The 284,558-nt window shown below is 46.2% G+C and overlaps 7 protein-coding genes, 1 long non-coding RNA gene, 1 other non-coding gene and 1 pseudogene across 32 annotated transcripts in view; 7 read left to right on the top strand and 3 right to left on the bottom strand.

Moving 5' to 3' along the window:
- Positions 1 to 14,332: 14,332 nt before the first annotated feature.
- On the top strand, positions 14,333 to 22,330 carry ENHO (energy homeostasis associated). Of its 2 annotated transcripts, XM_033238265.1 has the most exons (3): positions 14,333 to 16,554; positions 21,671 to 21,731; positions 22,070 to 22,330. In XM_033238265.1, exons 1-2 carry the CDS (start codon positions 15,767 to 15,769, stop codon positions 21,714 to 21,716), a joined length of 834 nt encoding a protein of 277 aa, XP_033094156.1. In that variant the 5' UTR covers positions 14,333 to 15,766; the 3' UTR covers positions 21,717 to 21,731; positions 22,070 to 22,330. The 2 variants fall into 2 exon arrangements, with proteins under 2 accessions (XP_033094156.1, XP_033094157.1); XM_033238266.1 differs by lacking the exons at positions 21,671 to 21,731; positions 22,070 to 22,330 and adding an exon at positions 17,447 to 18,261 and having other exon boundaries at positions 16,200 to 16,554.
- DNAI1 (dynein axonemal intermediate chain 1) lies at positions 18,318 to 84,572 on the bottom strand. The gene is made up of 20 exons (XM_033238256.1): positions 84,278 to 84,572; positions 56,409 to 56,441; positions 54,301 to 54,399; positions 54,024 to 54,104; positions 49,798 to 49,924; positions 49,096 to 49,208; positions 48,729 to 48,848; positions 47,666 to 47,725; positions 45,923 to 46,057; positions 42,054 to 42,138; positions 38,406 to 38,523; positions 38,052 to 38,095; positions 32,385 to 32,632; positions 27,197 to 27,286; positions 26,972 to 27,059; positions 26,208 to 26,287; positions 24,850 to 24,998; positions 24,653 to 24,752; positions 21,936 to 22,121; positions 18,318 to 18,645 (listed from the first exon to the last, which is right to left on the bottom strand). The coding sequence occupies exons 1-20, from the start codon at positions 84,323 to 84,325 to the stop codon at positions 18,547 to 18,549; spliced, it is 2,103 nt and encodes a 700-aa protein (XP_033094147.1). The 5' UTR covers positions 84,326 to 84,572; the 3' UTR covers positions 18,318 to 18,546.
- A 90-nt stretch (positions 84,573 to 84,662) lies between these two features.
- FAM219A (family with sequence similarity 219 member A) lies at positions 84,663 to 145,235 on the top strand. 12 transcript variants are annotated; one of them, XM_033238268.1, is made up of 7 exons: positions 84,663 to 85,125; positions 137,446 to 137,545; positions 137,704 to 137,778; positions 140,623 to 140,725; positions 140,966 to 141,046; positions 141,712 to 141,766; positions 142,295 to 145,235. In XM_033238268.1, the coding sequence occupies exons 1-7, from the start codon at positions 85,066 to 85,068 to the stop codon at positions 142,448 to 142,450; spliced, it is 630 nt and encodes a 209-aa protein (XP_033094159.1). In that variant the 5' UTR covers positions 84,663 to 85,065; the 3' UTR covers positions 142,451 to 145,235. The 12 variants fall into 12 exon arrangements, with proteins under 12 accessions (XP_033094159.1, XP_033094160.1, XP_033094166.1 ...); XM_033238269.1 differs by having other exon boundaries at positions 84,671 to 85,092; positions 142,292 to 145,235; XM_033238267.1 differs by having other exon boundaries at positions 84,686 to 85,125; positions 142,292 to 145,235.
- Positions 145,236 to 145,381: 146 nt separating this feature from the next.
- On the top strand, positions 145,382 to 171,650 carry CUNH9orf24 (chromosome unknown C9orf24 homolog). Of its 7 annotated transcripts, none has more exons than XM_033238259.1 (7): positions 145,382 to 145,918; positions 158,202 to 158,346; positions 161,426 to 161,538; positions 162,853 to 162,928; positions 163,162 to 163,391; positions 164,555 to 164,641; positions 171,584 to 171,650. In XM_033238259.1, exons 1-6 carry the CDS (start codon positions 145,784 to 145,786, stop codon positions 164,639 to 164,641), a joined length of 786 nt encoding a protein of 261 aa, XP_033094150.1. In that variant the 5' UTR covers positions 145,382 to 145,783; the 3' UTR covers positions 171,584 to 171,650. The 7 variants fall into 7 exon arrangements, with proteins under 7 accessions (XP_033094150.1, XP_033094148.1, XP_033094149.1 ...); XM_033238257.1 differs by lacking the exon at positions 171,584 to 171,650 and adding an exon at positions 165,110 to 165,272 and having other exon boundaries at positions 163,162 to 163,396; XM_033238258.1 differs by lacking the exon at positions 171,584 to 171,650 and adding an exon at positions 165,110 to 165,272.
- LOC117099051 lies at positions 145,929 to 147,614 on the top strand. Its single transcript, XR_004443679.1, has 2 exons — positions 145,929 to 147,190; positions 147,502 to 147,614. It is a non-coding gene; the product is annotated as an uncharacterized LOC117099051 (long non-coding RNA).
- On the top strand, positions 161,450 to 175,721 carry MYORG (myogenesis regulating glycosidase (putative)). Of its 2 annotated transcripts, none has more exons than XM_033238255.1 (2): positions 161,450 to 161,538; positions 171,584 to 175,721. In XM_033238255.1, the coding sequence occupies exon 2, from the start codon at positions 171,647 to 171,649 to the stop codon at positions 173,789 to 173,791; it is 2,145 nt and encodes a 714-aa protein (XP_033094146.1). In that variant the 5' UTR covers positions 161,450 to 161,538; positions 171,584 to 171,646; the 3' UTR covers positions 173,792 to 175,721. The 2 variants fall into 2 exon arrangements, with proteins under 2 accessions (XP_033094146.1, XP_033094145.1); XM_033238254.1 differs by lacking the exon at positions 161,450 to 161,538 and adding an exon at positions 167,245 to 167,493.
- A 16,334-nt stretch (positions 175,722 to 192,055) lies between these two features.
- NUDT2 (nudix hydrolase 2) lies at positions 192,056 to 206,402 on the bottom strand. Of its 5 annotated transcripts, XM_033238291.1 has the most exons (5): positions 206,268 to 206,284; positions 203,003 to 203,079; positions 197,243 to 197,386; positions 196,924 to 197,066; positions 192,056 to 192,648 (listed from the first exon to the last, which is right to left on the bottom strand). In XM_033238291.1, exons 4-5 carry the CDS (start codon positions 197,048 to 197,050, stop codon positions 192,332 to 192,334), a joined length of 444 nt encoding a protein of 147 aa, XP_033094182.1. In that variant the 5' UTR covers positions 197,051 to 197,066; positions 197,243 to 197,386; positions 203,003 to 203,079; positions 206,268 to 206,284; the 3' UTR covers positions 192,056 to 192,331. The 5 variants fall into 5 exon arrangements, with proteins under 5 accessions (XP_033094182.1, XP_033094178.1, XP_033094181.1 ...); XM_033238287.1 differs by lacking the exon at positions 203,003 to 203,079 and having other exon boundaries at positions 197,243 to 197,403; positions 206,268 to 206,402; XM_033238290.1 differs by lacking the exon at positions 203,003 to 203,079 and having other exon boundaries at positions 206,268 to 206,395.
- KIF24 (kinesin family member 24) overlaps positions 206,264 to 284,558 on the top strand; it is a 79,380-nt gene continuing 1,085 nt past the window's right edge. Inside the window, exons 1-13 of the mRNA XM_033238281.1 lie at positions 206,264 to 206,763; positions 224,054 to 224,701; positions 225,438 to 225,627; positions 237,646 to 237,743; positions 245,079 to 245,294; positions 249,069 to 249,156; positions 266,506 to 266,627; positions 268,390 to 268,495; positions 274,923 to 274,994; positions 278,355 to 278,464; positions 280,078 to 282,321; positions 282,888 to 282,981; positions 283,530 to 284,558. The exon at positions 283,530 to 284,558 is cut by the window's right edge and continues 1,085 nt beyond it. Coding sequence (XP_033094172.1) covers positions 224,079 to 224,701; positions 225,438 to 225,627; positions 237,646 to 237,743; positions 245,079 to 245,294; positions 249,069 to 249,156; positions 266,506 to 266,627; positions 268,390 to 268,495; positions 274,923 to 274,994; positions 278,355 to 278,464; positions 280,078 to 282,321; positions 282,888 to 282,981; positions 283,530 to 283,670 — 4,104 coding nt within the window. The 5' untranslated portion in view covers positions 206,264 to 206,763; positions 224,054 to 224,078 and the 3' untranslated portion in view covers positions 283,671 to 284,558. The remainder of the gene's footprint in view (positions 206,764 to 224,053; positions 224,702 to 225,437; positions 225,628 to 237,645; positions 237,744 to 245,078; positions 245,295 to 249,068; positions 249,157 to 266,505; positions 266,628 to 268,389; positions 268,496 to 274,922; positions 274,995 to 278,354; positions 278,465 to 280,077; positions 282,322 to 282,887; positions 282,982 to 283,529) is intronic.
- LOC117099054 lies at positions 216,833 to 218,075 on the bottom strand (annotated as a pseudogene).
- LOC117099527 lies at positions 252,707 to 252,890 on the top strand. The gene has a single exon (XR_004443861.1). It is a non-coding gene; the product is annotated as a U2 spliceosomal RNA (small nuclear RNA).

Below are 284,558 nucleotides of genomic sequence, written 5' to 3' on the forward strand. Positions count from 1 at the left end.
GGCTGAGGCTTTACCTGCAGCTGTCAGGATGACAGCAGGAACACCTTGGGCATTACCAGGACAAGGGGGCACTGGGAAAGGAGCACTCAGAGGAAGGTCTCTGGGAGGGGCTGAGGATGGGGAGGAGGAACGGGAACCAGGCTTCCTTACTGCACCTGCCCCGCCCACCATTAGTATCCCTGAGATTCCAGACCCAAGAGCTAGGTGCTTTGGTTACAACAAAGGCAGCCCCTGCCTGGACCCTGCCTGCCCCACCGCTCCAGCCTCTCCCCTGCTTCTCCAGCTGGCACTCCTCCAGCTGGACTCCTCCTGTTCCCCAGTAATTGTTCCCATCCTCTCCTACATCCATGCCTTCGTTCATGCTGTGCTTGTGCCCAGATGCCCTCCTGAGAAGCATCTAAGTTCCCTCTGACTCTGTCTCCATGAAATGCTTCCTGCTCATTCCCTCTCTTCCTTGGACTGAAACCCACTGTGTGCTGAGGCCTAATTCTATGGGCCCTTGTCTCATCCCAGGAACTTGAAAGTGCTGGGGGCTGGAGATGCCAGAGGGGGCAGTCCAAGGGCAGAGGTATGGACAAAGCAAGGTGGGGACCTCTGAGTTAATGAGACAAAGTAACACCATCACAGAATCCCCTGAAATGAAAGAACTGAATATTCAGATTGAAAGGGGAGTACTGTATACCAGAAAAGTTGACACAGAATAATTGACATTAAGACACATTGATTTGGCTGGGTGAGGTGCTCACACCTATAATGCCACCACTTTGGGAGACTTACGCAGGAGGATCAGTTGAGCCCAGGAGTTTGAGGCCAGCCTGGGCAACATAGTGAGACCCTTCCCTCTAAAAAAGAAAAAAGACACATTGATTTAGTTACCAAACTTTGGGGCTAAAGTAAGAATACTTAAGGCACCTAGACAGAAGAAGCAAGTCATTTATTTACGAGGGGGAATATTCAGTCTGGTCTCAGACTTCTCCAAGGTAGCATTTGACAAGTGAAGACAATATCTACAGAGTTCTGAGGGTTAAAAAGTGTCACCCTAAATCATAACCAACAGAGTGGTTGATCTCAATCATGAATTTGGGGGATGGTGTACTCATGAGCCTTTCCAGAAAAGACTATACAATGACAAGATTCAGTCAGCCAAGAGATTAGTCAAGTTCAGGAGCTGAGGAAGGGAGATTCATGGTAAAGAACTGGTGGTGACATTAATTCCATTTGGGAATTAACCTTCATTCAATTTAGGCTAAGATTACACTGTGGGAATTTTAGTTACAAAACAATGTAAATACAGTTGACCTTTGAACAACACGAGTGTGAACTGTGCAGGTCCACTTGTTCACAGATTAAATAAAATCAATAAAAGTTACACCAAGAGTGCCTGCCTCTCCTGCCTCTCTCTCCCTCTTCTGCCTCTGCCACCCCTGAGGCAGCAAAACCAACCCCTCCTCTTCCTCCTCCTCTTCAGCCTCCTCAACATGAAGATGAGGATGAAGACCTTTATGATGATCCCCTTGCACTTAATGAATAGTAAATATTAATATATTATTTCTTCCTTATTATTTTCTTAATAACATTTTTTCTCTAGCTTTATTATAAGAATACAGTATATAATACATATAACATACAAAATATGTGCAAATCAATTGTTTATGTTATCAATAAGGCTTCTGGTCAACAGTGGGCTATTAGTAATGTCAGGGGAGTTGAAAGTTATATGCACAGTCTGGAATGAAGAGGTGAGGTAGCAAGGAAAGCACATCTTTGTTCACATCTTTGTTCATAGCTAAGTCAATAAATAGATAAAGCTAGAATATAATGGTAAAATCCTAATCCAATCTCTTTTTTTTTTTTGAGGCAGGGTCTTGCTCTGTTGTTCTGGCTGGAGTGACATGGTACTATCACAGCTCACTGCAGCCTCGACCTCCTGGTATCAAGCAATCCTCCCACCTCAGCCTTCAAGTAGCTGGGACCACCACAGGCATGTGCCACCATGCCTGGCTAATTTTTAAGTTTTTGTAAAGACAAGATCTCTCCATGTTGCCCAGACTGGTCTCGAACTCCTGGGCTCAAGTGATCCTCCCACCTAGGTCTCCCAAAGTGTTGGGATTACAGGTGTGAGCCACTGCGCCTGGCCCAATCTCTTAACTGAAATGGTTCTTGAGAGAGGTCTTTCAGGAATGACTGTTCTTTTAAGGTGAAGAAATATCTCAGCTATTCTTTCATTTTCACTTCAGTTTCTTTTTTTCTCTATTAAACTCAAGTAAATGTACATTTGCTACTTTTGATTAAAAAAATAGTTTCCATAGTATGTCCCATTAGGACTATGAGAACAGTCCCATTCTTAGATTTTTTTTTCTACCTGACTGGCTGTCTCTCTAGCCTCTCTCTCTCAATGCTTCTTTCTCTATATTAGGTATATGGTTACAAAATGTAATACTGATCATTTCTGGGTGGTGAGGTTTTGAGTGCTTTGTTGCATTTTTCTTTGTATTTTGTCTATTTTAGAAAACACTTATCATTTATCTATCTGTCTGCCTGTCTAAGGTAAATCACTTAACTTCTATGAGCCTCCAATTCCTTATCTTCAGCCTGGTAATAACAAAATTGGAGGGCATTTTAAAGACTGTGAGATAATATGCCACTCCCCTAATGATAGGCTGAATAATGGTCCCAAGATGCCCACATCCTAATTCCCAGAACCTGTGAATATTACCTTATATGGCAAAAGAGACTTTGCAGATGTGGTCAAGGATCTTGAGATGAGACGATTATCCTGCATTATCTGGGGTGGGGTGATATAACCACAATGATTCCGACAGGAGAGAGGGAGGCAGGAGGAGTCAGGGGAGACAGTAGTGGAATGATGGAAGCAGACACTGGAGTGCTGCGCTTTTGAGGATTGAGTACTGGTCCACAAGCCAAGGAATGCAGGCAGCCATTAGATACCGAAAAGGCAAGGAAATACATTCTCCTTTTGGTGCCTACAGAAGGAACCAGCCCTGCCAACACATTGAGTTTAGCCCACTAAAACTGATTTCAGACCTCTGAGCAGTCAATTGTAAGAGAATAAATCTGTGTAGTTTTTCGTGTTTTTGTTTTTGTTTTTGAGACCGAGTCTCTCTCTCTCACCCAGGCTGGAGTGCAGTGGCACGATCTCAGCTCACTGCAACCTCCGCCTCCCAGGTTCAAGCGATTCTCCTGACTCAGCCTCCCAAGTAGCTGAGATTACAGGTGCCCGGCTAATTTTTGTATTGAAGCCATTACATTTATGGTAATTTGTTACCGCAGCAAAAGGAAACTAATGTTTACACCTGTTTCCTTGGCCCAAGGTGACCTCCCCGTCCATCCCCTTCGTCCAGCCAAGTTGTTCAACATTTTACTCACATTTCCCTGACATCTGCCCTCCACTGCTGCCCAGAGGGGGATGTGCATCCCCCACCTTAGCACGTGCCACTCTGTGTGATAGTTCCTCATGGACAGGTCTCTCTTCCTCCCGGGCTGTGCATATGTGAGGATAGGGCTGAGGCCCAACGGAGGACTCAGCTTAGTAACTGTTAATGCACAGATGAATCAATGAGGGCTGGGCGAGAGGTTGGCACCTGATAATTACCCATGACCCTCCTTTCTTGGCGTCAGGATCTCTCCCTTCCCTATGTTTATCTGGCTTTCTCTCCCACCAGTCTGTCCTCCTCCACATACACACATTGTTTCAATCTCTAGAACACATTTGCTGACACCTATTAGTGACTCTGTAGGTAGGCTTATCTTGTGTGTGTGTGTGTGTGTGTGTGTGTGTGTGTGTGTGAGTGATGGAGGCCTGTGACTCTCTTCATGTGTTTTCCCAGCCATGGGTATGTGTGTAGTGGTATAATCATGTGTGTTTCTGTGCATGCCTGTGTCTGTGGGTAGGCTTGTCTGTACATACATCTTTGCTTGTATGTATGTGTCTCTGCTTTGTGGGTTGTATGTATGCTTGTTTGTCAGTGTGTGTCTGCATATGCAGGGAAGGATACTTTTGATTTCTGCCCTCAAGGGGTTGGACTGCCTGCTGCAGGACCTGGTGTGCCAGAATGACTGACCAGGATGTTAACTGAGTTTGGCTCCAATCACAATCTTCCCTTTCTTGTCTCATGCAGAAGGTCGGGTCAGGCTTTTTTTTTTTTATCCTTGTCTCTTGTAGGGAGGATCTCAGGCCCAAAGCTGAAGTCAACCACAGCTATCTTCCTGACCCTGACCTTCTGGAAACCTAAACTTCTTGGAGGACTATACTAAGACAAAGGGAGAGGAGGTGAAGCAATCCAGACCCCCCGACACACACACAAAAAGACTGAGTCTGTGGTTGCATGGGCAGGGGGGGCCCACTAATACTTCCTAATGGTACCCCAGGAGTGGAAGCAGAGTGGGGGCTTAGGAAGGAAGGCTCCTGGACATTGACCTCCCAACAGGCAGAGCCCATGGGGATCACAGCATAAAATACTCTGTAAGCTGGGGAGGATGGGGTGAGGAGAGGGCCCAATCATGACCTATCTACTTGCTCCAGGGACTAGAACCCTGGGGGAGGCATTTATATTTAGTTTTCTTTTACCATTTTAAACTTTTTTTTTTTTTTTTTTTTTTTGAGACAGGGTCTCGCTCTGTTGCCCAGGATGGAGTGCAGTGGTGCAATCATGGCTCACCACAGCCTCAACCTCCTGGGCTCAAGCAGTCCTCCCACCTCAGCTTCCTGAGTAGTTGGGACTACAGGCATGTGTTGGGAAAAAGGCTTATGGGGTGTCTGCATAAACTGGCCATAAAAATATGGGACAACAAGTTGTGGAAAGCCACAAAAGGCCTCTGAGGAGGAAACCCTCCTAATTACCATCATGTTCCCAAGCTCAGAGCGAGACCCGCTGTCTTCTCTGTAAACACTGTTCAAAAGAAAGGCACTCCTTTGAAACACTGGAATGTGGACAGACATGCAGGCTTCTAGTTAAGTCGTTCCCACTAGCTACTCTCCGATAAGTTAAAGACACACTGAGCACAAAGGAGATTCATTTAAACCACTATTGCTATAGATTACGCCTATGACGCATTGCCTCCCTTTCACTGTTTCGCCCTGAATATCTGCTTCTCAGATCTTTTAAATTCTTTTTTTTTTTTTTTTTTGAGATGGAGTCTTGCTCTGTCACCGAGGCTGGAGTGCAGTGGCCGGATCTCCGCTCACTGCAAGCTCCGCCTCCCGGGTTTATGCCATTCTCCTGCCTCAGCCTCCCGAGTAGCTGGGACTACAGGCGCCCGCCATCTCGCCCGGCTAGTTTTTTGTATTTTTTAGTAGAGACGGGGTTTCACCGGGTTAGCCAGGATGGTCTCGATCTCCTGACCTCGTGATCCGCCCATCTCGGCCTCCCAAAGTGGTGGGATTACAGGCTTGAGCCACTGCGCCCGGCCTCTGCTTCTCAGATCTAAGTGATTGTACTCAATAGTGTGTTGACCAGAACTCTGAGCCTTTTGCAGCCTCCATTTTGCAGCTGGCCCCTGGGGCTCCCCACCTTTCAAATCTTAATTTGTCTCTTCTCAATCCTTTGTCGCCACCAGACTTTGGGTACCCTACAGGTGGTGTTGAGGCTGGTCCCCAACAGGTATACACCATCATATCCGGCTAATTTTTAAATTTTCTATAGAGATGGGGGTCTCCCTGTGTTGCCTAGGCTGGTCTCAAACCCCTGGGCTCAAGCAATCCTCTTGCCTCAGCCTCCCAAAGTGCTGGGATTACAGGCGTGAGCCACTATGTCCAGCCACCATTTTAACCATTATTATGTGTACAGTTCTATGGCATTAAATACATTCACATTACTGCACAACCATATATTTAGCTTTTATAAAATAGACATTACTGATTTTGCACACCTTAGCATGCCTACCACTGGGCTTAGTGTCACTAGAAAAACATATATGGGGAGTGGGGCTGAGACTGTGGAGAGACAGAGGACATCCCCTACCCATGCAGGGCAGAGCAGGAGAAAGGATGGGCGGGAAGACCAGCAATGGTGCAGATGCTCCTGTGCTCAGGAGAGGGTTGGGTGGGTGCTGGGGCTGCAGAGGAGGTGGGACCACACAGTCTGTGGTTTGAAAGCCAGGCTGAGGTTCAGGAGCTTTTGCTCAGAGTCAGGGGTTCAGGGAGCTGGGGAGACCTGGTGAGCTTTGTGTGTTGGAAAGACTGGTCTGGGGGCTGTGCAGAGTAGGGCTAGGAAGGAAGAGAATGTGGGACCCATGGTGGCTGAGAAAATGAGCAGGCCTAAGGAAGGTTCTTTGAATGAATGATGGGAAAGGCCTGAGAGTAGGATCTTGCTATGTCCAGGCAGAAGAGGACTAGGCCCCGGGCAGTGAGAATGGGGTTCTTAGAGCACACAGTCGCCATGTCTTGATGAGTGAGTGGTGGGGAGGGAAGGGAAAAGGAAGAGTCTCGTGCAGCTCCTGTTGACTGGGAGGCAGCAGGACTATTTATTGAAACAGCATGGGAGGAGGACAAGCTTTGAGCAAGTTGAAACAACTGTGGCTCAGACATTCACTCACTTGCCTATAGTTGTATACGAAGCAATGGACAGATGAGTTCAGATGCAGACATGTCAAGTGTGAGACCTCCTGGGAGAGGACACTGAGTCAGCATAGCAGTTAAGAGAATGACGCTGGGGTCAAACCTAGGCTCCTGTTGACCTTGGGACAAGTTGATTAATCTCTCTCTATTTTTTTTTTTTCCAGACAGTCCCTCGCTCTGTCACCCAGGCTGAAGTGCAGTGGTGCAGTCTTGGCTCACTGCAACCTCCACTTCCCGGTTTGAAGCAATTCTCGTGCGTCAGCCTCCCAAGTAGCTGGGATTACAGGCATGCGCCACCACCCCCGGCTAATTTTTTGTATTTTTAATAGAGATGACATTTCGTCATGTTGCCCAGGATGGTCTCAAACTCCTGAGCTCAGGCAATCCACCCACCTCGGCCTCCCGAAGTGCTAGCATTACAGGTGTAAGCCACAGCGTCCAGCCTGATTAATCTCTTTAACGCTCAGTTTCCTTAAGTGGAAAATCAGATAATAGTAACTACCTCATAGGGTTGTTGTAAGGATTTTTATTTTTTATTTTATTTCATTTTTCGGACAGGGTCTCGCTCTTAGCCAGGCTGGAGTGCAGTGCAATCTCGGCTCACTGCAACCTCCGCCTCCTAGACTCAAGGGATCCTCCCAACTCAGCCTCCCGAGTATCTGGGACTACAAGTGTATGCCACCACGCCTGGCTAATTTTTGTATTTTTTGTAGAGACGGGATTTTGCCATGTTGCCCAGGCTGATCTCAAACTCCTGGGCTCAAGTGATTTGCTCGCCTTGGCCTCCCACAGTGCTGGGATTACAGGCGTGAGCCACCACGCCCAGCCGTTAAGGATTTAATGTATATAAAGAAACGGGCATGGTACCTGCCATGTTATAAACACTCCATGAATCTTAGTTCTTAATGACAATAGCAGCAGCCACAACAACAATGCATACCAGACTAGGACTTGGGAGTGAGGTGTGGGTATTAAAGCATCATCAGCACAAAAATAGGCACTGGCTGGGCGCAGTGGCTCACACCTGTAGTCCCAGCACTTTGGGCAGCCGAGGCAGGCTGATAACTTGAGGTCAGAAGTTTGAGACCAGCCTGGCCAACATGGTAAAATCCTGACTCTACTAAAAATACAAAAATTAGCCAGGCGTGGTAGCGCACGCCTGTAATCCCAGCTACTAGGGAGGCTGAGGCATGAGAATTGCTTGAACCTGGGAGGCAGAGGTTGCTGCCAAGGTGGAGGTTGAGCCCAGATCGTGCCACTGCACTCCAGCCTGGGCAAGACAGCAAGACTCCATCTCAAAAAAAAAAGAAAAGAAAAATGGTTACAGAAGCCACAGACACAGAGGTGCTCACTTGAGTTGTGAGGAGAAGGGGGTGGGGGCTGAGAGCGCAGCCCACCAAAGAAGATGAGGAGGGGCCCAAGAGGTGAGGGAGACAACAAGCTGGAGTTGAGGTCAGCGAAACAAATTTCAGTTCTAATCCCGGCTCTATCACCTGCTGCCATGGGGCCTTAGAAAAACCCCTTGACCACCTTGAGCTTCGGTTTTCTCGTCTGTCTCATGGACCCATCTTGCATCCAGGTGAGGATTATCTATAATGAATTTAGTAAAGCCCCGACAGAGACTAGGTGCTTAATAATGAGTTGTTATTTTAGGAGAAGGAATAAATGTTCCCAGAGAGAGCAGCTTCATGGAGGACACGGGAAGACAGAGTTTCAAAACAGGGCCAACAGCTTCAAGGCTGCCAAGTAGTCAACACATATCAGGACTAAAAGGTATTCACTGGAAGTGACAAGGAGGTGAAAGTGGCCTTGGTGAACCAGCTTCAGCGATGGTGAGAGCGGAAGGCAGGGGCAGCAGCTGGGGAGTGATGTGAGGTGGGGAAGTGGAGCTGAGACAACAGGTGGCAGCTAGGCAGTGACACTGCGGAGTGAGTAGGGGGGCAGAGAAGCAACAGGCAGGGTTTTGAGATGGGGAAGTCGGCGCCTGTGGCAAGTTTGCCTGTCACTGGATGTAACTGCTCTGTGAACACCCTTCCCCCACCGCTGAGGACTGGCTCAAATCTTGGGATCATTTGTTCTCCCCACAATCCCAGGCCCCTGGGTGTGCCCTGGGCCCCAACCTGGCTCATCCAGTGCTGAGGACAGGCACCTCTTCTCTTTGCCCTACTTTCCAATGTGGCTTGGGAAAAAAGTTGAAATGGTTCACACCTTTAGCCAGGGCCTTATCTCCTGTTCCTGGCCCTTCCAGCCCAGGGGAGATGGGCAGTACTAACAAAAATAGCTATCCATCAATTACATCTTTTCTCATGATTCCATCCCACCAGTATTTAAACATTCCATGTCAGAAATATGTAAGAAATTATTTAAAATAAAAAAATACTTCCTCTGACTCCATGTCTTTCTGATCTATTCTCCTTCCTCCTAATTTTCACAGTCAATCCTCTTGAAAGAATCATCTATGTTGTATTTACTTTCTTTCTTTTTTCTTTTTTTTTTTTAGACAGAGTCTCACTCTGTCACCCAGGCTGGAGTTCAGTGGCATGATCATGGCTCACTGCAGTCACCAACTCCTAGGCTCAGGTGCTCAGGCAATCCTCCCTCATCAGCTTTCTGGGTAGCTGGGATTACAGGTGTGCACCATCACGCCTGGCTAATTTTTTTTTTTTTTTTTTGCAATCAGGTTCTTGCTATGTTACCCAGGCTGGTATCAAACTCCTAGCCTCAAGTGATCCTCCAACCTCAGCCTTCCAAAGTGCTGGGATTACAGGCATGAGCCACCGCTCCCAGCCTATATCTACTTCTTACTTACTCTGGAAACCACTAAACTCTGGCTTTCACTACATACCCCATTTCCATTTCCTACTGCCCACTGGAACTACTCCTTGTCAGGATAATCAAGAACCTCCTTATTCTTAAGTCCTACGGTTGCTTTTCTACAGTAACCGCACCTGTCTTTGAAATTTTGGAGTAGTGACCCCTTTCTTCCTTCTTGAACCTCTGTCCTTTCTTGGCTTCCCTAAAATTATTGGTCTCTCCCAGTTTTTCTTCTGCATCTCTGACATATCCTTCCTTATCTACTTTGCAGATTTATCTTTTCCCCTGCATCCATAAAAGTTAGCATGGTGGACTCCTTTATGTTATAGCTGGAAGGCATCCCCTTCTTGTGGGAACCACTCTTGTGGTTATCACGGAAGCCACAGTCTTATGACCTCCCCAACAGATGACTGGTGCAGGGAATGGCATCTGTCCAAAGCCGGGCTGATGAGAGCAAGTCCTGAGGAATTATGGAACTGAAACTGAGAAGGATAAGCTGGAGCTGGAACTGAAAAAGAGCCAATATCTTCTTGGGTACCTGGGTTATAAGCTGCAAAGTTTGATAATTGTTAGGAGCTGGGTTTATTATTATATAGACTAAAGAGGGAGGTTGAAGGATGAAGGAAGAGAGGGAAGGAGGGAGAGATCGAGAGTAAGAGAGAGAAGGACAGAGAGAGAGAGAGGGAGAGAGAGGAAGCAAGCAGAAAGGCACGCAGATGAGCAGTAGAGAGTCCTGATGACATTCAGATTGCCAGATCCAATTGTTCCCAAGTTCCAGCCATATTCTTGCACTAGGACTCTATGAAATACTATAGTTTTCTGAAAATAAATCCTCCCTTTGCCTAAACTAGTTCAAGTTAGGTTTCTTTGACTTGTAACAACATAGAAATCAGGTATCAGGACCAAAGTATTCTAAATGACAGAACAAAGTGAGGAACTAAGAGATGTGTAGAGAGGCAGTAGGAATCTCCTAAAACCAGCCTGGGAACCTGGAAGTCCTTTTTCTGTCGTAGCAAAGCAATTAGTTGAACTAGCACCTGTTGTCTCTTGTGTCTTAGCTCATACGCCAACTGAAGCTGAAGCACTTGAAAATATGGTAATAGGCCGGGTGCAGTGGCTCACACCTTCTATTCCAGCACTTTGGGAGACCAAGACAGATGGATGACTTGAGGTCAGGAGTTCCAGACCAACCTGGCCAGTATGTCGAAACTGCGTCTCTGCTAAAAATTTAAAAATTAGCCTGGCATGGTGATGGGCACTTGTAATCCCAGCTACTTGGGAGGGCTGAGGCAGGAGAATCAGTTGAACCCGGGAGGCAGAGGTTGCAGCAAGCCGAGATCGCCCCCACTGCACTCCAGCCTGGGTGACAAAGTGAGACTGTCTCAAAAAACAAAACAAAACAAAACAAAAAACCCAACCAAACAAACAAACAAAAATGAAGAGAAAATACGGTAATAAAAAGTCAAGACAACAAAAATGAGTTATTCAAAATGGGTGGTCTGTGAGCAGTTAGGGGACAAGAGAGTAAGCATTTCACTTGGATAAGGAAATTTGTTTCAGCCTTGACCTCAGATTACTAGGAGTAAGATAATATGTGCCTTGCTGAATTTCAGGAGCTGGGTTATTTGCTGCTCTCTAATGTTAATACCCTGATTAGGAAACTGTAAGAGTCTAGCAATCAGGACTTACACTGGAAGATTTGGCATTGGAAAGCCCTTCTTGTCCCCCTGTTGCCAGGCAAATGTGATGGTGTCTCCCATTGTAAAGTGCATTGACTGGAATGGGCAAAGCAAGGGCATCTATTCCAGGGCAGGTGGAAGAAGAAAGGATCCCAGCCCTTCTAGTCCAGGCTATGATTTCCTATGAAGCCACAAGCCATAGTCAGAGGGACTGAAAAAGACCCCGACATGGAGCTAAAAAAGAGAAATTGCTCCAAAAGTGTGCTCAGGCCCTGAATCATCTTGGTAAACCTAGAGATTCTAGAAGCATGATTCTGTAAAATTCTGGTATTGATTATGGTAGTAGAAATGTATTCATGGATGTCCTTCACCTTTCATACAGTTTTTTTTTAATATGGGAAAATTCCCATTTCAAAATCCAGCCTACTCAGTATAGAAGTCAGAACTGAAATTCACAGCATACCCTTGTTTACAGGGATGATACTTCACCCACGTGAGACTTCCATTTGGAAGTGAGAAAAATGAGTTAAAGTTCACCAATATTTCTGGGTTTCCTCTCCTTCTGAGTACCAGGAAGACTGTACTTCCCCTGTCCCTTGATGTCAGGTATGACTATGAGATTTGTTTTGATCAATGCAATGTGAGCAGAAGCCAGCGTATGCTTCTCCTCACTTTTTTCTCCTGCCACGGCAAACCTTGAAAGCTCATGTCAAGAAGGTCAAGAAGGCAGTATCATCACAAGATGGTGGAGACTCCAGAAGCCTAGATGTTTGAGTGGCTGCAATGAGCAAGACTTCCCCACCGACCTCCCACCCTGCCCCATGCTGGAACTATGGCATGAAGAAGAAATACATTTTTTCTTGTTTTAAGTCAGTAAGATTTGAAGGTTGTTTGTGACTATTGTGTTACCTAGCCAATCCTGATTGATATAGGTAGGAAGCAGGTTAGACACAGGGCTTCGATTTCTGCTGTTGCCAGTAGTAACACAAGTGTCCAGCTTTTGGGGGTGGTAGTGGCAACAGCAGTGGTTTCCCAGTAGTTGCAATATTGAGTTCCTATCATAGAAGGGCCATAGAGCTTGTAAAATTGGCAGTCAAATTGAACTCTTGGTACTTAGTATTCGGAGTGGCAATGGCTGTGGTTTCCCCATCAGGTGTGTGGTATGATTTGGGTGTTGTTCCTAGGATCTTAGCCTCAAGTCCATTTCCCCAGCCCTCCTAACAGTTTTGAGCTAAATAATCTTTTCTAACAAATCATTTTTCTGCTTTATCCGGAATGGATTCTATTATTTGTGAAAAAGAACCCTGACTGATAAAATTACTATATTTAATAATCTCATATTCCATTGATTATGAGAGGCAAGTTATTGTATAAACAACTAAGAAAAAAGAGGGCCCAGTGCAGTGGGTCTTGCCTTTAATACTAGCACTGTGGAGGCTGAGGCAGGTGGATCAGGAATTCCAAACCAGCCTGGCTAGCATGGTGAAACCCTGCCTCTACTAAAAAATACAAAAATTAGCCGGGCATGGTGGCACACGCCTGTAGTCCCAGCTACTTGGGAGGCTGAGGCAGGAGAATCGCTTGAACACGGGAGGCAGAGGTTGTGATGAGCTGAGATTGTACCACTGCACTCCAGCCTGGGTGACAGAGTGAGACTCTGTCTCAAAAAAAAAAAATAAATAAAAAAGAAAAAAAAAAAAGAAGAAAGAGGCTAAAAAATGATTACACGCTATTAATTGTAAGACACATTCTGATTACATAGTTGTTTAAACTGGAAAAAAAAAAGTGCACCTTAGAACCAATCCAACATGTTATTAGCAAATGGAATATCTCTAAATGAAATTGATAGGCAGCTGATTATGGTTTTAAAAGAATTCCATAACCTGTTGAGGGAAAAGCCCTTATCCAATCCTCCTAAGTGTAGAGCTCTGTGATTGTTCAATCCCAGGATAATCTGTAAAACACCACCAGAAGGTGTAGTGCTAATCAGTACAGTGCTGCACAGAGAAATCCTCCATAATGGCCTTCTCAAAACACTGGATAAGGGATCTCTACCTTGTGGGCAAAAATTAAGGCAGCCAGATTGGCTGACCGAGGAACTCCACAGCCAAAGGAGCAAGTCAACAGATGCCATGAGATTTGCTAGTCCCATCATTTCATTATTATTCATGGCCAAAAAAATCTACAGTAGATGATGTTCTGGATTAGTGACCAATGCACAGTGCTTCCTTTTCACCCCATTTTATTCTCTATTTCTTCTATCTCTACATATCAGGACTTTTTCATAGGGGGAGTAGTTTAAAGATAGTTCAAAGGAAGTTAAAAGGTAGTGGGATTATTAGAAGCCACATTTCATACCTCATGGAGACCTCACTAGAGCATGAAGGGACATTACCGGGAGAACCTGTATCTGAAGAACAGTGAACCTATGCTATGATCTCCAGAAGCAGCAGATGGGTGTGTCACTGAATTGTTCTCCATTGTAAAGAGGCGAATTTATTGGCATTTGTATCATAGGATGATTGGATTATGTAGATGAGGGCCTTTTTGGAATCATGTAATAGGAAATAATGTGTATGTGTTGGGCAAACAAAGGGTGGACTGTATGGACACCTGCCATTTTGCTTCTTTATGATGCTCCTTCCCCTGGAAACCACCACCTCCACCTCCTCACTACCCATAGGGTTATCATGTTAATCAATTTGATCGTTGATCTTCATCCCTTGACTACCATTGATTAGTCCAGAGGTAAGCATCTAAGTTGAATCAAAATATTTCCTGAAAAATTTGCAAACAAAAAAAAAAAAAAAAAAGGAAGGAAGGGAGGGAGGGGATGAGGAGGAGCTGGCAGCAGCAGCAGCCAGTCTCTTTGGATGCCTACACAACAAACTTTAAAATTTTAGAATTGTCTGAAGTCCCGTTTTATACCATGTGGACTAGAAGAATATTGGAAGTCAGTCTGGGGATGGGGAGGACAGGGACTTAGGACAGGGACTTGGGGCAGGGGAGGGAAATGGAGGCAGGCAGAAAGTAGAAATAGAGTTGAGAGGTGGAGAGAGAACTCTTCTGGGTGATTTTGATCTCTCAGTTTCAGTTGTTCCTGAGTCATCCTTGCCCTTAGGTTTCAGTATCTGATTATAAATTTATCTTTTTGCTTAAACTAATTCTCACTCTCCGTGGGTGACCTCATCTATTTTTCTCATTTAACTACCACTCTTTTGCTGATAACTCACAAAAATATTATCTTTAGCCTGGACCTCTCTCCTGAACCTGTGTATTCAGTAAATGGCATCACAGTATTCCTAGTCAGTAACCTGGGAGTTATCCCAGACTTTTCCTTCCTGCTTACCTCTCCTATCCTCTAGGTCTCTAAGTCCCACCAACAGCAGCTCCCAAATATCCTCAATGCTCTCCTTTTCTCTCCACAGCTTTTCCCCTCCATCATTTCAGTCCCTCATCATTAATCCTTGCCTTCACTCTCAAATGCTTTCAAGCCCCCATTCCACACCATAGCCCAAATCATCCTACTAATTTCTGGATATGATCACATTACTCTTCTGCTCAAAAATTCTTCAGTGCTCCCCACTGTGTTCAGGATAAAATCTGAACTCCTGCAGCTGGGTCACAAAATTCGCTCACATTACACTCAGATGTGCAATGATTTAAGTCTCCTCTGTTTCCTATAACTAGTCTGATCTTTCTCACAATGCCCTCACCCTGCTGGGTAATGGGCAGTGGGGGGGAGCTAAAAGTAATCCACTCTGGTAAACTCTATAGGATCCAATAATTTATTTTAGACAGTCTCTAAGTACTTCGGTAGCTTTGGATGACTCAGTCTTCCTTTCTTTTCAAGATAGCGTTCTGGATTTATAGGGGTCTTATGTGAATTTCATGGCATTGGATTGGGGGAAGGGGCCTCTTAGTCACATGGTCCCGGGGGTTGTGTCAGCTGGCATTAGCTGAGATGTGGTCGATCTGGCATAAGTTAATGAATAACAACCCTGAGAGGTAGCTATTATTACAACCACTTTACAGATGAGGAAGCTGAGGCTAAGAGAGATTAACTTGCTCAAGATCACAAAGTTAGTAAGTGAACTAGGAATCAATACCGTCCCGATTACCGTAGGCACTTAATTAAATGAGTCTAGGATTCCAGAGAGAAGTTAAGGCTAGACTTGGGAGCACTGGGAGACTTCATGATATAGCTTCAGGGATATGATCCTCCAAGGAGAGCATGTAGAGCGGGATGAGAAGAAGGCCTGGATCAGAATAGGTGACAATCACTGGCCTGTGACGGTCGGGGAGGACAAGGTCTACCTCACTGCTCCTGTCCAAGCTATCTTCTTCTTAGGGGAACTTTTAGGATGGTGAGGCAGGACTTCCACCATGCCTGCACCTATTCCAGCCAGGGCGTAACCATCGCTCAGGACACTCCATTTCTGTCCCAGGCTCCCCAACAGCCTGGCAGCAAGCCTGCGACCAACACTGGGTAGGAACTCAGTAAATGTGTCCAAAGAACCTGTGTTGCCAGAGATTTTCACACTTCTTAGGGCCAGGGAACGTGGAGCCCTCTAAAGTAGGAATGCAGAGTCCACACCCAGGTGGCAGAGGGAAGTGCGAGACTGCACTATAGGCGGTTCCCTAGGTGAGGAGGTTCAGTCTCCTGCCAGGTGTGGGCACGCGGGACCTTCCTCCGATGACGGGCTTAGAGACCTCTCCCAGATACAGAGAGATGGTTTCCTCAGATGTGGAAATGCAGAGGCCTTGGCCTTTCTCGGATGTGGGGTGTACAACCCTTCCAGGTGTAGAAGGTGCAAGAAATCCCTACGAGAGGTTAGGCTTCGCCCCCTCCCCACCCCATCCCCTCTCCTGGGAAAGATGCAGGGCCAGCTACTCCTTCGGCCCTCCTCCCGCCCGGCGCCAGCCCGAGAGGCGGGCTGGTCTCCACCCCAGCGCACCACCAATGGTGCGGGAACCGGGGCTCGGCCCGCCAATTGAGTGGCGGCAGCGGCGCGGGGATGGCTCCGCCCCCGGGCCGCAGGCCGCCGGCCTTCAAGGAGGCGGGGCTCTTCGCTGTTTTTTGCTGGCGGCCGAGCCCGGCCGAGCCCAGCCGAACGTAGCCGAGCTCAGCCGAGCCCAGCCGAACGCAGCCGAGCTCAGCCGAACCCCGCGCAGCTCCCGCCGCCGCTGCCCGAGCGCTGCCGAGCTAGCGAGCAGCCGCGGCCGCGGAGGAGGTGCGGCCCCAAGGGGAGGAGGTGCCCGCTCGCCGCAGACCGCCCGCGGCAGAGGCCGCCCCGGTCGCGCCGCGGCGGGAGCGGCCGGCGGAGGCGGCGCGGCCGAGGGGGAGGGCCGGGGGAGCGGACGTCGCCTTTGCTGGTCTCCCATCTCCTGCCGCCCCCCGCCCGCAGGCTCCCGAGCCTTAGTCGGCGCCGAGCATCCCGCTGCTCCGGACCCTCCCGCGGGCGCGCACCAGGCTCAACTCAGGTAAGAAGGGCCTCCCGCCACGGGCACGGGGGCCAAGAACATGCGACCCGAAGATGGAGATAAAGAGACAGAGACACACTGCCGCGGAGAGAGACGAACACAAAGACAGAGACACGGGAATCACCAAAAAGACCCCACGGAGAAGGGGAGAGGGATACAGCCTGGAAGAGAGAGACGGAGAGACACAGAGACTGATGCAGAGATACACAGAGACACACTGGTAGAGAAACGAGACAGAGGAGACACACTCAGATGGGGACACACGGAGAGGCAGCCACACACACACAGAGGTGGGTGTGCAGAGGCACAGTCACACATCCAACGGAGGGACGGTGAGACATCAGACACACACACCTGACCCAGAGAGAGCCCCACACAGAGGCACACAGTCCTGGACGCACAGAGCCTGCACATGCCTGCCAGGGCCTCCACAAAGTTCCCTCTGTGCAAGCTGGCGCCTCAGGAGGTCTCCTGGTCGGGCTGGCTGGAGTCCTGGGAGAGAGGAGGCGCCCAGGCCACACCAGAGCTACTTACAACCCCCATCCTCTTGGGCGGGGGGCTGCCTGGATCCCACCCACCAAAAGACAGCTTTTGAGGGCTGCAAGCTTGGTGGGTAGGGCCAGGGCATGCCCACCAGGTCTAAGGAGAATGAGATGACGGCTGCCTACTTCAGCTTCCCCACGCTGGCTACACACTCATTCAGGTGCCCAGAACCAGGCCTGCGGATAGGGGTGCTGGCTCTTTGGGGTATTTAAGTCTGTTGGGACCCAAAGTCTTTCACCAGGGAGGCCAGAAATGTGGGAGGGAGGCTGTCTTCCCTACCACTCTCCTCATAGGCCTCACCCCACTCTCCCTCCTCACCACGCTCTCCTTTACTCTGTACCCCCAACAGGCTCAGGACTGCAGGTAGACATCTCCACTGCCCAGGAATCACTGAACGTGCAGACAGCACAGCCTCCTCAGAAGGCCGGCCATACCAGAGTCCTGCCTCGGCATGGGCCTCGCCATCGAGGCAGCTCCACTGTCTGTGCTGGTCTGAGGGTGCTGCCCGTCATGGGGGCAGCCATCTCCCAGGGGGCCCTCATCGCCATCGTCTGCAACGGTCTCGTAGGCTTCTTGCTGCTGCTGCTCTGGGTCATCCTCTGCTGGGCCTGCCATTCTCGCTCTGCTGACGTTGACTCTCTGTCTGAATCCAGTCCCAACTCCAGCCCTGGCCCCTGTCCTGAGAAGGCCCCACCACCCCAGAAGCCCAGCCATGAAGGCAGCTACCTGCTGCAGCCCTGAAGGCCCCTGGCCTATCCTGGAGCCTAAGACCTAAGTCCACCTCACCTAGAGCCTGGAATTAGGATCCCAGAGTTCAGCCAGCCTGGGGTCCAGTACTCAAGAGTCTGCCTGCTTGGAGCTGGACCCAGTGGCCCAAAGTCTAGCAAGCCTGGCTCCAATAAGAGTTCAGTGGCCCTAAGGAGATGGGCCTGGGGTGGAGGCTTATGAGTTGGTGCTAGAGCCAGGGCCATCTGGACTATGCTCCATTCCAAGGGCCAAGGGTCAGGGGCTGGGTCCACTCTTTCCCTAGGCTGAGCACCTCTAGGCCCTGTAGGTTGGGGAAGCAAACTGGAACCCATGGCAATAATAGGAGGGTGTCCAGGCTGGGCCCCTCCCCTGGTCCTCCCACTGTTTGCTGGATAATAAATGGAACTATGGCTCTACCCTGAGATTTTCTTCTCTTCCTGAGGGCCCCATGGTAGCAAAATTAAAGCTGTGGGGTGGGTTTCTAGACAGGTTTATTTGTGCAAAGTTAGAGGGGTAATGGTGGTTGAAGACCAAGTCCTGGAGTAAGGTGCTGGGACCTTAAGGAGCAGAATAAGAAGGGAAGATGCTGGGACCTGATCAGGAGTGGGGTCACATGCTGGGTGCTAAGGCTGGACTGGGTACCAGGGTTAAGCCCGAGGAGTACTGGATTCAAGCGATGGGACAGAGGCTGAGGCTGGGCCCTCAGGTCTTGATTTTCACTTCCCTCACCAGATTCAGCAGTTTGTCCAGTTTCGCAATCTCCACAGCTGGACCCTTCTGCACCTCCTGCCCCTTCTTTTCCTGGGGAGAGGGAAAGTATGCATGGGGGAGGAATGGTGGGCCCCCCGTCTCGGGGTCGCAGCGCCACCTCCTCTGCCCAGCCTGTCCAGCTGTGCCCTACCCCTCCCCTGCCCAATAAATTCTGGATCCCTGCCTCCCCTCTCCCTGACATGATCATTCCCCGACTCAGGTTAGGTGACACAGGGGCTCAGCTGACAGCCTACAAAAAGGAGTCCAGCTCTGGCTTGGACATGGGGTCTCGATGCTTGTGGGACTGGGAAAAGGCATCCATTCCCTGAACCTCAGGGGAACGGCCTTCCAGGCCAGGGAGATCCAGCTCTGTGAAGGCAGGGGGCTGACTGCTGGTACCATCCTTACCATGGGAAGGTCCCTGGCCCAGTCCTATCGAGGAGCTAATGGGTATGTGTTTGGGGAGGAAGGGGCTGTGGACAGAGCCTCAGGGGCCCTCACCTAGTCCTCTCACCTGATGCCTTCAGGTCAGGTTGGCAGTGGGTGCCATTTGGGGCGAGACCTGCTGTGTCAGACATACCCAGGGTTGGGAAGAGTGTCAAGAGACCCATAAGGGCAGAGGGAATAGTCCATGTGACTCCAGGTGTTGTTGGCTGAGGCTGTCCCTTAGAAGATCAGATGCTGAGTTTATGACCCATCACCCTGCCTGCAAAGCACTCTAATCCTTCCATTATGAGTTGGACACTGGAGTGCCACCCACAGGTCCCGAGAACTCCTTGGCAGACCAGCACCAGTCCCACCCTCCCTACTGTCCAGGCTGGGGGGTGAGGGCTACGCTGGGGCAGGCTGGGCAGTTGCCATTTCCCCATTTCCTGCCTTCGCTCTGCTTCTGGGCCTCCATCTTCTCAGCCACCTGTGCCCACTGCTCACTGACACCTACCCTAGCCTTGCCTTGGTCTGGCCAGGGCTGTAAAGGGGATGGGGCAGGGGTGAGTGCAGGGCCAGTAGGCCCCTCCCTGGCTCCTTTTTGGCTGCTGACACCATGGTGTGACCCCATACCTGCTCCCAAATTTTCTCCCCTATCCCTTTGCAGCTCAGTGCCTTTTTGCCACTACCTAGCTCACCTCTACCCTCTCCAGGTAGAGGACAAAAAGCTCTTTTTCTCTCTCTTCCCTCTCTCCTTCCTAAATTAAACTTGGGTTCTCTTCTTGGCTTCACCCCATCCCCCGGGGAGTTAGGGGACCTGGTTTTAGTTGCAGCTCTGTCGTTAACTCCCTATATGACTTTGGGCAAGGCCTTTGCCTTTCTGAGCTTCAGTTTCCCATCGAAACTGAAGACAGTCTTTGGCCTTGGACACTTTGGGCTCTTGACACCCATCATGGGAACTCCCTGGGCAGGGAGGTCCAGACCTTTGTGGGGAAGCCCTTTGGAAAGGGCAGGGAGTCTGCAGCTCACAGAGGAAGGGCAGTAGGGATGCCCAGAGGATTTCGTTTTGCATGAATCACTTGACTGATAGGGTCAGATGGCAATTTCACGGGAACTTCTAATCCATTCAAGTACCCACCAACCCCCACCCATCCCTGCTCAGGTCCTCAGAGACGTAGGCCCCCAGATACACAGAATCCAGCTTTCCCAGCCATGACTGACCCCTCTCTGAGGGGAACTGAAACTGTGGGAGATCCTTACCTCCCTGATCAGAGTGGGCAGGGCAGGCTCCCACCCATGTCTACCACCCTCATGGTGTCATGGCTGTACTCCTCCCCCTAAGAATGACCATCATCCCTCCTGGAGGGTTGTCCAACTCTGCCAGCTTCAACCTGGGTCTCTCTCCGCAGAAAATTAAGAACACATTTTATCTATTCCACAAATTATGCTGCCTCCTTCCTCTTCCTTGAGGCCAACTAGCTGGGCTCAGCAAAGAGATTCAGACCACGCCTGACTCCCTCCCTCCCATCAAGCCCACCGCAGCCTCTGGGCCACAGCTGCAGGCGCTTAGCAGCCTTCTAAGTATTTATAGCCAAGTCCGCCCCCTCCCTCAGCTGGCTACAATTACAGGGCCGGCCACACTCCTAGCCCTTGCCTCCCTGGCCATGGTGGGGAACAGACCAAGCCAGCACCAGAGGGATGGCGCAGCAGTCCCTTCCTTGGTAGGAGCACAGTGCAGGGAAGTCAGTAGTCGAAAGACACAGGCCCCTGCCACTGCCTCAAACTTCAGTAAATGCCTCAAATTGCCAGGAGGGATGGTCATCAGGGCAAGCTGGCCCAGTCCTGATCCTGGCCCAGAACCTGGCAAAAAGCAAAGAGCCATCTCTACTCTTAGCACACAAATGGGCAGGACCGGGCTCTGGGTTCTTTTGTTTGCTTGTTTGTTTTTTGAGACTGAGTCTTGCTATGTCGCCCAGGCTGGAGTGCAGTGGCGCGATCTCAGCTCACTGCAAGCTCCGCCTCCCAGGTTCACGCTGTTCTCCTGCCTCAGCCTCCCGAGTAGCTGGGACTACAGGCGCCCGCCACCACGCCCGGTCAATTTTTTGTAATTTTAGTAGAGATGGGGTTTCAACGTGTTCACCAGGATGGTCTTGATCTCCTGACCTCGTGATCCGCCTGCCTCGGCCTCCCAAAGTGCTGGGATTACAGGCGTGAGCCACTGCGCCCAGCCCCGGCTCTGGGTTCTTGGGCTCAGGATTCTAAGGCCTGGGCTGCAAAGCCCAGGTTCATAAGTCTGGATCTGGACTCAGATCTAGACTTTAAGGTCATCGCTCTGGGCTCCAGACCTGTATTTGGGGTCCTTAGGCTCTGGGCAGGGTCTCCTCATCACTGGAGACCCTAGAAACAGGAACCAGAGCTCAGAAGGAGGGCTGCATAGCTGCTGACCTAGCTACCCTCCTCACAGCTCATTTCCTTCCTTTCTGTGTAGACCCACAGCTCCCAGCTCAGCGACCACTGGGGTTGAAGCCCTGTGAAAGCCCAGCCAATGAGGCAGTGGCTCAGCCCCAAGCCCCCTGCCTGGGTGACCTGTCCTACCCACAGCATTTCCACTGGGAAGAAATCAATGATACCTCCACATTTGCCTCCGCAGGCTTCAGATCCACCTGCTCACTGGATGTCTCCACCTGGGAGAGTAACCTGGGGCCCCACAGGTAACTCAAATGCAGCATGTCAAACTGCTATTTTCTCACAAACCTCCTGCTTCTACTGTGAGTCTCATTCAGGCAATGACACCATCCTTACCCTGAGTCTCCCAAGCCAGAAACTGGGGGGTCACCCCGGCTCCTCCCTTCTGTCATCCCCACCCTCCTGGAGACTTTATCTCTTGCAGCAGCCCAAAGTCTCAGAGCCTGTACCTTTGGCATCTTGCGCAAATTGGGTGAGAGCTTGAGGCAGATGATATGCCCACGGTCATCGCCCACAATGATGATGGGGTGGATGGGATTGAACTGCACGTGGGTGATCTTGTTCTTCTTTTTGGCCGCCACAGGCTGGTTGCAGATGGCCTCATACTTGTTGATGGCCAAGTCAAACACGTGGGCCTGTGAAGAGGTCGGTGTCAACACACTCAGGGGTAAGAGGCCTGTCTTCCACCTCAGAGGAATCAGTCCCTGGACTTTCTGGGGAAAGACTGTAGAAGGCTAATGGCTGCAGCACACTGGAGCTGGAGGTGGAGGGAGGGGGAATTCTGTGTCTCTGTCTGTGTTTTTCCTATGGTTGAAAGAGTGAGAATAAAAAAGTTCAGGAGAAATTTTAAATCTATGGAGAATTAACAATAATAGCAGCTACAGGCTGGGAGTGGTGGCTCACTGATGCCTGTAATCCCAGCACTTTGGGAGGCCAAGGTGGGTGGATTACCTGAGGTCAGGAGTTCGAGACCAGGCTGGCCAACATGGTGAAACCCTGTCTCTATCAGAAATACAAAAAATTAGCTGAGCATGGTGGCCCATGCCTGTAGTTCCAGCTACTAGGGAGGCTGAGATGGGAGAATCACTTGAACCTGGGAGGCAGAGGTTACAGTGAGCCAAAATGGAGTCACTGTACTCTAGCCTGGGCAACAGTGAGATCTTGTCTCAAAAACAAGAAAGAAAAAAGAAAAGAAAACAGCAGCTACCATTTGTTGAACACTTACTATGTACTGGACTCTGGGCAAGCACATCACACCGTTGCATCATCTCATTATGCTCTTCACAACCACTCTACAAGGTAGTTCTGTCACTATCTTCATTTTATAACAGAGGAGTTAGAGGCTAACTTGCTAGTAAGTGGCAGAGCCAGGGCTTACACCAGTTAATATATTTAAAGTGCAAAGGCAGTGCTTGACATACCAGTGCTCAATCAATGTTGGATGCTACCTTCACCACACCCTCAGACCAAACCGCTATCAACTCTCGCCTGGACAACTGTGGCAGCCTCTTAACTGGTCTCCCCACTTCCACTCTTGCCTTGCTACAGTCCATCCTCCATACAGCGGCAGGCTTACCTTTAAAACACTTAAAATCCTCCCACAGTCTCCCTTGGCACTATAAATAAAATCCAGATCCCTCATTCTAGCCCACCTCCCCACTCTCACCTCATGTTCTCGCCCCTTGCTTACTATACCCTAGCCACACTTGCCTTCCTGTTCCTTAAACCCCAAGCTGGTTCCCACCTCAGGGCGTCTGCCCCAGCTGCTCCCTCACCATGGGCTGCTCCCCTGCCCTATCTCCACATGGCTGCCTCCTTCTTGCTAGTGAACTCGCAGCAGGAGTGTCACCTCTTCAAAGAAGCCATTCCTGACTGCTGTATCCAAGAGACCACCCAGTCCTTTTCTTTTTTCTCTTTCTTTTTCGTTACCTGGTCTCTATGAACCTATCTTTCTTCTTTTAATGTAACAACTTTATTGAGATATAATTCACATAACTATAAAATTCACTCATGTAAAGTATAAAATTCTTGGTGTTAGTATATTCACAGTTATGCAACCTTCGCTACAACCGATTTTAGAACATTTTCACCACCCTAGGCCACACAAATTGACTTTCCATCTCTACACATTTGCCTGTTTTGGATGTATTATATAAATGGAATTATACAGTATGGGATCTTTTGTGACTGGCTTTTTACACTAAGCATGTTGTCAGGGTTCCTCTATGTTGTAGCATGTATCAGCACGTCATTCCTTGTCCTTGCTGACATAATCCCCAAGGAGAGGCTATATTTTGTTTATCCATTCAGCAGCTGATGGACACTGGGCTGTTGCCACTCTTACTGTTATGAGTAATGCTGCCATGAACATTTATGTTTACGTATTACAGTCTTTTATTAATAATTCTCTGCCTAGCACTTAACACTGGGAATTTTGTTGTTGCTCTTTGTATCTTTCCCTTCACTAGAACATAAGCTCCACAAGAGCAGGTATCTAAGTCCAGCCTGGAGCTGGGCACCGTCGTTGGCCCTTAGTAGTCATTTGTTCCAGGAAGAGATGACTGATGGACTTGAGGATGGTGCCTTCGTCGCTGCATTCTTTCCTTGGGGCAGCCAGTGCTTCTCAGTTTATATCAAAGCCCATAGGGAAAACGGGTTTGCATCCAAGAATATGCTCACAAGATGTTTGTTTCTGAGCTCTCACCAGTTCTCGGTGTTGAATAGCCCCCTCCCATTCCACCCCACTGAAGTTCCCTCAGAATCAGCTTGCACACTTCCAGGGGTGGAGACTTCACTACCTTATAGATACTATTCAGTCACTGATCAACTCTGGCTCATACATTTTTCCTTAGATGGAGCTGGGTCCTGCTACCCTGTAGCTCCCCACCATAGAGCAGAGGAAATAACTGCTTGATGGAATCTCATCCCCCAGAGTGCTTTCTCCTCCAAGGTGAACAGCCCCGTTCCCTCCCTGAGGCCTCATGGGATGAATGATTCCTCTTTCAGCTGTACCCTGGATGGCTTGTCCCTTGAGAATGCACAGTCCTTATGTCCCACCTTCTCCTTCCTGACCTAGGCATGGGGTGGGTTGTCCATCAGGAAGCCCCTGAGATACCACACCTGATCTCCAGTAGGGACTCAGTGAGGTCAGGACACTGGCACTCACCTTACCATCTGTGGTGACTGCTGCGAACACAGTAGAAGAGTATGGCGCCCAGGCCACATCACCCACGGCTGAGTTCAGGTCATAGATGAACATCGGAGTCCTGCAGAGGTGAAGGGTGGAAAGCCCATGGCACAGAGGGCTCACAGTGCCATAGCCCAGGGGAGGGCCCAGGACAGGGCCAGGAACAGGCCCCTCACTTGATGGTGTGGTCCCAGATCTTCACTGTCCAGTCGGAGCTGCAGGACATGAAGACCTTGGTATGGTATGGGTTCCAGGACACAGCGTCCACTGCCATGTTGTGGGCGTCATAGGTGTCGAGGAATTGGCTGGAGTAGGATTTAGAGCACTGGTGTGGGAGGGAACAGGGGTCAGAAGTGAGAGAAAGGTCAGCAGCCACCACTTCCCTGGGGGCCTGGAGGATCAGAGCCTTAGATTCCTCTCCTGTCCTTACACCACATCGCATCCCAGCTGAACTGGGGCCAAGCTCCTGGCTGCCCTTCCCACCCTCAGCACACCCTGGGGGAAAGGAAGGGCTTGAGGGTCTGGGGGTTCAGGATGGGCAGGGGAAACTTCCTGCAGGATGAAGGAAAGGGCTGTAGTGCCCTGACCCCAGAGGATTCCAGGCCACGCAGACAAAGCCTTCTCTCCTTAAGAGAGGGCAGAGCAGGTCTCAGGCCCTGGGTGAGGTGTGGTCTGGCATTCATCCAGGCCAAGGCCTGTGGACAGACAGAGCCCTGGGTCCACCTGCAGCCCAGACATCATCCTTGCAACAGTGATAACATCCCACCTTGTCCAGGCAGGAGCAGGTGCAGAGCCAGAAGCTGACTGGGATCTCCAGATATCCTATTCAGTTTTTTGCCCTGACCAGCGTGCCCGTTTCTCCCTCCCTCCAGGAGACAGCGGACTGAGTAGTCTCTCGTTACTCTGGCCTCTCTTGGGCTGCCAGTGGGAGGGGTGAAGAGGGGGTGGGGACTTCTTTTGCATTCAGACCAGCTCTGGCTGGGCCTCAGGGGCTCCCAAGAGGCTGCCTGTAATTAACATTCTGTCTCTGAGCCTAAGAAAAGCTTGCAGCAGAGCTATTTCTGGATGGATGGAGGTTCAGAAGGACGTTCATCTACTACCACCGAGACCTTGTAGAAACTGACCGTGAGGTTCCATCCTGCGGGCTGGGATGTACCCAGTATTCAGAGACAATTCTGGCCTTCAAAGCTCAGCTCAAGTACAAATCTCCTCCAGGAAGTTTTCCCAAAATGTTCTAACTCCTCCGACTAGAATTCCCCCTTCTACCTCAACTCCCAGGAAAGGAGGGAGGGCCCGGAGGAAAAGATGCTGGGCTGGGCTAAAGTCACCCTCTAGATTTTCCATCCCCTTTCCTGCATTTAGGCCTTATTCTTGTCACCCAAGCAGGTCAAGAAATACATTCTTTTCCCTCAAGAGTCCTTCTAGAACTGATGGGAACTAAAATCCATCAAAATAGGATCTGTTGAGAACTCTAAGCTCCCCAGGTGCTCAGGCCTAAGTGGCCCTCTACGGAGCTGGCACAGGGCAGCCTCACCTTGTAGATTTTTCCCTCCTCTGTGCCCACTAGGAACATGTAGTCAATCTCTTTGTGGAAGTCAAAGGCAGTGCCACAACCTTGGGAGAAGAGGGAGGGGCAGGCTTAGCCCAATTCCAAGAGGGGGGCTCCCAGCGCCTCCCCTACACAGCAGAGGAGCTCAGCCCAGGCACTCTCAGTGCAGGACTCAGTGCAGGACAGACTGAACTTGGGCCCCTGTAAGGGCTGGGACCAGGCTAGGCAAACAAACCAGCCCTCTGGCCTGCTTGTCCCAGGCAGTTAGGATTCTGCAAACGGCCAGGGGTTCTGCAGACAGGAATGGGGGCCTGGGTAAACAAGGCAGGGATTGAGTTAAACAGGGTCAGGGTCAGGGTAAACAGGGACAGGGTCTGCAAACAGGGACATAGTCTGTGCCAACAGGGATATAGTCTGCATAAACAGGGTAGGAATTGAGTAAATAGGGATAGGATCTGGGTAAACAGGGGCCTGATCTGCATAAACAGGGCTGGATCTGCATAACAGCACCTGATCTGCATAAACAGGAACAGGGTCTGCAAACACAGGGATGGGAACTGCATAAACAGGGAGGGTCTACAAACAGCCAAGGGCTCAGCAGACAGGGCCAGGCCTTCCCATTACCTCCTGTTGGCTTTGGCACAGGTTGGGGAGGGAGCACTCAGTCAGGGAAAGGACCTTTGTCACTGACCCTCACTGGGCCTGAATGTGCTGGCCAGGCCTGGAGGTGAGGGGACTGGGGCTCCTACCCACTGTGTGCAGCTGCAACCCCTCAGGAACTTCCGTGGTGCTGCCTTCCACCTTCAGCTTGATAACATCTACGTGAACCAGCTCGCTCTGTAGCCACAGACAGAGGGATGTGAGGGGAGGGCACGTGGGTTGGGTTAGATGAGCAAGGCTGGGGGGTGCCCTTTGCTATTTAGCTTCCCGCCTCCCCAGTCATCCCAGCATGACCCTCTCTGGGAAACAGGCACCTTCACGAGAGTCCAAGACACAATCCTGCCGTCAGATGACACAGAGAAGAAGTTAAGGTTTTGGTCCATGTCATCCTTCTGCCACTTGACCTGAAACATCCCAAAATGTGAGCTCTGGGACCCTGCTAGGGTGTTGAGTTGGGGCTGCAAGCAGAGCAAGACCCCCCCAAGCACCCATCTGAGGCTCAGAAGCAAGTTCTGGGAGCCCATTTCCCAGAATCCCATGATTGGTCCTTTCTCCCTCCTTCCATCCATCTCTGTCTCTCATTCCTTTCTCATTCCTTTCTTGACCATCCTGGAGCAATAGTGCCAGTCAAAGTACTGCCTTAATTTACTGGCTTAGCAGTGGAGGTACCCAGTCCCTCCCTGGGTTGGGTTCCAGGACCTCCACTATGGGGAGAAGGCAGTGGCTATGGGTTCAACTACCTTACATAAATAAACATGGCCTGGAAAGAACAGGGCCCATCAACCAGTTTCCTGTTTGTAAAACAGGAGTCATAATAGCATAGGTTTTTTGTGAGAAATAAATGAGATAATATATGTGAAGCCCTTACGTCAGAACATTGCACATATGAAGTATTCGATACATGTTAGCTAATGTCCTCATTATTACCATCATCCTAGGAATCTGGGTGCCAAGGTTCTGCAGGGGCCTTTCCCTGCTTGCTTGTGGCGGGTGAACAGGAGCAGGCCGCTCTCTCCTGCTCACCTCTTCCAGGCTTGGCCTTTCTCTAGGAAGTGTCTCCTCTGTTCCTACCTTTCCTTTGCTACTAACTCTGCTCCCAGAACTTTGCTCCCAGTCCCAGATTTGACTTGCGTTTCTCCAGCTGCAAATCAGGGTTAATTATCCTGCCCCACCCATCTTCTCAGGGCTGGAAGCAAACATATGGGAAAGTGTTTTGGAGACAGAGCTGTTGTCTTATGAAGATGACACGCTTGAGACTCAAGTTTCTGTTGCCAGATGTGGAGGCCTGGCCACGCCATGTCCCAGAGAGCTGGGGTGGGGCTGGGTGCCCAGAGTTTTCCATTCTCTAGCTCCCTCCAGACGGCCCATGCTGGGACCACCGTCCTGTCCCCTCCCCCAGTCACAAGCAGAGGACCAGTGAGGGAGGCCAAGAACCCAGTACCATTGCCTGTTGCCTGTAACTGCAGCTGTCACCAGGGTTGTTGGGGGCTGGAGGGAAGTGGAGAACGGGTTGTCATTCCCCAGCCAGCCTGAGGCCTGGTGGATTGGAGCTTCAGAAGGGCAGGCTGAATCTGTCTTGGTCTGTCCAGGGAGCTGGCTCTTTTGCACTTTCACTGGACTGAGTGCCACAGAGCCTGTGAGGCGTAAGTCAGAGCCAGCCATAATATTGAGACCGCTTCCCCTTCTGTGCAAAGGTGGTCCCTTTAAAAGGGGGAGGGGACTGGGGGTGTCAAAGGCCAGGCTGTAAGAGGCGCTAGGGAGCTGCAAAGGGAAGTGTTTAATGAGCAGAAGCCAGCACCGCATGGAAATTGTATTTCACACCCCACTTAGCAGCCTGATGCCCAGTGGGGGATGGTGTGTGTGTATTTGCAAGTGACTGTGTATATGTGTGTGTGCAAGTCACACACATGCTCCTAGGGTGTAGGTGAGCCAGTAGGAATAAAGCAAAAGAGGGAGGGTGGTAAGTGAGGTTAAGAGAACGAATGAATTCCCAGGGACCAGGTGGTAGGGAGGAGCTGGAGCCTGCTTCACTGATTTATTCTCTTCTGCCTTATTTGCTTAGGGCAGACCTGCTTGACCCTAGTCTCTTGCCCGTACATCCTTCCTGCCTTCTTCCCCAGAATTGCACCAGTGCACACACACACACACACACACACACACACACACCCCACAGAGTGTTGCTGGTTGAAGCTTCACAGTAGGGCCTGCACAGAGCTGGCTACTCAGGCAGGTTCCCTGGAGAAGAAGCCTGTGCTGTGGGACAGGAGCCCAATCTTCTTAGAACAGACAGTCCTCTCCTTGGCTCCAAAACCTTCTGTGGCTCACCACTGCCAACAGAACAAACTCCTTCTGCCTCAGCCTGGCATTTGAGATCTAACACAACCTCTCTGGCCTCCCCCAAATATCTCTGACACAGTATCTCTGACACAGTCCAGTTAAGAGTTACTTAGACTCTGATGTCTCTGACATCTCATTCAGCAGCCTGGCTCTCCTTCAAGCTCCATGCTCTTATAGCCAACTTCCTGGAGGATGCCTCCCTCTGGGTGTCCCTTGGGTTTCTTGTATTGGTTTCTGGCCAAACCTGTTTTTCTTCTGCCATTTCTCACTTCTATGGATAGCCTACTAAGCACCTCAAACCCAGGCAGCATGAATTCTTCCCTTTCCCTATATCTAATCAATAATTTCCTTCTGTTGATTTTACTACCCCACCAGCTCTTAACCCTGTCTTCTCATTTCCGTCTCCACTGCCCCTGCCCTAGCTCAGGCTTCAAAATCACTCATGCTGCAGCCAGAGGATCTTTCCAAGAGACAAACATGACTGTGTTACTCCTCTGCCCCAAACTCTCTGATGGTTGGGCAGCAATTTTGAAACTATGCTCAGGGGGTAGAGGGAGTGAAAATAGGGGACCCTTAAGCAAGCAGGGCCCGGGTCCTACTCAAGCACCACTCTCATCTTTTTAATATATGGGGCTTCTGCATGAACACTTTGCTTGAAACCACGGACGAACACTGTCCAAGCATCTTAATTTAATAGGTAAGCGCAGGGTGCTTCAAATGATGTGTCACTTCCCAACAGGCTACTCTGCTTGATGCCCCATGCCATTGCACATGTGATCCCTTTGTACCCTTCTTCATCTCACTAACTCTCCTCCCTCACAATCCAGCTCAGGTGTTGCTTCCTCTAGAAAGACCTGCCCAGCCCTCCACCCCTGGTCCCTGCCCAGGACAATGTGGGTGCCCCTCCTTGCACACTTCTACTTTAGCACTTAGCATACTGCCCTGCCCTGGTCAGCCTGTGGCTGTGGTTATCTCCCCAGTAGGAACTCCAGAGATCAACCAGAGGAGCACACAGGGAGGAGTTACAGAATGTATGAATGAGTAAGTGAATGAATGAGGGAAGAAGGAATGAGAAGAAAAGAAGAGAACAGGATGTGAGTAAACAGGTGAGAGACAGGCGGGTCCTGCCCATGTCACATGCCATGATTCTATACAAGAACCTGAGTCTTCCATTTTGCAAAGTCAGCAGCCCTGTTTTCCTGGCAGGATAGCAGAGCAGAAGGCTTCCCTGTCCCCTGAGTTCCTGTCTTCCTGGGACCTGCTCAGTGAAAGCAATAATGTTTCTTTACAATGCCCCATTTTCCCTGCAATCTGCTATTTGATTTCCAGGACATAGCAGAGTAGGAGTAGGGTGGTTGGCTTGGGCCTCTGCCCTTCTGCTTGGCTTGAGGTCAGGCCAACCAGAGATGCTCTGCACTTGGCCCTGGGCTGAGCTAGGAAAGCAGCGGCAGGGCTGGGCTGGGTATGGTCAAGACAGGCCTTTTCCCCTCTCCATGAGTTTTAAAGTTTCTACAGAGATCCTCCCCAAGTCTAGAGACCTACATGTGTCTGGAAGGCCTGGTGATGAATTGGGAGGTGGATTTTTTGGTGGAGAAAACTCCTGAGGCTGCAACCTCTGGTCTCTGCTTTGTTGGACAGTAGCTGGGGAGGGTGTATGGCAGGAGGAGATGCCTCCCTCCCACCCTCTGCCCCCGGCTCTGGATAAAGGATAAAGCTGAGAGGGCACCATTGCCCCTGTGCCTGGGCAGTCCTCCCTCTGCTCAGGCCTGTCAGTGCTGGGGAAGGTGTCCACATGTCTCAGGGAGCTCAGGGCCATAAGAGGCAGGAGTGCAGAGCTTGCCTGCAGATTCTCAGGGCAGGAGGGAATCGAAAGAAGAGAAGACAGAGTCCCAGTGCTGCCTGATGAGCCCAGAGACCTTGAGCAACTTGAGGCAGAAATTCATCCTTAGGTCCTCCCAGACCTGCCCATGGAAAAAGAGTACACAGCCTTTAAAGGAAGGGGACCTTTGGGACACAATAAAGAAGGGCCTGCAACGCCACAGCTAAGAGACCCTCTGAGAGTGAAACTGAAATCTACTCCCCGTGGAATATGATGGGAAACACAGTCAGGGTGAAATCCAGCCCCAATGTCCAGGTAATGGTTCCAGGCTGGTGTCAGACTTCTGCAGAGGCCCCACCTACCACTCTAGGCATGTCTGGAGAAGAGGGGGTGCTACAGAGAGGCTCAGGGGCAGACCTGCCTACCAGGCCTTACAGTCCCACCCAAGGGCAGGCAACCAGCAGCAGCCACCCCTGCCTGGGAGTTTCCCCAAACCTAGCCCAGATGGCAGAGGAAAGGCCCTGTGGGGAGTTGAGGAAGCTTGTAGACAAGGACCTGGTCTTTAACATACATTGACCCTTGACCAACGTGACTTTGAACTACGTGGGTTCAACTATACACAGGTTTTCTTCTGCCCCTGCCATCCCTGAGACAGCAAGACCAACCCCTCCTCTTCCTTCTCTTCTTCAGCCTCCTCAGTGTGAAGATGATGAGGAAGAAGACCTTTGTGATGACCCACTTACATTTAATGAACAATAAATATTTTTTTCTTCCTTATGATTTTCCTAATAACATATTTTCTTTTCTCTACTTGCCCAATTGTAAGGATACAGTATATAAAATATACATAACACACAACATATGTGTCATTTGACTGTTGTCAGTAAGGCTTCTGGTCAAAAGTAAGCTATTAGTAGTTACGTTTTTGAAGACTCCAAAGTTATACACAGATTTTTGACTGTGTGGGTGTCAGTATCCCTCATTCCCACATTGTCCAAGGGCCCACTGTACTCAGCTGGAGCCTGTCAGGCCCTGGAGGCTTCCAGCTATGTCTTCTGAGTTACTGATCGCCACATCCAAGAGATCCTCGGCAAACAGATGGGGCCCTCCTGAGGGGAGCTCTGGGGCAGCAGACCCCAGCTCTCACTGGAGACCCTCTTGCCGCCTGATTTTCACCTTCTGCCCTTTTCTGCCTTTTCTGACACCCAGATCCTGGCCTGATGGTACCTACCATCCTCATCTCTTGCCTGCGGTCCTCTCCTCCCCAGGCTCCCTCCCTCCTCCAGTGGCCTCAGGCCCACATGCTGCTCCCATCCCCACCCCTCCCATCCTGGTTCCAGGCTGACCTGCCACACAGGGTCCGAGTGCTTGCCAGACTTGGCTGAGCTGCGGAAGGAGGGCTGGGAGTGGGGCTTCTTGAGGTTGTAAATGGCCACGTTGCCGTCATAGTGGCCCACTGCCACCAGGTAGGGGTGGTCCACGTGAATGTCAAGACACATGATGCCGCTGTCGCTGCTGAACATGTACTCAGGGAAGCTGGGGTTCTTCATGCTGTAGAGCAGCAGCATGCCCCGGCTCTGCTTCATGAAGTCATCTACCCAGGGAAGATGGGCGGCTGAGGTTGGAAGATCCAACTGCCCTGCCTGGGGAAGCCTCCTCACCCCTACCCCACTAGATGGGCAAGCCCTGCTCTGCTCTGCATCTGTCAGAGTGTGGGATTCCTCTTTTCCATCTGTGAAGTGGAATTATGAGATGTGACCTTTCCCTTCTCAGAGATCATGGAAGGATCCAACAACCAATCAAGGAGACCAGGTTTATTCTCCTAATTCTCCCCGAGGTGCAGGAAAGGGGGATGCTGGCTCAAAGAGCTGCTAAGTGAAGAAGGTGTGTGACCTTGGGAAGGAGCAACACCCTCAGGGGAGGTTTGGATGCCCAGCCCAGGGCAGGCAGCTTTCCACAGATGCCTCGATAATGCCCATGTACCCCTCCCCCCAGTCAAGTACAGGCTAACTTGAACTAACATGGAATTGTCTACAGTGAGTCCCAAACTAGCCACCTATGAGCATATCCCCACAGTTCCAGGTTCAGCCTGAGCCCTAAATCTAGGCATGGTCCCCAAATCCAGAAGTCCCAGGCCAGCCAGTCAGGCTTCCACAGGCCCACTTGGCCTGGGCACAACTTTTGGCGATCAACAATGGCCCACTCAGCAGAGGCCCTTCTCCCCACCAGCCCCATGTCAAGGGAGTGCCTCCCACTCTTTCTTTCATTTTCTGTGTACTTGGCGCTCATCCTGATATGTAGTCATGAATATAGTCCCAACCCTCCTGCCACCAGCTCGGTCCTCCCAGCCTCCTCACCAAGCTCAGGGAAGCCGGAGCTGGAGAGGTGGAAGGCTAGTGCAGCCCCCTACCTGGGGGCACTCTGCTAAGGCAGAGGGCATGTAGGGGCATCAGGCCAGGTCAGTGGACAGGAGGAAGTAGATGCCAAGCTACAGAGACAAAGATACCAGGCCAGCCACTGACAGCAGGCTTCCTCTCTTACTGTGCTGTCCTAAATGAGTCTAGCCCAGGACTGGCTCCAAGACAGCAGCTATTTAATGACTCCCTTATTAAGTCATGCAAGAGGCACTTGGAGGGGGCGTGTGGTAGGCAGAATAAGGCCCCCCTGCAAAGACGTCCATATCCTAATCCCCTGAGCCTATAAATATGTCACTTTTCATGGCAAAAGGGATTCTGCAGATTTGATTAGGTAAAAGACCTTGAGATGGAGGAGATTATCCTGGATTATCTGGGTAGACTCAGTGTAATCACAAGGGTTCTTATAAGGGAAAGAGGGAGGCAGGAGAGTCAGGGAAGGAGATGTAACCACAGAAGCAGATGTCAGAATGATTCGATTGCTTGCTGGAAGGGGGCCACAAGCCATGGAATGTGGGCAGCCTGTAGAAATTGGAAAGGGCAGGGAAAGGGCTGCTCCCCTGGAGCCTCAAGAGGGAATGCAGCCCTGTTACCACCTGGTTTTGGTTCTGTGAAACCTATTTTGGACTTCTGATCTCCAGAACTATATGATAATTTTGTGTTATTTTAAGCCATTAAATTCGTGGTAGTTTATTCCAGCAGCAACAGGAAACTTATATAGTAGACATTTAGGGAAAATGGACCCAAATCTACTTTTAGGAATCAGAGAGAGAGACTCCCATAGATGGTACTTTTTCTTCTGGGATGGTTTGGAAGCCGTCCCTCTAGAAGTCAGCTCCTCCGCCCTTCTGATGACAATAATGAAACCCTCTTTCCATTTCCCATACCTCAGCCTTGCCACCATCGACTCCAGGAACAAAAACACCCCTTGTGTTAGGACTTCCACAGTTTCCAAAGGCAGGGGACCAGCCCAACGCTGCTCTAAAGAAGGGTATCAGTTGCTAGAGGATTCAAAACCTCAAGCATGGCCCAGAGGCCATGGTGCCAAGCTGGGCTCAGCCTCTCGAGGAGCTGGGCTTTTCCAGGCACTCTCTTTCGATTAGAAGTAATATTTAAACAGTGTGGAAATAAGAGCAAGACCTTAGAGACAGAATACATCAAGCGGGACATTTAATTTGATTTAGGGAAAATGAGGCAAACATTTGAGAACCTAAATAACTAACCAGTAATTAAACTAACAACAGGAATGCCCTTGCATTACAACCCAGCAAGCACAGTGGCCTTTACGGACTGTATTTACAAAGAGACCTGACAACATAATTAGTCCTGTAAATTTTACGCAGCCTGCAGCCGAGGAGTGATGGATTTTGTGTGTGGAGGATGAATGAGGAGAAATGAGGTGGATGAATTTCCATTTTCGGTAAATGAAATTAACACTGCTTAATTAGTGAAGCTGACAAATAAATGATCAGGAAAGATTTAAATCCCTAAAAGTGTATCTCTGGCCTGGGCAGACCCAGGGACAGGCCAGGATGTGGTGGGACAGAGTGGGAAGGGATTTAGAGCTGGGACTCAGAGCCTGACATTGGTCCCTTTTGAGGGTGCTGTCCCCAGAGAGAGGCTGGGCTGGGGGACAGCTGGCTCCCCTGCTCTTCCAATGCATGGCTCTCTGGGAAGCTTCTTGCCCCATCTCCTTTGTGAAAGCCTCAGGACCACACAGAGCGTCCTGATCTGTTCCACCATCCATGCCTGGCAGACCATGAGAAGTCCCTGTTTCCCTGCTATGAATTGGCTAATGGGCTGGAAAGGACCGCTTCAGTACAGCCGGCTGACATCATTGCATCCCAGCAGTCCCAAGGCCATCTCTTCCTGGGCTAGTTCCTTTACCTTCTAACCTTCCTCCACCTGCTTTATACCAACTGACAGCCTCTTTCTCCACTCTGCTGGGAACATGGAGCCTGGCCCTAGGGGGGATCCCAATCTTTGCCCTTTAAGCAGCCTATTGTGCTCACTACCTGCTACCCAGCAGCTATAGTGGGGAAGCACGTAGGGATGTTTCTGTGCTATTGCAGGAAATCGCCCAGATTCCCTTTTCTCTACCTGCTTGTTCCTGGCTGGCTCCAACCAACCTGGCTTGTCCCAGCCAGAAATGAGGGACCGGCCCCAGTCCTTCCTAGGGTATATACCTACCCCTGCCAAAATTTTATTTGGCTGAGTCACAGAATAAATGTCTGGGAATACCATAAAAAGGAGGTTTATGAGGTCTAGACTCAGCTCACCAGAGTCAAATCCAACATCAAATCCAAATTCTCACTCCAGTGTTTGTCCTCCTGAGGCAAAATCTGATTATGGGAGGGTGGTATCTGGGAGCTTCCAAAGACAGTGTGATGGATGCTGGGGAGACCAGATGCTCCTCATAGTGACCTCATCCAGCAGCTAGGGTGCCTTCTGTCTGCCCTAGCTTTGCCCTCTTTCTCCCATGGAGGCACTCAAAAGCATGAGACTCCCAGAAGTAAGCTCAGGATGGATGCAGGGGCCTTCCTGAGTCTCAGCCCAGCCTGGCTCTATTCAGGCCTCTGCAGGTGGTTCTGAGATATGCAAGGCTCTGGAGAATAGATGCTCATCTGAAAGCTGGCCAACAACCCCCGAGCCAGTGACAGCAAAAGCAAATACCACTGCCGCTGCCACTGGGCCCTGCTCCCTAGGAGACTCCCCTCTGTCTCCACACCCCTCTTCTCTGCTCAGGCCCCCTGAGGGTGCTGCAGGAAAGCTAGGGGAAAGAATGACAGACAAATCAGCAATGATTGTCCTTTATGTGTAGGTGGTTCCTCCGCTTGCAGCATGTTTACTTCTTCTCTCTCAAGCGTACCTCACAATAGCCCTGGAATGGAGGCCTGGCAGGTTGTCAGCCTTTCCGTGTCACCAATGAAGAAACCAAGGCTCAGAGAGGCTTCTGGCCCCAGGTGTCACTGGAAAGTGACACCCCCACCCCCAGGACTGTAGCTGACGATGGGTACCATGCAGGCACGTGGATGTAGCTAACAGGATCAAGGAAAGACAAAGACCGTTCTCAGGTAAGTACCTGCCCAAAGGACATTGCTGGGCTTGTCAGGCTCGAGGTCATCTGCTGGTGGGAGGTGACCTACTCTACTGCTCCTGCCCAAGGCTGCCCAGACCCCAGCACCCACGACAGCCTCCACATGACCCCAACCAGCTGAGCCTGCTTCTGAACCTGGGTCGGGGAAGAATGGGGTGAAACTGAAGCAGTTTCTCCTCCTACCTTCTGGGGAGCAACCCCGACACCCCTGCCTCAGTCCTGAGCAGAGAGCCTGGGCTGAGAGCAGCCTCACAGGGGGTCCACACCCACTCCTGGGAGGGCCTGTCCAACCCAACCCCCAGGCCCTGTTCCAGGCCCAGTAGCTGCAGCAGAGGGGGAGGAATGTGCTAGTTCCCTGCCAGAGGGGGAGGGCACTTCCCACTTGGCAGCAGCCCACCCTCAGGAGTGGGGACACAAAGCAGGCATTTAGGGCATCCTCAAAGGCGGCCCAGACCACAAGACTGGGAGCAGCTCCAAGGTCTCCTCCCTGAGAGGAATGACAAACACCCCCTCCCCCTCCCCACCCTGGTCAAAGAATGGGCGGACAGGCAGTCTGAGGGGCAGTGACTGGGAGCTTGTATGCCTGCCAGCCAGCAGCAGCTTGGAGAATGGAAAGGTTTTTGTGTTTGCAGAAGCTGATCCTCCCAGCCAGAGAACAAGCTGTTAGCACTGGGGAGCCGAGACTACTGCGAAGTGTAGGGCCCTCTCCCGTTGGGAAGGGGGAATGTTCAGGCCAGCACAGCACTAGGGGCTTCTTCTGGGACCAAGTAACATGAAGGGAAAGCAAATGACCTGGACACAGTTTCCACTGTGCTGCCTTCCTGCCTCAGGTGGGTAACTGGCAGGGGTGGGCACACTCTGGACAGCAGTGGGCTCCCAAGGTTCAGGGGATCCCATCCCCCACACCCCCACCCACCCAATCAGGAAGGCCTGAGAAGGCAGGAAGGGGGGCCTCCATCCCCACTCTACCGTGTAGTTAAAGTCCTGCCATCTCTCCTTTGGATACCTGTATCAGTCTCCTGACTGGTTTCCTGCCTCCAGTCTCAGGCCTACAATGCCTGCAATTCCTCCCTGCACTGGTCATGTCCCTGTCCTTGAATTCCTTCAGTGGTTTCCCCTCAGGAGAAGGTCCAAGCTTTTTGGAATGGCTTACCGGGCCCTTTGAGGGCTGACCCTGGCCGCCCCCCACCCCCAGCAGCTTCATATTCTGCCACATTTGTCATGCCTCCAAGCCTTTGTATATGCAGGTCCCTCTGCCAGAAGTGTTCTCCCCTCTTTCTTCACCAGCATAACTTCAAGGCTCCATTGGCACATTCAGCTTAGAATATTCCTTCATCCAGCACTAATTGCCAGTAGGATTGTGGGTCTTCCCCATTAGACTGTGAGCCCCCTGCGGGCAGTTGTCTTTGTATTTCTTACAACTGGCAAAGAGCTCTGTACAGAGTAGGTACTTAGTGTTTGCTGTTTACATGAGCAAATAAATGAATAGCTGGATCACTTACAAGAGCCATGTCCCACTGCAAACAGATCCCTGTACTTTGGATTCCTGCAAAAAATAAAAATAAAAAAAAAATGAATCCATTGGCATAGGAAATGAACATGGCCCTCCTGTGGACAAGGGCCTTCCTGTGGGCACTGGTACCTAACTATACTACAGACATCTATTCTCCAGCTTAGGACCTCACCACCTGGGAGTCCTGCGGGTGGTCCTGCGATCCCATAAGAATCCAAGTTCCATATTTTTCCATACTGTCACATGTCATACTCAAGGTGGTTAAGTGCAGAAGGGGATACTGGGGGTTTGGGATGTAGAGGGCACTCAGGGGCTCTGGGTTTGCTGCAATGCCTATACTTACCAGCAGAGGGCGGTGACGGACAGGCGCTTGGCTTTGTCATTTTGGAACTTCCAGAGCGGCAGCAGGGTACCCACCTGGTCCCGGTATTCATCAGCCGCATCCTCATAGTACTTAAAATCTTAAACACACACAGGCAGAGTCGGCCCTGGGACTGCCGCTTTATGGCAAACCCAGGTCCACCACTTACTGTCTGTACCTCCTTGGGCAAAACAATGAGCCTCTGTTTTAGAGTGGGAATAATAATACTACCTATCTCAGAGTTGTTGTGAGGATATATTAATTGAGTTAATATATGCAAAGAACTTAGAAAAATGCCTGGCACATAGTAAGCTCTTTGTGTTAGCTATTGTTACTGTCATTGTTGGAGGTACATTACACCGGCCATGTCTACATGGATAAAATCCCGGGTTCGCAGCCCTTGTTCCCATGTGTTTCCCTAGCACTTCAGAAGGCTCCGTTTGAAGCAGCCAGATTTCAAGGGTTCAGCTGCCAGGGGCTGATTAATAGTTCTATTAATTCTGCCTCCTAAATCTCTAAAGTGCAGCCCATTTTCATATCCACAGCCAAGCCTCCCTATAATGAAGCTGCCTAGATCCCCCATGGGTTCTCTGAACTCAACTTCATCTCCTGCCCACAAAATTGTCTTGGCCTCCCACTTTCTTTAAGTTAGATGCCCCATCCTCCCACTTGTCTAAACAAGAAATGAGTAATCCTTGACTGATCTGTTTCCATAATTTCTCATATTTTTCTTCTATCTTTTTAATTCGTTCACTTCTCTCCAAACCCATAGTCCCTACACAGGTTCAGGCCCCAACATCCATCCCGTGTATTATGACAACATCCCTCTAACTGGTCTCCTACCTCCAGTAACTCCTCCTCCAACCCTTGTTTCACAGAACAATCAGAGTGAGTACAAACAGGGCACCTCACCACACCCCTTTCCTCACTCCACTGAAACCCCCTCAGTGGCTCCCCTTGCAGAGGAGATCAAACCAAGGCTCCTGGCTGGCACTTCCACGTTATTTCTAGTCAGCTGTCCATGTCCCCTCCATATCAAATCATGCCAATGAGTCCAGTTGTCTCCTGTTTTGTGTTTTTCTACATAGTTTTCCATGTCTAAGATGTCCTGTTCTTCCTGGCAAACTCCTACTCACTCCAGATCCAGATCAAACTCCTCCTCATCTGTGAGGCCTTCATTTTCTTTTGAGCAGAGTTAATTTCTTCCTCTATTCCAGCCCTGCCTCTCCTCTACTGAAACATCTGTCACACTAAATTGCCTCTGTTTATCCTTTTTGCCTGTTCTCCCCCACCAGACAGATCCTGGAGAGCAGGATACATATATATTCTCTGGGTTTCCAGGGCCTAGCACAGGGCCAGCCACACAACAGACAACCAACAACTATTTAAAGAATGCAGTGAAATCCATGAACAGAAGTGAAGTAGTTCTTGATCTTCTTTTGACAAAGGGTGACCAATTAGAAAATGAATCCTGTCATTCAGTGAAGCCAAGAACATGCCCAGGCATTACCCTGACATCTCCTATAGTACCCATACCTTGAGGTTGTGGGACTTCACTCAAACCTCAAAAATGTCTCAGAACAAAAAAGATTCAAGTGGTCAGAGAGGCGTGAGCTTTGATTATATCAGATATTCCCCAGCTTGGGTTATCTTTGAAAATACTTGAATTCAGAGCAGAGATTAATTGGTAACACTTCTCTATTTTCATGTCTCCTTCATGATTACACTTTTCCAAAGGGAAAAGAGTATGCAATTAAAAAAATCAAAGTTCAATGCATTTTTATGTGACTGTGTTCTTATAAATGAAAGTGGTTCACCAAGGCCAATTTCTCCATGGATATTAATCAGGTTTGCAGCCCTTTGGTGGGCCACTTGCAGAGGCTGGGTTTCAGGAAGCCACGCTGTGTGAGTGACAAACTCATTCACAGCTGCTGTGTTCTTTGACAGCTTTGAAAAGCACTCAAGGTCATTTTCCAGCCTGAATGATAACGAGGGGGCTTGTTTAGGCTGCTGGTTTTGGCAGCCCTGGTTTCTGTGTCCCATGGGTGAGCAATGAGCATCAAGTCACCAAGAAGAGCCCTAGGCTGTCAGCAAAGGAGTCCAGCCAGCATCGAGGAGCTGCCAACTCTGGGAAGGCAGCTGCTCCAAATAAATGCACAACCTCTTAGGGAAATACAAGCCACTTGGGAATGTGCTGTTCATGCCATGGGAAGGATTCCATTTCCCTGACACTGTCAAAGACACCAGAATTTCCCAGGCCCCCAGGATTTAAGCATTTCTGAATCAGTCTCTTTCTTCACCTCATCACTCATTAATTACCAGGATAGATCTATTGAGGGTGTTTACTTAAAATGCCTCTTCCAGCTCAGTGGCTTTGCAGCCTAGCGGCAAAGTGCTTAGGTGGTGGATCCAAGGGGCCTGTGTTCGAGTTCTGATGGCTGCCACTCACACCTCACATTAGCTGTGACTTTGAAAAAGTGGCAACATCCCAGCCTGAGTTTCTCATCTATAAAATGGAGATAATGATGGTATTCACCTCACAGTGTGGCTGTCAGGAACAAACAAAATAATAACATGTAAATTGCATAGCACAATGCCTGACACACAGGCTACTCCCAGTGAATGCTGGAGCTTGTTTCTCACAATTATAACTGTTCCCTTTTCTCCATCCCTTAAGACACAGGTTAGGTCAGGTATGGTAAGGCCCATTCCACCCCACACTTGAGCCTCACCTTCACCTCTGCCCTATATTCTACCCAATCACATCTTCTTCCAGCCTTGCTCTCATCGGGCTATGTTCCTGCCTAGAAAGTTTCAGTTCTCTGAACTGTCTGCAGAAATAGGTCATATTCCTTGCATGATATTCAAGGCCCTTCATAAATGGGCTCTAACAACCTCTTCTGCCTGAACTCTCACCTCTTTTCAATGAAGCCCCTGTTTGGGTCAGGGAGCCTGCTGCCCCTTGTCCCCAGAGTGCATTCCTATTCGGTTTCACTGCCAAGACACTGCTCATGCCATCCCTGTCCAGAACATCCTCCCTGTAGCTATCTTCTCTCTCACACTCTGCTTCTCCCTTGGCATCTAGCTAAGCCCTCTCTAAAGCCTTCCATAACTACTCACACTCATCCCTCATTTTCCTTCTCCCCTACGTGAGGATCCCCAGAGTGGTTTCTGTCTACCCCATACATTCTGGCATTTATAGCATTCCCAAGGTGCACTGAGTAGAGGACAGAGCATAGAATGAGGAAGCTCGAGACCCCTATTTGGGCCCTCTCTGCCGCTCACTAGTCAGGTGACCTTAGCCTTAGCTTCCTCATGTGTAGAGTATGGGCAAGTCTCTGCTCTGCCTGCCTCCCAGGGTTATCAGGAAGATGAGATTGGATCAATGTGCAGGTATTCTTTGCTGCACCATTTCCAGATCTCATCAGTATACACATTGTTTCTAATGCCATCAGTCATGATTAATCCATATAAATCTTGTCTTCCCAGTGACATCCAGAGGACAGAGGGATTATTTTTTCTCTGCTTGCACCTATAGGACCTAGCACGAGACACCCAAATAACCCAAGCGTTTACGAGAATTTTTTAATACAGACAATAATAGTGGTTGCCAGAACTTCAACTTCTTACCTTGAGCAACGTCATCGTATGTATTCTGATTGACCATCCGCTCCACGATCTTAGCAGCTTGGGACACTTTGATGATATCTTCAGTCTGTGGGGATACAGAAACTTCAGGTCCTCATAAACCAGCACTTGGCAAGGTCATATGTCCTGAGCCATGTCACACTTGTAATTGATTCAGCAGTGCCTCTCTGACACTACTCACCCCAGATAGCTCTGTAAAGGTTTCTCTGCATATCTCAAGACTCAGCTCATGCCACTACCCTCTTCTAGGAACTCCTACCTCACAAGTGGCACAAAGGGTCTGAGCTGATATACTTGGCCCCTGGGTAGAACCTGCTTCATGCTTTCATTCTGGACTTGTTTTCGAGAAGGCCTATCTCTGAGCACAAGACAGGGCATTGAAGAGAGCCCAGGAAGGGTCTGCAGCAGAAAGCAGACAAGGGCAGGTTGGAGCCTTCTTTGGTGGAGACAGAAAAGTTTTACCAGCTCAGAGAGTGACAGACTCCCATTAAAGGCCTCAGAGATCATCTGGTTTTAGCCCTTACTCAAAGGCTGAGGAAGGCACCAAGGCCCAAAGAGGGGAGAGACATGTTTATATACATGGAGTACAAGGCAGAACTGAGACTCCTAATTCCAGACCCTCCCCATAACCCAGACCAATGAGAAAGCAGGAAGCTTAACTTCAGGAAAACGGGACTCATCTTGAACCAAAAGGAAGCTTGCCATTGTATGAAATTCCTTAAATCCCCAAGAAGAGGTGCTTGGCAGGCTGACAGAAGAGCAAAGAGTTTGGGACTGACAGGAAAGGCGCAGAGGGTTTAGGGCAGGTGGCAGGAGTGAGCCAACTGAATGGGCAGCCCTCCCAGGTGGGGCCAGGGGGCCAGGCCCATGGCTCCCAAGGATTCGATGTCTCAGAAACAGCAGTGTCAGGTAGCGGTTAAAAGGATGGATTCGAGAGCCACACAGACCTGCACTCCTATCCCATCCCACCACAATTAGAACTCGGTGGCAACCTCTGGCAAGTTACTTAGCTTTTCTGAGTCTTAGAGGCCTCATGGTAAGTGGGGGCAGATGGTGGCATCTGCCTCATCAGGTCATTCTGATGGTGAAATGTGATAATACATGTTAGTGTTTAACCCAGCTCCCAGTGGTGATGGTGTCAGAGGAAACATGCAGAGTAGTGCAGCGGAGGGTTATGAGGTCAATTCTGGGGAACTGACCTTTGAGGACCTTTTGCCATGCCTGAAAGAGACTCCAAGTTTATCTTAGAAAACTGACCAAGGAGGACATTAATTGGAGTCTTGCAGTCACGGACCTCAGAGTTCACCTGGTTCCAGCTATGCTCTCTATTCTCTGACCCAGAGCAGGAATCCTCTCCCCTTAGCAGCTTCCTGGCAAGTGTGACTCTCCCCAGGTCAGGCAGTGTTTTCTGTGGCCAGATAGCCAGTTAGCTGATACTACCCCCCTGCATCTTCTACCTATGGGACCCAACTCTGTCCTCTGGCCACAAGGAATTGGATGCTTGGTGATAGCTCCTTTGAGGTAGGAGGACACAGCCACATGCCCTCAAGTCAGCACTTCCTTGGGTGACTCCTCCCAGCTCCATCAGTTATGACATGGCATATCAATAACAATAACTGCCATTTATTGATCAGTAGCACAAAAGTGTTATGTTAGGGGCTGCCCTTGTATTATCTTGGGTTCTCATGAAAATCTTGCAAAGTAAGTATCATCAGGGCATCTTTACAGATGAAGAAACTGAGGTTTTAGAAAAACTGAGCTAAAAAATGGCAAAACCAGGATATAAATCCAGGTCTGTAGGCTCCAGGGTCCATGCTCTCAGACCCACACAGCCAGCCAGTGCCTCCCCAGCCTGACCACTCCTCTCCTGGCCCTGGGAGATGCAGGTTTCCAGTTGTGTTCTGAGGAGAGTGTTGTGGGCTGTCACCTCCCTTGTCCCAGATACTATACTACTGGAGCAGTCACATATCTTTATTGGTTCTGACTGAACGTGCAGCCTGTGAGCTCTTTCCTCCTTTCCTACCTAATCATTCGGATCAGACAAATGTGCATTGATTTCTGTGAATTCACCCAAATCATTAATAAGACAGAGAGCTGAGGTCCACCAAGGAGGCCCTTCCTATAAGATATCATGAAGTTTTTATCTTTTCTCCCCTCCAGCACATTTGAGTTTTCTACCCACATAATCAGACCCCATTCTTTGAGGAAGCGGTGTCATTCTTCTCAAGCACTGGGCCTGGGCAATGGGGAAGGTGACTGCCTCTCCCACTGTGTTGCACAGACAGCCTGGCCCAGTACTTGGGATTTCTAATTATTGCCTTGGGGAGAGGGTGCACACCAAGGCATTCACTGGGTGGGGCTGGGGAGGGTGTCCTGCCTCCCATGTGGACTTGGTCCAGAGGGCTGGAATCTGCTTGTACCATAGTCTTCCAAGTCAGCTAAGCTGGAAGAGTCCAGTGTGATGGAGAGGAATGGTCCCTCATCCCTGAGGATGTTAGATACCAACTCTGGCAAGGCTTAGAACGCAGGTCAGATTCTAGTCTCAGCCACAGGGACTTTTCTTCTGGTTTCTAGGTCCTGGTGATTATAGTTGAGGTTTCTGCAACCATGGGTCCCAGCACAGACCTCATAACCCCGATGGATCTTCATGTCAACCCTGACCTAGGCCCGTGGCCCCTGTGAAGCCTCTAACCTCTAGAGAATGGATCAGAGGAAGCCAAGGGTCTGCACAGAGTAGCAGGGCAGGGGCTCCATCTTTCACCTCAGAGTTCCAGTACCCAGCACGGCCGTGATCACTAGGTGCTTGGTCAGTGGTCAGTGATTGAATAAAACAGCATTGGGACAGTTCCTATAAAGCCAAGGCAGGGGACCCTCAAACTTCCCCTAAAATGTGACATGATCAGGATAATGAAACGGAATTAAGCAAGAGTGGACACACCTCAGGCATAGGAAGCAGCACTTCCTTTAACTGGTCCAGCTTCAATTCTGGAGTGGAGCAGAACCACTTCCCCCAGAGCAGCCATGAGAACTCTCCGAGGTGCTGAAACCAGTCCCCAGATTCCTGTGGACATTGTCCCTCCCATGCCACTGCAAGTCAAACCCATCCTGATCCACAATGGGACTCTGGTTCCTGATTCAGATTTCTCTCTGTTAAACGGACAAATGTGGCCCTTCAGCGTCTCCCTGTGGCGACCCTCCCTTCAGTGACTCCCTATAGTTTCATCACTGTGACTCCCATGATGATCCCCAAACCTATGCTGCCTAGACCCATAGTGAGCCCCCAAACCGTGACCTTTATAATGACTTCTACATGGCTTTTCATGGAAAATCTAGCCCAGGGTGGCCAAATCCATTGGCCTAGCATTGGTGGTACCTATGATCATCTCTGATCTGGCTCCTGGCCCTGAAGATTCACCTACAGTATAGGGCACAAGTAAACCCAAGTACTGAAAGTGAAAAAACATCTCACTTTCCCAAATCCTATAAGCCCTTGCCCAGGGAAGTGGTGCTTTATCCTCACATCCCACCCCCACCCTGAGCAGACTCTCCAGCCCTTCCAGAAGGCATATAGAGCTTTCAATAAGGATCATGTCTTCTGTTACCCTCTAGCTCAATAATTCTGAAATACTGCTAGCCCCCAGATCTATCTTACTGTGGGGAGGCATGGAACGCTAGAGGCAGTTGTAGCTCTCCTCACATCTTCCCCTAAGGGAAGAATTATTTATACCTCAACATTAGCCCCTGATTTAAGTATCTGTGAACCCCTCCCAGACAGCCAGGCTTCTGTCTACCCAGAGGCCAAGGCCTCATTCAGAAATTCTGTGGCAGAGCTGTAGGAACTAACACCAAACCTGAGACTCCATAGATGTCAGCTTCCTCATGGCCATCTTCCCTGACTTTTTAGCCACCGGAGTCTTTGCCTTCTCTTTCTCTTTGGTCTTTTCCTGCTTCTCAAGTTCCTCTACGTAGGCATCATAGATCTCCCACTAGGCAAGGGTGAGATGAGAAGGATCATTATAAGGTGAAATCTTTACCCAGACAGCTCTTTTCAGCCTTCAAGACTTAAGGAGTTGGTCATGTTAACCCTGGTCACAAGCATCTTCTACTTGGCCCATTGGAATTATGTATTCAATACTTGTCTTCCCTACTAACAATCAGCTCTGGAACAAGAATGAAAGAGTTCTAAGGACATCTCTGGGCTGGGCTTAAATACCCTGAAACCCAGAGGCTGAGTCTTCAGCTACATATCAACATTGTTCTAGCACGCAGCCCCCAGCAGGCAGAACAAATGGGCAAACATCACGCTGGTTCCCATTTTTGTTGGTGATTTAAAAGACTCTGAACTAGAACATTAAAAAAAAAAAAGGCCAGGCACAATGGCTTACACCTGTAATGCCAGCACTTTAGGAGGCTGAGGCAGGTGGATTGCTTGAGCCCAGAAGTTCAAGACCAGCCTGGGAAACATGGCGAAACTCCATCTCTACAAAAAATACAAAAATATACCAGGTGTGGTGGCATGTGCCTGTGGTCCCAGCTACTCAGGAGGCTGAGATGGGAGGATCGCTTGAGCCCAGGAGGCAGAAATTGCAGTGAGCCAAGACCGTGCCACTGCACTCCAGCCTGGGTGACAGAGCAAGGCCTTGTCTCAAATATATATTTTATGTATATATCTTCATCTCCCCGCCCCTACCCCTGGACGTGGCATAAACATACTGGCTCAGGCTGGCTGTCTATGGCACTGACCACACCTCAGCATTAAAAGGAGGTAAGCAAAAGGTAAAGGAACATTTGCTAAATGGATCTGACAGGAAGAGAAACCCAAGGATAGTAGCAGAGGAAGCAGCAAGGATCTAGGGCTGGGCAAATGCCCCTGATAACACCGTGTGCTCCCTAGAGCTGGGCAGTCACTGCCACCTGGAGGTCAGATAAGCAAACCTTATATTTAATAATTCCCCCACAGTCTCCTATTCCACATTGCAAAGTACTCCAATCTTTGTTATCTCATTCAGACCCTCCAACAACTCTGTGAGGCAGCTTGTCATCCTCTCTTTACAGACAAAGAAACTGAGGCATTAAAAGTGACAGGGTTTGCTCAGGATCTTAAAGTATGAACAGAAAATGTGAGGTCTGAGATCAGGTCTCCTGGCACCATATCCTGTTCAAATAAGTGTGGCCATCCAGGAGGACTTGAAGGGGGAGGAGGGGGGCTGCAGGAACACTGCAGGGTCAGAGTGCTAACACTTTGGAGTCAGTCACAGAGTCACGGGGTGCCACAGGTTCCAGAGAGTCCATGGAAACAAATGTTCTCCCCTGGCCATGGAAGAAGCTCCATCCAGAAGCCATGCCTATTTCCAGCTTGGACAATCTTGCCCTTGAGTCATGTGGCTGGCCCACAGCTCACTGTATAGGGACCTGCTGTCTCATGTGCCTGCTGTTCAGAGCCTGGATGCTCAGGACAGTGAGCAGAAAGGCAGGTAGATGAGGAGGGCAGACTGCCAGAGGAGCCCTTGACCCAATGTTGCCTTTGCTGCTAAATGAGGAAAGGATACATAGAGGTGGGTGGTAACGAGTTTCAGCCTGGCCCGGGGTCTTACCTGATTGGCTGTGGCTGAAAAGTTTGTCCTGGGAGGAGGTTCCATCTGGCATTCTCGATCCTAAAGAACAAGACAACAGGAGACCCACAGAAAGCCCTCAACTCCTTCTCACTTATTCTAACAGTATATCTTTGAGAGAAGCATTTTGGTTGGGGCTGATGGAGGTGTGGGACACAGAGCTGGGCAAGTAAAGAGGGGGTTGGGTGAAGAACTGAATGATGCATTCAAAGCCCATATTGTGTCCATTCTGGCCTCCTTCAGAAGAAGTATAAGCCAGAAAGCAGGGGCAGGGAAGCCTGACTGTGCCCATTTTAACCAAGGCACAGTCCAAGTGGGGGATGAACAGATCTGCAGGATGCCAGGCCAGGGCACAGAGGTCAGCCCCTGGCAGGCCATCAGACTAACACCCCTTGCCCTGAGAAGGCCTCTCTAATACGAGGGTCTCTGGCTCCATCAGGGGAATGTGCCCCCTTCCCATTGTGTATCACCCAGATTACCAAATGTCAGCATAGGGACCACACAGGGTGATGAGGCACTGTCAAAAAATTCACCCTGTAGACCTCGCCCTCCATCTGTAGATTCATTTCTGTAGAACCTGCCCTTATGTGTGAATCTCTCACCTGAAACCCTGAGAGGCTCCCTCAGCCTGGTTCTCAGGAGCCTCTCTTACGAGTCAGGGAACTTTCTGGCCTTTGCCAGCTGGTCTGTCACAGAGATCAACTTCAGTTGAACTGGCTCCTAGGCCTCCTGTTCCCTGAACATACTGTGGCCTCCCCTCCCAAGTCCTAATTTCTACCCCTCTACAAAGCCCAGATCCAGTTGAAGTCTCCCAGTGGAGTTTTGGGAGCTCTAGCCTCCATGTTACTCCCTCTAAACTCCTGCCTGGATAGCTTACAGAAACCTGAACGCATGCTCTCAGCTCTCCCTGGGGAGATAAACTGTAGCATCTGTTGTCCGGTCACCCCTGCCAGGCTGAGGTCTGCTAGGGCCAGGGTCAGGCCTGCTTCTTCCTTGCCAGGCACAGTGAAGAGCTGCAAAGGGGCTAGGGTGGGGATTGCTCTACCCGGAGAGGGTTGTTGAAGGTCTGTGAGGCCCTCTCACTGAAGTTGAACTGGTTAGTGAGCTTTCGCTCTTTGGGCTGCTTAGGAGTCATCAATTCTTCTTCAGTCACTTTTTCAGCTGCCTGAAAATAAAGATCCAGTGGATCAGGACTCAGCTGTGAGAAGGAGGTGGTAGAAAACTGGGAGATGGGGCGAGTCCTGTTCTGCGATAGGAAAGAGGTAGGAGAGTGTGATGCTGCCAGACACATTGGCACCTGCAGCCTCTTTTCTCACTTTTGGCCTCCCTCCTCCTTTCCCAAGTTACCCATGAAGCCTCTATCCACAACTTGAGCTGGAAGAAGAGGGACACAGAGCCATATTATACTGTACCCCAGCTGCAGGCACATCTGTTTGACTGCCAGACTCAGTTTCTAACTCCTTGGGCTCTTCATCTTCTTCGAGGTTTTCTGTTTCTGAAATCACCTTGGCAGACTCCTGAGAACCTTGGTAGGATACTGCCAATGAGTTCAAAGTCTAAGCCTGCTCTCCCAATCCGTGGCAGGGAGGGCCTTCTTGGTTTCTGCTTTTCAGACACTACCTGTCCCTGGGGTTGTTCTTGGCCTGAGTGTCATGGGTTGGCTCCCTGACCTATTCAGGACAGCCGGCTATTGGGCTTTTTTTTTTTTTTTTTTTTTTGAGACGGAGTCTTGCTGTGTCACCCAGGCTGGAGTGCAGTGGTGGCACAATCTTGGCTCACTGCAACCTCTGCCTCCCAGGTTCAAGTAATTCCCCTGCTTCAGCCTCCCAAGTAGCTGGGACTACAGGCACGTGCCACCACGCCTGGCTAATTTTTTGTATTTTTAGTAGAAACGGGGTTTCACTGTGTTAGCCAGGATAGTCTCGATCTCCTAACCTCATGATCCACCCGCCTCCCAAAGTGCTGAGATTACAGACAAGAACTACCGTGCCCGGCCTGGACTTTATGTTAATAGAGGCTCTGCAAAGTACTGGCTTAGAGGTATACTCCCTAGAGTGACCAGAATAAGGGGAGCAGGCTCAGGGCTGTAGCTTCAGGATGGCCCAGAGTCCTACCTGCCACCAATTCATCACGATAATGCTGCCGCCGTCCTTCATCTGAGTCTTTGGGGATCAGGTTCCCAACCTGGGTGTAGTGAACTGCCAGTTGGTTCACAAAGCCAATAGGCTTATATGTGCCTTCCTAAGAAGAGATGGGCTGAGTCAGACTGGGGGTCCTTAAAAGAGCTGGAGTCAAAATATAGTCTGCTTTCATCCTCTAAGATCAAAGGGCCGGGCGCGGTGGCTCAAGCCTGTAATCCCAGCACTTTGGGAGGCCGAGACGGGCGGATCACGAGGTCAGGAGATCGAGACCATCCTGGCTAACACGGTGCAACCCCGTCTCTACTAAAAAATACAAAAAAAAAACTAGCCGGGCGAGGTGGCGGGCGCCTGTAGTCCCAGCTACTCCGGAGGCTGAGGCAGGAGAATGGCGTAAACCCGGGAGACGGAGCTTGTAGTGAGCTGAGATCCGGCCACTGCACTCCAGCCTGGGCGACAGAGCGAGACTCCGTCTCAAAAAAAAAAAAAAAAAAAAAGATCAAAGACAGTCCATCTTTGTTAAAGGGAAATGTAACTCACCAAATCCTCAGTTAATCTGAAGTTTTCACTGCATTTCAGTTTAAAGAAGAAAAGGAAGAGAAGGCAAATGAAATATAATCTTTTTTAAAGTTATCATCAAGGATTTATTTTAAAATACCTTGCCTTTCCAACCTCAAGTGGCTCCAGATTTGCCTATCATCGGCTTATATGTCTTGTCTCCTACTTCCATGCCAAGGGTTTCTAGTTCACTTGCCATACCACATACCACATATAGGCAGATATAGTCATCAAACACACCTGGCATAGCCCTCTCTTACTGTACTTAGTGGATTCTAAGCCTGGATAGATCCTCAGAGACAACCCCAATACCCTCATTCCATGCAAGAGGACCATGGAATTCCAGAAAAGATATGGGTTGGCATTTGTCCGGGTCACACAGCAAATGAGAAGCAGGATTAGGCTTACAGCCCAGGTCATTTTGTTCATCCATTCTTGAAATAATTTTTGAACAGCTTCAAAGTGCCAAGTATTTTCCAGGTGCCTGGGATATAAAGCTGAGAAAAAGTAGACACAATCCCTTATTTCACAGAGCTTATAGTCTGGTTCCTTCAAATAGCCTCCTCATTGATCAGCACCCTTGCAACCACTAAAATTGACTTGGAGACTGGAGATCTCTTCCTTCTTTTAAAACAGATCTGCAAACCCTTTTCAAGCCATATAGAAACTATGTTTGTATGGCACACTATGGTAAACTTACAGTAGAGGAAACCAGTTCATGGGGTCCAGCTGCACAGATCTCCCTGCCCCTGGAGGACTGGAAGGATCGCCATCACCCAAGTTGGGAAGCTCTGTATTTAAAAGTCACCACAGAGCCCTTCCTCTTTCAGTAACTCAGATGTATGGGAAAATGAGACAGTGCGGTGGTTAAGAGCATGGTCTTCGGAGGCAGGCAGAATTGGGTTTGAATCTTTATCCTGCTTCTTATTATCTTCATGACTTTGGGCTTAACCACTCTAAGCCCTAAGTTCTTCATCTATAAAAGAAGGCTAATACTATCTAATTTGCATGATAATTGTAAGTATTAAAAATAATAAAAACAACCTATTAGTGTCTGACACATAATAAATGCTCAATATTAATGTTCAATAAAATAGTAACTATTTTCATGATGAAGATTCCCAAGGGAATAAATTACCCTTACAGTTTTATTTGAGATTTCACCTTCATCCTGTCCCCAGTAGTTGACTGGGATCTTCCTCTTCAGTTTAGGAATGAAATCCAGATTCTATTGCTTCTGTGAGAGGAGGGAAGGCATGCCTAGATCAGAACCATCTGCCTCCCTACTCCACCACATCAAAGAAAAGTAGCAGCTTTGGGGACCTAAAGCTCTTTCAGGACTAATGAGATGGAAACCAGCTCTGTGGAAAGATGTCACCAGTCATGGGAGGCTGTTGGAAGGTTGGGTACGGTGAGCTTTCCCAGGAGACTTGGGCTCCCAAATGAGGAGCAAGAGGAGTATGTTGAAATTGACAAGGCAATGCCAATTCTTTGCCTGTAGTGTGCTTCCCATGGCCAGCACGCTGAATCTTACAGAGGTCCTCTTTCAGAGGTCAGAAGGACAGGAGCCCATAGAGTGCACTGTGCTCCAGCATAACATCAGGGAGGATAAGGCAGCTTCCCTCTGACCTTTTCGGGCTGCCCAAGGGAAGCCATTCGCAAAACTCACGAGTAGCACCTTTCAAGAAACGTTTCTGGGGCCGGGCGCGGTGGCTCATGCCTGTAATCCCAGCACTTTGGGAGGCTAAGGCAGGCGGATCACGAGGTTAGGAGATCGAGACCATCCTGGCTAACACGGTGAAATCCCATCTCCACTAAAAATACAAAAAATTAGCCGGGCGCTTGTAGTCCCAGCTACTTGTGGGGCTGAGGGAGCAGAATGGTGTGAACTCCGGAGGCGGAGCTTGCAGTGAGCCGAGATCCCGCCACTGCACTCCAGCCTGGGCGACAGAGTGAGACTCCGTCTCAAAAAAAAAAAAGAGAGAAAAAAGAAACGTTTCTGGATTTGTGTAGGGGTTGACTACACAATCTTAAATAAGAAGCAGTATGTTCAAGAAATCTTTCACAAACACTCACACACAAATGTTCATAGCAGCATTAGTCACAATAGCCAAAAAACAGAAACAATTCAAATGAATATCAACTGATGAATGGATAAATAGAATGTAGTATATTCATACAAGTGAATATTATTTGGCAATAAAAAGAAATGAAGTAGCGATACATGCTACAACATGAATTGAAAACATCATGCTAAATGAGATGAGCCAGTCACAAAAGACCACATGCTGTATAATTCCACTTATATGAAATGTCCAGAATAGGCAAATCTATAGAAACAGAAAATAGTTTAGTGGTTGCCAAGGGCTGGAAGGGATGGAAGACTGAGGGGGAACAGCCAAGTGGTTTGGGGTTTCTTTGGAGGGAAGTGAAAATGTTCTAAAATTGTGGTGGTCATTGTACAACCTGTAAATATACTAAAAGCCACTGAATTGTACACTTTAAGTGGGTGAATTATATAGTATGTAAATTAAATCTCCATAAAATTTTCAAAAAAACAAAAAAAGAAACTATGCTTGTCTGCAGGAAAGAGGACAGGGGAGAGAGGGAAGTTTCATTTTGACTGTGTTTTCATTGTTTTTTGAATCTTTTGAAATTTGTACCATAGGTTTCTATTATATTTTCAAAATATTATACATATATATTTTAAATTATTTTAAAGAAGCAGTGTAATGTTGCTTTGGAGTCAGAGAAACTAGTTGAAATCTTGCTTTGAATTCTGGTTATGTGACTTTTGTAATTTGTTTATCTAATTTAATCTAAGTTTTCATAAAATTAGAATATTAATAGTCCTTATACCAAAGAAATGGGATGATTATATGAGATATTCTATGTAAAAAAACCTAACATAGGACCTGACACTGGCACACAGTAAGCATGCAACAAATGGGTCTCAGAATAATGAAATAGGAAACACATGCACCCCTTCCACTGCAGCGCAAATGTACTTGGAAATTCTCTTTAGTTCATGCCCACAGGCGCTGACCTTGCTATGAGTGAAAACAGTATTGTCCCCTATATAGGCATACCAATATGTGTCTACCAAGTCAGAACTTACCCACCCACGCCATGTGTACTAAAGGAGGGCCCTGATGAGGTCACGGGCCTGTCTGGCTGTGATGTCAAGAAATGCTGAGACTGGAGCCTGCTAGAGCTTCTCCAGTGAGTCTGGGGGTGGGGAGGGGAGAAGACTAGCTCCTTTTGTCTAGAGGGAAATTGTACTCCATCCAGGTGCCTGGCTAGAGGAAAACTCAGCTTTTGAAGACTTGATAGTTTGTTAGTAAAAAATGTGTTACATATATCAAAAAAGCATTTTTCTAACCAAATGATTCATTTCAAGATTCTTGAAAAGACTGACTCTGCAGGACACTTAAGACCACAATTAGCAAGACTGCAAGGGAGATTCATAAAGAAATTTCAAAAACTTCTAGAAAACTCCATGTGAAATCTCAGGATTCTAGCCAAGGACCTCAGTTTAAAAGTGCTCTCCTCTAGAATTACTGAGAGGCTTTTGTAATGTAGCAAGTCACTGTCACTCCAAGGAGATGGGTATAGATGTCCCTGCCCAGGAGGGGATGACTTACTTTGAAGCTGTACCTGACAATGTTCTGGGGTGCATGTGGGTTGTTGGCTGTCAAAATCCGAGTGAACTCCTCCTTTAACTCCTGAGGGAGAGAAATACCAAGAGAGTCGTACATGAAGGCCCCCCAACCCTATCTGAGGCTTAGGAGGATCCCCCAGAGTATCAGCAGATGTCTCACACCCAGGCTCTGGGCAAGCTCCTAATCACGTACTATGGAAGAACACATCTCTGAAACTGGAAGAGGTACAAGGAGCAAGGACAAGAGGCTACTCACTCACCGCTTCAGTCAACTCCAGCTGGTCAGGGGGTCTAACTGTGGCTTTGGATTGGGCCCATTCATCTGTGCCTTCTCCCACTTCAGTCCCTGAATCTTCATCCTAGACAAAAAGCTCACATGAGGCTTGGGAGTATCTGCTCTGCTTGGACAAGCATGCAGGAAGCCCCTTCATTCACAAACACTCCCAGAAGCCAAGCTATGCCCCTTGTACGTAGAATACGAAATGTACAACATACCACTCATGAAAGAGTCCAGAAGAACTGCTCAGGCCAGAGTTCTCATTGCCTGGAAAATCCTGGCCACCTCTGCCCTGGGGGTCAGGCTTAGCTGGAACTCAGAATGTTGTGGCAGGCCTTTGGCCCCAGTAGTGGGACCAGAAGAACTGGTTCCTCCCTACTGCCTTTTGTAAAGCCCAGAAGCTAATGTCTAGGACCAACAGCCAAAGGCAGGGCTTTATGCAAAGTGGTTTAGACATCAAGAAAGGATGACAAGCTGTTACTTCAACTCTAATTTATATTTTATGTTCCCAACTGCCACCTTAAGGTTACTCAGTACTCTCTGTACTTAGTTACTTCAAGCCTCACAGTTCCATTAGGTCCTTGGAGCAAAAAAATCAATGTTTCCTTTTTTTGGCTGGGTGTGGTTTGCCTTTCCCTGGCAGACACTTAAACATCTTGCCAAAGTGGCCCGTGACATATTTTTTTAAGTGTTCACCCTCACTAACAATCAAAGTTATACAAAATAAAACATGCATTTTTTTCACTATAAAACTGGCAAACTGTAAAACAACCAAAAGTAATATCCAGCATTCATGAGGCTGTGGGAAAATGAGCACTCACAAATTAGTATAACCTTTCTAAATATCAATTGGAAAATATTTATTAAAGCCTAATAAGGCCGGGCGCGGTGGCTCAAGCCTGTAATCCCAGCACTTTGGGAGGCCGAGACGGGCGGATCACGAGGTCAGGAGATCGAGACCATCCTGGCGAACACTGTGAAACCCCGTCTCTACTAAAAAATACAAAAAACTAGCCGGGCGAGGTGGCGGGCGTCTGTAGTCCCAGCTACTCGGGAGGCTGAGGCAGGAGAATGGCGTAAACCCGGGAGGCGGAGCTTGCAGTGAGCTGAGATCCGGCCACTGCACTCCAGCCCCGGCGACAGAGCAAGACTCCGTCTCAAAAAAAAAAAAAAAAAAAAAAAAGCCTAATAACTGCTTATACTCTTTGACCCAAATTCGTACATGTAGGAATTTATATTAAGGAATATGCCCAAAGATTTAGGTGCACTGATGTTTGTTAGAGGATTGATAATAACAGTGAAAAAGGGAACATTTATTTTTATTTTTATTTTTATTTATTCATTTATGTGAGATGGAGTCTTGCTGTGTCACCCAAGCTGGAGTGCAGTGGCACAATCTCGGCTCACCATAACCTCCACCTCCTGGGTTCAAGCAATTCTCTTGCCTTGGCCTCCCAAGTAGCTGGGACTACAGGCATGCACCACCATGCCTAGCTAATTTTTGCATTTTAGTAGAGACAGGGTTTCACCATGTTGGCCAGGCTGGTCTTGAACTCCTGACCTCAAGTGATCCGCCTGCCTCGACCTCCCAAAGTGCTGGGATTACAGGCATGAGCTACCATGCCCAGCCAAAAAAGGAAACATTTAAATGTCCAGCAATGAGGCATGGTTGAACAAATTATGGTACACTCTTAAGGAACATATGGTAAAATATTATGCAGTAATTTCAAATGATGCTATAAAAATATATTTATTAGCAATGGAAGGCACTCTAAATATTTTATGTGAAAAACATGTTATAAAATAACATATACAGTTTGGTTCCACTTAAAAATAAATATACCTCTCTTATTCCTCCAAAGAAAAATAATCAATAAATAAATACATGTAATTTTATATATGCATAAAAATATCTGAGAGGATGTAACATCACATGTTAACTAAAGTTATTATAGGATGCTAGGTTTAAGGGTGATTTTAACATTCTTCTTTTAGTTCATTTGCATTTTCTAAAAACATATAGATAATATTTTCAACCAAAAAAACACTATTAGCATCTTACTGAAAGACCATGGTAATCTCAGCACTTACTCTCTTCCTGGTTCCTCTGCCTATGCTGATGCTCTAAATGAAGAACAGAAAACAGAAGGTAAGTCATAAGCAAATTGACATAGAAATATCATAAACAGTATTTCAGGGAGGCTCCTGCCCAGAGATCCCACAGTCAAAGGACGTTGAACCTTCCCAAGTTTCAGAAACAGTCTCAGAGGCAACATACTCTTATTCGCCCAGCCAGAGAGGTCCTATATCTGAGGCAACCCGGTTTTAGTATCAGTGGGACTGACCCGTGAAGAGCACAACCAAGTAACTTAGTACTGGGAATTTCTTATTTGCAACTAGTTCAACAGATATTTTTAAAGCATATTCTAAGTGTTCATCTCTGTACCAGGTAATAAAGGTATTTCAAAAACAGGTTATATTCATAAACACTTTTGGGGATAAATATATGCTTTTCATGAGCAGACACTTTATTTGCTTTGTACACTGCTGCACAAAGCCCCAGCATCTAGAACATTGCTCAGAACATAGTAGGTGTTCGAAATATTTACTGAATAGATAAATGAATGCCATCAAAACCCATTAGTCATCATAACCCTGGGAAAAGTGCTTTTCCTCTATAATCTTCAGTTTCCTTATCAGTAAAATGCATAGGATTGGACATGATAACCTTCTGTTCTAACATGCTTAAATTTTATGTTCCAAAGAGCAACATGCTCAAATCAGTTTGATAAACATTAGTGGCGCATCTAATTGTGTGTCAGGCACTAACCTAAGCAGTGGGAGAAAGAAAGATGAGGTCCCTGCCCCAGTTTGCTCAAGGTCCCTGGAGGACAGATGAGTGTGATCAGTGCTCATCACTCACCCACTCACCTACTCACCCACCCAGTCACTCACTTACCCACTCACTCACCTACTTACCCACTCACCCACTCACCACTCACTCACCCACTCACTCACTCACCCACCCACTCACTCACCCACTCAATCACTCACGCACCCACCCACTCACTCACTGACCCACTCACCCACTCACTCACCCACTCACTCACTCACCCACTGACCCACTCATCCACTCACTCACTCACTCACCCACTCACCTACTCACCCACCCAGTCACTCACTTACCCACTCACTCACCTACTTACCCACTCGCCCACTCACCCACTCACCCACTCACTCACCCACCCACTCACTCACCCACTCAATCACTCACGCACCCACCCACTCACTCACTGACCCACTCACCCACTCACTCACCCACTCACTCACTCACCCACTGACCCACTCATCCACTCACTCACTCACTCACCCACTCACCCACTCACTCACCCACTCACCCACTCACTCACTCACCCACTTATTCAGCACACATTCCTTTGAAAGTCAGCTCTGTGCCAGCAACAGAGATATGTGTGCACAGGACATGGTGGGGGCTGGGATACACAGGAAAGGCTTCCAGAGGTGACCAGATGGAGTTTTGCTCTTGTTGCCCAGGCTGGAGTCAATGGTGCAATCTCAACTCACTGCAACCTCTGCCTCCCAGGTCCAAGGATTCTCCTGCCTCAGCCTCCTAAGTAGCTAGGATTACAGGTGCCTGCCACCACGCCAGGCTAGTTTTTTGTATTTTTTTAATTTTTAAAAATTTGTTGTTGTTGTTGTTATTATTATTATTATTATTATTATTATTTTGAGACAGAGTTTCACTATTTCGTCTAGGCTGGAGTGCAGTGGCGCGATCTCGGGTCACTGCAACCTCTGCCTTCTGGTTTCAAGTGATTCTCCTGCCTCAGCCTCCTGAGTAGCTGGGATTACAGGTGTCTGCCACCACGCCCAACTAATTTTTGAATTTTTAGCAGAGATGGGGTTTCACTAGGTTGGCCAGGCTGGTCTTGAACTCCTGACCTCAGTTGATCCACCTGCCTCGGACTCCCAAAGTGCTGGGATTACAGGTGTGAACCACCACGCCCAGTCAATTTATTTATTTTTGAGATAGTCTTACTCTGTTGCCGAGGCTAGAGTGCAGTGACACCATTTCAGCTCACTGCAACCTCCACCTCCCAGGTTCAAGCAATTCTCCTGCGTCTGCCTCCCAAGAAGCTGGGATTACAGGCATGAGCCACTGCGCCTGGCCTATTTTTTGTATTTTTTTTAGTAGAGACAGGGTTTCACCATGCCGGCCAGGCTGGTCTCGAACTCCTGACCTCAGGTGATCTACCCGCCTCAGCCTCCCAATGTGCTGGGATTACAGACATGAGCCACCACACCTGGCCAGAGGTGACGATTTCTTAGCTGGGTGTCAAAGGACAAGTATGCATTGTCTAGGTGGAGAAAATGTTTTTCAATAGGAGAAAACATCATGTACAAAGTTGGCCAGGTGCGGTGACTCATGCCTATAATCCCAGCACTTTGGGAGGCTGTGGTGGGCGGCTCACCTGAGGTCCGGAGTTCAAGACCAGCCTGGCCAACATGGTGAAACACTGTCTCTACTAAAAATACAAAAAAATTAGCCAGATGTGGTGGCACCTGTAATCTCAGCTATTCAGGAGGCTGAGGCAGGAGAATCGCTTGAACCCAGGAGGCAGAGGTTGCAGTGAGCCAAGATCACACCATTGGACTCCAGCCTGGGTGACAGAGTAAGACTACATCTCAAAAAACAAAAACAAAGACTGTTCCACCAAACAAACCAACAAAAATCCTACAGTATATATATAGAACAAATAGGCGTTTCAGATGATCAAGCATGAGGGGACTGGAGACGTGAGGGAGGGGCTCTTGGAAGGAGCAGGCCTAGTGCACTGCAGGAGGGTTCAGTGCAGCAGAGGAGCCGAAGGGCACATTGGAAAGGAACCTCTGCTTCCAGCTCTGTCAGCCTCACAGGTGTCAGGCTCACCACCTGTGTGATCTTGGGGGAGCCTCCGTTTCCCAAATGCAAAGAGAGGGAGTTAGACTAGATGGGCTCTTACAGCTCTTGCATGATAGGGTCTTTGGGAGAGGGTTGGAGAGTGGAAGGGAAGAAAGGAATTTCAGGGAAAGAGAAAAGCATGTCTCATCTTGGGCTGGGATTGTTGCTGGTAGAGCAGGCAGCAGGATTCAAATTTCTGTCAGGTTGCCAAGGTTTCCAACTATAGGAACACTTCTCTGAGGCTAAGTCACATGAGCCAGAGAGCTACTTTCCTTTGAAGAACCTCTGTTCCATAAGGTAATGGGATGGAAGCGTCACAACGTGTAACAACTTTCAGGCTCACAATAGAGCACAGGAGGGCCAATCCCAACCCAAACCACAAGCCTTAAATAGAAAACGAGATCCAGTTACCGCTGCCCCCTGTAAATACGTCTGTAAAATATTTATCTGGCAATAAAAGAACTGACAAGGCAGTTTGAGTGTAATTGTTTTTGGCAGTTGGAAATATTTCAATTAACACACTATAAAAGCCACACTATAATAAATGCAAAACAGGCCAATGAAATCAGCTACAGCCCTAACTTCCCAACCAAGGCAAAGGAGATAGAATGTCAGGCTGCCACTTTGGGCCCTTGGTCTTGCAGAATGAGAAGTCTGAGACAGACAAGCCTGAATTCCTGAAAGGCTTTTGATAGTTGCTCCCAGAAGCTATCAGACTACAGAAGAAAGCTCAAACTCCTCCCTAGCCCTCAAAACTCTATTATCCAGCCCCAAGCCTCCATTCCAGCCTGCTCTCCTACCAATCATGTGCTAGGAGTCCGAGGTGCAGTCCAGCGAGTTTCTGAGCCTGGCCTGTGTTTTCCCACCTCTCCACCTTTGCTGTTACCATTCCTCTGCCAGGAATGCCATCTTCCCCTTCCCTCTCCCTGCTTCCACTATCTCTGCCTAACAAAACCCTACCCAACTAGTCTCTGCTAGTCCTTTACCTAACTTTTCCTTTTCCACCTTTCTCTTACCTCCCTCTACTCTTCCTTTCCTCACTTTAAGCAAGGCTACCCTCCACCTTCCATCACAAGTACTGAATGATCAAATGTAAATAGACACTCTGTTACAGTCTCTGGGTCTGGTCTACAGAAGGGAATAGTATTATGAAAAGAAGCATTGGCCGGGCGCGGTGGCTCAAGCCTGTAATCCCAGCACTTTGGGAGGCCGAGACGGGCGGATCACGAGGTCAGGAGATCGAGACCATCCTGGCTAACATGGTGAAACCCCGTCTCTACTAAAAAATACAAAAAACTAGCCGGGCGACATGGCGGGCGCCTGTAGTCCCAGCTGCTTGGGAGGCTGAGGCAGGAGAATGGCGTAAACCCAGGAGGCGGAGCTTGCAGTGAGCTGAGATCCGGCCACTGCACTCCAGCCTGGGCGGCAGAGCGAGACTCCGTCTCAAAAAAAAAAAAGAAAAGAAGCATCACACTGCAGTACACATAGGAGGCATCTTGGCGTTCTTATGCTATTGACCAAAGAAGATCCTCTTCTCTTGGATAGGTCATTCTATTTAGCCAAGGGAAGATGTCTATGAAAGAGTGAGACAGGGAGAGGAAACCCTCCCAGCCCGCGGCAGACAATTTAGCCCTGCTGATCAATGGGATAACAGATGTCTCAGCCTGAACTCTTTCACAGCAGAGCATTTTTCCATTCTTGTTGTTGTGGGTTTCAGTGTGAGCACTGTGAGATGAGTAACTGAGTCTTATTCGTCTTTGGATCACTAGCACAGAGGCTAGCACTTGGATGGAGGTCATCGCTCTTATAAAAGTCACCAATTACAACTCAGCTCCCTAGTGGTCCCTTCTCGGTTCTCTTATAGTGCCTGACATTGCTGAGGGCTCCCTCCCTCCTTCTTGAAACTTCTCTACCTTCTTTTCCATGTCACTGATCTCTCCAATGGCTCCTCAGTATCCTTGACCTCTCCAGGGATATATGCTTGACCCTCTGGTCTTCCTATTGTACACCCTCCCCTTGGGTGCTCTTATCCCCACCTGCAACTTCATCTTCCATCTTATGATAAAGCTCACATCTATTTATTATTATTATTTTTTCCCTGAGACAGGGTCTCATGGCCAGGCACTGTGGCTCATGCCTGTAATCCCAGCACTTGGAGAGGCTGAGAAGGGCGGATCACTTGAGGCCAGGAGTTTGAGACCAGCCTGGGCAACATAGTGAAACCCTATCTCTACTAAAAATACAAAAATTAGCCGGGCATGGTGGTGCACGCCTGTAGTGCCAGCTACTCAGGAGGCTGAGGCAGGAGAATCACTTGAACCTGGGAGGCAGAGGTCACAGTGAGCTGAGACAAAAGAAAAAAAAAAGAGAGAGAGAGGGACAGGGTCTTGGTCTCCCCATATCTATTTCTGAAGCTTAGATTTCCCAGAACCTCATATTCAGATTGATGACAGAGTACTCAAACTTAATATCTTTAAAACTGACCTCATCATGTTCTTAGCCACTTCCTCCAGGATTCTCCCCTCACTGAAGTGCACCACCATCCATTTAGTCACCCAGGTTGGAAACTGGAAACCATTGAAGATATTTGCCCTTTCTTCACCCTCTCACTAGCGTTGTTTCAAAGCCTAACAATTCCATTTCTTTAATATCTTTCTTAAGTATCCTCTCCTTAATTCAGGCCTTTACTATCTTTTGCCTAACCATATTTGATCTCCCTGACTCCAGTTTCTCTCTACTCTAAAAATTATATCATTATAATTATTTTCAGCAACTGAGCATTTACTCTGGGCCAGTCATTTACTCAGCTATTTATGTACATTATTTCATTTAATCTTCACAACCACCCTATGGAGTATGAGCTACTTTACAAATGAGAAAACTGAAGTATAGAGACATCAAGCAACTGACCCAAAGTTGACCAGGATTTGAACCTGAACTCTGAATCACTATCTACAAATGATCTTCGTAAAACAAAAATATGATTGTGTCATTCTCTTGATTTAAAGCCTCCAAGAGTTCAAGACCAGGCTGGGCAACAAAGCCACACCCTGTCTCCACATAAAAAAATTGTTTTGGCCGGGCGCGGTGGCTCAAGCCTGTAATCCCAGCACTTTGGGAGGCCGAGACGGGCGGATCACGAGGTCAGGAGATCGAGACCATCCTGGCTAACACGGTGAAACCCCGTCTCTACTAAAAATACAAAAACTAGCTGGGCGAGGTGGCGGGCGCCTGTAGTCCCAGCTACTCGGGAGGCTGAGGCAGGAGAATGGCGTAAACCCGGGAGGCGGAGCTTGCAGTGAGCTGAGATCTGGCCACTGCACTCCAGTCCCAGCGACAGAGCGAGACTCCGCCTCAAAAAAAAAAAAAAAAGGCCGGGCGCGGTGGCTCAAGCCTGTAATCCCAGTACTTTGGGAGGCCGAGACGGGCGGATCATGAGGTCAGGAGATCGAGAGCATCCTGGCTAAGACAGTGAAACCCCGTCTCTACTAAAAAATACAAAAAACTAGCCGGGCGTGGTGGCGGGTGCCTGTAGTCCCAGCTACTTGGGAGGCTGAGGCAGGAGAATGGCTTGAACCCGGAAGGCGGAGCTTGCAGTGAGCTGAGATCTGGCCAGTGCACTCCAGCCTGGGCGACAGAGCAAGACTCCGTCTCAAAAAAAAAAAAAATTGTTTTAATTAGTTGGGTGTGGTGATGTGTGCCTGTAGTCCCAGCTACTTGGGAGGCTGAAGTAAGAGGACTGCTTGAGCTCAGGAGTTCAAAGCTGCAGTGAGCTATGATTGTGCCACTATACTCCAATCTGGGCAACATAGCAAGACCCTATCTCAAAATAAAATAAAATAAAATAAAATAAAATAAAATAATAAAATAAAATAAAATAAAGCCTCCAAGAGCCCACCCTCTGCCATGAGATGAAGCCCAAGCCCCTGAACATGGTATCTACCTCATCTCCTACTTTTCCCCTCCTACAGCCATACTTGGTCACGTACAATTCTCCCTAAGCTTATGGAGGAAAGAGCCATGTAAGCAGAGGGACTGGCCTGTGTGCCCAGTGGTTAGATATGCCCCAAGCCTCACACAGGTGATAGTGGCTGATTCAGAAGGGAGCTGCCCAAATAAAATACCTCCTCTCTTTCTTTAGGTTCACAAAGTTTCTTCCATGGACCACCTGACTTCACTACTCTATGCTGAGCATACTTCTCCCTTCCCTCAATACTATCAACCATGATGTCTGGCCACCTTTCTGTCAGGCCAGCCTCTGCATGGGTCCCCTTACCTCATTCAAGATGCCACCTCTCTGGGCCTCTAACCCCCTTGTTCTTCTAGCACAGCTCTGGATCACGTCCTTGGCTCAGCACACTTTTGGATGATCTTTAAGTTAACACCTCTCCTAACTTGGTCCAGCCCTAAGGACTGTCTTTTTCCATAAGCAGCTTCCAGTGCAGCACCACTCAGCCAGTCCTGGGACACTTGAGGAAGCCAATGGGGAGACAGGAAGTCCCAGAGAAGTCTGGAAAGCTGTGGAGAGGAGCTTCTGAGAGAGAATGAGGTGGTTGGAAAGAGACATTCTCATGTACAGCAGTGACACAGCAAGGGCAGATGTTTGAAGTCTATCAACCTAGTACTATCTGCAGCAGGGTTAGGGAAGGGGAGAGGCAGAGACCAGTTGATTACCGTCACCATCCCTAACTGCAATCTAGTGAGCATTCACTAATAGCTATGCAGCTTGCTGGGCATTGTACAGTCATTATTCCCAATCTGCAAAGTAGGTAAAACTGTTACCCTTTTAAAGACAAGGGCACTGAGAATTGTTCAGATCAAATGACATGGTCAATGGAAGGATACACTGAAAACAAAAATTCTGTCAATGTAAGAGATAATTATTATTACCACCTACTGGTCATTTACCTGCATTTAGACCTGTTTTGGTTCATGACCCACTGAACAATGTAAGCGATCTATTTGTCCCTGAACATATTTTAGGAATAAATAAAGAGATAAAAAATTATTAAGCTGTTCTCTATCATAAATATATAATATCTTAAAAATGAGTATGTGATCAGATGGAGCCATGGAACCCAAGTGTCGGCTTTAAAGTCAACCATAGCTGGGTTTGAGTCCCCACTCTGCTACCTGCTAACAGTTTTATTCTTTGAACCTCAGTATCCTCATTTTTAAAATGGGCATTACAATGACACCCTCAATCATTAGCTTGTTATGAGGATTAATTGAGTCAACACACATAAGGTGCATAGTGTGGTGCACTTTATGTGCAACTGGCCTGAGTGTGTGCCCAATCAATGATGGCTAATGGCATTACATTCCCACTTACAGACACTGCTCTGCTCTCAGCCACACAGGATCTGTGTGGCCCTTTGCCTACTAGGAAGCACCTGTCTTAGGGGTGACTAGATTTCAGCAGCTCACATCTCCACTCAAGAGTTCAATGCTGAAATATGATTGTTCCTGAAAAGAGGGGCTCTTCGAGGCATGCAGACCCACAGATGCTGCATCCTCCTTCCTGGGGCCCAAGAGACTTCGTTTACCATCTCAGTTGTCTTGGTCCTTATTTTAAAACTCACTAACAGGTTTCCATTAAGCTAAATTGAAACTAAATACCTCACCAGCTTGCAGTTTCCGTTTCTAAAAGGGTAAAAGCTCTTAGTCCCAAAGGAATAGCAGCAATTCACCAACAAATCTTCCTCCAGCTACACTGAATATGTTTTAAATCTCTGAGCCTAGTGCAGTGTCTAAAGCACACAGAAGGCACACAATAAGTGTTTGTAGCTGAAAAAAGTATTAAAACTTTGAATAGTGGTCAATGCAGGGTAACAGGCACACATACATTGTTGTGGTAGTGCCACTTGATGTGAACTTTTTGTACCAAAGTTTGCAATGTGTACCAAAGTTTAAAATGCATATACCCCTCAACTCAATGGCTCCACAACTCAATGGCTCCACACCTCGCCGGGCACGGTGGCTCACGCCTATAATCCCAGCACTTTGGGAGGCCGAAGCGGGTGGATCACGAGGTCAGAAGTTTGAGACCAGTCTGACCAACATGGTGAAACCCTGTCTCTACTAAAAATACAAAAATTAGCCGGACATGATGGCACGTGCTCATAATCCCAGCTACTCAGGAGGCTGAGGCAGGAGAATCACTTGAACCCAGGAGGTGGAGGTTGCAGTGAACCGAGATTGTACCACTTCACTCCAGCCTGGGTGACAGAGGGTCTCAAAAAAAAAAAAGAAAGAAAGAAAGAAAAAAGAAATATTCATATCTCAGGTTGAGTGCAGTGGCTCACGCCTGTACTCCCAGCATTTTGGGAGGCCAAGGCAGGAGGAGCACTTGAGTCCAGGGGTTCAAGATCAGCCTGGGCAACATAGTGAGACTTCATCTCTACAAAAAAATAAACAAAGTTAGCCAGTCGTGGTGGTGCATGCCTGTAGTCCCAGCTACTCAGAAGGGTGAGGTGGGAGGATCGCTTGAACCCGGAGGTAGAGGCTGCAGTGAGCTGAGACTGTGCCACTGCATTCCAGCCTGGGCGACAGAGCAAGTCCCTGCCTCAAAAAAAAAAAAGAAAGAAAGAAAAAAGAAATATTCATATCTCAGGTTGAGTGCAGTGGCTCACGCCTGTACTCCCAGCATTTTGGGAGGCCAAGGCAGGAGGAGCACTTGAGTCCAGGGGTTCAAGATCAGCCTGGGCAACATAGTGAGACTTCATCTCTACAAAAAAATAAACAAAGTTAGCCAGTCGTGGTGGTGCATGCCTGTAGTCCCAGCTACTCAGAAGGGTGAGGTGGGAGGATCGCTTGAACCCGGGAGGTAGAGGCTGCAGTGAGCTGAGACTGTGCCACTGCATTCCAGCCTGGGCGACAGAGCAAGTCCCTGCCTCAAAAAAAGAAAAAAAAAGAAAAGAAATAGTCACACCTGCATAAGATGTATGTACAAAATTGCTTGCTTCAGCTTTATTTGTAATTTTTTAAAATGGAAAAACACAAATATTTGCCAATAGGAGTGTAGGTAAATAAATAACATAAAATAATTATAGCAATTAAATGGGATGTTATGCATATTTTAAAAAGAATAACTATCATACAACATAGTGACTATAGTAAATAACAATGTATTGGACCAGGTGTGGTGGTTTATGCCTGTAGTCCCAGTACTTTGGGAGACCTAGGCAGGAGGAATGCTTGAGTCCAGAAGTTCAAGACCAACCTGGGTTACATAGCAAGATACCCTGACCCTACAAAATTTTTAAAAAATTAGCCAGGTGTAGTGGGGTGTACCAATAGTCTCAGCTACTTGGGAGGCTGAGGTGGGAGGATCACTTGAGCCCAGAAGGTCAAGGCTGCAGTGAGTTGTGATCGTGCACTGCACTCCAGCCTGGGCACCAGAGCTAAACCGTGTCTCAAACCAACCAACCAACCTACCCACCAACCAACTAACCAATGTATTGTATTCTTGAAAATTGCTAAGAGAATAGGTTTTAAGTGTTCTCACCCCCAAAAATTATAAATATGCTAGGTAATGCTATGTTAATTAGCTTGATTGGCTGGGTATTGTGGCTCACACCTGTAATCCCAGTATTTTGGGAGGCCGAGGCAGGCGGATCACCTGAGGTCAGGAGTTCAAAATCAGCCTGGCCAACAGGGCGAAACCCCATCTCTACTAAAAATACAAAAATTAGCTAGGCTGGTGGTAGGTACCTGTAATCCCAGCCACTTGGGAGGCTGAGGCAGGAGAATTGCTTGAACCTGGGAGGCGGAGGTTGCAGTGAGCTGACATCATGCCACTGCACTCCAGCCTGGGTGACAGGGCGAGACTCTGTCTCAAAATAATAATAATAATTAGCTTGATTTAGCCATTCCACAATGTATATATATTTCAAAATATGTTTTACATGATATACAATTTTATTTGTCAATTAAAAAATAGTATATTGTTGAAAAAATAAAGTGGAAAGAACGAAGTAAACGTTTATGTATTGCTATGGAAAGCTCTCCAAGGCATATTGTCAAATAAAAAAGCAAGTTACAGGAATAGATGCCCCATCTGTTTACTTTAAGAATATGTGTATATGTGTATTTGCATATACATACAAAATTTCTGGAAGAATATATAGAATCTGTTGACAGTGGTTTCTGTTCAGGCAGTGTGACTACAGAATTGTGGGGAAGGGGACTAATACTATTATATATTCATTGTCCTAATTTTAATTTTTTTTTTTTTGAGTCAGGGTCTCACTCCATCGCCAGGCTACAGTGCAGCAACACAATCACAGCTCACTGCAGCTGTTACCTCCTGGGCTCAAGGGATCCTCCTGCTTCACCCTCCCAAGTAGCTAGGAATACAGGCATGTACCAACAGGCCTGGTTAATTTTTTTTTTTTTTTTTTTTTTTTGAGATGGAGTCTCGCTCTGTCACCCAAGCTGGAGTGCACTGGCCAGATCTCAGCTCACTGCAAGCTCCGCCTCCGGGTTCACGCCATTCTCCTGCCTCAGCCTCCCGAGTAGCTGGGACTACAGGCGCCCACCACCTTGCCCGGCTAGTTTTTTGTATTTTTTAGTAGAGACGGGGTTTCACCGTGTTAGCCAGGATGGTCTCGATCTCCTGACCTTGTGATCCGCCCGCCTCGGCCTCCCAAAGTGCTGGGATTACAGGCTTGAGCCACCGCGCCCGGCCAGGCCTGGTTAATTTTTAAATCTTTTGTAGTGGCAGTGTCTCGCTGTGTTGCCCAGGCTGGTCTCAAACTTCTGGCCTCAAGTGATCCTCCTGCCTCAGCCTCCCAAAATGCTGGTATTAGAGGCATGAACCACTGCACCCAGCCTAATATATTAAATGTGACTATGCATTACTTTTATAATTTCAAATGCTAATTAAGAATGTAAAAATCAACAAGATACAGCGACATAAATTTTCCTTTCCTATGAATACAGTGTTAGCACAGTGCTCAGAATGCTGGAAAAGAGAATACAAGACCAGCCCCATTCCTGCCTAGAAACACAGGAAGGCAAAAGCCAATTCTATAGGACCCTTCCCAGATAAGGCTGCAGAAGGCCAGAAAGTATAGGGTTTAAAAGCTGGAGCTCTTGAGTAAGCCTTTGCTGGATACCTGGCTCTGCTACGAATTATATGTAAGACATTGAGCAAGGCGTTTAGTCCCTAAACTTCATTTCCTCATCTGTAAGGGGGAGAAAAATATTAGTGTCCTCCTTATAGAATTGCTGTGAGGATAAAATAAAATAATGTATGAAGAGCACTAACACAGAGTCCAGCATAAAGTAAGCCCTCAAGTACCAGTGACAATGTAGACATTTTGGTTGTCATTATTTTTATTATTTCGTGTAGTCTGCCATGCAAGGCGATTGAGTTCCATTCTGAGGGCTTAGAATGAATAATTGAATAGTATGTTTTCCAGGTCCCAAGAAATCTTATTAGAAAGGAGCCTGTGCATCTCAGAGTGTCACAGCAGAAGGATGACAATAAAAATACTTTCCATTTTTATAGCATCTTTCGGTTTACTAAACATTTTGGAGTATATGATCTTACTTGATCATTATAACAATCTTTTGTGGATGGATGTTTAATCTTGTCAATGCTTTTGTTTCTGAATCTATTGAGATGTCATCATCACAGGAGTTTTCTTCTTTATCTTGTTAATATGAAGAAATACTCTGATTTTTTTTTTTTTTTTTTAACAGAGTCTCGCACTGTCGCCCAGGCTGGAGTGCAATGGTGTGATCTCAGCTTACTGCAATCTCCTCCTCCTGGATTCAAGCAATTCTCATTCCTCAACCTCCCGACTAGCTGGGGTTACAGGTGCCTGCCACCACGCCCAGCTAACTTTTTGTATTTTTTAGTAGAGACGGGGTTTCACTATATCGGCCAGGCTGGTCTCGAACTCCTGACCTCGTGATCTGGCCGCCTCAGCCTCCCAAAGTGCTGGGATTACAGGCGTGAGCCACCAGGCCTGGCCAATACTTTGATTTTTTAATGAGCTAACTTTGTATTCTTGGGATTAACCCCACTTGGTTTGATCTATTATTCTTTTTATATATTGCTGGAACAGATTTGATATTATCTTGTTAAGGTTTTTTCTTTGCATTTATGTTCATGAGGAATAATCAGCCTATAATTTTCTATTTGTGCAATGCTTTGATTTTGATATCAGGGTTATAACAGGGCTATTCATAAAATGAATTGGGACTTATTCCCTTATCCTTCATTTTCTTTTTTTTTTTTTTTTTTTTTTTTTTGAGACGGAGTCTCGCTCTGCCGCCCGGGCTGGAGTGCAGTGGCCGGATCTCAGCTCACGGCAAGCTCCGCCTCCCGGGTTTCCGCCATTCTCCTGCCTCAGCCTCCCGAGTAGCTGGGACTACAGGCGCCTACCACCACGCCCAGCTAGTTTTTTGTATTTTTTAGTAGAGACGGGGTTTCACAGTATTAGCCAGGATGATCTCGATCTCCTGACCTCGTGATCCGCCCGTCTCGGCCTCCCAAAGTGCTGGGATTACAGGCTTGAGCCACCGCGCCCAGCCTTATCCTTCATTTTCTGAAAGACTTTGTATAAGATTGGTGTTATTCATTCCTTACATACTTGTTACCATTCATCAGTGAAATGATTTGCATCTGGAGTTTCTTTGTGGTATGGTTCTTAATTATGAATTCAATCTCTTAATAGGTATGGAGTATTTTCCATTTCTTCTTGTGTCAGTTAAGGTAAACTGCATTTTTCAAAAATTTCATCCATTCCATCTAAGTTGATGAATTTATTGGCATAAGGTTCTCCCTACTATTCCCCTTTTATTCTTTTTAACATCTGTAAGGTCTGTCCTGAAATCTCATTTTTCATTCCTGATACTGGATATTGTGCTTTCTTTGTATCTTGATAAGGCTTCCTAGATTTTATCAACTTTATTATTAATCTTTTCAAATAATCAACTTCTGGCTTTGCTATTATTTTTCTTATTTTTCTCTGAAACTATAAAGTAAGTGGAATTGATGAAATAAATCTTGTTTCTACTTCTTTGGATTTAATTTGCTCATTTTTTTCTATATTCTTAAGATGGAAACTTAGAACACTGATCGCAGGCTGGGCACTGTGGCATATGCCTGTAATCCCAGCACTTGGGGAGGTTGAGGCAGGCGGATCACTTGATTTTAGGAGTTTGAGACCAGCCTGGCCAACATGGTGAAACCTCGCCTCTACTAAAAAAAACTAGAATTAGCCAGGTGTGGCGGCATGCACCTGTAGTCCCATCTACTAAGGAGGCTGAGGCAGAAGGATCACCTGAGTCCAGGGGTGGAAGGTTTCAGTGAGCTGAGATCAGGGCACTACACTCCAGCCTGGGTGACAGAGCAAGACCCTGTCTCAAAAAAACAAAACCAAACAAAACACTGATCTTACACTTCTTAAAATTTTATTATTTATTTATTTATGACGGAGTCTCGCTCTGTCGCCAGGCTGGAGTGCCGTGGCGCAATCTCGGCTCACTGCACCTCTGCCTCCCGGGTTCAAACAATTCTCCTGCCTCAGCCTTCCGAGTAGCTGAGAATACAGGCGCCCGCCACCACGCCAGCTAACTTTTGTATTTTTAGTAGAGACAGGATTTCACTTTGTTGGCCCGGATGGTCTCGATTTCTTGACCTCGTGATTCGCCGGCCTCGGCCTCCCAAAGTGCTGGGATTACAGGCGTGAGCCACTGCGCCTGGCCGATCTTAAACTTTTTTTCTTTTCTTTTCTTTCTCTTTCGTGTGTGTGTGTGTGTGTGTGTGTGTGTGTGTGGTGGTGGTGGTGGTTGGAGACCAGGAGAGACAGGGTCTCACTCTGTTGCCGGGGCTGGAGTGCAGTGACACAATCATAGCTCACTGCAGCGTTTACTTCATGGGCTTCAGCGATCTTCCCACCTCAGCCTCCCATGTAGCTGGGAGTACAGGTAAACGCCACCACACCCAGTTAATTTTTTCTTTTTCTTTTTCTTTTTTTTGTAGAGAAGGGGTCTCACTATGTTACCTAGTCTGTTCTCACACTCTTGGGCTCAAGTGATCCACCCACCTCAGCCTTCCAAAGTGCTGGGATTACAGGCATGAGCCACCACACTTAGCCTTTTTTTTTCTAATACAGCATTTAAAACTATACTTTTCTATCAAGCACAATTCTAGCAACACCTCACAATTTTTATATATTTTATTTTCATTACAATTAAAAATATTTTCTAATTTCCTTTATGATTTTCTTGACCTATAGGTTATTTAGAAGTATTCTTTAATTTCTAAATACCCAGAGATTTTAAAGATATTATTTACTTCTATTTTGTTCAAACTACTCTTAATATGCTGCGATTCTTTTTTGGCAAGGATGAATGTTGAATTTGAATTAAGTTAAACTGTAAGATTTTAATCTTTTAAAAATGCATTTGAACTTATTTTATGTCCCAGTATATGGCTCATCCTTGTGAAAATTCTGCAGTTCTTGGGCGTAGTTTTCATTCTACTGTTCTTCAGTGTAGTGTTCTATAAATGTTAATTAGGTCAAGTTGGTTAACAGCACTGTTCAGATCTACCGAGAGAATAATGTTAAAATATCGAATTATCATTATGAATATTTCTCCTTCTCCCTTTAGTTCTGTCATTTTTTTGGTGCTTACATCTTGAAGTTCTTTTGATTCTTATATCTTGAGGCATATACTTCGTGATTTTATGTATCCCTCTTGAATTGACCCTTTGTCATTTTAAAATGGCCCCATTTATCTCTGGGAATGCTTCTTGTCTTGAAGACTACTTTGTCTGATAATGACACTCATACAGATTTCTTATGCTTTCCATTTGCATAGTTTATTTTTTCATTCTTTTATGTTCAAACATTCTATGTTTTTACATTTAAAATATATTTCTTGTAACAGGCAACATATAGTTGTTTTTTTCTTTTTCCTAGCCTGATCAACTCTGTCTCTTAATTGGAGGTCTTTACCATGTTGCTCTTTGTTTTCTACTTTTTCTCATCTGCTTTTGTTTCTCTGTTCATCTTCTGCCTTCTTTTGTGTTAACTGAAATTTTTTAGTTCTGCATTTTGCTTTCTCTATTGTCTTTTCATATGTGCCTTTTTGTATTTTGTGCATGTGTGGTTGCTCTAAGGATTACAATATGCATCCTGAACTTATCATATTCTACTAAACATAAATATTCACACTTCACAATGTAATAATCTTATAACATGCTAATTCTGTTTACCACCACTACTTCATCATTTGCCCTATTGTTGTCACATATTTTATTTCTGTATACAGTATAAGCCCCACTTGACAATATGGTTTTGTTTTGTTTTTTGCTTTAAACAGTCATCTGTCTTTTAAGAAAATTAATAGAAGGGCTGGACGCAGTGGCTCACGCCTGTAATCTCAGCACTTTGGGAGGCCGAGACAGTAGGATCACTCGAGGCCAGGAGTTTGAGATAAACCTGGCCAACATGGTGAAACACTGTCTCTACTGAAAATACAAAAAAAATTAGCCACTATGGTGGTGAGCATCTGTAATCCTAGCTATTCAGGAGGCTGAGACAGGAGAATTGCTTGAACCAGGGAGACACAGGTTGCAGTGAGCTGAGATCACACCATTGCACTCCAGCCTGGTCGACAGAGTAAGACTGTCTCAAACAACCAAAAACAACAAAAAAAATAAAATTAATAGAAAGAAAAAAAGCTAGTCTTTTACTTTTACCCACATATTTATCATTAATGGTACTCTCAGCTTTAGTATATCTGAAAATGTATTTATTTCACCCTCCTTTTTGAGGGGTATTTTTTCTGGATATAGAATTCTGAGTTGATGGTAATTTTCTTTCCGTGCCTTAAATATGTCTTTCCAGGTCAGGCACAGTGGCTTACACCTGTAGTCCCAGCACTTTTGGAGGCTGAGGTAGGATGATCACTTGATCCCAAGAATTCAAGACCAGCCTTAGTGAGACCCTGTCTCTATATATATTTTTAAAAAATTAGCTGGGCTTGGTGGTACATGCCTGTGGTCCCAGCTACTTTGGAGGCTGAGGCAGGAGGATCACTTGAGCTCAGGAGGTCAAGGCTCCAGTGAGCTGTGAGTACGCCATTGCACTCCAGCCTGGGTGACAGAGTGGGATCCTGTCTCAAAAAAAAAAAAAAAAAGTCATTCCATTGTCTTTTGGCTTACATTGTTTATGATGAGAAGTCAACCACAATTCATATAATTGTTCCCCTGTATACAATGTGTCATTTTTCTTTGGCTACTTCCAAGGTTTTAGTTTTATCTTTGGTTTTCAGTAGTTTGACTATGAAAGACCTAGATGTAGTTTTATTTGTATTTATCCTGCTTGGGGCTCACTGAGTTTCTGATAGTCCTGTATGTTTTCCACCAAGTTTAGAAAACGTTTGACCATTATTTCTTCAAATATTTTTTCCTCCTCTTTTTCCCTCTGGTATTCCAACTATACACATGTTCCAAATACATATATATTTCATAGCTCACTAAGGCCCTCTCTTTTATTATTATTATTTTTTTAATGGAGCCTCAGTAACAGTGGGCCTGTTTTTTCTTTTTCTTTTCTCTTTTTTTTGAGACAGGGTCTCACTCTGTCACCCAGACTGCAGTGCAGTGGCGTAGTCACAGCTCACTGCAGCCTTGATCTCCTGGGTTCAAGCTATCCTTCCACTTCAGCCTCCTGTGTAGTGGGACCACAGGTGCATACCACCACACCTGGCTAATTTTTAAATTTTTTGTATGTTTTTTTTATGTTGCCCAGGTTGGTCTCAAACTTCTGGGCTCAAGTGGTCCTTCCATCTCGGCCTCTCAAAGTGCTGGGATTATAGGCATGAGGTACCACACCCAGTCAGGCTCTCTTTTTTACAAGAAAAACCAAACCAAACAAAACAAAACCTTCTTTCTCTCTCTTCTTCAGATTGAATAATTTCCATAGATCCATCTTCACATTCAGCTGTTAGGCCTATCCAATGAATTTTTTATTTCTGATGTATTTTTCTACTGTTTCCATTTTCTGCTTAGATTCTCCATCTGTGCATCCATTAAAACAGTATTTCCTTTATGTCCATAAATATATTTATAACAGCTGCCTTAAAGACATTGCTTGCTAATTCCAACATCTGGGTTACTCCCTGGTACAATCATGCTCTCCTTTGGATCTACCTCTCTGAGCCATGATCAAGAAATTGTCCTTAGGCAGAGAGCAAGGGTAAATGTGTGACTCACGTTGAGTGTTTTCCTTCCCTCAGGAGTTACTGTCCTATGTTGTTTATTGTCCAATACCTAAAAATATTAGTGTTATATATTGTGTACAGGCTTACAGCTGTTTACAGTAGGAGGGAAAGTCCAGTGTAGATTTCTGCACCATGGCCAGAATATAAATCCCCTAAATCAAGGTCTTTAAAGTTATATATAAAGTATACTGCATTTTATTTATTTATTTTAGAGACAGGTTCTCACTCTGTTGCCCAGGCTGGAGTGCAGTGGTAACAATCATAGCTCACTGGAGTCTTGAACTCCTGGGCTCAAGGCATCCTCCCACCTCAGCCTTCTGAGTAGCTGGAACTACAGGTGCATGCCACCTGGCTAATTTTTGTATGTGTGTGTAGAGATGGGGTCTTGCTATGTTGTCCAGCCTGGTCTCAAACTCCTAGGCTCAAGTGATCCTCCTGCCTCAGCCTCCCAAAGTGCTAGGATTACAGCCATAAGCCATCATGCCCGGCCTGTGTGCTGTATTTTAAAATTCATTGCAGAAATGTGCTATTTTTAAAACCCCACAGTAAAGCATTTTGTAAAGGACAGGACCTTTTGTAATGTAAATATCAGCCCTGAATAAAAGCATTGGACTAGAAGAAATCTGAGGCCCCTTCCTGTACAATTCATGAGAAAGAGATTTACCAGAAACAACATAGAAGTTACTTTAGAGTAAAGCAAGTTATATCTTCCACTGGAGGAGCTGAGCAAAGAGAATACCTCCTTCTAGCTTTGGTTGCTTAAAAGCCATAGGATCTTGTCCCTTGCTGACATTGCCTAGCATGAACAGATGAGCTAGGATCAATCAGATTCCCTCCTTAAGAATTTGAACTAGGACTACAGGGTGAACCAGTAGTTGGATGGAGATATTGATGGAAATGTTTGTGAGGTAGAGAGGTCAGAACAGTTATGATAAGCTGGAAACAGACTAAAATTTTGAGGGAGCAGAGACCGTGGAAATCTGGCCAGTTGGGAAATAAGAATAAGAATGAAACATAGTTGTTAAGATAAATAGGCCGTGAGAAACATGGAGAAAGCAGTTGGTTCCTATACCTGTTTCAGAATCAATTGTTTTCAAATTTCAATTCTAGGTTATCTATGTATTTATAATAACCATCTGTAACTCCCCACATATATACCTTCCCCCTTCTCTCATCCTGTTTTATCTGAGGTAACTTGAGTGAGCCTCTGTTCTTTGTAAGCTAAAGAACTTAAGTAAAGTAATGTGCCTTAGAGTTTGCCAGGTCTGTAAAGGGTAGGAAGAGTAGAGAAGACTTGGGCATTCCATGCAGAAGGAACAAAATAATTAACAAAGACACAGAGGCACAGAAGCAGATGCCTCTCCAAGGAGCAGCAGATTATTTTGTCCATATACACTCCAGTTTGTTCCCAAATAAGATTTGAGGCTGAATACATGACACATTGAGAAAATAAGTAAATGAGCAAATGGATGTGACATAAGAATAAAAGTAGAAAAATAAGCTTAACATTAGGGGTAGGGTCCCTACATAATTAATAGGATTAGGCTACTTTGACTAGGATGAAGGAGGCATGAATTGCTTCTTCTGCAGGACAAGAAAGAAAAGTTAGTATTCAGGGTAACACAGTACAGACCTTCCCATCACTCATTTATTCACTCATCAACTAACTCATTCAGTCATTATTCATTCATCCAGCATTTATTAAGCATCTACTATGTGCCAGGTCCTTGGATGACAGCTAAAGAGGAACCAAGATTGAGCTGGTTCTCACACCCAGGGTTCTCAATTTAGGAGGTGAGATAAATAGAGGACATAAATCCACCATACAAACCAGAATTCAGTGACTCTATGAGTAGGACAAAGTGTCGCGAGACTCAAAGCAGTGAAACTAAAGTTACAACAGCTTTGTCCTTTGCTTGCTTCTTGCATACAACTCTGTCAGTGCTCAGTGACTGCAAAGATTGAACACTTGATACAAATTCCTAACTGGCAGAAAACAATTTCATGTGGCTTGCTCACAGCTGGAGTTAGAGAGTCAACATTACTCCTTAGCATCAACTTGCAGTCTGCAAAGCCCAGCAACAAGCACAAGAACCCTCTGCCATTATTATTTGAGTACCTGGCATGTATCGAGTGCTAACAATGTGCTAGGCCCCCTAGTACACAGGGGAGGAAAACAAGTTCTGGCCTCAAATGCTCACAGCTGTTTTGTAATCTGATAATTGTGCATGACAAACCTCAGACTCTAACTCTGAAAATAGCATGACTATAATCATAACAAAATGGAACTGCCATTGGCAAAAATTGTTTTCTAGTTATCACTTCCAGAAGGAATTCCATAACACTAGTAGGGGAAAAGAAGAAAACACTCTCTCAGTTTTCTGCTGCTAAACCTCAGAATTATCATCAACTGCATCCATCCTTCTCCTGTCCTGTTACAAAGTGTGCCACCTCCTGTCCACAACATCATCTCCTCAGAGACTTGGCTCTAGTCATTATTTAATCTTCCTCCTTTATCTTCAACTTGTCTCTCCGTTTAGGATCCTTCCCCTCAGCATTTAATATATTCAAGTCTTTCATCTTAAAAAACAATCTGCCTACGTAGTCCTTACTGCCTTCATAGCTCAATTCAGTTTAGCTTTTCCCTCTGAAATTGTCCTTTCCAAGGTCCCCAATAACTTCCAAGTTATTAAATCTAATAGTTATATCTTAGTGTTTATCTTCATTGACACCTTAGCAACATGCAACTTGGCTGACCATACAGTTTCACTGAAACACATTCGTCCTTTGACTTCTGGGATATTAGTTTTCTTTGTTGTCTTCTTACTTCTCTGATTATGCCTTCTTATTCTCCATTTTGAACTCTTCTTCTTCTATCCAAACCTTAAATACTGGTGGTTCCCCCAGAAGTCTTCCCTAATTTCCCCAGAATCAGAATGAAGACCGCCTACCACGTGCTTCCATAGAACACTGTGCTACTTCCCCAACCACAGCTGATCATTCATCCAACATTCATCAAGAGCTTCTGAGGTCATGATGGCCACTGTTTTAGGAGCTGAGAATACAGATATAAGCAAAAACATCCACAGGCCCTGCTCTCAAGGAGCTCACAATCTAATGGGAGAGATATACAATAATCAAATAATTACACAAATAAGTGAATAATTACAAACCGTGATGCATGCTATGGAAGAAAGGAACACAGAGCAACGAGACTATATAACAGAGGAAACTTACCCTATCTTCCATAACAGGACAGAGGGAATTGGGGCAGGTTGTGGGGATTGATTTGGGGGCTGAAATCTTAGGAGTGAGTACATGTGTGAGGGAGGGTGTGAAGAGCATTCCAGAAAGAGGGGGCAGCACATAGAACTAAGGTACAGCAATAATGGGAGAAGAGTGGTACAAATTAAGGTATAGAAACCCAAGTAGGTCTCAGGCCCATTCAGGCCTCTGGAGGGATTATCTAAAATTCTGGTCCCTATCCTAAGAGCAATGGGAAGTCACTGAAGTGTTCTGAGTGGGGGATGGCATAATCAGATTGACAGTTTGAAAAGATCACTTTTGATGCAGTGTAGAGAATGGATTGGAAAGGGCACGAGTGAATGAGGGAAGACTAGTTACGTGGCTTTTATAGCACTCTTTGGTGAGAGATGATTGTAGGCTGGGCTAGGGAGGTGGCAGTGTATGTGAAAAAAGTAGTTTAACTTGAGACATATTTAAGAGGTAAGGGAGTAAAAGATCATATCTAGGGCTTGAAGAATATATGTGTAAGAATGACACTGAGGTCACAGGAGTGAAGCTATCTTACTTTGGACATATAGAAACACATCAACTTCCCCTAGATTCTGTTCACCTCCTGTCTTTTCATCTACAGATACCAGGCCCCATCACCAGGCTCAAAATCTCTGAATCATCCAAGACTCTCTTTTGGCCTTATGCCCAATCCTGCCCACTCACTCCTACCCTAGTCACCCCTAATCTATATCAATATTTCTAAAAGTATTGCACCATAGGAGCTTCTTGAGAGACCACAAAATTATCCAAAATAAAAGTATTTTCTTTGGCTTTTACAGGAGAATGATGTAAAATTCCAGACTTTGATTTTTTTTTTTTATGGTAACCAACTGAGTTATAAAGGGGTACTAAAATTTGCTAGTCATAAACTAAAATTAGCTTTTAACTGGAGTTCACAGAAGATTCTAATTCGGTTTTCTACTAAGAAGTTTGGCTGCCAGGCAATGTTTGGCAATGCTGCAAAGCTCCTCCTGTACATGTATATATGCAGCCAGTTGGCATTCTCACAATTTTCAGGAAGGACGCTTTGCTATTGGGGCATTACAAGTGATGTTTTGAGCTGGTCATGCATGGTTTATGGTGCCTGACATCCATATATTTTAATTACAAATTATGATTCATGGAGCTCCATAATGACCAATTTAATATGCCATGGGTTATTTGATTAACTCTATGGAGTAGGGGAATATACCTCTTTGACCTTATCTCCTGCCACATTCCCCACTCCCTTCCTTGCTGATCCAGAAGATGCGTAGCAGGCTCCCATCTCAGGGACTTTATACTTGCTATGCCATCTGTCTGGAATGCTTCCCCTATCCCCACCCTTTCACCCCACACCCCACCTCCAGATATTGCATAGCTCTTTCATTTCCTTCAGGTCTTTGCTCACATGCCACCTCTGTGATACCTTCCCTGTTCATCCTATTTAAATGATAATCTTCTGATTCCCTGAACTTCTTAGTCTACTTCTCTGATTTAGTTTTCTTCTTGGCATCTATCACCATCTAATATACTATATATTTTACATATTTATTTATTGCCACTTTACCTCCAACTAAAAAATAAGCTCCATGAGAGCAGGGATTTTTGTTTGTTTTGTTTCTTGCTATATCACCAATACCTAGAACAGTACCTAACACAGAGTGGGTACAATAAATAATTACTGCATGAATATTTACACATCAATATTTTTATCTCTTAGTCTCCAAAACCCATCTCTCAAGGCATGGATACGTATGGTTCAAATTTGAATCATTCATAGCCCTACTGCCGAAGCAGATATAAACATGCACCTGGAAAACCATGCTTACACAGTTACATTTCCTTGTTATAATTCCCCACTAGTCTCCCCATACCAGTTTCACCCCTTCCTATCCTTCAAACACATTCAGATGATAATTTCCAAGAACAATTTAGGGCATTCAGAATTCATATTGAACTCATTTCCTTAGAATTCAATGTATTCCAGGTATTGTGCTAGGCAGAGGGGAATCAACAATGAACAAGACAGACATGATCCTTACCATAACAGAGTTTATAGTCTAGTGGGGATATCACCCTATCCTGCCTCCAGAAAGGGGACTTAATCCTTTGTAGGAGAATATGAAGGCCAAGCTTAGACCCGCAGTATGAATAGGATACGAATGAAAGATTTGGGGCAGGGTGGAGTAGAGTAGGTAGAAGCAGACAGAAAAGATTTCAAAAGCTTAGAGGAGATAACGAGTGTCAATATTACTTTCTAGGAAGTGAGGGCAGTTCAGTTTGCTGGGATTGTGGAATTTTCATATAGATGGTGATTTGAAGTAGGATGGGTAGCAAAGGCAAGATCATGCAGGGTGGCAAAGGCCATACCAAGCAAATTGGACTTTTGGGACTTTATCCTGAGAGCAACAGGGAACCACTAAAAGGTGACCAGTGGAGTGACATGAACAAATGGAATTTAAACTCCTCTCTATCCTCTATCCCTCTATCCCTCACCCCTGGCATCCCAGTCCTACCTACCTCCTCTCTGAAGTCTTTCTGCTGCTATAACCTGCAGCCCTCTCTCTCCTTCATCCTCAGGGATTCCATCCTCCTTTATTTTTGTATGCCTGTGTTCTGTCTCCCCCATTGAACTGAATTCCCAGAGGACAGGGACAACTTCTCAAACATCTCTAGGACATCCCACACCTGATTAGCACTGACTCAAATTGGTCTTCACTGAGGCAAGAAAATGATGAATACAACCTAGCACAACCCAACCTTTTCTCACATCCCGCACACCAATATTTACTCTGATTTAAAACAACCCTTCCCTCCATAGAGCAGTGCTGATGTGTACGGGGCCAGTTGACCCAGTTTTTTCTGCTTTCTGTTTACTATCACCTCTCTCTCCTCTCAGTGTAACTAGTCTCTAATGTCTCCCTAATGGGTTACAGCAACCCATCCCCAAGTTTGTTCAAATTGCAAGTTGCTAGAAAAGACAAATCGAATCTGTAATGACAGAAAGCAGATCTGTGGTTACCTAGGCAGGCCAGGGGTGGGGGATAGGAGGTGGGATGAGGCACAGGGAACTTCTTGGGATAGAGAAAGTATCCTATATCTTGAGTGCGGTGGTGGTTCATATGTGTGTAAATTTGTTAAAATTTGTCAACACGTACAACTAAAATGGTACATTCTATTATATGTAAACCAAACCTCAATAATTTTAAAAGCAAACTTCTGGGGCGTGGGGGCTCACGCCTGTAATCCTAGCATTTTAGGAGTCCTAGGCCTGTGGATCACCTGAGGTCAGGAGTCCAAGACCAGCCTGACCAATATGGTGAAACCCGGTCTCTACTAAAAATACAAAAATTGGCTTGGTGCGGTGGCTCACACCTGTAATCCCAGCACTTTGGGAGGCCGAAGCGGACGGATCACGAGGTCAGGAGATCAAGACCATCGTGGCTAACACAGTGAAACCCTGTCCCTACTAAAAATACAAAAAAAAATAGCCGGGCGTGGTGGCAGGCGCCTATAGTCCCAGCTACTTAGGAGGCTGAGGCAGGAGAATGACGTGAACCCAGGAGGCAGAGCTTGCAGTGAGCCATGATCGCGCCACTGCACTCCAGCCAGGGCGATAGAGCAAGACCTGTCTCAAAAAAAAAAAACAAACAAAAAACAAACAAACAAAAAAAACTAGCCAGGCGTGGTGACGGATGCCTGTAATCCCAGCTCCTTGGGAGGCTGAGGCAGGAGAATCCCTTGAACCGGGAGGTGGAGGTTGCAGTGAGCCAAGATCGTGCCACTGCAGTCTACCCTGGGTGACAAGAGCGAAACTCTGGTTCAAAAATAAAAAATAGGCCGGGCGCGGTGGCTCACGCCTGTAATCTCAGCACTTTGGAAGGCCGAGGCGGGCGGATCACGAGGTCAGGAGATCCAGACCATCTTGGCTAACACTGTGAAACCCCGTCTCTACTAAAAAATACAAAAAATTAGCCGGGCGTGGTGGCGGGCGCCTGTAGTCTCAGCTACTCTGGAGCCTGAGGCAGGAGAATGGCGTAAACCCGGGAGGTGGAGCTTGCAGTGAGCCGAGATCGCGCCACTGCACTCGAGCCTGGGAGACAGAGCGAGACTCCGTCTCAAAAATAATAATAATAATAAATAATAATAAATAAAAAATAGGCCAGGCGCGGTGGCTCAAGCCTGTAATCCCAGCACTTTGGGAAGCCGAGACGGGCGGATCACGAGGTCAGGAGATCGAGACCATCCTGGCTAACACAGTGAAACCCCGTCTCTACTAAAAAATACAAAAAACTAGCCGGGCGAGGTGGCGGCACCTGTAGTCCCAGCTACTCAGGAGGCTGAGGCAGGAGAATTGCATAAACCCGGGAGGCGGAGCTTGCAGTGAGCTGAGATCCGGCCACTGCACTCCAGCCTGGGTGGCAGAGCAAGACTCCGTCTCAAATAATAATAATAATAAATAAATAAAAAATAAATAAAAGCAAACTGCCTGTAAATATAGGGTCAGGAGGCTAAAACACAGTACATGAACTTCAACGTAAAGCCCAACCCTGACATAAAATTAGGGCATGTTCTTTTTTTTTTTTTTTGGGGGGGCATGTTCTTACAGGACTAGCAGCTTCCCCAAGGCTGCAGAGACCTAAGAAAGTCACGGCCATCTGCTACAGAAGGCCAGGTAAAAGAGGCAGAGGAGCAAAGGCTAACATGGCGATGGCCAGACCAAAATATGCAAAGTCGTAAGTAGCATGGACACAGATTGGCTCTCTAAACCTCAATATACCTAGACTTGAGTGAGGTAAATCTGGAATAAATAAATAGAAGTCCTGCTTTCCAGAGCTAGAAACTACACATTAGCCAGAGTGGTAATTCATAAAGGGTTTGGAAAAAGTTCCTGAAGGACTAAGTTGCTTCATCACAGAAGACTCCTTGGGAAACTGGGACTGCGTAGCCTTCCGTGGTGATGCTGAGGCAGAAGGCAGAACTCGGTGCTCAGTGGGTTAAGGGGGTTATGACTCGGGTTTCCTGTGCGAAGGGATGACATCTGTCCAGGTGGTAATCAGAGCATAATGTTCACATAGCTGAATGAATCACAGGAGTGGACCAGGGGCTGGCAGGGAAGAGAGACACATGAGGCTCTAGAAATAGTTGGGGGCGAGTGTCTGGGTTGTGCAGTGTAGGGGTGGGGACAGGGATGAGAAAAGCGCCTCTCTCCTCTTCCTCTTTGCCTGCCCTCTTTCTCCTCATAAATCTCCCAGCACAGAAAATAAATCAAACTCCTGCACATAGCCTATCCTGTATTCTGTTTAGTTCTCTTGCGCAACCTCTGTGGGCTCCCAAACAGCAAGGCCTGTGTTGCCACCTAGCCTGGAGCTAAGCACACAGCAAAGGGTTGGATAAAGAATGCCTTTGAGGCTGGGCGCAGTAATGCCTTTGAGGCTGGGCGCAGTGGCTCACGTGTAATCCCAGAACTTCGGGAGGTCAAGGTAGCGGGATCGCTTGAGCTCAGGAGTTCCAGACGAGCCTGGACAACATGGGGAAACCCTGTCTCTACCAAAAATACAAAATTTAGCCGGAAGTGGTGGCCTATGCCTTTGGTCCCAGCTACTCGGGAGGCTGAAGTGGGAGAATCGCTTGTGGGAGAATCGCTTGCCCCCAGGAGGCAGAGGTTACAGAGAGCTGAGATGGCGCCACTGCACTCCAGCCTGGGCTACAGGGTGAGCCTCTGTCTCAAAAAAAAGAAAGAAAGAAAGAAAGAAAGAGGAGAGAGAGAGAGAGAGAAAGAAAGAAAGAAAGAAAGAAAGAGAACAAGAAAAATTCCTTGGCCGGGCGCGGTGGCTCAAGCCTGTAATCCCAGCACTTTGGGAGGCCGAGACGGGCGGATCACGAGGTCAGGAGATCGAGACCATCCTGGCTAACATGGTGAAACCCCGTCTCTACTAAAAAATACAAAAAACTAGCCGGGCGACATGGCGGCGCCTGTAGTCCCAGCTGCTTGGGAGGCTGAGGCAGGAGTATGGCGTAAACCCAGGAGGCGGAGCTTGCAGTGAGCTGAGACCCGGCCACTGCACTCCAGCCTGGGCGGCAGAGCGAGACTCCGTCTCAAAAAAAAAAAAAAAAAAAAGAAAATTCCTTAAGGAGGAAGGGACTCGTGGGAATGGGGATGGGGGAGTTAAGGAGGATAGACTGGTCAGAATGAGCCCGTGGGGTAAAGTGAAGAGATGGGAATGGTGAATAAAAGGAGAGAGGTAAGAAACAGTGGGTTGGGGTAGTATGGGAGAGGAGGCCAGGATTAGTGGGAAAGAGTAGGACAGAGTCAGAGGTCAGTGGGAGCACTTGCCAGAGGTCACGGGGGTGAGAAGGTTAGGGGTCAACAGATAAAAGATCAAGGATCAGTAGGAGAGGTATGATTAGTGGTCACTGGCGACGATGAAGGTCAGAGGTCATCAGAAGGAAGGTGTGCGTGCGTTACCTGCTTACGAGACTGTTTATGGGGAGCCTTCGCAGAAGCAGGAAGCATCTCAACCCCTGGAGAGGCTACAAAACGCTCCCTCGTCTGAAGACAAAAAGTTTGTCCGTCTCCTTGACCACACACAAGAAATCTGGACTCTCCACTTCAACTACCAGTCGCAAGTATTCTTTAGGGACAGCCGTCGTTGTGGGTCCCCGTGCCCTTGCAGGACAGAATCCAACTCCCTGACGCGGTTACCCAGCAACCGACCTGCAGCCAAGGCGCAGGCGCCTCTGGCGCGCCCAGCCGGCCTGGGAAGGAGGCGGGGTTGGGCGCACAGTGAGCCAGTCTCCACTAAGCCCCGCCCCCTCAGGAATCACAGCCGGGCGGTCGCGCGCCTTCGGAACTCCCGCATATGGGTGGGGCTGGGGTCCCCAGACACCACCTCCTCATGAATAATGCAAGTCCCGGGCGGTGTCCCGGACCCGGAAGTGGAGTTGCCGAGTCACCGCAGTGGCTGAGCTGCTGACAGGAGGCGGCGGCGGAGTAGGAGGCGAGGCAAGACCTGCGGCTCGGCCCGGCCACAGCCGCGGTAGTGCTAGGCAAGCCCACAGAGTCTCGCCGGCTTCAGCCAGTCTGCGAACCTCTCGCCCCCGCCCACCCCTGCATCCGCCCGGCCCCTGCCAGCCCGACTGGTCCGGGAAGGCCTAGTCTGCACCACCCGCCGGGCTCCTGGGGCCGCCGCCCCGCGCGGTCCTGTCGGCGTCCCTGGCCGCGCCCGGCCCCTGGCCCGCTAGCCCGCCGGCACCATGATGGAGGAGATCGACCGGTTCCAGGTGCCCACCGCGCACTCGGAGATGCAGCCGCTGGTGAGGGGGCGGGCGGCTGGCAGGCCAAGGCCGGGAGGGGGCGTCGCTTGAGGGGGAGGGAGGGAATCAGGCCGGGGGGATTGTGCCGAGGGGCGCCATCGGATGGGGCAAAGAGATCCCTGAAAACGTATTGCCGGGGGACGGGGACTTGCAGGACAAGAAAACCGTGGGAGAATATGCTGGATGAGAGCAAAGGGACCTGTAAGGGCGGAGGGCACCGTCGGTGGAGGCAGAGCACCGTCGGATGGAACGGAGGGGGCACAAAGGTGCACACAGCTAGTGGAGGCCCATAGCGGGGGGTGGCGAAGGAGCTGTCATGGGGCATCGCCGGCGGCAGGCCCAGGGGGCTGGGATGGGAGGTGGGGAGGCGTTTAATCCTAGAGGCCTGTGATGCTTAGGGCGGGGGAGCAGTCAGGCTAAGAGAGATTGGGAATCAGCTTTTAGAAGAGGAGGGGCCTGCCCGCCTGTCCGCTGGATATACGGATAGGAAAGCTGGGCCGGGGCGAGGGACCCAGTGGGGGAAGGTGGTTGGTGCAGAACCTGGGAATTCCATTCTCCGTTGGGGAGCGCAGGCAGTCCAGGCTGGGGACATCTAAACCGGGAAGGAGAGTGCACGGCGACCAGATGGGGAATCGGGGTGCAGATGAGAGTGCTCGAGAACCGACGGGAGAGGAAGTGGGGCCGCGCTGGAGTTGCCTGTGCCCACTGGTTGGGAAGAGCCCCCATCATCTTAGGCCTACGTGCCTGAAGTCCTTGCTGGGCGCGGATCCTGCCGCCTGTCCGCGGTCCCGGAGTCAGGGAGGAATGATGTCATCGCTGCTGGCGCGGAGGGAATAGAAGGGGGAGGGCAACTCGGGTGCACCGAGGGTAGGCCTAAGGGAGACCATGCTTGCTGGCCACCGCCCCAGGGGCTACCTGACCTCGCATGTCTGTCAGGCAACCGGGTGGGAGACGTGGAGGCCTAGCCAGCTCGTATAGTGAAGGGAGAAGAGAAGGAATGTCTAGGCTGTGTTCGCTTTATCCCCCTGGAGCCTGAGCTGGAATTGGAAGGAGGCAAGGTGGGCTACAAACCCGAAAGTGTGGATGCCCCATTTCTCTGAGCTGTGCTGGCTGGAGCAGAGCTGAGCTCTCCAAGTTTTGAGGCTCTGCTTCTGTGTTAGGCAGGGTGGCCAGAAACAGGTCTACCCTTGTGCCTATAACCCCCTGGCTGACAGATGTGCTTTATAGCTTCCTGGACGAGTAACCTACCCATTACAGCAGCCAAGATGGACCTTGGCAGGGACCCATCACCGCCTTTTTGTCACACCTTTTGGGGGATGGTAGAGAGAATTATTAGTGGCCACTTAGCAGGAGACAAAAGGCTTCTCCCCCCTTTCATGACTACTTAGACAGTTCTAAAAGCCAAAACAAAGAAGTTTTACAGAAGCATACAATATTAAACCAGAGAGAGGTGTTGCAGGACTTTTTCCTAGACTCATGCCATCATTGGATTATTTGGGAGCCAGAAAATCCTGGAGAGAAGTCCATCCCATGAACTTAAAGAAGGACTTCGGGCTGGCTGAAGAGAATTTTCCTTTCTGAGTTCTCTTTCTAGCTAACCTGACTTATCAAACTAGATTGCCCTTCCAGTTCTAAGCATCTAATCAAGAATCAAAATAGAGGGTGGATGAAGGAAGAGGAGGTTCAAATGTGTCAGGAAAAGGAAGCAATGAGTTGTTTCTTGTCTCCCAGCTGGGGTTTCCAAAAAGGGAGGAAATAGCTGTTCAAGCAAAGGGGAGAAGAAATAGAGCCAGCAGGCTCTCTCAATTGTCCTTGGTGCTTCTGTTATTGCCTGAAATTCCGAATAGTGGTTTGGCTGGGTAGAGGACTCTTGAGCTGCTTCTGGTCTGTGTGGACCTGGATGGAGTTGGAGAAGTATCTGTGGCAAGGAGGCACTTAGAAAAGCTCTGACTGCCTTCAGACCCTTTTAACTGCTAAAGTCACCCTTGTCTGCAAGAGAATATATATATATATTTTTTGAGACAGGGTCCCCCTCTGTCACCCAGGCTAGAGTGCAGTGGCATGATTTTGGCCCACTGCAACCTTCACCTCCTGGATTCAAGCGATTCTCCTACCTCAGCTTCCCAAATAGCTGAGATTATAGGCCCCTGCCACCACACATGGCTGATTTTTGTATTTTTAGTAGAGATGGGGTTTCACCATGTTGGCCAGGCTGGTCTTGAATGCCTGACCTCAATTGGTCTGCCCGCCTCAGCCTCCCAAAATGCTGGGATTACAAGAGCGAGCCACTATGCCCGGCCTGAGAATACTTTATTGAGGTTGAGTGAGAGCCTTATGGAAATAGCAATATAGTCATCCCTCATTTGAGGGTCATAGACATTGCCCCGCTTCCTGACCTCTGTCCCCAGGTTGTATTCCAGAGGCACCTCAAAAACCGTTAAATCCCCTGTGTATTGTTGACCAGCAGAATCTTGTGTGATGTTTCTTCAGGAGTCTTCATTTTGCGGCATAAAGAATTAAGATAGCCCAGCCTGGGAAACATAGTGAGAGTCCATCTCTACAAAAATATTTAAAAATTAGCTCAGCATGGTACTGCATGCCTGTAGTACCAGCTACTCAGGAGGCCGAGGCCGGAGGATTGCTTGAGCCCAGGAAGTCGAGGCTGCAGTGAGCCATGTTCATACCACTACATTCCAGCCTAGGCAACAGAGCAAGACCCTGTCTCAAAAAAAAAAAAAAGAAAGAAAGAAAGAAAAAAAAAATCAAGATAGCATGTCATAGAGGTAAAGGGCAAAAAAGAGGGCAAAATGGCTCTTTAAGGGTATTTGGATAGGCCATGAAAACCAGGGTCCCAGCCTCAGACTTAGCTATGACCTATTTCATTTTTTGCCATTTACTGAGACCTCTAGGAAGTCTCTCCTCCTTCCTAGATTGTTTTTCTATGTATGAGATGAAGACAAACTATCTCTTTAAACAATAGCTCCTCACTCTCCCTTCTAAGAATATCACAGAGACCTGATATCATTGATTCAGCAATTAATTTACCAAATAACTATTGAGCATCTGCTCTGTCCCAAATATTAAACTGAGTATTAGGGATAGAGTAGTTAGCAACACAGACACAGATGTGACCCTGCTCTTGAGCTCACAGTTTATCAAAGTTTGTTTCTCTTGCTCACTCTCTTAGTGTGATCCTCCACTGAGGACAGAGTAGGGACTGAGTCCTTAAGCCCCAAGGGAGCCAGGCAATGCTGGTGTCATCATTGTCCCTTTCTGGACCAAGCTGTATGGATAAAAGCTTGTCACATGGGCGCCATCATCAAATAACTCTCCCCATCCCATAGTGATGGGAAGAATCCAGAGGCCATTCCCTACTTGGAAAGATAAACTCTAGAGGGAGTGCATCTTTATTTTTTAAATTATTTAATTGAAAGAGAAACTCAGGCTTGAAAAGAAGGCCTGGGGGCGTGGCAGAACTGGGAGAGAAGGCAGCCAGCAGATCTGGGTGTTTCCAAGGTGCTAATTTAAGCATTAGATCTCAGCTAGTGGGAGGAAGAGGAGGAGATCCCTGCCCTGTTATTGCTGCTGCTGTTGTCACAGCTGCATGGAGCCTCCTGTCTCTGGTGGGAGTTTGCCTGAAAGGAGTGGCTTCCCTCCTTTCCCCATCACACCAATTATTTAATTGGCCTTGTTGCAACTCAGCAGCTGAACCAGGCCCAGGTCTATCCCTGAGAGGTCCCCAGGGTCTCTTCCTGTCTCCTTTTTTTTTTTTTTTTTTCTTTTGAGACGGAGTCTCACTCTGTTGCCCAGGCTGGAGTTCAGTGATGCGATCTCGGCTCACTGCAACCTCTGCCTCCAAGGTTCAAGTGATTCTCCTGTCTCAGCCTCCCGAATAGCTGGGACTACAGGCGCATACCACCACGCCCAGCTAATTTTTGTATTTTTAGTAGAGACGGGGTTTCACCATGTTGGCCAGGATGATAGCGATCTCTCGACCTCATGATCTGCCCACCTGGCTTCCCAAAGTGCTGGGATTACAGGCGTGAGCCACCGCACTCAGCCTCCTATCTTCTTATGAAATGAGAGCTCCTCTTACAGACCTATCCACTGGACTCCATTCCTGCTGTATCTGTCTCTCAGACAATCCTGAGTGTTTCTGACCACAGATTCTCCCAAAGAAACTGCCAGGAATAGGCACATTTTGTGTGTCAGCTCTGTGTCTGAGTCATACACCTCACTGATCTAGAGAAGTTCCAGCAGCCCAAGGCTCTCTGTTGATCAGTTGGATTGAGTTTGGTATATTGTTTGTATGAGCAACAGGGATATTGCTCTCTGGCCCTATTGTCTGTCTGCTCAGCTTGTTGGTGTAGCCACACAGTCTATGTCTTCTCTTCTGCTGCAATTGGAGAGGAAGAGAATTGTTGTAAGAAGAACAAATGGAGCTTTTAAGCACTTAATTGTGTCAGGCAACACCCTGTCTCCTGTGCTCTCAGGGACTAAAGAGACTTAAAGAATGGCAAATGGCACCAGACAGGGTCTCTGCACAGCTGAGAGAAATGTTACTCTAGCCTCACTGAAACTAGGTTATTGGTTAACTCATTTGTTTAGTTCGCGAGCATCTACTCAGATCAGGTACTTTAAGGATACAGGGACAAGTAAGATCTCTCCAGTGGGTGGCCAAGAGAAGGATGGGCTCAGATGGCTATAGAAAGGTTTTTAGATATATGTCAAAAAGAGTAGAGATCAATGGAGTGTCATGAGAAAGAGTGACACCCTCCTTTGGGAGAGGGTGAGGAATGCTGAGATTCTGACTCTTTGATTACATGAGCTTGGGAGGGAGTTTCAGACTCCTACTACTTCCTGACACTCAGGGATGGATGGGGATGGTTAGGACGGGACATTTAATTCAGTGGGTAGGCCACAGCGGCTCCTGAAAGTGGCAGAGAGAACATTTTAAAGATAGCAAGTAGCCACTGTGGAAAATTGACCTATATATATTCTATGTTCTGGGCACCTTAAGTTGCCTCCTTGCCAGGTGACTTTTCAATTTAAGGGTGGATTCTCCTAGTGGGTCCATGTGGCTCATGACCCAGCAGTATTTCTCAGGCTCCTGGGCAGAGGCACTCTTCTTTCCTGCCCTATATTACAAACTGAGGATCAGGTTTGTTCAAGCCTGCAGCTCCTTACTACTCATCTCCTCATCAAACAAACACCAAGTAAGAACCTACTCTCTGCTAGATGTTGTTCTGGGCTCAATAACACAGAATGTTGCTCCAGTGAGATGCACAGCACAGTCCAGAACTCAGATTGAGGCACTATAGAATAGTGAGCACTGCAAGAGAAGAACCAGGCCCAGGAGCACCAAATGAAAGCAGGAAAGGAAAGGCTGTCATCGAGTGGTCAGGGAAGGCTTCACAGAGGCCCTAGGAACTGGCCCTAGGAAGAGTACTAGAAGCTTGGAAGACTGACAAAATGAGGCTAAGCCAAGAAAGGGCATGGAAGAAGAAACAAAAGAGCGCATTTGGAATGAATGGAGAGTTATAATTAAGGGAATAACATGATCAAATCTGAGTTTAGGTTATCACTCCAGTGATGGATGAGAGATTGGAGAAGATGAGATTGGAAGTTGGAAAACGACTACAGACCTGGGTATAATAATTCTGCTAGGAGATGATAAAGGCCTGCAGAAGCAGAGAAACATGGTGGGACAGATACACAAATACTAATAAGGTGGAATAGGCAGGATATGATATCTGTTGGGAGGTGGAATGGAGAGGTAGAGAGTTAAGGATGACTCTCGAGTTTGTGGCATGGACACCTGGATGGAGGAAGAGACCATCACCACCTCAGGAAACTCAGGAGCCCATGTACCGTTTGGTCTCAGGGACTTCTTATAACAGAGAAGGCTGCTGTTTTCCTTTGGTCTACTGCTGAAGCTACATTTTTGGGGTTATGAGGAACCCAGAAGTCCTAGAAAACCAAAGGTCAGAGCGGCAGTGGTCCCCCATCTGCCTCAAAAGGGCTGCTGAGAAACACGCTCATCTGCCAGTGAATACTTCTCCCCTGCAACTTGCTTTGATGAATTCAAGAGAATTGGTGGTAGCAGCAAGGAGCCATAGTGGGTTTTGTTGTTGTTATTTTCTTTCCAATAGCACTTTGATGAAGAAAAAATAAAATCCTTTGTTGCCTGAGTGCTTTATGTTGCAGTTTCTGGCCTTGCCTTTTACTATCATTCTAGTCAAATCTATGTTTTTTTTTTTTTTCTGACTGACTGAGCTGGGCTCTTTCACTGATTCCTTCTGGAATGGATATATGTATTACTACATCACTGCAAGAGTCATAATGGAAAAGGATGTGCACTTCCCTTTTCTGAGACCAGCCTGAAAATCTGCAATTGGGTAGAAGCAGAGCCCAAGTTGCTTCTTCCAGACAAGGTGTACCAAAGGAGCAGAATTCTGGGGTGAGATCGCTCAGAGGTGACTTGGCTTCTCAGAGGTCCCAAATGTGGCCTCTGTGGGTAGGTGCTTCTGTGGTAGCTGGGGTTCAGGCTGAGTCATTCCCAGCCCCAGCTGCCTGCTGCCCTTGAGTGCCTATATAGCCCAGCGTGAGCAGAAATGGAAAACAGGCTTCTTCACTCAAACCTGATTAGTCTCAGGGACCCTCTCACCTCCTGAAAAAGGCAGGTGGAGCCTTGTATCTGGAAAGGGAACATGGGAAATGTAGCTTCTTGGGCTTAGTTGCTTTGTGCCTTCCTAGAGACCTGGGAGAACTGGTTCAGGGAGCTCCAGAGCATGTGGGAAGGGGAGAATTGGGCTGAGGCAGATAAACAGAGGTGCTGGTTGAAGGAAGCAAGAGGTGTGGCTCAGCAGGGTCCCAAGTCATTGTTTCTTACGGAGGCTCTGGTGGGAATCTGGCTTTCTGGGCAGGAGGAAGGAAAGAAGGGAGGGAGGGAGGGAAGGAGGGTAGGAAGGAGAACAAGCTCTGGCTTTGAGTCTGCTCTGGAGTTTAGAAATTGGCACATGACCCACAGGCCTCACTGTGGGACAGTCAAATCAACTTCTGGTTGCAGGGAGGGACTCTGGAGTAGGGAAGTTGTCTAGGAAAGAGGCCTGTAGCGTCTGGTCTGGGAGAGAGGGTAGACACGCCCGCAGGAGTTTCCTCCTAGGCTTTACATTCTCAGGAGAGAGTTCAAGCAAATCTATACTTGTATTTGTTGTTATTATTGTTATTCAGAGATAGCAAATTGAGGATCAGATGGTTGTGGTTATTGAAGGTCAATTTTAAGTTTTTATGATGGTGGTGAGGTATGTGAGTGTGCGTGCAAGAAAGAGGGGACATACAGCTATGAATGGTGTTTTCTGAATGACCATTCCAGCCCTAAGTCTAAATATATGACAAGAGGCCACATCCAGGCAGAAATAAGACCAGTGATTGTGGCTCCTTGCCTGGTTTTGCCTGATTTGGCCACCAGATTCTTGGCTGTTATAAGCAGAGTACATCCCATCTATCGAGAACAATACCTGAAGGAGCATTTTAAGATTTATTGAATTGGCCGGGCGTGGTGGCTCACGCCTGCAATTCCAGCACTTTGGGAAGCCGAGGCAGGTGGATCACGAGGTCAGGAGTTCAAGAACAGCCTGGCCAAGATGGTAAAATCCTGTCCCTACTAAAAATACAAAAATTAGCCAGGCATGGTGGCGGGCACCTGTAATCCCGCTACTTGGGAGGCTGAGGCAGAAAATTGCTTGAACCCAGGAGGCGGAGGTTGCAGTGAGCTGAGATTGCGCCACTGAACTCTAGCCTGGGCGACAGAGCAAGACTCTGTCTCAAGAAAAAAAAAAAAAAAAGATTTATTGAATTAACTACATGCAAACTGTGGAGTGAGAACCACATATATTTCACTATGTAGTTAAACATAATCATGTACGAGCTATAAATTATAGTTTCCCCCACTTTTTTTTGATACAGGGTCTCCGTCACCAAGGCTGGAGTGCAGTGACTTAATCTTGGCTCACTGCAACCTCTGCCTTCCAGGCTCAAGCGATCCTCCGGCCTCAGCCTCCTGAGTAGCTGGGACTACATTCATGCACCACCACGCCCAGCTAATTTTTTGTAGTTTTTGTAGAGAAGGGGTTTCGCCATATTGCCCAGACTGGTCGCAAACTCCTGAGCTCAAGTGATCTCTTCACCTTGGCCTCCCAAAGTGCTGGGATTACAGGTGTGAGCCACCATGCCTGACCTAGTTCCCATATTAATTTCCCATTTTATCCTTATGGAGGAATTGGTGAAGTCCTTGGCCACACGCCATGCATGGTTTAGACTAGGATTTCTTATAGTATTCTATTAGGAATATTGATCCTTTGGGATGCTTTATGGGGGAAAGACGCTCCATAGAAAAATTTCTTTTTTTTTTTTTTTTTTTTTGAGACGGAGTCTCGCTCTGTCGCCCAGGCTGGAGTGCAGTGGCGGGATCTCAGCTCACTGCAAGCTCCGCCTCCCGGGTTTTTTACGCCATTCTCCTGCCTCAGCCTCCCGAGTAGCTGGGACTACAGGCGCCCGCCACCTCGCCCGGCTAGTTTTTTGTATTTTTTAGTAGAGACGGGGTTTCACCATGTTAGCCAGGATGGTCTCGATCTCCTGACCTTGTGATCCGCCCATCTCGGCCTCCCAAAGTGCTGGGATTACAGGCTTGAGCCACCGCGCCCGGCCCATAGAAAAATTTCTTTGGGAAAGACTATATACTCTATCCCATCACAATACCCACTGACATTTTAAAGGCTCTGAGATGTCCTGCAGTAAAGAAACCTTTTCAACTTTGTTTAATTCAATGTTACCCAAGCTTATTTAACTGTAGAACCTTTTTTCATGTTACATCTGTTAACATCTTACAGAACCAATGTGTTTCATGGAATATACTCTTTGAAAAACTTTAGCTTAGAAATTAGTATCTGTGCTGATCCAGTCTAGATTTATAGTCTTCCTAGTTCCTTTATTTATTTATTTATTTATTTTTTGAGACGGAGTCTCGCTCTGTCGCCCAGTCTGGAGTGCAGTGGCGCAATCTCAGTTCACTGCAAGCTCCGCCTCCCGGGTTCCTACCATTCTCCTGCCTTAGCCTCCCGAGTAGCTGGGACTACAGGCATCCGCCACCACGCTTGGCTAATTTTTTGTATTTTTAGTAGAGATGGGGTTTCACTGTGGTCTTGATCTCCTGACCTCGTGATCCGCCCTCCTCTGCCTCCCAAAGTGCTAGGATTACAGGCATGAGCCACCGTGCCTAGCCTTCCTAGTTCTTTTGAGTGTCTTTTATAACCCACACCATTTTTCCTATGCTAGTGTTTAATGGGATGTTGCTGATTTGTTTCAGGGTCTATCAGTAGGAAGCTCTTGGTGAACTTTGGTTAGGTGCACAGGCAAATACCAAGTGCCTTGTTTTTCTCATGATATTTCTAAGGGAGTTTTATTTCCCTTATGTCCCTCTACCAAATGTTGGTTTGATGCTTATTTTTTTGGACGGCTTTATTGAGATATAATTTATATATTCTATACGTTAGCCATTTAGTACTTGACTTTTTTTTTTTTTTGAGACACAGTCTCACTCTGTCTCCTACAGCCTTGACCTTCCCAAGCTCCCAGCTCCGCCTCCCAAGTAACTAGGACTACAGGTGTGTACCACCATGCCCAGCTAATTTTTGTATTTTTCTGGTACAGATGGGGTTTTGCCCTGTTGCCCAGGCTGGTCTCAAACTCCTGGGCTCAAGAGATCCACCTGCCATGTCCTCCCAAAGTGCTAAGATTACAGGTGTAAGCCACTGCATCCAACTAGTACTTTACTTTTAAACCGGTGTGGCTATCCCATGGCTGAGTTAGTTTTTGTTTTTGTTTTTGTTTTTGTTTTTTCAATAGTGTTTGGGGAACAGGTGGTTTTTGGTTACATGGATAAGTTCTTTGGTAATTTCTGGGATTTTGGTGCATGTGTCACCCTAGCAGTGTACAATGTACCCAACGTGTAGTCTTTTATCCCTCACCATTCGCCCACCCTTCTTCCGTGAGTCCCCAAAGTCCATTATATCATTCTTATGCCTTTGTGTCCTCATAGCTTAGCTCCCACCATGGCCTAGTTCTATTTCTCATTTTTACCTTGGGCTGTGCTCTGTGCTTTCATGTTCTGCCAAGCAGTAGAGAAGATAAAGATAATCCAAATCTTTTATCAGGAAGAATCCCATCTCAATTGAGATTTAAGGTGAAAAGTGGATTCCCAGATTAGGGGATGTTTCAGTACTTCCTCTGCAGTATCAGTAAATGTTCCCACTGTTCACAACAGCTCAAGAGACATTCTTGCATAATTATTTTATACCCTCCTACTCCACAGACTACATAAAGCATGGATGATAAACAGGCATTACCCTTCATGCCAATGCCCCTTGATCAGTAGTTGCTGCTTAGAGCATTGTGTTAAGATGGATGCTAAGGCAGAGTCCTGGTTCCACATGAAAGACTGACATGGTTTGGTTGATTTTCCATGTCTGCTATGGTCTTCAGCAGGGGGAACAACAGTTCTAGTATTCTGCTTGCCATCCCAGCAGCCCTGAATCATCATAGTTATCCTGGACAAAGAACACAGGAAAGGCGAACTCTTGGGGATGTTAGCCAGCCAAGCAATCTGTTTCACTGAGGGGCTAAAGTTTTATGATATGGCTCCTTAAGAAATGAATAAAGGGGCCAGGTGCAGCAGCTCATGCCTGTAATCCCAGTTCTTAGAGAGGCCAAGGCAGGAGGATTGCTTAAGGTCATGAATTCGAGACCAGCCTGGGCAACATAGTGAGACCCTGTCTCTACAAAAAATTAAAAAGTAGCCAGGCATGATGATGCATGCCTGTAGTTCTAGCCATTAGGGGGGTTGGGGTGGGAGGATGACTTGAGCCCAGGAGTTCGAGGCTGCAATGAGCTATGATTGTACCATTACACTGTAGCGTAGGCAACAAAGCAAGACCCTGACTTAAAAAAAAAAAAAGAAGAAGAAGAAGAAGAGGAAGAGGAGGAGGAAGAAGAAGAAGAAAACTTTTTTTCTACTTGATCTTCAGCACTGGTTTCTGAAGTATTGAATTAATATAAAGTTTAAAATCTTTTTGAAATAAATAGGTCAGGTGAGAGGGAGTAACCTTGACTCTGCTGAGCAGATAAGAGGGGAAAAGAAACAGATTCAGGAAAAGATCTCATGAATTTCATATGAGTGGTTGACCATACTTAATACGAAATTATAAGCCCTTGACCAAAGGAGCAAGAAGGAATAGGCTATAAGAAGAGACCCATAAGCCAGAAGTTATTGGTGTGGAAAGGCCCTTTTATAGGTTATACAGCCTTAGCACTCTTTTGTTTACCCAGGCTAAACAGGCCTGTTTTTTCTTCTTACCATTTCCTGGGACACTGACTTCCAAATCCCCAGTCATCCTAGCTGCCCTAGTGGATACTTTTACGTTTCTCACCCCTGAAACTGAACACAGAGCTCTCCATGTGATCTGCACAGCACAGATGATTGTGGGACTGCCACTACCCATAATATTGATATTGTACTTCTATTATTGTCAAATTGAGCTTCCATGATCATATTTAATAGCCATCCCTATTGTTATATTGAACTCAGAACATATCTGGAATAGAGTAGCCCTTTCCCTCAGCAGTGTAAAATCAAGGCAAGAACCTAGAATCACATCTTGAGCTAGGCTTACTGCCAATACAGGTAAGAGTCCACTGAGGATAGTGAGATGATGGTTCCACATTTATTAGAAACTATACCACACGTGTATAATGTGACTGTTATTCTCAGAAAGGTAGCTGGCTGAGTTCAGCAAGATGGAATTTCAATAGGAATCTAGGGAGGCTGTGTGATTGGAGAAGGTAGGGACCTTGAGTGGACAGAAAGCTTAATATAAGTCCACTATATAACAAAGCTAATGTGCTGTTGGACTACATTAATAGAAGCATGGAGTTCAGTTCCTAGGAGGTAATCAGCCTACTCTGCCCTGTTCTGTACTGGTCAGCACCATCTGAAGTCCTGCATTCTATACTGATATCATCATTCAAGAGATTGGGTGACTAGAATAATGAAGGGAGTCAAAACCATGTCATGTGAGAATAGTTGGAAGAAGTGAGCTATTTGGCCTATGAATAAGCAGTCTCAGATGAAGCATTTTAAGATTTTCAAATACCTAAAGGACTGGGATTAGGAAAGAAAAGGAGGGTAGACTTCATGTTATCTGTAGCTTCACAGGGAGAACCAGAGCCATGGTGGGAATGTGAATGTGTTCTTACCTCACATTCTCTATGGTAGCAGTTCTTAAACTGGGCCAGAGGCCAGGACACCAGGAAGACACATTGCTCTGTGCAAATGCCCTAGTCTTTCCAAAGAAGATGCTAGGAATAATATTCTAGCAGTAAACATGGCTCTGTTATGTGTGTGTACTATAAAACGTGTACAAAAATCCACCGTGGAACTTAGCACAAGCAGCACATTTCTAGTTTTCTGTCAGTGTTTGCTAATCTTTCCTATATATCAAGGCCTGTCACAAAAACACCATCTTCTTCATGCATCCCTTTCTTTCCTTCAGTGAGATATGAGCTCTCCATTTACCTGTCCTGTGGCCCTAATACCTTGTCATTGTGTAAAGTTTATGAGTACAATGTCTTATCCCTATCTTTAATTCCCCCTCTCTTTTTTTTTTTTTTTTTGAGACAGAGTCTGTCTGCCCAGCTCTGTTGCCCAGGCTGGAGTGCAGTGGCACGATCTTGGCTCACTGCAGCCTCTGTCTCCCAGGTTCAAGCAATTCTTCTACCTCAGCCTTCCGAGCAGCTGGGACTGCAGGTGCACACCACCATACCCAGCTGATTTTTGTATTTTTAGTAGAGACAGTTTCACCATGTTGGCTAGACTGGTCTTAAACTCCTGACTTCAAGTGATCTTCCCGCCTCAGACTCCCAAAGTGCTGGGATTACAGGCATGAGCCACTGCACCCAGCCTATCTTTAATTTCTTTTTAAGGTAAGTGAAAAGATGTTTCCAAAGCACCTGAACCATCTCATTAAGTAGATTAGGAAAATAATTATTCCCACTTTATAGATCTGCAAGCAGACTCCCAAAAAGGTAAACAGGCTTAGCCATTACCCAGCTGGAGGTTGGCATGGCCTTTATTAGACCCTCCTTCACAAATTGGAACCCGATTAAGTTCTACATCAAGCTTGAACTTCTCCACTGGCTTTTGAGGCATCTACACTAGGCTTTTACTCCTCAAAGCTGGCCGTACTTGCTACCATTCAAGCCAACTTTCTTTCTAGTAAGTCCAGCCATGTCCTTCACCTTCTTTCATCTATTGGCACCTTGAGGCCTCCTCTCCTCTTAACAATTCTCTTCTGCCCATTTCACTCTAACACATTCTTCAGAGATCAATATAAACTCCCATTCTTTAGGGAACTTTCCCTGAATATTCTAGTGAGCTCTTAACCAATCCCAAAGCCTCTATAACCTCTAGCATATAACTTTATACAAATGATATTCTGGTTTAGGGTGTCCACTTTAATGTGCTGTGAGTCTTGTCACCCAAACTCCCCTTTGATCTCCTTGGCAGGTAGCTTCTGCCTCTAGAACTTACAGACTAGTAAAGAAGATTCTTGCTCTTATGAAACAGAACTATAGAAGAATACAGCTAGCTCCTTTAAAGATGAGTTAAGAGTGGAGAGGAGGTTGGGAGATTATTCTAAGGAGGGGAACAGTAAAGACCTAGAGGGGGATGAGTAGGTGAGAATTAGTAGAGTGGAAGATACATGTTGGGGAATTAAGGGAAATTCAGGGGAATACAGGGATGGGGCATTCATTCATTATTCAAATAACATCTTTTGAGCATCTGCTATATGCAAGACACTGAGCCAAACATAGGAGGTAAAATGATGAATAAAGCAAACATGGTACCTACCTTCATAAGCTGGCAATCCGGTAGGAGAGACATACTAAACAAAATGCACAAACACAATTACCAACTATGACAAGTGATAGAAAAGACAAGAAATATAGTAGGAAAAGAGGGAATAATAAATTATTCTCTTACATTAGATTGTGGATGTCAGGTAAGGCTTCTATGAGAAAGTGGTGTTTGAACTCAGACCACAGGATGAGAAGGATTTGATTCTTACGAAGAGTGACGTGCTCCTGGCTCCCTAGTGGGCAGGGGTCCCTAGCTGAGTTAGCAATCTGAGTTCCTTACGAATTGGCCTTTTCCCATCTTCTCCCTTTGCAGCATTAGGTACGTTTTTAGAAGTGAGGGACATAGAAGAACATAAGAGGGCCAATCTAGCCCTTCTGCTATTGCTAGCAGAGCTGATAACTGTGCTGTCAGCTTTGTTGTGGGGGCTGGAGAAGCTATTAATGGAGTTGTAAGCTTTAATATTTAATGAGGAAAAAACTTAGCTTTGCTGATGAAGAGCTCCTACCTGAGTCTTCCAACATTATATGACTTGTACATATCCTCCTGGAAATGGAGAAAGTCTCTGGGGATCTTGGAGGAAGGGAAGAGTGCCAACCTGGATGTCCTGTTCTTCGTGTATCAGGCATGAGGTTCTCCTTACCACAAAACCCAAATGTATAGGTCATTCTGTCTGGGGGCAGGCTTGCCTCTGGTGGGAAAGCCAGTAGCCACATTGGCATGCAGATTGCAGCAGCTGGTGAAAGGGGCCTCCACTGGGCCTCCTATGCCAAATGGATGCCAAAGCTATTCCCTGAGGATTTTAGCTTCCAGAAAGTCTTCTCTGCTCTCAGCTGACCTGCTGCATCCAGCTCTGGCCTAGACGACTCAGTGAAAGGCCAAGTGGGGATAATGATACGGGGAAGTGGTGGTAGCTCGTGTTTTAGGGAAGAGGAGGGAGAATTATGTGGAGTCAGGGAGGGAAACCAAGTTGGAGGGTGGTATTTAATGTAGCAAACATTGGTACCAAAGGGAACCAGTCAGGAACCAAGATTTGACCATCTGTTAGCCTCCCTATCAACTTCCTGATGGAATCTCATATTTCACATCCTTCATTTGCCATGGGCTCTGATACAGCAGAGAGACAGTCACAGGAAGCTCCCACAGGAGGAATTGGTTTGAGTATCCTTAAGAGGGTGGGGAAATTAGGATAAGCTAATGGGGGGCACAGGCCCCAGGGCAGGAGCTGTGCACAGCAGTGGTAAGTAAGCTGGATACATCCTAGCTACTACCACTTTTGTTATGACCTTTGGCCAGCCTCCTAACCTCTTTCAGGCTATTTGTAATATAAATAAGATCATGTACGTGAAAATGAGCTGCAAATTACTATATTATTTCTGGTCTAAGTGTTGATGATAATGAAAGGCTTGCTGATTTTTTTTTTCTGTCTGTGATTCCCAAGGGAACTTTTGTGGGAGAGAGCGAGGAGATGGGTTATTCTTCTCATCACCAAATGAGAAGAGTCTTTGGCCTCCTCGACAGGGCTGTGGTGAGGCCAGGCTGGAGAAGGGCCTGCTCTGTGCTTTCACTGACCTTTGAAAGAGATTCCCATTGAGTGGGACTGGGCTGGGGGACCTGTAGAGGGCGGCTGAGTCTGTTAGCAGAGTGGGCCTTCCTGGAGATCCCCATCATTGGTGATAGTGGAGGGTGTCCTACTGCTGTTTCAGTTCCCAAAGGTCAATTTTCAGGGCTCATGAAACATATGAAAAAGTCGACATTGCTATTACTCTCCCCCATGTCAGTGGGCTAGAAGAGACAGATCCAGTTTGCTCACTTCCTTCACATTTTTCAATGGTTTGCCCTGGAAATTTTCAAACACATATCGCCTAGTACTTTTCACCCAACTTCAACAACTATCAACACAAGGCTAATCTTATTTCACCCATACCCCACCTACTGGATTATCTTGGATAATTTAATATTTGAATATCTATTTAATTTAATGTTTGAATATTTGAATTAAATTTAATAATTTAATATTCAAGATAATCTAGTAGGTGGGGTATGGGTGAATAATCATCTATAACATTATACTATCTCTAAAAATGATAATTTTCAACATAACTACCATTATCACACCATTACTGTTGTTAACATGAATACCATTATCACTCCTAAACTCCTTTAATTCCTTAACATCATAAAAATTGGTTGGTTTGTTTGGATCTGGCTCACACATTGCATTTGGCTGATGTGTCTCTTTTTTTTGTTTTGTTTTGAGACGAAGTCTCGCTCTGTCACCCAGGCTGGAGTGCAGTGATGTGATCTTGGCCTACTACAACCTTCGTCTCCCAGGTTCAAGCGATTCTCCTGCCTCAGCCTCCTGAGTAGCTGGGATTACACGCACATGCCATCATGCCCAGCTAATTTTCATATTTTCAGTAGAGAGAGAGTGTTGCCAAGTTTTCCAGGCTGGTCTCAAACTCCTGACTTCAGGTGATCCACCTGCCTCAGCCTCCCAAAGTGCTGGGATTACAGGCATGAGCCACCATGCCTGGCCTGATATGTCTCTTCTAATCTGTAGTTCTCCCACCACTTTTTCTTTTCTTGCAATTTATTTGTTAAAAACAAAAACAAACAAAAAAAGCTCAGTCCTTTGTCCTATAGAGTTTCCCACATTCTGGATTGTGTTTATTGCATCCTTGTGATGTTTTTTATCCTATTCTGACTCCTGTATTTTTGCAAATCAGTAGTTAGATCGCAGGGTTTGATCAGGCTTAAATTCAACTTTTTTGTAAAGTATCCTTCTGAAGTGTGATGTGTATGCCACAGTTTACCTTTTGAGGTGTGATGTGTATGTATTTCACACCAGGAAGCACATGACCTATGTTCATCCTATTTTTTGTGATGTTCACATTGATTCGTGGTGTAGTTAACCTGATCTCTCCTTTATAAAAGTTGGCTGGTCATAGTGGCTCATGCCTGTAATTCAGCACTTTGGGTGGCCAAGGCAGGAGGATCACTTGAGGCCAGGAGTTGGAAACCAGTCTGGGTAACATAGTGAGACCCCGTCCCCATAAAAAAAAAATACAAAAATTAGGCATGGTGGTGTGCATCTGTAGTCCTAGCTACTTGGGAGGCTGAGGCAGGAGGATTGCTTGAGCCCAGGAGGTCAAGGCTGCAGTGAGCCATGATCGTGCCACTGTACTCCAGCCTAGGTAACAGAGTGAGACCCTGTCTCAAAAATAAAAAATAAATAAAAGCCCCCTTCAGCCTTTCACCTAATGTTTTTACAGCCCTTGACTGTCATTGCCTTGATTCATTATTCCATCAGGAATTTCCTTCACATTTGTACATCAAAGAACCCTGTTAATTCTCTGCCTTCATACCCCACAGGTATCACCTGGTCTCAGGCCCTCTCTCCTTTAGGTCTTCTGCTTCCACCACTGCTCTTATCCTGCACCATCATTTCCTTCCTTATCAGCCCAAGATAGCCCTGGAGTGTCTTCAGTCCACATGTATTCCACCCTGCTTCACTAAGCCCTGTGCTTCTCTGAGGGGAGGGTCCTTACTGAGTGTGTTCTCACTGGGACAGCAGTATCTCACTTCATGAAGCTCCTGCATCTGCTCTCTGTGAATCTTCCTAGGGCTATGCTTGACTCATACTAGGGAGTAGAAGCAACTGTGGTCTTTTCCTCCTCTGGGAGAGAGTTCAGCAAGGGTTGGGTTTATTTTAGCTTCCCAAGGATTTCTGAGCAGCCTTCTTCTATGCTGAGGAGGGTCTTTTTTTTTTTTTTTTTTTTTTTTGAGACGGAGTCTCGCTCTGTCGCCCGGGCTGGAGTGCAGTGGCCGGATCTCAGCTCACTGCAAGCTCCGCCTCCCAGGTTCACGCCATTCTCCTGCCTCAGCCTCCGAGCTGGGACTACAGGCGGCCGCCACCTCGCCCGGCTAGTTTTTTGTATTTTTAGTAGATACGGGGTTTCACCGTGTTAGCCAGGATGGTCTCGATCTCCTGACCTCGTGATCCGCCCGTCTCGGCCTCCCAAAGTGCTGGGATTACAGGCTTGAGCCACCGCGCCCGGCCGCTGAGGAGGGTCTTACTTGTTTCCTGAGCTTCCTGCCCCAGCCTGGGCCCTGGCAAGGACCCAAGCCTGGTTTCCTGTTTAGCTGGGCTATAAGCCGGGAGAGGTTGCGGGGAGGGATGGGACAGGCAATTCTAGCACTCTTAGGTCCTTTTCTCTTTCCAGCCAAGTTTAAAAACCTATGTGAGAGCCAGGTGTGGAGCCTGGAGTCCCAGCTACTCAAGAGGCTGTAGAAGGAGGATCACTTGAGCCCAGGAGTTAAAGGCTGTAAGTGCTGTATGATCAGGCCTGTGAATAGCCACTGCACTCTAGCCTGGGCAACGTAGTAAGATAACATTTCTTTAAAAATTGTTTTTTTAATTAAGAAAAAAAAAAAAAAAAAAAAACCTGTGAGGGCTGGGACACATCAACACCTTCTGGTACTTTGGCATTCCTGTGTTGCCCCAGTATCTCCACCCCTATTGTCTCTCCTCACAGAGGAGAGTGTGTACATGTGCCCCAGACAAATACAGTGCATGCACTGAAGGCACTGCAAGCCAGCTCACTGGGGAAGCACACAGAAGTTGAGAACTGCCTCTTGCAAACCTGTACGCACCCTTAGGTCTGGTTCCCTGCCCATGGGAGTCTTGCACCTCTACCACCCAGCCTAAGAGCTGTTAGTCCCCTGATAATTATGTCCAACACAATGGAGCATCTGATGGAGCAGGAAGTCTGAGAGGTGGAGGCTAGCTAGGGACCAGCTGTGCAACAGCTAGAAAACACAGGGGTCTGTAGTGACAGCTGATCACCCAGTACCTGACCACCCAGGATTCCTGGTAAGAACCTCACAGTCTTGGATACCCTCTGCCCATATTCCTCCTTATGTCTAGTTCTTCCTGAATCCAGAGGGCCTCATTCTGTTTTGGGAAGGGACCTGTTGCCGATTACTTCTTTGCTCCCCTCTCCTGGGCGGTCACAGAAGGGATTGTGTGAAGCCCTATTCCTTTTATCCACATGAAAGTAAACATCAGAGGAAAGTGTCCCCAAGTAGCAGGAGTGCCCCGTGTAGCCCCTGACACTTCAACAGCTTCCACTCACTCTTACTATAAAGACTCAAATCCTTAATATAACCCTAATATGTGATCTGGCTCCTGCCTTCCTCCTCAGTTCGTCTCATACCACATTACCCCCCATCACTGCATTCAGCCTCACTGGCTTTTCCTCCACTTCTCTAATGTCCCAGGCTCCCTTCTGCTTGAGGGCCTTTGCGCATAATGTTCTTGCTGCCTGGAATGCTTTTGCTGCACCTTCTACCTTTTTTTTGTTGTTGACTCCTACTCATCTTTCAGTTCTTAGCTCAGCTATAGTTTCATCACAGAGAACAATCCCTAGACTTGGTCAGCAGTCTTCCCCTTATTGCACTTTTTACATTTATAATTTTACTTAAGTATGTATAATTAGTCTATTAACATGGGTCCTTTTGAAGGCTGTTGCATGAAACCAAATTCATTTTTACTTACCATTTGTCTCCTGTGCCTTCACATAATGGACATTCACTAAATTATCTTTTGGTTGAATGAATGAATTACTGAATGAATTGTCTTCTAGTCTCATTTACTTGGTAACCCATGTCGTATCTGACATTCAACCATACACCCTGCAAACGTGTGTCCTACTGTTTAGAAGCACTTACTGCTTATCTGCCACCAGACACACAGTGTTTCATTTAATCCTCTCAACTCTGCAAAGAAGGTATACCCTTAATCTACAGAGAAGGAAAGTGAGACCCAACTTAGTAAGTGGCAAAACCATTTCAAGCCCAAGTGGATGGAGTCTAAGGCCATGCTCTTAACTGTAACACTACACTGCCCCCTTTTGGTATTTTGGAGCATTGTCACTGCGCCCTGGTTAATTCAACAGTCCCATATCTTTTAGAACTGAAAGCCCCAAGAAGCCACACTTCAGTTTAGCGCCCCACTTTTGGCCCTGCTGTGGAAGGACACGGAGGACAGAATTCAACCAGGACTCCCCAGGGTTCCAGGGTGCATATGTCTCAGGGTCTCTCACCCCATCTGTTTCCATGGATCCTTTGTAGCCTCCAGATCATAATGTAGTGTCCTGTTTTAAAGAGAAGGGCGAGCTGTTGACATGGCGTGATCCGGCAGTGTCCTGGAGAATAAGCATGACCTCCAGGCAGTGTCCTGGAGAATAAGCATGATTAAGATCCTAGTCAAGATAATTGAGAGGAAGAGAGTAGTGTTTGTCTTCTTGCGATTTCCTCATGAAAGATAGAGCCCCGAAAATTGACTTCAAGGCTTTCCTGGGAAGTGCAAACCCATTAAGAGGGCAACGCCTCTTGCTGCTGATTCTCATAGCTCCAGTTAGTCCATATCCCAAGTTCCTTCTGGGAGCAGGGAAATTAGGACTGATGAATACTTTAGACTAGATGGAAACAAAGTAAATGAGGAGAGAGCAAAATAAAAACAAACAAATAAAAACCAGCTACCCTTTGTTGTACCTGCCAGGCATGCTGCAAAGTGTTCTATATACATTATTTCATCTCATTCTAACACCAGCCTTGCAAAGTAGGTAATATGACAGCCATGAAGGGAAAGGGACATTAAGAAAGATAACTTGCCAAAAGTCATACAACCAGCTGGCTTGAGAACTAATCTAAGTCTTTCCAAATTCAAAACTCAAGTACCTCCCACAGCCAGTTGGTGAAAGTATACATTGTCACAGCCTCTCTGGAACAATAACTGGCAACAGTGTCTCAAAATATAATGTGTACATTTCCCATTGACCCCCTCAGCTATTCTACTTCTAGGAATTTCTTAAAGAAATAGACAAACATATAAAGACACTCTTTAATAAGAAATTATCATAGGCCAGGCTCTGTGGCTCACACCTATAATCCCAGCACTTTGGGAGGCCAAGGTGGGAGGATTGCTTGAACCCAGGAGTTTGAGACCAGTCTGGGCAACAAAGCAAGACCTCATCTCTACAACATTTTAAAAAAATAGCCAGGCATGGTGGCATGTGCCTGTAGCCCAGCTGCTTGGGAGGCTGAGATGGGAGGATCACTTGAACCCAGGAGGTCAAGGCTGCAGTGAGCTGTGGTTGCCACTACACTGCATCCTGAGTGACAGAGTGAGACCTTGTCTCAAAAAAGAAACCCCCAAAACCCCAGAAATTATAATAATTATACATAAATACATATACATAATTTTATAATATAGTTATAATAGATATTATAATAGTTATTAGTAGCTGCAACATTATAATAGTGAGAAAAAGGTGGGAAAAGAGCAATCTAGGCTGGGCGTGGTGGCTCACACCTGTAATCCCAGCACATTGGGAAGCCAAGGCAGGTAGATCACTTGAGGTCAGAGTTCGAGACCAGCCTGATCAACATGGTGAAACTCCATCTTTACTAAAAATACAAAATGAGCCAGTTCTGGTGGTGGGCACTTGTAATCCCAGCAACTTGGGAGTCTGAGGCAGGAAAATCGCTTGAATCCAGAAGGCAGGGGTTGCAGTGAGCTGAGATTGTGCCATTGCACTCCAGCCTGGGTGATACAGTGAGACTCCATCTCAAAAAAAAAAAAACCACACCCACACAATCTAAACCTTCATGAGGGAGGACTGATTTAATAAATCATGATACCTCCATCCCATAGCATACAGATGGGCAGCCTTTTAAAAGGAGGATGTAAATCTAATATGAATTGACATAAAAAGATATCCACGATAGGTGTATTTCACTGTGGTAAAGTGCACATAACACAAAAGTTACCGGGTAAAATACATATGGAAGATGGATCATCTGATTCCATCTGTGTCTAAATTGGTATATATGGTTACATATTTTTAAAGTCTGGAAGCATAAACTGGCAACAGTAATGAATTATAGGAGAACTTTCATATTCTGTATTCACCTTTCTGCATTTGAATTTGTTATGACAAAAAAACATCACCTTTTTCTTTGAATTTTTTTTCCATTTGGGGAAACAAATGGTCAAAAATCATGCTCTTTGATTCTGTCATTTTTACCCAGGTGATAAAGCTCATGCTTTCCATATTTTTTAATTGGGTATGCATACCAACAAGGGAGTAAGATGAATTGAGTGTGGAAATGCTGACAGAGACCTGTGTGTCACTTCTCTAAACAATCTTGTTCCTGCTACACACCCCGGCTTCGATGTGCCACACTTGACTCATATCTTCCCAATTCCTTCTCAAATTCTACAGAGCCCTGTAGCTTCTAGGAGGCAGGGCATTTCTTTGGAAACAGAAAATCATCAACATTGGCCAGGCACAGTGGCTCAGGCCTATAATCCCAGTACTTTGGGAGGCCGAGGCAGGCAGATCACTTGAACTCAGGAGTTCAAGACTAGCCTGGCCAACATGGTGAAACCCCATCTCTACCAAAAATACAAAAAGTTAACCAGGTGTGGTGGCACATGCCTGTAGTCCCAGCTACTTGGGAGGCTGAGGTAGGAGGATCGCTTGAGCCCAGGAGGTGGAGGTTGCAGTGAACTGAGATCCTGCCACTGCACTTCAGTCAGGGTGACAAAGTGAGACTTTGTCTCAAAAAATTAAATAAATGAAATTAAAAAAAGAAAAAGAAAACCATCAACACTGAGCAGATACATTCCTGTTTCTTACTCCCTGTTGAGAGATCTCCCTACAGTTCCACTTTCACCATATAAGAAAAGGAAAGCACAGGGACAAATTTACTCTCACATTCCCCAAGGTAAAACTGTGATGACTAATACTTGAATGTTCTGGATGGTTCTCTTTGGCTTCTGGCCTTTCTCCCATTAGTGTTGTCTCTTGTTGTGTTGTGGTTTTCTGTATGGCCATTTTATGTGGTAAAGTTGGAAAGGGACCAGGAAACTTGGGACCCAGTTCTGGATATGGGACTTAAGGGAAGTTACTCTGCTTTATAGGGCTTCAGATTATTTTTCTGTAAAATTGAGATAAATGATAGATGGATTATCAGAGATTAAATGAGATAAAATGAGGAAAAAGCCTTGAAGTTTTAAGTTACAATATAAAAATAAATATCTATATTTTCTGAATTTAACCTTTTCTGATTTGTATTGTGAACTCTTATGTCAAGAAGCATGTCTCTAAATCTGTTTACTGTGGTATAGCAATTTAATAGGAAGATAGGAGATACACTGAAGACTCTGGAGAGGCCACTTCATTCTTTTTTTTTTTTTTTTTTGAGACGGAGTCTCGCTCTGTCACCCAGGCTGGAGTGCAGTGGCCAGATCTCAGCTCACTGCAAGCTCCGCCTCCTGGGTTTACGCCATTCTCCTGCCTCAACCTCCCAAGTAGCTGGGACTACAGGTGCCCACCACCTCGCCCGGCTAGTTTTTTGTATTCTTTAGTAGAGACAGGGTTTCACCGTGTTAGCCAGGATGGTCTCGATCTCCTGACCTCGTGATCCGCCCGTCTCGGCCTCCCAAAGTGCTGGGATTACAGGCTTGAGCCACCGCGCCCGGCCCACTTCATTCTTAAAACTAACCTGAGGAACGGGGAGGAGAGAGGAAAGTCACAGGCTCATTTCCTACTTGATTCACTTCTGTATTGTTTTGCTTTCCCCATTGAATATGCATTACTTTTATAAGTTAAGGAAACCAATACAGATTTTTTTTAATGCTTAAAATGAGATAGTCAGTCTGGATATAGAAATTGGAAGTCATCTGCATAGAGGGCTGACAGTTAGGGCAAAGAGATCAAAGGATTTAGAAAGACGGCAGTTGGAGGAGCAGCCAGATTGGCAAACTGGGGTCATGTTTTTAAAACTTATTGGATGTCAGATTGAGGAGTTTTTAAGTGGTAGGAGCTATCAGAAGGTCCTGAGCAAAGGAGTACTGCAATCAGAGCAGTATTTAATTCTCAGAAGAGTCTTTTAACAGTAACATACAAGATGAGTTGGAGGAAGAGGAGACAAGGTGGGGAGATGAGTGGGTTACTACTGCAGTGATCCTGGAATATGTTGAGAAGGGCCTGAAGCAGGATGTTGGCTGAGAATTTTTTTTTAAGCTAAACGTTAGATATTCTGCAGAACCTTCTAGGTTCATAATTAGTTTCCCATAGAGATAAAGGGGAAAGAAGTAGATCAAAATGAGCCCACAGGGAGGTTAAAACAGCAGCCAACCTGAAAGTGTTCTCAGTGGCCAAAACTGGAACCATTTGAGCAACAAAACAAATATGATAATATTGGATTATAACACCCCAAAATAAGTATACATTAATCCATACTGATATAAATACATGATTGAATAAATAAGTAAATGGAGGAGAAAGGATAAATATTTCTTTCAGAAGGATTCCAATTTTTTATATATGAAGTGAATACAAAGACTCTCTGTATGTCTTTGTAACTCTTCTGTAAATGTAAGATTATAATAATAATTGAATAATATTATAAATATAATAAAATTGAATAATAAGCCAGGCACGGTGGCTCATGCCTATAATCCCAGCAACTCAGGAAGTTTAGGCAGGAGGATCCCTTGAGGCCAGGAGTTCGAGACCAGCATGGGCAACATTGTGAGACACTGCCTCTTTAAACAATTTTTTAAAACTACTTCAATAATTAAAAGTTTCTAAAATGATACCCCACTGCCCCTCCCCATTTTTGAGTTTATTTAACTGGGAAAGTGGTTTGCCAATAACAAGATAAAGATAGTTAAAAGGAACAACATGGTTGGGGGAGGAACGTGACATCAGTGGAAACAGTAGGCAGTTGGAAATGCGGTCTGGAGAGAGAGGTCAGAGCTAGAGATATGGGCTTGGGATTATAAAGCCCAGAGAGCTATTACTTGAAATAATATGTTTATATGAGATGCGAAGAGAGAACATGTGGAAAGAGAATCACTGACCACTGGGAAAGGCACTTATGTCTAGAGTTTAAGAGGAGGAACAGTAGGCAGGGCAGTCAAAACAAAGAGACATATAATGTTTCCATATAAGCCAAGGGAAAATAGCTTGCAGAATAATGTGGTCAGCACTGTCCAGTGATGCCCAAGGTGGTAGAAGATCATCTGAGAAAAAGCCACTCGCTCAGCCACCAGGAGCTCCGTGCTGACTGCAGGGAGAACAGTGTTAGAGCAGGTAAGGAGAGGTGAGGGTGATGGATGTGAGAATCAAATTGCCAGGACTCAGAGTGAGGAGCAGGCTTGCCCAAGCCAGGCAAACAGACTGACATAAGGAGCCCCTGGAGAAGAATGGTACACCCTGGGCACAAAGGCAGAAAGTGATGGCCAGAACAAGTGGGTGAAAGGGCTGAGGCCCAAAGTTCAAGAAGAGAGAACTTTGACCAAAAGGAAGCCCCCTGCCATCTCCTGGCTGTGGCTGCAGAATGTAGACTGGAAGCTACAGGTACTATTATTTTCCTCATGTTAAAGATGAAACATTGAGACCCAGAGAGGTGAGAAACTTATCCAGATAAGTAAACGGCACAAATAGGACTTACTCCAAAACCAATGCTTTTAAGCACTGTGCTATACTGCCTCTTACTGACACACTCACATGCGTGCACATATGCACATACATCCAAGGACCTGGGCTGTGTGCCAGGAGATTAACACTGGATAGCTCTAGATAGTAGGAGTAAGTTTATTTTTTTTCCTTTTTCTTTTGTGCTTATCTGGACTTTTTACAGTGACTATGTACTCCTCTTTTTAAAATGTTTTTATTTTTTATTAGCTTTTCTTAGAGAGGGGGTCTCACTGTGTTGCCCAGGCTGGAGTCAAACTCCAGGACTCAAGCAATCCTCCCACCTGAGCCTTCCTGGTAGCAGGGACTACAGGCATATACCACCACACTCAGCTCTCTCCTCTTGGATTTAGGAAAATAAATAATTATTTTATTTAATTTAAGTTTTAAGTTTTGGTGCTCTTTGCCAAATTTCTGTGATATCTATGAGGGAAACAAAGCAGGTGCATTCTGCTGAAGTGCAGACAGAAGAGACCCTACCTTCTCTGCAGCAATACAGGCTCTGCAGTGACAGGAAGGAGAATCTGGCATGCATGTATATGCGTGTGTGAGTATGTGTGTGTGTCCGTGTGTGTGCAGCAGCTGCTGAGGGCAGGGGAGGAGCTGATGAGCTGTCTGTTGATTTATCACATGGAGAATTCCCTTCCTCCCCTATGGCCACTTTGTCCCCAAGCCAGGTCCATTTTATCCTGAGCTTCCAGAGGGACTGGGAGATATTTTTTCACACACACCAAGAAACTCTGCCTCACCCCTTGAAAATCTGGCCAGGCAGCCAGGCTGCTGGCATGAAGCCTAGGCTGCAGCCGTAGAGAGTGATTGGAGTCATGCAGGAGCTACTTCAGTTCATGCGGGCCATGGGTCCAAGCAAGCAGTTGGTATCAACAATGGGCAGAGATGAGCCAGTGGCATGTAAGATCGGCATTAACCAGCAGGCAGGGCTCTTGCCTAGAGCCTCCAAGGACTTAAGGGGAGGTGGTTCAGAACCCTGGAGAGCTCCTCCTGTTTGTGCTGGGTCTGAAAGGCCTGGATGCTGTGTCCTTAAGGCCTGGTGCCCATTTAACTTGTTGTTGTTGTTGTTGTTGTTGTTATTGTTGTTGTTGTTGTTTGGAGACACAGTCTCACTCGGGCACCCAGACTGGAATGTAATGGCATGATCACTACTCACTACAGCTTCCACCTCCTAGGCTCAGGTGATCCTCCCACCTCAGCCTCCCGGGTAGCTGGGACCACAGGCATGTACCACCGTGCCCAGCTAATGTTTTGTTGTTGTTGTTGTTTGTTTGTTTGTTTTTTGAGACGGAGTCTCGCTCTGTCACCCAGGCTGGAGTGCAGTGGTGTGATCTCGGCTCACTGCATGCTCCGCCTCACGGGTTCACGCCATTCTCCTGCCTCAGCCTCCAAAGTAGCTGGGACTACAGGTGCCTGCCACCACACCAGGCTAATTTTTCATATTTTTAATAGAGATGGGGTTTCACTATGTTAGCCAGGATGGTCTCGGTCTCCTGACCTCGTGATCCGCCCACCTCGGCCTCCCAAAGTGTGTTTTCTTTTCTTTTCTTTTTTCTTTTTTTTTTTTAAATTTTTTTGTAGAGACAGGGTTTTGACATGTTGCCTAGGCTGGTCTCGATATCCTGGGCTCAAGAGCTCCACCCACCTCAGCCTCCCAGAGTGCTGGGATTACAGGGATGAGCCACTGAGCCCTACCGTGCCTATTTAATTTTGAATAGCCTTCCTGCACATATCTCTGGCTGTGAAAGGGGCATGGCCTCTTCTCTTTCAAGACCAGTCCTGTAGGTCTAGGGATTCCCCCTTATCCTCTCCAGGTGCTGCCCTACCTCCCCTACACATGTCTAGCTCTCTGTTGAGGTCACCACCACTCTGAAGGTGAAGTAAGCTTGCAAGACAATTATGTCATCTCCTGAGCTGTCCCTGGCCAGGGCCTGATTCCCTAATACTTCAGGATAGTAGGAGTCCTGGGGATGGGGTAAGAAACCAGTGGAACAAGGAAATATTAAAAGGTCCTTTGTCTCTAATACCCCTGTACTTCCCTCTTCAATCTGGGAGAAGGGAGCATGAGGAGGGGAAATTAAGGAGAGACAATGAGCAGGTTTCAAGGCCTGAAGCAGAATCCTTTCATGAGCCATCACTGGACTTTCGGCCTACCAGTAGGAATATACTTAATTTAAATATGTCTTTTTTTGCGGGGGGAAGGACATTGACATGAGTCGGGGGGCGAGGTTGTAGCAAATGGAAGCAGAAATAAAACTAGCGAGTCTGGAGACTTGCAACCTGCCACCCCCACCCTAGTCATGCGTGTGGCCCCCAGAGCCCACAAGCAGAGAAGAGTTAAATTCACACTATAGAGGGATTTCCTCCCAATTCCCCAAGTCATGTGTGAGGAGTCTGAAAGGTCAGAAGAATCATAATCATATACTAGGGACTGAATTTTCTGGTTGAAAGTTCCTCCTCTACCTCCAGGTCTCTTCCATGGCTAAATGAATCAGAGCAGCTCTCACTTTATGATTCCCTGAGCTGGTGAGTGAGGAGGGTAAGTGTGCCTGGATTGAGGCTCAATGAAAACACTTAGGACCCTGTTCCTCTCAACCAGCCCTGCTCTGGAATTTGTGCAAGGCCCTCCGCCTTTTGAGACCTTGTTTTCTTCACCTGTCTTAGGCTTCTCAGTCCCTTACTGAAGGAACTGTCAAGCCCAAAGGCATGCATATACCTCCAAGAATCCCTAGTCAAAGAAATTGATGCTAAATAATGAAGCCCTGAGAGAACAACTGCAGGCTCCCTCTTTTAGCACCAACCAGTCATAGTGGGAGGGGACAGCAAGGAGAAGAAAAGAACTTTTGGTGTTCACTAAGCCTTGAGTAGGCCTGGCAGAGTTTGGGCTGGAAGGACTAGGACTGCCCCCAGCCCACCTCAAGAGGTGTTGCATGATAGTGCTCCTGGAGATGGGGCCATTGACAATGTAGTAATGAATTTATGGGTGAAAAAATGTTCAGAGGATCTGGATCCAGGCTGTCCCTCAGCTTGGCTTCTCTCTTGCTCCTGGAAACAGCACATTCCAGCTTCCAGCAGAGGCCCTTACTGTGGGGTTTAAGCACAGGCTATTTTAATGCACAAGGAAGCCTGGAGAAGAAACAAGAACAGATGAGGACTTTGCCAGATCCCAGGAGGGTTTGTTTGTGTTGGGTTTTGTTCAAGTGGAACAGACCTAACCTCAGCCAGAGCTCGCTCTCAGTCTGCTCTCAGGGGCAAAGGCGCCCAGTGTTTGTCTTCCTAATAGCGGATGCTCTGTAGTCATTGTTTTATTTAGGAGCTGTGATTATGTGTCCACAAACCTTACTAAATTGAATACAATCCTGAGCATTCAGAAGAAGAAACAGTACAGGACTCAGGGGAGGGCACAGCTGGCTGGAAACAAGGGCCCATGAATTCTAATCCCAGGGCTGCCATCTGGCATTGACCTGGGACAACTCATTTCCTCTCTACCCTGGAGGCTATTTCTGGGATCTAAGGGCCTGAATAAAAACAGACCTAGAAGCTCAGAAAGTGAAACAACCTGTCTAGACTCTCAGAGTCAGTGCAGTTCACAGGTAAACCGTTCAGAGGCCCTACTCTCCAGCCAGAGGTTGTGTTTACTATCCCAGGAGGTTTCTTGCATTTTCCTTTGCCATCGTTTGCCCTTATGTGTGAACCCCAAAGAGCTTCCCTGCCTTGGGTGTTTACTGCCTGGTGAATATGGTTACAAGCCCTAGGTTGTCAGAAAGTACTCTGAACAGACAGAGGATCAGAACAGCCCCACTCCTATCTCCTTCCAAAGAGTTTTCTGGGCCGGGCACGGTGGCTCAAGCCTGTAATCCTAGCACTCTGGGAGGCCGAGACAGGCGGATCACGAGGTCAGGAGATTGAGACCATCCTGGCTAAAACGGTGAAAACCCGTCTCTACTAAAAAATACAAAAAAAACAAAAAACAAAAAACTAGCCAGGCGAGGTGGTGGGCGCCTGTAGTCCCAGCTACACGGGAGGCTGAGGCAGGAGAATGATGTAAACCCAGGAGTTGGAGCTTGCAGTAAGCTGAGATCCGGCCACTGCACTCCAGCCTGGGTGACAGAGCGAGACTCTGTCTCAAAAAAAAAAAAAAAAAAGAGTTTTCTGATGGTTTGGATTCCAAGCTGGTTTCCCGTTCTTCTGAACTCAATAACAAGAGTTGGGCCTTAATCATTTGATTGTGGAGGTATATATCTGCAAGCTAATGGCTGATCTTAGCCCTTTAGTCACAAAGAAACCTGCATCTCTCTGCCAGTTTGTTGTTAGTCTCCATGAGAAGTTGACCTGAAATTGAGTTGCTGCTTTGGCTGTGGACCCTAAGTGGAGTTTTAAGTAGGCCAAGCCTTCAGGTGAGTTGAGGGAGGGTTTGGGGGACTCCTACTTTGACTGTTCTCCAAAATAACTTTCAGCCCGACCAGAGGCTTACAGTGAAGAAGTAGTCCTACAAAGAGCACAAAATGAAACATGTCTGTGGGACACCATTAGACAAGACCCCAACATGGTCTGATAGGTCAGCAGTGTTTGCCACCTCTCTGTTATAGAAAGATCCTTGCTGTGCCTTCTTTTTTTTTTTTTTTTTTTTTTTTTTTTTGAGGCGGAGTCTCGCTCTGTCGCCCAGACTGGAGTGCACTGGCGCAACCTCGGCTCACTGCAAGCTCCGCCTCCCGGGTTCACGCCATTCTCCTGCCTCAGCCTCCCGAGTAGCTGGGACTACAGGCGCCCGCCACCTCGCCCGGCTAGTTTTTTGTATTTTTAGTAGAGACAGGGTTTCACCATGTTAGCCAGGATGGTCTCGATCTCCTGACCTCGTGATCCGCCCGTCTCGGCCTCCCAAAGTGCTGGGATTACAGGCTTGAGCCACCGCGCCCGGCCATGCTGTGCCTTCAAATCAAGTAGAAGGCAGTGTTTGTCTTTTCAGATTATGGCCTTTCATTTTCTATGCCAAGCACTGGGAGGACACAGTGGAGGCAGGCACGGTCCCTACCTTCATGAACATTTATTAAACAAATTATACAAATAGTCATTTAAATCAAATTTGCTAAGTGCATGAAAGAAATATATGGGGGAGCAGGGGCTGTGAGACTACATTATAGAAGGATCTAACTGAGCCTGGCATTTATGGGAAACTTCTTTTAAGAGGTGATGTGTCCCAGCCGGGGCAAAATAGACTCCATGTCAACAAAAATATGTATGTATACAAAAATTAGCCAGGTGTGGTGACGTGCACCTGTAGTCCCAGCTACTTGGGAGGCTGAGGTAGGTGGATCACTTGAGCCCAGGAGGGTGAGGCTGCAGTGAGCTGAGATTGCACTACTGCACTCCAGCCTGGGCAACTGAGTGAGGCACGGTCTCAAAAAAAACAAGAGGTGATGTGTGTCAGCTGAGGCCTGAAAGATGCAGTAAGATTTAACCAGAAGGGGAGCATGCGGTTAAAAAGGATGTTGATGCCCCATCAGGAGTAAAGAAGACCAGTGTGCAAACTAGTGGCACAAGATGAGATTGGGGAGATAGAAGGAAAGGCAAGTGACTGCTCCTTTACCATCATTCTTAGCCTGGTCTGGAAAAAAAAAAAAAGTTGCTGTTTGAGACCACCCAAACTGCTGTTCCATCTTCCTAGCAGGAGGGGCCTCGCAGGAATGCTCAGGGAGAGGTGCTTCTAGCCCCAACCTGGGGATCACACAAATGGAGTGGTCCTCACCTGGCAGCACAGTTCAGAAGAGGGAGGAGGAAGAAAAACTAGGCACTCACTTTCCCTGCAATTCTCTATATTTTTCCATTGCTCGAACTGTTTATCAATACATGACAGAAGCTATTTCCCTATTTAGATGGTTCTACTGGGAATTCCACACCACCACCATCCCTCCTGAGGCAGATTTTAAAGTCAGCTTTCAAGATTTTATACTTGGATTTCAGAAACTAAATTACATTACTACGTCCAGTGAGACGGCGCCATTGCCTGTTCCTATCGGTATGCTCCAGGCACTGTGAGGCTGATAACATCAGCATGTCGAAGCAGCTCGATCCAGACAATTTGCAGCTGGCTAGAGCTGGGCCAGTGGTGGGGAGGGGGAGGATGCAAAATTATCTCAGAATCCAAAACAGCCCAGGGTGTGCTATGGACTAGGGTCTGGGATTTTTGGGTGCTTTCCATATACCATCATTTCTCCTATCTATAAAGATACAACTCATCTTAGCCCCACCTGCACATAACAAGGAGCTGAAATTTCCTCTCCTAAACATCAGAAGAGGACAAAATCACTGATGTTTCAACATTCGGGATGTTTAAATTGGAGTGAAAAAATAGAAGGGAGTGGTGGAAAGAGTGAAACCATCATTCTCAGCAAACTATCACAAGAACAGAAAACCAAATACCGCATGTTCTCACTCATAGGTGGGAACTGAACAATGAGATCACTTGGACACAGGAAGGGGATCATCACACACCGTGTTCTATTGTGGGGAGGAGTTTGGGGGGAGGGATAGCATTAGGAGATATACCTAATGTAAATGACGAGTTAATGGGTGCAGCACACCAACATGGCACATGTATACATATGTAACAAACCTGCACGTTGTGCACATGTACCCTAGAACTTAAAGTATAATAATAAAAAAAAAATTCAAGATCCTACTGCCTGTGAAATTAGGTGTCCATATAAAAGCCAAAATACTCCTTGAAATGGCTATTCTGTGCTTCTGTGAAGCCCAGATGCGAAGGCCTTATAACTAACCCTCTGACAGCCACAAGGTTGCAGAGTGGGTAAGACAAACTATTGCTCCCCTGCCAGGAACAAAGGAATTTTGGAGTTTCTAATTCTAACCAAGATTTAATTCTATAGAACAAGCATTCCCTTCACAACAAAAATATTTCAGCCTATTGGGTTACTTAAAATGCACCAAATAGCATAAAACATTCATTCAACTCTGACAGCATTCACAGACCTACTTTTGTAAATAGCCAAACACAGGCTGTTCTTTCTCAGAATATGATTTTTTTTTTTTTTTTTAAATAATGCAGTAGGTCCCAAAGGTCAGAGTTTTGGGAAAAGTCAGTCTATCCTCATTGAGGCTGTCAGTCCTCTGCCCTTGTGTGAGCCTGGCTTTCCTGCACCTCAGTGCACTGCCCACTCACTCATAGGTGTCAGTGTTTACATGCAGGAGACAGAAGAACAAGGATCTCCCCCAACATTAACTGCACATTTTTCAACTTCTCCGAGCACAGTGCAGGCGTGCAGGTTACTGACTACATTACTGGCTCTAAAGACTAATAATTAAGTCAAGTGATTATTTGTATTTATTCATTTGTTTATTTTATTTATTTATTTATTAAAAGACAGAGGTTTGTTCTTGTTGCCCAGGCTGGAGTGCAGTGGCACCATCTCAGCTCACTGCCACCTCCACCTCCCAGGGTCATGAGATTCTCTTGCCTCAGCCTCTCAAGTAGCTGGGATTACAGGCACCCACCACCATGCCCAGCTAATTTTTGTATTTTCAGTAGAGACAGGGTTTCACCATGTTGACCAGGCTGGTCTCAAACTCCTGACCTCAGGTGATCCGCCTGCCTTGCTCTACCAAAGTGCTGGGATTACAGGTGTAAGCCACTGCGCCCAGCCTCATTTGTTTATTTTTACAGAAAACTATTACTGAAGGTTTTAAATGTGAAAAAGTTTTGACTAGGCATGAGGAATAATAATAATAAAAGTGAGAAAGGGCTGGGCATGGTGGCTCATGCCTGTAATTCCAGCACTTTGGGAGGCCAAGGTGGGTGGATCGCTTGAGCTCAGGAGTTCGAGACCAGCCTGGGCAACATGGCAAAACCCCGTCTCTACCAAAAATACAAAAAATTAGCTAGGTGTGCTGGTACGCACCAGTAGTCCTAGTTACTTGGGAGGCTAAGGTGGCAGGTTGCTTGAGCTGAGGTGGAGATTGCAGTGACCTGAGATCGTGCCGTTGCACTCCAGCCTGAGTGACAGAGTGAGACCCTATTTCAAAAAATAAAATAAAAAGATGAGAAAGAATGATCACCACATATAAGAGTATAGGTTCCATGGTTGAGCCTCTCTCTGGATGTTCACTGTTGGTGGAACAAGTGTTGTGGGTTCTGGGAAAATCGCAACGCAGGCTGCTCCTCTCTGTGTTCTGGATTCTCAGGCCACTCCTGGTAGGTCCATGTTGGCTTTGGCCCCCTGCCTCAAGGACTAGAAGTCATGGATCTTTGCTGCTTTTTGCCATAGCCTGGGGAAGATAGGCCAAAACTAAATTAGGGGACTCTGGGGCAGCCAGAATTTGGGGCGACTACCCACCTAACTGCTTACTATTACCTCTAGATTGGTCAAGCCCTGGTCAGCCTCCCTTGCCTTCAGCCCACCCCTTGCCCACACTTCCTAAAAAATAGCAGATGTGCCATGATCTCTGGACTGTAACTGGACTTTTCTACTAGAGAATGTCTCTCTGTGGGGACTTGCAAGCCTCACAAGAATCAGACCCACAATTTTTCTTAGAACAAAATAAGTTTTTGCTGAAATATCAGCAAGCCTGAGAACAGCATCTTGAGTCCTTCAAATAGCTGGCCATTCTCTGCTGGTTCTTTCCCCCGGCCTCAACTATTTTCCATTCTCTCTTGTCATACAAGAGCCCCTCTAGGACTCTGGTTCTGGTTCCTCTGTCTTATATTATTATTCTCAAAACTCTGCCTTTCCCAGACAGCCATGACTTTGATCTCTCCTTCATTACTACCCCTCTGACCGTGGCTGTCAGTCTTCTGCTTACTTTTATTAAAATTATCTGCTTATTCACTTGCTTCCCTCACTGGCTTATGAGCTCTTCATGGGCAGGGACCTTATTATTGTTATTATTATTTAGAAGAAGGGGTCTCACTCTGTCGCTCTGTGCAATCATGGCTCACTACAGTCTCAACCTCCCAGGCTCAAGTGATCCTCCCACCTCAGCCTTCTGAGTAGCTAGGACTACAGATACCTGCCACCATGCCTGGCTAATTTTCTTTAATTTTTCTTTAGAAATGGGGTCCTACTATGTTGCCCAGGCTGATCTCAAACTCCTGGGCTCAAGCAATCCTCCCACTTCGGCCTTCCAAAGTGCTGGGATTACAGGTGTGAGCCACTGCACCCAGCCCACATTATTTTTATATGTCCAGAACCCAGGACAGTGCCTAGAATATAGATGCCCTTAAAATGTAGGACCAGAACTGAATTTGGTGGCTAAGGCCCCTTTCACCTCCTTTTCTTGCAGTGCCCTCTTCTTTTGTCTCCTGGGCTCACCATTCTCAGTTTCCAATGCATTTTCTTTCTTGCTGCTTCCTGCCAGTCTCTCTCTCCATCTTGAGCTATCGACTGCTTCAGTGGCACCAATATTTCCTTCCTGTGGAGAACTCACTGAGCAGGAGGCTTGTGATCAGAAAGCATCCATGCTGTTTTCTAAAGAGGGGCTACAAGTGTGTGTTGAGCTCTAGAGACACGATTGGACTAGGTACTAGCCTTCCAAGTGACTGCTTTGCAAGACAACAGTCCTACAGAGGTGTAAGTTCTGGTGTGTTGTTAATCTCATGATTTTATCTAAGTCTCTGAGAAGGGGCTGGGGTAAGAGAGATGAGTAAATTAGATTCAAATTGCCTACAAGGTGTGACTTTGGACATACTACTTTATGCAACCTAGTTCTTCAATTTTAAAATGAAAATTATATTTGCCTTACGTGGTTTTGGGGAGGATTCAATGAAATAATATAGATAAAGTACCTAGCACCATGGCCGTACCTCTGGCAGGTATTTAAGCAACATTAACTAAATGATTGGATGAGTTTTGGAAGAACTACACCTGGGCTAAATTGTTCCAAACAACTCCCTGCCTGGGTCCAGCCAGAGTTCTTAGCACAGCTACCTCCCCAACGTGAGCTTTAAGAAGTCCCTCCTCTCCTCTCTTCCCTTCCCAGACTATTGTTCCCTCTTGCCACTAGAAATGTAACCAGGTTAAGGTCAGGGTGGAGGGCTCTTTGAGAAGCTGCCTGGGAATGGTATGGGCATAGAGAGGCTGGCCTAGAGCCACACTATTCCAAGTGTGGTCCCTGTATTAACAGCATTGGTACCACCTGGGAGCTAATATGAAATGCTGACAATTCAGGTTCCAGACTTACTGAATCAGAATCTGCATTTAAATAATATGCCCAGATGATTTATCTGTACATTAATATATTAAGAAACACTGTCCTAGGGGCACAGATGGGTTCAGCAGGGGTGGAGGGTTGAGGCAGTGCAGGTGTGTCAGCTGTCTAAAAGAGGTAGAGGTTGTATGGGGGTGGGGGAGGCTGTGGCAGGGGGGTGTACTCAGAAAAGAAGAAGTGTCCTCAGAGATGTGGTTTGTAGAGCTGTAGGGGCTCTTTGGGAGGCATTGGTAATTTGCTGTTTCAGGGCTCCTTCCTATTGATGCCTTGAGTATAAGTTAGCCAGTGAGTGTCACTGCACCAGCCAGAGAGTGACAGGTGGGCAGGGAAAGGCTCTCTACTGCCCTAAGCCTGTAGAGACACTCCTGCAAGGACCCTAGGACCATCTAGCTTAGCAGATGAGTATTGTTTTCCACGGAGATGCATAACCAGCAACTGGCTAGCCTCACCCCTAAAAACATACCCTGAGCTGGTGTTAGGCTATAGTCTCCCCTCCTCACCTCTGTACCCCCAGCTGGCACATGTGCACCCCTATAACACACACATGAACTTTCTTGCTTGGGAGACTCAGATGGGAGTTCATAAGTAGGGTTAACCCTCCCCTTCCCCTCTCTGACCTGCTTGACCCCAGGCTGGCCCCCAAGCCTCTATGGGCCCCTCAGCCCTGACCTCCCTGCTGTACAGAGCAGGCCTTGTGAGAGTGACTGCAGGCCCTAGGCTTGGTTAGGTGCAGCAAAAATTTGTTTCAGCAGAGCCATTCTCTCTCTCTCGCTCTCTTGCACTCTCTCTCTCTCTCACACACACACACCACACACACACACACACAGTCTTACTCTGTCACCCAGGCTGGAGTTCAGTGGTGTGATCACAGCTCACTGCAGCCTCAACTTCCCAGGCTCAAGTGATCCTCTTGCCTCAGGTTCCCAAGTAGCTGGGACCACAAGCACACGCTACCACACCCGGCTAAGTGTTTTTTTTCTTTTTTGTAGAGGTGGGGTCTCACTTTGTTGCCCAGGCTAGTCTTGAACTCCTGGGCTCAAGCAGTCCTCCTGCCTCAGCCTCCTGAAGTGCTGAGATTACAGGCTCGTGAGCCACCATGCCTGGCTTTTCTCTTTCTTAAGCACTCTTAGGACAGGACTCTGAGTCCCTGATTGCCTTCTTAATAAAAACCCTTTCCAGCCACTGACCTAGAGCCTCTTGACCCTTCCCTTTATAACCTTCCTTTATAACCTTCCTGTTTATCTCAATGGTAAAGGAAAAGGCCCTGCTGCAACTGACCCCCCGAAAATGAGGTGGGGGGTAAGTGAGTGCCCTGTGGCAGGGTAGGAGCTACATCAGTAGCAACAAAAAGTCATCAGGGTAGAGTCCTAGTCCCCAGGGATGAGCTTCACCAGTAGTTGCTTTAAACCCTCTGCCAAAGTACCCAGTGACCAATAGCCAGGTCTCCGCTTTAACCCAGCTCCTGCCCAGGCCCAGTCCTCTATGTCAGAGAAGATAATATCACTATCATTATCGCTGTCCTCTGTGCTCCTACCACCCTCCATGCATTCCTGCCTCTGCTGTTCCTCTCTCTCCCTTAAATAGGCTGATGTGTGTGCCTGTCATCTCCACACTTTTAAATTCTTCTTGGCAAGAACTAGGGCTTGGTGTTTTTCCCTCCCCAGTGTACACTGTGCCTTCCCCCTTGTTGGTGTTCAGTGATTATCAAAGTTCTAAACAAGTGGTGAGTTCACCAATGTTTAATTATTGAGATGACAAAAAGGAAAGACTAGGAGACTGCTCTGACTAGAGAGCTGAGCTTCAGAGCTGCAAATTATCTTTGTGGGCAAAGAGTAGTGCCTGCCAGGCATAATTGGGGTTACAGACTTAGAACAAGCTAAAAAGGAGAGGAAGGGCAGCGATAGGAAATGCCACAGAGGGGAAAAGCTGTTTGATACCAGCCCTCCAAGTCCATTGTCCATTGCAGACAAGTTGGTTCTTATTCTTCCAAGGCCTGAGGAAAGAAATCCCATAGACTCTGCCAATTACTTTGCTTTCCTGGGAAATCAAGGAGCCCCAAAGATTTATGAACCAGTGCAGGCCAAGCTCAGTTCCTTGAGTAATTGAAGCTTACTAAAAAGCCTTAAGTGAGATTTGGGGCCAAGATTCAGAGAAGGATCCACAAGTCAGTCTGGCCCAGACAAATGTGTCTGCTGGCATTTCTGCTTCTGCTTCCTACCACGTGTGGGGCTCTCAAGGAGTCTCCAACCACATGTCCTGTACTGATTCCTGGGCAGTATTCTCCTCCATGTCTGTGCCTCCTCCCTTACCTTGAAGAACTAGAATCCATATTCTAGAAGGAAACTGAAAGATCCTCTGGACCATGCTCCCTAAAGCTCTGTTAACCTTGAACAACCTTTCCATCTTTCTGTCCTCTGGGCCCTGTCTAAGGAGCACCTCAAGTAGAAAGCCCCCAGAAACCCAACCCCAAATCCCCAGCCCCCTCCAACTCCCGTGTTCTTAGAATAATTTTCCCTCTCCTATGAAAGGCCTCATCCCCAAAAGTCTGTGTTGTCTGAATCTGAATATGAAAAGGGAAGGGACTGCCTTCTCCCCACTGCCCACCACACACCTTCTTATTTTTCTGCCTAGGTCCTGCTTCTCAATCTTTTTTAAAAAATTGTATTAGAATATGCATAACATAAAAGTTACCATTTTAACCATCATGGGGCTTTTTTTGTTCGTTTGTTTGTTTGTGACAGAGTCTTGCTCTATCACCCAAGCTGGAGTACAGTGGTGCAATCTTGGCTCACTGCAACCTTTGCTTCCCAGATTCAAGAGATTCTCCTACCTCAGCCTCCTGAGTAGTTGGGATAACAGGTGTGCAACACCACACCTGGCTAATTTTTTGTGTGTGTTTTTAGTAGAGACAGGATTTCGCCGTGTTGGCCAGGCTGGTCTCAAACTCCTGGCCTCAAGTGATCCACCCACCTCGGCCTCCCAAAGTGCTGGGATTGCAGGCGTGAGCCACTGCATCTGGCTAATTTTAACCATTGTAGCTCTATTTTTAAAGAACTTTGTACCTTGGCCAGGTGCAGTGGCTCAAGCCTATAATCCCAGCACTTTGGGAGGCCGAGACGGACGGATCACGAGGTCAGGAGATCGAGACCATCCTGGCTAACACAGTGAAACCCCGTCTCTACTAAAAAATACAAAAAAACTAGCCAGGCGTGGTGGCGGGCGCCTGTAGTCCCAGCTACTCGGGAGGCTGAGGCAGGAGAATGGCGTAAACCCAGGAGGCGGAGCTTGCAGTGAGCTGAGATCCAGCCACTGCACTCCAGCCTGGGCGACAGAGTGAGACTCCGTCTCAAAAAAAAAAAAAAAAAAAAAAAAAGAACTTTGTACGTTAACCCCTTTCTCCATTAAATTAGGTGATCTTTCCCTAAAGAGATTGAAATGGGGGAGGCGAGGGTAATGTGGGGTTCAAAGACCTTGTAGGTCACAAGATTTGACATAGGCCGAGACCTATGTCTTAAACTAGTCTAAGTTACAGTAAGGCAGGAGCCTCCTCAACATGTGGCTCAGGGGATGAGGGTCAGGAGTAGGCCAAGCCAGTCCTCCCAGAAGGAAGTAAGTCTTCTCCACTTATGACTCTGGCACCTACCTCTTGGGTCATGAGGCTTGGCCCTTAGGCCCTTGTGCACAGGCTTCCCCCAAGCCATAGCTACAGTGAGTATCCCTGAGTTGAGGTATTTATCCTATCTCCCAAATGAAGGCTTTTTGATGACAGGGTTTCCTGGTGAATGGTAATAGGAATGAATAGCAGAGCATCAATCTAAGACATCAGTCTTGTCTAACCATGAAGAAGCAGAGCAGGATTCTAAGTCATCTTTTTAAAAATTCACTGGCCCCCTGTCTCTTCATTTCAAAAACAAATTTTTTTTTTTTTTTTTTTTTTTTTTTGCCATCTCACTACCAGCTTCATACTTTCATCATCCTTTTCTCTCCCTGTTCCCGAGTAGCTACTTCTGAAAACTAAATAATAGGTAAGGTAATGGGAGCTGCTGCCCTAGCTGGGGTAACTCCAGAGCCATTTTGGTTAATTCTCCCACCCCACATCTAAAAGCAAGGGAGACGCTCTGTGAGATTTCCTTTCTAGCTCTGCAATTACCATCACGGTTCCTACAGCTGACATGCTGGCACAGGGGAGGACTGGCTAAAGCACAGTGCCCAGTTGCCAGGCAGCACCGGTGCTCCACTTAAAGCCCTTCCCAATCTGCAGTGTAAGAGTCTTCCCTCCTTTCGTTCTTTTTTTTTTTTTTTTTTTTTTTTTTTTTTTTTTTTGAGACGGAGTCTTGCAGTCGCCCAGGCTGGAGTGCAGTGGCCGGATCTCAGCTCACTGCAAGCTCCGCCTCCCGGGTTTACGCCATTCTCCTGCCTCAGCCTCCCGAGTAGCTGGGACTACAGGCGCCCGCCAACTCGCCCGGCTAGTTTTTTCTATTTTTTAGTAGAGACGGGGTTTCGCCGTGTTAGCCAGGATGGTCTCGATCTCCTGACCTCGTGATCCACCCGTCTCGGCCTCCCAAAGTGCTGGGATTACAGGCTTGAGCCACCGCGCCCGGCCTCCTTTCGTTCTTAATTGGTGGCCTCAAGTCAGGAGTATTTTGTCTGGCAGGTGATGCCCAGAGGAAATTCTGTTCTATGAAAGAAGATTCCCCAGAGGGAACCAGGTAAATGAGGACTGGAACAGAGCTCTCATGGAAGATAATGGGTAAATGTGATGACCTGAAATTCCCTGGCACACAGTGAAAAATAAAGCATTAAAAACCAGCTATACTCTCAGTCATGACTGGAGGCATTGTAAATTGGAACAATCCTTTGGGAAAGCATTTTGGCAATATCTATCAAGAAACTTAAAAGCACTCATGTTTTTTACTGAGTAATCTACTTTATTTAGGAAATGATCCTAAATGTAAACATATGTGGATTTCAGTGTAGCATTATCTGTAATAGTGAAAAGTTGCAAACAACTTAAATGTCAAAAATAAATGAATGGTTACAAAGTAACTATACATCCTCTCTATGGATATTATGCACCCATTAAACTAATAGTTACAAAAACTATGTAAGAATATAAAGCTAGGGGCTGGGCATGATGGCTCACACCTGTAATCCCAGTACTTTGGGAGGCAGAGGCAGGAGGATCACTTGAGGTCACGAGTTCGAGACCAGCCTGGCCAACATGGCAAAACCCTGTCTCTACTAAAAATACAAAAATTAGCCAGATATGGTGGTGCATGCCTGTAATCCCAGCTACTTGGGAGGCTGAGGCAGTGAGCCAAGATCACATCACTGCACTCTAGCCTAGGCAACCAGCCTGGGCAAAAGAGTGAGACTCTGACTCCAAAAAAAAAAAAAAAAAAGAAAAGGAAGAAGAATATAAAGCTAGGTGCAGTGGCATGTACCTGTAATCCCAGATACTCAGGAAGCTGAAGTAGTAGGATCACTTGAGTCCAGGAGTTCAAGGCTGTAGTGAGCTATGACTGTGCCTGTGAATAGCCAGTGCACTCCATCCTGAGCAACAAGAAAGACCCTGCCTCTATTTAAAAAAAAAAAAAAAGAATATGGAGAGCTATGTTCTGATACTAAGTTTAAAAATACAGAAATACAAAATATAATACTTTTTTTTTTTTGAGACAGAATCTCCAGGCTGTTGCCCAGACTAGAATCCAGTGACTTAATCTTGGCTCACTGCAACCTCCACCTCCCAGGTTCAAGTGATTCTCGTGCCTCAGCACCCCACCACACCCAGCTAACTTTTATATTTTTTAGTAGAGAAGGGGTTTTGCCACATTGGCCAAGCTGGGCTCGAACTCCTGGCCTCAAGTGATCCTCCTGCCTCGGCCTCCCAAAGTGCTGGGATTACAGGCGTGAACCACAGCGCCCGGCCACAAAACAGGCTGTGTTCTTTAAACGTTCTTTAAACGTTGTTCTATACACATGTATTAGTTGCTACTCTCTGATTACAGTAACAAAATAAAAAATCCAAGTTGAAGCTAAGAAAGAGAATAGACTATGAAGACACTAGGGTTTCTTTCTTTTCTGTCTCTTTTTTTTCTTTTCTCTTTTCTTTTCTTTTTTCTTTTCTTTCTCAGGATTTCACTCTGTCACTCAGGCTGGAATGCAGTGGCACAATCATGGCTCACTCCAGCCTCAACCTCCTGGGCTCAGGCGATCCTCCCACCTCAGCCTTCTGAGTAGCTGGGGCTACAGGTGTGTGCCACCACACCTGGCTAATTTTTTGTCTTTTTGGAGAGTCACCATCTTGCTATCTTGCCTAGGCTGGGTTTCTTTTAATGCCTAAGCACAGCGTGAAGTCAGGCTTTGGATGGGTAAGGCAGGCTCTAGAACCAGAGCCTGAAACCTAGGGAGCACTCTCACCATCTCTTGTGTTTACTTCTTTCTGAACATCAGCTGTATTCTTGTTTTCCTCCCCAATGGCTTTCTCTGTTACCCAGTCCATAGTCTTGAACTTTACATCTCCATTTAAGTCCCACTTCCCGATTCTGGGGGAGACTGATTTGCTCTGCCTCATCCAGGCATATATCCAAAGGGGTGGAATCACATAGAACCAGCACAGTTCCTGGAGGCTTATTCCTATGACCATGAAGATGGGAACAGCACCAACTCCCAAAGAAGGAAGGGAAGCCCCAGAGTGTTGCTGCTGTAGCATACGCAAAAGGCTCAGATACAGTAGAACATTAACAAGTGTTTTTCTCAAGGTGGTGAAACTAAAGGTGATTTTTAAAAATTTTAGCATGTATTACTTTATAGTAGAGAAATCTATAAAACTTTTCATAGCTACAGTTGTTACTAGGCCTGGGGGCAGTAGCACCCTCCTCCATTTTGATTGTCCCGGTGACAGATACCATTCAAGATACTAAGGCTTGGCGGTGCTTACTTTTGGTAATGAATTCTATACTAGCAGCTGTTTAAGGAGTCAGAAAATCCTCAGCGACTCCCAAGACCAGTTGGAGACCCAAACTTTAGCCCGAGCATGATAATCCTTTCTATTTCTTTCTGGTGAACTTGACTATACCCCAAAATGCAAATGCTCTGCAGAAATGTGTGTAGAAAGAAAGAGTGCTTTCCCAACTTGGGCATCATAGTGAGATCCTCTCTCTAAAGAAAAAAAAAATTAGTCAGGCATAGTGGTTATGTGTGCCTACAGTTGTAGTTACTCAGGGGGCAGAGGTAGGAGGTCATTTGAGCCCAGGAGGTCAAGGTTACAGTGAGCTATGACAGCACCACTGCATTCCAGCCTGGATGACAGAGTGAGACCCTGTCTCTAAAAAACTAAAAGAAAAAGAAAAAGAAAGAAACAAAGAAAAGAAAAGAAAGAGAAAAGATGCTTTCCTCTTCTGCATTCTACTGCCTGCTTATAGTCCAGAGCTGGAGAGTGGACACTCAGTGTGTTGACTGTTTGAATTGGGACTTCCGTTAAAGAAAAACTTAGACGATTTGGGAGATTTAAACTGATAAGAGAAGCCTCCCTGAGCCAGCCAGGATTCTCTGCCCTCTCTCCTAAATGTAGGCTTCACAAACTTTCTCTCCAGATTTTCTGTTCTCCCTCTGTTTGTAAGACCCACTAACACTTGGAGAGATCCTCTCCATTATGTTCCCCTGATTCTCCTCTAGATCTCCCACAAAGACCTTATCCCTATGAGAAGTCTCTGTCTTTCCCTGTAAGTGGGATCCCTAAGGACCTTTTTATTTTATTTTATTTTACTTTAAGTTCTGGGACACATGTGCAGAATGTGCAGGTTTGTTACATAGGTATACATGTGCCATGGTGGCTTGCTGCACCTATCCCCTAAGGATCTTAATATGTCCCAAAAAGATCTAAGTCCTGGCCAATTGCCTGGCTTTGCAGGCAGTGCCTGGAGAAAACTTGGAGAAAGGGAGATGGGGAACAAAAACAGGAGCTGCCCAACAGTGGGATTCAGAAGTGGCCAATGTGTTAAGGTATGACTTCAGGTCATACTGCAGAGTAAGAGCTGTCACTGGCCAGATGACTTATATGTTGAGGTGTTGAGTCAGAGAAGATGGGAATGCCTTAGGCTGAATGGACAGCCCTCTGCAGGGAAGTAGAGCCATCTAACTAATGCATAGATTGCTACTAACTATTCTTGGACCAGAGGCAAGATTTCTACCCAACAATGAGCATTTAGTGAAGTTAAGTTATATTTGCTGGATCTCCCTCTAAAATTTGATATCTAAACATGTTTATTTCTACACACTGCCATGAGATATTTTGGAATGGAACAGCCCTGAACAGGAAGACCACAGCTCTAAGTAGTTTCTCAGCTGACCTCTGGATAAATTTGTGATAACACAGCTGGTCTTTGATGCTCTATTTTACTGTGCCCACTTGTCAGAGAGTGGCCTGAGCCACAGACCTTCCCTGACTTCCCATTTCTTAACAGCACCATCCTTCTTGGCCGTGATTTCTGTTTTCTGCTTTTCTGTCTATCCTGCCTCCTGCTATTATCCAGGGAAAATAAACAGGTACAGACATGACTTTATTCCAGAAGTAGCCTTCCAGCATTCTCCAACTCAGAACTGCCTTCCCCAATTAACCTTAAAACTAAAGAAAAATTATTCTGTGTTCTGTGAAGAATGGTTAGATAGTATTGGTATGAACACTTTGCTTCTTCATACCTCACTCTAAGTCCATTTCCATTTTCATCTTCCTGAGAATTAGTACTTGGAGGCGAGAACAGAGGTCACCTTCTCTTCTTGGGAAGGCTGATACTGAATCATTTCTGTACCCTGGATTATCATGTTCAGTCCACAAGACAATGGCAAGATTGTTCAGCACCACGGAGAGCACCTTTCATCCTCAGGACTGGATCGTGGGTGGGTGAAAGATGAGGATTGTAGCTGAGAGCCCAGGCAGTCTGATCTCCTTCCACTCTGGCCAGCCACCAAATATTCCTCTTTTTCCAACCCCTTAGTGTTCACCTTTTTCCTTTTGCTAATGAGTTTTTTTAGGAAGGAGCTCCCCTAATTTTCTACCCCCTTTCTGCCTCCATGTTATCTGAATCTGCCACCTCCCTTCCTTTTTTCCTCTCCTCCTCACCTCACCTTCCTTACCTCCCTTCTGTTTTATTAAGGAGATTCCCTCCTATGGTCCAAAGTTCTGGCTCCATCTGCTCATGATTCCTCAAAGACCATGCCCCCTCAAACATCTCCTTTTCTACACAGCTTCCTTCCCCTCAGTGTAGGACAGGTCTAGTTTTCCCTAGCTATAAAGAAATCCTAGAAATTGAAAGCTCCCTCTGGCTGCCACCCATTCTCATTCCTTCCCTTCTCAGTCTTGCTCCTTTAAAGAACAGCCTGTGCTCGCTCTGTCTGCTTCTTCATCTCCTGTTCTCTCCTAAATCCCCTGTCATCTGGGCTCTGTTTCTACTCTTCAGCTAAAATTGTGTTCACTGAGATTACCTATGACTTTCTTATTTCTACATTTTGTCTTTATCTTATGGACCCATCTGCTTATTTGACACTGTTGATTTCTTCCACCTTGAAACTCTACTTGAATGGTTCCTAGTTCTACTCTTACATTCCTCTCTGCTCCTACCCAGTCTCCTTCCTCCATTCATTACCTAAGGTTGGATATTTCCCAGAACTTCACCCTTGGTTTTTTTTCACTCTGCTCATTCTGAGAGAGCTTATTCTTCACTGTGACTTACATCACCACCAGCCCACACCTATTTTCTGAGCTCCCACACTTCAAATCCTACCAACTAGTGATATCATCTGGTGTCCAAAAGACACCTCAAAATTCAACATGTTCCCAAATGAACTCATCTGATTTTTCCCTAGCAATGCAGTTGTGCCTTCTTCTGCATTTAATAACTTGTCTTAATAATTAGTACTCTAGGCCGGGCGCAGTGGCTCACGCCTGTAATCGCAGCACTTTGGGAAGCCGAGATGGGCGGATCACGAGGTCAGGAAATCGTGACCATCCTGGCTAACATGGTGAAACCCCGTCTCTACTGAAAATACGAAAAAAAAAAATTAGCCAGGCGTGGTGGCAGGCGCCTGTAGTCCCAGCTACTCGGGAGGCGGAGGCAGGAGAACGGCGTGAACCCAAGAGGTGGAGCTTGCAGTGAGCAGAGATCACGCCACTGCACTCTAGCCTGGGCGACAGAGCGAGACTCTGTCTCAAAAAAAAAAAAAATTAGTACTCTTCCCAATTAACTCCAGACAGAAAACTAGGAATGTCCAGAACCTTTGTTTTACATTTTATATCAGAAGGCTGCCAATTCTACTCTTTTTTGACATCTTCCTTTCTGTCCTTTTATCTTCTGCTGCTGCTTGGTTCAGGCCCCTGTTATCTCTTGCTAGCATTGTTGTGGTAGTTTCCTAATTATCCTTACCTCCAGTCTCACTCCCTTCCCACTCGTCTTGCACATGGCTGTCGGAGGGTCCTTTTCCATCTCAAATCTGAACATGTTACTCCCTTCTTAAGGCTTCATTGGCTCCCCATAGTCTTCTGAGTAAAGAAAAAAATCAAAGCCCACATTCCAGCATGATCTGAGTTCCCTCCTGACTCCACCAACTTGATTTCCTGCAACTTTTCACCATGCCTTCTAAGCTGCAACTATAGCAAAATGCCGACCATTCCTTGAATATACTATGCTAGTTTCGTGCTTCTGAGACTTTTCACATGTTCCCTGAATGTCCTTACTCCTCGCTCTTAAACTAACTGGTGACCTAATGTTTTAAGATCTTTTCAAGTGTCTCCTTTGACCACCCTCCCTTTGTCTCATTCCCTCTACTTTTATATGGCTCTTGGTTATGTTTATTAATAATTATTGGGAGCTTCTTAAAGATGAACTGTTTTCTTTCTTTTTTATTTTTATTTTATTTATTTATTTATTTTTATTTATTTTTATTTTTTTATTTTATTTTATTTTTTTTTTTTGAGACGGAGTCTCGCTCTGTCGCCCAGGCTGGAGTGCAGTGGCCGGATCTCAGCTCACTGCAAGCTCCGCCTCCCGGGTTCACGCCATTCTCCTGCCTCAGCCTCCCGAGTAGTAGCTGGGACTACAGGCGCCCGCCACCTCGCCCGGCTAGTTTTTTGTACTTTTTAGTAGAGACGGGGTTTCACCGTGTTAGCCAGGATGGTCTCGATCTCCTGACCTTGTGATCCGCCCGCCTCGGCCTCCCAAAGTGCTGGGATTACAGGCTTGAGCCACCGCGCCCGGCCTTTTATTTTTATTTTTAAAGACAGGGTCTCAATATGTCAATATGTTGCCCAGACTGGACTTGAACTCCTGGGTTTAAATGATCCTCCTGTCTCAGCCTCATGTAGCCAGGACTACAGGTGCATGCCAGCATGCCCAGCTGCGACTCTTTTCTATTTGTATTTGTGAGCCCTAGCATCATTAAATAAATGAAAGAATTGTATCATGCTGGAGTGAGGGAAGAGAGGAAACAGGGTGCCCTGTGACCAGGCCTTTCTTCACCCTAAGGAGGGCACACCTTTTCTACAGATACCTCCATATATAAGCCAGGCTCCAACCTATGTGGTGTCAGGGCTGCAGCTGCAGGCCAGCCGCTCCCAGTGCACACTGACCATGATAGTGTATTCCTCACTGAACCTATAATAGCGATATCTTTATAGTTAACATGGATATAGTGCTCAGGGTATACTATGCTAAGGACTATTCTAACTGCTTAATACATATTAACTCCTATTATCCTCACAAGAACCCTTGACCTAGGTATTAGTGTTGGTCCCATTTACAGATGAGGAAGCTGAAACCCAGATCTTACAGCTACTAACTGGAGGAGCTGGAATTTGAACCTAGGCACTCTGGCTCCAGAGTCTGTGCTTTTAACCATTATAATCTTCCTTTCAGTTTGTGTGGCAAGGAGAATGGGATTGTGTAGGTTGTCTTCCTTTAGTCAGAGCATTCCCTTAGCACTGAGAGTGAGGTCAGACCATCCAAGCCATATGTCTGTTGCCCAGTGGAGGAGTATAATTTGAATGTTGGGGAGGCAATCACATGGCTACTGGGTACTTAGGAGAATCAGATAAGCTCATGGATCTGAATACATACATTAGGAACTACAAGACCCTCTACAAGTCTTCTTTTTTGCCACCCAGAGCCCTACCAGAGTAGCCCGTAAAGGTCTGTGGGTCATTCAGGAAAGCAGACTCTTCATCTGCTTCTCTAGATCCTCCTTCTTAAGACTCCAGGTATTAGCCTTGAAGGTTCTACACTTTGGTTTTTTTCCTTTGTTTCCCTTTTTACCCACCCAATTTTATCCTGCTTATTTGGGATCTCTTGGGTCCCAGCCTACCATTGTATTGGCTGCACTACCTACAGCTCCAACAAGTAAAGCCAGCCAGCTAAAGACAGTTCACGAGTTGGTACAGCCCTGGGGCAGGGGGACAAAGGAAGAGGTTAATATGCAGACTGATGCTTGGGCCTGTAGGAATGGAGCAGCCTCCCAGAGGGCCTCTCTTTAGCTCCAAGCCCAAGTCATGTTATCTTCCCTATGTCCCTCCCTGCATGCTTTGAAAGGTTATTGACTCCATCACTGACCTTGGGTAAGACACTTCTACTCTCAGCCCAGGTTTCCTCATTTTTAAAAAGAATGGGTGATAAGTTGATATTTGTTGAAGCTGTTAATAGGTATCCATGATTTCACTATATTATTTTCTCTACTTGTTATAATTTCCATAATAAAACATTTTTAAAGATTTAAAATCAAGGGCCGGGCGCGGTGGCTCAAGCCTGTAATCCCAGCACTTTGGGAGGCCGAGACGGGCGGATCACGAGGTCAGGAGATCGAGACCATCCTGGCTAACCTGGTGAAACCCCGTCTCTACTAAAAAATACAAAAAATTAGCTGGGCGAGGTGGCGGGCGCCTGTAGTCCCAGCTACTCGGGAGGCTGAGGCAGGAGAATGGCGGAAACCCGGGAGGCAGAACTTGCAGTGAGCTGAGATCCGGCCACTGCACTCCAGCCTGGGCGACAGAGCGAGACTCTGTCTCAAAAAAAAAAAAAGATTTAAAATCAAAAGATTTTAACCTTTTAAAAAAAGTAGAACCTTTTCTCCAACCAAAATGTTGCAACAGGCTAATATATAAATTAAATAAAGGTGAATCTACTTTTATTAAAGGGAAGCCAGACTCCCATTCTATAGCTCCCCCCTCACAATCACTCAGGGAACACAGTTTAATGAAAATCAGTGGACCAAACTATTATAATTCTAAGGATTCTTCTGATGCTTTTGCCTTCCTCTAGCTATATTGGCTTTGCACTAGCCATTAGCCTATATATCCTGTCCCAGAAACAGTGAGGCTGGGCTGTTAATCATTTCTGTAGTCTTTGGAGAATTTATTTGAAGGGTTGCAGAAACAGGGTTTGCTGTTAGAGATGCATTTCAGTGTCTGTCTCTGCTGAGTGTTTATTAATAATCTTGTTAATCTCTAGTTCCCGGATCTAGCTCACGCCTTCAGATGTCCTTGGGGGCACTTTAAATTCTCCCTGATTTCTTGGAGCCAGGCACTTCCTTCTGCCTGGAGTCTTTTCTGATACTTATATTCATGAATATTTTACATTTAATCTCCCTGATTACATTGCCATGAGATGGTTGTGGTGCATTGGCTGCATTTCTAAGGGAAGATATAAAGGAAGCTCACAGTAAAGGCTTATGTTTGCAGGCACAGTGCCAGCGATCTTTGTGCTTGCCATGAAGGTGGCCTTCTGTCATGGATAGTGATGGAGGAGATGCTGAATGGTGGGCTTTGCATGGGACCTCTCAGCCTAGGGCTCTGCCACATGGTCAGGCCCCTCCTAAGTTGTGGTCCAGAGGAGCTGGCAGTTTCACTCAGGATCAAATACCACCAGGAATTGCGCCGTAGGCCTCAAGGACCACATGTGGGTCCCTGTGACCAGAGTTGCTCAACAGCTTCCTAGCCCTGTCCTTCCTGTGCAATCTACCTCCCATGCTACCATTTACACCCAGTACCTCCAGACTGAGAGAAGAAACTTTGATTAACTCATCTGCACTGAGGAGTAAAAAGTTAGCCCCAAACGTCTAAGGGCTTGTGTTTTTAAAAATCAGCCCCAGGGAAAGGATGGTGAGGCCTAACACTCTCATGTGATAGATGGGGTGGAAGGTTAAGGAGGAGAAGCAGGATTGAAATGCCACAGATTTAGAAGTCTTCAGTATAAAAATGCCCATCAGAACTATAGGAGACATCAGGGCTCCCTGAGGAGCGAGAGGAGGGCCAAGGGCAGGACCCTACAGAGGAGGCAAAGGGTTGTGGGAGGACAGAGAAATGATAGAGAGGCAAGAGATGAGCCAAGGGAGGAAGCCTTTTCCAAATGGATGTGGTATATGTGACATGTGACGAATGCTACCAAAAAAGTGAAGGAATGTGACTTGGGACTTGGAAATGTGCCAGTGCTGCCCTGGTAGGGTCCTATCAGCATGTTTATGGGATTTGCCCTTTAAAAAGCCTTCCCTCTGGCTGCTTTGCAGCGAGCACTTTCTGTGGCCCACAGGAAATCCAGAACCCAGCTGTTCCATCTTCACCTCCCCTGCAGGTAGCAGCTGAGAGGCTGTTTTGGCTGCAGAGAGGCACATCAGGGCCAGTACAGGTTTGCTTCTCCAAGGCTGTGCAGGACAGGTGTTGTCTATGAGTCTCTCAAGGAGGTTGCTGAGCCAGGGAGGATGAAGGACTTGCAGCATGGGAAGTTGCCCAAGATGCAGGCACTGCGGCACCTAGCCTTTCTGAGCAAAGCCTTCTGCCCTTCTACTCAGTCAAGGCTAAGGGCTAGGGATCAAAGCAGGGGAGGAAGGCACAGGTTTTGCCCTCAGGAACTTGCAAACCCCTGTGGCAACACAGCCCACCCAGAGTCTTGTGCTCTGGATGGCCTGAAGGAACACAGACAAGGCCAGGATTTCCCTCTCAAACCTGCTAGACTTTTCCCTTTCGCCTTAGTGACAAGCATGTTTTCATTCCCACTGCCTCATTTTAAAGGGAACAGAAGCCACCATAATGTTCATATATCCTTCCCTTGCTGGGTCACCAGCAGCCACTCAGATCGCTGGGCCTGACACCGTGGCAGCATTCTACATGCCCATCTGTCTACTCCCTGCATCCGCAGAGGCAGAACAGGCAGCAGCCTTGGATCCCCTCTGCACTCCTCACACCTTAGGCTTAGCACTCTACAGGCCCTGGTTAAAATGCAAAGACAACTAGGATGGCAGCACCCCGTCAATGGTTGGTCCTCAGAGTCTCAGGGAGAATGTGGATGACTTCAGCCACTTCCAACTGACTGAGGCAGGCTGGGCCAGGGCCCTGGATCTTGCAGCAGAGGAGGGTGTTTGGGAGGGGATGGCAAGGCTAGATAAGGACTCTTAGCTGGGCATGGTGGCTCACACCTGTAATCCTAGCACTTTGGGAGGCTGAGGCAGGCGGATCATGAGGTCAGGAGTTCGAGACCAGCCTGGCCAATATGGTGAAACCCCCATCTCTACTAAAAATACAAAAATTAGCTGGGCATGGTGGCATGCACCTGTAGTCCCAACTGCTTAGGAGGCTGAGGCAGGAGAATCGCTGGAACCTCAGTGGCGGAGGTTGTAGTGAGCTAAGATTGCACCACTGCACTCCAGCCTGGGCAACAGAGCAAGACTCCGTCTCAAAAAAAAAAAAAAAAAAAAAAGACTCTGGACAGCACAGTACCCAGCCCAATTAGAGATTAGTGAAGAGGGCAGTGAAGAGGATGTCAAAGGTTCCAGACTCAGGACAATACACAGAATTTGTGCTTTCCTATCTTCCTGGCCATCTGTAGAATCAAGTGTTTTGCCCTCTGGGCAGCAAAAGACTAACTGGCCACCTGCTGGTTTGTCATTATTTGTCTTCTCATCTACCATACCTAGCCAACTTTTCAGGTTCTCCCAGGAGACACTCTTTAGGCGTCATTTGTGAACTGGAGAAGTCCTCATTAGAACTATTTTTTTGTCCAGTGGCTGTAGCCTTGAAGGCTGGTGTGGCTTGGCCAGTCAGTTCTCTGGATCCTGTGAAGGAACCTGTCCAGCACTGGGAAACAGAGGGAGACGACCCATCTCAGACAGCACCTACTCTCTCCTTAACCCAGACTTAAACTCACAGGAACCTAGGAAGACCTTGCCAAGCAAGTACACAGGAAGGGCCTGAAGGGAAGGGCTACTAGTATGGGAGTTAGGAGAAGGAAGTCCTGTGAGTTTAAAGAAATCATGATGGGCTTTCTGGAGGAGGCTGGACCACACAGGACTTTGAGGACAGACACCAAGTTGGGTGTACGTGAAACCCAGATCCTTGGTTCTTCTACCTAGCCCAGTGTTTTTGTCGCACAGTAGATAGGTCTGCCCCTCTCTCCCTGAATGCCCTGCCTGCTGTGAGTGGTGAATGCTCACAGAAGCCCAGAGAGCAGGTAGGAAGGCTAGCTTCAGGGCTGAGCAACCCCTGTCTTCACTCCCTAACAACTCTGTCTTACTGCTTTCTCTCCATAGGACCCAACCGCCGCCTCCATCTCAGACGGAGACTGTGACGCCCGGGAGGGTGAGTCAGTAGCCATGAATTACAAACCATCCCCGCTCCAAGTGAAGCTGGGTGAGTGTGTCTGGGGGGTGAGGGAGATGTGGGGAATAGGCAAGATGCTCTGGGCTGGGTCTACAATGAGGTGCCACAAATAAACCAGCTCAGCCTAGATGATTCCAAGACTCAAGCCTTCAAGTCATTGGCACTGCCAGGTACCTTGTCTCCTGCAGGCAAAGAGGGCAATTACAGTTCTCTGCAGGAGCCTGAAACTCTAAGAGGCATCTCTGAAGCCAAGGACGTTCCAGGTATTCTGGGGGATAGCTGCAGGGTTTTCATGGAACCCTAGAGAGAGGACTTGGAAGTCCCATCAAACACTGGATCAGGCTGAGAGGAAGCTGCCTTAGAAGTGGGGTGTTACTTGTTATGTCTAAGGGATAGAAAGGAATGAGAGTTTCTATCCTAGAAGCCGAGCCCTTCTCCCGATTACAACCTCAGCCCATCTAGAGATCTCTGGGCCCAGTTGGCACCTATTTGGGGGATTTTTCCCTTAGTTTCTTAGAAAACCCAAATATCTCCCTCCCTTTCTGGGTCACATTTCCCTTGTGGCTTTGTCTCATGTCCACTTCAAAGTCAGTTTACTGTGCAGCCTGATCCTGTGAAGTCCCCTCGCTCCTGGCCACTGTCCACAGCTCCTGCCACCATTGCCCTGCCTTCACCCCATGTGCTGCCCCTCTCCCTTCAGGGACCAAAGTTTCACTGTCTCACGGCTGCTGTATATAACACAGTTTTATGAAAACTTTGGTTTCTTGAAGAGAAATTACAAAACAGGACATACAGGAAAGAGTTTACAATTAAATATAGGTCATTATTATCCTTCCAAGCTCCTCTGCCATCCAGGCCACCATCCTGTCCATCCTCCTCCTCAGGCTCCAGGTGCCCAGCAATTACTGATGCCTCCTCAGTTCTAAGGGTCCTTTCCCTACAACTTTCTCCCTCCTTTCCACAGAGGCCTGTACTTTTATTATTCAACTGCTATTTTTTTTTTTTTCTTACCTTGCTTGCTTCTCTCCTTCCAGACCACATCCAAGGAGCCCCTCGAGCTGTTTTTCTAAATGAGAATAGTTCTCTCCTTGGAATTTGTTTCTATTCCTAGGACATCAGATTAAAACTGTAGCCAATTTTATTTACTGGGGGGATGGGGTTGGTCTTTTTTTTTTTCTTTTTTCTTTTTTTTTTTTTTTTTTTTGAGACAGAGTCTCTCTCTGTTGTCCAGGCTGGACTGCAGTGGCATGATCCTGGCTCACTGCAACTTCTGCTTCCCCGATTCAAGTGATTCTCCTACCTCAGCCTCCCAAGTAGCTGGGATTGTAGGTGCACACCACCACGCCCAGCTAATTTTTATATGTTTAGTAAAGATAGGCTTTCACCATATTGGCCAGGCTGGTCTGGAACTCCTGGCTTCAAGTGATCCACCCACCTCGGCCTCTCAAAGTGCTGAGATTACAGACATGAGCCACCATGCCCAGCCTAATATTGTTTAATGTAACAATACAAGTATTTTAACAAGCATAACTTCTTTACTCTCCCCCATCACATTCTCCTCCTAAGAGGTAACCGTTCCAAGCCTTTTTAGTTTTTGTAGTTTTACTTTGTATTTTAATATAAGTAGTGTCATATTGTGCACATTTTCTGAAACTTGGCCTTCCCTCTCCCACCACCTAAATCTTGGAGCTCCTTCTAATGTCAGCATATAGTGACTTCATTCTTTTAAATGGTTGTATAGTAGTCTGTAGTTTGGTTTTGCCAGTTTATTGTTTGCTTTTTTCCCACTATTTCAGACAATTTCAGCAAGTTTTAAAATCACATCTTTTTTCCTCCCCATTACATTACCATCAAAGCTCCTCATGAAAATTCACAGCATTGTCCCAGTTGCACCAAGTACCGCCAGAAACTTTAAGGCAAATTGCACCCCCTAGAGGCCTACAGTGGTAATGGCAGCTGCCACCTGCTGGAAAGAAGCTGGGAAAAAACTGGAATCAGATGAGCAGTGGCAAAGAAAGAGGGTCAAAGAGTAGGAGACAGAGATTCAGAGACATGAGGTCAGGGGAAATTTCAAAGTGAGTCACAGTAGCTGTAAAGGTCCTCCCCATCCTTACCCTCTGGAGCATTTGGTTATTTTATGAGTCATTTTCCCTAGTGTCCCTCTCTACCTAACAGTTCCTTTTCCTAGATCTGGGCTTTAATTGAGATGAGTAGGGAAGGGCAGATGGGACTCCTCCAAGACCCAGGCAGCTACTTCTGGGAACAGTTGTCTCATACCAGGCAGTAGAGTGGGTCACCTGATGGCCAGCTCCATGAACCTGGTAGGCTTTGGAACCTTGGAGAACTCAGACCTTGGCAAAGGAGTCAGGAGCACCACTCAGGCAGTGTAGCCAAATGGGCTCCCCCAGCCTCCTGCCCCTTACCTTGCAGCCCCATCCTGCCCCTCCCACATCACAATCTTCAGTGGCTTCTTTTTCCTTCTGTGTTAATCCCAAACTCCTCTGTCTGGCATTCAAGTCCTTCATGTTCTGAGTTTGTAACCAGAGAGAGTCTTCAGCCCCTTAGCACAGGACCTGACATATAATTAGTGACATGGATATTTGTTGAATGAATAAGTGGCTGAATAAATGAATTTTACTTCTCTAACCTGACCTTTCTCTTCACCCCTCTATCCAGAGCCACACTTATGCTCACTTTTAAATGCATTTTTGCATGCACTGTCCCTCCTTCCTAGAATGCCCACCTCTCTCCAAGTCATGGTGTCACCTAAAGGAAGCCCTCTCTGACTGTGCCAGCCTTCTGTGATTGTCTCTTCTCCTCCAGCCTTTCCCTGGCATAAAGTACACACTAACTACCCTAACATGGGAGTTGTAGTTCCTGGAAAACAAGGGACAGCCTCCTCTTTTTGCCCCCTACTGTCTGCCTCAGGTTGTGCAGGGCCAGGTACTAACTCCACAAAGCAGCAGGGGCCTGGAGTTGGGATCCCTGCCTCAGTCCTTCTAGGAGCAAGTGGTTTCACAGTGGAGGCCCAGCCCAGGCTGCCCTGAGTAGTAAGGCAGTGTGGCCTCAGGGGCAGGACACAGCTTCCTTCCCATGTTCTCTTGCAGAGAAACAGCGGGAACTGGCCCGGAAGGGCTCCCTGAAGAATGGCAGCATGGGTAGCCCTGTCAACCAGCAACCCAAGAAGAACAATGTCATGGCCCGAACAAGGTAGAGGCCCTCCCTACCCAACCTGGACCCTGCCAGCCAGGATCTATTTCTGCTGGTCCTGAGCCTCCCTCTCTTCCCCTGCTCCTCAGGCCCAGCTCCTCTCTGAGAGGAGACAGCCTTAACAGGATCCAAGGTGGGGAGGGAGGGAAGGAAGGAACTGGTGGGACGGGACCTAACCCAGTCTCTTGCCAGGTTTCTATGCTCCACTTGCCACTTTAACTCCCAAAATTCTTCACCCAGGCTGGTTGTCCCCAATAAAGGGTACTCCTCGCTTGACCAGAGCCCCGATGAGAAGCCACTGGTAGCCCTTGACACGGACAGGTGTGTATGGGGGTTTGGGGGCAGCTGGGCAGCCCAAAGGAACCTGTGTAGCACAAGTGGACTATACAGGCCATACCTGCTCTAATGTCAGAACTGGGGTATTCTTCAGCCAGAATCTCTCCAAGGGTGAATTCTCCAGGGATGGGAATTTTTTTACACCAGGGACTAGGGGTTGAAGAAAGGTGGCAGAGAGAGGAAATGGGGGCCTGCGCTGTCTGCTGTCATCCTGGGACAACTGATCCAACGGTTGTCCCTAACTGGCCTGTGATGTTGTCTCTGGACAACAGAATGTGATGCTCAATGCCCCATCCCCTCAGGGAGGAGCCCTACTCCCTGGAAAACACTTGGCTACACTTGGACTTTGGGAATACCCTACAAGTCAGGGTGATTTGAGTCTAGAAAAACAAAAGATGAGAAGGAAGGGGGTGAAAGGAGTAACTGCTATATTTAGAAGGAGGTTAAGGATAGCAATTGATTTTAAGGGTGGGGCTAGGGAACTTGTCTTTAAAATCCTGCATTTGCACAGCAAGTACAGTTTGTATTGAGATTTTGCCATTTGGAACTATGAGGGAGGTGTGGGATGCTGACTAATGGGAGGTGGGATTGCGGAGAGTTTTCTATTTAATTTCTTGGTATCACTTTCCCTCTCTTTCCTCCATGGCCAGCGATGATGACTTTGATATGTCTAGATACTCCTCCTCCGGCTACTCCTCTGCTGAGGTGAGCCCCTACCCCTTCTCGCCCTACACACCACTGGGCAGGATCATCACCATCAGGGGGAGGGCTGGGGCCAACGCCCAAGTACAATGAAAAAGAGGGCTGGGCAGGGCTGGGCCGTGCCCTGCACAGGGTGGGCCTGGGATAGGATGGAAAAGAAGTGGTTACTGGCCTCAAGTGCAGGGAGACTAGGGTTAGGAGTGAGGCTTTAGATTGCAGCAGGCCATTTAAATAGAACAGGTGTAAAATACAGGTGATATCCTCTAGTAGCCAGCCTGAGATAGGGACAGGACCAGAGGTGTGAAGTTGACCTTAGAATGGGGAGGGATGACTAGAAAGAGAGGCCAGAGGTGGAGGAGGGCGCCTAGGCAGGGGCGGGGCCTGGGGTTATGGACAGACGCGGGACAGAGCGGGGCTGATATCCAAGGCACCGGCTGGATTGGGGCACAGATGGCCTGAAGTGGCCGCAGAGCTGTGGGTGGTGCCTCCCTGCCACTCGGGCCTGACCTCCCTCCCCTTTGCCTACAGCAGATCAACCAAGATTTGAACATCCAGCTGCTGAAGGATGGCTATCGGTTAGATGAGATCCCTGACGACGAGGACCTAGATCTCATCCCCCCCAAGTCCGTGAACCCCACCTGCATGTGCTGCCAGGCCACGTCCTCCACCGCCTGCCACATTCAGTAGCGGGCGGGGCTGCTGCGGCCGCCAGGGTGGGGCCGCCAAGGGCTGGGCATGACGGGCAGAGGCCGACCCCTCCCCAGCTCGTCTGTCTGCCCCCCGGCCCCGCGCCCCTACAGCCGCCAACCTTGTATAACAGTCATTGCTTCCTCCTATGGTAGGACGTGTACCTCTGTGTGTTCATGGAGCCGGAGAAACCAAAACCGGGTCTCTCTCCACCCAGGAGCTGAGGAGGGGTGGGGGCCGTTTGTTCAGTTACCTGGGGGAACTTCACCCAGCACCCTGCCCCACTTCCCAGGGCTGCAGTCCGGTGGCCAAAAGAGAAGACTGGACGGGAGGGAGGTCAACATTAACGAGTGGGGGGATCACAAAGCCAGGGGCTTGGCCCCACCCCAGCGAAGCCATGAACCCCCCAGCCCCGGCCTCAGCCTAACCAGGAAATGGGCTCAGAGGAAGAAAGGCCCAGGGCAGTGGGGATGGGTCCCAGCACCTCGGAGCCCCCTTCACATGCCCCCTACGGGTCCATGTTTCTATTTGCATTTCCCCCTCCTCAGATGGGAAGCCTGGCAAAGCTGCCCAACCCGGTAGTGCCCCTTACCCATCGGATCACTGCCTTCTTCCTCCTCTTGCCCCATTCACCCGCTTCCTTGCTCCCTGGGAGTGGGGCAGGGTAAGGTGGGCCTTAGAGACAGGCTGAGGTTTGAGTGGTGTGATCTGTCCTCATTGGACCGTCACCAATGCATCTATCTCTCTGCCACCAGCCCACCCCACCCCACCCTCACCTATCCTTCTGCTCATTGGTCTCAATCCCAGGCTGGAAGCAGGGAGTAAGGCTGGCCTCCAATGGCCCATTCCCCTCATCCCAGCCCAAGACCCGGGAGGCTGCTTCCCAGTAAGAATCCAGGAGCAAGCTTTGGAGAATCCAGTGGGCTGAGTGGCTGTATGGATGTGGTTGTTTGGATGTGGTAGGGAGTGCTTAGCAGAATGTGTGTATATCTCTGAGGCTGTCAGGGGGGGTGTGTGTGTGTGTCTCTGTTGGACCTGTCTCTCCTCAGTCTATTCCTGTCATAGATGTGGGTGTCCCTGGTGGGCAAGTGCCTGTGTGGCCTGTTTACAGTGCAGAAGGCAGCTCAGCAGTGCAATGGGCTGACAGCCTTGGACCAGGAGTCAGAAGCCTGGGTTCTGGTTGTAGCTCTGGCCCCTCCCTGTGATCTTCAACAAGCCACTTCCTTTCTCTGGTCTTCAGTTTCCTCAACTAGAAAATGAACAGCAGCTGAAATTATGTTTAAGATCCTTTTATACCTGAAAGAGTTTCTTTATAGGAATTTCTGTGGTGGGGAGGGGGCGACCTCTGTGTGTCTCAGTACACCTAAAGGTTGGGGTGGGGCTGAGTTGTGTGTCTCTGTGGAAAGGGGAAGGGGCAGTACCTATCAGGACTGTGTATGTCTGAGCACACGTGGCTCTGTTTGGGATTACGTGTTTTCTGTGAATGTGTATGTGTGTTGGGGGGTGTCTATTGTGTGTGGCTGTATAGGGTGTCTGTAGGTCAAGATGTGTATACAGCTGCTTCTGCTATTGCTGGTTTGGGGGAGGGTTCCGGAAAGCTGAGGCTGAAAATCAAGAGGGAAGAGGTAAGGAAGGCCCTCCTCTGGAGCTGGGCAGTGTAGACCTGACACCGTGTAAAGAAAAATGAAAGCACAGATAGCCTAAAACTGCACAGGCCTGTGCCCACATACCTTATAGCACAGGCCCAGGTGGATCCTCTCATGCTGCTGGATCCCACATGTGCTGCTGGATCCACTCCCATAGATCCACTCACATGCTGCAGGCATGCAGTAGATTCACCCACAGCCCACTCTCTGGACACCAATCCTGGGAGGTGGCAGCTGGAATGGGGAGCAATGAGAGGAGGGAGTGAGGCTGTTGGCTTAGGAAGGGTGGCACCTCTCCCTGCATCATACCCAGGAAGTGCCAACTCCAAAATATTGGGGTGCAGCTTACTACCCCCCACTCCTCCAACCCATCCCTACCTCCTCTAGTGCCAGGGACCCAAGTTAGATGATGAGAAAATGCCAAACAAAGGGAGGCAAGGACAGAGAAGGTACCTGCAGGACCCACAAGGCTCATACTGGCCCCCATCTGAGCCCACCTCTCCCACCCAGATCAACATCCCCCCAACCCCTGTGCCCCCATCATCTGGAACCCAGAGCCAGGCCTCCCACTACCACCACCACCACCCCGGGGCTCCTTGATTCACCTTTCTAGAACATGGGTACCTCCTCTTTTGGGGGGCTCATTTAGACTGCTGCCTTTGCTGCTGACTTGCTGTGTGACTCGGGCCCATTGTTCAATCCCTGTGGCCCTTAGACACCAGGGAAAATCTCCCTCCCACAGGACACACTAGTTCCCTGGCAGGCAAGGGCTTCCAACTGAGGCAGCGTATGTGTGGCAGAGAGAGGCAGGAAGCCGGCAGTGGCAGCTTCCGTGTCTAGGGAGGGGCGTGGCTCCCTCCTTCCCTGTCTGGGAGGTTGGAGGGAAGAATCTAGGCCTTAGCTTGCCCTCCTGCCGCCCTTCCCCTTGTAGATACTGCCTTAACACTCCCTCCTCTCTCAGCCGTGGCTGCCACCCAGCCAGGTTTCTCTGTGCTCACTAATTTATTTCCAGGAAGGTGTGTGGAAGACATGAGCCGTGTATAATATTTTTTTTAACATTTTCATTGCAGTATTGACCATCATCCTTGGTTGTGTATCGTGTAACATAAATAATGATATTAAAAGCATCAAACAAGCCAGCCTCAGCTCCCTCCCTGGGGTATGGGCAAGGGGCAGGTGGGCTGGGAAGCAGAGAACCAGTCCTCTGGGCACACATGTTACTCCACCTCCACCCATGGGTTCCCAGGCATGCCACTGACCTGCTGCATGACCCTGGATGAGTCACAACCCCTCCGAACCTCTGTTTCTCTTCAACAGTGAGAAGCCTGACCTAGAAGATCTCCAGAGGCCCTCTGAACTCTTAGAAATTGGGCTTTTTTGATAGACTTGAGGCAGGAGGGGGTCAGGATCAGGGAGGGAATTAGACCTCCTCACCTTCCCGGGGATGGGGCTGAGTCAGGTGATATCACAATGGGCAGTGCCCATCCTGGAGGGGACATCAGTGTGGGGTGGGAGCAGGAAGGCTGTTGGGGAAGGAAGCTGAGAGATCCTCTGCAGGAGGGTATTACAGCAGCTAGGGGCACCTGCCAGGCTGGAGGTGTGGGTTATCTAGGGGAAGGGTGGTCACTGATGTCCAGCAGGAGCCCTTGACAGGTAGAGCCCATCACAGCATCTCCAAGACCACACCATGTTCCTGTTCTCCCGTAAGACCAAGACCCCTGTCAGTACCTACAGTGACTCCTACAGGGCTCCCACCTCCATCAAGGAGGTCTATAAGGACCCACCTCTATGTGCTTGGGAAGCCAACAAGTTTCTGACTCCGGTAAGTGGGAGATTGGCGGGGAGGGGCAGGCCAGAGTGTATGGCCAGTCTGGATGCCTGGCAATGTGTGTTTGTAATTATTTGTAGCTTTGTGTGTGTGTGTGTTTTATTCATTTACCTAGGCACAGAATTTACAATGGTATGTAAAATACCACAAAATCCTGCCTTCATGGAATTACATTAGGGTAGGAGGTAGGAACAGGCAGATAATAAACAAGAAATAAACATGAGTTTTATAAATTCTTCAAAAATACTGTAAAGGAAATAAACAGAGTAGTGGAAGTGGAAATGGAAAGGGAGGGCTACTTAGGTCATGGAAAACCCTCTCTCAAGGTGACAATAAACTGAGACTGGAAGGATGAAATAGAACTAGCCACATGAAGAACTGAAAGAATAGAAAAGCTGAAAGTTCCAGACGAGTGATCAGAAAGTGCAAAGGCCCTGAGGCTGCCTATGGAATAGGCCAGAAACTGTCCTATACGCATCCCTTTAATGTATATGTATCACAGTTTCCTTGCATCTGTGCTTGAAGATTGGTGGCCAGGTGGGAGGAAATCTGTGAGTCTAACTGTGACTCTGCCTAAGAGAATTTATCTGTGTGTACCATCCAACAAAACTTTGCTGAGTATCTTTATCTGTAGGCAACTCAGGATACAAAAGGGAAAGGCCAGACCTTGCCTTTGATGAGCCCACAGCAAACAAGTGAACAAAGTAGAGTTGCCTGCTGTGGAACATGCACCAGCAGAGGTGGAGAGCCAGAAAGGGGAGAGCACTGCCCAACCTGAAGGGCAGATCTACTGAGGGATCCAGGAGGAGGAGGCTTCCAGCAGAAGAGAGTCATGAGAAAAGGCAGCCTGTGGGCAGGGACCTACCAGAAACTGAAACTGCTAGAGCAGGAGAGTTTAGTCCTTGGGTGAGGGAGGAGTCTCCAGACCAAGAAGGGCCTCTCTGGCTGGCTATGTTTAGGAGCATGGACATAAGGCTCCAGGTTTTTGAACCTGGGAGGAAGAGTCATGGTTCAATTGTGAGTTAGGTCACTCTGGCCACAGTGTCAGGGAACTGCAGGGGCTGGGGTTGAGGGTAGGAAGGCCAGCGAGGGGTAAAAGATGAGGAAGGAGGATGTAGGTAGGAGATAAGGTGATTGTCACAGTGAAAAAATGAATTTGTTGAATAGGAGACAATTTTTTAAAATAATGTATTTTGTCTAACTACAAAATAAATATATGCTCAATGTAGAAAATGCGGATAACTCAGAGACGCACAAAGAAAAAAGGTCTAGGCCGGGCGCGGTGGCTCAAGCCTGTAATCCCAGCACTTTGGGAGGCCGAGATGGGCGGATCACGAGGTCAGGAGATCGAGACCATCCTGGCTAACACGGTGAAACCCCGTCTCTACTAAAAATACAAAAACGAGCCGGGTGAGGTGGCGGGCGCCTGTAGTCCCAGCTACTCAGGAGGCTGAGGCAGGAGAATGGCGTAAACCCGGGAGGCGGAGCTTGCAGTGAGCTGAGATCTGGCCACTGCACTCCAGTCCGGGCAACAGAGCGAGACTCCGCCTCAAAAAAAAAAAAAAAAAAAAAAAAAGGTCTAAAATCCTACTACCTAAAATAACCATTGTTAATATATTATTATATGCCCTCTCAGGAAGCAAATATTGTTTATTATAAAAATAAATAAAATTTATTACAAAATGTTGTATTTAAAGAATCTTATTGAAAATTTAGGTTCTTTATAAAATTTTGCTAGTATAATCATTCTTATACATGTATCTTTGTACACATTTCCAATTATTCCCTTAGGATAAATTACTAGACATGAAATTATTGGGAGAGGCCGGGCGCGGTGGCTCAAGCCTGTAATCCCAGCACTTTGGGAGGCCGAGACGGGCGGATCACGAGGTCAGGAGATCGAGACCATCCTGGCTAATACGGTGAAACCCTGTCTCTACTTAAAAATACAAAAAAAACTAGCCGGGCGACGAGGCGGGCGCCTGTAGTCCCAGCTACTCGGGAGGCTGAGGCAGGAGAATGGCGTAAACCCGGGAGGCGGAGCTTGCAGTGAGCTGAGATCCGGCCACTGCACTCCAGCCTGGGTGGCAGAGCAAGACTCCGTCTCAAAAAAAAAAAAAAAAAAAAAGAAATTATTGGGAGAAAGGATATACACATTTTTAAAACTTTTGCTATATACCTCAAATTGCCATAATAAGTAAGGGCTGTAACAATTTACATTTCCACAAGCAAAATATGAGAGTGCCTGACTGCTTTTCCATACTCAATAGGAGGGAATTTTAAAAAGTAGATGAACAGATTTTGGTCACCATCTGGATGGTAAGGGGAGAGATTAGGGTGACCCTTCAGTTTTTGGCTGTGGCAACTGGAGGAATGCTAATGCTATCAACTGAGGTTTGGAATAGCAGATTAGAGATTTGGAGTTCATTTTAGGACAAAAATATTTGAGGATATACAAGAAAAGATGTTCGGCAAGTAGTTAGATATAGTTATCTGAAGCAAAGGAAAGGTCTGGGTTATAGATAGAGATCTTGAAGTCATCATCATATAAATGGTAGGTGAAGTCATAGGAAGAGATGAAATTGCCAAAGAAGAGAGAGAAAATGGCCAAGGACATAACTTTGGAGAATATAAATATTTAAGGGTAGGTAAAGGAAGAAAAGCCATAAAAGAAGACAGGGAATTATTGCCACAGAACTAGGAGGAAAATCAAAGATAAACCAATAAATACAGCATTATTAGCCAAAGATCAGTATCAAGCATTAGTGACAGAGAAAGTGATCTCTTGGATGTAGTGACTCTTGGTAACTTAGCCAGACAGCTTCAGTGAATGGCGAGGAGTGAAAGTCAGATAGCAGTGGTATTAAGAATGAAGGAAAAGCCAGGCATGGTGGCTCGCGCCTGTAATCCAAGCACTTTGGGAGGTTGAGGCAGACAGGCAGATTGTTTGAGCCTGTGAGTTCAAGACCAGCCTGGGCAACATGGTGAAATCCTGTCTCTACTAAAAATACAAAGATTAGCCAGGTGCAGTGGCATGTGCCCATAGTCCCAGCTACTCGGGAGGCTGAGGTGGGAGAATCACTTGAGCCCAGGAGGTTGAGGCTGCAGTGAGCCGTGATCACACTACTTTACTCCAGCCTGGATGACAGAGCAAGGCCCTGTCTCTTAAAATAAAAAAAATTTAAAAAATTAAAAAAAAAAGAATGAAGGAAAGGCTTCTGCTTTTGGCAGTGTGGTGGTCTAGAAACTCTGAAGGGCCCTCCTGCTTTGAAACAACTTAAGTTCTGAATAAAAATTAATTTTTATTTTGTGTTGGACTGTCATGGAGATGAGTGGTAAGTATGGTTAAAAAGATAGGATTGTCCTGAGGACAAATGCCATTATTAGCACTACAAACAGGCATTTAAGCCTTAAACTAGCTGAAAGATAGAGGAATTAAATCTGTAAATTCCAAATTTAACCAGAAAGTTTCATGTCTCTGCCCCCCAACATACACATACACACACACCCCCCATGAATATTTATCTTCAATGGTGGAAAACATCCTCAATGTAGGTTTCCAGGTATCCTTTGAAGAAAGGGCAATTAAACATGAGCTCACAATAAGAGATAAAAGAAAACAAACACCATATTACAGAATCTGCAGACACAACAAACAATAAACTTAAACTCCCAAGAATTTCAGATATTAGAATTAACAGTTAAATAATATAGAATAATTGGGCCGGGTGCGGTGGCTCACGCCTGTAATCCCAGCACTTTGGGAGGCCAAGGCGGGTGGATCACGAGGTCAGGAGGTTGAGACCATCCTGGCTAACACGGTGAAACCCTGTCTCTACTAAAAAATACAAAAAATTAGCCGGGCATAGTGGCAGGCGCCTGTAGTCCCAGCTACTCAGGAGGCTGAGGCAGGAGAATGGCGTGAACCCAGGAGGCAGAGCTTGCAGTGAGCCGAGATCGTGCCACTGCACTCCAGCCCGGGTGACAGAGCGAGACTCCATCTCAAAAAAATAAATAAATAAAATAATAATAATAATAATAATACAGAATAATTATGATTTTTTTAAAAATGTGAAATCTGGACAGGCATAGTGGCTCATGCCTGTAGTAATACCAGCACTCTGGAAGGCTGAGACAGGAAGATCACTTGAGGCCAAGAGTTCAAGACTAGCCTGGGCAACATAGTGAGACCTTGTCTCTATTTAAAAAATAAAAATAACTAAAAATATGAAATCATTAAAATAAGCAAGCAATAAGAGATTATTTAAAAATGAGTAGACAAATGTAAAAAGGAACTGAACAGAATTTTTAGAAATGAAAAATGTATTTGCTAAACCAAAAAACTCAGCAGGCGGATTAAAGAGCAGAGTCAACACAGCTGAAAAGTCCAGTGAAATGCAAAATAGACTGAAAGAATTTTCCCAGAATGCAGCACAGAGAGACAAAGAGATGAAAATATGAAAGAAACATTAAACAATATGAAAGACAGAATGAAAAGATCCCACACACATCTAATGGGAGTCTCAGAAGGAAAGAGCATAAAGAACAGGCATTATCTACAAAGAAAAAGGCTCAAAATTTTCCAGAACTAACAAAATAAGTGAATCCACAAATGGAGAAAAAAATAGAAGAAATTCCACAGTTAGGCACCTCACAGTGAAACTGCAGTTCACCAGCTTAAGAGATGACCTTAAAAGCAGACAGAGAAAAAAATATTTTCAAAGTGTCATCCTTTCAAAAACCAAGAAAAGATAAGACATTTACAGGCAAACAAAAATGAAAATGTTTACTACCATCAGGTCTATATACAATAAAGGAACTTCTAAAGGATATACTCTGGGGAGAAGGAAAATGATCACAGAAGGAAAGTCTGAGATGCAAGAAGGAATGGTAAGGAACTGATAAACATGAGGTAAATTTAAGCAAACATTATCTATAGAAAATAATTACAATGACTTTTAATTTGTAATATTTAAAGGAAGAACTAAAATATTAGAAAACTATCATTTAAGTTGGAATAGGACAGAGTTAGGTGTTCCTAGATTCTCCCATTGTTCTAAGGAGAGCATAAGATATTACAGTTTTGTACTGTCAACTAGCTGGAACTATACTTGCAAGAATTTCCTTTGCTAAATGTTTCCCAATTGGCCGTGAGAGAAATCTGCACATTTGGAAAGCATAAATGAAAGAATAGCCATTTTTACCCTCTGAAGATTGATGTGGGGTACCAAGCACTGTGGCAGCTTATGCACAATATTGCTGATTTAGTAGTTCACCTTATTGCCATAGGGCAGCATTTGGCTACAACTCCTCTAGCTCCCACTGGATCTCCTTCAGCCTCTCTGGGTCCTGGGCCAGGTGTATGTGCAATTCCACGGCAAAGGGCACCAGCTTGTCCTGAAGGCCATCCATATCATCAGTGTTGTAGGTAATGAGATAGACGCAAATTTGACTTTGTCCTCCTCATGAGTTCCAGTTTGTCCTTGCTCTTACCCACTTCATGTCCAGTTCTCCTTCCTGATGCCAGCCACTGACTTCAGGCTTAAAAATAGATGCAAAGAAACAGCTTTGCAGAGTTCTTAACCAATATCCACAATTGTGTAAAGCCTCATCTCTCAAGTAAATCCCTTATGCTATATCACTAAAAGTGGTTTCTCTGATCCAAATTTGACTGATATGGATACAATAAAAAAAGCTGAGTAAGCTAAAAAGTAACAGACAAAAGAGATTTTCAGATTAAACACACACACACACACACACACACACACACAGTTTTTAGATGGATCACTACATAAATGACAAAGTTTCAATTCACCAGAAAGATATTATAATTACAAACTTGTATTGGCCTGATAGAATTACTAGAAGGACCTGTAATTCTAGCACTTTGGGAGGCCCAGGTAGGAGGATCATTTGAGCCCAGGAGTTTAGGACCAGCCTGGACAATGTAGCAAGACCCCCATCTCCACAAAAAAATTTAAAAATTAGCTGGGTGTGATGGTGTGTGCCTATAGTCAGGAAGCTGAGACAGGAAGATGGCTTGAGCCCAGGAGTTTGAGGCTGCAATGAACCACAATCACACCACTGTGTTCCAGCCTGGGTGACAAAGTGAGACCCTGTCTCAAAAACACAAAAACAAAAACAAAACAAAACAAAAATGCCAGCCTGAGCAACAAAGCAAGATATCATCTCTACAATTTTTTAAAATAAAAATAAAGAATTACCAGACTGAGAAATTGGCAAAATATACCATATTAGATTGTAACACACTACAATTACTGATAGGTCAAGCAGACATCCCCAACCCCCCAAAAAAGCAAAGATCTAAAACTCTTGAAATATAATTAATATACTTGATTTATTTAACATAAATAAAACCCTGAACCCAACAACTACAGATTTAAACATACAAGGAACATGATAAAGGTGACCAAGTACTAGGTGATAAAACACACATAAATAGAATTCAAAGATTGACATCATGCAAAATAACTGTCTCTAACCTCAATGTAATAAAATTACAGATCAACAAGAAAAGGATAACCAAAATCCTTTGTAAGTTTAAAATTTTGAAAAACACCATTCTAAATAATGGGTCAAATAAGAAATCACAACAAATGGAAATATACTCAGAACTGAAAAGACTGCATATCAAAACTTGTGGGGTACAATAAAAGTTGTAGAGGAAAACCTATATCCCTAAATCCTTGTCTTAAAAAAAATGTGAAATATAAATTACCTCAGCATCAAACTTAACAACTTACGGGGAAAGGAATAAATGTAAAAAAAATAGAAGAATGGAGATAAGAAAATAAGAGCAAAAGTTAAACTAGAAAGCAAAGATTCAGCAAGATGAACAAGCAAAAGTTGGTTCTTTGATGAGGCTCATAAAATAGACAAATCTCTAGAGAATTAAGAAAAACAAGGCACAGACAAATAAAAGAAGGGTCTAACAATGGATGTAGAAAAAAAAGTAAGAGAATGTTCTGAACAACTTTATGCTAATAAAATTGAAAACAAATGGACAAACACTAGAAAAATAAAACTTGCCAAACCTGTTCAAGAATTGGAAAAAATCTGAATGCTCCTATAACAATTTAAAAAATTAAACCAGTAATTTGAAAACTTTCCCCAAAGAAAACACCCAGCATAGATAAACAGTTACATTCCTCAAATGCTTGAAGAATAGTTGTCTTAATCTTATACGAACTGTCAGAGAACAGAAAAAAAGAGGATGCTTCCTAACTCATTCTATGAACCCAGCATAACTTTGATACAAAATTAATCAAGAAGGCCAGGTGCAGTGGCTCACACCTGTAATCCTAGGACTTTGAGAGGCTGAGGCAGGAGGATTGCTTGAGCCCAGGAGTTCAAGACCAGCCTGGGCAACACAGCGAGACCCCCTTCTCTAAAAAAAATTTAAAAATTAGGCCGGGCGCGGTGGCTCAAGCCTGTAATCCCAGCACTTTGGGAGGCCGAGACGGGCGGATCACGAGGTCAGGAGATCGAGACCATCCTGGCTAACACGGTGAAACCTCGTCTCTACTAAAAATACAAAAATTAGCCGGGTGAGGTGGCGGGCGCCTGTAGTCCCAGCTACTCGGGAGGCTGAGGCAGGAGAATGGCATAAACCCGGGAGGCGGAGCTTGCAGTGAGCTGAGATCAGGCCACTGCACTCCAGCCCGGGCGACAGAGCGAGACTCTGCCTCAAAAAAAAAAAAAAAAAAATTAGCCAGGTGTGGTGGCACACACCTATGGTCCCAGCTGCTATGGAGGCTGAAGCAGGAGGACTGCGTGAGCCCACAAAAAAAATTAATCAAAAGTGTATAAGAAAAAAAAAGTATACAGGCCAATTCACTCATAAATACAAAAGCAAAAATTCTAAATAAAATATTAGAAAACTGTATCCAGCAGTGTATAAAAAATAATTTGTGATGGTTACATTATATTTATTTCATAAGTGCAAGGATGGTTTAACATTAGAAAAATAAATATCATTCATCACATTAACAGATTCAAGAAAAAAGATCATTTCAAAATATGCAGAGATGGACATGAGATCTTACTAAAAATTCTTGAACTGTACACTTTGAGTGAAGTTTATGGTATGTAAATTATACCTCAATGAAGCCATTTAAAAAACATGCAGAAATAGCAGTTGCTAAAATATATTACCCATTTATAACTAAAAGAGAAAAACTTAGCAAATATAACCTGATTAAAAAAATATACCAAAAATATACAGCCAACATTATTCTGATTAAATATTAGAAGCATTCTTTTAAAAGTTGGAATCAAGGCAAGGATGTTCACTACTTCTATTCAGCATTGTACTGGAAGTCCTGGCAAGGACACCACAAAAAAAGTAAAAAGATATAAGAATAGGAAAGGAAAAAACAAAATTGTCATTATTTGCAGACAATACAACTGCATATATAGAATCTACAAATTGGCTGGCCCAAGGTAGTGAGTTATCTCAATTGATTGTTCACAGTCAGTTACAGATCAAACTCCTTGTTCCACTCTTTCTCTCCTTCTCACTAGTGTGCTGGACTAGTCTTAAAAAAAAAAAAGAATCTACACACATTGTTAGAATAATTGGATAAATATTAAAAGTCAATCACATTTCTTCACACAAACAAATATTTAGGAAGCATAATTTTAAAAATATACATCATTCATTCTAGCATCAAAAAATAATTAGAAATCTAACGATGTGTATAAAACTATATGGATAATATTATAAAACTTTATTGAATAATTTTTAAAAAATACTTAAATAAATGGAGAGATATAACATGCTCACGAATGGGAAGAGTTACTATCATAAAGATTCAGTATCACCAGGCGCAGTTCTCAGCACTTTAGGAGGCTGAGGCAGGCAGATTGCTTGAACTCAGGAGTTCAAGACCAGCCTGGGCAATATGGTGAAACCTCATCTCTACAAAAAAATACAAAAATTGGCAGGGCATGGTGGCGTATACCTGTAGTCCCAGCTACTAATTAAAATCCCAACAGGATTTTTTGAAGACTTCAACAAACTTTTAAAAATTTATAGAGATGGGCAAAAGTTCAAGAAATAGCTATAACACACCTAAAGAAGATGAGTTATCCAAACTCCTGACAGATTAAATATGGAAAGTAAAACTGTTTTGTGTTTACAAGGAAATACAGAACATTGTCTCCATTATCTGAGAGTATGGATGAATTTCTTAAACAATTCACAGAAAGCACTGACCACAAAAGAAGAGGTTCATCAAGACACTATAAAGAAAAGTATGGCTGGGCGCGGTGGCTCAAGCCTGTCATCCCATCACTTTGGGAGGCCGAGACGGGCGGATCACAAGGTCAGGAGATCGAGACCATCCTGGCTAACCCGGTGAAACCCCGTCTCTACTAAAAAAAATACAAAAAACTAGCCGGGCGAGGTGGCGGGCGCCTATAGTCCCAGCTACTCGGGAGGCTGAGGCAGGAGAATGGCATGAACCCAAAAGGCGGAGCTTGCAGTGAGCTGAGATCCGGCCACTGCACTCCAGTTTGGGCGACAGAGCGAGACTCCGTCTCAAAAAAAAAAAAAGAAAAAGAAAAGTAAAAGCCAGGTGCAATGGCTCACACCTGTAATCCAAGTACTTTGGGTGTCTAAGGAAGGAGGATCACTTGAGCTCAGTAGTTCAAGACCACCCTGGGCAACACAGGGAGACATCTTCTCTACAAACCAATTAAAAAAAAAAAAATTCAGCTGGGTGTGGTGGTGTGCACCTGTAGTCCCAGCTACTTGGTAGGCTAAGGCAAGAGGATAGCTTTAGCCCAGGAGGTAGAGGTTGCAGTGAACTGTGATTGTGCCACTGCACTGCAGCGTGGGCAACAGTGAAACCCTATCTCCAAAAAAAAAAAAAAAAAAAAAAGACAAATCACAAACAGAAAAGATATTTGCAACATGTATAAGTGCCAATAGTAAAGGACTAATATACAGAATATATAAAGAATTATAATTATCTTGGTTAAAATTGAACACATGTTTTGACACCCTCCTAAAACCCCTCTAAAACTACAGTAAATGAATATTTAAGAGATAAACTCACAAGGACGGTAGGAAGGAAGAGGCAATGGCAACACAATTTTGGAAGCTGGAAAAGATGATAAGTAGTAACTGACTTAGCAGATCTGAGAAAGCTAAATCTAAAGCCAGCAATGGAAAAACCAAGCCATAATTCAACTTAAAACTGCAGAATTTCTGAAAGGCTCAGGAACTGGTAATCCTAGGCTTCTCTGGAACTGAGGATGGGACAGGACCAAGGCAAAAATAAGGATTATTTGAAAGCTGTTAAGAAGTAGTTAGGCCAGGCGAGGTGGCTCATGCCTGTAATCCCAGCACTCTGGGAGGCTAAGGTGGACGGACCACTTGGGGTCAGGAGTTTGAGACCAGCCTGGCCAACATGGTGAAACCTACTCTACTAAAAATACAAAAAAAAAAAAAAAAGCCGGGCATGGTGGCAGGCGCCTATAATCCCAGCTACTTGGGAGGCTGAGGCAGGAGAATCACTTGAACCTGGGAGGCAGAGGTTGCAGTGAGCCAAGATGGCACCATTGCACTCCAGCCTGGGTGAGAAGAGCGAAACTCCATCTAAAAAAAAAAAAAGCAGTTAAACCCACTAATTACCCCTTCTATTTCATGCCACAGGGTAACTGCCCACCTCTGTCTCTGCTAAGTCAGGAGACTAAATTTTGGCAACGACCTCAGGACTGGGGATACCAATTGAGGACAGGGTACCATTTTGAAAACAAGTGAACCTCCATATATTAAATGCTAAAATCCCCAGCGCAATCTTCAGCACTAGATTCTCAGAACACTGGCAGCTAAGTCATTAACCTCAGGCCAAAGGTTGAAGGAGTCTTTTCTGAAGAATCTCATCAGCCAAGAGGAAAGACCTACAGATATTGACATTAGAGTTTGCAAAACATTGTCCAACAAGATCATCCTGCAGTGATGCTGATGGTGGACAAAGCCCACACACAGCTCAAAGCCTTCAATAAGCTTTTATAATTTGCTACTTATCAACAGGAGCAGACAAAGAGGAAACATCTGAGGAAAGCATCTAATAGAAAAATTGATTATATCTACGAATTATTCTAAGTGACTGTTTTGTTTTTGTGTGTGTATGTGTGTTTAGTGTGTAAGTGGGTATATCTGAGTGTGTATGTATGAATATTCATCTATATGTGCATCTATGGGTGTATCTGGGTACACAGGGCCATGTGTATGTGTATGTGTGTGTGTGTAAAGCTCAGAGAAATGCTGAGTCACAGGATCCATGCACCCACATCTGCCATATTCTGCCCTCCACCCACATAGAAGTCTGACTGTGCAGGATCTGCTCACAGAACAATGTCAGCTGGGCACAGTTGATCCCATAAGCCCCTAAGCGAGAGGTTTTCAGGATGGTTAGAGCACTGGGAGCAACCAGGTCTCAGCCTTGGCCAAGAGAAGGGTGAGGTGTGGTGGTTCATGCCTGTAATCCCAGCATTTTGGGAAGCCAAGATGGGACGATCCCTTGAGTCCAGGAGCTCACCACCACACCCAGCTAATTTTTGTATTTTTAGTAGAGACAAAAACTAAAATTTTGTATTTTAGTTTCACCATGTTGGCCAGGATGGTCTCTATGTCTTGACCTCATGATCCGCCCGCCTTGGCCTCCCAAAGGCCAAGATTACAGGTGTGAGCCACTATGCCCAGCCGGGAATTACATTTTAAAGTAGGTGCCCCTCCAGCACTGTCCTTCATTTTCTTTAAGATGCCAGATTCCCAGAGAGCCTTTACTGTCCAAGACACCTACATAAGGCAGTCAGCTCCCAGGGTAGCCCCCTTTTCTGAGACTACAGATTGTGCCAGGGCCTGATGCACTGTTGGCAGAGACCCAGCCCTACTCCCAGGGAGCATACAGTCTAGGAGAAAAAGGACAGGTATATGTAGCTCTGACCTTCATGAGCTCCCCGCGAAATGGCAGAAATGAGAAAGTCAGAAAACTACTCTGACTTAAGGCCACTGCTTGGCTCCAAGCCCCAAGCTTGGATGAAAAGAAAGGAAGAAAGAGTAATTCAGACAAAAGAACTGTGCAGAGGATCCAAAGCTGGCATGGGAATCCCTCTGACATGGGGAGGGGGGTTGGGAGACCCACCTGGGCTGACCTTCTCAAGAGAGGCTGGATCTAGTTCCAGCAAGAGCCCAGGGCTGGGGTCTCTGTGCCCCTAACCACTTCTCCCCTCTCCCCTTGCCCAGGGTCTGACTCATACCATGGAGCGACATGTGGATCCCGAAGCCCTGCAGAAGATGGCCAAATGTGCTGTACAGGACTACACTTATAGGGGGTCCATATCAGGCCACCCCTACTTGCCTGAGAAGTACTGGCTTTCTCAAGAGGAAGGTAAGGCCTCCCCTTTGCTGACCCCTAAAATGACGCCCAACCTGAACCCAACCACCTGGATTCTGACCTCCATCCTGATTCTCTCTTTTTTTTTTTTTTTCGAGACGGAGTTTCGCTATTGTTGCCCAGTCTGGGTGCAATGGTGTGATAATCTTGGCTCACTGCAACCCACTTCCACCTCCCGGGTCCAAGTGATTTTCCTACCTCAGCCTCCTGAGTAGCTGGGACTACAGCCATGTGCCACCAGGCCCTGCTAATTTTTGCATTTTCAGTAGAGACAGGGTTTCACCATGTTGGCCAGGCTGGTCTCGAACTTCTGACCTCAGGTGATCCACCTGCCTTAGCCTCCCAAAGTGCTGGGATTACAGGCCTGAGCCACATGCCCAGCCTCCATCCTGATTCTATGTCAACTTTATCTCCACTCATGACCTAGATTTCTTCCCTAACCACCCTCCACTCCCAACCACCTGACCTGACCCTGGCCCTGGAGGAGATGACCTAGGCCCTGTCTTTTGGTGTTCTTGTCTGTGGGGGAAAAAAAGCTGGAAGGGCACTGGGTCCCATTCTTAGAGAGTTGGAGAAAGGATTAACCTCCCACAAACAGATCCCTCCAAGTGCATTCTGGATGCCATCTCCTCCCATCGTCCCAGCCACCCTCTTCCCATCAGCTCCCTCCATCTCTCCTGCATCCCTCTGCCCCACCACACCTCTTTCCCTCAACCTGGAACCTTCTCTGGTTTCTTCCCAACTAAAAATTATCTCTTGCTCCTCTCCTCAATAGCCTAGGTTCTCAGAAACATGGTCCATACTCACTGTCTCTATTTCCTCACCCTTTCTTATACCTTATGAGAAACTGTCTTTCTCATTTGCTTGGATGTCTATAATCTGTCTAGCTGTACATTCGAAAGGAATGTACAGCTATGAATCTGGTCTTATTCACAGCTGTGCCCCTCCATCGAGCACAGCGCCAGGCTTCATAAGTCTTTGTTGAATGGACTGAGAATTCTCAATGGAAGTTGGGAATGTGCATCTCCTACAATGAAACAATAAATTGCTCTTGCGTGGCTCTGATTACCAAATCCACAGGAGTCTGCAGTCTTTACCCTCTGAGACCTTTACCCTCCTGGACCAATGAATTGCACTCTTCTGATCACTCTCTACTTGTTTTGTTGTTGTTGTTGTTTTGTATGTTAATCCTCCAGCACACATGCTATGACCCCACTCTATTTCTTGAAACAACTTCCTCCTCAGTTTGTCTGATGCCTACCTTTCCTGTGCATCCACTGTGGAAACATGGGGTTCCTCGGGATGTTATCCTGCACCCTCTTCTCCCCTTGCTCCTCCTCCAAGGCCATTTGATTTAACACAAGGCTTTAATTATTGACAGCTTCAAATCCTAATTTCCAGATTTGTCATCTCACCTGAATTCCACCCTTCTTCATATGCTTATAGTTATCTTGACCTGGATGTCCCCAAACACCTCAGTTTCAGTATGTGCAAATCGCCATCCCCGAACTCCAAATCCCAGCACTCCACCCCTCCCCTCACACAGCTGCTCTTTGCTAGGGCTTCCTCCACACCGTCTCACATAAGTATTCTTTCAGACTGTTGGATCATGGAGGGCCTTGTAGGACAGGCTTTAGACGACTAGGGGCTAAGGGGGACAAACCCTGTAGGGTTTTTTTTTTTTTTTTTGAGACGGAGTCTCGCTCTGTCGCCCGGGCTGGAGTGCAGTGGCCGGATCTCAGCTCACTGCAAGCTCCGCCTCCCGGGTTTACGCCATTCTCCTGCCTCAGCCTCCGAAGTAGCTGGGACTACAGGCGCCCGCCACCTGGCCTGGCTAGTTTTTTGTATTTTTAGTAGAGACGGGGTTTCACCGTGTTAGCCAGGATGGTCTCCATCTCCTGACCTCGTGATCCACCCGTCTCGGCCTCCCAAAGTGCTGGGATTACAGGCTTGAGCCACCGCGCCCAGCCTCCCTGTAGGGTTTTAAGTAGGAGAATGTCTCGGTCAAATTTTCATTTGTGAAAAAGTACCACAGCTGCTATGTCAAGGCTGGATTATAGGATTTCAAAGGTGAGGCAAGGAGAATAGTAGAATAATCATAATAGTTTTTTATGTGCCAAGCATCATTCTAAATGTCTTACATATACTAACTTATTTAAACCTCACAGCAACCCTGTGAAGTAAATAGTACTATCATCCCCATTTTAAAGTTGGAGAAACTGAGACACAGCAAAACTAATTAACTTGGTCAAGGTCACACACATAACAACTGGCAAAACTGAAATTTAAACACAAGCAGTCTATCTGCAGAGATAGGTATCTATTAACCAAGACATTATATTGTCTCCTGGTTAAGGTGCTGAGAAGATATGAAAGTGAGATCATGGGGTACTGGAAGACGGAGTAGATTCAAGTTATTGATTGATTGATTGATTGATTGAGACTAAGTCTTGATCCCTCACCCAGGCTGGAGTGCAGTGGCACAACCTCGGCTCACTGAAACCTCTGCCTCCCTGGTTTGAGCGATTCTCGTGCCTCAGCTCCCTGAGTAGCTGGGTTTACAGGTGCATGCCAACCATGCCCAACTAATGGATTTTGCCATGTTGGCCAAGCTGATCTCAAACTCCTGATCTCAAGTGATCTTCCTGCTCTGGGGTCCCAAAGTGCTAGGATTACAGGCATGAGCCACCTTGCCTGACTAGATTCAAGTGATTTTGAAGGAGGCAGAATAGGCAAACCTTGGGGCCTAGAGTAGAAGATGAGAGAGAGGGAGGAATTGGGAAGAGGCCCCTTGTCCAGGCTGGCTGATTCAAAAAGGGTAGTAGCAGGATGAAAAGTGGCTGGCACAGTGGATCCAGACTAAACTCAGAAGGTTGCCTTAGGTGGGACATGGGCTACATCTCAGTGTTTAAGACAAGTGTAGGCCTGGCTGGGCTTGGGGTCTGGCTTGAGGACAGTCTGTGAGGGTCAGCTTTGTGCTGGGAATCGGAAGAGAAACATGTAGGGGATCCCAGGTCCTGGAGTAGAGTAAGAAGTAACACTAATTGACATCTCCACTCCTATTATCCTGCAGACAAATGCAGCCCAAACTACCTGGGCAGTGACCGGTACAACACATGGAGGATGGAACCTTCCAACAGCAGCTGCTGTAACAAGTATACCACCTACCTTCCTCGGCTGCCTAAGGTATCTACTGCACCCTGCACAGACGCCTGGGGACTGGGACACGCATACTCCACCACCTCCCAAACCACAGTGACTGATATTTCACCATTAGGTCATCATTGCTTTCCCAACAAATGCCCCAGGGCTCTTCCCCATCTGTGAAACTAGAGTCTGTATTTTTTTTTTTTTTTTTTAGATAGAGTCTCACTCTATCACCCAGGCTGGAGTGCAGTGGCACAATCTTGGCTCACTGCAACCTCTGCCTCCTGGGTTCAAGCAATTCTGCTGCCTCAGACTCCCGAGCAGCTGGGATTATAGGCATGTGCCATCACACCTGGCTAATTTTTGTATTTTTAGTACAGTCGGGGATGTTGCCCTGTTGGCCAGGCTGGTCGTGGACTCCTGGCCTCAAGTGGTCCACCTGCATCGGCCTCCTAAAGTGCTGGGATTACCTGCATGAGCCACTGCGCCTGGCCGGCTTTGAATTTTTTTAGTTGAAAAAGGAACCCAGAAGTGGGGCTGTGCTGGCCCCCTGGCTCTCAGTCTCTGGGGATTGGGTGCCCTGGGCCCCAATCCCTGGCTGGGCTCTGTAGGGACATGGCTGGTGTGCACTCCATGATATTCTACTTTTCCGAAGCTTGCCAGCTGGCCCCTCCCCATATAGTCTGGCCCCTGTGATACTGGGGCTAGCCAAAGAGTCAGTGATACACTGCATCTCCCTGCTCCACCTTCTCCTCCTTTGTGATGTGAGCACAGATGGGAGGAAGACCAAGGCTACTCAGTAGCAGTGCAGATACAGGAGAGTCTTCCAAGGACATAGGAGAAGGTCCAGCCATGGCCACAGACTCAAGGGCACCTGAGAGGACCCAAAACCAGAGCCGGGGCTCTTAACTGCAGGCTGATGGCTGACCCTGGGTTGACGAACCCTTTTGAATTATAACTTCCTCAAGAATCAGAATCTTTCACAAGTTCTTCACGGAATGGGCAAGCAATATTGAAAACCCCCCATTAGAGAGACACCCAGACACAGCTAAACAGAGTCAGCTAGACAAAGAGGGGTAAGATCAAAGGCAAACGCTGAGACAGGATTGTCACAGGCCCAGGAGCCAAACCCCATGCACCTTCAGCTCTCCCTACCCCACCCCGCCCCTGTAGGCAGCGTAAACGCGTTGCCCGGCGACAGCCGCAAACACTCAGAGTCCTGGAGAGGTGGGGAGCTGCTGAAGGGCGGGAGAAGGCGCGGCGTGGCGATAGGTCTGGGTGTTCTGGGAGGACCCCTAAAAGGGAGCAGCTCTGCCAGGTCAGAGCTTGAGGTAGCATGTGTGCCACTTCCAGGAGGCCGGCATGGAGACAGCAGTTCGAGGAATGCCCTTGGAATGCCCTCCTAAGCCGGAGCGGCTCAATGCCTATGGTAAAGAGTGGTAGTGGGGCGTTGGAAAGAACGGGTGGGGAGGGTAGGGGAAGGCCGGGGGGAGGGCGGGATGGGGACCTGAAGGATGGGTAGGAGGCCGAGGGTCCTGGAGAGAGTGGAACCCTGAATCTATACGTCCCTGCTTTTGTCTCCACCTCACTCTGTGACCCGGCCTCTTCCGATCCCTGTGCATCTGTCTTGGGGTCTCCTGCGCTGGGGACCCGCGGGCGCAGAGCGCGAAGTGATGGTGAACATGCTGAACTCACTGTCGCGGAACCAGCAGCTGCCGCGGATCACGCCCCGATGCGGGTGCGTGGACCCGCTGCCCGGCCGCTTGCCCTTCCAAGGTTACGAAAGTGCTTGCTCGGGCCGCCACTACTGTCTGCGTGGGATGGACTACTACGCCAGCGGGGCGCCCTGCACCGACCGCCGCCTGCGGTCTTGGTGCCGAGAGCTACCGACTGTAAGGTTCGCAGGGCTCCGCCCGCCTCAGCCGGGCTCCACCCCACACAAGCCCCGCCCCAGAACCCCGCCCGCTTCCAGCCCGGCCCGCCACCTTGCCGGCCCCCAGCCTGCTCTAGCACTGCGCGGCAGGCTCTCGAGGCCGCGCCGTGTCCCGCCCTCGGCCTCCAAGGCCTGAACTAACAACTGAGGCGGGAGAACCAGCACGAAGGTTACTCCAAGTCCCCGACCCCTGTCCCGCTCAAACTGGGCTCAAGGTCAGCCTGGCCTCTCTATGTGCTCTGGAGGTCCCGCCGGAGGGTTTTTGAGGAAGAAACTCCGCACATCAGTGGCATCCTCTTCCCACATCTCGTCGGCCCTGCCCCCTTCCCTGGACACCTGGCCCTAGAGACGCAGGTTCTAGCCTGTGGAGTGCCCTGCGTTCTCAGAAAAATGTCCTCTCTTGCTGGGCCCCCGTCACCGTCGGTAGTGGGTGCGGTCATTCGCGGGGGCTACGTGAGCCAGGAAATGGTGACCACTTTACCAGAATGGCTCTGGCCTCCTCGGATCCCGCACCACCTGCGGAGGTAGGCACTCTCCCGTGTTATTGCTAAGAAAACTGGGGTCCGAGCGCACAGCTGAAGCCCAGACTGCAGCGCGGCATTCGTCCTGCACCCGGCGGCAGCCAAGCCTGGGGGAACTTTGTCCGCGGTAGCCCAGAGAGCTGTGCAGTGGGGGTCCATAGTGATCCCCCGCCCCTCTCCAGGCCGAGAAAGTCTGATTCATTGTGCAAGACTGAGTCTTACCCCTCTCAAAGGCATACGGGAGTGGGAAAGTGTCAGCCTCTAGGAAGCTCAGAAACGATGCCTCATCCTAGTGCTGGAGAAATTGCTGTCCAGTGGCGGGGATCCGGTGGTTCCAGGTCCTTAACGACCGGAGCCCGACCCTCCCCAGGGACCAGCGCTCTTCTCTGAACGGCAGAAATGAGGCCTTACCGGGAGGGAGACTTCCAAGGGGGGTTCCCGAGTCGGTGCTGCAGTGGGGGTTTTGAAGGGTGAGAAAGGAGAGAAAGATTTCCGAGCCTTGAGACGGACACCTTAAGTGCCGCCCAAGGGCTTGATCTAAGTCGGGGATGAGAGTCAAAAGGCCCAACCCCTCCCTGCTCGTGGCTTCCTTCTTCTCCAGTTGTGTACCTCCCTACGAGCACCGGCCCGGAATGCAGTGTGCTGTTACAACTCCCCCGCCGTCATACTACCCATATCCGAACCTTAGGTAAGTCTAACGGGCACACACTCATTTGCACACGCACCCTGGAGTCTTGGTGAGGCGGGGCTGGGGGAGGATGGCTCGTAGATGGGATGAGAACACCCCGCTGCGGTGCACTGACAGGCAGATACCACCAGGGGGAGCTAGTGCCATGGCGCAGTCAAAGGTGGTAAGGACAGAGGACCTTAGGACAGAGCTGGGAGGCCTGTATTGAAGGGTTACAGGTTGGCAGTGGGCTTACAGCCAAAGGCGTTGGGTTTAGAGCTTGAAGTAACGAGTAAGAAGTCGATGTTAAGGAGGAAATATTGGGTATCAGCAACTTAACAGTAGAACCTAAGGTCAGGAGGTCAGTATTGGAACCCAAGTTCAGTGCTATAGGCAAAGTGTAGGGATAAGGTTAGCGTTGCAAACTGGAGTCAGATATTCACTTTGACACATGAGGATCCAAAAGGGCTGACCCATCTCTTCCTGTAGATGGGACACAAGTCACTTCAAGAAGTCTGGTGGTCCCCAGAGAAACAACTATGTTATCCATCCTGAGTTTGTGTCTGAGACCTATCCTGACTATCGTTGCTGGTAGAGCCTGGGCTTGCTGGGCCACAGGGACAGAGCAATAAATAAACTCTTCACCCCCAAAGCCTACCTCCTGTGTCCTTACCCAGCAGAATCTGGAAGTGAAGGGCCAGTCACTCGGGCCTCTACCAAACCCCTTCAACTGAGATGCAATTTTTCTCAAAGTCACCCTTCCTTGAGCCCTTCCAACCCCATCATCTCAGTATGTCCCTGAGTGCCCTCCTGACACAGAACAGTAGCCCTATATCCAACTGCTGTCCTCCTCCCCTGCATCCCAGAGCCCAAACGAATGGGTCCACCCTGCAATGCAGGCAGGAGCCATCTACTTCCCACCCCACGAAGACCCTCCAGCTAACATTTCTTCAGCATGCCCCCAAACTTAGATGCCCTCCCACTCATCAAAGGACCCAGGATCCTTCCTTCCACAGTCAAAGCCGTATCCCTACACCCAAAGCTCTTGATCTCTGCTTCCAGGAGTCCCTATCACAGCCTCCCAAAAGCCTCTCTGTGCTCAGACACCCTTGCTGCAAAGGTGTGTCCCCCATTCCAAGTCCAACTGGTGAACACATAATTTTGAAGGGTTTCATGACCACGAAATTTCAAGTTGCAAAACAAAGCCCTGTTTCTCTGCCCCTCAGGGAGCGAGAAGGGCCATTCTAAAATCTCTGGGATCTTCAATATTTTCCTTTCTGCATCAATTGATACGAAACTAGCTGGGTCCAGTGGCTCACACCTGTAATCCCAGCACTGTGGGAGGCCGAGGCAGGAGGATCACTTGAGCCCAGGAATTCGATAACAGCCTGGGGCAACATAAGGAGACCCCTTCTCTACAAAAAATGTAAAAATTAGCAGGGTATGGTGGCACGTAAATGTGGTCCCAGTTACTCAGGAGGCTGAGGTAGGAGGGGATAGCTTGAACCAAGGACACTGAGGCTGCAGCGAGCTATGTTCACGCCACTGCACTCCAGCCTGGGCGACAGAGCGAGACCCTCTCTCAAAAAAATAAAATATGACCCGACGTGGTGGCCCATGCTTGTAATCCCAGCACTTTGGGAAGCCAAGGCAGGTAGATCACCCGAGGTCAGGAGTTTGAGACCAGCCTGACCAACATGGTGAAACTAAACTTTACTAAAAATGCAAAATTAGCTGGGTGTGGTGGCATGTGCCTGTAATCCCAGCTACTTGGGAGGCTGAGGCAGGAGAATTGCTTGAACCCGGAAGGTGGAGGTTACAGTGAGCCGAGATCGTGCCATTGCACTACAGCCTGGGCAACAAGAACGAAACTCAAAAATAAATAAATATAAAAATAAAATAAAAAGAAATAAAACCTCAGAGTCTTGCCCAGCCCCCGGGGAGAAGGGCATGGCGGGGCACGCCCACTTTCCCGCAGCTTGGGCGTTTCTAACCAAAGGCTGTAACTTAGGAGGAGGGGCTGGACCCTATAAATAACTAGTCTGGGGGTGTCGGTCGGGGAGGCGAGTGACATTGCAAAACACCGAGCAGAAACCGGTCTTCTCAGTCCCTGACCTCGGACACCGCTGGTTTGGTGGGAACCGACAGCTTGGGCTCCCGGCAGGTTGGAACTACAGCTCCCTCCGTGGGGCCCTTGATTGGAAGCACCCTGCATTGGGCGCTAAGATAATCGCGGAATTCCGCCACCACTTTTCCATATGGAAAACTGAGGGCTTGTGAGAGCGTTATACCGATATGGCCACCACCTGCCCAAATCAGGAAAAAAGGAATTCCAATGGCCAGCCCTACTCCTTTACCCTGCGGCTCTCTCCCTCTCATTCTCATTTCAAACCTAGCCTAGAGGTGCAAGAACCCCAACCTTCCGCAGCTGCTCCTTTCTGCAGAACTACATGTCCCAGCAGGCCTGGGGTCGAGCCCAGCCCGCTTGCGGTTAAGCAGTGACCCAGCAGGGGCGGGCCCGCCGGCGGGAGTCGGAGACTCGGGACGCTGGACTGAGCAAGCCCGAAATGCCAGGGGCAGAGCACAGAGCAGTGGCAGGAAGGTGGGGCTGAGGGGCGGGGCCTCAGGTCCGCCTGATAACCTGGGAGGAGGGGTCGAACGTCAAGGGCAGGGCTGGACTCTGAGGCCCGAGGCGAGACTGGATGACTGGGGCGTGGCCGAGGAGCCCCAGGGCGGGGCCCGAGGAGGGGCTCAGCTGTACTCTGCCAGGCAGAGCCTCGCGCGGCGCGGTGGCAGCTTCACTCTGGTTCAAGCGCAGGGGATCGGCGGGAAGCTCCTTCACCCCTGGTTCTGCCGGGCTGTAACTGCAATGGGTGAGCCCAGCGGGAGGGCTGTGGGAGGCGAGGGGCTGCTGAAGGAGCACGATTCCTGAACTTTCGCTCCCACCGATGAATGGGTGGAGCGAGCCTGAACACCTGGGCCCATTCCACGGCCGCATTCCCGCCAGGCGACGGGTCCCTTGACCTCGGTCGGCCCCTCGGACAGTATAGCCTTCGGGCGGGGTGCTCGGGTGGCTGTGCAGTATTCCAGGCTGTGTAAGCAGTCACTCGATCCCCGCGGATCCGGTCACCGGGCAGGAGAGGGAGATGGGCCGGATCGAGTTGCCTTTGATATTTCCATCCCCCCCCCGGGAACGTGTTCAACTAACGATTCTACTTGGAATGGATTCCCCTCAGCTGAGCTGGGCGTGGCCCTCCCCCCTTAGACCAGACTAGCCGTGGCAGCCAAGACTGAGGTTGAGGGTCCAGCGGGGAAAGGCTCAGCGGGCAGAGCCCAGGGAGGCCCACCCTGCAGACTCCACCTGCTAGCACTAGCCTTGAGTTGACTAGATGGCGGAGGCAGCAGATTAGAGGTCTCTAGCACCACTGTTAACACCGGAACCACAGACTTCCCCAAAGTCCCGGTACCAGATGCCATTAAAATTGCCCTCTCTGCTGCCCCTAAGAGGCTCTCGTGGTCGGCATGGAGCAAGCAGCAGCACCAGCCCTTAGAAAGACAGGCCTCACCATGCCATGTCCATCTGGTGGAAGCCGGTCCCACCAGCTCAGCCCCAGGGCTCCCTTCTGCTACTGCATTCAGGCAGCCAGTTCAGATCATTATCTCCCATCTCCTAAAACTTAACACTGTGGGGAGCTGAGCTGGGATTTTAGATCCAGGCAGCCTTGCTACCTGGCTAACTTCAGACAAGTTCCTTTCTCTGTTTGGGCCACGTTTCCTCATCCGTAAAATGGACACTGTAGCTATGTCTGCTGTTCCACATTGTGGATAGAACTGGATGCTATGGTGGCATTTGGGACACTATCATGGTGCCTGGGGCGGGTGGGTTCCCAGGCCTGTGGGCTTCTGTCTTTCATCAAAGAACGTCAGATTCCGGAGAATTAAGATTCTCAAAACCTAACTATTGGAAAGGCTTTTGAATCCACCTTGGTGGCCTCTTCCTGCCTCCAGGGCTCATGAGATAGGCTGACTTCATTTGAAAGTTTTGAGGATGAGGAAGTCTCTCTCCTCTTCAGATACTGACCCCCTCTCTCCTTATTTCCTTGGTGCCCAGAATGGGGCTTTGGTTATCTTGAATGAATGAATATAAACTCACAGGTGTGATCTGAACCACCTAAGGCCTTCTTTGGGTTCTGCTCAGCTTGAGGGCATCAGCTAAAGGCCACTGGCTACATTTTCCAGGAGGGGTTTTCTAAGCTGTATCTATATAGGAATGGGGAGGAAAGCTAAGTCGTTGTAGACTGAGAGAAAGGGAATAAGAGTCTGTTCCAGACAAGCTTAGGCATCTAGGGGCAGAGGGCACTGAGAATGAGGCCCTGAGCTAGCACCATGTGGGGAGTGCCTATGGGAGGAGCTGTGTATTGACATGTAGGATCAAATTCTGCTCTACACCTTACATTCTTGCATGGGGGAAGTGAAAAACCTGAGTAGTTCCGGCATCTCCTTGGAAGTCCCTGGGGACTTAGAGACAGACACTGGCATCTGGGAGGAGGCTAATTATTATTTGCCAGTCTCTTTCTCTTCCTCTGAGCTGGAGCAGTTGGGCAACCAACTGTCTGGCTGTGTGTATGCAAGTGTGTGCACCTGGGTGGTGCTATTTCTTTGTTGGACTCTGCTCTGAAGCCTGGGACAGGAACGGTCAGTGGCCTTGAGTGGCAGAGTAGGACACAATTCTTCCCCTGAGCCTGTGTTTCCCTGCAGTCATATCTGTTTTTGTTGTTGTTGTTGTTGTTTTGTCACCCAGGCTGGAGTGCAGTGGCACAATCTCGGCTTACGGCAGCCTCAACCTCCTGGACTCAAGTGATCCTCCCACCTCAGCCCCCCAAGTAGCTGGGACTACAGGTGCGCAACACCATGCCTGGCTATTTTTATTTTTTTTATTTTTTGGTAGAGACAGGGTTTCACCATGTTGCCCAGGCTGGTCTCAAACTCCTGAGCTCAAGCGATCAGCCCTCCTTGGCCTCCCAAAGTGCTAGGATTACAGGCACGAGGACCGTGCATGGCCTCATATCTGGATGTTTAGCATATAGTATGTCAGAGTTTATATGTGTTAGTGGTAGTGGTAGGTGTCCGATCCCTGGAGAGCAGGTAGGTGGAGGAGGTGCATTGGCCGAAGCTAGGTGGGTGAAATCTCCTGAAGCAGGTGGCCTAAAGGATTTAGGGTGGGGGAAGGAATGAGCTTGGTAATCACAAGATAGGCCTGGCTAGAAATGGAATCAGAACAGTAGCTGAGAACACATCATGTCTCCAATGCAAAGCACTTTTAAATTTCATCATGGAAGTAATGAGCAGCTCTCGAAGCTAGGGATAGACATAGTTTGACAAGTGCTGTAGAAAGATCACTGTGGTTGCCGTGATCAGAAGGCACTGGTGAGAAAGAAGTTAGAGGCAGAGGCCGGGCGCGGTGGCTCAAGCCTGTAATCCCAGCACTTGGGGAGGCCGAGACGGGCGGATCACGAGGTCAGGAGATCCAGACCATCCTGGCGAACACGGTGAAATCCCGTCTCTATTAAAAAATACAAAAAACTAGCTGGGCGAGGTGGCGGGCGCCTGTAGTCCCAGCCACTGGGGAGGCTGAGGCAGGAGAATGGCGCGAACCCGAGAGGCGGAGCTTGCAGTGAGCTGAGATCCGGCCATTGCACTCCAGCCTGGACGACAGAGCGAGACTCCGTCTCAAAAAAAAAAAAAAGAAGTTAGAGGCAGAGAGGCCTGTTGGGGGAAGCGTTCAGTAATACAGGGAAAAGTGACAGCGCCCAAACTATGACAGAAACAGGACAGTGGGTGAAACAGAGCTAGGAAGTAGCTGGCCCACAGATGTGGTGCCAGGAGCAGAGCAGGAAGGCAGGCAGGGAAATGGATTTGGTGATGAATGGCTGACAGCAGGGTGAGTTTGAGGGCAAAGAGAAGCAGATGTGAGAAACAACTGGCCCCCATGCCAGGCTCCTGCCCCAGGCCCTAATGTCTGAACCCAACTCTACCTCCCTCCAAACCAGGCCCTGGGACTAAGTCTGGCTTTGGGTGTCTTCTTTAATCTCCAGATTTCATCAGGCTTTTGACTCAGGATAAAAACACATCCTTGAGCTGTTCTCCCTTCCTTCCTCCTCTCCCCGCTCTGGGGACAGGGAAGCTAGCCTACCATCCTGTTAAAAGTCTCAAGGGGAACCAGGCGAGGTGGCTAACGCCTGTAATCCCAGCAATTATGGAGGCAAGTGGATCACTTGAGGTCATGAGTTCGAGGCCAGCCTGACCACCATGGGGAAACCCCGTCTCTAATAAAAATACAAAAATTAGCTGGGTGTGGTGGTGTGCGCCTTTAATCCCAGCTACTCGGGAGGCTGAGGCAGGAGAATCACTTGAACCCAAGAGGCAGAGGTTACAGTGAGCTGAGATCACACCACTGCACTCCAGTCTGGGTGATAGAGGGAGACACCATCTCAAAAAAAAAAAAAAAAGTCTCAAGGAGCTGGCTGGACAATCCACCCTCTCCCACCCCAGCCATCCGCACCTCTAGGAGAGCCGGACTTCTCTAGCTCCTTCCCCTTCTCTTCAGCCCAAAAGGCCCCATGTGTGATCCGGGGAGGCCTGGCTTATCCCGTGATCCTGGAAAGCTTCCTGACCCTCTCAGGGTTCTTTTCTCCACTGGGAAAATAAGGATGCGTGCCATCTCCCAGTCGCATGCACCACCCCCCAGTCACAGACTCCTAATTTGGGCAAGCATTAGGACCCATGAGAAAGGGTGGGTTAGACACAGATTGTCCTGGTAAAGGTCTCACCTTTGAAACTCGTCAAACCCTCAGGTTCCAGTATTCACCTTCCCAAAGTATACACCTCCTCGTAGCTTGCAGCAGCAAATGGAAATACCATGGGATGAGAAAGCTCAGTTCTATCTCTCTCTCCTCCTTCCAGAGCAGGTTGAGATGAGCTCGGTCAGATAGTCCCACGGCCCGCTCCTTTCTTAGCAGCCCATTAATGCTCCAGAATCCTCAGGAGAAGAGTCAGGCCTACCCCCGCCGCCGCCGGTCTGGCTGCTACGCAGGCCATCAGAACCCCGAGGCCATCGCAGCCGCAGCTATGTACACCTTCCTGCCCGACAACTTCTCGCCTGCCAAGCCCAAGCCTTCCAAAGAACTGAAACCGCTGCTGGGCTCTGCGGTTCTGGGGCTGCTGCTTGTGCTGGCCGCGGTGGTTGCCTGGTGCTACTACAGCGTCTCCCTACGCAAGGCGGAGCGACTTCGCGCGGAGCTGCTGGACCTCAACGCTGGCGGCTTCTCCATCCGCAACCAGAAGGGAGAGCAGGTCTTCCGCCTGGCCTTCCGTTCCGGCGAGCTGGACCTCGACTCCTGCAGTCGCGATGGCGCACTGCTGGGCTGCTCGCTCACGGCCGATGGGCGGCCGCTGCACTTCTTCATCCAGACAGTGCGGCCCAAGGACACAGTGATGTGCTACCGTGTGCGCTGGGAGGAGGCGGCGCTGGGCCGGGCCGTGGAGCACGCCATGTTCTTGGGCGACGCGGCGGCCCACTGGTATGGTGGCGCCGAGATGAGGACGCAACACTGGCCCATCCGCCTGGAAGGCCAGCAGGAGCCCCAGCCCTTCGTCACAAGCGATGTCTACTCCTCTGATGCCGCGTTTGGGGGCATCCTCGAGCGCTACTGGCTATCTTCGCGCGCGGCCGCCATCAAAGTCAACGACTCAGTGCCCTTCCACCTGGGCTGGAACAGCACGGAGCGCTCGCTCCGGCTTCAGGCGCGCTACCACGACACGCCCTACAAGCCACCCGCCGGCAGCGCCGCAGCACCAGAGCTGAGCTACCGAGTGTGCGTGGGCTCGGACGTCACCTCCATCCACAAGTACATGGTTCGCCGCTACTTCAACAAGCCGTCGAGGGTGCCAGCACCCGAGGCCTTCCGAGACCCTATTTGGTCCACGTGGGCGCTGTACGGGCGCGCCGTGGACGAGGACAAGGTGCTGCGTTTTGCCCAACAGATCCGCCAGCACCACTTCAACAGCAGCCACCTGGAAATCGACGACATGTACACACCTGCTTATGGCGACTTCGACTTCGACGAGGTCAAATTCCCCAACGTCAGTGACATGTTCCGCCGCCTGCGCGACGCCGGCTTCCGTGTCACGCTCTGGGTGCACCCGTTTGTCAACTACAACTCGTCGCGCTTCGGCGAGGGCGTGGAGCGCGAGCTGTTCGTGCGCGAACCCACGGGCCGGTTACCCGCGCTGGTGCGCTGGTGGAACGGCATCGGCGCGGTGCTCGACTTCACGCACCCAAAAGCCCGCGACTGGTTCCAGGGACACCTGCGGAGGCTGCGCTCTCGCTACTCCGTGGCTTCCTTCAAGTTTGACGCGGGTGAGGTCAGCTACCTGCCGCGGGACTTCAGCACCTACCGGCCCCTACCGGACCCCAGCGTCTGGAGCCGGCGCTACACTGAGATGGCGCTACCCTTCTTCTCGCTGGCAGAGGTGCGCGTGGGCTACCAGTCACAGAACATCTCCTGCTTCTTTCGCCTGGTTGATCGCGACTCTGTGTGGGGCTACGACCTGGGGCTGCGCTCACTCATCCCTGCGGTGCTCACCGTCAGCATGCTGGGCTACCCATTCATCCTACCCGATATGGTGGGCGGCAACGCCGTGCCCCAGCGTACAGCCGGCGGCGATGTGCCCGAGCGCGAGCTCTACATTCGCTGGCTGGAAGTGGCCGCTTTTATGCCAGCCATGCAGTTCTCTATCCCGCCCTGGCGCTACGACGCGGAAGTGGTGGCCATCGCGCAGAAGTTCGCCGCCCTGCGGGCCTCGCTTGTGGCGCCGCTGTTGCTTGAGCTGGCGGGCGAGGTCACCGACACGGGTGACCCCATCGTGCGCCCCCTTTGGTGGATTGCGCCCGGCGATGAGACAGCTCACCGCATAGACTCTCAGTTCCTTATTGGGGACACGCTGCTTGTGGCCCCGGTGCTGGAGCCGGGCAAGCAGGAGCGTGACGTCTATTTGCCCGCCGGCAAGTGGCGCAGCTACAAGGGTGAGCTTTTCGACAAGACGCCGGTGCTGCTCACCGATTACCCGGTCGACCTGGATGAGATCGCCTACTTTACCTGGGCATCCTGACCCAGCCCAGGGCCCAGTAACCGCACAGCTCCCAGCCTTCATGCAGACCTCGAACCCTCCGTCACACCCGCACCATGTGCTCCCAGGAACCTCCACCTCTATGCCACCCATTAAATGGTTGTTGACCTAAATGTGCTGGAACCAGCTGCTGAGGGTGGGGTCTGGGGAGGGGGCACTGAAGCAATCTCCTGCTCCAACGCACAGTCCTGACTTCCACCCCCACACTCACACCAGTCTGCAGATACCTCTTCCCTGGGGTGGAAGCCAGAGAGCTTAGAGGAAAAACGTCAGCTCTGTTCCTGTTATACATGCTTGAGGTTTCAAAGCACAAAGAGAAACCTCTCCATCCTTCCTTTGGTGGCCATCTTTTTCCATCTGAAGTGGGGACTTGATCTTATTTAAGGTCCCCAAATAGCCCCCACCACACTTAGAAAGTGTGCTTCCTTAGTGTTAGAAGCCAGGCCCTGAGTCCCCAGCACTCACCTGAACTGTGGCTGATTTGGTCCCAGTCCATCTGGGGAGAAGGTGTTTGGCTAACTGACAAGGAGGCAAGAGATCCCCTCCCAGAGAACAGGAGGACTGGGCTTAGCACAGAGCCATCATCATGTTCCTTATTTGTGAAGAGACTTCTAACACTGCACTCACCCATTTGTGTACATACATGGCCTCAGCCCTGGGCCAGATGTGCCTGATGGAAACAGACTTGCAGGGCCATGCAGGCCAGACTTTGTGCCTTAACTCAAGTGAGTGTGTGTGTGTGTGTGTGTGGTGTGTGTGTGTGTGTTTGTGTTTGTGGGGGAAAGGGGGAGAGAGAGAGAGAGAAAGAGAGAGACACAAATCATGGGTCCCTGATCTATGAAATGAACACAACCTTTCTGAGGCTGGATAAACTGGGGGGGGAGCATGGAGCAAATTTGAAGCTCTGACTGCTGAGCCAGCCTCCTCCCAGGTGGTTTCCCTGGGACTCTAGTAGGAAATAAATAGCCCTTTTAAGATTCCTCAGCTGCCTCACTCCCTGCACATGTGCCTGGGGTGTGGTCTAGAAGGGAGTGATGTTCTTATTCTGATGGTCTGTGCTTCTGAACACAGGCTACATGCACATGCTGACAACTACCAATAAACAGATGGGAAGGTCTTTCATCTCAGCCATTTTCTTTCTCTCTTTTTTTTCCCCAAGATGGAGTCTTGCTCTGTCACCCAGGTTGGAGTGCAGTGGCACAATCTCAGCTGACTGCAACCTCCCCATCCTAGGTTCAAGCGATTGTCCTGCCTCAGCCTCCTGAGTAGCTGAGATTACAGGCGTGCATCACTATGCCTGGCTTTTTGTATTTTTTAATAGATGGGGTTTCACCATGTTGGCCAGGCTGGTCTCAAACTCCTGACCTCATGATCCACCCACCTTGGCCTCCCGAATTGTTGGGATTATAGGCATAAGCCACCACGCCAGCCATTTCTCTTTCTAAGAAGAGCAACCTCAGTCGGAGTGAGTTTTTTCTGACTTTGCAGCTGAGTCTGGAGAAAAGTGGCATGCCAGAGAGGGTAAGTGGGAAACAGGGTGAACTTTAGCTTCTATCAACAGCTCTTGTAGCAAAACCAGTCCCCTACCCCCTAAAGAATGCAGCCCTTTCCCCACCTGATATGCTTTGGCTGTGTCCCCACCTAAAACTCATCTTGAATTGTAGCTCCCATAATTGCCATGTGTTGTGGGAAGGACCCAGTGGGAGACAATTGAAATATGGGAGCAGTTTCCACCATACTGTTCTGGTAGTGGCAAATAGGTCTCATGAGATCTGATGATTTTTAAGGGGTTTCTCCTTTCGCTTGGCTCTCATTCTCTCTTGTCTGCCGCCGTGTAAGACGTGCCTTTCTGTCACGATTGTGAGGCCTCCCCAGCCATGTGGAACTTTGAGTTCAGTAAACCTCTTTTTCTTTATAATTACCCAGTCTTGGTTATGTCTTTATCAGCACTGTGAAAATGAACTAATACTGTAAATTGATACCAGTAGAGTGGGGCGCTGCTGTAAATACCCGAAAATGTGGAAGCAACTTTGGAACTGGATAACAGGCAGAGGTTGGAACCGTTTGGAGGGATCAGAAGACAGGAAAATGTGGGAAAGTTTGGAACTTCCTAGAGACTTGTTAAATGGCTTTGACCAAAATTCTGATACTGATATGGACATGAAATCCAGGCTGAGGTGGTCTCAGATAGAGATGAGGAACTTGTTTGGTACTGGAGTAAAGGTGACTCTTGCTATGTTTTAGCAAAAAGACTGGCTGCATTTTGCCCCTGCCCTAGAGATTTGTGGAACTTTGAACTTGAGGGAGATGATTTAGGGTATCTGGCAGAAGAAGTTTCTAAGCAGTAAAGTATTCATGAAGTGACTTGGGTGCTGTTAAAAGCATTCAGTTTTAAAAGGGAAACAGAGCATAAAAGTTTGGAAAATTTGCAGCCTGACAATAGATAGAAAAGAAAAACCCATTTTCTGAGGATAAATTCAAGCCTGCTGTAGAAATTTGCATAAGTAACAAGGAGCCAAATGTTAATCACCAAGACATGGGGAAAATGTCTGCAGGGCATGTCAGAGACCTTTGCAGCAGTGCCTCCCATCACAAGCCTGGAGGCCTAGGAGGAAAAAATGGTTTCATGGGCCAGGCCCAGGGTCCCCCTGCTGTGTGCAGCCCAGGGACTTGTTACCCTGCATCCCAGCTGCTCTAGCCATGGCTAAAAGGGGCCAAGGTACAGCTCAGGCCTTGGCTTCAGAGGGTGCAAGCCCCAAGCCTTGGCATCTTCCATGTAGTGTTGAGCCTGTGGGTGCACAGAAGTCAAGAACTGAGGTTTGGGAACCTCTGCCTAGATTTCAGAGAATGTATGGAAATGAATGGATGTACAGGCAGAGGTTTGCTACAGGAGTGGGGCCCTCATGGAGAACCTCTGTTAAGACAGTGTGGGAGGGGAAGGCCCCACGCAGAGACCCCACTGGGACACTGCCTAGTAGAGCTGTGAGAAGAGGGCCACCATCCTCCAGACATCAGAATGGTATATCCACTGACGGCTTGCACCATGCACCTGGAAAAGCTGTAGACACTCAATGCCAGCCTGTAAAAGCAGCCAAGAAGTAGGCTGTACCCTGCAATGCCACAGGGGTGGAGCTGCCCAAGACCATAAGAACCCACCTTCTACATCAGTGTGACCTGGATGTGACATGGAGTCAAAGGAAATCATTTTGGAGCTTTAAGATTTAACTGCCCTGCTGGATTTTGGACCTGCACGGGGCCATTAGCCCCTTTGTTTTGGCCAACTTCTCCCACTTGAAATGGGTGTATTTTTCCAATGCCTGTACCTCCATTGTATCTAGGAAGTAACTAACTTGCCTTCGATTTTACAGGCTTATAGGCGGAAGGGACTTGCCTTGTTTCAGATGAGACTTTGGACTGTGGACTTTTGAGTTAATGCTGAAATGAGTTAAGACTTTGGGAGACTGTTGGGAAGGCATGATTGATTTTTAAATGAGAGGACATGAGATTTGGGAGGGGCCAGGGAGAGAATGATATGGTTTGGCTGTGTCTCCACCCACATCTCACCTTAAACTGTAGCTCCCATAATTGTGGGAGGGACCTGGTGGGAGATAATTGAATCATGGGGGCAGTTTCTCCCATACTGTTCTGGTGGTAGTGAATAAGTCTCACAAGATCTGATGGTTTTATAAGGGGTTTCCCCTTTAGCTTGGCTCTCATTCTCTCTTGCCTGCTGCCATGTTAGATGTGCCTTTTGCCTTCCACCATGATTGTGAGGCCTCCCCAGCCACATGGAACTGTGAGTTCATTAAACCTATTTTTCTTTATAAATTACCCAGTCTCAGGCATGTCTTTACCAGCAGTGTGAAAACAGATTAATACACCACTCCTCTACCTTCTTTATTTTCTCAGTGTGGAAAATGCCTGATGAAAGCTTTGGGGCCCTCACAGATGCACAAGTCAAGTGCTGATTCTATCACTCATCTACCAGCTCTGTGACCTTGAACAAGCTGCTTAACCTTGCTGAGCCTCTGTTTTCTCATATATAAAATGATAATAATAATGCCTACCTCCCCAGGTTGTTGTAAGAATTATAAGCACAAATGTATGTAAAGTGCCTGGCACAAAGTGGGTGCTCAATAAAAGGTAGCTATTATAATACTATTTCTTGTTTTCTTGATTAAAAACAAGGATCCTTCTAGAACCCAGCTCAGCCTAGATGGCTTTCTCTGGGCCTGCCTGTGACACCCCCTCCCCAGCCCTCTGCACATAGCACCCAATTGAGCTCTGAGTTTGTGACCCAAAGGACACTGTAGTCCAGGAGAAAGGCAAAAAGAGAGATACCTAAGGTGGGATGTCAGGAGCCAGGATTTCTGGGTCCCTGGGAGATGGAAAGTGAATATAGTTTCTCTCCTTTTCATCAGGTGTCTACCATCTACCAATTGATACTTGCTGATAAGCCTCCCCAGGCCCTGGTGTCCAGCCATGTGCTCTAGAGTAAGTATAGAAAGAGAACCCCAGGCTGGGCCCTGGAAAGTTCCTTAAATGGCTGGAGAACATGACCCACACTTGAATGGTTCTTCAGCTTTCTATGCAACCTGAAACCAGTTTTACCTAACCTTGGTTTCTTCATCTTTAAAATGGAATTTCCAGGATTCACTGAGATGTGTATAAAACACTTATGCAGGGGGAAGGTGGAGGGATAGCATTAGGAGACGTACCTAATGTAAATGATGAGTTAACGGGTGCAGTACACCAACATGGCACATGTATACATATGTAACAAACCTGCATGTTGTGCACATGTACCCTAGAACTTAAAGTATAATAAATAAATAAAAAGAAAGAAAAAGAGAGGAAAAAAAAAGCACTTATGTAAAAATTGGCAAAGAGTAAGTGCTCAATAAATGGTAACTCCTATGAACTATTATAACCAAGAAACAGAGAGAGAAAAGCCTTGGCTAAAACCTGTATTGTCCAATATGGTAGTCAGTAGCCACATATGGCTTCTTCAACTTACTTCTAAAATTAATTAAAATTCAGTTCTTTAGAACATTAGCCACACTTCAAATGTTCAACAGCCATATGTGACTGGTGGCTAATACATTGGACAGTGCAAATTATAGAACTTTTCCATAGTTGCAACAAGTATTATTGGGCAGCCCTGGACCAAGCAGTGTATGACATGGGGAGGAAGAAGATAATCTGTGAGGCTTCCCTGGAGGAGGAGTACCTTTTAGAAGGGCATTGAAAGCAGTCAGGAGTGTCTGACGGCCTGGATGGAAACCAGACTGCACACCCTGTCTGGCCAAATTCCAACAAACTGGCCCTTGGCTTGGGATCTGGTTTCTCGTCTGGCTTCTGCCATTGACCCCATTAATCACAAAAGCACAGAAGAACAAACTGAAACTCTGAGAGAGGAGGGTATTGGCCTGAGGTCATATGGAAAATTAGTAACTACAGCTGCACTAGAACTTTGGTATCCTGTTTCCAGGGACCTAGAATCTCAGACCCAGAACTCACCCCCTTTCAACAGCATGGCCCATCCCAGTCTGTATACCTCCAAGGATGGGAGCTGGCTGAAATGTGCATCTCTGAAGCTGCCACCCAGTGGGCCTGATTCTAGGCCGAGAAGTGTTTCCCCTTTCTCCATTGACAGTAAAAAAAGATTCAAGTAATTGGGAGGGCATGCTGAAATGTCAGGATACACGAGGATCTTTCTTGGAGCTAGGGAAAGAGAAAAGAATTGGGCTGCCAGCTATCCCTATCCCGAATTCCCCAGGGTGCCAGGAACTCTGGCTCCTGCCAGCCTTGTCCAGTCCCCTATCCCTGCACATTCTAAATTTATCTCTCTCTGTACATCTGGATCTGGGTGGAGGCGGGTGCTGACCCTCCTCTGTGGAGCTTCCAGCAGCCTTGTCATAGCCAGAATTCCTCACTGGTCTCCCCTCTACCCCTGGGCTGGTGGGCGGTGGGTGTGATATGAATAAATGGAAACTCCGGTCTTCAGGAGTAATGGGGATGAACTGAGTGACCATTGAAGGAAGCCTGGGACTGGAGCCTAGGTTCCCATTCTGTGACCCTCTGTTCCTGAGACTGTGTCTCAGTTTGCCTTCCAACACCATATGAAGGGGTTGAGCCCCAGCCAAGCCTGTTCTATGAGCCCAAGCTATGGGTTTTCTGGGAGAGTTCTTGTCGTTGTTTTCCCAGATATCTGACCCTCGATCTGGCTCTAGAGCAAGTCTTATTCTCCTGGTTCCCCTCACCAAGTACTCTGGTCCCTTCTCCCCTCCCTGAGTAAGGGCCAGTGTTGACCTCTTTGTCTCCTGACCACTATCCCACACTGGAACTAATCAACTGGAGCCTGGACCACTGTAATGGCCTCCTAACTCTTTCCGCTCTTGGACCCGGCAAACCAATCCACACAGCAGCCAAAGAAATCTTTGTGAAATTCAATCATGTCATTTAGAAAAAAATCAAAGCTTTTTTGATTTTGGTGGTGCTGAAGGCCTCTATGATCTGGCTCCTTTTCGCTCCTCTGTCTCTGCTTCTGTGAGGGACACACACACACACACACACACACACACACACACACACACACCATTTTGAAAAGCATTTGAAGAAATACTACCTTCTCTTCTGGAAATAGCTATACAACCATCCCTTCCAGGAAAGGTCTGCGCGGACTCAGCCTTGAAGAAAAATGCAGTGGCAACTATGTGGTTTCCTTTCCTGCCATTGTTCGACTCAGTGGGGCTTCTGCTGATACCCTACCCTCTCCAGACACACCCCTGCTCCCAAGGAAACAGCCTGCTTTTTATCTTAAGGCTAGTCCTGCCCGAGGATCTTTCCAGCAGCTTGAGTGGAGGGTAGAATACTCAGCCTTATGTGGCAAGCCCTGGGTTGCATGGCTCCAGGGTTGGGGGGAGGTATGGGAGAAAATAGAAGAGGAGGCCCCGTTCTGGGGAGCTCTCAGTCTAGAGGACAGGAAGAGGTTGTGCCTCATGTGCTCTGTATTCTTGTGCTGTTTTTCCCTCTCAGGCCCCTTTTCCCTCCCAAGGGAGTCTAGTTGAGAACTTCCTATTACATAATCCCAAGCAGGATAGGGGGTGGAAGGGGACGGAAAATGGATTTGGTGGGGATTGGGGAAAGGCAGACAACCAGACTCACCGAGACTGGGCCCCCATAGCACAGCTTCAAGAGGGCAGCAGCAGGGGGAAGGCAGAATGGCACTTCTAGAAAAGAAAGAATGAGTTGGGCCAAAGGCTGGATGGCTAGAGGTCAGAGCCTGTACTCCCCAAACTAGGGGCCTCACCTGGGGTCACATATCTGCACAAGAATTTCAGTTGATATTCTACCACTATAACTTCATTCCTTAAAGTCTTCAATTCAGCAAACGAGCACTTTCAATAGAGGTGTAAGGCATTGTTTTTTAAGGTCAAAAGAGTATTTTGGTTTTCTACTGCCTCTATTAAATGCCCCTAGGAGGTGAAAGCTTAAGACCATCCTGCTGGGGGGAGGGTCATTTGATGCTGCTTCACTCTGGGCAGTGAAGGGGGTAGTGGGGAAACAGGTGGTGCTCCAGGCAGAGCGTCTTTCCTGTGGGTGGGAAAATAGGATGAGTGGTTATTAGGGAAAGTTTCCAGGAGGAGATGCTCTGGAGCTTGGAGGGCTCCCGATTGAAGGGGAAATTGAGGTCTCAGCCCCACATGTCCCGTCCTAGGTGAAACCACATCCAATACAAAGAGGTAAACTACCCACCTTTACTGACTCCCACAATATTTACCTAGTTGCCTTCCTTATCACCCAGCCTTAGTCTACCCCACAGGGGCCAGAAGAGGTACATAGTTCCTTGCACATTCATCTCTGTGCCTGAGACATCACAAGAGATATTGGCCACTTTCTAAACCTTATAAACCTTGGGGCCCAGAACCTGGCTGGAACCAGTTCTTTCAGGCACAGGGACATACATAGTCTGTTGCACTTAGAACACTTGCTCCCTCTTCCCTCCCTAGTGCCCGCAATTGGCCTCTCAATAGTGTTATGCTTGAATTCCACGCTTAGTGATACCGCTGAGCCTCCCAGACATAACCACTCTGGACCCCATGTTGAGCCCTGACCCTGACCATTGATGATTCTGTCTGGACCCCACATCCTTTAAACATGACATAGGAGCTAGACTAGGACTTTGTGACTCCTCTTCAGGGGCAGGGAACCGTTGAGTCTATGTTAAAACATGATTCTACCAAATAGTGCTTTTTCAGGTGCTGGGCACAGTGGCTAATGCCTGTAATCCCAGCACTTTAGGAGGCTGAGGAGGGAGGATTGCTTGAGGCCAGGAGTTTGAGACCAGCCTAGCTAATATAGTAAGACTCCATCTCTTTAAAACAAATAAATAGTGCTTTTTGTCTAAGTAAATTTCTAGAAAAAATCAAAAGCACAAAATAAATTATATTCTTTTTTTTTTTTTTTTTTTTTTCGGAGACAGAGTCTTGTTCTGTCACCTAGGCTGGAGTGCAGTGGTGTGATCTCAGCTCACTGCAACCTCTGCCTCCCAGGCTCAAATGATTCTCATGCTTCAGCCTCCTGAGCAGCTGGGACTACAGGTGTGCACCACCACACTCAGCTAATTTTTTGTATTTTAGTAGAGACATGGTTTGACCATGTTGCCCAGGGTGGTCTCGAGCTCCTGAGTTTAGGCAATCCACCTGCCTCAGCCTCCCAAAGTGCTAGGATTACAGGCATGAGCCACTGAGCCTGGCCACAAAATAAATTACATTCTATTTAAAAAGTGATATGCAATGATAAGCAAGATTTTAGATAGTGTAACACATACAATTTGACCCACTTTTAATGGACTTCAATGATGAGTTATGATTTAGTCTAACTCTAGTTTTAGCATAAAAGTTGGGTGAAACAAAAAGTCCAAAGATACGTACAGCAAAAACTGTCAGAATTGAAGGCAGAATAGACATTTCAATAACAACAGCCAGTCCTCACACCTGTAATCCTACCACTTTGGGAGGCTGAAGTGGGAGGACTGCTTGAGTCCAGGAGTTCAAGATCAGCCTGGGCAATACGGTGAGACCCCATCGCTATTATAAAAAAGAAAAGGGGCTGGGTGCAGTGGCGCAGTGGCTCACGCCTGTAATCCCAGCACTTTGGGAGGCCAAGGCGGGCGGATCACAAGGTCAGGAGTTCGAGACCAGCCTGAGCAAAATGGTGAAACCCCGTCTCTACTAAAAATACAAAAATCAGCTGGGCACGGTGGCGGGCGCCTGTAATCCCAGCTACTCAGGAGGCTGAGGCAGGAGAATTGCTTGAACCCGGGAGGCGCAGGTTGCAGTGAGCTGGAGGTTGCAGTGAGCTGAGATTGCTCCATTGTACTCCAGCCTGGGCAACAGAGCAAGGCTCCGTCTAAAAAAAAAAAAAAAAAAAAAATTAAAAATAACAATATTGGGCCGGGCGCGGTGGCTCACGCTTGTAATCCCAGCACTTTGGGAGGCCGAGACGGGCGGATCATGCAGTCAGGAGATTGAGACCATCCTGGCTAACACGGTGAAACCCCGTCTCTACTAAAAAATACAAAAAACTTGCCGGGCATGTGGTGGGCGCCTGTAATCCCAGCTGCTCGGGAGGCTGAGGCGAGAGAATGGCGTGAACCCAGGAGGCGGAGCTTGCAGTGAGCTGAGATCGCGCCACTGCACTCTAGCTTGGGCAACACAGCAAGACTCCGTCTCAAAAAAAATAATAATAATAATAACAATATTGGACAATCACTGTTTTTACTGAGCAATGACTGATGAAGTGTGTGTTGCTCTTTTGTTTTGTGTTTTAATTTTTTCTACCAAAGGTAACACGTTGATGGGTTGTTTTTCCCCTTTACTTGTTTATTAAATACTGGATAAAGTTGAGAAGCGCATTACCAAAATATATTGTATTGGCCCTCCTGCCTCTTTTCTTCCCTGGTTAATTTTTGGTTTAGTTGGAAGAGAGGAGGGTCCTAAAACCATTGTCGTTATTGTGAGTTTGGCTTATAAATACCATGGTGAAGAGACATCTCGAGAATGTCCGTTTTTAAAATTCATCTTACAGGTTAACAAGCCAGTCTGGTGGCATGTTTGCCATCATCACTTAACCAGTAATGGTTCTGAAAGTTTTGTGTATCCATATGGTCTTAGACCTTCTTTTAATGATTGTATGAACTTAAAAGCTCGGGTACTATTTTCCTTAAGACTGTCTTAGAGCACACTGACTGAATGTTAATATGTGTAGCAAAGTGTTTACTTGCTTTAAATAACCGGCTCTGTAATCATTCTTTATGTTTCTAGCAGTCTCTGTAGTTGTCTTTCTTCAGATAAATATTTTTCCTGGAGTTATCATGTTTTTAGGATGGTAAGATTTCATTCTTTTTTCCGTCTCTCCTGAAATCGATGCAGGTGGGTTGGTAAGGGATGTTGTTTTTTACTACCATGTTAGGTATACTTGGGTAGATGGGAGGGTTGTTAGTATTTTTTTAGAATCTTGCTTAATACTGTCCATTAGACCTTGTGCAATATTGGCAAAATGCTTTATTTATTTATTATTATTTTTTTAAGACAGGATCTTGTTCTGTTGCCGAGGCTGGAGTGCAGTGGTGTGATCATGGCTCACTGTCACCTTGATCTCCCGGGCTCAAGAGATCCTCCCACCTCAACCTCCCAAGTAGCTAGTGCTTTCTTTCTTTCTTTCTTTTCTTTCCTTTCTTTCTTCCTTTCCTTTCCTTTTTTTTTTCCTTCCTTTTCCTTTTCCTTCCTTCCTTCCTTCCTTTCTTTCTCTTTTTCTTTCTTTCTTTCTTTCTTTTTTGAGACAGACTCTCGCTCTGTAGCCAGGCTGGAGTGCAGTGATATGATCTCAGCTCACTGTAACCTCTGTTTCCTGGGTTCAAGCGATTCTCCTGCCTCAGTCTCCTGAGTAGCTGAGAGTACAGGCACATGCCACCATGCCCAGCTAATTTTTTTGTACTTGTAGTAGAGATGGGGTTTCACCATATTGGCCAGGATGGTATCAATCTCCCGACCTTGTGATCTGCCTGCCTTGGCTTCCCAAACTGCTGGGATTACAGGCATGAGCCACCATGCCCAGCCTAGTGCTTTAATTTTTAACTGCAGAACATATGATTCAGTTGAGTTTATTTTACTTTTTTAAGAAAAAAGTAAATGCAGAATTGGGGGGATTAACATGGGCATGTTGCCTATGTTAGAATGACTAAGTTAAACCTCTTAATTTTTATTTGTCCAGGGCAGACATGATACAAGGACTACGTACTACCACAACAACTCCCCTGGCTGCAGAAACCATGCTGTAAGTTCCTATGGGGTGCCGACTGCCTTTTGCCACTTTGAACCGGGTATTGCCATGGTGGTGTGAATTCTGTCAATTCACTGGATGGGTGGGGAAATGAACATTTCGCCCGAAGCTTTAGGCAAAAGTGAGTTTTTGTTTGCTTGTTTTTCATTTGGCTTTCACTTTTAAATCTTAAACGCTATGATTGCAGGCTGCACATATGATAGGCAATGAGCAGGTGAAGAACCAATGGAAAAGTGTTCAAAAACACCTGCATTAGCTAACAAGTTTTGAATGTATTGCTGTGGTCTACAGAGTAGGCTGGAGAAGGCAGCAGAGATGCTATATCAACTACTACAGCCCTAAAACAAGTTGGTGTCTCTGTGGACTTTAAAATTGTTCCTATGCAGCTTATTTTATTTTTGTTTAATCAAATAAATAAGAGGGTTTTTCCATGGCCAAACAAAACCAATAATAGTTGGAGATTTCCATGCCCCACTTTCAATAATACATAGAACAACTAGATAGAAGATCAACAAGGAAATAGAATATTTGAACCAACCAGACCTAATACATCTATAGTATACTCCACGAGTATATTCAACAACAGAATATATCTTCTTCTCAAGAGCACATGGAACATTCTCCAAGGTAGATAATCTGTTATTTCATAAAATAAGTCTTAATGCATTTAAAAGGATTGAAATCATACAAAGTATATTCTGTAGTCACAATGGAATAAAATTAGAAATTAATAACAGAAGGAAGTTGGAGAAATTAACAAATGTGTGGAATTTAAACAACACACTCCTGAATAACCAGTGATCAAATAATAAATCACAAGATAAATTAAAAAATTCTTTGAGCTAGTCCGGGTTCGGTGGCTCACACCTGTAATCCCAGCACTTTGGGAGGCCAAGGTGGTTGGATCACCTGAGGTCAGGAGTTCAAGACCAGACTGACCAAGATGGTGAAACCCTGTCTCTACTAAAACTACAAAAATTAGCCACGTATGGTGGCGGACACCTGTAATCCCAGCTACCCGGGAGGCTGAAGCAGGAGAATCACTTGGATCCGGGAAGCAGAGGTTGCAGTGAGCTGAGAGCACACCATTGCACTCCAGCCTGGGCAACAGAGCGAGATTCTACTTCAAATAAATAAATAATTAGAGATAGAAGGAATTTTGGACTCCCCAAGTCACAACAGAGGAGGGACAGGCAACCCTGGACCCCCAGGTCAGTGACACATGCACTCTGTGGTCTCAGCACAGGCCTGCCTCACAGAGTGATAAGCCTTGTCAACATGACTAAGGTCACTGGGAATGAGGCAAGCCCAGACCCAAAGGAATCTGCTAGGCCACCCAGCAGTCACATCATTACACCTGTGCATTCCTCACCTGCAGCTGCCTTCCCCACCCTCAGCAAAACCTCATCATTAATGTTTCTCTCTTTCTATCTACTTTTTGTTTTGTTTTGTTTTGTTTTGTTTTGAGACAGAGTTTTGCTCTTCTTGCCCTGGCTGAAGTGCAATGGCATGGTCTCAGCTCACTGCAACCTCTGTCTCCCGGGTTCAAGTGATTCTCCTGCCTCAGCCTCCCGAGTAGCTGGGATTATAGGCGCCTGCCACCACGCCTGGCTAATATTTTGTATTTTTTAGTAGAGACAGGGTTTCACCATGTTGGTCAGGCTGGTCTCGAACTCCTGACCTCTGGTGATCCACCCACCTTGACCTCCCAAAGTGCTGGGATTATATGCGTAAGCAACTGTGCCCAGCCAACACTAGTCATCTTGAGAGGGTGGGTGGGAAGGCACCCCTGAGCTAAAGGAGCAACGGTCATACCGGATGCAGATTTTTTTTTTTTTAAATGAAGCAACTGCCTAAGGTGCCAGATGAGTTTTAAGAGGGGAAGTAGCCATAAGGAAAACAGAAACCAGCAATTTCTGAGTATCCTGGGAAAGCTATTTGAAGGAGGCAGGACTTTAGGAGCCATAAAAGTGATGACATAAATGTTTAAACAAAGGTATGTCAAGCCAGAGGCTGCTTCTCTCCAAACTGTGGTTCTGCCTAGGCTCCTTCCCTAAGTCACCCTCTGTGGAGAAGTTGGGAAGGACTGGTCATTTTTCTTCTTCTTCCTTTTTTTAAAAAATTAATTGGTTGGGCGCAGTGGCTCACGCCTGTAATCCCAACACTTTGGGAGGTCAAGGCGGGTGGATCATGAGAACATGAGGTCGGGAGATTGAGACCATCCTGGTTAACACGGTGAAACCCTGTCTCTACTAAAAATACAAAAAAAAAAAAAAAAAATTAGTTGGATGTGGTGGCACACGCCTATAGTCCCAGCTACTCAGGAAGTTGAGGCAGGAGAATCGCTTGAACCGGGGAGGTGGAGGCTGCAGTGAGTCGAGGTTGTGCCACTCCACTCCAGCCTGGGTGACAGAGCAAGACTCCATCTCAAAAAAAAAAAAAAATTACTTAATTTTGAGATAAGGGTCTCGCTCTGGCACCCAGGCTGGAGCACAGTGTCACAATCTTGGTTCACTGCAACCTCAACCTCCTGGGCTTAAGTAGTTCTCCCCTCCTCAGTCTTCTGAGTAGCTGGGTCTACAGGTACACACCACCATGCCTGGCTAATTTTTTTTTTTTTTTTTTTTTTGTAGAGATGGGGTCTCACTACATTGCCCAGACTGGTCTCTAACTCCTGGGCTCAGTGATCCTCCTGCCTCTCCTCCCAAAGTGCTGGGATTACAGGTGTGAGCCAATGCCACATGTCCAACCTTGGTCATCTTTCTTCTGATGCCTGTAAAAAGAAGCAAGAAGCTACACTCTGAAGCTAACCCCATGATGGAGCAAGATGCTCTTCTAGCTCCCCGTTCCCTAAGCTTATTTCCCGGGGAAACTCCTGTGGAGTGTAAAGATGACCACGTCAGCAGTCTCTGCTTGACCTGCTCACGTAATCCACTGAAACTCTACATAAAGAACCTGGGCCATGGGAGGCGGAGCTTGCAGTGAGCCAAGATTGCCCTACTGCACTCCAGCCTGGGGGGACAGAGAGAGACTCCATCTCAAAAATAAAAAATAAAAAATAAAAATAAAAGAACCTGGGCCAGCACTTTGGGAGGCCGAGACGGGTGGATCACCTGAGGTCAGGGGTTCGAAACCAGCCCGCTCAACATGACAAAACCGCATCTCTACTAAAAATACAAAAGTTAGCTGGGCACGGTGGTGGGTGCCAGTAATCCCAGCTACTCGGGGAGCTGAGGCAGGAGAATTACTTGAACCCAGGAAGTGGAGGTTGCAGTGAGCTGAGATCGCGCCACTGCACTCCAGCCTGGGCGACAGAGCAAGACTCCATCTCAAAAAAACAAAACAAAACAAACAAAAAAAGAACGTAAGAACCTGGGAAGGACTGGACTCTAGAACTCTGAGACTCTGCCAGCCAAAGAGCTGGTAAACTGGCTGAGGTCCCAGGGGAGAGCTCTCCCTCAGAGGGGCTGGGGCAGGGCTCTCCTCCAATTTTAGATTAGTTCTGACCATCACTGTTCTCTGGAGGAAAACTTCAACATGGAAGCATCTCCTGAACTGGTGCAACTCTGCTGAGGTCTCCCTGAGGCCTGGCCTAACCCAAAGTGCAGCATCGGCAGAGTGCTGCTCTGCCAGTTGAGAGGTGGGTGGTAGGGCATGGAAACTGGACTTTGTAATGCTCTGGGACCTCTGAGTTCAGATTGAACAAGCCCCACTGGCCAAAAGCAAAGTGGTGATGTTGTCAAAGCCTACTCACCTGCTACATCCCAATCTCAGCTCCTCTCTCTCTCCCACCCTCATCCACCTCCCATAACATGCTTTAGTCCCACCCTACTGTCAATCATTCCTGCAAATAATACAACTTACAGCTGGGCGGGGTGGCTCACGCCTGCAATCCCAGCACTTTGGGAGGCCGAGGCGGGGGGATCACAAGGTCAGGAGATTGAGACCATCCTGGCTAACAAGGTGAAACCCCATCTCTACTAAAAATACAACAACAACAAAAATTAGGTGGGAGTGGTGGCGGGCACCTGTAGTCCCAGCTACTCGGGAGGCTGAGGCAGGAGGAATGGCGTGAACCCAGGAGGCGGAGACGGCAGTGAGCCGAGATCACACCACTGTACTCCAGCCTGGGCAACACAGTGAGAATCCTTCTCAAAAAAAAAAAAAAGAATACAACTTACGGGTGACCTCTTAACCGAAGTACCTACATTTTAATGGAACACTCTGTAAGGCCCAGATGAATGACTTCAAAGCTATATATATATTCTAAAGCAGTCTTCCCTCTGGCACCCACTCCTCAAAGCACCCCACATATAGATACTGCCAGGGCCATCTACCTTGTTAAGTCTCAATTTCCCCAGCAATAAAAATGAGCAGCCAAATCAGGTCATTTTCCAAGTCCCTTCCAACTTTGATGTATGAGATCTTAGACTTGAGATTCCACAGCCTCCCATTCTGAGAGTGCGGAGCCGGCCAGCCCTTGTTAGGAGGCAGCTCGTCTGTGGTTTGGCACCACTGCCCAGCAGGCATTTATTAAATCAGTGCGACGTGGTCCCTGCTGGCCTGGAAAAAGAACATTAAGCTCCAAAAACTTCCTGCAGCAGGCCTCCTTCAGAGAATGCTGCTCAGAGGGGTGAGGAACAAAACCATTCAGAACCCTGGCTGTGCTCCAAGATCCTGTTCACTAGTACTTTTGCCCTGTCTGCATGGAGAACTGGGGACTAAAAACATCTGGAAGTCTGCTTAAGACCTGGGCAAGTTGTCTTTTCTTCCTTTGGGGGTGGCTGTTCTTGACCCTGGTAATCCAGGCTGACCTCTGCCAATGCCCCTTCGCTTTCAATCTTCTGCACTTCATTGGGCAACAACTTTCTAATAAAATCCACATGAATTCAGCTGCTAACAGCTCCTGGAAGGGCTGTGGGATCTAACACCTGCTCCTGCATTCCTTGAGCCCTAGTAGCAAGGGAAAACAGGGCTGAGACCCAACTGTAGCATCTCTGGGTCTTACAGTGGAGTTGTGGACAAAGAGAGTAGATAGGAAGGCTGGGTGTGGTGGCTCACGCCTGTAATCCCAGAACTTTGGGAGGCCAAGGTGGGCGGATCATCTGAGGTCCAGAGTTCGAGACCAGCCTGACCAACGTGGTGAAATCCCATCTCTACTAAAAACACAAAATTAGCTGGGCACAGTGGCATATGCCTATAATCCCAGCTACTTGGGAGGCTGAGGCAGGAGAATCACTTGAACCCGGAAGACAGAGGTTGCAGTGAGCTGAGACCATGCCATTGCACTTCAGCCAGGGCAAGAAGAGCAAAACTCTGTCTCAAAACAAAACAAAACAAAACAAAACAAAAAGTAGATAGAAAGAGAGAAACATTAATGATGAGGTTTTGCTGAGGGTGGGGAAGGCAGCTGCAGGTGAGGAATGCACAGGTGTAATGATGTGACTGCTGGGTGGCCTAGCAGATTCCTTTGGGTCTGGGCTTGCCTCATTCCCAGTGACCTTAGTCATGTTGACAAGACTTATCACTCTGCGAGGCAGGCCTGTGCTGAGACCACAGAGTGCATGTGTCACTGACCTGGGGGTCCAGGGTTGCCTGTCCCTCCTCTGTTGTGACTTGGGGAGTCCAAAATTCCTTCTATCTCTAATTATTTATTTATTTGAAGTGGAATCTCACTCTGTTGCCCAGGCCGGAGTGCAATGGGCTCTCAGCTCACTGCAACCTCCGCCTCCTGGGTTCAAGTGATTCTCCTGCCTCAGCCTCCCGAGTAGTTGGGACTACAGGCATGAGCCACCATGCCAGGCTAATTTTTGCATTTTTAGTAGAGACGGGTTTTCACCATGTTGGCCAGACTGGTTTTGAGCTCCTGACTTCAGATCCACCTGTCTTGGCCTCCCAAAGTGCTGGGATTACAGGTGTGAGCCACCGTGCCCAGCCTATTTATTTACTTTTGAGACAGTCTCACTCTGTTGCCTAGGCTGGAGTGCAATGGCACCATCTCAGCTCACTGCAACCTCCACCTCCCAGGTTCAAGCAATTCTCCTGCCTCAGCCTCCCAAGAAGCTGGGATTACAGGTGTGCACCACCACGCCTAGCTGTTTGTGTTTTTAGTAGAGTTTCACCAAGTTGGCCAAGATAGTCTTAAACTCCTGACCTCAAGTTATCCACCCACCTCGGCCTCTCAAAGTGCTGGGATTATAGGCGTGAGCCACCATGCCTATCCAGTCTCTAATTATTTAAGGTAATATTTTTATTTTTTGAGACAGTCTTGCTTTGTCGCCCAAGCTGGAGTGGAGTGGCACGATCTCAGCTCACTGTAACTTTCATTTTCCAGGTTCAAGTGATTCTCTTGCCTCAGCCTGTCGAGTAGCTGGGATTACAGGTGTGTGCCACCACCCCCAGCTAATTTTTGTATTTTTAGTAGAGACAGGGTTTCACCATGTTGCCCATGCTGGTCTCAAACTCCTGACCTCAAGTGATCTGCCCACCTCGGCCTCCCAAAGTGCTGGAATTACAGGTGTGAGCCATCGTGCCCAGCCCTATTTAAGGTAATATTTACTGAGTACTTACAACATATGTGCCTGGTGCTGGTGAAAGATGTATTAGTGAGTAGAACAGACCCAATTCCTGCACTGCAGTCCCACTCACTTGGAAATCCTGACTATGAGTCACAAAGTCTCAGGGCCACTGGTGGGGATGGGGTGGGTGTGCTTGGCATTCCAGAGGCGAGAGAGCCATCCTGGCAGTGCTGGGTCTCTTCCATTTGGAATCCCTAACCCTTAAGTTCTCTGGGGATACTGTATGGACACAGAGTTCCCTCTGGTTAAGGTCAGAACTCTGATTCACTTCAGCTTTCTTCTTCCCACCAATGCCAAAAGTCGAAGAAATAAACACAACAGGTTAGAAGGACAACCTTGAGCTGCCTGCAGTTTATTTATAAAGTACAAGGTACACTTACTGGGCTTGGCCTTTTTTATTTTTACTCTTTGCCTTCCTTTCCACCCAGCCAAGATTTTTGCTTGCTCTCATCTGGGAGTTGAGCCGATGTCACAAATCTATCTGCTCTTGGCTGTGATGAGCCAAATACTAGCACAACCTTCCCTGGACCTGAGGGTGGCTTCATCTTAGAAGGCTCACAAGGATCCTACTGAAGCAAATCACTCTGCTCCAGTCAGCTCAGGCCTCTGTGGAACAAAGAAACTCGTGTCCTTCTTGGAGTGCTGCCTTCATCTCCTTGAACTGAGCCAACTGGCAGGCCTCCTCCAGCCCCAGCCAGCGGTAGGCTTGGTGCTCATGGGAGAGGCGGATCTCCACATCATAGTCCTTCACCTCTGCCAGCCAGTAAATGACTGTTTTAGGCTTGTTCCTGGCCACATAATTGAGTTCTCTTTTGAACCCCTCAATGATGGTCAGCTGGCCTGCTTCTATGCCCGCTTCCTCTCGAGTCTCCCTCAGCGCTGTTTCCAAGTCATCCTCTCCTGGTTCCACATGACCTAGTTAGGAGAAAATAGGAAGAAAAGGAGGAGGAAATCTTCCAAAGTTCCCAAAGCTGGATTTTCCAGACAATATATATATATTTTTTGAGACAAGGACTCACTCTGTTGCCCAGGCCAGAGTGCAGTAGTGCAATCAGCTCACCGCAGCCTTGAATTCCTGGGCTCAAGTGATCCTCCCACCTCAGCCTCCTGAGTAGTTAGAACAACAGGCATGTGCCACCATGCCCAGCTAATTTTTTGTTTACTTATTTATTTATTTATTTGGTAAATATGGAGTCTCACTATATTTCCCAGGCTGGTCTCAAACTCCTGGCCTCAAGTCATCCTCCTGCCTCAGCCTCCCAAAGTGCTGAGATTACAGGTATGAGCCACCACACCCAGCCATTCAGTGACTTTTCTAGGTGTTCCTAGGCTGAAGGAAGCCTGGAGATTGGCAATATCCTAACATGCCTGGGAAGGGGGTACAGGGCAGGTAGTGTCTAGTTCTTGGGGTTTGAGCAATCCCACCTCCCCACTCCATCTTCTCTGCAGAGAGTGAAACAGGCCATGTGTATAGCAAGTCAGGTTTAGAATACTGCTCTTTGATGGTATGAGATGACCTTCTTCAGATGTCTGTTTTCTTATTCTTTGGAACTTTCTTCATCCCACGCTCTAAGGAATTGCTTTTCTATTGGAGACCTTAAAGTGACCTTTTCCAAGGAGGGGGAAGTCCCTTCTTAACAAATGGAAGTTAGCTGACGAGGAAGTACTTTGCCTACAATCCAGTGAGGACTTAACATTGTCTGCAGGTGGACCCTGACATTCCAGGGCCAAAAGACAGGCTCAAAACCCTGCACAGCTGAATGAGCAGCTGTTTCCATGAAGCTACCAGGCTTTTTCCAAATTGTTTTCCTCTTTCTTACTGGGCAAGGCCAGATTTCAGTTTCATAGGGAAACCCTTGATGGGAACTTAGACTAAGGGCCAGCTGAGAACCACTTCTAAGAAAATGTGTTAGCAACACCCAAACCCAAGAAGACAGCTGCCAAGAAACTGCTGTGGGAGAACTTGAAGCTCTGCAGGCTGGAGCAGCTCTCAGTTTTACCTCTAGGCCCCTCCCACAAATCCTCAGCTTCCCCAGAAGGGGTAAGGACTGGGAAGGGTCTGGCAGACTCTGTCTACACTTGGCTCCAGTAAGTTTCTAGGGAGGCCTCCTGGCTCACAGGCTCATGGGGAGCAGAATCTCTCAGTTGTTCCCTCCTTGGTTTGGAGATGGGGGACCTCCTCCTTCCCAGGGGTCTACAATGCCCAGAGCCAGTTGCTGCACAAAAAACTCCCCAGGGGCCGGGTGCAGTGGCTCATGCCTGTAATCCCAGCACTTTGGGAGGCCGAGGAGGGTGGATCATCCGAGGTCAGGAGTTTGAGACCAGCCTGGCCAACATGGTGAAACCCTGTCTCTACTAAAAATATAATAATGAGTTGGGCGTGGTAGCGGGCGCCTGTAATCCCAGATACTTGGGAGGCTGAGGCAGGAGAATCACTTGAGCCCGGGAGACAGAGGTTGCAGTGAGCCGAGATTGTGCCATTGTACTCCAGCTCGGGCAACACAGGGAGACTCGTCTCAAACAAACAAACAAACAAAAAAACCCAGAAACTTAGTACTTAAAAACCATTCTAGGCCGTGCGCGGTGGCTCAAGCCTGTAATCCCAGCACTTTGGGAGGCCGAGACGGGCGGATCACGAGGTCAGGAGATCGAGACCATCCTGGCTAACACGGTGAAACCCTGTCTCTACTAAAAATACAAAAACTAGCCGGGCGAGGTGGCGGGCGCCTGTAGTCCCAGCTACTCGGGAGGCTGAGGCAGGGGAATGGCGTAAACCCGGGAGGCGGAGCTTGCAGTGAGCTGAGATCCGGCCACTGCACTCCAGTCCGGGAGACAGAGCGAGACTCCGCCTCAAAAAAAAAAAAAAAAAACCATTCTAGCTTACAGCTTCTAGGGAATTTTCTCTGCACAAGCACCTCCTATAGTGGTGTACACAAAGATAGGTAATGCATCGGGGGAGCAAGATGGGAGGGATGCTGCTAGTGACGGGTGATACTGATTCTGGACGTCCTACCTCCCCTCAGAAGTGTATGGAAGTCCCTGAGCACACCCCTCCCAGGGGCATCTATTCAGTATTCTGCCCATCAGTGTCAATTAACAGGGTAGCTTCTGCTGAAGCAGGAAAGGATTAGGAGAGGTCCACTGACATCAGGTAGAGAGAGGAACAAGGCAGTGTGACTCAGGTGATCTGGAGACAAGTGTGACTATTCCTATTCATAGTATTTGTGAAGCTTCTGTCTCTTTTTTCACCTTGTTTCTCCCCAGTACAACTCAAACATGCAAAGTTTATTTCTGGTTCCCATTTCCTTATTTTCCTTCAATCCTGGATCTTTGTCCAACCCTTCTAACCCCACTCCCTTTTAAAGTCCCTGCTTTCGGCCAGGTGTGGTGGCTCACGCCTATAATTCCAGCACTTTGGGAGACCAACTGGGCAGATCACTTGAGCCCAGGAGTTCAAGACCAGCCTGGGCAATACAGTAAGACCCTGTCTCTATAAAATAATAATAATAATAACAAAATAATTTAAAAAATAAAGTCCCTGCTTCCTTCTGTCTGAGAGCTATTCCTCATTCCTGCAGGCACCTGAGCCACAGTCTGTCCCTCCCAACTCAAACCATCCCAATGGCCTCAGCTAAGAAGGGCTCCTTTTTCCCATTTCTGCCCACACAGCCTGGCTTCTCTTTCAGGACTAAATTACTGCAGCTTTCTTACTCTTAGAGGTGGGGTCAGGAGTACTGGTGGATGAAAACTGGCCAGCTTACAAACAGATCTTGGCTTGGCCTAAGGCCAAGTAGTCTTCACTGTTCTTTCCTCTGGAGACTTGGCCAACTCCACCCTCAGTGCTGAGTGATAGACTCAAGGCACAGGTAGCTAGCTGGTCAAGCTGCAATCCCAAGATCTCCATAATCTTTACAGCCTCCTGGTCTAAGAAGGCCCTGCCCATCCCCTCACTCCTCCACTCCTGCCACAATCTGCAGATGAATCTATGATCAGGGAGCCCAACTTCTCTATGCTCCAACTCAAAATACAACTATGTTCAGAAACACTGTAGAAGTCACACTCTCTGTGTTTAGTTCAAAAGAAAAACCGGGCCGGGTGCGGTGGCCCACGCTTGTAATCCTAGCACTTTGGGAGGCCCAGACGGGCAGATCACCTGAAGTCAGGAGTTTGAGACTAGCCTGGCCGACATGGTGAAACCCCGCCTCTACTAAAAATACAAAAATTAGCCGGGCGTGGTGGCGGGTGCCTGTAATCCCAGCTACTTGGGAGGCCGAAGCAGGAGAATTGCTTGAACCTGGGAGGTGGAGGTTGCAGTGAGCTGAGATTGCGCCACTGCACTCCAGCCTGGGAGACAAAGTGAGACTTCATCTCAAAATAAATAAATAAATAAATAAAAAGAAAAACCTAATGATAGGGACACTGAACTAGGAGTCAAAGGAAATTGATCAAACGAAATCAGAGACAGGCTAGAAGAAAACTTAGGATTTTCTTTCTTTTTTTTTTTTGAGACAGGCTGTGTTGTCCAGGCTGGAGTGCTATGGCACGATCTCAGCTCACTGCAGCCTTGATCTGTCGAGCTGAAGTTATTCTCTAACCTCAGCCTCTTGAGTAGCTGGGACTACAGGTGTGCACCACCATGCCTGGCTAATTTTTGTATTTTTTGTAGAGACAGGGTTTTGTCATTTTGCCCAGGCTGGTCTCGAGCTCCTGGGCTCAAGCAATCTGCCCACCTCGACCTCCAAAAGTGCTGGGATTATAGGCATGTGCCTGCCCCAAAACTTAGGATTTTCTAATCAAGCCCTTGTTTGATGAACAAGCCCTTGTTTGATGAAAAACCCAAAGCTCAGAGAGGTGGGCACATAGCTCAGTCAACCTCAAGGTCCCCAATTCCCTGCCCACTGGCTTTTCTCTTACCCAGCTGTTCACCACAGAGGTTGGAGAGCTGGTGAATGATACTCATAAAAACACCAGGTGCTGTTTCTACCCTGGAATTCAGTCACAGAATTCTATTTCCAACTCTACTCTGGCCTGGTCTAGAGACCTTGTATGTAGAAAGGTTCAAGGCTGCTACCTTCCCTACCCCCTTTTGCTACATAGTCACTGGGAATCAGGCCTTGGGGAGGGCCTGGCTGGGTAGATTTCTGAGCAGCACTTGGCAGTTTCCCAAGAGCTGGCCCCTCTGGCGTCTACCTTTGGGAGGAGTCCAGTGATGAATGCCATCTGATGCCTGCAGCAGTAAAAACTCAATTGTATTGTTGTCCACTTTGGGAATGAGGCATCTTCGGAAGATGATCAAGCCACATGCTCTCAGGGCCATGGTCTTATCCTAAGGACTTAACAAAGAAGATACAGAATATTGGGAAGTTACACAAAATAGGAAGCTCCATACTGGGGGGTAGCAATCTGGTGCTGGACAGTAGCGCAGACTAGCTAACTGTGATCTCATAGCCCACAGAAAAAGGCAGCATGCCCAGGACCAATGGAGGGCATCCAGGAATCAGAGACTGACCTTTGTGTGTAACTGCAGGACCTTGGCAACTACCCTCAATGTGGTAGTTCAATGTGGCCTCTATTCCAACACCTCCAGGGCTCCCTGTAAAACAGGGCTGGCATGCGTTTGTTATGACACTGGAGATCCTCAGAAGCAAACGCACTGAAACAAGAGAGATGCTGGAAATGGGAGAGAGGCAGTACGGGAGAGAGGCAGTACAAGTTTTATCATCAAACCCGTAACCCCATTTGCCCCAGCCCATATCCTGAGCCCCTGAAGCGCACAGCCCACCAACAATGTGGTTTCTGACAATGCAGAGGTCATCTACGGAGGAGGGTAACTTCATATGAAAAAAATATTTCGTTGAGTTTTTGAGACAGGGTCTCACTACATTGCCCAGGAAGTGATCCACCTACCTCAGCCTCCCAATGTGTTGGGATTATAGGCATGAGCCACCATGCCCAGCCTGATACTTTTTTAGTCTTTTATTTTATCCATTTTTTGTTTTAAGAGTCAGGGACTCACTATGTTGCCTAGAATGGCCTCAAACTCCCAGACAGAAGTGGTCCTCCCCCCGGGTGGATCATGAGGTCAAGAGATCGAGACCATCCTGGCCAACATGGTGAAACCCTGTCTCTACTAAAACTACAAAAATTAGCCGGGCGTGGTGGCACGTGCCTGTAACCCCAGCTACTCGGAAGGCTGAGGCAGGAGAATCGCCTGAACCCGGGAGGTGGAGGTTGCGGTTGTGGTGAGCCGAGATCGGACCACTGCACTCCAGCTTGGCGACACAGCAAGACTCTGTCTCAAAAAAAAAAAAAAAGAAAAAAAAAGAAAGTGGTCCTTCCCCTCAGCCTCCCAAGCAGCTGGCAATACAGGCACATGCCACCATTGCCTGACACTGCTGGTGCCCGGGGGTAGCAGAGCTGATGCAGAGAGGGCGGCTGGAGCAGGAGCTGCTATCCTCCATGGCCCCTTTGCTGGTGCTCAATCAGGATGAGTTTGCAGCTGTCAAAGGCATAAAAATCAGGCCCAAACAGAAACCTACTCCAGGGCAATTCTCAGGACTGCCAACAGATGGTAACGTTACTCTAGAGAATAGCAGTTTCTCACCAAAAACCAAACCCAACACCAAGATCTTTCCAAGCTTTTCCAAACCTGTAACAAAAGTTTTTAAGGATTGGAAATAATCTGAAAGGGGATTTCTGAAATGATCTGTGCTCTCATATACCGTTGGTAGAAAAGTAGATTAGCATATCCCCTTAGGAGGGCAATTTGATAATAATTATCAAAACATAAAATGCACATTCCCTAAGAGTCAGCAATACCATTTCTAGCCACTCTCACATAAGAAATATAGGTTTAAGGCCAGGCACAGTGGCTCAAGCCTGTAATCCCAGCACTTTGGGAGGCCCAGACGGGCAGATCACGAGGTCAGGAGATTGAGACCATCCTGGCTAACCCGGTGAAACCCCGTCTCTACTAAAAACATACAAAAAACTAGCCGGGCAAGGTGGCGGGCGCCTGTAGTCCCAGCTACTCGGGAGGCTGAGGCAGGAGAATGGCGTAAAACCCAGGAGGTGGAGCTTGTAGTGAGCTGAGATCCGGCCACTGCACTCCAGTCTGGGCGACAGAGCAAAACTCTGTCTCAAAAAAAAAAAAAAAAAAAAGAAATATAGGTTTAAGATGTACACACAACGATGTTCACTACAACTTTGTTTGCAATATCAAAAAGGAAAAGAGCCAGAAACAAATATCCATCAATATGGGAATGGGCAAAAAGTATAGTATATCTATATGATGAAATAGCATGAAGCCATTAAAAAAATGAGGTCGAGGCTGGGTTCAGTGGCTCATGCCTTTAATCTCAGCATTCTGGGAGGCTGAGGCAGGAGGATTGCCTGAGTCCCAGAGTTCGAGACCAGCCTGGACAACATAGTGAGACCTCATCTCTACAAAAGAATAGAAAAAAATCAGCCAGGTGTGGTGGCATGCACCTGTAGTTCCAGCTACTTGGGAGGCCAAGGTGGGAAGATTGCTTGAGCCTGGAAGGTTGAGGCTGCGGTGAGCCATGTTTGCACCACTGTACTCCAGCCTGGGCAATACAGTGAGACCTTGTCTCAAAAATAAAAGAAAAAGAAAAAAAAAATTAGGTCAAGCCTAATGTGCTGCTTGTAAGAAAAATTTTTAGACACATGAAAAGAAGATAGTTCTGAATAGTATGTATCATGAAATCCCTGTTTGAGTTTACAGAATCATATATAAAGTGGTAGGCTTTCATTAAACACCATGTTCTATTTTCCTGGACTCCCTATTTGTGCCAAGATCTTACCCCATTCCAGAAGCCAAAAGGAAGCACCCCATCACTGTAGAACTGGTGAACAAGGATTTCATATTATTGGTCCATGGCTGAGGCAGAAACAGGTAGCTGATCCCATGCCCTCCCTACAAAGATGCTCAAAAAGCATTAGAAAGTTATAGATGTAGGGTACCTTGCTCCTGCCTCAGGTCCCATGGAAAGAATGTTAGAACCCCTAAATAAGCTTAGGGATCCAAGACTAGAGGGCACAGTACCCTGCCTAAGACAGGAACTCCATATCACTGCCACCATCAGCACAGCGTGGACAAGCAAAGATGCCTACATGGGGAGCCAAGAAAGACAAGTCTGCGATGGCCACATGGAACCACTGGGGAGAGGAGAGCAGCAGTGGGGTGGGGGAGGAATCTTAGGGTAGTGACAAGGGTATACCCTAGCAAGAATGTATTTCAGTGGATGCCAGTATATTAGGGATGACCACATCTAAGAATCATATCAGCTAACAGTTCATCTCAATGGGGCCAGAAGAGCTAGGATCAGATGCTCATTCTCCACCTATATTCTGGACCCATGGAAAGAACAGTTCTTCTAGAAATACAGAACTCCTCACTGCTCTTTCAATTGCTTGACTTGAGCCAACTATTCTCTAGAATTCCACCTACCCACTCTATACACACAACCTCCTACTCGTCAGAAGCAGCTCAGCTGTCACCTCCTTTGTGAAGCTTTCTGGCTTCTAATCACTCCATGTTCTGCGTCCTTAACATGGCTTGAACAAACTTAAAAGTTCAATCAGGGAAGCAAATGCTATGAGTGACAGAAAACTAAAGATTTATTATAAGGAGTAGACATTGTGTATCTTTAGAAGTTGGCGGAGAAATCCATGCAACTCTGTCGCCTCTGCACCTGGTGTTGGGCCTGAAGTCTGTGAGGCCAGCAGTTGGGAAGAAAACTGGATGTGAGGTGGAAGAGAACAAAGACAAACTGCTGGAACCTCTGAGAACAAACTGGGATCTACAAGGACAACTGGAACTCATGAGGACAAACTGAAACCCACAGCTTCCTTTCACTGGCCCCAAGCTCAGCGACTCAGGTGATCTGGAGAAGCTGGAGCCCTCTGCTACAAAGCTGACTGCACACACACGGCCCAGGACTCAGAGGAGCTGAAGAAGGAAATTCAGTAGGAGCTGGGGGTGCTGGGGGCTGTGTGATGACCTTCACCAACAAGGTGAGCCAGCAGATCAGAGAGAAAGTACAGGCACTGCCACCATGCCTGGTACCCTGCTCTGTCCTTCACAGTATACAGACCCAGCTCTGTCCTTCACAGTGTACCGGCTGCTACTTCAATTCAGCTTTCCAAATCTCTCACGAAATTTTCTTGTGGACAATCCTCACCTGGAAGCAGATGGGAAGGATACTGGGAATCCAGCGTAGCTAAACTACGCCACCACAAGCGCATATACCTAGTATAGTAAATCTCTGCTGCTACCTCTGGCGGGGAAGAGCCAGATTATAAGCTGTTTTCTTGGGACCCAGCACAGCAGTTCTGAACAGATGTTCATTGACTCAAAAGAACTCTCTCCCCACCTCCCACTCAAACAAATGTTTGAGTATGTTCTGGGGCCCTGGGAAATAGCCCAGTGTTTTCCTGAAGAGTGCCATTTACATAAAAGTGAATGGAGCTATTGTTGGGGGTTTTCTGTTTTTCTAGAGACCACAAAGCTGAAACTGTCCACGGGTTTGAAAGTAGCCAGCTTTCACACACAGACTCCAAGTGGATTCAAATCTCAGGGGGTTAAATAACACAGCATCCAATATGCAAATATGCCTGCAGCCAGGATTGCGGAGGTGAGAACTCCAGGCTGACAGCAGGCAATTCACACTTCAAAAAAGTGGCAGAGTGCCTGAGGTGGTTAGAAAAAACCTGAACCAAAAAACCCTCAATGTCATCAGAAGGTTCCAGAAGCTAAGGAAAAATATTCTTGGCTTTCTCCATATATATAATTCCCTCAGAGCCTAGGAGGTTCGGGACCTAGGTACCAAAAAAAGAATTTACAAATACATGGCTATGCTGTTTGTTTCAATATTTTCATCAAATTAATCAGAGTAACTGTAAAAAGCCCTCAGAAATGTAATTTTAGGTACAGGTAGAGCTCTCAAAATTTTCCCTCTGACCTGTTCTCCATAGTCTAATATCCCTTTAGCAAAAACAGCATTTCATGCCGTGTTATCAATTAAGCATCTATATACACTCTACCAGCTATACTGTGCAAAACTTTTGACAACTATTGTTTCTAAAGCTCAAAACGACCTTTCAAGAGAAGCATTATTGTATCCAGTTTACAAGGACACTGATATTATTTTAAAAGGTTAAAATACTTGCACAAGGGCATAGCTGGTCTGTAAATGGTGGGATCTCAATCCAAGTAAGTCTAACTCCAAAGTCTATAATTTTTGTCCCTATCATAGCTCTGTTCACCATGAAAGAGTAGGGCTTAGGACACAAATGGCCCTGAGAGAGGACAGACACAAACGATTTATAAAATCATTTCCAGTTTCAAAATTCCCAGTCTTTTTTTTTTTTTATAGGGTCTCTCTGTGTCATCCTGGCTGGAGGGCAACGGTATGATCACAGCTCACTGCAGTCTCAGGGCTCACTGCATCCCTTCTGGGCTCAAGGAATTTTCCTGTCTTAGCCACCTGGATAGCTAGGACTACAAGCAGGAGCCATCACATCTGGCTAAATTTTAAAAACACTTTTTCTGTAGAGATGGGGTCTTGCTATGCTGACCAAACTAGTCTTGAAGTCCTGGCCTTAAACGATCTTCCCACTTTGGCTTCCCAAAGTGCTGGGATTACTGGTGCAAGTTACCGTGCCTGGCCCCAAATTCCCAGTCTTTAATCTATATTCATTTGGAGGTTAAGATGTCAAGCTGGGATCATTTCCACCAAAAAGGTTTTAGCTGGTGGGGAGAGGGCCGTAGATGTTAAGTCCTGGTATCTGAAGGAGACTCTGAAGGAGGGGTAAAATGTAGCCTCAGGCTCCTAATACCACCTGTCTCATAAGGGTTTCTATGTGTCCTCTCCTCTTTTCTGGGAAGCAGGAACCTAAAACCACATGTTCCACTTAACTTAGGGCACTAGTGTCCACAAAATTTGCCCAGGCCCTCCTCCAAATGAGGAGGAAGGCCAACTGTTTGCCTGCCCACAAGCAGTTCTATGTGACTGCAATTCTATGTGACTAGTCCTTCACCTCCCACATCATAATCATCTTTTCTCCAATTTGCCAGTTTCTTTCTTCCCTTTTGGAGTGGACAGAAATGAGGCACCCACCCATGAGTAAAGCTCTTTCTTGTGAGAACAATAGCAAAAGGAAGAGAAGAAAAAAGAAAGAAATGCAAAAGAAAAGCCCCAACTACCATGAATAAATTGAGACAAAGAAAATATTCCCTCAAATGCACCTTTCCCTGGACATCTGCCACTCCATTCTTCTTGCAGAGATGAAGCTGCTGAGTCATTTTTCTATTTTTGCTGTTGGCTGAGGGAGGAAACAGGAGATTTTACCTATAATGGCATAAATATTGGCTTCTAGGATAAGGCCAAAGTCAGACAAGGTTGGGACAAAAATCATTCTTAGTGAAGGGGATTTGTTAAGCAGCCTATTAGTGCCATCTGCTGTACAATTCTAGAAAGCTAACTTGGGGAATTGTAACATTAAAGCCTGAAGCCTTTAGGGGTTCAAAAGCCTTTAGGAGTAAACAAAAACCCTAAAGGGGTTTTGTTGACTCATCTCATATCTGTTGTGCGTATCCCATGCGACAAACAGCGTGAAGGATTGACAGATAGATATGAAGCTGAATACTACAAAGCACCAACTTCCTAGAGATTCACAGACTAGTGAAGGTGGAAGACATTCCAATAGACAAGTTACAGTGTGTTTTGTGCAACATAAGATGGAAAAGCAGCAAAGAAGCATCTTTAGGTTAACGAGGTACCCCATAAGGATTCTGATGGGTCGCTAGTTTACCAGGCAGAAGGGAGGCAGATGCAAGGCACTGCCAGCAAAGGGAGGAGTGTGGGCAACACCGTCAAGCGCAAAATGACATCTCACTGGTAAACAGCTTGGTTTATATTCTGTAGGCAATGAAGCCTCTGACTGGTCTTAGGCAAGGATATAATTTGGTCAGACTGACATTTTACAAAGACATTCTAGCTGCAAGCAAGGTGGGGAATGAATTACGACAGACTGGAAGCAGAGAGATTAACCAGTTACAAGTCCACTGCAACAGACCAGTTAACAAATGATTCTAGTTAGATCAAGGCAGAGGCTGTGAGAAAGGAAAGGAAGGGATGAATCTGAGAGATATTTCAAAGTAAAACGGACAATATTGGAATTTCATTGTCTAAGGGACAGAGAGATGTTTCATAAGCCAAGGGAAAGAGAGAGGCTTTGGTTTGAGTGCCTGGGTGGAAGACGGGGTGCAAGTGAATCATTTGTTCCGGAAAAGTTGAATTAGAAGTACTATAGTTTACCCATAAGATAAATGAACAGATGTGTCTAAAGTTCAGTGATCCTCTCTTCCCATTTCTTCATTTCCCAAGGTGGGAATTTTCTTTTTTAAAATCATTTTTATTAAAACAATTTTTTCTCTCCTCCCCTCTCTACCAAGACCATGGTGAAAATTTTCTATTAGAGCAAGATATAGCTCCTACCATAGGTACCTCGGCAGCCTACATTCCCTCCAATTTAGGTAGGTCAGGCTGTCCAACCTGCCCCTGCATCTATCTGGTATTCCAAGCATTTTCATCCTCCTTTAATCAGAAACACAGAAAAGCATGGCTGTCTATGCAGTCAGAAAGGCCTAGCTATTGAAGTTAATAGTTGTTACTTAGAGCAAGATATTTAACTTCCTCATTGGTAAAATGAAGTTAACACCTACTTTTCATGGTTGTTGTGGAGTTTATAAATGATATATATAGAGAAAGGGTCTGACATTATCAGAGGTACTAAATATATGAGTTATTCTTACCCACGTGTCATAAAAGATCATCAGAAAGCGTCTCTGTTGTAAAGAAATGACTTTTCATTTTGTCTGTAAAACTGCTGAACACTGTTCACCACAGTATATATATTCCTTATAAGGTCCCACAGCATAAATTCCTTTTAATATAGAAACTAGAAAAATAATGTATCTCTTGAAGAATGGATTTGTTTCCTTATTAGTAAGAATTACCTTTTCTCGGCCGGGCGCGGTGGCTCAAGCCTGTAATCCCAGCACTTTGGGAGGCCGAGACGGGCGGATCACGAGGTCAGGAGATCGAGACCATCCTGGCTAACACGGTGAAACCCCGTCTCTACAAAAAATTACAAAAAACTAGCCGGGCGAGGTGGTGGGCGCCTGTAGTCCCAGCTACTCGGGAGGCTGAGGCGGGAGAATGGCGTAAACCCGGAGGCGGAGCTTGCAGTGAGCTGAGATCCGGCCACTGCACTCCAGCCTGGGCGACAGAGCGAGACACCGTCTCAAAAAAAAAAAAAAAAAAAAAAAGAATTACCTTTTCTCCCTTAACTGACTAATTTTGGGCAAAATTGGGTACTCAGTAACAGTAAGTACACCAACCCACTGACCAGTGTATTTGCCTGTTCTTATTATAAGGATAATAGCTACCATTTTTTAAGAAGTTACTACTTGCCAGGCGTTGTGTCAAGTGCTTTACCTTCATTATTTCACTTAATCTTCACAACAACCCGCTGAGGCATTACTGCCATTTTTCAGAGGAGTAGAAAGGGAACTATGGCTCAGAGATGTCTGGGTAGTGATTCAAATGTAGGTCTGCCTGACTCCTAACATCATTGATCTTAACCTCGACTTTATAATAGCGTTTTACATTTGACAATTTGATTGCTTTTTTTTTTTTTTTTTTTTGAGACGGAGTATCGCTCTGTCGCCCAGGCTGGAATGCAGTGGTTCAATCTCGGCTCACTGCAAGCTCCGTCTCCCGGGTTCATGCCATTCTCCTGCCTCAGCCTCCCGAGTAGCTGGGACTATAGGAGCCCGCCACGACGCCCGGCCAATTTTTGTATTTTTTTTTTTTTAGTAGAGACGGGGTTTCACCGTGTTAGCCAGGATGGTCTCGATCTCCCGACCTCGTGATCCGCCCGCCTTGGCCTCCCAAAGTACTGGGATTACAAGCGTGAGCCACCGCACCCGGCCTGCATTCACTTTAAGCTGTCAATTTTTTTTTTTTTTTTTAAGGCGGTGGGGTTCTCGTTCGACTTTCTTTACTTCTGCTATAACTGCCACGACATTACCCATTCAATAATTGAAGCAATTAGAAAACATAAAATCTCTTTTGGAAAGCAGGCGGGGTTTAACGGGTAACAACAAAGTGAAATTGAGGCCCAGGGAGGGTCAGGTTCGGCGCCCGGGCCTCTGGGCCCTAAACCTGGACCTCTCCCGCCTCTGGGATTTGGACGACCCATCCTATCCCCACTCGGACGGGGGCAACCAAGGCTCACAGGGTCAGGGAACCTCCCTTCTCCCAGTGCAGACAGGAAAACTGAGGTCCTGAGAGCGGATGGGACCTGGCCTGCCCACACCTCACTGCCAACCTGGAGGAGGGCACATCCATCTCGGGCCCTGCAGAGACCGGAGGCAGATTCCCATCGCTCCAAGGCTCATTTCCTCCACTGAGAACTAAATTCAAGTAGACCCTAACGATACTCACCAGAAGCAGAGGGAAGCAGGAGGCGGATCTTGGACGGAAATTGGAAGTACACCGGCCAATCAAAAGAGCCCGGTTAAGCTTGGGACTACCAATAGAATTTGGCAGAAGGCTCTTCGACCCGCCTCAAGTGTACCTGTCTATCACAGAGAACGTCGCGAGATCTTCCCTCAAGCCGAACGATTGGCTGAAGGTCGGAAATTGAGAACTACGCCGGCTGCTTCTTCAGACCTCTGATTGGTCTTGTAGAGGAAAAGTCAACGAACGTCAATCGATTCCTTGGATGCCCATTGGTGGGTGGTGCGGGACTGGCGTCGCGCGGGCCACAGCGCGGGCGTTCGAACTGGCGCTTGGTGGCGTTGCTATGGAGATGCGGCCTGGCCGCCGCCGGTGACTCGCCGGTTGACAGGGTTCTTAAGTTGCGGGCCTTGGGGCTCACTCCCGACGGCATTGTCTTCTCCTCTTCTCAGACAGGGCAGACCAAGGAGTTTGGACCGAGGTGAGAAAGGGAGGGGAGAATAGAGGAGGGGTAGGTCTGGTCCGGAACCGTGGCGCCTGCTCGCGGACAGGGGTGCGCGTGACGTCCGCTGAGCGCGGGAGGAAACTGGCAGTTGTGAAGGAACCGGGAGTTGGCCCCTCTTGGTTCTTCCTAAATAAAGTTCACCTACTCTCCTACCTTTCATCCCCATATCTGTGCCTTTTCTTCAGCAATTATCCTGAACGCCACTTCTCTCACTTTGGGAGACTAAACTCTTGAGTCCCAATGTCCTCTTGCTTTTGAACCGATAACCCTGACCGTGCGGCACCTCTCTTACGGCGCTTCTATTCGGCCTTGGGCTGTGTACTTCCGGGAAGCCCATTCTCTTCCCTTATCCCATAAAATTTTGAAGTCTTTGAGATAAGGCAAGCATCGTTCACAATGTCTTGCATATAGTAGATTTTCAGGAAATATTTGTTGAGTTGAATTTAATTTACAAGAAATAGATTGGATTCCTCTTTATGCCCTGCCTCTTTGTCTCTCCGCTTCAGAGACAATTTTTTATTTCGAGGCTAGGGGAAGGCCACCCTAATCTTAAATGCAAAAGGACCTGAGAGTCCACAGTCCGCAGCTGGCCTTTCTACTCTTTGTGAAAGGCTAAACTTTTTTGGATTGGTTGCTACAACTCTTCCTGCATTTGTGGCTTTTAGCCTTGGTCTCCCAATAATTTTATTAGACTCCTTTTAGTCTTTGCTTAAAATAAACCATTCTGTTGCTGTATGCTGAGAGAGTTTATCTTCGTTTAGCTTCTTAGTGACCGGCAGCTATTGTCACATTTTAAGTGTGCTTTGGAAAATGTTTTAAAGCATCTTCTTTGTATTTGTATTCTACAAGTAGAGAGGCTCTGTAGTCTCTCTACTGAAGTGCATATAACAGCTGCTCGGGTGAACTCTAATCTATTCATCAGGTGTCCATGATAGAATTGCGTTCCTAAGACTGTTTCGTTGTTAACTCATGCATTATATATTCACAGCCTGATTGTTGGTGTGATTCTTCCTTATGTCAAATTCATAGCTCACTGGTGGCCTTAATAAAAGGAATGAAAAAGTTCAGTACAGCAGCTATGTTCTTGTTACCCTTTTATAAAGGTTTGAAACACTACCTTATTGCTAAACTGCAGATCTGTGACATATAGTGGAAACCCACTATATGTGGGTTGGCTTTGGCTCTGTCTCTGTCTCTAATTCACTGTGGGTGGCTTTGCAAGTCATTTAGTCCCTTTATTATTATGATTTTGGTTTTTTCTTTATTTTTTAGAGAAAAGATCTTGCTCTGTCACCCAGGCTGTAGCGCACTAGCATGATAATAGCTCACCGCAGCGTTGAACTCCTGAATTTAGCCCCTTTAGACCTCACTTTTTCCATCTGGAAAATCAAAGAATTGAATTAGATTAAAATTCCTGTGGCTCTACATATCATCAAGTCAGGTAGTTGATCTCAGGTAGAACACTCGCTCTCAGCCTTCCAAAGACCAAACAGACTTTTTTCTTAGCTGCTGAAAGTGGTAGTAACCATTTATTGAGTGTTTGCACCATACAAAGCACTGTATCCAGGGCTTTATATACATATTACATTTTTCTTAGTATAGCACATTAATGTACTGCTAAGATAGCATTTTATTTAAAACTTGTGGTTTTATATTGTTAATGAAAATCTTTAGCTATTCAGAGTGTGTACTTGCGGCAACCTAAGGTATGATCCTATCACTTTTTAGTTTAGGGGGAACCACAGTTTCTTTCTCTGGGCTGCTCTTTTGTCCTTTGTAAAATGAGGGGCCGAACTCTTTTAGACCCCTTCCAGATCTAATATTCTATGATGACTGATCTGTTAATCCAGTTTCCCCACACTGGCTCAGCAAACCAGTTTATAATTTGCACAGTGTAGATCCTCAACACATTTTGTTAAATAAATAATAGAGTTCTACTTCTTAAACTTTGGGTACGTGGTCATTGTATACCTCCCAAGTTACTGTCTCAAGGGTTTTGATGTTCATATTGTGTTGAATAAGAAGAGTTTTCTGTAGGTATAAACTAATAATAATAGTATAATATATTGTTGAGTGTTTATATACCAGACACTGAATTTAGCAGTTAATTTACATTATTCTGGCCGGGCGCGGTGGCTCAAGCCTGTAATCCCAGCACTTTGGGAGGCCGAGATGGGCGGATCACGAGGTCAGGAGATCGAGACCATCCTGGCTAACACAGTGAAACCCTGTCTCTACTAAAAAATACAAAAAACTAGCCGGGCGAGGTAGCAGGCGCCTGTAGTCCCAGCTACTCGGGAGGCTGAGGCAGGAGAATGGCGTGAACCCGGGAGGCGGAGCTTGCAGTGAGCTGAGATCCGGCCACTGCACTCCAGCCTGGGCGACAGAGCGAGACTCCGTCTCAAAAAAAAAAAAAAAAAAAAAAAATTTACATTATTCTGATTAACCCTCATGAAAGGAAACATTTTTTCCAAGTCTGCATTTTTTTTTGTCAGTTCAGTGCAGTAGCTTCCTAAATGATCTTCCTCTTTCCACTTTTGCCCACCTGCTGTGATCCATTCCTCACAGAAATGGGAGAGTGAACTTTAAAGACATGTATCATAGCATATACTTTCCCCACTTAAAATCCTCTAATGACTTCCTACTTCACTTAAAAGTAAAATTCGGACACTTCTATATGGCCCAGTACACCTTACATAATCTGGCCCCTACCTTTCTTTCCTCTTATACTATTCTCCTTCTCACCTACTATGCCAGCCAACCTTCCGTGTTTGATGGCTTGATTATGCCATGCTCATTTCCACCTTTTGGCTAATGTGCTCACGTGGAACCCTCTTCCTCCTGATTTTTACATAAGTGACGCCATGTTATTTCAGGTTTCACCTCAAATGTTCCCTTCTGAATGAAGCCTTCTCTGATCATCCAATGTAAAGTAAGCCCTGCACTTGGCTTTATTCTTCTGTAGTGATTATCATCATCTAAAACTACCGCTTATTGATTATTATCTCCTCCCATTAAAATAATAGTGCCATGAGGGCAGTGACCTTATCTGTTTTTTGGGATTTTTTTTGGAGACAGGGTCTTACTCTGTCACCCTGTTGTCCACATTGAACTGCAGTGGCGTGATCATGGCTCACTGCAGCCTCAGACTCCCAGGCCCAAGAAATCCTCCTACCTCAGCCGCCCAAGTAGCTGGGACCACAGGCACGTACCACCATGCCCAGCTAATTTTGTTTATTTGTAGAGATGAGTTTCACTATGTTGCCCAGGCACGTCTCAAACTCCTGGGCTCAAGCAATCCTGCCTCGGCCTCTAAAGTGTTGGGATGGCAGGCATGAGCCACTGCGCCTGGCTGAACTTGTCTGTTTTGTTCACTTATATTCCCGGTGCATCAAACAGGGCCCAGCTCATACAAGTCTCTCAAAAAATATTTCTTTTTTTTTTTTTTTTGAGACGGGGTCTTGCTCTGTCGCCCAGGCTGGAGTGCAGTGGCCGGATCTCAGCTCACTGCAAGCTCCGCCTCCCGGATTTACGCCATTCTCCTGCCTCAGCCTCCCGAGTAGCTGGGACTACAGGCACCAGCCACCTCGCCCGGCTAGCTTTTTGTATTTTTTTTTTTTTAGTAGAGACGGGGTTTCACCGTGTTAGCCAGGATGGTCTCGAACTCCTGACCTCGTGATCCGCCCGTCTCGGCCTCCCAAAGTGCTGGGATTACAGGCTTGAGCCACCGCGCCCGGCCAAAAAATATTTCTTGAAGATTCGATAAAGGTTCCTCTTGGAACTGTGACCATATCTGTGTCTATATCAATTCATTTGAGTAATACAAACTTGCATCATTTTGGTGCCCAGGAGCAATGACTTGGGGCACCACCATCTCTGTCACAATTTTCCTAAGTAATCAAATTACCCTGATAAATAGTTTCTACCACCCCGTTACCACAAATGATATCAAATGCTTTTATAGAGTTTTAATATAGTGTAGGAATATTTATTCATTAAACAATTATTGAATATTATTTCCAATCACTGTTTTTTTTTTTTTTTTTTCTGAGATAGTCTCGCTCTGTTGCCCAGGCTGGAGTGCAGTAGTGCAATCTTGGCTCACTGCAACCTCTGCCTCCCAGGTTCCAGCAATTCTCATGTCTCAGCCTCCTGAGTAGCTGGGATTACAGAGTATGTGCCAACATTCTCAGATAATTTTTGTATTTTTTGTGGAGATGGGGTTTCGCCACGTTGACCAGGCTGGTCTTGAACTTTTGGCCTCAAATGATCCACCCACCTCGGCCTCCCAAAGTTCTGGGATTACAGGCATGAGCCACCAAGCTCGGCCCCAGGCAGTGTTTTAGAACCTGGGTATAAAAACACTAATAAGACACATTGCTTTTTTTTTTTTTTTGAGAGGAAGTCTCACCCTATCGCCCAGGCTGGAGTGCAGTGGTGTCATCATGGTTTACTGTACCCTCAACCTTCTGGGCTCAAGTGATCCTCCCACCTCAGCCTCCCAAGTAGCTGGGACCACAGGTGTGTGCCACCATGCCCCATGCCCCATTAATTTTTATTTATTTACTTATTTATGGAGATGGGGTCTCCATATGTTGCCCAGGCTGGTCTTAAACTCCTGGGCTCAAGTGATCTTTGTGCCTCAGTCTCCCAAAGTGCTGGGATTACAGGTGTGAGCCACTCTGCCTGGGCAAGCACATTCCTTGACCACAAAGAGATTATACTTTATTAGGGGAAATAGACATAGTCAAATAATTATCATGTAATAATTATTAACATAATTAACCGTAATAATAGAGAGATGCTAAAGGTATGATGCAGACACGGAAGGGACATCTGATCATATTGGAGGAGACCAGAAAAGACCTCATTTGTTGCTATAATCAGTAAGAGGTAGACAGGTAAAGGGAAATTTGATGATAATGGAGGAGGCCGCTTAAGAGCACAACGTGAATGAATGCACAGAGAAATAAAATGGTCTAAGAAGCTGACTAAACTGGAGAGCGAGGAAGGGGCTAGATTATAGAAGGATTTGTGGGACGTGCTTAGGAGTTTGGACTTTGTACTGTGTGTAGGTGATTAGATGCCATGAAGGGTTTTAAATAAGGGAGCAGCATTGCTATAACTGCTTTCAAAAGAGTGAGCTGTCTCTACAGTCTGGAAGATGGTTTGATGGGGGCCATAACTGGAGGCCAGGAGAACAGGTATGAGATATGTAATGAATAGGTGGAAGATACAGGGCTGAATAGCCAGAGCAGTGGTGGTAGGAATGACGATAGGAGAGGAGAAATTTGGCAATTATTTGGGAGATTAAATTGTCTGGATCTGTTGATTAGGTTTGGGATTAAGGGAGAAGAAGGCCTCTAGGATGCTTTCTCATTTAGTTCTAAGTGACTGCATGAATGGTATTTTCACCCCGCTTCCAAAGAAGAGAAGTGGAGGGGCAGATTTTGTCAGGAGGTATAATGAATTCTGTTATTGACAAGTTGAGATGCTCAACTGTGGAGACATTTTTATAGTGATTCCTGCTGTTTTTGCTGCAAGACATAGCCATGAGATTGTTTTACTATGAGGCGAACTAAAGTTACACTGGGATTCTGGAATTAATAATTCCACTTAATAATATTGCATAACATCCAGACCAAAGAGACTAACTGAGATTTCACCAGCAATGAGGGGTGATACTGTGTCTATTACAGTCTTTTAAGGTAGCCACTTGCTTATGTGAGATTTGATTAGATAAAACTAGTGGTATAGAATTATGTAGCCAATATATGGCTATGTGATCACTTTCTAAAACAAATTTATATCATGGTTTTGAATAAATTATCTGTGCCTCAGTTTCTTTATTTGTAAAAAGGGAGATGATACTAATTGCCATCTATCACAAAAAGTCTTGGAAGATTATTCAGGTAGCACAATTAATTACATGTTAATAATTTTGATTACAATGAATGAAATTACTGTTTTAGTCATTCTTTGCTTTCTGGATGTCACTCCTTTGGAAATAATTCCTGGTCCCATGGTGGCAACAGTTCCCAAAGGGACTGAAAGAATCTCTGTCATCTTTGTAATTTATGAAAACTGATTGTAACAGTTATTTTTCTGATTGAACACGTGAAATATATTTTGTTTAAAGTGTTTTATGACTGCAATGTGACAAAAATCTGCAAACGACAACTTCCTGCAGTTTGGTCAGACCAAGATTTTAAAAATAAAGCACTGAATTTAAACCCAACATTGGTTACCACCTGTTACTGAGAAGTCTTTCAAAATTAAACCTCTATATTTATTTGCACTGGTTTAAGATAACTAGGTTCTAAAATTTTGTTATGTTTATTTTTAGGTGATTGCTCATGCTTTTCACCAAATGTAAAAACGTAGTAGACTCATTGTAGGGCTCTTGAGGGGAACTGTAGTAATTGCAAAGCATTAGCTACTTAACCATAAACAAACTTGAAACTATTTTTTTTTTCAGTTCAAAACAGAAACAATTTCTTGAAAACTACTTTTTAAAAATGGATATAATTTACATGATTTATATCCCCAAATTCACATCTTGCCTTAAGAATTCTATTAAGTATCATATATTCTAATTCCTTTGCAGCAGCTGTTTTAAGCAGTTGTCTAGTATCATCTGTCTTCTGTTGAGATCAGTAGTCTATAGATAGAAGAATCCCTAGAGTTTGAAATAATAAGTTCTCTTATGGGGGAAAAGTGTATACTATATTTTTCACCCTTTAATCTTTCACTGATAATACTGAATTTCTTGTGTTCTTAGTGACCTTATGCCTAATATGGGGTACAGAAATGTTTTGATAATAAAATTGATTGAAAATGCTGATTTTCTTTTGTATCAGTTTTTTGGAGACGGAGTCTCATTCTGTTGCCAGGCTGGAGTGCAGTGGTGCAATCTCGGCTCAGTGCAACCTCCGCTTCCCAGGCTCAAGCAGTGCCCCCCAATGTCAGCCTCCCGAGTAACTGCGACTAAGGCATACATCACTATACCCAGCTAATTTTTGTATTTTTTGTAGAGACAGAGTTTCACCATGTTGCCCAGGCTGGTCTCAAACTCTTGGGCTTAAGGGATCCAACCGCCTTGGCCTCCCAAAGTGCTGGGATTGTAGGCATGAGCCACAGTGCCTGGCCTTGTATCAGTTTTGAATAGTCCAGTGGTCCCAGTGACTTTGTTAGTAACTTCTTTAAAATTGATTATTATTAGGCTGGGTGCCGTGGCTCATGCCTGTCCTAGCACTTTAGGAGGCCAAGGCAGGAGGATCACTTGAGTTCAGGAGTTTGAGACCAGCCTGGGCAACATAGTGAGACCTCATCTCTTTAAAAAAAAAAAAAAGTGATCATTATTAGTGTTTGTCTAGGGCTAGATGGGTTGGGGGGAAATGGGGCGTGACTGCCAGTGGGTACTGGGTTTCTTAATATAAATGAATAAAGTTGGTTGGTATAAAGGGACTAGGAGCAGGTAGAACCATGGAGTGTATTAGAAGGGTATATGCCCTTGTAAAAGGGACAGCCACTACTCTGTTTTGGTCTACTACTTCCTTATCTAATTGCAGGCCCAATGTAACTACATCTTTTAATTTTCAGGAAAAGCCGGAACTGGATATTTTTAATTGCTCCTAATTTTTTAAACAGTACAACAAATTAAAAAAAAAATTTTTTTTTAACTTTGTAAGCCAGACTGCAAAATATGAAGATAATCCTTCATGGACCAAATATTATAGGCTAGATCAGCTACAGATTAGATTATCTCTGTTGACCTGGCTAGCTGTAGGACTCCTTTTTAAAAAATCTTACAAAAATAAAATGTAGGACAGGCACAGTGGCTTATGCCTGTAATCCCAACACTTTGGGGGCTGAGGCAAGAGGATTGCTTGAGCCCAGGAGTTCCAGATCAGCCTGGGCAACATAGGGAGACCTCATCTCTACAAAAAAATTAGTCAGGTTTGGTGCTGTGCACCTGTAGTCCCAGCTACTTGGGAGACTGAAGCAGGAGGATTGGTTGAGCCCAGGAGTTCATGACTACAGTGAGCCGTGATTGCACCACTACACTCCAGCCTGGGTGACAGAGTGAGACCCTTTCTCAAAAAAAAAAAAGTATGTATGCATGTATAGCTTTTTTTTTTTTTTTTAATGCTATAGGTAGATCACCGTGCCTGTTTTGTTTCAGATGCTTAGTGGGTACATTACAGAAACTGTCTCCTGCAAATGTATAATCAGTACACTTGTGGAGAGTACTTTAATATATCTAATTTTACTGTCAGTGCCTATATAAATTATTTCGACTTTAAACTTGAAGAAGCAGAGACCCATAGATGTTAAATAATCTGACCATGTATCACACCTGGTTCTTAGCAGAGCCTGACTGAGTCCTCGGTTTTTTTTGCCTCCTAATCTAGTAATCTGCTATAATGGTTACTACTGCACAAACGCTTTGGTAGTCTACTAACAGATATTTGAAATAAAAATCTTATTTAACATCTTAAAATAGAAAAAATAAACCATGTAGGTATTTTGCTCCCTGTTCAATTCCGTCTCCTTCTTTACAGAATAAGAATGTGTTTGGTGGCAGTGGTAGTTTAAGGGCCTATGTTTATTGGATGTCTATGATATGTTACACCAATGCTTTAGTGTTAGTTACCTTTAAATCTAGTGACATGTCAATAATTATAGCTAATCTATTTCTAAGAAGGATGGAGGGAGGTCTTACATTACAATATGTAGCTACAAAGAAAACAGTGCATAAAAATAAAAGCACACATTTGAACAATGCAGATATAACTTAGTACATGGAGAAGGGTCATTATCATGGTAAGCCTGTCTAAAGAGATCTAGAGCAAAAATCCTGGGGTACAGGTAAAATAAAGCTCATTTCAGCAACATTTTGGCAACTTGAGTTCAAACATACTTAAATTTGTAGAAAGAGAAAAATTACTTTAGGTCCTCCCATCTCCCCTCCTTCCCAAGGGAGATCTGTAGCTATTTGTAGGTTATAGCCTTTTCCTTTTTTTCCTTTTTTCCTTTTTTTTTTTTTTTTTGAGAAGGAATTTGATTTTTGTCACCCAGGCTGGAGTGCAATGGCGCAATCTTGGCTTACTGCAACCTCCGCCTCCTGGATTCAAGAGATTATCCTGCCTTAGCCTCCTGAGTAACTGGGATTACAGGCGCCTGCCACCATGCCCAGCTAATTTTTTGTATTTTAGTAGAGATGGGGTTTCCCCATGTTGGCCAGGCTGGTCTCAAACTCCTGACCTCAGGTGATCCGCTTGCCTCTGCCTCCCAAAGTGCTGGGATTACAGACACGAGCCACTGTGCCCGGCTGGTTGTAGCCTATTTTCTTCTTGTTGTTGTTGTTGGAAACATTTTATTGAAAAAAAATTGTACAAATAAGTTATTGGTTTGATAGCAACAAAGGCTCATGTTCCGCCTTCCCTCCCATCTTTGAAAAACTACAAACAAAAACAAAAAGTTCATCCCCACGACACCATTCTTGACCAGAGTCTGCCCAGAAGCCCATCCTGTGATCTCTTTCTCGATCTGCCTCACTGGGGCCAGGTGATTCTGGGGATGCCTGGTCCCAGGGGCTGCAGCACCTAGTTTTGTAGTTGGGAGACTGCGACAGAGCTGGGGAGGCGGCTGAGGTGTTTTAGTGTCACGAGAAGAGGGCTGGCTGACACCCCTAGCTCAATTTGGTCTCACAGTTGAGAAGGTACTTGGCTATAAATATGAACGCTGAGTGAGGCAGGCTTGATCTGTGACTTTGAGGGCAGGCAGGATGACTATGGCCCAGGTCCCACAGGATGTGGAGTTTCTGGGCTCAGCATCATGGTATCTGGGCCCCATGTCCAAGTGGAATAAATTCTAGCTGGGAAGGTCCATTCAAGCACACAGGAACCCTGGTTTGTTTTTCCACCCCCACCCCATAGAGTATCCAAGGCTGGTATCTCACCTCCCCCGCAACCCCAGTAGCACCCATGTGTCTCCAGAAGCCTTTAGCTGCCTCCTGCTATCGTGTGTGCACCCTGAGGCCCTACAACTCATCTCGTATCTTGTCAACCTTAGGCTGGACTGGGCGACCAGTGAACAGCAGGGAGCCTGGGTGTCCCACACCAGGAAGACGAAGGGGTGGTCAGAGTAGAACAGCTTGGGGCTGTGCAGCTCCTTGTGCCCATAGATGTCCTGGTCAAAGGGGTTGCCGTTTGTGTCCAACTCAAAGGCGGTGGTGTGGAACACACTGGCCAGGTACAGATCCTTCTTGCGTGGCATGTGTGACAAGTTTGCCTTGTTCTTGTCAATGGCCTCAGTCAGGCCAAGCCCAGACAGGTGTTTCTGCAGGTCATGGGAACCTCCACCACACCCTTGGGCAGGGAGATGGCGACAGCCTTCTGCATCTTCCCCATCCAGATCTTCAGCTGCTCTTTGGTTAGCAGCTTTTCAAGGCCTGGAGGGGTTCCACGTGGTGGGGCATGAAGATGATGAGGCTGGAGAGCTTGTGGGCTGGGGCATCTCCACAATTTGCAGTTTTTCCTTCTTGTCGTCATAGTAGTTGTAGAGGCCTTTCTGGTGCATCATCATGACAACCACGGTATAGGACCGAGTCATCATGAAGCCACGGTTGTCCACCATCTTGTGGTGGAATTTCTCATGCCAGTGTGGCTTGAAGAACATGGCGTTGACAAGTAGGGCTCCGTTCGTGCAGTCCACGTCCTTGGTGACCTCAGGCAGCTTGCCGTCGGTGGTCTGCGTGGCCCACTCCTTGATGGACTGCAGCGCGCTGCGCTTGTCGCGGAAGTTGATCTTGGAGTGCTCGCAGCTGTAGGGCTGCTTGCTGCTGCGCACGAAGTCATCAGCGAAGCTCACTGAGCTGGGTCCCTACAGGCGGCTGCCCAACTTCCAAGTCACGTTTCGCGCGGTGGAGTTGCTGAGTGAGCGCAGCGGCTCGCCCTCGCCAGCGTGCATCTCCTCGTCGCGCAGCTGCTTGGTGCTCAGCACTGCCTTGGCCTGCGATGCCGTGGTCGCCTTGCCGCCCAGCGACACAAGCCCCAGCGACGAGGCCGCCACAACGGGCTACACTAAGATGTTCTCCACCGCCTGGTCCAGGCTGAAGGTCGGGCCGGCGCTGCGTTCGGCCAGCGTGGCTGCCTTAGGGTTCAGCTTCTCCACCGTGCCAGGAGCTGCTGTGGCTGCAGGTTTCTTCATCTCGGTCGCCAAGGCCACCGCCAGGAGGCAGAAGGCGCTGAGGAGCGGGAGGGAGCGCATGGCTGGGAGGTGATTTGCATGCACCACGGTGGACCTGTGAGGGCTGGGTCGGGCTGGGTTGGGCTGGGCTGGCGCTGAGACCAGAGTCTCGCTCATGAGCCACGACACGATTCTACTCTTCTATAGCCTATTTCTATGTAAGTTTTACAACTTATAGCTGAGGGTTACTTATATGTTCATTGTTCATGTCTTTTTTTTAGGGGCGGGGTCTCACTTTGTTGCCCAGGCTGCATTATTCATGTATTTATCTTGTTAAACCACCGGCTTTAGACTTGTTTGTTCTTCTCCCTGAGTTTCTAATCAGGCTTCTACATGTTGAGGAAAGGATTCTTAAAGCAATCCTTTGCTCCCATGCTCCCCTAACTACTGAAAAATAAATCCAATAATACAATTTGAATTAAAAAATGAAGATTTTAAGGGTATGGTAGTATCCCCCTTATTCGAGGAGGATGTTCCAAGACCCCCGGTGGATGCCTGAAACCATGGATAGTACCAACCCCTATTATAGGTTATGCTTTTTCCTAAGTCTAGAACTTTCATTCTTTCACTTAAAGGAAACACTGTGGCTTCTCTTTGGCATGTCTGAATTGCCAACATTACTACTCTTTTGCGTTGGGGCCATTATTTCAGTAAAATAAGGGTTACGTGAACACAAGCATTGCAATACCCCACAGTTGATCTGGTAACCAGAATGGCTACTAAGTGACTAATGAGTGGGCAGTTTATGCAGTGTGGATAGGCTGGACAGTGGGATGATTCACATTCCAGGAAGCGGGAGCTGGTATTGTGAGAGATTTTAATTGTGCTACTTAGAATGGTGCACAATTTAAATCTTATAAATGTTCCTTTCTGGAATTTTTCACTTAGTATTTTTGGACTGGTTGCTGAACTGGAGGACAGGTACTACTATAACTTACATTGAAATTGTCAATCTAAAAACAACAACCAGTAAATAGCACTTGTTTTTTGTTTTTTGTTTTTCCCTCTGTTGCCCAGGCTGGAGTGCAGTGGTGCGGTGTCGGCTCACTGCAACCTCTGCCTCCTGGCGTCAAGTGATTCTCCTACCTCAGCCTCCATAGTAGCTGGAATTACAGGCGTGTGCCGCCATGCCTGGCCAATTTTTTTTTTCTTTTGAGACAGAGTTTCGCTCTTGTTGCCCAAGCTGGAGTGCAATGGCGTGATCTCGGCTCACCGCAACCTCCGCCTCCTGGGTTCAAGTGATTCTCCTGCCTCAGCCTCCCAAGTAGCTGGGATTACGGGTGCCCGCCAACCACGCCCAGCTAATTGTTTTGTATTTTTAGTAGAGACGATGTTTCACTATGTTGGCCAGGCTGGTCTTGAACTCCTGACTTCAGGCAATCCACCTTTCTCAGCCTCCCAGAGTACTGGGATTACAGGTGTTAGCCACCGTGCTCAGCTGCCTGACTAATTTTTGTATTTTTAATAGGACGGGGGTTTCACCATGCTGGCCAGGCTAGTCTCGAACTCCTGACCTCGTGATCCACTCGCCTCTGCCTCCCAAAGTGCTGGGATTACAGGCGTGAGCCACTGTGCCCAGCCAGAAAGCACTATTTTTACTTTAGGAGTTTGCTTCGAGTTTTTAAAAATGAAATTCTGACTTAACAATGAATAACATTTTTTACATAAAGCATCTAACATAGTGCTTGGCATATAATATAACTCAATACATTTTAGTTTAATCAGATCATCAAAGTAGTATGAATGTGGACTATCTGCTGGCATAATGGAATTAGCCTTTTACATAAAATGCTTTTTTAAACCATATGAAGTGTTCAGAGTGAAGTTGGTAACAATATTGTGGATATTCGGTTTCTTAAAGTTGTAAGGACCCTGAGGATGTTGCCATTAATTTGGGTGATGGTACTTGTAAGGAATTAGGAAACTCAGAGAAAATGGCTCTATGGCCACATGGGCAGGCGTCATGGAATCTTTTAATCACTTGGTTGCCTTGGGCAAAATAGTAGAGATAATGGACTTTTCTTTTTTTTCTTTTTTTTTTTTTAAATAGAGTCTTGCTCTGTTGCTAGACTGGAGTGCAGTGGCGTGATCTCGGCCTCCTGCACTCTTCACCTCCCAGGTTCAAGTGCCTCAGCCTCCCAAGTAGCTGGAATTACAGGCACGTGCCGCCACAGCCAGCTAATTTTTGTATTTTTAGTAGAGACGGGGTTTCGCCATGTTGGCCAGGATGGTCTCCATCTCCTGACCTCGTGATCCACCCGCCTTGGCCTCCCAAAGTGCTGGGATTACAGGCATGAGCCACCACGCCCAGCCGATAATGGAACATTTCTAAATTTTTTTTTTTTTTTTTTTAGAGTCTCACTCTGTCACCCAGGTTGGAGTGCAATGGCACAATCTCAGCTGACTGCACCCTCTGCCTCCTGGGTTCAAGTGATTCTCCTGCTTCAGCCTCCTGAGTAGCTGGGATTACAGGTGTGCGCCACCATGCCTGAGTAATTTTTGCGTTTTTAGTAGAGAGGGGGTTTCGCCATGTTGACCAGGCTGTTCTCAAACTCCTGACCTCAAGTGATCCGCCAGCCTTGGCTTCCCAAAGTGCTGGGATTACAGGCATGAGCCACTGTGCCCGGCCCATTTCTAAATGTTTTAAATGAACAGAATCTAAGCGGATACTGTTCACTTAAAATATTTGTTGTGGCCAGGCGCGGTGGCTCAAGCCTGTAATCCCAGCACTTTGGGAGGCCGAGATGGGCGGATCACGAGGTCAGGAGATCGAGACCATCCTGGCGAACACCGTGAAACCCCGTCTCTACTAAAAAATACAAAAAACTAGCTGGGCGTGGTGGTGGGCGCCTATAGTCCCAGCTACTCGGGAGGCTGAGGCAGGAGAATGGCGTGAACCCGGGAGGTTGAGCTTGCAGTGAGCTGAGATCCTGCCACTGCACTCCAGCCTGGGAGACAGAGTGAGACTCCGTCTCAAAAAAAAAAAAATTTGTTGCACACCTATCTAGCACAGTTACTTGACTGAGTGGGATCGTATTGCTTTTGTCTTTAATAATTCACACAGTAGTACAAGGCGGAACCATCTTATATTATCTCTGGAACAAAACTGACAATAAATTTTTTAAAAAATGAGTATGTATATCATAAATGCCCTATCAGTTTTATCACCAAAACTCTGCAGGAGTTTAGAGAGAAGTCACATTTCCCTGGGGTAATTAATCTAGTCAACAAATATTTATGATAGTATGGATTGTTTTTTATGCCTGTAACAAATAGCATATGAGAATGTTTATGTTAAATTAAAACAGACTGCAATATAGTTACGAGTACAGTGTTATATACAATTTTTTAAAAGGCTAGAAAGCCACCAAAATCTTTTTTTTTTTTTTTTTGAGACGGAGTCTCGCTCTGTCACCCAGGCTGGAGTGCAGTAGCGCGATCTCGACTCATTGCAAGCTCCACCTCCCGGGTTCACGCCATTCTCCTGCCTCAGCCTCCCGAGTAGCTGGGACTACAAGCGCCCGCCACCTCGCCCGGCTAGTTTTTTGTATTTTTTAGTAGAGACAGGGTTTCACCGCGTTAGCCAGGATGGTCTCGATCTCCTGACCTCGTGATCCACCCGCCTCGGCCTCCCAAAGTGCTGGGATTACAGGCTTGAGCCACTGAGCCCGGCCACAGCCACCAAAATCTTAAGAAACAATTGTATCAGGTCAATTTGGGGAGACTGAGAGGGAGGAAGGGAGGTGGAATTAGAAATATATTTTTAAAATGAATAATACAGTCACACAGTTTCAAAATTTTAAAAATAAACTGTTTTAGGTCTTGCCCTGGGTGATAGAGACACCAGTGAAATAGAAATAACAATAGGAAAGGTAGTAATAACTACCAGCATTTACAAGCATACAGTAGTTTCCTTCCCATAATCACCCTCTACTACCTACTTCCCCTCACCCCTTCAAGAGCACTATTATTGTGCATCCTGTCAGTGATATTTTTTGTCTGATAAGCAAATATACGGATTTATTATATATCATTTATCTCTCTCTTTTACAAACTCTTCTGTACCTTGCTTTAGTAACAATATATTGGATAACTTTCTTTTTTAAATAATATTTTACAGTTTACTTCCTCTTTGTAATTGTCTCATAGCATTATTTCATTAAATGGACTATCGTTATTTAACCGGTCTCTATTCCATGACTTTCCTATTACAAGCAGTGCTGTAATGAATAGCATTACACTTATGTCATTTTGTACTTGTATGTATTATCTGAAGGATAAGGATAAGTTCCTAGAGGTGGAATTGCTGGATCAGTGCATTTGCATTTGTAATTTCGATAGATATAAATCAGCAGCATACAATCATAATTACCTAGGGAACTTTTCCGAAGTTCTTATGTCTGCCCTGCCTAAAACCTGGGAGTTATTTCTGGTTGTTTTGTGGTTTTCTATAGATCTGGGATGGGGCTCAGGTATCTATATATTTTAAAGTGTCTAAACTGGGCTGGGCATGGTGGCTTATTCCTGTAACCCCAGCACTTTGGGAGTCCGAGGTGGGTGGATCACTCGAGGTCAGGAGTTCGAGACCAGCCTGGCCAACATGGTGAAACCTCCTCTCTACTAAAAATACAAAAAAAATAGCCAAGCGTGGTGGTGCGCGCCTGTAAATCCCAGCTACTCAGGAGGCTGAGGCAGGAGAATTGCTTGAACCTGGAGGCGAAAGTTGCAGTGACCCAAGATACCACCACTGCACTACAGCCTGGGCAACAGAGCGAGACTCCATCTCAAAACAACAAAACAAAACAAAAACCAAATCTACCACAAATAGAAAAGGCCAGGATTAGTTTAGGATGTGTTACTCAGCCCATTTAGCCTTTTAGCCTAAGTAATATTTCCCCCAAAGCTAATTATTCAAGGTTCTTTGATTATCTTTATTACCTTGCCCGCTACTCTTTCTCTATTTCTGCTAGAAAGAGGATCAAATATAAATTAAAATGAAAACAGGAAAGTTTTACCACTAGTTACCTAACTGAATTTTTGAAAACTCTGAATTATAAAACCGTTTTAAAAAAGAAAATGTAGTGTATTTACTTTTGGATATTCTCATGAACTTGATTAACAGCGATATAGAGAGCTCGGGATCCTGACTTTAATAATAGACCAGGATTATGTGTTGTTACCACATTATTTGTTAGTATTCAATTAAATATCTCAATGTTAAAAATTTTTAAAAACATTTAAATGTACAACTATTTAAAATCTTAACCTTAGTATTAATTTCCTGGGTAAATTATTTGATTCATATTCTGTACCGATAGAGATTGATGACCACCTTTTGGAATGATCTGAAATCCTGAATTGGTTGATGCCTAATTGATGATGGCTTTACTTCTATTTAACTAACTTTTGCCAGTACTCAGCAAATACAAATGCTATCTTCCTTTGAGTTACATTAGTTTATAATCTTCTGTGGTATGCCATTTAATTCTACTTTTCATTTTGAAAGCGTTCTTAGCCCCTGTTCATTATTCATGGGAAACAGTTGTGCAGCTTGCCTTGACATTAAGTTGAGCATCTAAAATTAGTCCTGCTACAATCAGTTGTTGGGAACAAGGTTTCAATAGTTGTGGCGTGTGTTAAGTAGACACTGCAAGGTTGGAAGGAACTCCCTAGAAATAAGTAAGTTATGTGTTATGTATGTGTTCATTTGTGTATCTGTGTGTGTGTGTGTGTGTATATATATATATATATATATATAATGGAAGGTCTCTTTTTATTAAGCAAATTAACGAATTATATGTTACCACAAATTCTTCATATGCAATACAAAGCATCTTTGTTCATGTACTATGCTATTTAATCAATAATTTCACAAGAAAAATATGTTTATTGAGAACTTGACAGATAAAACATTTTTTGCATGTTTGTGGTTTTGTGGTTTTCATTTTTTAAGATAAATAATTGTATTGCATATACTCTATTTCAAGCAAATGGCTTTTCTTTCTCTCTTCAGAGTTTATAGAAACCTATTCACCAAAATGGCATCCTGGTTATATGAATGTCTTTGTGAAGCTGAACTTGCACAGTATTATTCTCATTTCACTGCCCTTGGCCTTCAGAAAATAGATGAATTAGCCAACATTACAATGAAAGACTACTCCAAATTAGGAGTCCATGACATGAACGATCGCAAACGTCTCTTCCAACTTATCAAAATTATTAAGATTATGCAAGAAGAAGATAAAGCAGTCAGTATCCCAGAGCGTCATCTTCAGACACGCAGCCTGTGCATCAAGTCTCAGGAATTAAGATCTGGCCCTTGCAGACAACTGAATTTTGATTCTTCTGCTGACGATAAAGACGGAAATGCCAGCAATGATGGGTTTGAAATATGCAGTTTATCAGATTTCTCTGCAAATGAACAGAAGTCCACTTACCTAAAAATGCTAGAACACACGCTACCAGATGATTCCCAGTACCATACAAAAACAAGAATTATGAATGCAACAGATGGTGATTCCTATGTGCCAACAGAAATCAGCACTTCACTCTTTTCACCAAATTACTTTTCTCCAATACTGGGGGATTGTGATATTCCCATTATTCAAAGAATCTCTCATGTTTCAGGGTATAACTATGGAATCCCTCATTCTTGTATCAGGTAATAAATTTTATCTTTCTTTCTTTTGAGGGAAAGTAGCCTCAGGCAAGGGCAGGCCTCTCCTTCATGTCCAGCAGACAACATCTACTCCTTATTTACAGTAAATGAATATAACAGAAATTATCATGAACAGCTTTTGCATCAATAATAGCAATACTTGGATGTGGGAAAATTAATGAGAAATTGGGAACTTTCTAGGTGGGAGAAAGATGATATTGTTCATGTACATCAAAACAGCTGCGACTTGCCAGGATCTGTAGCAGACCTGTTTCTATTATTTATTATAGCATAATATGATACATCTAGTACATCCGTGAAAGTAAAATAGTTAACCCTTCCACAATAGAGAAAAAAATTACACAATCCAAATTCACTTAACCCAACCAGAAGACTTAAAGATGCTTTGTTAAAAACAAGGGCATGTAGTTTAATTAAGTAGGTCTTTGGAGCAGTTAGTTCACCTGCACACATTGAAATACGATCCTGATTTTGAGTGCTTTCTACAATTTCAACCCTGGAAAAAACAATTTTGGTGGTTACAAACAGTAAGACATTGTAGGTGGAGATTAGAGTTTGAGAGTCAGGGTGACAATAAGTTATTTTCACCTAGTGCTTCGAGTTAGAATTTGAAATAATATTATGCCTAATATACAGCAAAATGTACCGATACTTTGACCTGTTAAGTCATCTTGTCCTATTATTAAAAATTAAAAGCCTGTTTATAAACATATATTAGACAGAACACTTCAGAGAAACAGAATCCTTGGACTGAGATGGAGAAAATCAGAGTTTGTGTTCGAAAACGCCCCCTGGGCATGAGGGAGATACGTCGTGGAGAAATTAATATTATTACTGTAGAAGACAAAGAAACTCTACTTGTGTATGAGAAGAAAGAAGCAGTTGACCTCACTCAATATATTTTGCAGGTATGATGTTTTCCTTTTATGTTTGGAACTAATATTATCAAGTATGTCGTTTTTTTTTGCTTTTTGTTTGAGCGGTGGCATACAAGTTTCTGTTAGAACACAGAAAATCATGTTTCTGGTTTGGGTGTTGACATTCATTCCTGATGTGACACTGTTTTAAGTCATTGATATCCAGGGCCTTCATTTTTTTAAAAAGATGGTGCAATAGGGGATACAAAAACAATTTCTGTTGTGCAGTGAAGCTACATCATATATTCACTTAACATGCTTTGTGTGAATTTAATTATACATATTCAGCAAAAAAAGGAGGAATGAAGGAATAAAAATAATTTAAATAATGAAGTGGGGCCAGGTGTGGTGGCTCATGCCTATAATCCCAGCGCTTTGGGAGGCTGCAGCAGGAGGATCACTTGAGCCTGAGAGTTTGAGACCACCCTGGGCACCATAGCGAGACCCTGTCTGTCCAGAAAAAAACTTAAAACTAGCTGGGCACGGTGGCTCAAGCCTGTAATCCCAGCACTTTGGGAGGCCGAGACGGGCGGATCACGAGGTCAGGAGATCGAGACCATCCTGGCTAACACAGTGAAACCCCGTCTCTACTAAAAAATACAAAAAACTAGCTGGGTGAGGTGGCGGGCGCCTGTAGTCCCAGCTACTCGGGAGGCTGAGGCAGGAGAATGGCGTAAACCTGGGAGGCAGAGCTTGCAGTGAGCTAAGATTCGGCCACTGCACTCCAGCCTGGACCACAGAGCGAGACTCCATCTCAAAAAAAAAAAAAAAAAATTTAAAACTAGCCCAGCATGATGGTGTGTACCTGTAGTCTTAGCTACTCAGAAGGCTGAGGTGGGAGGATCACTTGAGCCCAGGAGTTCTGCATTACAGTGCACTATGATTGCACCACTACACTCCAGCCTGGGCAACAGAGGGAGGATCTGCTTCTAAAATAATATAAAAATAGAAAAACAAATAAATAATTAAGTAGTTGTCAACAGGACCAGTCACTGAATATATGCCCCAGAGTGACTATGAGATGTCACACAGTTGATTTCCATTCTTGCTTGCATCTCATAGTGTGAACTTCTCATCTGCTGAGTTTGAGACTTGGGTTTAATGATGGACAATATCTTTTTGGGCAGCAGGACCCACAGTTGCCAGCCATGTGCTTATTTTGATTCTCAGCTGTCTTGGGCTTATACTTAATTGGTGAAAATTGGGCTCTGAGCAGACCACTTTATACAGGGTAGACTGCAGTGGGTAAATATAATCCAAGGATATGATTTCACATCTACCATATAAGGGTTTAAATAAAACACTGATAACTCAGACATATAAATAATGTTCACTGCCTGCTAGAGTGATTATGAAGAGTTCAAGGAGAAAGAGTTTGGTATTGAAAGGATCTTATTCCAAGCTGAAGGTACCTTGCAATAATTATTTAGTCTCATAGGGAAACAGCAAACTCCACAGATGGAAAGAATCATCACTTAGGTACTCCTAAAATTGTGAAACAATTGTGAGTAATCTAAAACCAGATAATCCATCAGATGTTAAGTTTTGCGAATATACAGTTTCTCTTACTCTGAATCTACTTCCCTAAACATTCATATTATATTTATTCTTTCTGTCTCTTGTTCTCTTGCCTCAAAACCGAGTGACTGGTAGAGAGAAAAAAATGTGGTATGCTAGCAATTCACCTTAGTCAGCTGAGATCTTACATTAGTGGAATAAATCCTTTAATGTTGAAGTCAAAATTTGTTAACACTTTCCCCCTCTTTCAAACTTGTATTGTTCTTCTTTTTCTTTGGTTACCAAAATTGCGTTTCACAGTGATATTCAGAGTAATCCACTGAGTGTTTCTATTGGTACTAAATTATTAGGCCACTGTAAAACCAACCCAATCACTTTAACAGCCTTATTGATTGCTGATCAATGCACGGTCTATTAGGTCTCAGTGGGAGATACTTATTTTGAAAATGGACTAAATGACCAATTAGTTGTAATGCTATCTGGTTCCATGGCTACTTATAGCCATCGTAATAGCCCTCTCCAATCACTGTCTACCTAAGACTTCCTTAATGATGCCTCTGTCACAGTAATTCCCTCAAGGAGGCATCATCTTATCTTTTGTATTTTTCTGTTATCCCCAAACACAATAACCTTACTTTTTTGTCATTACCACTGGTCAATACTTATTGAATACCCATAGTTTCCATGGCACTTTCTCTGCTGCTTGAACTTTGGACCTTTGCTCTCATAGGTCCGAGTCCTTACTTGTCAATGCTATGATATAAAAATGTTGGGAGGACTTCTTTTTCTTTTTTCTTCCTCAAATATAAAGAAGAAAAGGTAGGTTTATAGCAAACTGGGTGCTAAATAAATATTGATCGTAGATTCTTTGGGTTTTATTTTTAAGCATACTTAGAGATAATAGGTTTTTGTGTTTGTTTTATTAAATGTCCTTTCTTTTCAAATCTTGTTACTTAGTAAATATGATCATATACATGTAGTGTGCTATCCTACCAAACCGTTAAACTTTATATCAATATAATGAGTGAAACAAGGAAACCATATTATTTCATTCTAGTCTTTTGAAATTGTCAATAAGTGAATACAAGTTTAATATGGAAGCTAATGCAGATGTCATATTACAAAGTGAGTAAGACTGGCCCACAAACACACAACGAAACTGTGGACCAGTGGTTTTTGTCTGTCTATTTGAGACAGGGTCTGTCTTCATCGCCGAGGCTGGAGTGCAGTGGTGTGATCCTGGCTCACTGCTACCTCCATCTCCTGAGCTCAAGTGATCCTCCCACCTCAGCCTCCTGAGTGGCTGGGACTACAGGTACATGCCACAATGCCTGGCTAATTTTTGTATTTTTTGTAGAGATGGGGTTTCATGGTGTTACCCAGCTGGTCTCAAACTCCTGAGCTCAAGCATTCCACGTGCCTTAGCCTCCCAAAGTGTTGGGATTATAGGCGTGAGCCACTGCGCCTGGCCTGACTAATCTTATTTATAAATATGAATACAAAAGTCTACATAAGACATTAGCAAGTTGGTTTCAGTACTTTATACTGGCATGCAAGCATAATGCAAGTTCAGTATTAGGAAAGCTATTAACTGTGATAGGTACTATAAAAGCATCTGTTTAAACATGCAACAACCATACTTGATTATTAAAATACTATTGGTAAAATACAAATAGAAGGATAGTTGCTAAATATACACATACTCTTTTACTTAAAATCCTTTAAGACTCTTTCTTGCACTTACAATAAAATTTTTTAAGTTTTAACAAGACTCTACGTGGTCTGGCCTCTGCTTGCCTGTACAACCAATTTCTTAAATAAAGAAAAAATATAGACTGGGTGTGGTAACTCATGCCTAGCATCCCAGCATTTTGGGAGGCCAAAGCAGGAGGATTGCTTGAACTCAGGGGTTCAAGACCAGCCTGGGCAACATGGTGAAACCCTGTCTCTATAAAATTTACACAAAAAAATTAGGCCAGGCGCGATGTCTCACGCCTGTAATCCCAGCACTTTGGGAGGCCAAGGTGGGTGGGTCAGGAGGTCAGGAGATCAAGACCATCCTGGCTAACATGGTGAAACCCTGTCTCTATTAAAAATACAAAAAATTAGCCAGGCGTGTTGGCGGGCGCCTGTAGTCCCAGCTACTCAGGAGGCTGAGGCAAGAGAATGGTGTAAACCTGGGAGATGGAGCTTGCAGTGAGCCGAGATTGCGCCACTGTACTCCAGACTGGGAGAGACAGTGATACTCCGTCTCAAAAAAAAAAAAAAAAAAAAAAGTAAGAAAGAAATTAGCTGGTGGTTGGGCGCAGTGGCTCACCTGTAATCCCAGCACTTTGGGAGGAAGAGGGGGGTGGATCACTTGAAGTCAGGAGTTTAAGACCAGCCTAGCCAACGTGGTGAAACTCCACCTTTTAAAAATACAAAAATTAGCTGGGCCTGGTGGCACACACCTGTAATCCCAGCTACTTGGGAGGCTGAGGCAGGAGAATCACTTGAACCTGGGAGACAGGGTTCACAGTGAGTTGAGATCGTGCCACTGCACTCCAGCCTTGGCAACAGAGTGAGACTCTGTCTCAAAAAAAAAAAAAAAATTGCCAAGTGTGGTGACATGTGCCTATAGTCTCAGCTACTTGGGACGCTGAGGTGGGAGGTTCACTTGAGCCTGGGAGGTTGAGGCTATAGTGAGCCGTGATTGTGCCAGTGCACTCCAACCTGGGTGACAGAGTAAGACTCTGTCTTAAAAAAAAAAAAAATAAAGAAAAAGAGGCTGGGCATGATGGCTCATGCCTGTAATCCCAGCACTTTGGGAGGCCAAGGCAGGCAGATCACGAGGTCAGGAGATTGAGACCATCCTGGCTGGCAGTGAAACCCTGTCTCTACTAAAAATACAAAAAATTAGTTGGGCATGGTGGCAGGTGCCTGTAGTCCCGGCTACTTGGGAGGCTGAGGCAGGAGAATGGCGTGAACCTGGGAGATAGAGCTTGCAGTGAGCCAAGATTGCGCCACTGCACTCCAGCCTGGGCAACAGAGTGAGACTCCGTCTCAAAAAAAAGCAGAAAAAAGAAAAAGAAAAAGAAAAAAATACATATTAGAAAAAAAAAAGATGGCCGGGCGCGGTGGCTCAAGCCTGTAATCCCAGCACTTTGGGAGGCCGAGACGGGCGGATCACGAGGTCAGGAGATCGAGACCATCCTGGCTAACACGGTGAAACCCCGTCTCTACTAAAATATACAAAAAATTAGCCGGGCGAGGTGGGAGCACCTGTGGTCCCAGCTACTCGGGAGGCTGAGGCAGGAGAATGGCGGGAACCCGGGGGGCGGAGCTTGCAGTGAGCTGAGATCCGGCCACTCACTCCAGCCTGGGCGACAGAGCGAGACTCCGTCTCAAAAAAAAAAAAAAAAAAAAGAAAAAAAAAAAAAAAGAAAAAAAAAGATGATACTGAAATCTGAAATACATCAAAAAGTTAACAGTGGCTCACTTTGGGAGGCCATGACGGGCGGATCACGAGGTCAGGAGATCGAGACCATCCTGGCTAACACGGTGAAACCCCGTCTCTACTAAAATATACAAAAAATTAGCCGGGCGAGGTGGGAGCACCTGTGGTCCCAGCTACTCGGGAGGCTGAGGCAGGAGAATGGCGGGAACCCGGGGGGCGGAGCTTGCAGTGAGCTGAGATCCGGCCACTCACTCCAGCCTGGGCGACAGAGCGAGACTCCGTCTCAAAAAAAAAAAAAAAAAAAAAAAAAAAAAAAAAAGAAAAAAAAAGATGATACTGAAATCTGAAATACATCAAAAAGTTAACAGTGGCTCACTTTGGGAGGCCATGGCAGGTGGATCATGAGGTCAGGAGATCGAGACCATCCTGGCTAACATGGTGAAACCCCATCTCTACTAAAAATACAAAAAATTAGCCGGGCATAGTGGCGGGCGCCTATAGTCCCAGCTACTTGGGAGGCTGAGGCAGGAGAATGGTATGAACCCGGGAGGCAGAGCTTGCAGTGAGCCAAGATTGCGCCACTGCACACCAGCCTTGGTGACAGAGCGAGATTCCGTCTCAAAAAAAAAAAAAGTTAACAGGGGCTGAACAGCAAGATTTAAGGATAATTTTATTTTCTTCTCTATTCTCTATATTTTGTTCTCTATTTTAATTTTTGTTTTGTTTTATTTTGTTTTAATTTTTCTGAGACAGGATCTTGTTCTGTTGCCTAGGCTGGAGTGCAATGGCATGATTATGGCTCACTGCAGCCTCAACCTCCTGGGCTCAAGCAATCCTCCCACCTCAGCCTTCTGAAAAGTTGGGACCACAGGCATATGCCACCACGCCCAGCTAATAAATATATATATTTTTTGTAGAGACAAAGTCTTGCTATGTTGCCCAGACTGGTCTCCAACTCCTGGGCTCAAGCACTCCTCCTGACTTGGCCTCCCAAAGTGCTGGGATTACAAACATGAGTCACTGCACCTGGCATGTATTGTAATTTTTAAAATATTCCATATTTGGCTAAGCTCAGTGACTCACACCTGTAATCCTAGTGCTTTGGGAGGCCAAGGCAGGCGGATTGCCTGAGCTCAGGAGTTTGAGACCAATAAATAAATTCCATATTTAAAAATTTTTTTTTTTTTTTTTTTGAGACGGAGTCTCGCTCTGTTGCCCAGGCTGGAGTGCAGTGGCGCGATCTGAGCTCACTGTAAGCTCTGCCTCCCGGGTTCACGCCATTCTTCTGCCTCAGCCTCCTGAGTAGCTGGGACTACAGCTACTCAGGCCTGCCACCGCGCCTGGCTAATTTTTTGTATTTTTAGTAGAGACGGGGTTTCACCGTGGTCTCGATCTCCTGACCTTGTGATCCGCCCACCTTGGCCTCCCAAAGTGCTGGGATTTAAAACATTTTTCATAATCAGCTGTGTTACTTTTATATGAAAAAGTAAAAATATTTGAATAAGATAGATTCACCTATTTCAAAATCAAAAGGTACAAAAGTGTAAAATAAAAGTGTCCCTTTAATCCTTTTTCCTCCATGAAGGCAAGTGGGGTTACCTGTTCTAAGTTTATCTTTCCAGAGATATCCTATAAATACATGTTACTTTTATTTTACTTTATTTTATTTATTTTTTGAGACAGGGTCTCATTCTGTTGCCCAGGCTGAAGTACAGTGGTGCAGCCATGGCACACTGCAGCCTCAACCTCCTGGGCTCAAGCAATCCTCCCACCTCAGCCTCCCGAGTAGCTGGGATTACAGGTATCACACCACCATGCCGGGCTAATTTTTATATTTTTTGTAAAGACTAAGTTTCTCCATGTTGCCTCGGCTGGTCTCAAACTCCTGAATTCAGGTGATCCATCCCCTCAGCCTTTCAAGGTGCTGGGATTACAAGCTCCTGGCCCACATGTTACTTTTATAATCTGAAAAAAAAACTTATTTAAAAAATAAACTGCACTTTGGGAGGCTGAGGCAGACGGATCACTTGGGGCCAGGAATTTGAGACCACCCTGGCTAACATAGCGAAACCCCATCTCTACTAAAAATACAAAAAATTAGCTGGGCGTGGTGGCTGTGTGCCTATAATCCCAGGTACTCGGGAGGCTGAGGCACAAGAATCACTTGAACCTGGGAGGAGGAGGTTGCGAGCTAAGATCACACCACTACTCCAACTTGGGCGACAAAGGGAGACTCTGCCTCAAAATAAACAAACAAACAAACAAACAAACTGTGGAACTCTGATTCTGTCAAGGTTAGTGAGGTCAACATAGGTGTTACTTCAGCCTCACTGATAAAGTGAGCAAATGAAAGTGTGTGTGATGCAAAGGACGTTATGAATTGTGTATGTACGTTAACTATAATAATCTTGCATGTTTACATATCTTTCATGAAAGATATTTACAAAAGTACTAGGAAAACCAATATCTAAACCTTATGGGAAAGGAAGAAAGATACTAATTCCTTAACAAGTGCTTTCTTTTTTTTTTTTTTTTTTTTTTTGAGGTGGAGTCTCACTCTGTTGCCCGGACTGGAGTGCAGTGGCCGGATCTCAGCTCACTGCAAGCTCCGCCTCCCGGGTTTACGCCATTCTCCTGCCTCAGCCTCCTGAGTAGCTGGGACTACAGGCGCCCGCCACCTCGCCCGGCTAGTTTTTGTATTTTTAGTAGAGATGGGGTTTCACCGTGTTAGCCAGGATGGTCTCGATCTCCTGACCTCGTGATCCGCCCGTCTCGGCCTCCCAAAGTGCTGGGATTACAGGCTTGAGCCACCGCGCCCGGCCAACAAGTGCTTTCTAAGGTCTTTACTCAAAAGCTAAAGTTATCCATGAGCACTTTTAGAAGGAGAGGCAGAATTGCCATATACTCGCTGTAACAAAAGCAAACAAAAAAAATGTATTCTCACTTTAGTTGTGAGTTTTTTCTTTTTCTTTTCTTTTTTTTTTTTTTGAGAAATGCTGAATATATCCACATCTATAGGTAACTATATATTTAGTGGGTTTCTTTGCTTTTGATTTCATACTTAACTGTAAAAACCTATGGTGATATTTGAGCAACTAATTAATTTGTCTCCTTGCCTAGAGACCATATATGAGATAGATATAAATGGTGTTCATTAAAAACAGATTTTAGGCCATGCACAGTGGCTCACACCTGTAATCCCAGCACTTTGGTAGGCCGAGGCAGGCGGATCACCTTCAGGAGTTCTGAGACCAGCCTGGTCAACATGGTGAAACCCTGTCTCTACTAACAATACAAAAAAATTAGCTGGGCGTGGTGGTGGGCACTGTAATCCCAGCTACTCAGGAGGCTGAGGCAGGAGAATCGCTTGAATCAGGGAGGGGGAGGTTGCAGTGAGTCAAAATCGTACCACTGCACTCCAACCTGGGCAGCAAAGTGAGACTCCGTCTCAAAAAAACAAAACAAAACAAAAACACCAAATTTAAAAAATATGTTTATTATTGACCTTTTTAAGCTTAATCGAAAGTTTAATGACCTCTCTATGTACCTATCACCCAACTTCAGTAGTTATTAATATTTTAGTGTTCTTAAAATCTTATCACATTTTTCAAAGCACTAAAAGTTGACACATCTTTTTTATTCTTCAGATTCATTATTTTCTTACTTTGTAACTTTTTTTGTAACTTGTAGATTTAGATTTGTGTTCCCAATTTCTTCTTAGACAATCTAACAAATTTCCATTCTAATGTAATTTAATGGTATATACAACAGAAACAAACTTGGGATAGAGTGACCCACAGTAAATTGGCCCAAGTCCAGTTTTCTGGATCTGTCCATACAGTTTATTTTTTTGACTAGATATTTAGAGCTGGCCCAAAAAGAAGATAAGGCCTTATTTGTCATTCATGGTGTATGGACTGTCATTATGCTATATTCAGGCTTGAAATTATCAGGATTTCTTAAATATATAGTCTTATATATGAGTTCAACTATATATATGTATTTATGTGTATATATATGTTTATATGTATGTATATATGTATGTGTATGTGTATGTATATGTATACACACACATACCATCTTGGTAGCCCAGCTATATATATGTAAAAGAATATATGTTATTCCGTGTTACTTTTATATGAAAAAGTAAAAATCTCTGAATAGGATAGGTTCACCTATTTCGAAATCAAAAGGTACAAAAGTGTAAAATGCAAGTGTCCCTCCAATCCTGTTTCTTCCATGAAGGAAATTGGGGTTATCTATTCTAAGTGTATCTTTCCAGAGATATTCTATAATACATGTTACTTTTTTTTTTTTTTTTTTTTGAGACGGAGTCTTGCTCTGTCGCCCAGGCTGGAGTGCAGTGGCCGGATCTCAGCTCACTGCAAGCTCCGCCTCCCGGGTTCACGCCATTCTCCTGCCTCAGCCTCCGGAGTAGCTGGGACTACAGGCGCCCGCCACCTCGCCCGGCTAGTTTTTTGTATTTTTTAGTAGAGACAGGGTTTCACCGTGTTAGCCAGGATGGTCTCGATCTCCTGACCTCGTGATCCGCCCGCCTCGGCCTCCCAAAGTACTGGGATTACAGGCTTGAGCCACCGCGCCCGGCCAACATGTTACTTTTTAAAAAATTTTTTTATTTTTTGGGACAGCATCTCATCTGTGGCCCAGGCTGGAATGCAGTGGTGCAAATAATATATTAGAATACAGCATGGTGGCTCACACCTGTAATCCCAGCACTTTGGGAGGCTGAGGCAGCACTTGAGGTCAGGAGTTCGAGACCAACCTGGCCAACATGGTGAGACCCCGTCTCTACTAAAAATACAAAAATTAGCTGGGCATGGTAGTATACGCCTGTAGTCCCAGCTACTTGGGAGGCTGAGCCAGGAGAGTGGCTTAAACCTGAGAGACAGAGGTTGCAGTGAGCCAAGATCATGCCTGCACTCCAGCCTGGGCAACAGAGTGAGACTCCATCTCAAAAAAATAAATCAATAAACAAAATATATATTATTATTATATATGTATAGTTGGGCTATATGTATATAAGAATATATATGTGTATATATTATATATGTGTGTGTATATATACAATATATACAAGCTACCAACATGATATAAGAATATATATTCATATGTATATTCATACATATATATATGTAGTTGTACCTACCAACATGGTAAGCCTCTAAATTATGGAAATAATTACAGCTACTGAATTAAAGCTTTTCAGACCCAATGTAATGGGGTATTTTATCTCTCTTTTTCCAAATTACTGTCATTTTTCATTTGGAAGTTGTCTTGGACCCCTTTCTCTCCCCAGGTCCCCACCTCTAGTCAGTTATCAAATTTCTTCTCTATCCATCTCTTTATTTCCTTGGTTATCATCTAATTTAGAACCCTTGTTACCTCACCACTGAATTACTAGTGTCTCTGTTCTCAAACCATTCATAGTGCGAAGCCAGATAAATCTTCCAGTAAAGACTGAGATCGTCCTTCCTGCCTACAGTTTTTCCTTGTTTCCCCACTATTTACTGAATTAAATATGAACATTCTGCCCCCCAGTTAAGACTGGTGTCCCAAGATCCCTACAACACAGTCCTAACTCATTATTCTAGTATTCTGTCTCTTTTTTTTTTTTGAGATGGAGTTTTGCTCTTATTGCCCAGGCTGGAGTGCAATGGTGCCATCTCAACTCACTGCAACCTCTGCCTCCTGGGTTCCAGCGATTCTCCTGCCTCAGCCTCCCAAGTAGCTGGGATTACAGGCGCCCGCCACCATGCCTGGCTAATTTTTTTGTATTTTAAGTAGAGATGGGTTTCACCATGTTGGCCAGGCTGGTCTCAAACTCCTGACCTCAGGTGATCCACCTGCCTCGGCCTCCTGAAGTGCTGAGATTATAGGCGTGGAGCCACTGCGCCCAGCCTCTGTTTCACTTTTCTGCTTTCTGTGATACTATATTTCAGTCACATTGAATCCTTGCTATTCCCTGAACATTAATTAATTAAACAGTTAATTCCTTGTGCTTTTCTGCTTTGACTCTGTTCATACTTCCCCTATGCCTGGAATACCTTCCCACCTTCCATCACTCCCTTTCAAACTCCTCCTCTTCCCCCATGGTTCATTCTCAGTATAGTCTTTTTCATAATCAGAGAGAATATGTTTTCCTTTGAAGTCCACACGTACTTTAAGATTCTTCTGTCTTCTAGTCATTTGCATACTTGTGTAGATTAAGATTTTTAGGAGATAAGATAGGGAAATGCTAGGGTAATGTCTGTATCCTTGGGCCCCTTCAAGTGCCTACTGCAATGTTTGTGCTACCAGCTGAGCAATAAATATTTATGGAATTAAAAGTTAAGCTGTGTAACCTACAGAATTGAGATCTTCCCCTAGAATTCCTCCAAAATTCTTTTTTTTAAAAAATGAAGTCTCGCTCTGTCGCCCAGGCTGGAGTGCAGTGGCGCTATCTCGGCTCACTGCAAGCTCCGCCTCCCGGGTTAACGCCATTCTCCTGCCTCAGCCTCCTGAGTAGCTGGGACTACAGGCGCCCGCCACCATGCCTGGCTAATTTTTTGTATTTTTAGTAGAGACAGGGTTTCACCGTGTTAGCCAGGATGGTCTCAATCTCCTGACCTCGTGATCTGCTGGCCTCGGCCTCCCAAAATGCTGGGATTACAGGCGTGAGCCACCGCCCCCAGCCACAAATTCCTCAAAATTCTAAATATACTAGCCCTACTTGGAATACGAGGATAATCCCCATAGAATTCACTTTCTGTCCTAGACCTAAGGAGGATTGGCTCACTCTTGTGTTTATCAATTTACTTCTCTTAAGAGAAAACAAAAATTGTGTGCCTTAGTTTTTACCTTGTAAGAACATGTCTACAGAGATCTCAAGAGGAGGCCCTGTCATTTAACAGTGATTGCTTATTTATATCTAAGTTTGATATGGTCAGTTACTATTATTTAAAGACATATTTTGGCATTTATCATCTGTTAACTAGAATAGTGATTAAGAAAATCCAGAATGTATCTTTTTCTATAAAATCAAATTTATTTTTCAGCATGTTTTTTATTTTGATGAAGTCTTTGGTGAAGCGTGCACCAATCGGGATGTATACATGAAGACTGCTCACCCACTTATTCAGCATATTTTCAATGGGTACGATAATGATTATTTGCTTTTCTTGCTTTTTATTTTCTATTTTCTGTTAGGCCATATTTCTTTATAAATATAACATGCTTTTCAGTGCTTTTGACTTAAACATGAATTTGTGTGTTGAGCTAATGAATTTAGATTCTTCTGAAAACATGCAGTATCTCTATGGGATTTACCAAGGATTTAGAAATTTGCAGTAAAATTTCCTTTTACACTGATGATATTATTTCTCTGTGTCTAGTGGAAAAATATATTGTGATAGATAGTGAAAGGGTGCTAAAAAAAAAAGAAAATTATAAACTGTTAACAATGTAATCCCATCAAAGTCCTCAGAAGAAAAAGTTCAAGTGGTTGGAGTTAGTCTGAACTTTGATGATAGGAATTATGTATTCTGCCTATAGTTTAGTTAATTTTTTCTTTGGAATCAAATAAGTGAATATCACTTATCATCTTTTCATAGATGTATTATTATTATTATCATTATTATTATTATTATTATTGTTTTTGAGATGGAGTCTCGCTCTGTCGCCCAGGCTGGAGTGCAGTGGCGCCATCTCGGCTTACTACAAGCTCCGCCTCCCAGGTTCATGCCATTCTCCTGCCTCAGCCTCCCGAGTAGCTGAGACTACAGGTGACCTCCACCATGCCGGGCTAATTTTTTGTATTTTTAGTGGTGACGGGGTTTCAACATCTTAGCCAGGATGGTCTCGATCTCCTGACCTCATGATCCGCCCGCCTCGGCCTCCCACAGTGCTGGGATTACAGGCGTGAGCCACTGCTCCCAGCCTTATAGATGTAATTTTAAATTATTATTCACACTTAATAAACATTGAATGGGACAGGAATTATAGTAAGGGCCTCTGTTGCATAAGTATTTAAAATATAGGCATGGGCCAGGCATGGTGGCTTGCACCTGTAATCCAAGCACTTTGGGAGGCCAAGACAGGAGGATAGCTTGAGCCCCCAAGAGTTTGAGGCCAGGCTGGGCAACATAAGGAGACCCTATCTCCACACACACCAAAAAATTTTTATTTTATTTTATTTATTTTATTTTATTTTTATTTTATTTATTTTTTTGAGACAGAGTCTCATTCTGTCACCTAGGCCAAAGTGCAGTGGTGCAATCTCAGCTCACTGCAACCTCTGCCTCTCAGGTTCAAGCAATCCTCCCACCTCAGCCTCGTGAGTAGCTGGGACTGCAGGTTCCTGCCACCACTCGCAGCTAATATTTTTGTATTTTTTTAGAGGGGGGGTTTTGCCTTGTTACCCAGACTAGTCTTGAATTTCTGGGCTCAAGCAATCCTCCTGCTTCAGTCTCCCAAAGTGCTAGGATTATAGGTGTGAGCCACCATGCCTGGCTAATTTTTAAAATAAGCCAGGCATGGTGATGTGCACCTGGGGTCCCAGCTGCTTGGGAGGCTGAGGTGGGAGGATTGCTTGAGCCCAGGAGGTCAAGGCTGCAGGAGCAGTGATCATGCCACTGCACTCCAGCCTGGGCAACAGAGCTAGACCCTATCTCTGTCTGTCAGTCTGTCTGTCTATCCATCCATCCATCCTATCTATCTAATCCACCTACCTATCTATCTACCTACCTATCTGTCTACCTACCTATCTATTAAAATTGTAGGCATGTATGATAGAAAATGCCAGGTAGCCTGCTAGTGTTGCTGATTCCAGATAATTTTGACTGTTTTTTTCAAATAACTTTTTAAAAATTGAGGGATAATTTACATACAATAAGATGTACAGATCTTAAGTATTCAGATTCAATAAGTTTTGATAGTTTTATATATGTGAGTAACAAATATCTGTAACTAGACATGAAACATTTTCATCACTCCAGAAAGTTCTCTTGTGTCCCTATTTAGTTAATCCTCCACCCTCACCCCCAGGTCTTAAGTAACCACTGACTTACTTTCTGTCAGTATAGATTAGTTTTATCTGTTCTACAATATCATAGAGATAGAATCATTATGCTTATATGCTTAGCATAATGTTTGCTTAGCATAATAGTGTTTTATATTAGTACATGTTGTTACATGTATCTGTGGTTTTCATTGATGAGTAATATTCCCTTCTATGAAATTATCACAGTTTGTTTTGTCCATTCTCCTGTAGACAGACATTGCATTGTTTCCAGCTTTGGACTTTATGAATAAAGTATGAACATTCTTTTTTTTTTTGAGATGGAGTTTCGCTCTTGTTGTCCAGGCTGGAGTGCAATGGTGCAATCTCAGCTCACCGCAACCTCTGCCTCCTGGGTTCAAGTGATTCTCCTGCCTCAGCCTCCCTAGTAGCTGGGATTTTAATCCCATGCCTAGCTAATTTTTTATTTTTTAGTAGAGATGGGGTTTCTCCATGTTGGCCAGAACATTCTTATACAATTTTTTTTTATGAGCATGTTTTCATTTGCTTTGGGTAAAAACCTAGAAATGGAATTGCTGGCTCGTAGGATAGGTTTATAGTTTGCAGTGAGCTGAGATCCGGCCACTGCACTCCAGCCTGGGTGACAGAGCGAGACTCCGTCTCAAAAAAATAAATAAATAAATAAAAAATAAAAAAAAATAAAAAAATAAAAATAAAGTGTCTGGCTGGGCACGGTGGCTCACGCCTGTAATCCCAGCACTTTGGGAGGCTGAGGCAGGCAGATCACGAGGTCAGGAGATTGAAACCATGCTGGCCAACATGGTGAAACCCTGTCTCTACTAAAATACAAAAAATTAGCCAAGCGTGGTGGCAGGCGCCTGTGGTTCCAGCTGCTTGGGAGGCTGAGGCAGGAGAATGGTGTGAACCTGGGAGGTGGAGTGAGACTTCGTCTCAAAAAAAAAAAAAGAAAGTGTCAGTCGGGCTCAGTGGTTCACACTTGTAATTTCACACTTTGGGAGGCCGAGGTGGGAGAATCACTTGAGCCAGGAGTTCAAGACCAGCTTGGGCAACATAGTGAGATCCTATCTCTAAAAAAAATATAAAAATTAGCTGGGTGTGGTGGAACATGCCTGTAGTCCCATCTACTTAGGAGGTTGTTGTTTGAGCCCAAAGGATCAAGGCTGCAATAATCTGTGATCACTACACTCCAACCTGGGCAACACAGCAAGACCCTGTTTCAAAGAAGGGGAAAAAAGGGAGAATGTCAAACAACATTTCAAAGTGTTGTATCATTTTATACTCCTAACAGTAACATGAGAATTGCAGTTCTGCAGTATCTGACATTGTCAGGCTTTGTTACTTTAGCCAGTCTAATGGGTATTAAATCATTTCATTATAGGTTTAATTTGAATTTCTCCAATGCCTAATGATACTATACTGAGCTTCTTTTCATGTTCTTTTTTTTTTTTTTTTGAGACAGAGTCTCGCTCTTTTGCCCAGGCTGGAGTGCAGTAGAGTGATCTCGGCTCACTCTAAGCTCCGCCTCCCGGGTTCACACCATTCTCCTGTCTCAGCCTCCAGAGTAGCTGGGACTACAGGCGACTGCCACCACACCCGGCTAATTTTTTCTATTTTTCAGTAGAGACGGGGTTTCACCATGTTAGCCAGGATGGTCTCGATCTCCTGACCTCGTGATCCGCCCACCTCGACCTTCCAAAGTGCTGGGATTGCAGGCATGAGCCACCGCACCCGGCCTTGTTGTTTTGTTTTTTGTTTTTTTTTGAGATGGAGTCTCGCTCTGTCTCCCAAGCTGGAGTGCAGTGGCCGGATCTCAGCTTACTGCAATCTCCGCCTCCTGGGTTCAAGCCATTCTCCTGCCTCAGCCTCCCGAGTAGCTGGGACTACAGGCGCCTGCCACCTCGCCCGGCTAGTTTTTTGTACTTTTTAGTAGAGACGGGGTTTCACCGTGTTAGCCAGGATGGTCTCGATCTCCTGACCTTGTGGTCCGCCCGCCTCGGCCTCCCAAAGTGCTGGGATTACAGGCTTGAGCCACCACGCCCGGCCAGTTTTTTTTTTTTTGACATAGAGTCTCACGCTCAGGCTGGAGTGCAGTGGTGCGATCTCAGCTCACTGCAACTTCCTCCTCCCGGGCTCAAGCAGTTCTCGTGCCTCAGCCACCCTAGAAGCTGAGATTGTAGGCATGTGCCACCACCCCTGGCTAATTTTTGTATTTTTAATAGAGATGGGGTCTTGCCATGTTGACCAGGCTGATCTCGAACTCCTTTCCTCAAGTGATCCACCTGCCTCAGCCTCCCAAAGTGCTGGGATTGCAGGTGTGATCCACCGTGCCGGCCTTTTTCATGTGCTTACTGACCACTTGGATATCTTCATTTGCCCATTTTTTTGTGTGTGTTGTTGTTTTGTAAAAGCTATTTAATGTTTTAAATTTTATTAGCAGGCTAAAAATGTGAAATATCTCTTAGGTTTAATTTCTTAGTAAGGGCACCAAATCTAGGGAATGCTTTTTGAGGAGTAAGTTTCTAAAATAAGTTAGAATTTGAATGGTAAGACTTTAGTAATAACAAGAGTTGAAATTTAAGTATATCCATTCTTTAAAGTATAATAAGGTTTTTCACTCCTGTATTGTTGCTTTTTGAAAAAGCTCATCCCTAAACTGTTCGAAAAGTAAGTAGATGTTATTCTTTCCTCTTACTCTGCTGGATCTTCTTTAATGTGTTCAAATTTTTCTCCTGTAATTCATTTCCTAACTCCGCCTCTGCCAGTGTATTTATAGTACCCACACTGCTGGGAGCCAGGGTTCAAAAGGCAAAGAGTAGCTGGTCTCTGCTCCAAGCAACTTTCATCTAATTAACTCTCATGTCTTGATTCTCACATTTCCATGGTTTCCTTGCTTTTGTCATTTTACTCTTTCTTTGTTTTCTACCTCGCTTCAAATCCTTTTTTGTGTACTCATCTCTTTGCCCACCTGCAGCCTCTCCCTATCCCTGTCCATGCTGTAAATCAAAGAAAATAACCCAGGCAAGTCTCAATCTTTGTAGATTTATTTGCCAGAGTTAAGAACGTGTGCCCAGGCAACAGGTCTATACCTTTCTCCAAAGACGATTTTGAGGGCTTCATTTTTTAAAGGGTAAGATCTGAGAGCAAATAAAAGGGGAAGAAATAATAAAAGGAAAAAGGAAAGGAAAAAAAATTACAGGGGAAAGGGTGGATATTGGAGGAAGAGAAATATGTTTTAAATGTTTCAGTAGATAAAAAGACAAAACAGTTACATCCTTTCGAGTCTTTGATCAGTCTTTCACTGAATACTCAATTTTTGTATTGGGGATTGGAGAAAATAGTCCTTCATGCTTTCACCTGTCTCAGTGAACTGCATTTTACATAAGATAATATAGACAACAATAGGGCAGAGGAAGCAATCAAATATGCATTTATTTCAGGTGAGCAGAGGTATGACTTTGAGCTCTGTCCTATGTCCTCCACCTGTGAAAATAAGCTGTCAGTTGACATTGCCAGGGTGAAATTCAACACAGCTGTTTTAGGGTAAAGGTCATGGGCCCTCAAAGAATTTCCTAGTGGGCAAAATGTGAGGGAGATAGGTAGCTTTTTATCTTTGTATCGATCTTATTTAGGAACCAAATGGGAGGCAGGTTTGCAGGACCCAGTTCCCAGCTTGACTTTTCTGTTTGGCTTAGTGAGTTCGGGGTCCTAAGATTTATTTTCCTGTCACAATGCATAGACTTTTTTCTTGCTGCAAGCAGCTATTTTTATCAGTAATCCATGAGATTGATGTTTAAGAGTCTGCAACAGCTCTAAGATTATGTTCATTCTCTACTTAGCACTACGTAGGTGAATCCCACAATACTCAGATAATCTTGGTCTCCAACTCCTCGTAAAACATACTGTGATTGACAGGCTGGTCTCCCAACTCCATTCTCCACCTCTTATTCTGCAATTCTTCACACTCATAAAGGGTGTGTACGCACACATGTACCCACATACAAGAGCAGTGATTCTCACTTAGGATCATAGGACATCAAGACTGGAAGGGATCTTAGAAACCAACCTACTAATACTTAGAAACTAATCTACTGATAAAAGTGAAAACTGAGGCCGGGCGCAGTGGCTCAAGCCTGTAATCCCAGCACTTTGGGAGGCTGAGGTGGGCGGATCACGAGGTCAGCAGATCAAGACCATCCTGGCTAACACGGTGAAACCCCGTCTCTACTAAAAAATACAAAAAAACTAGCCGGGCGAGGTGGCGGGTGCCTGTAGTCCCAGCTACTCAGGAGGCTGAGGCAGGAGAATGGCGTAAACCCGGGAGGCGGAGCTTGCAGTGAGCCGAAATCCGGCCACTGCACTCCAGCCTGGGCAACAGAGCGAGACTCCATCTCAAAAAAAAAAAAAAAGTGAAAACTGAGGCACAGAGGAAAGTGAGGGGACTTGCCTAAGTTCATATGGTTAGTTAATGGTACGGCAGAAACCAGAGCCCAGGCTTTTTTTTTTCCCCTCAAGATTTGGTGTACCTGCTGCCATCTTTACTACTATGGCCTCTGCTCACGCTATTCCTATTCCACAGTGGAAGCTCTCTGCTTTTCAGCTTCTGCCTTCAAGGCCCAGTCCAATTGTTACTCTTGTGAGTCCTTCCTCAAATACTTTGCTTACGTCGATTTTGCCTTTATCTAAACTTACTTAATTATGAGTAGTCACTACCATCCTGCTTATCACATAATCTCCTATTATTTCTCATATTTAATTCTCTATTCTTTCACTAAATTTAACTTTCCAGATTAAGAATAGATTATCTCTAGGATCCTCTAAAGCACCTAGCATGGGGTAGGAACTCAGTAAATGCTTATTGGCTAAGTGGTTTCTTTAAAGCTCTTGTTTCTTTATCTTCTAGAGTTGTTTCTCTTACTGGTTCTGTAAGAAAATTACTATAAGAAAGCTCAGGCTGGGCATGGTGGCTCACATTTGTAATCCCAGCACTTTGAGTGGCTGAGGTGGGCGGATCATTTGAGGTGAGGAGTTCAAGACCAGCTTGGCCAACATGGTAAAACCCCATATCTAGTAAAAATACAAAAATTAGCCCGGCGTGGTGGCGTGCACCTGTAGTTCCAGCTACTCAGGAGGCTGAGGCAGGAGAATCACTTGAATCCGGGAGACAGAGGTTGCAGTGAGCCGAGATCACACCACTGCACTCCAGCCTGGGTGACAGTGAGACTCCATTTCAAAAAAAAAAAAAGGAAGATTTGTGTACTGGTTTGAGAATGTTTTTTTCCTCTTCCTGTGTTTTTATAATGTAAAGTCCTCTTCTCCTTAAAGGTTTATGTGTTTATAGCTGAATTTTCTCTAGGATTCTATGTTTGCATTTGACCTTTGTAATTAAAAATCTATGGGTAAACTAATACTTGTCTTAATATGCATAAGTAATGCAAATTATCCTTTCCCCAGAGGCAATGCCACTTGCTTTGCTTATGGACAGACAGGTGCTGGAAAGACCTACACCATGATAGGAACTCATGAGAACCCAGGATTGTATGCTCTAGCTGCCAAAGATATCTTCAGGCAACTACAAGTGTCCCAGCCAAGAAAGCACCTCTTTGTGTGGATCAGCTTCTATGAAATTTACTGCGGACAGCTTTATGACCTCCTAAATAGAAGAAAAAGGTACTGAATATGAGTGGGAAGATATAAATCTGTTAATCACTGTTTTAAGCCAGAGTCCTAGAGAATCACTGAATCATGGGCTTTAATGAGATGCTTTGGTACATTAATGCCCTTTTGTGAAATGAGCCTCCTGCATCAGATACATATTTTCTAGCTGTCAATTCAGCTATAGGAAAATATAAATTAGCTTTTCATTAATATGTTTAAAGCGTTCAATATTCTAATGTCTTTTTTTTTTTTTTTTTTTTTTGAGACGGAGTCTCGCTCTGTCACCCAGGCTGGAGTGCAATGGCGCGATCTCGGCTCACTGCAAGCTCCGCCTCCTGGGTTTATGCCATTCTCCTGCCTCAGCCTCCCGAGTAGCTGGGACTACAGGCGCCCGCCATCTCGCCCGGCTAATTTTTTGTATTTTTTAGTAGAGACGGGGTTTCACCGTGTTAGCTAGGATGGTCTCGATCTCCCGACCTCGTGATCCACCCGTCTCGGCCTCCCAAAGTGCTGGGATTACAGGCTTGAGCCACCGCGCCCGGCCTCTAATGTCTATCAAAAGACTTCCCTTTTTATTTTGGTCTATGAAGAAGGCCATAATTTCAGGAAGTCAGGAAATCAACATGTACTTAAACCCCTTCCTGTTCTTTTGACCTATTATTATACTGGAAAAACTATAAATAATGTTTTCCACTTTCTCTTGTTTCTCCTCTAAATAATCTTAGGGTAAACACAATGATAGTTTTCTGAAATCAGTAAGAAAAGAAAATCTTCTCATTAGAGTTTTAACCCTTATTAGGCTTAAACTATTGCCCTCGAAACATAATATAGTAATTTAGAAATGTATTTAGTAACTCTACTTTTTAAACACCTCTTATATTTTTCTGGCTTGAAGTTTTGTTTAGGTTGAAACAGATGACTTAAACTGAGTAGGAGGCAAAACAAGTAGTGGAGGAAATGGGAGAATAGGGAGGTTAGAGGGAGTGGGGGAGGTGGAAGGATTAAAGGTTGTCATAACAGAATTAACCAGATTTGAGACATTGGAGGAGTGAATTGAGGCTGAGCCTGCTGGAAGGCTAGGGAAACCTAATCAGCTTGAGAACTAGCCCCGCAACAAAGGTATCTAAGCCTCTATGGAGCTGTCCAAAAGGATGCACAAGTTTTGTGTGCTCCAAGCAATCAGTGGAATGGGGAGTAGGAGAGCAGTTCCAGTTCAATAGGGAGACCATGATAGGGCAGGCCCCCATTGCAGAGGGTCACTAGGGTACTGAGTAGCATAACTGGAGAAGCTGGCAAGTGGGCTTAGGCAGCGTCTCTCCTATAGACTATTCCAGTGAAAAGGCGACCTTCAGATATGCCACTTGCGATTGTATAGGTGTTCAGAGTTCAGTCCTGACAAAACAACTGCGAAATAAAAGAGGGTGCTACTCTGGGGATGCTTGAGGAAGAGTTGCCTTTCTTTTTTACTTTCTTGGTGTTGACGTCTCGAATTAGCTCAATTATAGCTTCTCCATCAAGCTCCAGTGCCCTCATTAGGAGCCCTTTCCAGTCAGAATGCCCACTTCCCTTAAAGAACAGTTGCCATAGAATAAAAGCCACTGTGCTGTGTGTGTGTGCGTGTGTGTGTGTGTGTGTGTGTGTGTGTGCGTGTTGTTTGGGTGAAGGGAGGTTAGCATATCCAGCTCTTTCTGAATGCATTTCTTTAATGAATTGCCCAGATTATTTTATTGCCCTGTATATTTGCATTCTTCAGTTGTAGCAGGGGGTAGGCATATATTAACTCCTAGGTTTGATGCTTCTCTGAGGCTCACTAGGGAAGACCCATGCTTACTCTACAAGTGTCATGGCCTGTGGGGTTCATATATATATATCCATTTAATTGGCTAATATAATCTATTTCCTACCTTTCTGGGGCTTCTGAAATGTTCTGGTCCATTGATGGCACCCTTTCCTGTTTATGCTGTTATGCTTTATCCTGTTGATTTTTTTTTTTTTTTCTTTTTCTGAGGCAATGTATTGCTCTGTCACCCAGGCTGGAGTACAGTGGTGCCACCACAGCTCACTGCAGCCTCATCCTCCTGGGCTGAAGTGATCCTCCCATCTCAGCCTCCCAGATAACTGGGACTACAGGTACATGCTACCATGCCCTGCAAATTTTTATTTTTTGTAGACACAGGGTCTCCCTATGTTACTTACCCAGGCTGTTCCCAAACTACTGGGCTCAAACAATCCTCCTCTCTAGGCCTCCCAAAGTGTTAGGATTATAGGTTTCAGCCACTGTACCTGACCAATTTTTTAATAAGATTTATTTTCTGTAATAGTGGGGCTTTGACAAGGGTAGACAAAAGTACGTGTGTTCAGTCTGCCTCTTAAACTGGAAAACAAAGCTTGAGGATCTTAAAATTAATTCCTAGAAGTAGAGGATAAATTGTTTTTATACCCTTGCATAAAAACTGAAGTACGTTTTAGGCTGTCCCTGAGGAATCTTTCTGGAATGGGCTCAGAGATTAAGGCCTGGGAAATATGTTCAGGAATGACATCTGGGCTCTAAAAGTTAGATCTTCCTTTTTTTTTTTTTTAAACAGAGATGGGCTCTTGCTACATTACGCAGGCTGTAACGTAGTGACTATTCACAGGCGCAATCATAGCGTACTACAGCCTCAAACTCCTGAGCTCAGGCAATCCTCCTGCCTCAGCCTCCTGAATAGCTGGGACTACAGACATGCACCACTGCACCCAATAGCTAGATTCTTTTACTCCAGAAGGCTGACTGTTTTAATAGATTTGTTTTCAGAGAGATCATGGGCATTGGTGAGGCTATTTCCCTCCAATCCTTCTGTAGAGATCTGGAAAATTGGGATGAAGCATAGACTGAGAAAAAAATTATTTTTGAGAAAAACATTCTTGTATTTTAAATTATGAAGTGGAATTCCGTCCTTAACCCTAATCAGTATCTTGTTAAGGGGGAAAATAATCTTAGAGTCTTTGGTAGATTCAACACATGCCTCTCAGTGGATCTGGTTTAATGATGATGGTAGACCATAACCATTTATTACCTTAAACACAGACCTAAGGCATTCAGATGCAGCCCAGCTCTTCCTTGCTCCTTTATAAGGTGTATCAGGACTCTTTACATTGCAAATAAAAGAAAACCCCATGTATACTAGCTTAAGCATTTAGGGAAGTCATTGGCTCAAATAACTGGAAAGCTTAGAGGACAGTCAAGCTTCAGCATTGGTTTACTCCAGCAGCTCAGGGATGCAATAAAGACCCAGTTTATTTTCATCTCTTCATTCTGTCTTCTGTGTTATTAGTTTCATCCTGAAACCAACTCTCTTTGTAGATACAAAATGGCTTTCACTGCTCCCAGGGCCACAGGGCCATATGCTTTCACATCCAGGGACAAAGGGAGAGCATCATTTTACCAGGCATCTAACAACTAGAGACCACGACTTTATTTTGATTGGACCAGCAGAGATCCCATATCCACCTCTGAACAAATCACAGTGTAGCCAGGCGTACATCTTCCACGGATTAGCATAGTTTAGATTATGTGCTCATTCTTTTAATTGTAGCCAGAGATGTTGATTTATTTTACAACAATCAACAACCACCCCTGAATCGGGCTGAGGTCAGGAAGGTGGGGTTGGGAGGAGGATAAGCATCCATCCCACTCAAACAGAAAACTGCTACTTAATAGCGGAATAGTGGAATGGTTTCTGGGGGGGCAAGAACAAAGTCTGTTTTAGTAGCACCATCATACCAACCACATTCTTGCATCTGCAGGCTCTTCGCAAGAGAAGATAGCAAGCACATGGTGCAGATAGTGGGACTGCAAGAGCTTCAGGTGGACACTGTGGAGCTCCTCTTAGAGGTAATTAATTCTTCCTTCTTTATTACCCCACCACAACAGTGTAAGTACAGGGGACAAATTCATTTTGCTACTAAGCAAGTACAGTGGACTTATATTTAGGCGAAAGGCAATGACAAGCACATCACTTCACATCTGTAAAATGTGAATCCTTTTCTGAAAGGATAGTTTGTTTCTCTATAGGGTTGATGTCACAATGCCACGGTTAGTGCGAGGTAGGGCATGTGGGAGAACCTAATTCACTGGAAGGATACTACTGGGCCAGTTTTTTTCTTTCTTTCTTTCTTTTTTTTTTGAGATGGAGTCATACTCTGTCACCTAACCTGGAGTGCAATGGCACAATCTCGGCTCACTGCAACCTCTGCCTCGTGGGTTCAAGCAATTCTCCTGCCTCAACCTCCCGAGAAGCTGAGATTACAGGCACCCACCACCACACCTGGCTAATTTTTGTATTTTTAGTAGAGACAGGGTTTCAACATGTTGGCCAGGCTGGTCTCGAACTCCTGACCTCAGGTGATCCACCTGCCTTGACCTCCCAAAGTGCTGGGATTACAGCCGTGAGCCACCACACCCAGCCTTATTGGGCCAGTTTCAAATGCTGCTCATGTGTTTCTCTATGGCAGTGGGCTCTGGGAAAAGCTGCTGGAGACAAGTATTTGTACTTTAAATTATTTTTACTTTTTTTTTTTTTTTAGCAACAGGGTCTTGCTTTGTTGCCCAGGCTGGAGTGTAGAGGTGTGATCATAGCTCACTGCAGCCTCCCACTTCAGCCTCCCAAGTAGCTGGGACTGCAGGCACATGCCACCAGACCTGGCTAATTTTTTGTAGAGATGGTGTCTTGCTATGTCACCCAGGGTGGTCTCGAACTCCTGATCTCAAGCAGTCCTCTCACCTTGGCCTCTTAAAGTGCTAGGATTACAGGCGTGAGCCACTGCACCTGGCCCTTATTTTGAATAAGATTTTTAATAAGTAATGCTATCACATGAGTTCAAAATTCAGAAGTGAAAATACCCACTTCCATTTCCTTTTCCAGAGCAACAAATTTTTTTAGTTTTTTGTGTGTCCTTCCAAAGGAATTTTTCAACCTGCTTCTTTTATTAAGTTACTCTTTTATTGTAATAAAAGTCATACTTACCATTAAATTTAAACATTACAGAAATATGTAATACTTATTAAATTTAAACATTACAGAAATATGTAAGAAGATAGTAAAGGCACCTCTAACTTACTATACATACCCCACTTCCCCTGTTCCCCACTGAGCTATCCACTGTCCACAGTAAAATATTTAATTTTTTTTCCTGTTCTGGGCATTTATTAATGTAAGTACAAATAGATTTCTGGCGAACCTTCCTTTAATGCAGTGTTCCTCAACCCTGGCTTTACATTAGATTGTTTGGAGCCTTTTTTTCCTTACTTAAAAAATGATTTAACCTCTTTTATTGTGAAAAATAGCACTATACGGAAAAATGCATAAAACCTAAGTATGTCCAGTATAAAGAAACAAGTACCCTTATAATCAGCTACTCAGATCAAGAAATAGAACATTGTAGCACCCTACAAACCCCCGTGTGACTTTCCAATAACACCCACCATTATCCTGACTTTCTTGTTATTTGTTATAGTTTTTTTTTTTGAGACGGAGTCTGGCTCTGTCACCCAGGCTGGAGTGCTGTGGCCGGATCTCAGCTCACTGCAAGCTCCACCTCCCGGGTTTATGCCATTCTCCTGCCTCAGCCTCCTGCCTCAGCCTCCCGAGTAGCTGGGACTACAGGCGCCCGCCACCTCACCCGGCTAGTTTTTTGTATTTTTTAGTAGAGACGGGGTTTCACCATATTAGCCAAGATGGTCTCGATCTCCTGACCTCGTGATCCGCCCGTCTCGGCCTCCCAAAGTGGTGGGATTACAGGCTTGAGCCACCGCGCCCGGCCATTTGTTATAGTTTTACCACCTATGTATTTATCGTCAAGCCGTCTAACTTAGTTTTCCTCTGTTTTTGAACTTTGCATGAGTAGAACTACATTGTGTATTTTTTGGTGCTTTGTTTCTTTTGCTAAATGTTATGCTTTTCAGTTCCATTTAAGTTTTTGCATTTGGTTCTAGTTTTCTTCATTTTTATTCGCTATAGAGTGTTTTATCATAGGAATATACCACAATTTATTTATCCATTCTCTTGTTAATAAACAACTGGGGTTGTTTCTATTTTAGAGTTATTTAGAACATTGCAGCTGTGAGTATGCTTATACCTGTGAGTGTGCTTATACATGTATTTCTGTACAGAGCACATGGGTTCTCTAGGATATATACCTAGTTGTGAAATGATTAGGTCAGATGATATGCTTTTTTTTTTTTTTCTGGAGACAGGGTCTTGCTCTGTCCAGCCCAGGCTGGAGTCTAGTGGCATGAACACATGGCTCACTGCAGCCTTGACCTCCTGGGCTCAAGCAATCCTCCTACCTCAGCTTTCCAAGTAGCTGGGACCACAAGCATATGCCACCACACTTGGCTAATTTTTTTATTCTTTGTAGAGACAGGGTCCTGTCATGTTGCCCAGGCCGGTCTCAAGCTCCTGGGCTCAAGCAATCCTCTCACCTCAGCCTCCCAAAGTGTTGGGATGACAGGCACAGTGTCTCATATTTTCAGCTACATTAAATGCTGCCAACTGTTTCTCAGAGTGGTGTGTATTCCTACAAGCAGTATACAAGCAATCCCATTGCTCTTCATCTTGCAAACACTTTCAATTGATAGATATTTTGAATTTTTGCCAGTCTGTACGTGTTTAATTATATTTTATTGTGGTTTTAATTTGCATTTCACTGATTAAGAATAAAATTGAATATTTTCTCATATTTTTAACTTGTAATTTGGAGTTCCTCTTTTGGGAATGCCAGTTTGGGTCTTTTCCTCATCTTGAGTTGTCTGTCTTGTCCTTCCAATTTGTATATTCTGGATATAAGTCTTGTTGGTTATTTGTATGATAAGCATGTTATCTCATTCTGTGACTTGTTTTCCCAGTTTTGTCATAATGTCTTTTAATGCTTGTTTGTGTCCTCCTCAGGTCAATTAAATCAGAATCCTTCAGGAGTGGGGCCTGGGTGTGGGTATTATTATTATTTTAAATTAAAATGTAGTTCATATACCATAACATTCACCTTTTTAAAAGTGTATGATCCACTGGGTTTCTTAATATAATTTTCTTATTGAAATATAATTCAGATACCATAATATTCATTATTTTTTATTTTTTATTTTTGAGACAGGGTCTCACTCCTATTACCCAGGCTGGAGTGTAGTGGCGCGATTTCGGCTCACTGCAGCCTCAACCTCCCTGAGCTCAGGTGATCCTTCCCACCCCAGTCTCCTGAGTAGCTGGGACTACAAGTGTGTGCCACCACACCCGGCTAATTTTTTTGGTATTTTTAGTAGAAATGGGGTTTTACCATGTTGCACAGACTGGTCTCAATCTCCTGGACACAAGCAATCCTCTCACCTCGACCTCCCAAAGTGCTAGGATTACAGGCATGAACCACCGTGTCCAGCCATAGTATTCTTTTTTTTTTTTAGACCAGTGGATCAGAATAGAAAATGTAGTATCTTTTCTCAGCAGTTTAACATGTTCTATTCAAGGACAACCTATTAAATGAATTTTTGAAACAGGGAGATGGAGTAGGAGCTTGCTGTGTCCACTCCATGCATTGACTTGGTATTGCAAGACCTCCAGGAATGGTGCATCCTCCCTGAGGGATTTTTTTTTAAGTATACAATTCAGTGATTTTTTAAAAGTATATTCGTGAAGTTATGCAACCATTGCCACTATCTAATTCCAGAAAACTTTTATCACCCCCAAAATGAAACTCCATTAGCAGTTACTCCCTATTTCTCCTGCCCCCAGTGCCTGGCAACCAGTAATTTCTATCTCTGTGGATTTGCCAATTCTGTCCATATCATATAAACAGAATTATACAATATGCAACCTTTTGTCTCTGGCTCCTTTCACTTAGTTTATTTTCAGAGTTCATTCATGTTACAGCATGTATCAGGACTTCATTCCTTTTAGTGGCTGAATAATATTACATTGTTTAGATACCTCATTTTATTTATCCATTTGTCAGTTGATAGACATTTGGGTTATTTCCACTTTTTGGTCATTATGAATAATGTTTCTGTGAACATTCATGTACAAAGGTTTTTATGTGGACACGTGTTCCATTTTCTTGGGTGTATACCTAGGAGTGAAATTGCTGGGCCATGCTTTTTTTAGGAAATGCCACACTGTTTTCCAAAGTGACTTTGCCATTTTACACTCCCACCAGCAGTATAAGGATGGGTATTACTTTAAAAACTTCCCAGGTGATTCTAACATGCAGCCATTGCAGTCATTCTTCTAGTACATCCAACAAGCCTGGCTAGAGTAAAAGGGAAAGGACTAGAAGGATAGACCGGGCACTTGACAAGACTTAGCTTAGTATAGCTTCATGGTACACTCCTCCAGGGAGAAGTGTCTGAGTGTTCAAGCTTAAGGGACCAGGGAAAGCAGTCAGGTTTGGCATTGTAGAAGTGCCTCCAACGAATGCCAAAGTTCAAGCCTCTCTAGCTGATTCTACTCTTGTTCTTTCCTGCCTTCCTTTTCACTGTGTTCTAATAATAATTGCAAATGTTTAGTGAGCACTATCCACCAAATGACTTGTTAGAGGTTTTTGCAAATATTACCCCATTTAATCATCACAAAATCAAGGTAAATATTGTAAACTTCTCTAAGAGATGAAAATACTGAGGTTAAAATCAAGTGATAACCCAGAATCACATAGCTAACAACTGGCAGAGCAAGATTTCAGCTTGGATTGATCTCACTCTGAAGCCCTTTTCACTATATTATACTACCTATAATGTATAATTAGGAATGTTTTTCTTAAGAAATTAAGAGGCCGGGCGCAGTGGCTCAAGCCTGTAATCCTGGCACTTTGGGAGGCCGAGACGGGCGGATCACGAGGTCAGGAGATCGAGACCATCCTGGCTAACACGGTGAAACCCCATCTCTACTAAAAAATACAAAAAAAGCTAGCCAGGTGAGGTGGCAGGAGCCTGTAATCCCAGCTACTCGGGAGGCTGCGGCAGGAGAATGGGGTAAACTCGGGAGGTGGAGCTTGCAGTGAGCTGAGATCCAGCCACTGCACTCCAGCCTGGGCCACAGAGCCAGACTCTGTCTCAAAAAAAAAAAAAAAGAAATTAAGAGAGGCCAGGTGCGGTGGCTCACACCTGTAATTCCAGCACTTTGGGAGGCTGAGGCTGGAAGATGATTTGAGGTCAGGAGTTTGAAACCAGCCTGGCCAACATGGTGAAACCCCACCTCTACTAAAAATACAAAAATGAGCCGGGTGTGGTGGTGGGCGCCTGTAGTCCCAGCTACTCGGGAGGCTGAGGCAGGAGAATTACTTGACCCCGAAAGGCAGAGGTTGCAGTGACCAGAGATCACGCCACTGCACTCCAGCCCCGGCAACAGAGTGAGACTCCGTCTCAAGGAAAAAAAAGAAGGCCGGGTGCGGTGGCTCAAGCCTGTAATCCCAGCACTTTGGGAGGCCAAGACGGGCAGATCACGAGGTCAGGAGATCGAGACCATCCTGGCTAACCTGGTGAAACCCCGTCTCTACTAAAAAATACAAAAAACTAGCCGGGCGAGGTGGCGGGCACCTGTAGTCCCAGCTACTCGGGAGGCTGAGGCAGGAGAATGGCGTAAATCGGAGAGGCGGAGCTTGCAGTGAGCTGAGATCCGGCCACTGCACTCCAGCCTGGGCCACAGAGCCAGACTCCGTCTCAAAAAAAAAAAAAAAAAAAAAAGAGAAGAGAAGAGAAAAGACACTGACTGAATTAATTCATACATTGATAACAATGTCTTCTGTTATTATTTGCTTAAAATTAGGTGTTTAAAGGACTGTTTAATCTTCAAATAACAGGGTTTGTGGAAAATTTTGTTGTTGCTTTTTCAAAATTAATACTTGGGACTTGGGTGTGTGCAGTGGCATAGTGGCCCATCATTGGTATAGATCTTTTTATAAGTTTCTTTTTCCTGAGACAAATACTTTAGGCAAATTTTGCTTAAGGGATGAGACTTCACATTTGTGTTATTAGATTCCTGGGTCCTGGGATCCAAAACCTGAGTATAGCGCCCAAGTGTGTCTCTTTTAGAGGGTCACCTAAGAGCCTCTTTCTAGTGATTGCAAAGGTAGGCACAGAACGAAAGTGTGTGGGACATGCTGAAGGACTGCCCCGGAGCTGTGACCATTCTCCCCAGAGCTTCCTCTGCTGTGGAGTCCTAAGGAAATTGTTTCTCATACTCTGTTCCCTGTGGTCCTCTTGCCCCTACCTCCAGCCAGTCCCACATTTGGCCAGGAGTGTCAGGTGAGTCTGGTCCTCAGGATTCCTTTGTCACTGAAAATTAGACCAATTAAAGGGGAAAGAAGCAAACACTAGGAAGAAGACTCTTCATTGCCTTTAGGCCGTAAATGCTGGCAGTCTGGTGTTGAGTCAACCCCTCCATCCTGAAGAGTTTATGGCACTGTTCTATTCTAAAGTATGGTTCCTAAGAAAAGCAGAAAAGTTCCTTGTTAGTCAACATATTATCGCCATTGATATCCTCAGTCTGCAGTACATATGGGGTTGTACAAGGAGGAAGCCAGCTGAGATCAAGGTGGAAAGTTTATATAATTTATGGATACCTGACACAGTTATCCTCATAAATAAACATTTATTGACTTGAAAAAACAGCACTTGCTAACTCAGGTGTCACATTTCACTCTCAGGTGTCACTGTTCATACTTGCTCAGGTATCATCCATGTGTTTGCTCAAGTGTCACCCTCAAGTGTCATCTTGGAGTGTTACCCTCTCAAATCACCCTCAGGATTACTCAGGCATGGCCTGCCTGCACAGCTGGTAGCTTCATTATTCACGTGGGATTGTCCTTCCTCCAGGAAGTTTCTCCTTCCAAGTGTATTTGATTTCTTGCCAACGCAGGCCCCAGAACTTCCTGCCTTTACAGAAGACTCACTGCTTCATCACATTTCCCAGATTTGGAATCGAGATTTTGTCAGACAATGGGCATTTTTTCAGTTTTAGAGAGTCATTGTTTTTTTAAGTGATTTCTATACCCATTTTATATAGTCAGAAGTATTCATTCCTAGGAATTTTGATAAACTTGTTTCATGTTTTATCATTGCCTTGGCTGTAATGGGCAGTCAGTTACAGTGCCATGTATCCTTTACCTGTCTGAACGTGAAATATGTAGATACTGATAGATGATTGGGTTGGATGCTGGGGAGAAGGAAGTGAGATAACATACATAAAATTTGTAGTATGATACTGGCTCAACTTTCCACATGTATTATTCTTATTAAGTCCCTGAATGATGTTTCCCAGCACCGCCACAGTTTTTTGTTTTGTTGTTTTTTTTTGAGATAGAGTCTCACTCTGTCACCTAGGCAGGAGTGCAGTGGTGCATTCACGGCTCACTGCAGCCTCAACCTCCTGGGCCCAAGCGATCCTCCCACTTCAGCCTTCTGAGTAGCTAGGACCACAGGTGTGCACCACCACACCTGGCTAATTTTTTAAAAAATTTTTTGTAGATGTTGCCCAGATTGGTCTTGAACTTCGGGGCTCAAGTGATCCTCTACCTCAGCCTCCCAAAGTGCTGGGATTACAGGTGTGAGCCACCACACCAGGCCCAGTTTTCATTACTTCCTATTGTAGCAGATTCCCATTTTACTATTCACATAATATGTTCTCTCTAGAGAACTTAGATTTAGAAACTTGCCCAACAGAGTTTAGTTAGGGAAGGAGTTTGAGAAGGAAGAGGCAGTGAGAGGAAAAGGGGGCCTAGTAGATTTAAAGGTGATTGCATTAATTTTGCTCACCTCCTAGACTTGCATTTCCCCCAAATAGATTCTCTCTTTCTCTTATCTGCTTCCTTCCGTGTTTTTTTTTTTTTTTTTGGTTTGCACTGGGAAGCCCATGATATTTCATGTTGATCACTAAAACTATATTTTTCCATGAAACTCTGATTGTTTTACATTTATGAAAAAAAGAAATAGTTTAAGTTTTAGAAGTTTAAACAAAGATGTTAGTTCTTTAGTATCTTTTCTTTCTGTTTTGTTTTTGAGACGGAATTTTGCTCTCTTGTCGAGGCTGGAATGCAGTGACATGATCTTGACTCACAGCAACCTCTGCCTCCCAGGTTCAAGGGATTCTCCTGCCTCAGCCTCCTGAGTAGCTGGATTATAGGTGCCCACTACGCACACCTGGCTAATTTTTGTATTTCTAGTAGAGACAGGGTTTTACCATGTTGGTCTCTAACGCCCGACCTCAGGTGATCCACCTGCCTCAGCCTCCCTAAGTGCTGGGATTACAGGTGTGAGCCACCACACCAGGCCCAGTTTTCATTACTTCCTATTGTAGCAGATTCCCATTTTACTATTCACATAATATGTTCTCTCTAGAGAACTTAGATTTAGAAACTTGCCCAACAGAGTTTAGTTAGGGAAGGAGTTTGAGAAGGAAGAGGCAGTGAGAGGAAAAGGGGGCCTAGTAGATTTAAAGGTGATTGCATTAATTTTGCTCACCTCCTAGACTTGCATTTCCCCCAAATAGATTCTCTCTTTCTCTATCTGCTTCCTTCCGTGTTTTTTTTTTTTTTTTTTTGGTTTGCACTGGGAAGCCCATGATATTTCATGTTGATCACTAAAACTATATTTTTCCATGAAACTCTGATTGTTTTACATTTATGAAAAAAAGAAATAGTTTAAGTTTTAGAAGTTTAAACAAAGATGTTAGTTCTTTAGTATCTTTTCTTTCTGTTTTGTTTTTGAGACGGAATTTTGCTCTCTTGTCGAGGCTGGAATGCAGTGACATGATCTTGACTCACAGCAACCTCTGCCTCCCAGGTTCAAGGGATTCTCCTGCCTCAGCCTCCTGAGTAGCTGGATTATAGGTGCCCACTACGCACACCTGGCTAATTTTTGTATTTCTAGTAGAGACAGGGTTTTACCATGTTGGTCTCTAACGCCCGACCTCAGGTGATCCACCTGCCTCAGCCTCCCTAAGTGCTGGGATTACAGGTGTGAGCCACCACACCAGGCCCAGTTTTCATTACTTCCTATTGTAGCAGATTCCCATTTTACTATTCACATAATATGTTCTCTCTAGAGAACTTAGATTTAGAAACTTGCCCAACAGAGTTTAGTTAGGGAAGGAGTTTGAGAAGGAAGAGGCAGTGAGAGGAAAAGGGGGCCTAGTAGATTTAAAGGTGATTGCATTAATTTTGCTCACCTCCTAGACTTGCATTTCCCCCAAATAGATTCTCTCTTTCTCTATCTGCTTCCTTCCGTGTTTTTTTTTTTTTTTTTTTGGTTTGCACTGGGAAGCCCATGATATTTCATGTTGATCACTAAAACTATATTTTTCCATGAAACTCTGATTGTTTTACATTTATGAAAAAAAGAAATAGTTTAAGTTTTAGAAGTTTAAACAAAGATGTTAGTTCTTTAGTATCTTTTCTTTCTGTTTTGTTTTTGAGACGGAATTTTGCTCTCTTGTCGAGGCTGGAATGCAGTGACATGATCTTGACTCACAGCAACCTCTGCCTCCCAGGTTCAAGGGATTCTCCTGCCTCAGCCTCCTGAGTAGCTGGGATTATAGGTGCCCACTACGCACACCTGGCTAATTTTTGTATTTCTAGTAGAGACAGGGTTTTACCATGTTGGTCTCTAACGCCCGACCTCAGGTGATCCACCTGCCTCAGCCTCCCTAAGTGCTGGGATTACAGGCATGAGCTACTGTGCCCGGCCCCTTTAGTATCTTTTCAAAAATTAATGTTTATTGAGAAGTTACCATGTACCAGTTGTGGCACTAAGCACTTTAGTTATGTATGATCTTTTTTTTAGCCTTAATAACCTAGGTAATTCCTATTCTATTATATTTTATTTTATTTTTGAGACAGAGTCTAGCTCTGTGGCCCAGGCTGGAGTGCAGTGGCGTGATCTTGGCTCACTGCAACCTCCGCCTTCTGAGTTGAAGCGATTCTCCTGCCTCAGCCTCCCTAGTAGCTGAGATTACAGGCGCAGGCCACCATGCCCGGCTAATATTTTTTTGTTTGTTTGTTTTTGAGACAGAGTCTCCCTTTGTAGCCCAGGTGGGAGTGCAGTGGTGTGATATCAACTCACTGCAACCCCCACCTCCTGGGTTCAAGTGATTATCCTGCCTCAGCCTCCCAAGTAACTGGGAGTACAGGCGCATGCCACCACACCTAATGTTTTTGTATTTTTAGTAGAGATGGGGGCGTTTTACCAGGTTGGCCAGGCTGGTCTCGAACTCCTGACCTCAGGTGATCCACCCTCCTCAGTCTCCCAAAGTGCTGGGATTACAGATGTGAGCCACTGCACCCAGCCAATTTTTGTATTTTTAATAGAGATGGGGTTTCACCATGTTGGCAAGGCTGATGTCAAAGTCCTGACCTCAGGTGATCTGCCCTTCTTAGCCTCCTGGAGTGCTGGGAGTACAGACAGGTGTGAGCCACTGTGCCTGGCCATAATTCCCATTTTATAGATAAGAAACTGAGACCCTTAAAAGTTAAGTGATTTGCAGTAGTCTACACAACCACATGGTAGAGCTGGCATGTGAACCCTGGCAACCTGACTCCAGATTTCACCATTTTAACTGCTATACTTAGTTGTATACGTCATTTACAAAAATGTGATGACTTTGATATTCACAGACTGCCTCATTTTTACTCTTCATAGCTCAGGTGCATTGCTACATAGTTTCTGGAAGGCATGACTATAGCAGGCTGTTATTGGAAAAAATTGGACCAAGGACCAGAAATTCCTCATGCCTTATCTAAAATATATTTAACCAGGAAAGGGCATCTCAACATGTTAGGTCTCTGAGATGTACTTAGAGATACCCAGTACATTATGGTGTACAAGATGCAGTGAAAACCCAAGTTCAAAAGTCTGTAACACAGTCTCAGAAGCCAATCTTTTTTGATACTCTTGAGGAAGAACCACAGGGCCACCCTTTGCATTTCCTGTTCATATCCACATTTCCTTGCGAAGTATGGCCTTGAGGCCTCTCTGAGTTCTTACTGGGTCTCATTGAACTAGCATTATTAGTAACATCATTACTCACATGTAGAAGAGGATATCTGCCTTCTATTCCTGGCCTGACCATATTCTACCTATGTGACCTTGTATAAGTCACTTAGCTTCTCTGTGTTCCTTTCCTTATTAGACATATTGCTTTTACAAATGTAAAGGTTTAAGACCTCCCCTGTCTTTTCATAGGATTTGTAAATGACCAAAAAAAAAAAAGCTGTAAGAAATCTAAAACTCTAAAAGGAAATACACCAGAATTTTATAATCACTGGAATTATGAGAGATACATATTTTCTTCTTTATCTTCTTCCTATATTTTCCAAGTTTTCCACATTAAGTTTGTCTTTTCTAATGAGGAAAAAAAAGTTTGAAAAAGGAACAATACCAATCTGATGATCCATCAGCGTTGCATCCCAGCCTGTGTAAACATGAAGTGAAAGGGACAGGGAGAAGCCAGGGCTAGAAGCTGCATTTAAACTGGATGGTTCAGTTACAGTGCTGGCCTTAAGTGTCTTACCCAGCGTCTGAGCTTAGATAGCAGTGCTTTTTTCTCAGCACTTGCCATATCCAGTATAAGAGATTACCACTGTAACTCCTATGATTTCATTAGCATAAAGGTGGTATCCGTATAGTTGATGATCTAGCTTTATAAATTAGCAGATTCTTCTCTTTACAGAAGGATTCATCATGTTGTCTCTTTAAATTTTTAGCAAACTTTTTACAAAATTGGTGTATTTAAGTATGATTCTGAATTTTGATTTTACATCTCACATACAGATAATCTTTAGAAACATACTATTGCTTAGATCATGGAAAAAATATTTTTAGTTAATTAAATTTCTTTTTTTTTAAATGTAAAAATTGTAATTGAATATTAATGATCAATAAACATTACATCCTAAGCAATATTTTTACAAAAGTAGCAATGATGGATAGAAAACATCATTCAGATTGGCACAAACAGAAGAAAATATTTTTGAATCAGTAGAAACTTCTTTATTTTATGTAGTTTACTCTGAGAAATACCATGTGAAATAATATAAGAATGCATGTTTCCTTAGAAGTTTGAAAGAAGGACACTCAGTAATTTGAGTGACCTATTCTTGTTATATTTCCCTCACCATCTGTTCTCTTTCATTTTTATTTATTTATTGACTTATTTATTTATTTATTTATTTATTTTTATTATACTTTAAGTTCTAGGGTACATGTGCATAACGTGCAGGTTTGTTACATATGTATACTTATGCCATGTTGGTGTGCTGCACCCATCAACTCGTCAGCACCCATCAATTCATCATTTATATCAGGTATAACTCCCAATGCAATCCCTCCCCCCTCCCCATGATAGGCCCCAGTGTGTGATGTTCCCCTCCCAAGTCCAAGTGATCTCATTGTTCAGTTCCCACCTATGAGTGAGAACATGCGGTGTTTGGTTTTCTGTTCTTGTGATAGTTTGCTAAGAATGATGGTTTCCAGCTGCATCCATGTCCCTACAAAGGACGCAAACTCATCCTTTTTGATGGCTGCATAGTATTCCATGGTGTATATATGCCACATTTTCTTAATCCAGTCTGTCACAGATGGACATTTGGGTTGATTCCAAGTCTTTGCTATTGTGAATAGTGCCGCAATAAACATACGTGTGCATGTGTCTTTGTAGTAGAGTAATTAATTAAATTTCTAAAAAGCAACTGCTACTGCTTGTTAAGATATTTTGTATCTTATTGTTGAAGTTTGGCTCTGTCTACTTTGGGATTCCTAATTTGGAAACTGACTATGTTCAATATGATATAAATTAAAATGGTGAGAGATTGAGAAAAAATGAAATAGAACTTTATTATTCTTTTTTTTTTCCCCCAAGGCTGGAGTGCAATGGCGCGATCTCAGCTCACTGCAACGTCCGCCTCCTGGGTTCAAGCAATTCTATTGCCTCAGCCTCCCAAGTAGCTGGGATTACAGGCATGCACCACAACACCCGGGTAATTTTTGTATTTTTAGTAGAGACGGGGTTTCACCATGTTGGCCAGGCTTATTCGAACTCCTGACCTCAAGTGATCCGCCCGCCTTGGCCTCCCAAAGTGCTAGGATTGCAGATGTGACCCACTACACCCGGCTTTTATTCTTTATTTGCTCTGTCGCCCAGGATGGAGTGCAATGGTGTGATCTCAGCTCACTGCAACCTCCGCCTCCTGGGTTCAAGCAATTCTCCTGCCTCAGCCTTCTGAGTAGCTGGGATTACAGGTGTGTGCCACCACGCCTGGCTAATTTTTTAATTTTTAGTAGAGATGGGGTTTCACCCTGTAGGCCAGGCTGATCTCAAACACCTGCACTAAAGTGATCCACCCGCCTTAGCCTCCCAAAAGTGCTGGATTATGGGTGTGAGCTACCACGCCCAGCCTATAAAATATTGTTAACTATAATCATCCTGTTGTATTGTCAAATAGTAGGTCTTATTCATTATTTCTTTTCTGTGTGTACTTATTAACCACCCCCGCATCCCCACTACCCTTCCCAGCCCCTGTGGTAACCATCCTTCTAGTATCTATGTCCATGAGTTCAATTTCTTTGATTTTTAGATCACACACATAAGTGAGAACATGTGATGTTTGTCTTTCTGTGCCTGGCTTATTTCACTTAACATAATGATCTCCTGTTCCATCCATGTTGTTGCAAATGACAGACTCTCATTCTTTTTCATGGCTGAATGGGTACTCCATTGTGTACGAGCACCACATTTTCTTTATCCATTCATCTCTTGATGGACACTAGGTTGCTTCCAAATCTTGGCTGTTGTGAACAGTGCTGCAACAGACATGGGAGTGCAGATCTTGTTTATGTTTTACTTTCTGGGACATAATCCTTAACTTACAACTCCAAAAAAAAAAAAAAAACCTAAAACTTACAACCTTTTATTTTATTTAATTAATTAATTTTTCCCCCTGAACCTGAGAGTAGGTGATTATTTTTAAGAGATGAAATTTTTGTCCCCTAGGCTGGAGTGCAGCTTACTGCCTCAGCCTCCTGTCTGGGACTACAGGTGTGCACCACCACACCCAGCTAATTTTTGTAGAGATGGGGGTCTCACTGTTTGCCCAGGCTGGTCTTGAACTCCTGGGCTCAAGTGATCCTCCTGCCTCAGCCTCCCAAAGTGTTGGGATTACAGGCGTGAGCCACCATGCCCAGCCTATATCTTACTACCTTTTGAATACAATTTTTACTTTATCATATTTTAAATTTCCAAGTGCTTTTTCTATTCCCTCTTTTGGTTTGGTGTTTTCATGCTGGTGGCTTTGGCTTTCTATTCATGTGTATGTATGAGGCATTAAAAAAAAAAAAACAGTCACAGGCCGGGCGCGGTGGCTCAAGCCTGTAATCCCAGCACTTTGGGAGGCCGAGACGGGCGGATCACGAGGTCAGGAGATCGAGACCATCCTGGCTAACACGGTGAAACCCCGTCTCTACTAAAAAATACAAAAAACTAGCCGGGCGAGGTGGCGGGCGCCTGTAGTTCCAGCTACTCGGGAGGCTGAGGCAGGAGAATGGCGTAAACCCGGGAGGTGGAGCTTGCAGTGAGCTGAGATCCGGCCACTGCACTCCAGCCCGGGTGACAGAGCGAGACTCCGTCTCAAAAAAAAAAAAAAAAAAAAAAAAAATAACAGTCACAAAGTTTGTGTGTCAGAGGTGTGCTTGCTGATCATTAAGCTTCACTATAGGTTGAAAGTTAATTGGTTTTGCCGGGGAAGTCCCCAAAATGTAAACATATGAAGGGCTTGGAAGTGAGGGTTTTTCCAGAGAATTCTGGCTGAGGACTAATGTTGGGGAACTGGTGTGTTGCTTTTACTTAATCCTTGTTTAAGTTCTTTCACTTGACTCTGCCCCACACTGTGCCTGGTGCTCAGTCCTTTTTGGTCTCTGGTTCCCATTTTCTGGAGACTATACCTTCTGCACAGGGTGGGGATGAATAGGGAATGTTTCACCGAGGGCTTTACTGCTCTGATCACTGACTGTGTGTATCTGTGCCTTATCCCAGTATTACCTGGTGCTTCCAGAGTCTGAGCCCCTCTTAGGGGTCCTAATGGGCTGATAGACTGACTCTCCCCTTTCCTACTTACTTACTTTATAACTTCATTGCTGGCAATTAACATCCCTTCATTATCTTTCCACATTCTAAAATTTCTTTTTTTTTTTTTTTTTTTTTTGAGGCGGAGTCTCGCTCTGTCGCCCGGACTGGAGTGCAGTGGCCAGATCTCAGCTCACTGCAAGCTCCGCCTCCCGGGTTTACGCCATTCTCCTGCCTCAGCCTCCCGAGTAGCCGGGACTACAGGCGCCCGCCGCCTCGCCCGGCTAGTTTTCGTATTTTTAGTAGAGACGGGGTTTCACCGTTTTAGCTAGGATGGTCTCGATCTCCTGACCTCGTGATCCGCCCGTCTCGGCTTCCCAAAGTGCTGGGATTACAGGCTTGAGCCACCGCGCCCGGCCCACATTCTAAAATTTCATTGAAATATATCACACTTGTAATCCCAGCATTTTGGGAGGCCGAGGTGGGAGGATTGCTTGAGCCCAGGACTTCAAGGACAGCCTGGGCAGCATAGTGAGACCCCATCTGTTTTTTTTATTTAAAAAAAAAAAAAAGAAAAGAAAAAATGTATTGTCCACTGCTACCCCCTTTTCTTTTACTGGCTTTAAAAGTGAATATAGTTTTAAATTTTTATTTTAAAATTTTTATTTATTTATTTATTTGAGACAGAGTCTTGCTCTGTAATCACGGCTCACTGCAGCCTCAACCTCCTGGACTCGAGTGATCCTCCTGCCTCAGTCTTCTGAGAAGCTGGGATTACAGGCGTGAGCCACCATGCCAGGCCCAAGTAATGTTTTTAAAGTTTCTTGTGGGCCGGGCGCGGTGGCTCAAGCCTGTAATCCCAGCACTTTGGGAGGCTGAGACGGGTGGATCACGAGGTCAGGAGATCGAGACCATCCTGGCTAACCCGGTGAAACCCCGTCTCTACTAAAAAATACAAAAAAACTAGCCGGGCGAGGTGGGGGGCGCCTGTAGTCCCAGCTACTGGAGAGGCTGAGGCAGGAGAATGACGTTAACCCGGGAGACGGAGCTTGCAGTGAGCCACGATTCGGCTACTGCACTCCAGCCTGGGCAACAGAGCGAGACTCCGTCTCAAAAAAAAAATAAAAAATAAAATAAAATAAAGTTTCTTGTGACCAGGTACAGTGGCTCATGCCCGTAATCCTACCACTTTGAGGGACTAAGGAGAGAGGACTGCTTGAGCTCAGGGAGTTCAAGACCATCCTGGGCAACATAGTAAGACCATGTCTCTACAAAAAATTTTAAAAATTAGCCAGGTGTGGTGGTGCACACCTATAATCCCAGCTACTCAGGAGGCTGAGCTGGGAGTACTTCTCAAACCCAGGAGGTCATGGCTGTAGTGAGCTATGATCACACCACTGCACTCCAGCCTGGGCGACAGAGCAAGCCCCTATTTCAAAAAAAATTTGTTTTACCTTTTTTATTCTCAGTAACTAACACTCATACGCCTGTCCAAAATAAGGGCAGCATGTTCTTAAATGACTGTGTGTTCAGTGGCTGCAGGCCAATCCTGAGACTTCACATCCCCTGCCCCGTTCCATTATGGCCAGGAGGACTCCTGTTAGGAGTCCTTTACTCCCAGTCTAGGGTGAGTGAGGATTAGTCTCAAGGGAAATCATGGGCTCATGGTAATCACAGTAACTCATCACTTCCATATTTCTACATCAGACCTGGCCTCCTTTATTACTGCATCCTGGTAGAACAGGTGGATGTGATTAGTCATTCTATAATGCACATTTATGTCCTTTGCCTCAGTTACTAAGATAGATGGGTATTATGAGATCCTGCTTTGGAGCCAAGTTATGCCCTGGGGATTTTAGTTAGGCTAAATCCATCAAAGATACTAAAAAGAGTGTATGAGATCAAGAAGTAAATTAGCTCTTGAGCTATGGAACGTTCTCCCACAAGATTAGTATTTCACATTGTTTTCATCGTCATTGGGTACTTACTAGGTATAATTTAGTGTTTGAGCGGTTTTCCACCTGGACAGAAGAAACTGCAGTGCACTGACGCAATTGTATGTCTGCTGTTTACTGCTCTTAGTCAATTCTTAGTAGCCAGAGGGTTTTGTTTACTCCTTGGGGAAGTCATCCTATGGATTTTATTTTCAGGTGATCTTAAAGGGCAGCAAGGAGCGCAGCACTGGGGCCACTGGAGTTAATGCAGACTCTTCCCGCTCCCATGCCATCATCCAAATTCAGATCAAAGATTCAGCCAAGAGGACATTTGGCAGGTGAGCTGGAAATATCAGGGAGTTACATTGTCTGCCTTTCCTTTAATGTGACTTTGAAGTATGTTTTCTCAACAACATGATACCCTGCCACCATGGAGTTCTTCATTGCAGGGATGCAGAGTAGAGTTGTTAACCCTGAAATAAATCATTGTACTAACGTGTCATCAGTTGATTAACCATGAAGTAATGACCTATTGTTGGTCAACCCTAAGTTATTAAAAGGGACATTGATTGCTTGTAACATGAAACACAGTTTCAGCAGAGAAACAGTAGGGAATGCATCTCAGAGAGCTTACATGCCAAAAAAGATGGGAGGAGAAGATTAATCCATTCTTCTTGAAAGAAGCCATAAGACAATTGGATACATTCATTGCTTCTCTGGTGCTCTCTTAGCAACGCTGATGGATGCCATGCTGATGGATGAGCCTATTTCATCTCTGAGTAATGAGTGTTTTTCTTTTCTTTTCTTTTCTTTTTTTTTTTTGCTGGATTGCTGTCCACAAAAGTTTTCTATGTAATTACCTAAGTGGTTACTTAAGTGATTAGCATTGTGGTCATTTAGCCTTTTGGGAAGAATGTTTTATTAATTTTAGTCATACTTTCTCATAAATAATTAAAACCAATAGACATGTTTGAGTGGACAGTACCAGCATCAACTGACAGATCAGAATCTTGTGATACTCTTGGAAAGCTGACAGTCATGTTTGTTTGTTTGTATGTAAGATAGGGTTTCGCTGGGCTCAAGCAGTCCTCCTGCCTCAGCCTCCTGTGTAGCTGGGACTACAGGTGTGGACCACCACACCTAGCTATTTTTTTTTTTTAAGAGACAGGGTGGATGTGAGGGCGATCTGGCTGCAACATCTGTCACCCCATCGGTCTCCAGGGTTGAAACGGGGTCTCTCTATTTTGCCCAGGCTGGTCTTGAACGCCTAGGCTCAAGAGCCTGGCAACAGAGTGGGGCTCTGTCTCAAAAAAAAAGAAATTGTAAAAATTAACTGGTAGGCTGATGGTGGCTGACACCTGTAATCTCAGCACTTTGGGAGGGCAAGGTGAGAGGATCCCTTGAGCCTAGTAGTTTGATCAATGGGGTGACAGATGTCACAGCCAGATCACCTTCACATCCACCCTGTCTCTTAAAAAAAAAAAAAAATAGCTGGATGTGGTGGTCCACCCCTGTAGTCCCAGGTACTCAGCCTACCAGCTAATTTTTACAATTTTTTTTTTTCTTGAGAAGGGGTCTCACTCTGTCGCGAGGCTGGAGCGCAGTGGTGCGATCTTGGCTCACTGCAACCTCCGCCTCTCAGGTTCAAGTGATTCTCCTGCCTCAGCCTCCCTAGTGGCTGGGACTACAGGCGTGCACCACCATGCCCAGCTAATTTTTGTATTTTTAGTAGAGATAGGGTTTTACCATGTTGGCCAGGATGGTCTTGATCTATTGGCCTCGTGATCCACCCACCTCAGCCTCCCAAAATGCTGGGATTACAGGCGTGAGCCACCACGCCCAGCCAGTTTTTAGAATTTTTTAAGAGATAGGGTCTTGCTGTGTTGCTCGGGCTGGTCTAGAACTCCTGGCCTCAAGCAGTCCTCCACCTCAGCGTCCCAAATAGCTGGGTTTATAGGTGTGAGCCACCATACCCGGCTCAGTAATGTCTTTTCTTTCCCAAGGATGGGCCAATGTTAATTTCTTCCAGAAGTCACAGAATGCTGACTGATATAAAAATAAAGCTTAACAGAAGTCACTCCTCCTGTGTCTTTTCTCTAGGATCTCTTTTATTGACTTGGCTGGCAGTGAAAGAGCAGCAGATGCAAGGGACTCAGATAGACAGACAAAGATGGAAGGTGCAGAAATAAATCAGAGTCTACTGGCTGTAAGTTGTTCAAAATCTTTAATCTAAAAATCCTTCTTGAAAGACTTTGCCCATTACATATAGGCAGAGTGGATGAATGTGGGGTGGAATCAGGAAAGCAACTGCCCTGTTCTTGTATGAAATGGAACGCCAGGGTTGGAGACGGAGGGCTGACCAGACAGACTCTCACAATTCTAGGCAACTATTTTCTTCTCTCCTTGTCTTCTTTTCCCCCGTCAATCCATGCCAATTAGGAACAGAAGTATTTCTGCAGTTGCTGAACGGTTAACTCTGTTAAGCTTTCTCTCTTTCCCCAAGCTTTAAAATTATATTAATTTTTCAAACATAGAAAAGTAGAACAAATAGTATAATGATCTCCCATATACCTGTCAGATTCAACAGTTACCAACATATGAAAAATCTAAGCAACCCCTTCCCTCCCCGAGTTGGATTATTTTAAAGGAAGTCCAGCTGGGAGCGGTGGCTCACACCTATAATCCCAGCACTTTGGGAGGCCAAGGCAGGTGGATAACTTGAGGTCAGGAGTTCGAGATGAGATTAGCCAACATGGTGAAACTCTGTCTCTACTAAAAATACAAAAGTTAACTGGGCATGGTGCCGGGCGCCTGTAATCCCAGCTACCCAGGAGGCTGAGGCAAGAGAATCGCTTGAACCCAGGAGGCGGAGGTTGCAGTGAGCCGAGATTGTGCCATTGCACCCCAGCCTGGTGCAATGAGACAGAGTGGGACTCAGTCTCAAAAACAACAAAAAAAAAGAAAATCCTAGTCATCATGTCATTTATTCCATAAATACTGTATATATCTTGGCTGGGCGTGGTGGCTCACGCCTGTAATCCCAACACTTTTGGAGGCTGAGGAGGGTGGATCACTTCAGGTAGATCAGCCTGGCCAACATGGTGAAACCTTGTCTCTACTAAAAATACCAAAAATTAGTTGGGCATGGTGGCAGGCTCTTACAACCCCAGCTGTTTGGGAGGCTGTGGCAGGAAAATCTCTTGAACCCAGGAGGTGGAGGTTGCAGTGAGGCGAGATCATGCCACTGCACTCCAGCCTGGGAAACAACAGAGCAAGACTCCATCTCAAAAAAAATTTTTTTAAAATATATCTCAAAGAGATACTTTTACTTTTTAATATAGCCGTAATGACATTATCATACCTAAAGAAGTAATTCTTTATTATCCGGTAAGTATTATAATTCCTCTAATTGTCCCATAAATGTCTTTTTATAGTTAACTTGTTCAAATCAAGATGCAAATAAAATCCTATGTGAGTTCTTACTCCCTCTTTCATTTTTTCTATATCAGTGTATTGGTTGCAGAAAACTGGGTCACTTGTCCAGTAAGATTTGCCACATTCTGTACTTGGCCACCTGCATCCTTGTGTTGATGTTTAACATGTTACTCATTATCCTTTATGTTTCCTGTCAGGTGACTAAACTCTATAGCCATGTTGTTCACTGTGGTAGCCACCAGCCACATGTGGCAACTGAGCACTTGAAATGTGGATGGTCTAAATTAAGATATGCTCTAAATGTAAACTACACACTAGATTTTGATTACCAAAAAAGCTTGTAGAATATCTCATTTATTTTTTTCATATTGACTGCATGCTGAAATAATAATTTGGATATATTGAGTTAAATAAAATATATAATTAACATTAATTTTGTCTGTTTCTTTTTCTTTCTTTTTTTTTTTTTTTCTGAGACGGAGTCTCGCTCTGCTGCCAAGGCTGGAGTGCGGTCGCGCAATCTCGGCTCACTGCAAGCTCCACCTCCCAGGTTCATGCCATTCTCCTGCCTCAGCCTCCTGAGTAGTTGGGACTACAGGCGTCCGCCACCACACCCGGCTAATTTTTTGTATATATTTTTTTTTTTTTAGTAGAGATGGGGTTTCACCATGTTAGCCATGATGGTCTCAATCTTCTGACCTTGTGATCTGCCTGCCTCAGCCTCCCAAAGTGCTGGGATTACAGGCGTGAGCCACCGCGCCCGGCCTCTTTTTCTTTTTTTAAAAAAGATATAACTATTAGAAATTTAGAATTACATATATTGTTTGCATTTGTGGCTCATGTATTTCTATTGGGACAGTCCTGAATTACAGATGTGATCAGATTTAGGTTCTATATTTTTTGGCAGAAACAATTCATAGGTAGTTCTTAGATTTTCTATAGCAATACATTAGGAGATAGAGAATGTCTGGTTGTCTCTCTTTGTGATTTTAAGACTGAAAAGAGATTCAAGTGTTGTCAGCCTAATTCCTCTATCATAAAGTTTCCTTTCAGCCTTTATTTTTTATTTTATTTATTTTTACTTTTTTTCCCCTTAGCCTCTGTTAAGGACATTCAGCTGTTTTTAACCTAAGAATTTTATCAGCCATTGAAGAATCTCATCTATATCTATTATTTCATTAAGTGTTCCAGAATGGTGATATTCTAATTCTAATATTCCTTCTGTATGTATTAGCTGAAAAGAAGAATTTTCCCTCAGCTATCTGATTATCCTGACATACAGTTTGTAGTGGAAGCAAGATGATTCTTTAATTTATTCACCACTTTTCAGAATGAGTTGGTGTTCATGTTACGTAAACATAACATGAGTTTGTTTTGTTGTTGTTGTTTACCTTTTTTTGTATTATTATGGGACTCATTGAAATCATTATATATATTTTTTTGCTGCTTAAATTCAACATATTTAGCCAATAGGAGCTCTTTCAAGAATGTTCCTGTGTCTTTTTGGCACAACTCTACTCGTTCTTGATAGCGTCCTGACTTTCTGATATGATAAGAGCCTATGTTCTAGGCTCATTTTATACATTTCCCTCCCCAGACCTTGAATCAGCCATTTCTTCAATGAGTCTTGGTTTCTTTTTCTTTCTTTCCTTCTTTCTTTTCTTTTCTTTTTTTTTTTTTTTTGAGATGGAGTCTCACACTGTCGCCCAGGCTGGAGTGCAGTGGCACGATCTTGGCTTACTGCAACCTCTGCCTGCTAGGTTCAAGCATTTCTCCTGCCTCAGCCTCCTGAGTAGCTGGGATTACAGGCACCTGCCACCACAACCGGCTAATTTTTTGTGTTTTTAGTAGAGACAGGGTTTCACCATGTTGGCCACGCTGGTCTTTAACTCGTGACCTCATGATTTGCCCGCTTCGGTCTCCCAAAGTGCTGGGATTACAGGCATGAGCCACCACACCCGGTTGAGCCTCGTTTTTTTTTTTTTTTTGAGAAGGAAATGGTATTTAGAGACTTCAGTTTGTGCCCTAGGGGTGCTTATCACTACTGTGTTAGTCCTTGCTTCTGGGCCTTTTCAGTGGACAGAGCTAATAAATAAGGTGTTATTTTTTGTTTTGAAAGAGAAAAACATATGTGGGATTTATAGTAATAAATCAGTTTCAGATTGCAGGCCAGGCTCAGTGGCTCACACATGTAATCCCAGCACTTTGGGAGGTCAAGGTGGACAGATGGCTCGAGCCCAGGAATTTGAGACCAGCTTGAGCAACATAATGAGACCCCATGTCTGCAAAAAACTTAAAAATTAGCTGGGTGTGGTGTCACATGCCTGTAGTCACAGCTACTCAGGAGGCTGAAGTGGGAGGATTGCTTGAGCCCAGGAGGTTGAGGCTGCAGTGAGCCATGATTGCACCACTGCACTCCAACCTAGGCAACAAAGCAAGACCCTGTCTCAGAAAATAAACTTATCTCATCTAAACTTACCAATGAATAATAATATTAAAAAAATAAAATTACAGGGTTTTTATTTAATTTCTTTAAATGTGTATTTGTCTCTTTTTTCTCCCATGCTAGAAATCTTAGTTCCTAACAATATTTATTTGTTCTACTTTAATATATATGTATTTCAAAATAATGATAATATTATTTATAATATGATTAATTCAGTTCAAGATTTTTATCGCAATTTTCTTTTTGATTGGGTTGTATCCCACTAAGGATGTACAGTCATAATATTATGCTGTCAAATCACCTGAAATAATTCTTCTCTGTGTGTTTAAGCCTACCAGTTTATAGTGTTAGATTAATTTGTTTGGTTTTGGTTTTAAGAATTGCCTTATTTATTTTGATTTAACCTTATTTTGTAATTATTTTAAAACATTTAGGTCAGGAGCTGTGGCTCACACCTGTAATCCCAGCATTTTGGGAGGCCAAGGAAGGAGGATCACTTGAGCCCAGGAGTTCAAGACCAGCCTGGGCATCATAGGGAGACCCCCGTCTCTACAAAACATTTACAAATTAGTTGGGTGTGGTGGTGCGCACCTATAACCCAAGCTACTTGGGAGGCTGAGGCGAGAGGATCACTTGAGCCTAGGTATTCAAGGCAGCAGTGAGCTGTGATTGTGCTCCTGTACTCCAGGCTAAGATACAAAGTGAGACCCCATCTCTTAAACAAACAAAAAAACAGCAAAAAGCAAAAAAAAATTTATGTGGTTTTAAAGTAAAAATTGCAAAATAAGCCACATTCAAAGAAGTATAGTTTCCATCCCTGTACTCTCAACCTTGTTACCTTCCTCCCCTTGTAAAATCATTTTTCTTCTGTCTATATATGTTTGCACTCACCCCTTTTCTTAGAAAAAATGCTAACATACTCTGAGCACTGTTTTGCACTTTGCTTTTGTCACTTCATGGCATCCTCGAGATCACTCCATGACTGTACATAGAGCTCTTCCTCATTCCTTTTTCCAGCTGTATATGCTGCCTTGTGCCGCTCCACATTATTTACTTCTTTTTGATCAGAACTGAAGTCTCCAGCTAGATACATTCTTTCCAGACCTCATGAGGGATAAGTTGGGAGGGTGAGAGAGGGAGCCAAACTTTTTTTATTAAAAAAAAAAAAGCTTGTAAGCCACACTTGAATTTAAGTCTGTGAGGGGGCAGGGTTTGATTACTTATTCATCCCCAGTGGAGAATCTTCTCAGTGCTAAAGTTGGGGAATACTGGATAGATTTTTAATAAAAGAGGAAATTTCCTCATACCTGTTTATAGCCTACAGCTTCTTGGATAGTGGTAGGGCAGTTGCGGGTATCTATGGCTGCTGCTAACAACAGCCATAGCATACTCTGGAGGCAAACTACCTATTCTTGGTGGCACTTCCAAGGGATTGCTTCCACCTTCTTCCCTCTTTTTTTTTTTTTTTTTTTTTTTTTGAGACAGAGTCTCGCTCTGTCGCCCAGGCTGGAGTGCAGTGGCATAATCTCAGCTCACTGCAACCTCTAATTCCTGGGTTCAAGCTTTTCTCCTTTCTCAGCCTCCTGAGTAACTGGGATTACAGGCACGTGCCACCATGCCTGGCTAATTGTGTGTGTGTGTGTGTGTGTGTGTGTGTGTGTGTGTGTGTATTTTTAGTAGAGACGGGGTTTCACCATGTTGACCAAGCTGGTCTCGATCTCCTGACCTCAAATAATCTGCCCGCCTTGGCCTCCCATAGTGCTGGGATTACAGGCTTGAGCCACTGCACCCAGCTCCTTTCCTTTTATTTTACTATCTTTTAGCCTAGATGCATCACTCAGAAATAGAGGGTCTCTCCTCCCTCATCTTGCCCCCCGCAACCCCACCACTGTTTTCTGATGGGAGTGTTTCCCCTGGACGTCCACATACCCAGATCTCTGCTGTCCTCATCATGCCCAATGATCGCTTCTCACTGAGGGCATACACCCAGGAGCAAGTAACATTCCTTTGCCTTTGGGCCACAGACCCTGCTGTTTTTAAATGAAGGGTTTGACTGGACATGTGTGGTCAAAGTGCAGGTTGTAATCCCAACACTCTGGGAGGCTGAGGCAGGAGGATCATTTGAGGCCAGGAGTTTGAGACCAGCCTGGGCAATATACAGAGACCCTGTCTCTCCAAAAAAAAAAAAATTTAAGAAAAAAATAAATAAAATGAGGGGGTAGGCCTAGGTGATTTCTCAGTTTCCTTCTAGCTCTGACTCCAGAATTTCTCCTACCCCATTCAGATAGTTTATGTCTGAATCTATACTTGAATCTACACCAACAGGTGTGCATGTGTGAGCAGGGAGCGGGGAAGTGGATGTAGATATCTTGTCTATTTAAGTGTATCAACAGTTGGGAAGAATGTGAGGAGAGAAAGGGAGCCAGCAAGCCAGAACTACCACCACATGAGCTTGAACTCTAGGACCTGAGGGGAGGTCCCAGCGTCTGTCTGTTCCCCACCGTCAACTCAGGGCCAATCCTAGGATCCCAGCCTCTAAGCCGGGAGGCCTTCAGCTAGGCAGCACAGGATGGTGTTTCCCAATCTAGCTTGGTTTCTCTTGTTGAATGGAAACTACAGGCCATTTTGACTTCCTTTTGGAGGATTGTCTGAGTGTGGTTTATTGAAGAAAAGCTTCCTGTGGAGGTGGCATCAGATCTATTACTCTCCCTTTGCACGTGACACTTGATGTGCTTATTCTCCCCCTTTGCAGCTGAAGGAATGTATCCGAGCACTGGATCAGGAACACACCCATACTCCCTTCAGGCAAAGCAAACTAACTCAGGTAAAGTGAAATGTGAGCCTTGAGTTTGTTCTGATTCATTCATTTCTTCCTTATTTCATATATTTGTTCATTCAGTTGAGCATCCACTGTCAGTGAGACATGATGCTGGGCATAGTGGGGTAAAGAGAGGGAGAGGAGTCACATTCCTTTCAGGAACTCTGTCTATAAATTGAGTATCATTAATCTAAGAATCTGAAATCTGAAGTGCTTCAAAAATCAAAACTTTTTGTTGTTGTTTTTGAGACAGGATCTTGCTCTGTCACCCAGGCTGGAGTGCGGTGGTGTGATCTTGGCTCACTGTGGCCTCTGCCTCCCAGACTCAAGCAGTCCTCCCACCTCAGCCTCCCAGGTAGCTGGGACTACAGGTGCATGCAATCATGCCTGCCCTTTTTTTTTTTTTTTTTTTTGTAGAGACAGGGTTTCACCGTGTTGCCTAGGCTGGCCTCGAACTCCTGAGCTCAAACGATCCGCCTGCCTCAGCCTTCCAAAGTGCTGGGATTACAGGCGTAAGCCACCATGCCTGGCCAAAATTTAAAACTTTTTGAGTGTCATGATGCCCAAAGGATTTCAGATTTTTGGGTTAGGGATGTTCAACCAGAAGTATAATGCAAATATTCCAAAATCTGAAAAAAAAAAAAAAAATCTGAGATCCAAAAACTTTTCTTCCCAAGCATTTCAGAGAAGGGATACTCAGCCTGTCATAGGACTTTAGGAAGGGGCAGACTCAGGCAGAAAAGTCTGCAGTATGGGTGGCAGGGGTTCCTTGGAGACAGCAGCACTGTTCTGGTCACCACCTTTCTGTTTATTTCCAGTGTATGGTAACTCTGGGCAGGGCACAGTGGCTCATGCCTGTAATCCCAGCACTTTGGGAAGCCGAGGCAAGAGAATTGCTTGAGCCCAGGAGTTCCAAACCAGCCCGAACAACCTCGCTACAAAAAAATTTAAAAATTAGCCGGGTGTGGTGGCTCGTGCCTGTGGTCCCAGCTGCTTGGGAGGCTGAGGCAGGAGGATTACTCAAGCCCGGAAGGTTGAGGCTGCAGTGAATTGTGATCACGCCACTGCACTCCAGCCTGGGTCCAAAAGAGACCTCATCTTAGAAAAGAAAATGTTGAATTAGTGGAGTCTCTAAGCCTTTGCATTGAATAGGGTGGTGTAGCCGTACTTGATACTTTCTTGGCTCTAAGACTTAGACCAGTGTTTTGGCACAAAAAAATAGTGGCTTCAGGCAGTTAAAATGAATGAGCTAGATTTTCTACATGTACTGATAGGAAAGATAACCAAGAGATCTTTTGTGATGTGAAAAAAGCAAGCTTTAGAACAAGGTAATAATGTGATTGCCTATGTGATTTCTACTATTACGTAGCCACACAGGAAAAAACGTTTAAAAAGATGCAGAAGAAACAGCATTGGATCTATTTGGAAGTAACAATGGGAATAAAGGTGAAACTGCAACTTTTCGTTTAAAAGATCATGTGCCGTATGACCACTTTTTGTTTTTATCATTTTTAAAATGTGTGTTGTCACATTTAAAAAATGTGTTATAGAGAAAAACACTACACAAAAAAATTACATAAATGTTGACTATGATTATTCTTAGTGGAACAAATAGGGTTTTTGTTTTGTTTTGTTTTTCTGTCATGAAAATGTGCCTCTTTATTAACAGAAAACTCCAGTAGATGTTAAATCAGTATTCATGATGTCTGTGGAAGTGTGGCATGGGAGGGTGTACCTAGGTATAAACAGCTGTGAAGACAGCTGTGGGTGTCCTGGGTTCTTTTTCGCCTTGTGTCCTGTGCACAGTGGAGGACAGACAAGGTAGAGGGATATCTAGGTGAAGATCTTTTTGTATGCTGCAGGATGAAGCCAGCCCCGCACATGGGCAGAGTTTTATTCTGTGCAGCTAGAGTAGTGGCTCCATAGGACCTGGGCAGAACCTGTAAGAATATAGTTCCTTACCCATCACAGTTGGTGATCTGTGGGTTAGGTCTTCTCAAACATGATTTTAACCAGGGACCCAGGAACCTACTTATAGGTGGTTAGTCCTGATTCTGACATTGGCTCTGTTATTTTTTACTTACTTATTTATTTATGAGAGGGAGTCTTGCTCTGTTGCCCAGGCCGGAGTGCGGTGGTGTGATCTCGGCTCACTGCAACCTCCACCCCCTGGGTTCAAGCGATTCTCCTGCCTCAAGCCCCTGGAGTAACTGGGACTACAGGTGTGTGCCACGATGCCTCACTAATTTTTGTGTTTTTAGTAGAGACGGAATTTCGACATGTTAGCCAGGCTAGTCTTGAACTCCTGACCTCAGCTGATCTGCCTGCCTTGGCCTACGAAAGTGCTAGGATTACAGGCATGAGCCACTGTACCCAGCCAGCTCTGTTATTTTTTAAGACAAGTTCCCCATTCCCAGAAAATGTGTTTCTTTTTAATTAAAACATAAGAATTCCAATTCTACATACAAGTGTAAAGAAGAAAGTAAAACATAACTTAAAGTCCCAGACCTCAGTGATAACCACACACTGCTATGTTAATGAACTTCCTTCTAGTCATCTCTCCGCCTGTGTAGCCTCATATGGATCCACTTACGGAGTTATGGGATCATACACCTTTTTCCCTCGAAGATATAAGCTTTAGATATCTTTCTATGTTCCTGAGTACAGGTATAATCACTTTTAATGGTTTTATTATATTCAGTGTATAATTATTTAGTTTGTTCCCTGTTTATAGATACCTAGATTTTTACTAAATATTACTATTATAAATAATGTAATGAGTATCATACTTTTTTTGGTCAATTGAGCAATTATCTCCATAGGATAAAGTCCTAGAAGTGTGATTGCCAAACCAAGAGTATACATACTTTTTCCTGTTTATTTTTTTTTGAGATAGGTTCTTGCTATGTTGCCCAGGCTAGTCTTGAACTCCTGGGCTCAAGCGATCCTTCTGCCTCAGCCTTCTGTGTAACTGGGACTACAGGTGAGTGCCACCGTGCCTGGCTTCTTTTTACATTTTCATACGTATTGCCAAACTGCCCTCTGGAAAGTTTGTCCAGTTCATGGTACATGCCAGCATAGAAGAGTACCCATTTCCCTGGACCCTCACCAGGGAAGATCATCATTAGTCTCTTAATCTTACGAGCTAAAAATACCAGGTTTTTAAATGGTTTGTTTGCATTTTTTGGATTGGTGATGTGATGAGTACCTTTTTCTGTGTTTATTTGCCATTTGTATTTTTTATTTTGTGAATTACCTTTTTGTGGGCAGAAGGGAACTATGGCCCAGTGTCCTGCACCTAGTAAGTAGTCAGTATGCACTTTGTTAATTGACTTCACTCATTGACCTGCCTTCTGTTTTGGACAGGTCCTAAAGGACTCTTTCATCGGCAATGCCAAAACCTGCATGATCGCCAACATCTCACCAAGCCACGTGGCCACTGAACACACTCTGAATACCTTGCGCTATGCTGACCGGTAAGTCAGCTCCCAGATGGCAGGCTATGTGTAAGTGGGCATGTGCGTGCCTGTGCAGCAGGCGTGTGTGTGCAACACATCTGCACGTGTGTGTGCAAGTGCATGCACATGTCTCTCCCACTCACACACACATAGGGATCTGACTTTGAGTGCCATAGCCTTGTTTTTGGCAATTAGTCGTTTGAAGACTGTGACCTGGTAGGCCCTATCACTTTGCAAGCATGACAAGAGGAAGATGACACATTCCCTTGTTCAGGAGTTGACTCTGTCAGTGGCTTTTAAATGGCTAGTGGGAAGTGAAGTATTAATGGGTAGAAGGCTCAGTGATGTTTTCTTCCTGCTGGCCTCAGCCCAAATTGTGAGAGATAGAAGACGTATGACTTGTCAAGGCAGAATCACTTAGAGCTATGTATGTCCAGAAGGGCCTAACCCAGACATGTTAGAGGATAAACTGAGGCCCAGAGAAGTGTAGGATCTTTCCAAAGGCTCACTAGGAGTTGGTGTCAGAGCCAGCAACTCTGCCTGCCTGGCCAGGCCTCTTTATGGGTGACTGTGGTATCTGCTGGGATCCCTTCCATCACTCACCCTGTGGTCACATGTGCCTCTCCCAGTAGGTAAGACGTTTTTGATGGCCATGACTGGGAAGAAGTGCTACTGGCATCTAGTGAGCAGAGGCCAAGGATGCTACTAAACATCCTTCAAGAAATAATTATCTGGTACAAAATGTCAATAGTGTTAAGGTTGAGAAACCCTGGGAATAGACAAGTCATTTTTCCCTTAATGGAATGAGCACAAGCCTGCGTATTTCTGGAGGTTTTGCTTCCTGAGGTACCAGCAGGTTTGAGGGAACTCATTTTCCCAGAGAAGCCTGAAAGGGGGTGGTTTGCAGAAAAAGAGGACTCTGCGGAATTGCAGATAAGTGGTGGACACGGACTCCTGAGTTGGCCTCCCTCCAGGAAGCAGTGTGGGCCCTGCATGGACACAGTGCACTTCTGAGACTGGCATCTCTGGCCTGTCCCACACATGGGGCTGTGGTGATTTCCAAAAGGCTTCTTCTGATCGTGGAATGTTGGGTGCATGCTTACATCCTCAGAGAAGACACTGTTCTTTCTCGTTTGTTTTTTAAAGACAGAGTCTTACCCTGTCACCCAGGCTGGAGTGCAATAGTGTGATCATGGCTCACTGCAGCCTCAAACTCCGGGGCTCAAGCAATACTCCCCGCCTCAGCCTCCCAAGTAGCTGGGACTACAGACACGCATCACCATGCCTGGCTAATTTTTTTATTTTTAGTAGAGACGAGGTCTTGCTCTGCTGCCCAGGTTGGTCTTGAACTCCTGGGCTCAAACGATCCTCCTGCCTCAACCTCCCAAAGTGCTAAGATTACAGATGTGAGTCACTACAGCCAGCCAACACTGCTCTTTTTCATTCAGGTACAGAGGGATATCTCATGCTGAAACAGAATGTTCCCTTTTCCTCTTATTCTATCCCAGGTAAAGAAGTAACTCCCAATCCTTGTAATACTTTTCTTTGGTTTTTGTTTTCCCAGAAAGCTATAGAAAAGGAATTGCAGAACGTGTGAAAATACACATTTAACATAAAATGATTATTTACAGGGTCAAAGAACTAAAGAAAGGCATTAAGTGTTACACTTCAGTTACCAGTCAAAACCGGGCATCTGGAAACTCCTCTCCAAAACGAATTCAGAGCTCCCCTGGGGTTTTGTCAGGGGACAAATGTTCTCCCAAAAAAGTCAAGCTGGGACTTCAGCAGTCACTCACAGTGGCAGCCCCTGGCTCCACAAGAGGGAAGGTCCATCCTCTGACCAGCCACTCACCCAACATTCCTTTTGCTTCTGCACCTAAGGTCTCTGGTAAAAGGGGTGACTCCAGAGGGAGTCCTTCACAAGAGTGCGTCATTCATGCTAGTCCTGTGAAAGGAACCGTGCGCTCTGGACATTTGGTCAAAAAAAAGGCAGAAGAGTCAGCACCATTGTGCTCTGAGAAAAATCGAATGGGCAACAAAACTGCCCTTGGGTGGGGAAGCAGGGCCTCAGGCCCAGAAGCCCTAGTGCGTGGTAAGGTGTCTACCAAGTGCAAGAAAGTGCAGACCGTGCAGCCAGTGCAGAAGCAGCTTGTGTCACGAGTTGAGCTCTCCTTTGGCAACGCCCACCACAGGGCTGAGTACAGTCAAGACAGCCAGAGGGGCACGCCTGCTAGGCCTGCCTCTGAAGCTTGGACAAATATCCCAACACAGCAGAAGGAGAGGGAGGAACATCTGCGTTTCTATCACCAGCAGTTCCAACAGCCACCTCTCCTCCAACAGAAGTTAAAATACCAACCACTGAAAAGGTCTTTATGCCAGTACAGGCCCCCCGAGGGTCAGCTCACGAATGAGACTCCCTCTCTGTTCCACTCTTACTCTGAAAACCATGATGGAGCCCAAGTAGAGGACCTTGATGACAGTGATTTCAGTGAAGATTCTTTTTCACACGTCTCTAGTCAGAGGGCCACAAAGCAAAGGAACACTCTGGAAAATAGTGAAGACTCATTCTTCCTGCACCAGACATGGGGGCAGGGTCCTGAGAAGCAGGTGGCAGAAAGACAGCAGAGTCTGTTTTCTAGCCCCAGGACAGGTGACAAGAAAGATCTAACTAAAAGCTGGGTGGACTCCAGGGACCCCATAAACCACAGCAGAGCAGCACTCGATCACAGCTGCAGCCCAAGGAAGGGGCCCGTCGACTGGAGCAGAGACAACTCTACTTCCTCAGGGCCTTCTCCCAGAGACAGCCTGGCAAAGAAGCCTTACTGTTCACAGGTAGATTTCATATACAGACAGGAAAGAGGTGGAGGCTCTTCCTTTGATCTCAGACAGGATGCCTCCCAAAGTGAGGTTTCTGGGCAGAATGAGGGCAACTTGCCATCCCCTGAGGAAGATGGTTTCACTTTCTCATTGTCCCACATTGCAGTTCCTGGATCCCCAGACCAAAGAGACACAGTTACCACACCTCTAAGAGAAGTAAGTGCAGACGGCCCAATCCAGGTGACCAACACTGTAAAAAACAGTCATCCTGTCCCAGGAGAGGACCCTAGGGGGCAGTTAGGCACGCACGCTGAATATGCTTCTGGACTCATGGCTCCCCTCACCGTGTCCCTCCTGGAGAACCCAGAAAATGAAGGGTCTCCTCCCTTGGAGCAGCTGGTCCAGGATGGGGCTATGCACAGTCTAGTGGCAGAGAGCACAGGGGGCCCAGTTGTGGGCCACACAGTGCCATCTGGTGATCAAGAGGCAGCCTTGCCAGTGTCTTCAGCAACTGAACACCTGTGGCTCTCATCATCTCCCCCTGATAATAAGCCTGGTGGTGATCTTCCAGCTCTGTCCCCATCACCTATCCATCAGCACCCAGCTGACAAGCTGCCTGGCAGTGAGGCAGACCTGGGAGAGGCCTGCCAGAGCAGAGAGACTGTACTTTTCTCCCACGAACATATGGGTAGTGAGCAGTATGATGCTGATGCAGAGGAGACGGGGCTGGATGGCTCCTGGGGTTTCCCAGGAAAGTCCTTCTCCACCATACATATGGGGGTACCCCATTCTGGACCTACGCTCACCCCACGAACAGGAAGTAGTGATATGACTGACCAGCTCTGGGCCCAGGAGAGAAAACATCCTACAAGGCTTGGTTGGCAGGAGTTTGGTTTGTCCACAGACCCGATCAAGTTGCCCTGCAACAGTGAGAATGTCACATGGCTCAAACCCAGGCCGATCTCAAGGTGCTTAGCAAGGCCAAGTTCTCCCTTGGTTCCCAGCTGCTCTCCCAATTCTGCAGGGACACTCCATCAGCCCACCCTGGAGCAAGCACAGTAAGTTGGACACTTTCCCTAAGACTTGAGCCCCTTTGGCACCCACCCTCCACTGCAGCTTACTGTTTTGTCATGGACAAAGAGAAGCCATGCAGGGATATGCAGATGAGGCAGTCTGCTTCTAGCTCCAACCCTCTGCTTTGGTCCCGGGCCCTACAGGAAGTAGAAATGAGAGCAGAACAGGCAATAGGCTCCATGTTGTGCCAAGTATGCCAGTTGCAGTCACAGCCTTGAGAGCCTTTCTGCAGGAAAGCTGTGGGAAATGGGCAGCTCCTGTGGAAGAGCAGCAGCACCCGGCCCTGCCCCTCAGTACCGCTGGGGAGGCAGGGGACAGCTTGGGAAGCCCCTGTCTCCCTCCCTGTATCTTGTTGGTACTCTGTAATTCCTTACCTAATCCTGAGAAAGAGCAGGTGAGGGGGAGCTGGGTGTTAAGATAGCCTTGGTCAAAACCTTGACCATTTTCAGCAGAGGCAGCTGTCAGCTTAGAAATGAGATCAGCTCCAGAAAGCTACCCAGGAGAGGCTGGGAGGCCAGAAAGATCATGGTGTTCTCTCTGGTGTTCCCAGGCAGGTGGTCATCCGAGCACACCAGGAACAGCTGGATGAAATGGCTGAGCTTGGCTTCAAGGAGGAGACGCTGATGAGCCAGCTGGCTTCTAATGTAAGTAGCCCTGGCTGGACACTCACAGGCTGTTGGGAATTAGCCTGCAGCTAATTTGATGGTCATCCTTGTTTGCTGTGGCTGTCTGGGGAAAGGGTCTCCTGGCACACACTAACCGTGTAACTGAGGCCTCGTGCCTCCTCTTGCCACACCTTTGAGACATCTTGAGTATAGGTACAGGTGGGAGATGGTGCAACACTCGCCTTTCCCAGGCTAAAATGTTTCCAGCCTCTATCCTTAGCTGCTCTATCCAAGTGGTTTGTCGGGGCCCCTCCCTGTGACTAACAGTGACCAGTCTGCTGCCTACCACACGTAGGTATTTCTACCAAATACCCTTCTGCCCTACAAAATACTCCTCTGCTTGGAAAGTGTCTCGAATGCAGAGCAGCGGGCCCTACCCTGTGCCATAGCAACTATCCTACATGTTCTCCTGCCGGAAGAGTGGCCTGGGTTCCGAAACTTTCCTGCCAGAGGAGGGACTAAAAAAGCAGATCTGGCAGAGCGCCAGCAAGAGCAAAAGCTGTATTCGTCCCTTGTTTCCTTCTCAGGATTTTGAAGATTTTGTGACCCAGCTGGATGAAATCATGGTTCTGAAATCCAAGTGCATCCAGAGTCTGAGGAGCCAGCTGCAGCTCTATCTCACCTGCCACGGGCCCACCGCAGCCCCTGAGGGAACAGTGGCGTCTTAGAGCCAGACCCTGTGCCGAGACGGCGGGGCCCCTGCAGGAGCCTGGGCTGGGCTCTCAGGGGCTGGAGGAGCCTCTGCCAGGTCCTCCCTGCACACACCAGAACCCACACGCTGGTCCTGCCTGTGCTAGCCTCACCCCAGCCCCACGTGGCCTCAGATAGGTCCCAGCTTCTCCCTCAGTGCCAGGCCCCTGTCCCTCCTCAGTTCCATGCACAGGAGCGCCTCCAAGGGTGGGCCAGGCTGAAGAACCTAATGCCTTTCCCTTGGGCCTAGAGAATGTGCTTAACTGACCCCTTGCCTGTGGGAACATATTTGGGTCTAATAACCCTGAGATGTTTCTAAGTTTGGGGATCAGAGGATGGGGTGGTCAGTGGTAGCCTAGAGGTCAGAGGTCACAAGACAGAGAAGACAACATGCTGAGCCCAGAGGCTTCACCAGCTGAATTCTGTGCCTGACTTAGAAGACTAAACACTGGCCCAAACTCAAACATTGGTGCTAGGGGGACAGGGGTGGGGTGAGCTCTGCCCCATCAGCCCTTGGGGATTGATTTGGAGATTTAGAGGCATTTTTGAAAATGTAAATCGGACAAACGACTTGATGTGTCACTAACAGCAGCAGATGTGGGACAGGCCTTATACTTACAGCTCCCTTCCCTTCCTGCAATCCAGTTTTGAGACAGAAGAGGGTGCCTGTGTCACACATCAGTTTTTCTCCTGACTTTGGTGGGGGTGAAAGGCCTCTGTACAATGCCCGATACTCTCATGCTTCCATGGCACCTCCTGGCTCCTATCTGGGACACCTCACTCGCCAGCCCCGTCATGGAATAGTCCATCTCCTAGCCTGGCCCTCATCCAGTTCACCCTGCCCAGCCACCCTGCCTCTCAGGGGT

The sequence above is a fragment of the Trachypithecus francoisi genome, unplaced genomic scaffold, assembly GCF_009764315.1.
Source record: "Trachypithecus francoisi isolate TF-2019V2 unplaced genomic scaffold, Tfra_2.0 Lachesis_group16, whole genome shotgun sequence".
NCBI lineage: Eukaryota > Metazoa > Chordata > Mammalia > Primates > Cercopithecidae > Trachypithecus > Trachypithecus francoisi.

What these genes read in the sequence shown, in the direction of transcription:
- ENHO (XM_033238265.1), top strand. Translation starts at nt 15,767, where the DNA reads ATGACGGGCTTAGAGACCTCTCCCAGATACAGAGAGATGGTTTCCTCA. An exon ending in GCGCACCAGGCTCAACTCAG is followed by an intron (nt 16,555 to 21,670) that starts GTAAGAAGGGCC and finishes TTGCCTCCGCAG; the next exon opens with GCTTCAGATCCACCTGCTCA.
- DNAI1 (XM_033238256.1), bottom strand. Translation starts at nt 84,325, where the DNA reads ATGCTTCCTGCTTCTGCGAAGGCTCCCCATAAACAGTCTCGTAAGCAG. An exon ending in TGCAGTGGGACATGGCTCTT is followed by an intron (nt 32,633 to 38,051) that starts GTAAGTGATCCA and finishes TTCCCTGGGTAG; the next exon opens with ATGACTTCATGAAGCAGAGC. An exon ending in ATCTGGGACCACACCATCAA is followed by an intron (nt 24,753 to 24,849) that starts GTGAGGGGCCTG and finishes TCACCTCTGCAG; the next exon opens with GACTCCGATGTTCATCTATG.
- FAM219A (XM_033238267.1), top strand. Translation starts at nt 85,066, where the DNA reads ATGATGGAGGAGATCGACCGGTTCCAGGTGCCCACCGCGCACTCGGAG. An exon ending in GTAGCCCTTGACACGGACAG is followed by an intron (nt 141,047 to 141,711) that starts GTGTGTATGGGG and finishes CTCCATGGCCAG; the next exon opens with CGATGATGACTTTGATATGT. An exon ending in CCGGCTACTCCTCTGCTGAG is followed by an intron (nt 141,767 to 142,291) that starts GTGAGCCCCTAC and finishes CTTTGCCTACAG; the next exon opens with CAGATCAACCAAGATTTGAA.
- CUNH9orf24 (XM_033238257.1), top strand. Translation starts at nt 145,784, where the DNA reads ATGTTCCTGTTCTCCCGTAAGACCAAGACCCCTGTCAGTACCTACAGT. An exon ending in CCAACAAGTTTCTGACTCCG is followed by an intron (nt 145,919 to 158,201) that starts GTAAGTGGGAGA and finishes CCCCTTGCCCAG; the next exon opens with GGTCTGACTCATACCATGGA. An exon ending in CTGGCTTTCTCAAGAGGAAG is followed by an intron (nt 158,347 to 161,425) that starts GTAAGGCCTCCC and finishes ATTATCCTGCAG; the next exon opens with ACAAATGCAGCCCAAACTAC.
- MYORG (XM_033238255.1), top strand. Translation starts at nt 171,647, where the DNA reads ATGCTCCAGAATCCTCAGGAGAAGAGTCAGGCCTACCCCCGCCGCCGC.
- NUDT2 (XM_033238287.1), bottom strand. Translation starts at nt 197,050, where the DNA reads ATGGCCCTGAGAGCATGTGGCTTGATCATCTTCCGAAGATGCCTCATT. An exon ending in TCACTGGACTCCTCCCAAAG is followed by an intron (nt 192,649 to 196,923) that starts GTAGACGCCAGA and finishes TCTCCTAACTAG; the next exon opens with GTCATGTGGAACCAGGAGAG.